This window comes from Oryctolagus cuniculus, chromosome 15, assembly GCF_051225735.1.
Source record: "Oryctolagus cuniculus isolate XC-2025 breed Fujian yellow rabbit chromosome 15, ASM5122573v1, whole genome shotgun sequence".
Classification (NCBI taxonomy): domain Eukaryota; kingdom Metazoa; phylum Chordata; class Mammalia; order Lagomorpha; family Leporidae; genus Oryctolagus; species Oryctolagus cuniculus.
The window spans coordinates 69,898,899-70,179,890 of NC_142881.1; the positions used below are offsets into that span (position 1 = coordinate 69,898,899).

The window sequence follows — 280,992 nt, forward strand, 5'->3', positions numbered from 1 at the left end:
TATTCATTGCCCAAATGCCTGCAACAACCAGGGCTGGACGAGGGCAAGGCTGAAACCAGGGTATAGGAAACTCATCTAGGTGTCTCTCACATGGGTGGCAGGGAGCCAAGCACTTGAGCCATCATCTCCTGCCTCCCAGGCACATTAGCAGGAAGCTAGATCAAACGTGCAGACCATGATATGGGAGGAGTTTATTTTGGTGCAAAATTGAAACCCACACATAGTTCTTTTGTACTATGCCCTTTCCATGAACTTTTTTTTAAAAATATTTATTTATTTGAAAGCAAAGTTACACAGAGAGATGAAGAGATATCTTCCATCATCCCCAAATGGCCACAATGGTCAGGTTTGGGACAAGCTGAAGCCAGGAGACAGGAGCCAGGAGCTTCTTCCAGGTCTTCCACATGAGTGCAGGGGCCAAACACTTGGGCCATCTTCTGCTGCTTTCCCAGGTGCATTAGCAGGGAGCTGGATCTGAAATAGAGCAGCCGGGACTCAAACCGGCACCTACATGGGATGTGAGCATCACAGGCTGCAGCTTTACCCACTATGCCACACCAGCCCTTCCATGAACTTCTGAAATACTCGTAGGAGAACATTCACAATAGATAAAAGGTAGAAATACCCCCAAATGCCAATCGACTGATGCATGGTTAAACAAAATGTGAATATTATCCAGCCATAAAAAGGATCTAAGGACGGATGCATGCTGCAACATTGGATAAGTCACTTTATGGTAAGTGAGAAAAACCATGCATGAACGGTTAAATTTTTTATAATTCTGTTGATATGCGCGTCCAGAATTGGCAAATCTGTAGACACAGAAGGCAGTTTATTGGATGTCAGGGGCTGGAAAGGGCTGGGGAGAACAGTAACTGAGTGTTCCTGGGTATGGAGTTTCATGCTGGCATAATGAAGACGTTCTAGAATTGGATAGCAGCGATGGTTACACAACTCAGTGAATATACAAGAAATAGTCCAATGGACATTTCAAAATGGCAGATTTTATATATGTGAATTATTTCTTAAAGATTTATTTTATTTGAGAGTTACAGAGAGAGGGAGAGAGAGAGAGAGAGAGAGAGAGAGAGAAAGGTTTTCTATCCACAGGTTAACTCCCTAAATGGCCACAACAGCTGGAGCTGAGCCAGTCTGAAGCCAGGAGCCAGGAGCTTCTCATGGTGTCTCAGGGCAGGCAGCACAGGACTTGCGAGAGAGTGGAAACTTGTCAAAGCTGGCAGGAGCTACAGCCACCCTTCTCGCAGTCTCTCCTAATCCGCTTCAACCTCTTCAGGCTCTGGGGCTTCCTTTTTCTACACTTTTGTAAGAATCCTCATGTCTGCCCCGGAGCGCTGTCTCCTCCTTCGCACCCTCAGCACTATGCTTCTGTTCCAGGAGGCAGCAGATCAGTTTGGCTTCTGGATTCATCCTCCCTGGTCCAATATCACCTCTAAGTACGATCAGTTAGATTTCAGGAGAGGGTGGAGGAAATGAGCTTTTCCTCTTTTGTTTCAAGATTTATTAGTTTATTTGAAAGGCAGAGTTACACAGAGAGAGAGGGAGGGATATATATATATATATATATATATATATAGAGAGAGAGAGAGAGAGAGAGAGAGAGAGAGAATCTTCTAGCCACTGGTTCACTCCCCCAAATGACAGCAATGTCAAGGGCTGGGTCAGACTGAAGCCAGGAGCCAGGAGCCTCCTCCGGGTCTCCCATGTGGGTGCAGGTGCTCAAGCACTTGGACCATCCTCCACTGCATTCCCAGTTGCATTAGCAGGGAGCTGGGTTGGAAGTGGAGCAGCCGAGACTCGAACCAGCACTCATATGGGATGCTGACATTGCAGGCGGCTTAATCCTCTATGCCACAATACTGGCCCCTGTTCCTCTTGTATATTAAAAATAGTTTGTATCACTAAGCTTGGGGACAGACCGAGCTAAAGAACACTTGAACCTGGAACTCAGGTATACCTTATCTCTTGTCTCTGCCTCTTTGTGTGTTGGTCTTGTTCCCTCACTGCACACTGGATTTTCACCACATGGCTGCCCGTGGATCCACATCTACATGCCCTGGAGAAAGAAGGATCCTTCTACTTCCAACCTGAAGAATCTGAGAACAGAGCCTCTCGGTCTGACTCAGCTTAGACCATGAGGTCAGTGGGTGCCCGGGGATGGCAGGCAATCCTGGAAGGTGCTCCCTCAAGATGAGGAATCAAGGCCGTGGGGCAGTTTCCAAGCAGAGGGAGGAGGAAACAGAACTGTAGGCACTCTCCATAGCTTCTGTAAATGTGGGGGAGCCTGCTAGCCTATCTGATGGACACACATGGGCTTCCTGGAGGAGGCAGGACTTTGGAAGAGTTTCGTGGTAGGGGGGTTACCCTTTGGTGCCTCAGTGTTGCGGGATGCTGGATATCTCAACAGACATCATCTCACCAGACTCTGACAATTAGGGGGCATCAGAGGACGCCTTCCCCAGTGAAGCCCCTGATACGCACCTGGTACTCTGACATTCCCGGGGCAGCTCTACAAGTGAGCTCCTCTCCCTGCTGCTTTTCCGATTCTGGAAACTGAGGTTCCGAAAGGCCCTGTCGCTTATCCCAGCAGAGCATGGCTCACTGCTGAACTCTCACTCCGACTCCCCAGCATGTCCTACCTAAGCCTTTACAGACTTCCTAATGGTGGGGGTCGAGGCCAGGGTGAGGGGGAGCAGCCTGGGCCCAGGAGCTAAAGCCATAGGCCACATGCTCCTGCGGGAGCCAGTGGGGTGGGAAGGAGCTGAGTGTTTGTATGCAGTAGAAGTCACATCCTCCAAATAAACACATCCTTGAGGGGACCGGCTCCTCCCTGTGACGGAGGCCACTTTTCTCCGAGCTGTAAACTGCGCTGACCGGGAGGCCAGCCGAGGCTTCTGGGGAAGAAAGTCACTGGATGGCCCCCCCAGCTCTGAGAAGAAGCCTGCTGGGGCCTCCCAGCGTGCCCATTCCAGCTGTCGGGCCCTTCTGCAGCCACAGGCCTGGGCGTGGTCAGTCTGCCCCAAAGCAATGTAATCACTGTTTACATGTCCCTGTAGGCCTCAGACGCAGGGCAGATGAAACGGATGGGTCCTGGGGTCCCCCAGACAGCAGGGCTGGGTCCAACAGGGAAAGACAAAGAATGTTCCAACACAGTGTGGAGAGAGGCTTCCAGCGGTTACAGATGCCTCCACAGCAGGTGCTGTGTTGGAGGTGTGCAAGCTGAGATCAGAGGTCACCCTAGGGGACAGATGAGGAGGGAGCTGCAGCAGCACACGTCAGGGAAGCTGTGGGACCGTCCCCGGTCCCCTCCCAGCTCAGCGTACCCAGGGTTCTGCCCTCCTCCTCTTCGACGCACTAATTCTGCCCCACAATTAGCTCTTATTGCAGGGAATACTTCTGTGATGGGCTTGCCTCCTGCCCCATGCCATCCTCGCCACACTCCCAGCATTCCAGAACAGCTGCCACGCCACCCTCGCGGTACTGGCCTCACCTCAGCACTGGGGAGGCCCCCAGCTGGCCTCTGCCAATCAGCCTGGGCCTGTCTCTTGCCACAGCGCAGGGCTGACAAAGGCTGTTGGGGCAGAGAGCTGGACGCAGGGCTTGGTTCACACCCAGGTCCCCGGAGTTGTGACTGTGGGAAGGAGTGTCCCCACCGCTGCGGGCCAGACTGAAGGGGCCGCCCCCAGCTGTGACGGATGCCCGTGGTGCCCTAGCCCACAGTCACCTCCCCCACTTCCGAATGTTCTTTTTCTTTTCTTTTTGACAGAGGACTTTCCCAAGGCAGGACAGAAGAGCGCCACTTAGTGGGATGACTCTGACATCTGGCTGTTGTGTTCCCCAAAGTCCCCGTGAGCCTGCACCCCAGTCTCACAGAGGTGATTTTCTGGTGTTTCCTGGAATCACTACCCAAACAAGCTACTTTCCCTCACATCCTCACTCAGGATTCAAGGGCATCCAACTGCGGCCACCATGGGGGCCAGCCCTCGGGTGACACCAGGGCCATGGCAGGAGCCAGGACGAAAAGTAGATGCTGGGACACTGACGAGCACTCAGGCCCTCCCTGCCGTGACACCTGCCTTATTCTGGACGTTTCCTGTTTGTGACAAATTCCTTTTCTACTTTAAGCCAGCTCGAGCTGGGTTCTCCAATCCTTGCAGCTGAGAGCATTGTAAGTGATAGAATTCACAACACGGAGAGCCCCAAGCGTGGTGCTGTGGTTCGAATATGTCCTCCCCAAATTCATGAGTTGGAAAACCAACCCCCCATGCCACAGTGCTGGCAGGTGTTTAGGTCATGAGGGCTCTGTCCTCAAGAATAGATGAATGGGGCTGGCGCTGTAGCGTAGCGGGTAAAGCCAACACCTGCAGTGCCGTCATCTCCTATGGGTACCAGTTCAAGACCCTGCTGCTCCACTTCCCATCCAGCTCTCTGCTGTGGCCTGGGAAAGCAGCGGAAGATGGCCTGCATCCTTGGGCCCCTGCACCCACGTGGGAGACCTGGAAGAAGCTCCTGGCTCCTGGCTTTGGATTGGCTCAGCTCCAGCTGTTGTGGCCAACTAGGGAGTAAACCAGTGGATGGAAGACCTCTCTCTCTCTCTCTCTCTCTCTCTCACTACCTCTCCTTCTCTGTGTAACTCTGACTTTCAAATAAAATACATAAATCTTTTAGAGAGAGAGAGAGAGTAGGTGACTGTCTTCATCGTGCAGCGGGACGATCATCAGGGAGGCACCTCTATCTTTGTTCTCGCGTGTGCTCTCTGGCCTCTTGACACCCTCTGCCACGGGTGATGCAGCAAGAAGGCCTCCCTGGCTGCGGCCCCTCAGCCTTGGGCTTCCCAGCCTCCAGAACCAACAGCCAAATCACTCGTACTGTTTGTAAGTTGCCAGGCCGTGGAATTCTGTTCCAGCAGCACACAAGGAGCTAAGACAATGGCCTTGCAGGCTGGGGAGGTGGGCAGCAAGTGTGTAATGGCAGGACTGGAAGAGACAGCCAGAGGTGGAGGGCAGAGTTGGATGGACGCAGTGCATGCCCCAGCTCTGCCCTGGGCAACTCAGTGATTTGACTCACTTGCTCTTCCTCTCTAAGGCTTCCTTTCCTCACGTACAAAACAGGAGTAATATTCTCAGCCCCTCAAGGTTACGGCCAAGAGTGAAAACATGGTTTGGAGAGTAGCTAGCATGTAGCCAGTATTGAAGAAATGGAGCTATGCTGATAAAGAAAGAGAAAAGGGCCGGCGCCGCGGCTCACTAGGCTAATTCTCTGCCTAGCGGCGCCTGCACACCGGGTTCTAGTCCCGGTTGGGGTGCCGGATTCTGTCCCGGTTGCCCCTCTTCCAGGCCAGCTCTCTGCTGTGGCCAGGGAGTGCAGTGGAGGATGGCCCAAGTGCTTGGGCCCTGCACCCCATGGGAGACCAGGAGAAGCACCTGGCTCCTGCCATCGGGGATCAGCGCGGTGCGCCGGCCGCAGCGCGCCAGCCGCGGCGGCCATTGGAGGGTGAACCAACGGCAAAGGAAGACCTTTCTCTCTGTCTCTCTCTCACTCTCCACTCTGCCTGTCAAAAAAAAAAAAAAAAGAAAGAGAAAAGGGGAAATGAAGTGAGTTTGTGCCTTGGGGGATTCTGGTCAACAGAAGGGTCAGGGCTGAGCGCAGGACAGGAGGACGGGGTGGTGCAGGCCGGCTGGAGAGGAGCACGGTCTGCCTTGGGAAGTGGGGGGCATCAGGGTAGCAGGTGACCACTGTGGAGCACTTGCTGAGCACCACACACTCCTCTCAGCAGTTTTCATTTATTCTCCCTAAAATATCTTTGAGGGACACAGCAGTTAAGTCACCTCTTGGGATGCCCATGTCCCATATCAGAGTGCCTGGTTCAAGTCCTGGCTACTTCACCTCCTGTTAACGTGCACCCTGGGAGGCAACAGATGTGGCTCAAGTAGTTGGGTTCTCGGCCCCTGCTTTCAGCCTGGCCCAGCCCTGGCTGTTAGGAGTATTTATGGAGTGAACCAGCAGATGGAAGCTCGCTCTCTCTCTCTCTCTCTGTCTTTCAAACAAATGAAAATAAGTAAGTTACAAAAATTAAAGGAAACATCTTTGGGGTAGGTACTACTATAATTTCATTAATTACCACTTTTTAAAGATTTTTTATTTATCTATTTGAGAGGCAGAGTTACAGACATAGAGAGGGAGAGGCAGAGAGAGGTCTTCCATCTGCGGGTTCACTCCCCAAATGGCCTCGACAGCCAAAGCTGGGCCAATCGGAAGCCAGGAGCCTCTTCTGGGTCTCCCATATGTGTGCAGGGGCCCAAGCACTTGGGCCATTTCCATTGCTTTCCCAGGGGCATTAGCAGGGAGCTGGGTGGGAAAAGGAGCAGCTGGGACACCATCGGACACCCACATGGGATGCCAGTGCTGCAGGCAGAGGCTTAGCCTACTATGCCACTGCACTGGTCCCTAATTACCACTTTTCAAAGAACCTGAGACCCAGAGAGGTGACTTAACTTGGCCAAGGTCTCAGCAAGCATGTGGCAGAATCAGTTTAGAACCAGGTGGTCTGGCTGCAGGCTCCACGCTCCTAACCTCTACGCTTTCCTGACTCTGCAGCTATACTGCGGATGCTGGGCCCTTTGATTACAGGGCTTCACGTGGGGCTTTTCCTGTAGGCAATCAAAGTTTACTGGCAGAGGCCTGAGGACAGTGAGAACATTGCACAAACCCCTGGAAATTGGTTCAATAGCTATGGAGTCATCCTAGGAGCGGGATTTGCCTCCAGTCCCTCCCATGGGAACAAATCCTCCAGCATTTTTCCCAAGATGAAATCAGGGGCCTGGGAGGCTGTCCTTGACCTGAGTGAGAGATGAGCTGACAGTGCAGGTGGGAAAAAGTAAAGGTAAAACTAAACCTTAAGAAAAAATTAGGAAGGGTCCTAAGACCCTGAACGGTTCTGATGAGAGACCCCTTCTGTAAGGGAGGCAAACACAGCAAGGCCCTTCAGAAATGAACTCCGGGAGTTCAAGTCTTCCAGCTGTCCTGCCGTGCCCCCGAGGACCTAAAGCTGTAGCCAAGATGTAGAACAGCTACCAAATACACAACAGCACTCAGAAACTTCGGGAGGAGATGCAAGGGAACCGGAAACTTGGAGGCCTCCTGAAGAAACCCAAACAAGAGGGTTGTGATCTAAAGATGGGAGGGAGGTCCAGGATGCACCTGACTGTGATGCCTGCGGTCCCTCCAGGGCAAACCACACCACCTGGTTAGGGCTCCGGACGGGGACTGTGGCTGGGTGTGTCACTGGGGATCTAAGCTGTGAGCGAGGGCGCTGGGTAGATGAAATCACCCAGGAGCAGGCACCTTGGGCGCAGTGGAAAGGGGTAAGAGACAAGGGCAAGGTCTGTTAGGAAAACAGTTGCAGATGGGTGCCTCCTCACACGGGGCACCAAAGTGTTAGGAAAGGAGGCACAGAAGAGAGAGGAGGCAGTGCGCGAATTTACAGCCAGACCGAATTTATTCAGGGAAATTAAATCCACAGATGTGGTGACCAACTGTCTACATGTACAAGATGGAGCATGTGGCGAAAGGCCCTGACCCCCAGGGGCTGGGTCTTTTTAAGGAGGGCTAGGGCTGGGGTGGAGGTAGGGGGCAGCAGGGAGGGGAATTCCAGGAACTGGGCGGGGGGCCTTGGGAACCTGGAAAATAATGCAGCAGGGTATGAAGGCAATAGGGTGTGAGAACCAATTGAGTTTCAAGGGCAACGAATACATTCCAGTGTTTATCTCCTTTGGGCAATGAGGGAGAATGGTTGAGGCTTATGTCTTGTTCCATCAATCCCGACTCCAAGTAAAGATAAGGAGAAGGGGCGACGACTTCTCTCTGGCTACTTCCTGCTGATAGGGGGTGTAGACATGGAGCCAGGACTTGAGCGGAGACCTATACTCCGGATCGGATTGATTGAAGAAGAGCAGTCTTGTGTCGCTCCTGTGAGATGGCTTGAAATATAGCAGGTATTTGTTGCTGCAAGAACCTTTGGAATGGGTTAATTATGCACGGCAGAAATAGGAGCATACCGGGTTCTAGTCCCGGTCGGGGCGCCGGATTCTGTCCCGGTTGCCCCTCTTCCAGGCCAGCCCTCTGCTGTGACCAGGGAGTGCAGTGGAGGATGGCCCAGGTGCTTGGGCCCTGCACCCCATGGGAGACCAGGAAAAGCACCTGGCTCCTGGCTCCTGGCTCCTGCCATAGGATCAGCGCGGTGCGCCGGCCGCAGCGCACTGGCCGCGGCGGCCATTGGAGGGTGAACCAACGGCAAAGGAAGACCTTTCTCTCTGTCTCTCTCTCTCACTGTCCACTCTGCCTGTCAAAAAAAAAAAAAAAAAAAAAAAAAAAGAAATAGGAGCACTATGATTGTGAGGACAAAAGGAGACACTGGAGACATCGCCCACGGTGGAAATGGGCCAAAACGAGGCAGAGTTATCTTGTAAATACATCTCACAAGCAGGTCAACCTGAGAGAGGTGGGGGTAGACTTATATGAGGGAGATGCTACTAATTTGAATGAAGTAGAATGTACCCAAGAGGGGGGTGGGGCAGTCAGGAAGGAATAATGGGGTCCACGCCTTCCTTACTCAGTCTCTGTTGTTGGCATGAAAGGTCTGATCGACAGGCCTGATGAAACCCCTCCCTTACATCGCTCCTTCGGAGACGTAACTCTCTGGCATTCGTTTGTCATCCTCCCTAACTGCCCCACCCACCACCCCTACCCCTCCCTGCTGCCCCCTACCCCCACCCCAGCCCTAGCCCTCCTTAAAAAGACCCAGCCCCTGGGTGTCGGGGCCTTTTGCCACATGCTCCTTCTTGTACGTGCAGGCAGTTGGTCACCACATCTGTGGATTTATTTTCCCTGAATAAATTCGGTCTGGCTGTAAATTCACGCACTGCGTCCTCTCTCTTCTGTGACCCTTTTCCTAACATTTTGGTGCCCCGTGTGAGGAGGCACCCATCTGCAACTCTTCCTAACAGGGTCCCTGGGGAGCGGGTGAAGGGAGAGGATTCCCACCTCTAACACTTAATTTCTGGACTCTGACCCTGAACTGCATCACCTGTGCCCCTCCTCCACCCTGAAGGTTTGCTGCAAGCCTCTGGTAGGGAACTGAGGGGGATGTGTGAAACTGGGACGAGAAACGTGTTTCATCTCAAGTTTGCTCCGCTGCCTTCCATGCGTCATTTCTCCAGGGGGAGCCACTTCCAGGCAGGATCGTGCTCTGAGGACGCCAGCTCAGAGCGTTGGGCAAACCTCTCCCTTTGCAACAGGTCTGGGCCTCCCAAGCCCTAAGGGCAGGAGACGGGGCCAGGGCCAGGAAGAGAGAGCTGGCAGCGCCTGGAAGGATCTCCTGATGCCTTACTGATGGTAGCTCTGCCAGCCTGCTATTCTTTGGCCACAGAGGTCTGTGCGCTGGGAACCTGGAGCACAGAGTGATGGTGTTCGGAGGGGATGGAACCTTCAAGGGGAGGAGTCAGTGCCAGGTCATTAGGTGGTGGAGGTACCGCCCTTGGAGGGGATTAATGCTAGTCCTTCAAGAGTGCAAGAGTGGGCTGTTGCAAAGTGAGGCCGCCGCACACGCTTGGCCCTGTCTGCATGTGGCTGGTTCCCTTTCTGTTTCTCCACCATGCGTGGCAAGGCTGCCTGATCTTGAACTTTCAGCCTCCCAAACTGTGGGCTAGGTAAACCTATTTTCTTTATAAAGTGCCTAGCCTCGGGAATTTTGTTACAGCGACAGAAAACAGATAGACACCGCACTGCCTCATCGGGGGTTGGTGTTGTGGCACAGTGGGTTAAGGCACCACCTGCGACACTACCATCCTATATTGGAGTGCTGGTTCGAGTCCCGGCTGCTCCACTTCCCATCCAGCTCCCTGCTAATGCATCTGGGAAGGCAGTAGAAGATGGCCCAAGTATTGGATCCCTGCACCCACAGGGGAGACCTGGATGTAGTTCCAGTCTCCTGGCTTTGGCCTGGCCCAGCTCCAGCCATTGTGGCCCTTGGAGAGTAAACCAACAGATGGATGCTTCTCTCTCTCCATCACTCTGCCTTTCAAATAAATAAATAAATAAATCTTAAAAAAAAAAAAAACACTTCCCCATCCCCAAGGAACTCAAATCTAGGCCTCTAAGAAAGGACAGGTGTTTACTTCTGGTTTTGAAGTTGGTGGGTTGAACACTGACATTAGTTTTACAGTATCCCAATTGAAATGGTAGTAAAATGACAAGGAAATATATGAAATTCACAAAACTCCTGAGATCAAGAGAGGGAATTCTGCAACATAATTCTCCAGGCTGGAAAGCTGAGAGGAGGGACTGGAGGAAGCAGGTGGAAAACCAGGAAGTAAACTGATCTGCACGCTTGGCAACAGGCAGCATCTCTTCCTGGGAGGGGGCACGAAGGTGGAGCCAAACCCAGAGGTGAGTGGTCCAGAGTCTGTCTCATTGCACACGGATTTGAGCACTTTTACCTCTACAAAACCTGCAGGCCAAATTCATAGCAGCTTTACTTATAATCGCCAAAAAACTGGAAGCAACCAAGATGTCTTTCAATAGGGCAACGGAGAAGTCAATTGTGGTACATCCGTATAACTGAGTATTAATCAGCAATAAACAGAAATGAGCCATCAAGCTTGAAAAGACGAAAGTGAATCTGAAATACATATTGCTAAGCCAAGAGGCCAGCTTGGAAAAGCTACAGACTCCCTGGTTCCAAATACATGCCATTCTAGAAAAAGGCGAAACGACGCAGATGGTAGAAAGACCAGTGATTTCTCGGGAGGCATAGATAGAGCATGGCGGATTTTTTTTTTTTTTTTGAGCTGTGAGACTACTTTGTATAACACTCTGATGGTGCATTTGTCAAAACCCATATACTCTACAAAGCACAAAGAGTGAGCTTTAATGTATGCAAAACCAAAGCCAATGAATTAGGAGGTCAGCATATCCCAGGATGCAAGAATGAGCTAAACAATCTAGCTGTATTACAAATGGAAGGTCTGACCTGATTAAAGGGGATGGAGAAATGCTGCTCTATGTAACTCTGGAAAGGAGTGGAGTCTGTAATACTAAAGGCAAAAAACAAACAAACAAACAAACAAAAAACCACGTCAGTGTGGCCACTGAGCTCTACCGGTCCTCTAGCTATTTCCCATGGGCAAACGTGTCAGCAGCGCTGATACTGCTACTGCGCATGTGTCCTGGAATTGAACAAGTAGATGAACAGGTGGCGCTAGGTTTCTCACTGTTGGAATGGGAGGTGAGGATCAGTAAGGGCAGGGGTGCTAGGATGGCCCATTTGTTAATGGATGGAAGTAGGAGACAACTATATTTAGCTTAATACAGACACCACACAGGTACCTACATGTAGAAATATGTACAGATACATGTCTGTACGTGGGTTAGGGTTCACACACCCATTTCTTGCTCTGTCAGCCTAGAAGGCCTAGAGCAATGGTATCTCAGCTTTAGAGAGCACCCCTGGCATCCAGACCTAACAGGGTTCCTTGGAGAAATGGCTGATTCTAGAACTGGAGCTGGAAATCTACAAGACAAGCCTGAAGCATCTTATAGCGGCAGAAAGTAAAGAATTACCCATCAGACACACACACACACACACACACACATACATATATACACATACACACACATACACATACATACACACACATACACACACACAAACAAGTCTAAGTCAAAAGACACAGGAGCCAACTCCAAGAACTCCAGCCAAAGCTGGAGCAATTGGAGTAACTAAATAAATAATCTATGAGATCATCACCCATAGTATAAGGTAAAAATCTATTAGTCCAAGCTAATATAATGATTAAATAAATAAGATGGGGGAAAATAATCAAAACTCCTGCTCAGAAGAATTCCAAATAATTGGTGTAGATATTCTGCCCTAAATGAGGTGGAATATAACTCCCCAGGCCTTAATTATGTGCTCTGCACAGTGGCTTCCTTCCAGTGAGTATAATGGGAGAGTGGGGGTGTGGTGGGAGGGGTAACTACTGTGGAGAAACCTGACCAGCATGACCTCAGCAGGAGAGCAAGGGCAACTTCACCAGTGTAAGTCATGCTGGTGGTAATGACCTTGACATGATCAGAGTGGCACTGGGGTGGGCATTTGACCTAGCAGTGAAGACACCATCTGGGAGTCCTGTGTTCTCCAGAGTGCCCTGGTTCTCTACCAGGCTCCAGCTCCTGACTCCAGTGCTAACCTGGGAGGCAGCAGGGATGGCTCAAGTAATTGGGTTCCTGCCACTCCACATGGGAGACCTAGATGGGGTTCTGGGCTGCAGCTTTGGCCTAGTTCAGTTCTGTTCATTGCAGCCATTTGGGGAGTGAACCAAAGCATGGAAGAGTTCTCTCTCTCTCTCGCTCTGCCTTTCAAATATTTAAAAATAAATCTTTTTAAAACTCCATGGAGGGGCCAGCACTGTGGTCTAGTGGGTTAAGCCACTGCCTACAGAGCCAGCATCACATATGGGCACCAGTTCGAGTCCTGGCTGCTCCACTTCTGATCCAGCTCCCTGCTAATGCACCTGGGAAAGGAGCGGAAGATGGTCCAAATCCTTGGGCACCTGCACCCATGTGGGAGGCTCGGAAGAAGCTCCTGGCTCCTAGATTCAGCCTGGTCCAATCCCAGGTGTTGTAGTCATTTGGGAAGTGAACCAGCGGATGAAGACCTCTCTCTCTCCCTCTCTGCCTTTCCTTTTCTCATTCTCTGTAACTCTGCCTTTCAAATAAATTAAAAAAAAACAACAACATAGACATATAAAAAAAAAAACTCCATGGAAACAATAAATGCTGGATAATGCTAGCTAGTACCCAGAATCCCTGAGGAGTTTACTGAATTAAAACTTATAGAAATATTTTTTGATAGAAGTGCTTTGTTCAAATTCACTCATTATATGTAAGGATTTGAGGATAACAAAGCTGGGTCTTTGGGCAAACAGATGACCAGAAAATATAAATTTTGGCAAATTATCTTCTTTAAGATTTATTTATGTATCTGAAAGGCAGAGTCAGGGCCAGCACTGTGGCATATTGGGTAAGGCCACCGCCTGCAGTGCTGGCATCCCATATGGGCGCCAGTTCTAGTCCCGGCTGCTCCTCTTCCCATCCAGCTCTCTGCTGTGATCTGGGAAAGCAATAGAAGATGGTCCAAGTCCTTGGGCCCCTGCACCCACGTGGGAGACCAGGAAGAAGCTCCTGGCTCCTGGCTTCAGATCGGCGCAGCTCCAGCTGTTGCGGCCATCTGGGGAGTGAACCAGCAGATGGAAGACCTCTCTCTCTCCCTCTCTCTCTCTCTCTCTCTCTCTGGCTCTGCTTCTTTCTCTATGCAACTCTGCCTTTCAAATAAATAAATAAATCTTTTTTTAAAAAAAAAGAAAGAAAGGCAGAATTTCAAAGCAGAGGCAGAGAGAGAGAGAGAGAGAGAGAGAGAGAGGTCTTTCATCTGCTGTTCACTACCCACATGGTTGCAATGGCTTGGGGCTGCATTGATCTGAAGCCAGGAGCCAGGAGGCTCTTCCGGGTCTCCCATGCAGGTGCAGGGGCCCAAGGACTGGGGCCATTTTCTACTGCTTTCCCAGGCCACAGCTGAGAGCTGGATCAGAAGTGGAGCAGCCAGGTCTCAAACCAGTACCCATATGGGATGTCAGCACTGCAGGCAACAGCTTTACCTGCTATGCCACAGTGCCAGCCCCATTAAAATCTTAAAATAACAGAAAAATAGCACCTTCATATTTTTGTTGAGAATTATTAGAAATTTTCATGTAAAATACACCCACATACAGTTTTTTGACTTCTCATTTTAGAATTTAAGCCCATAAGTAACTTGAAAAGACATTAAATATTATTCTTATAGAATATTAAAACACCCAGGGAAAGGGAAATGTCCCCTTTGGAATAAAGTCAATCGATTATGCACAAGAAATCCAACAGGCAGTTAGACCCCCGCCCATTTCCCTGGCCACACAGGTGGGAAGTGTCCATTCTCCATCACAGCCAAAACATGAAGGTTCATCGTCTGCAGAGGATAACATGGGACTATCCAGACAGGAAGACACCAGGTCCAGATGATTAAAAATAGGGATTACATGGATGTTTACTTATTCGTGCAGTCGTTCTGGGAAAGAGTGTGAGAGAGCCTCGAAAAATTAAAAATAAAACTGCCATGTGATTCAGCAACCCCATCCTGGGTTTATATCCAAAGGAAAGGAAATCACGGTGACAAAGATATCGCTGTACTCCCATGTTCACTGCAGCACGCTTCACGATGCCCGGATATGGAATCACCCTGAGAGTCCATCCGTGGACGGATGGACAAAGAAAATGTGGTGGGGCCGGCGCTGCGGTGTGGTAGCTAAGCTCCGCCTGTGGCGCCAGCATCCCACATGGGTGCTGGTTCTTGTCCTGGCTGCTCCTCTCCCAATCCAGCTCTCTGCTATGGCCTGGGAAGATGGCCCACGTGCTTGGGCTCCTGCACCTGCTTGGGAGACCCGAGGGAAGCTCCTGGCGTCTGCTTGGCCCGGCTCCGACTACTGCGGCCATCTGGGGAGTGAACCAGTAGATGGAAGACCTTTCTCTCTGTATCTCCCTCGCTCTGTCTGTAACTCTGTCTCTCAAATAAATAAGTAAAATCTTTAAAAAAAAAATTCACGTAGACAAGAGGAATGAGTTCAGATCTGTTGTACAACATGGAGACTACAGCCAACAAGAAGCCTTCTCACCACAAAGAAATGTTAAGCATGTGAGATAATGCACGTGTTAATTAGCTATTCCACAATGTATATATCTTGCAGAACTTCGGGCTACAAAATATAAATCTTGTCTGTCAATGAAAAATAATAATAAAATGGAAGTTTACTTTTTAGGTGTTGAGGCCATCAAACTTCTTTCCCCACTCAGATCTCAAAACGACTACCAGCCAGGCTGGTCGGCACCCAAGGACTGTGCAGGCTCCCCGACAAAATGCTTAGCTTGGTCACTCTGGAGAGAAGCCCTCGGTCACCCAGCACCCCTCATGCCAGCACACACACACACACACACACACACACACCATCCATATTTTTGAGTGTCTTCCTCAGATAAGGAGCCAGCCAAGAGTCAGCCCCCTGTCATTTGAGGAAGACCTCCACAAAGAGAAAAAGAAAAAAAAAAAAACTTGGAAGAACAATAGGCTATTGTTCTGGGAGCAGAAAACTTTGAGAAAAGCCATCATGAATATCCTTAGAGAGATGAGAGGATTATGGCACACATGAAGCCGAAAGAATTAGAAAGAATACACAGGGGTTGGCGCTGTGGCACAGCAGGTTAAAGCCCCAGCCTGTAGAGCTAGCATCCCATATGGGTGCCGGTTCAAGTCCTGGGTGCTCCACTTCTGATCCAGCTCTCTGCTGTGGCCTGGAAAAGCAGTGGAAGATGGCCCACATCCTTGGGCCCCTGCAACCATTTGGGAGACCCAGAAGAAGCACCTGGCTCCTGGCTTTGGATCAGCTCAGCTCTGGCTGTTGTAGTCATTTGGCAAGTGAACTAGTGGATGTAAGACCTCTCTCTCTCTCTCTCTCTCTCTTCTCTGGCTCTACCTCTCTCTGTAACTCCGTATTTCAAATAAATATAAAATAATAATATAATAATAAAATAAAAGAGCATTTCACATGCATACTTTAAATTAAAAAAAAATATGCAGAGAACAAACACAAGCTCTTAGAAATTCAACATATAATAAAAACAAAACGCTGGCGCCGTGGCTCACTGGGCTAATCCTCCGCCTGCAGCGCCGGCACACCAGGTTCTAGTCCCGGTCGGGGCGCCAGATTCTGTCCCGGTTGCCTCTCTTCCAGGCCAGCTCTCTGCTGTGGCCCGGGAGTGCAGTGGAGGATGGCCCAAGTGCTTGGGCCCTGCACCACATGGGAGACCAGGATAAGTACCTGGCTCCTGCCATCGGATCAGTGCGGTGCGCCGGCTGCAGCGGCCGTTGCGGGGTGAACCAACGGCAAAGGAAGACCTTTCTCTCTGTCTCTCTCTCTCACTGTCCACTCTGCCTGTCAAAAAAATAAAAAATAAAAATAAAAAAGTAAAAATAAAAAAAAAAACTCAGTAGAAACAGGCAAAACTCCTGAACCCTGACTATACGCTTCCTCAGAGAAGATGCACAGATGCAAAATAAGCAGATGAAAAGATGCTCACCCATCAGATGTCTTTGGAGAACTGCAAATTAAATTGGCAATGGCCTAGCAGTTAACGCTAAACTGGGGGGCCGGTGCTGTGGCACAGCGGGTTAAAGCCCTGGCCTGCAGTGCCAGCATCCCATATGGGCGCGGGTTCGAGTCCCAGCTGCTCCTCTTCCGAACCAACTCTGTGGTACAGCCTGGGAAAGCAGTAGAAGATGGCCCAAGTCCTTGGGCCCCTGCACCCACGTGGGAGACAGCTTCGAGACCGGCCGAGACCGGCTTCCGATCGGTGCAGCTCTAGCCGTTGCAGTGGATGGAAGACCTCTCTCTCTGTCTTCTTTACCTCTCTCTGTAACTCTGTCTTTTTTTTTTTTTTTTTTTGACAGACAGAGTGGACAGTGAGAGAGAGAGAGAGAGAGAAAGGTCTTCCTTTTTGCCATTGGTTCACCCTCCAATGGCCGCTGAGGCCAGTGTGCTGCGGCCAGCGCACCGCACTGATCCGAAGCCAGGAGCCAGGTGCTTCTCCTGGTCTCCCATGGGGTGCAGGCGCCCAAGCACTTGGGCCATCCTCCACTGTACTCCCGGGCCACAGCACAGAGCTGGCCTGGAAGAGGGGCAACCAGGACAGAATCCGGCGCACCGACCAGGATTAGAACCCCGTGTGCCAGCGCCACAAGGCGGAGGATTAGCCTACTGAGCTGTGGCGCCGGCCAACTCTGTCTTTCAAATAAATAAAATAAATCTTTTTTTAAAAAAGGCTAAGCTGGGGGCAGGGATGCCCACACCCACTCAGGGTGCCTGAGTTCCGGTTCCTGCTTGGCTCCCTGCTGTGCCTCCCAGCTCATGTGCACCCTGGGAGGGGGCAGGTTCCACCCAAATGGGAGACCTGGATTGTGTTCCCGGCTCCCGCCTTCAGTCTGGTTCAGCCCTGGTAGTCGTGGGCATTTGGCAAGTGAACCAAGGGATGGGAGTGCTCACTCTCTCTCTCTCTCTCTCTCTGTCAAATAAAAAATAAAATAGCAATGAGAATCCAAAACCTTATGACTCCCAAATACCGCTGACAACATGGAGCAACAGGAACTCTCCCATGGAGTGCTGGTGGGAATGCAACGCAGTATAACTATTTTGGAAGACATTCTAGGAGTTTCTTACAAAGCTACTAAACAGATGTTTACCACATGACCAGGCAATTGTGCTCCTCAGTGTTTGCCCAAACGAGTTAAAAACTTATGTCTTCACAAAAAAATCAGCACACGAATATTTATAGCAACTTTTACATGCAGAGCTGGAATAGGTGAACAGCTAAAGAAAATTTGGCATACGCACATCACGGAATGTTTCACTCAGCAGTGCAACAAAGCGAGCTATCCCGCCACTTCCAGCACGGGAATGCATGTTACTAAATGAAAGAAGCCATCCTGAAAAGGCTCTAGGATCCTAAGTGAATGACGTTCTGGGAAAGCTCAGACTATAGGGATGATTCTGCCTGTAGTTACAGGGCTGGGGCTGGGAAGGGATGAACAAAGAGAGCACCGGGCATGTTTCCTAGGGAGGTGAAGTGTTTGCATGACGTTGGTCATAGTTGATACACGACAGACATTCACCCTAAACCTTTAGAAAGCACAACACAGAAAGTGAGTCCTAGTGTACACCGTAGGCTTTAGTTAATAATAATGCACCCGGGGGCTGGTGCTGTGGCGCAGCAGGTAAAGCTGTGGCCTGCAGTGCCAGCATACAATATGGGCACCGGTTCAAGTCTCAGCTGCTCCACTTCTGATCCAGCTTTCTGCTATGGCCTGGGAAAGCAGTAGAAGATGGCCCAAATGCTCAGGCCCCTGCACCCGTATGTGAGACCAGGAAGAAGCTCTTGGCTCCTGGCTTTGACTCCAACTCTGGCCATTGCAGCCATCTGGGGGAGTGAACCAGCAGATGGAAGATTCTCTCTCTCTCTCTCTCTCTCTCTGTGTCTCCCTTTCAAAGAAATAAATAAATATTTCATAACAATAATAATAATGTACCCAGATCCAGCCATCTATTGTAACAGAAGTACCACACTAATGCAAGAAGTTAATAATGAGAAAACTGTGGGTGGGGGAAGGGTAGTTTATGGGAAGGGTAGGATATGGGAAGTCTCTGTACTTTCTGTTCAATTTTTCTGCAAATGTGAAACTGCTCTAAAAATAAGGCCTTTTAACTTTTTCTTTTTTTAAGATTTATTTATTTGAAAGTTAGAGTTACACAGAGAGAGAAGGAGAGGCAGAGAGAGAGGTCTTCCATCCGTTGGTTCACTCCCCAGATGGCTGCAACAGCCGGAGCTTCGCCAATCCAAAGCCAGGAGCCAGGAGTTTCTTCCAGGTCTCCCATGTGGGAGTGGGGGCCCAAGCACTTGGGCCATCTTCTACTGCTTTCCCAGGCCATAGCAGAGAGCTGGATGGGAAGAGGAGCAGGCGGGACTTGAACCGGCACCCATATGGGATGCTGGCACTTCAGGCTGGGGCTTTAACCCACTGTGCCACAGCGCCGGCCCATAACTTTTTCAACAGTATATGTAATTATATGTAATGTTTAAAAGGGAAAAATATCGTTAGAAAGAAAGTAAAACCAAGAAACTCCTAGAAAGGAGAAAGAGAGAGAGAGAGAAGTACATATTTGGAAATGAGAAAAGGTGAGATAATCAGAGGACCATTTGAAGGTACTACATCTGTGTAACAAGAACACCAGAGAGAGAATGCTGGGGAGAAAAACTGACAAAAGTGGATTCGAGAGCTGTTCTTAGAACTGAAAGACGTGAATTCCCAGATCAAAACATTTTGAGTGCCCCGCACATGACTCCAAGCAGACAATGTGATGAACTGTCAGAACACTTGGAGCAGAGAGCAGACTCTTCAGGATTACAGAGACAGGCGGCAGGCTATGTGCAAAGAATCAGTCATGGCAAGGACTTGAGACTGCACCATGGAACACAGAAGACAAGTGCAGGAGGGCCCTAACACTGTTGAGGGGAAAACCAAATTGGAATTCTATGCCCAGCTAAACTATCAATTAAGAGTGAAGGCAGGATTAGGACATTTTTAAGGTATTTGCCTCATAGACTCCTTTGCCAATAGGGATGGAAACCAAGAAAGAAGAAGACTGGGAGCCCCAGAAAGCAGAAGATCTAACGCAAGAGAGACAGGGACAGAGGCCAAAAAAGAGCCCTGTGGTCAGCAGGCCCAGAGAGCAGGTGGCCAAAGAGGATCTGCCGACAGGCCTAGCGGGACTGCTCCAGAAAGGTAGGGATGCTGGACTCCCAGACAAGGCTGGATGCACTGAGAAGAGATCTACACAGCTGAGTTAGAGTGTTCATGTTTGTGGATAAAGCAAAGTACACCAAACAGTCAACACGACCATCAAACGCAACAGTAGCTATTACTTCTGGCAGATGGAACCTGTTCCAATGAGAAGTAACTGTGGCCTCGCTGGCATGTCAGCCGTTTTTACATAAGTGTAATAGATGCGAATCCTGGGAATGGTGCTAACCAAAGTTACGACAGTGCCATGTGGGAGGAGAGGGGCAGCAACAGAAGTGTGTGTGTATGTGTGTGTGTGTGTGTGTGTGTGTGTGTGTGAGAGAGAGAGAGAGAGAGAGAGAGACCAAAACCTCCTTTTCCATACTGGGAAGGCAATTGTTGAAGCTTCAACTGGAGAATTCACAAAGCACCAACACAGGCGAGCTATGTGGAAGTCAATACTGAAAGAATTGTTTAGAACAGTGTTGAGAGTGGTTGCCTCTGGGGAGCAAGAAATGGTGGGGGCAGGATAGTTTTTACCATAACAAAAGAACAGTTTGTCTCTTTAAAGTGTATTCATGGCAAACTGTGAATAAAAAACAAAAACAGAGAAAAAAGACGAGGAAGAGTAGAAAGAAGACCCACACGCAGACCGCCTGCCCACTCTGAGGTGGCCCTGTTCCAGACACTTCATGCTTTGTCTCATGGAATCTCTCACCACCCCTGTTAACCCAGGCAACGAAAGAGGCCCAGAGACTCTGCAGACCTGCCTGGGGACACACAGCTTATGAGATTCAGGCTCAGTCATCCATCTCCCGGCTCCTACCCCTCTGGCAGCTCTCGCCAGGATGTTATTTTTCTTCCGAGCTAGTTCCTGTAAGGAGGAAAGGTCCAGTCTCTGTTCCAAGTCTCCCTCCAGCCCCTGCTGACTTGAGAACATAACTCTGTCAGTGCCTTAATTCGATCCAGATGGAAGGCTCCTCCTGGCTGTTGAAGCATGCCTTTGGGGAGTGCTGAGATGTGCAGATAAGTCCTGGGATGAAGGAGGGGACAAGGGAACAGGAAGGTGACAGATTATGAAAGCTGGGGGTGGGAGAGGCATTTAGAGACGACTTCGAAGCTGATGGATTTGCCTCCTCCACAACCATCAGGCGTGTGGCCAGGGTGTGGGGCTTCAGGACGCCAGCCCAGAATCTCAATTCACAGATGCATGCACTCCACCCTTGCATGCATTCCCCAGACACTCCTGAGAGCCCAGCGGCAGGCGGCCGGGCGGCAGCTGGGGGACAGTGTTGGACCAGATACCAGCTTCTGCCTCGAGGGGTTCACAGGCTAGGAAGTGAGACGACAAGAATATTTGTACGGTCCAGCAGGATCACAAATACATGTTACAGTAGAGGCAGGGACAGTAGGCAGAAGAGAGTGACGGCCATGGAGGGATTGACATTGGGCTGGGGCCACGAGAAGTGAGCAGACACATGGCAGGGAAAGCAGTGTGAGGGACACAGCAGTCAGAGGAGAGAGCAGGTGCAAAAGCAACGTGACCCGAATGAATGCGGACTCCTCGAAGCCGGGTCAAAGGACTCCCAAGATTGTTCGGGGCAGTCCCTCACCGCTCAGAACTGATGTCAGGAGATATGGCGTCCACGCTTAGCTCTCCTCTCTGAGCCTTCCTACTTCAAGGAAGGCATTTCAGCCCTCTGAACCTCAGTGTTTCCACCTATTTAATGGCAAAAGTAGCTTTTAAATTAAAAAAAAAAATGAAAATAATCCATAAATAAAATAATTTATTTTATTTATTTGAGAGGGCGGGAGAGTGAGCTCCCATAGGCTGGTTCATTCCCCAAATGCCTGCAGTGGTTATGATTGGGACTGAAGCTGGGAGCCAGAAACTCAATCCATGTCTCCCAGGTGGGTGGCAGGAACCCTACTGCTTGAGCCATCACCACTGACTCCCAGGGTCTGCATTAGTACAAAGCTGGAGGTAGGAGCCAAAGCTGGGAACTGAAGCCACGTGCTCTGATGTAGGACATGGGCATCTTAACTGCCAGGTTAAACATCCACCCATGTATTTTTTAAAACACAAGAAATGGGGGCTGGCATTGTGGAACAGTGTGTTGGGCTGCCATCTATGATGCCAGCATCCCATATGGGTGCTGGTTCGAGTCTTGGCTGCTCCACTTCCAATCCAGCTCCCTGCTAATGCACCTAGGAAAGCAATGGAGGATGGCCCAAGTGCTTGGGCCCCTGCACCCATGTGGAAGACCTGGAAGAAGTTCCTGGCTCCTGGCTTCAGCCTGACCCAGCCCCGATCATTGCAGCCATTTAGGTAGTAAACCAGCAGATGGAAGATCTCTCTCTCTCTCTCTCCTTCTGTCTCTGTAACTCTACTTTTCAAATAAATAAGCAACTCTTAAAAAAAAAGTTCATGCGAATGTGTTTTATGAAAAAAAAACTAACATGCATTTCAAACATTTTTTGCACTGAGACAAACTTATCTTTTAATTCCATTTTCCAAGAACTTGTTGAATTCTCTTCATTTACTTAACACTCTACTTCTCTTTCTGTTAACTCTATTCAATATCTCAATGACCCTGAATGAGGATTAAGCGGTTAACCCCTCTGCCTTATCTTACATTTCCTCCCTCTTACATTTATTTTTATATTGTCAAGATAGCTGATATTTACATTCTGATCTTTAACCATCACAAAGTTTCTTTGCTTTGTCTGTGGGTTGTTTTTAAAGATCAAAAACAGTGATTATATTCTTATGGCTATATAAATATTGCTTACCATGTAATCAATAGTATGCTATAATTAAACTGTCTTGCTTGTTTTTTAACTTGTAGCTTTTACTTGTCCTTTTTATCTTTCTTAAGTTGCCTTATTTTATCCCATCCTTAAGTTCTTCTGGTGTGATGGATAGAATGAATGAAATGTATGGAATCTGCACATTGTAAGCTCCATAGAGGCAGGCCTTTTTGTCTGCTTTGTTCGCTGCAGGGTGTCCTCAGTCTGTTATCTGGGATTGAGAGTCAGAGTCTTTGTCTGTCTCTCAAGGTTTCTGAAACTCATTTTGTGTTAAACATGAAATTCTTCTTCTTATTTTTTATTTCAGTGCAGCAATCCTTCCTACACCCTCTCTGTATACACCCTCTCTATACACAGACAAGTGATCGTCCAACTTCTGCACCCATGATGAGCAGCTCACTTTCTATATGTAGGCATCTCTTATTTCTAAACCATCTTTGCTTTCTTAAGCTTAAAAGCGTATCTCCCCATCAAGCCTGGCTCTTCTGTCTGGAGTTTCTGACTGTCAGGCAGCTCTTTGTTTCCTAGGCCAGTCTTTCCAAGATCTGAAGGCCACATCTTCCTTGGGACCCTTATTCTGCAGAGGCCACTTTCAAGACTTCCTCTTGCTCCACCTACCACACAGTTTCCACCCTTCACCATCCCATGAATGCTGATCAAAGGGCAAACCCTTAACCCAGAGTGGACACCATGTGTGCAGCTCGAGATGACCGTGTGTCCTTGAATCTGCATGAGCCCTTAATCCTGGGAACAGCACGAAGACTGAGTGTAGAAAATGATAGCAATGATACCTCCCTTTCATTTAAAACACCAGGTCGTATTTTAGACAAAAGTGCCCAGACCATACGGTGGAGTAAGAATAATCTCTTCAACAAATGGTGCTGGCAAAAATGGAATGAAATTAGATCCACACCTCTCACCACATACAAAAATCAACTCAGGATGGATCAAAGACCTAAATTTAAGACATGAGACTATGAAGTTGCCAGGAGAAAACACAGGGGAAATCCTCTAAGACACTGGGGTAAGGAAACGACTTCTGGGACACGACCCCCAAAGCACAGGCAACAAAAGCAAAACTAAACAAACGGGGCTCCGTCAAACTCAGGAGCTTCTGCACAGCGAAGGGAATGCTCAACAGAGGGAAGAGACAGCCAACAAAATGGGAAAAAATATTTGCAATCCACCTACCTGACAAAGGATTAATATCCCAAATAAATAATCAACCATACAGTTGAGAAATGGGCACAGGGCTTCAATAGACAGTTCTCAAAAGAAGAAATACAGGCCGGCGCCGCGGCTCACTAGGCTAATCCTCCGCCTTGTGGCGCCGGCACACCGGGTTCTAGTCCCGGTCGGGGCGCCGGATTCTGTCCCGGTTGCCCCTCTTCCAGGCCAGCTCTCTGCTGTGGCCTGGGAGTGCAGTGGAAGATGGCCCAAGTGCTTGGGCCCTACACCCCATGGGAGACCAGGAGAAGCACCTGGCTCCTGGCTTCAGATCAGCACGGTGCGCCAGCCGCAGTGCATCAGCCGCAGTGGTCATTGGAGGGTGAACCAACGGAAAAGGAAGACTTTTCTCTCTTTCTCTCTCTCTCACTGTCCACTCTGCCTGTCAAAAAAAAAAAAAAAGTAAAAAAAAAAAAAGAAGAAGAAATACAAATGGCCAACAAATATAGGAAAAGATGCTCATCACTAGCCATCAGGAAAATGCAAATCAAAACCACAATGAGGTCACCTCCCCCCTGTCAGAATGGCTAAAATCCATTGGCAATTATGCAAAGGGGAACACTTACACCCTGTTGGTGTGAATGTAAATTAGTGCAGCCACTGTGGAAAATTGTGGGCAGGTTTCTTTTTTTTTTTTCAAAGATGTATTTTATTTATTTGAAAAGCAGAGTTACAGAGAGGCAGAAGTGGAGGCAGCGAGAGAGACCTTAGATCTGGTTCATTCCCCAAGTGGCTGCAACGGCCATAGCTGGGCTGGTGCAGAGCTAGCAGCCAGGAGCTTCTTCCAGGTCTACACATGTGCAGGGGCCCAAGGACTTGGAACATCTTCTGCTGCTTTCCCAGGTGCATTAGCAAGGAGCTGGATTAGACGTGGAGCAGTCATGGCAAGCCTGCACTGCAAGTGGGGGCTTTACCTGCTATGCCACAACACCAACCCCAAGACTTCTTAAAAAGCTAGAAATATGGGCCGGCACTGTGGTGTAACAGGTTGAGGCTACCGCCTGCAGTGCCAGCATCCTATATGGGTGCCAGTTCAAGTCCCGGCAGCTTCACTTCTGATCCAGCTCTCTGCTATGGCCTGGGCCCCTGCACCTGCGTGGGAGACCCAGAATAAGCTCCTGGCTCCTGGCTCCTGGCTTTATATCAGCGCAGCTCTGGCCAGTGCAGCCAATTGGGGAGTAAAACAGCCGATGGAGGACCTCTCCCTCTCTCTCTCTCTACCTCTCCTCTCTCTGTGTAACTCTGACTTTCAAATAAATAAAAAAATTTTAAACAAAAACTAGAGAGAGTTGTCATGTGATCCAGCAATCCTACTACTGGATATATACCCAAAAGACTTGAACACACTGTATCAAAGAGATAGCTGCATCACTCTGTTTATAGCAGCACTGTTCACAATGGCCAAATTTTGGAATCAACCAGGGTTTCCATCATCTGATGAATAGATAAAGGAAATGTGATACACACACACACACACACACACACACACACTGGAATATTATTCATCTATAAAAAATGAAATTGTATCATTTGCAGGAAAATGGATGCAACTGAAGGCCATTATGTTGAGTGAATGAGGCTGGACCCAGAAAGACAAATTCCACATATTTTCCCTTATATGTGGGAGCTAAAATTTAAAACAACAAACAAAAAAAAGTGTATATCATTATTGCTGCAAATATAGTTTTGTAGAACTTTGTTTTAAAAATAAAATAAAATACTGGGTCATTATCTTACACAAAATGTGTATTACAAGCTCAGAACTGAACCCCTGCCTTGATACTGCAGTCACAATACAGTTGCCAGCACAGATCTGTGCTCAGAGCAGGTGCACAAACGCTCACCCAGGGAGGCTAGCTGATTTGTGGTAAGGTTTTCATCTGTTTACACAAATAGAAGGCAATCTAGTGAATTTTCCATAGAATTACATTCCATTAACTTAGAGAATTTTATTCTGAAAGTCTGTTCCTTTTATTTCAGTTTAGATATAAAAATATTAACAGTAAAATTTGTATTAAAAATATTTTACAAAATCGTGTGTGATTCTCATTCAAAGGCTTGAAGTCCCACACTTTGGGAGGACAGGAGTGTGGCTGAGCTACTACTATAATGGGCTCTCTGGGAAAATACAAAGCTGGAAACCTTAGCTGGCCCTCCACATGGGCAGGGGGGAGCGGTTTATACTCAGGCTGTCTTTGCTTTCTGTTACTATAGCTGAGTCCCATAAACTGGGCAATTTATAAAGAATAGACGTTTACCTAGCTCGTGGTTCTGGAGGCTGGGAAGTTCAAGAGCATGGAGCCGGCTTCTGGTGAGGGCCTCCTTGCTGCATCACAGCACCTGGTGAGACGGAGCAAGCTGCCAGCTTGGGTCTCCCTTCCTCTCCTTATGAACCTATGAATGTCACCAATCAAATCCTGATTACTTCCCCAAGGCCCCATCTCCAAATACCACTCACATGAATTTGGGGATTATGGTTCCAACACATGAACATTTAGGTATGCATCAAACCACAGCGAAGGCCCTTGAAATCCAAAAGTTGGACCCTTTTAAACAGGATGGAGAACGGAGAGCGGGGTGGCCCTCGACTTGGGCTGCACTGGCTTTCTGACCCTTTCTGTCTGAGCATTTACCTTAGCGGCTCTGCAGGTCAGCCCAGGACAGTGACAAATGAGCCAGCAGCATGCACTAGGCAGCGTGGACCAATGAGATGATGAACTGGGGTGGGACCAGGGCCAGCTTTCTGGAGCTCAGACCACGGAATGGGCTGGGCCTGTGGGAGGTGGAATGAGTCTTGTCTTTCAGTCTCTTAGAGACGTTGTCCAGGAGTGTTTGTGCCTGTTTGGGCTCAAAAGCAGAGGGAGGGATGGCATGCAGCTATACTAAGATGGCTGGAAGCAAAGCACCCAAGACGTGATCAACAGTGATGTATAAGGAAGGAGCTCCAAAAGCCCCTGGAAGGCTGTGCTGTGGAGATCTGGAACCCATCCTTGGGGGAATGGGAGTGGTGTAGAAGTGACAAAGTGCATGGTGTTTGGGGAGACCATGGAGGGAACAGATGTGTTAGGCCCTCTCACAGGGTGGGTTGTGCGTGGTGTCTGGGCCAAGGGGGCTTCCTGTCAATCTGGGGGAACTGCTAGGTTTGACAAATCAGTCTTCTTCACCAAAGGGCTTGTCACATGGCAACGTGAACTGTGAATGTCCAGGAACGAAATATGCAGGCTTCCCCAAAGGACAAACCCTCTACCTGGAAACTGCCATGGAAAACGGGAGAAATGGATGGAGGTTATAGGCAGCCTCGATTCTGAGGTTCTTTGTGCATGAGAGGAACACAGGCTGAGTCTGGAACATGCAGACTCCTGGACCCCATCTCAAACAGGGCCCAGGGATCTGCACGTTGAACAAGCTCAAGCCAACGCAAGGGCTCCAGGGGCCACCCTTGGAGAAGCGCGGAGTGCCGATGAGGCAATACCAAGGAGCAGAGGCCTGGACAGCTCAGCTTTGGGCAGTGCTCCTGGACCAGCCTGCTGGAGGCTAAGGGCTCCGAGCTGCAGCCGCGTTAACTCCCTTCCCCTTGCTCTAAGCGGTGGGGAGCCACGGAGGCCCCTGCCAAGCCGTTCATCTCCCCTCTGGTGTCTGAAGTGAGGTACTGCAGCTTGGGGCTACCCCGGGGCTGTCCCCACAGATGGGCCTCTTTCAGAAAGCCTCTCTGAGTTTTCCTTTGCCTCACCCGCTTCTGTAACACACCCCAGTATGCCGCTCCTCCCTTGGGTGTCTCTGAAATGGGCATTTTAGAGCTCATGGGAAATGTAGGGCACCCACAGCTCTGTCTCAGACAGTAGGGAGCCCTGGGGACAGGACTGCAGCAACCAAGGAGCAAGCACCTGTGATAGAACCAGCTGGGGAGGAAGAGGCCGCGGTCACACCTACCCAGCAGATAAACCAAGAGTCCGCAGGACTGAGTCCCATAAACTGGGCTCTGTGTGGCTCCACTTACACAACATTGTGGACAAGGCAGACTCACAGGGCACAGGGCCCTGGCCAGCAGTGGCTGTGTGGGGATGAGCTGGGGCAGGTACCTGCCATCGGGCTGGGAGACAGGACCCTACGCCAGTAGACTCTGTGCCAGAGAGAGGAGAGATCCACCTGCTTGGCTAGTGCACAGGACTCTTCCACCCCTGCCCTGGTTGCTGACTAATGTCTTAGGGATGCAAGAGGCCAGGGGGGAATGGGTGTGGCCAGGGAGCCCTGGAGGAGTGGGTCACAGGGTCTTGGGTAGGAATAAGAATAAAAAGAGCAACTGACTTGATCAGAGTTTCCTGCGCGCGCCAGATGCAGGTGCTGCGGGCTTTGTAAGCATCATCTTGTCCAACCCTCATGGCAACTCTGTGAGCTCCTTACTACCCCCATGTTGCAGGGGAGGAGCCTGGGGCCCAGGGGTGGTAGGCAGACTGCACAAAGTGACCTGGCTCGTATCAAAGAGGAGGATTAGGACACAGGCGCCGCAGGCTCCCAAGCCCTGGACGGCCACACAGGCTGTGACAGAAGCGATGATGGAGAATCTTCTCCCACCCTCCAGCCATGCACCCGGCCTGCCTTGGCTGCTTCCCTGACTTCCTGTTGCATCCACCCACAACCCCAGTTACCTCTCTGGGCCTGGAGGTGGTTGTTAGTGCTGCCTGTCAACATCTCCACCTGCTTGGGGTCACTGGGTAGGATTGCACTTTCCACTCCCCTGACGGGAGGTTTGTCACGTGACCGCCTTTGGCCAGTGAAATATGAGCAGATGGTTTAGAAGCCAGTGGGAGTAAGAGCCCTCCCCTGTGCTACTGCTGCGGTGTCTGGGGAGGGACGTGGGGCTGGTGTCTGGGGGAAGCCTCATTTGGCCAGGATCCCTGAGCCAGCAGGGTAAGCAGAGGCCCCTGCTGATCTGTGTTGCGCATGTAACGTGGGTCAGAACCAAACTTGGGTTGTGGGAGCCGCAGGGATCAGGGATTGTTCGTCCCAGCAGCACCTGACCTGTCCTGGCTGCAGAAGGCCCCACAGAACCAGCAAAAGCCCGGTCTCCTCCAACCCTTCTCTAAGGCAGATGGTCCCTAGTTCTTTCAGTTCGGTCTGCAGTACATTGATTTCTCCCCTGATCTTAGTGCTTTTTAAAAAATGTTTTCTCGTGTACTTCAAAGACAGAGAGACATCTTCCATGTGCTGAAGTCAGCAGCCTAGAACTCCATCCGGGTCTCCCACCCCAAACACATGAAGCATCATCTGTTGCCTCCCAGGGTGCACTAGGAGGAAGCTGGATCAGAAGCAGAGTCGCCAGGACTTGAACTGGTGGCCCCTGTGGGATACGGGCGTCTCCAGTGGAGGGGGGCTTCACCTGCTGCACCACAGCGCGGGCTGCCTCACCTGATCTCTTCTTCCAGACCCGCTGACGGGCGAGAGCCGACCACAGTCATCTGGGAGCAAATGCCAGCCTGCTGCCTCTTCCTGGTCTTCAGCGATGCAGCCACTGAGTGCTCTGAGCCTGCAGCAGGCGCACAGGGCCAATCCCGCCCCCGGCTTCCACGCTCACCTGCGTAGTTCTGCTTATTTAGAATCTAGATAAAGCGGAGGCTCAAGATGTAGAACTAGCACTGCTACTGACTTACCGGATTGCTACAGGTAAATTACCGAACTCCTCTGGGCCGGTCTTCTCAAGTAGGATCAAAATAATAAAACTAGTTATAAGCATCACATAGGGGCAGGTGTTTGTAGCAGTGGCTAAGCTAAGGCTTCAGATACCCATATCCCGTGCCAGAATGCGAGAGTTTGGCTCTCATCCAGTCTTCTGCTACCATGCACCCCGGGAAGTGGCAGGTGATGGTTGAAATGCTTAGGCCCCTGCCACCCACATGGGAGACCCGGGTGGAGTCCCTGGTCGCTGGCTTCAGCCTGGCCAGCCCCGGCTGTTATGAGCATTTGGGGAGTGAACCAACAGGTGGACGGTCACCTTCTGTGTGCGTCTTTGCCTTTTACATACATAAACAAACAGGGAATAAAGAAACAAGCCACGAGTCACGTAGAGCCGAGTGCCAGCGCCTTCCTGGGGTCTCCTGGGCCCGAAGAGCTATTCTTTCCCTGTTGTGACTCACCACCCCCATGTCCTGGAGATTCACAAGCCTGGGGGAGGGGAAGGCATTTCTGGAATGAGGTTCCAGGAGCTCCTGGGCCACTGCTGTGTCCCAGTCTGAGTCTCAGGCCTGCCAGGAGCCCCTCCTAAGCCCCCTCCAGGTCGCAGCTGTCTGCCTCCCCTCCCCCCTCGCAGGGGGCCGCCCTGCAGGGACTGGGGGAAAGGGAAGTGGACGCCAGGCTGCAGATGTGCTGAGCTCAGAGAAGGCTGCTGGGCTAATCCGGGGGCTGCTGGCCAGGCTGGGCCCGAGCCTCAGAAGTAAGCTTTCAAGGGGCCCTGTCCTGCCTGCTGGCCGCCTGTGGCCGGGCTCGAATTTCCAAGGTCCCCAGTTTAGGAACAGCTGCGTGGCCTCCCCTCCCCTGCCTCCATTTTCCCTCCTGTCTTCCCCACTGTGAGTCAAAGAGATAGCGGGGCAGGGCTAGCAAGGGGTCTGGACGGAATCCAGGCGGCTCCAGTCACTCAACCCGGGTCTCTGTGAAGCCTCGGGGAGCTCAGGCACCTGGGGTTCTCCAGCCTTTCAACTCCCAGACACACTTCCTGCTGCTTTCCATCCTGCCAACAACCTCGCTCAGCTCTGATGTTGACTCCTGGCTACCCCTGGGCTCCTCGGCTGCCTGACTCCTCAGGATGCCTTCTACCCAGTGGGGTGTTGGGAGGCCAGGCCTGGGGTGGGGACCTCCTGGTGAGGTGCACCCCTCCAAGCCAGCCTTCCCCCTCCCCCAGGTCCCTAACTGCCCCCTCTCCGACCTCCCTTCCATGTTCCTGCACTATCTCCCACCCCAGGGCTGGGCTGTTGCGTGGAAAGACTGGTTTTATCTTCAACTGTCTTGTGTTTTCTCTTGGGCAACTAAGGAAATGAAGAGCCTGACAGGGTGAGAAACCTGACTTGTTCACGGAAACAGGAAATGGCAAAGCCAGGATTTGAACCCAGCCGGGATGACGTCTGAGCCCCTGCTCTTTCTCCACCCCACCACGTGGCCTGGAAAGGCCCTGAGCAGTCCCCCTGCCCGGGGCAGGCAGGGCAACCCAGCAACGTGCCCTGACCTGGACACCTCCTGGGCCCCAGGGGAGGCAGACGTGGGCCACTGCAGCAGAACATGATTGGTCATCTCTCGCCTTTCCGTGCTGGGTGGACGCGACTCTGGGGAAACAGGTGGGTGCTGGGAACACAAGGCAGCTACTTCATCGGGTGCCCACTGAGGAATCAGGGACCCAAGCCGAGGCGGGGGTTTTCAGAGACTGCATGGGCACTCCCACCAGCTGTGTGCTGGGATGCTCTCAAGGATCATCTTACAGAGTCCCTACCATGTGATTATAAACCAAGCCCCAAACATCGAGTAGGGGTTATCCCTTACTCCAAAGGAGCTCGCCTTTACATGGTGGGCTTCCAGGACTGGGGAGCACGCCTGGGGCCCTGGGGCCTCCTGGGACTGCAGTCTGACACCATGTGGTCCTCCACCACGCTAGGTTTTCAGCATGGTGTGATGAAGGAGCGTTAGATGGGGAACGGGACCTGAGCCCCAACAGGGCTCTGCTGCAGAACCATGTGAGTCCCCCAGACCCCCTGGGCCCCGGGCTCCCCTCGTCAGTTGGACAGATGATCCTGATGAAATGCTGCAGGCCCTGAGGTCTACATCTGGGCTGGAGATGGCTGAGGACCCTGCCCTAGGAGCAGTCCTGCCTCTGGTGCCAGCTCCACTTGCCTGTGGCCCCTTGCTCCTGGCGCAGGACCGGTTACCGGATCTGCTTCCAGGAATAGTGTCATCACCTCATGTTATGGGTGGGAAAATTCTTTTGTTGCCTGCGGGGCCTGTATGGCCTTCTCTGCCTCGTCCGATTCCTAACACTTCCACCCTCCCTGTGTCCCTATTTCAAATCTCCTGTGTCCTGGCCGTGTGCGACCCAGGTTTGCTTTTTTTCCTGGGCCTCAGACTCAGGATCCATGGGTGTGCAACCTCCTGGATGTCCCACCCCTTGAGAGCCGCCACTGCCCTTTCTTTCTGTCTCAAAGGTCCATGTTGCAGGCTGGCTCCGTGGTGTAGCTGGTAAAGCTGCTGCCGGTGACACCAGAATTCCATATGGGCGCCAGTTCGAGTCCCAGCTGCTCTACTTCCCATCCAGCTCTCTGCTAATGCATTTGGGAAAGCAGCAGAGGATGGCCCAGGTCCTTGGGCCCCTGCACCCATGTGGGAGGCCTGGAAGAAGCTCCTGGCTCCTGGCTTCAGGTTGGCCCAGCTCTGGCCGTTGTGGCCATTTGGGGAGTGAACCAGCAGATGGAAGATCTCTCTCTCGCTCTCTCTCTCTCTGTGTGTGTGTGTCTCCCTCTTTCTCTGTATGTAACTGTGCCTTTCAAATAAATAAAAATAAATCTTTAAGAAAAGTCCATGTTTTGGCTTGAAATAGACATGGGCCCAATTTCCCTTTCCCATCAGCTGGGTGACCTTGGACAGGTCCCCTGAGCTCTGAGGCTTAGCTCTGACATTTGCGAAGTTGGAACTAAGCAGCTCCTTCCTCTGCGTGCTTACTCGAAGCCAGGCTGACAGCCAAGTCCTCACAACGAGCCAGCGAAAGGAGAGCAGTTACCACTCTCACAAGGAAGCTGAGAGAGTACTCACTGGCAGAGGAGTATTCTGTATGCGTGGAATCAACCACACAAGACAGGGGAATATTCCACTGCATGTGGGTAATTCTTCCTGTTCTTTCATCCACTCAAAGACACTGGGTTCTACCATCGGGCCTGCTATGGTTTGGGAGTGTCCCCTGGAATTCATGTGTTGGCAATGTAATCCCCAAAGTCACGTGTGAATAATATCTGGGGATGAGACCTGTGGGAGGCGTACGGGGCACCAGGACTCTGGCCTTGTGAAGGAAGGCATTAGTGGACCAGTGGGGTTATTATGGAGGGTGGGTTGGTTGTCACGAGAGTGGATCTGTTACAAATCCAGCTTGGCCATCTCTCCAGAGCCCCCTCCCATGTGACGCCTCACACCCTATGGCATACTGCAGAGAGTCCCCGCCAGATGCAGCTCCTTGGCCTTGGCCTTCCCAGCCTTCAGAACTGAAAAAAAAAAAAAAAAAAAAAATTTCTTTACGTATTACCCAGTGTCGGGCATTCTGTTAGAGCAACAGAAAACAGACTCGTTGGAAGCCTGAAGTAAGCCTTGCTCTGCCACTTGGCCCTTTGGGGTGAGCACCGCCCCATGCAGAGTGCTCCTCCCCGTGGAATGTCCTCAATTGAAAAATGGGCTCCTGAGTCCCCTGACAGGTGGCTGTGGGACTCTTTGGAGACCAGATCTACAAAAGGGGCTTGTAGGTTCTAACGCCTTATACAGAGGGGAGAGGAACACACTAGCACTTCTGATGCGCTGTGGCTCAGGCAGGCGAGGTCCAGTGGCTGAGTTCTGGAGGGATGATGGCTCTGTCCCAAGGTGGGGTTTACCTTGCCCCCCCCCCACCTCCATCCCCAGCTCCTGGCTTCAGGCCCTTTTGGCCAGTAACACACTTGAACCAAACCTGGCTCCCAGCCCCAGCCCTGCACCTGATCCACATTAACCTGCCCGTCGCCTTGCCAGGCTTGAGTTAAATTAAGCCGATTCCTGGCTAACATTTCTGTCCCCATAAACTGAACACATTCTTCCCCACCCCGTTCCCCTCCCATGCATAGCTGGGCCCTCCCATCAGGCCTGGTAATGAGACCATGAGGGGGCCTCCTGTCTCAGTCTCCCGAGGCTATCCTTGGGCTGTAAGCGGGAGAGTGAGGGTCCTCACACCTGGACCCCAGGCCAAGCCCTTGTGGAAGGCTCGTGTGGGCTCCCCCTTCTCTCCCCTCCATGCACACGTGCCTTTCTGAGCCCCTTCTAAATGCCACAGTGCTCCCTGTCCCTTAAAGCTCACATTCTAGCGAGAGGAGACAGACAGGAATCACACAGCGAGGCAGTCACACAGGCTGTTAGAAGGTAATGGGTGCAGGGAGGGGGCCAGGAGGGGGCGGGTGGCGGGGCAGAGAGGAGGGAGGGAGGCCTGGACAGGTGTCCCAAAGAAGACGACAGCTGAGGAGGCCAGAAGCGCCCCAGGACTGGTGTTTTGGAGCGCTGGTGCTCACTGTTTCCAGGGCTGGGACAGAGTCATTGGCATGGCTCTTCTGGGTGGGGCCAGGAGCCTGCTTCCTCCTCTCCTGGTCTGCAGGTGCAAGTCCTGTGAGCTTAGCGATGCCAGGATGGCTGGGAACTACAGTCGGGGTTTGGCCAACATGAGCTCCTGGCCTGAGCCAAGCATGTGGGCCCTGTCCAAAGCAAAAGGCCCCCAGTCAACTCGCTGACTGCTGGCCGTGCTCAGCACTGATGCCGGGGGCGTTCATGGGGTACGGGGAGCCACACCTGGGGAAGGCGACCCGTGCTTCATGGAGGAGCCTTGGCATGTGCACTGCTGGGGACAGGCATGTCTTCTCCTTATCTTTCTAAATTTTAGTTTCTGGGGTGAACATTTGGCCAGGCAGTTAAGACGTCTGCATCCCTTATCAGAGCAGCTGGGCTCCAGTGCTGGCTCCTGCTTCCAGATCCCGGGCAGCACAGGTCATGGCTCAAGTGCCTGAGTCCCTGCCACGCTTCTGGGCGCCTTGACGGACAGCGTTTCGAGAGGGAACCAGCAGCTCGTGGGAGCTCTCTCTGGGTCTCTGTGTCTTTCTGCCTTTTTGCCTCGCAAATAAAAAATAGCAATAAAAACCCTTTCTGTATCTAGAAAAGATATAAAAGAAGAGTGAAAATTGCTTTTTCTGAACTTTTTTTTCCCTAAACTCCAATGTCAAGTGAAATTCTACCTGAAATGGCTTTGTAACTTGAAAACACTAATATAAAATACAGTTATCAGTAATTCATCCAAATTGTATTCGCTTTGTTGTGGGAGCCAAGCAGGAAGCTTGGGGGCAGGGACCGGGTGGGGGCCGTCTCCTCCCCCCTTGTCTGCACTCCCCCACTTCCTGTCAGGTCCAGGCCACCCTGCACTCCGTGGGGTATGGAGCAATCCAGCCGGGATGGCTGCTGCCTCTAGGGGCAGGCTCACTGGAGCCACACAGGAAGCGAGGTGGTGCTGCAGGAGGCGACACAGCAGGATGAGATTCTTCCCAACATACGCCTCCCCTGGGCACCCGGCGATGGAGAGCCCAGCAGAGCAGAGCAGAGAGCCCAGCTGAGGAAGGAGGACACAGCCACTGGTGTGTGCGGCCATCTAGCCCTACCCAGCATGCTCGGGGCCAGCCCCGGCGTTCTGCAGGGGACGCTGGAGGGAAACCCGTGCCCGGAGAGAGCATCTCTAAGCAAGGGTATAGCTGCCCTGGGCCACCTCAGGGATGGGGGCAAGGGGTGGGCCCCGTACAAAAACTCCAGCTTAGGAGTCCTTCCTGACTTGGGTGTTCACGGCCACATGGTGGGAGAGGAGATTTATAAAGGCGGTTAACTCACGACATTCTGGAGGCGGAGAAGCCAAGATGCGTCCAGCAGTCTTGGAACGAGGGAAGCCGCCGGTGTAAACTCTCAGCCAGAGGCCAAAGGCCTGAGAACCCAGGGGCTGCTGGCGGAGAAAGGTCGGCGAGCCTGGAGTCCCGGTGGCCAAGGAGGGAGAGGAGGAGCATCTTGCGCCCCTGGGAGAGAGACACACATCTGCCTGTCTTCTCTTCTGTTCCCTCTGCGTCCCCCAGAGGACTGCACGGTGCCCTTCTGTGTGGAGGGCAGGGCTGCTAAGACTCAGAGGCTGATCTCTGGGCGCACCCTCCCAGACACTGCTTTACCAGGCTTCCTTCACCCAGGAGGCAGGATCACCGAGCAAGTGGACCCCTGCTTCCTGCGCCTCGGTCAGAAGCCTAGGGACCTCAGAGTCACTGTGCACATCCGGCCTCAAGTAGGAATCCCGGGCAAAGCCAGGGGCAGACGGCCAGCCGACTTCTGTTTGCGTGCTTCCAGCGATGGGGCGCTCAGTACTCCTTAGGCAGTCCCTTCTGTTGCCAACTGGCTTGCTCTAGCTGTGAGTGAGGCTCAAAACCTGCCTCCCTGTCATGGCTGCCCAGTGGACACGGCTGCCGCTTCCTCCAGGCAGCCTTCCCAAGACTTCAGGGACTGTGTCCTCTCCAGTCCCTGCCGGCACGTCACACCTCGCCGCCCCCCACGTGGCTTCCAGGTAAGGCCCCTCTCTTCCTTCCTCCCCTCTAACCTGGAGAGGAAGAGTACACGGACCGTCTCCTGGTGAGCTAGGCAGGAGACCACATCTCTGACCAGGCCCCCTTCACAGTTCTCCTCCCTTCCCCCTCCTCCAGAGCAACCCTGTCACCCTCCTCCTCCTGGGAGCCCCTTGGTAGTCAGCAGCCGCCCGGCAGGGAGGAGACTGCATCCTCCCCCAGCCCCACCTGAGGTCCTGCTGCGGGGGGAACACGTTTGCTCCGGCCCCGAGCTGCTGCTCCCCTCTGAGTCTGGTTTGCTGGTGCCGTTCTGTGCCCACGTCCTTGCTCGGCCTCCCAGATCAAAATGTCCGTGAACAGCGCTCCCCGCTGTCTTCCAGACTTCGGCGGCCGAGGTGTCTCTGGGGAGCTTCCCTGACGACCTTGGCCGTCCACCCTGTCCTGCAGAGTTGGGTGACTTTGACTCAACACCACTTGCACCCCCTCCAGACCACTTGCTCCATGACGCCCTCAATGCAATTGTTTTTCTAACCTTAAAAGTTTTCTTAAAAAAAAAAAGATTTATTTATTTGTTTGAAAGTCAGAGAGAGAGAGAGAGAGAGAGAGATCTTCCATCCACTGGTTCACTCCCCAAGTGGCTGCAATGGCCAGGCCTGGCCCATGCTGAAGTCAGGAGCCAGGGCCTTCATTTGGGTCTCCCTGCTGGGCAGCAGGAGCCCAAGTACTTGGGCCATCTTCTGCTGCCTTTGCCAGGCCATTAAGAGAGCTGGATTGGAAGTGGAGCAGCCGGGACACAAACCAGTGCTCCTATGCAATGCCGACATCACAGGCGGTGGCTTCACCTGCTATGCCCCAATGCCAGCCTCTATCTGTACTTGAATATTTTCCAGCTTTGGACATTTCATATCCTCCATGCCAAATATAAGCCTTCTATAACATGCAGGCCAAAGTCAAGTGGGACTATCACCTCCACGGTTCTAGGTTTTTATTTCAGAGACAGGAGGTGGGTCAGGAGGAGTCAGAGAGCTCTCCCATTCACTGGTTTACTCCCCAGATGTCTGCAATGACCAGGCATGGGCTGGGTCAAAGCTGGGAGCCAGGAACTCAATCCAGTTCTCCCACAAAGGTGGTAGGAACCCCAATTTCTTGAGCCATCACTGCTGCCTCCCAGGGTCTGCCTTGGCAGGAAGCTGGAGTCAGGGGCTGGAGCTCAGCACTCTGATGGTGGATGTGGGCATCTGTACCGCCAAGCTGATGTCTGGCTTCATTCTGTGGATTTTGCCTCTTTGCTGACGTTGCTGAAGATCGCATTAGGTTTTAATCTTAGAACTAAAAGCCCTAGATTTTTCCCCAAGGGCTCTTCCTGAGTCAGGTCTTCCCTCGTCCCGAATGCATGAAATTCACCATTTGACTGCAAGGACACGAGCTGCGCCAAATCTGACCTGGTTGGCTCTGGCCTGCTGTCTGCTTTATGGAGGTCTTCTTGGGTGCTGAGTGTGTGCCAGCACGCTCAGTCCGGGAAGCAGCCCCCGCCCCCAGCCAGCACCTGTGGCAGCTCCCCCTCCCTGGAGGGCCACCCTGAGGAAGCCGCCACTTTGTCCTCAGAGTCAACCAAATGCCAAGATCCAGTCCCACCACCTTGGCCTTGCAGGAGGGGCTCCAGAGGGTTAGTTCTCGCTCACCCTGCACAGTGATCACAGTGCCTTCCTTAATTCCAAATAGAGACCACCTGCTTCCAGGATGCACTAGCTCAGAAGATAGAAACAATGTTTTAAATATATGAAGGTGTCACCAAATAAACCACATCAAAAAGACGTAGCTCAGGCCCAGAAGGGGCTTGCAGCGCCGGCACACCGGGTTCTAGTCCCGGTCAGGGCCCCTGATTCTGTCCCGGTTGCCCCTCTTCCAGGCCAGCTCTCTGCTATGGCCAGGAAGTGCAGTGGAGGATGGCCCAAGTGCTTGGGCCCTGCACCCCATGGGAGACCAGGAGAAGCACCTGGTTCCTGCCATTGGATCAGCGCAGTGCGCCGGCCGCAGCGCTCCAGCAGCGGCGGCCATTGGAGGGTGAACCAACGGCAAAGGAAGACCTTCCTCTCTGTCTCTCTCTCTCACTGTCCACTCTTCCTGTCAAAACAAACAAACAAACAAACAAACAAAAAAAAACAAGTGTAACCACGTCTTATGCTTTTTCCCTCCATTCAGATGTTTAAAACCTCTTTTATGCAGTTCGTGGCCTAGAAGATTTTAGGGTGAGGGCCTCCTGGGATAACCATAAACAGGACAAGCGGTCTCATAGAGAAAGCATCATTCAGTGTCTGGGGAAATAGATCAGCCACGTGTTCAATACCACATCCATAGGGATCTGTACTCAGAAGCACTGTGTGAGTCAAGACAGAAGTTAGGTTGCTGTAACAAAGGTGCCCTAAGCTACAGAAGTTTAAGCCACACAGATGTTTACCTCTGTCTCACAAAGCATGGGAAGACAGTCCAAGGCTGATAGAACATGCCAAGAACTCTACCATACTCATGTGTGCTTTTCTTTCTTTCTTTCTTTCTTTCTTTCTTTCTTTCTTTCTTTCTTTCTTTCTTTCTTTCTTTCTTTCTTTCTTTTTTTGACAGGCAGAGTGGACAGTGAAAGAGAGAGACAGAGAGAAAGGTCTTCCTTTGCCGTTGGTTCACCCTCCAATGGCTGCCACAGCTGGCGCGCTGCAGCCGGCACACCATGCTGCTCCGATGGCAGGAGCCAGGTGCTTCTCCTGGTCTCCCATGGGTACAGGGCCCAAGCACTTGGGCCATCCTCCACTGCACTCCCTGGCCACAGCAGAGAGCTGGCCTGGAAGAGGGGCAACCGGGACAGAATCCGGTGCCCCGACCGGGACTAGAACCCGGTGTACCGGCGCCGCAAGGCGGAGGATTAGCCTGTTGAGCCGCGGCGCCAGCCTCATGTGTGCTTTATATCTCAATATTCCAAGATGGTTGCATTAACTCCTGCCATCATATGTGCGTTCCAGCTAATTATGAAGATGGAAAGGGAAACAAGAAGGAGAGTGCTCCCTTTCAACAAAAAAACCAAAAAACAAAAAAACAAATTTTTGGAGCCAGTGCCATGGCACAGCAGGTAAAGCCACTGCCTACAGCACCAGTATCCCATATGGGTACTAGTTCGAGTCCCGGTTGCTCCACTTCTGATCCAGCTCCCTGCTAATGGCTGAGGTGACATGTGGAAAGGATTCAACCCTGCCCAGTGCTCCTCCTATTATGGACTGTTTCCTACCTACATAAGAATCTATGGCCTGGGGGCCGATGCTGTGGCGCAGCAGGTTAAGGCCCTGGCCTGAAGTGCCGGCATCCCATATGGGCGCAGGTTCTAGTCCTGGCTGCTCCACTTCCAATCCAGCTCTCTGCTATGGCCTGGGAGTGCAGTGGAAGATGGCCCAGGTGCTTGGGCGCCTGCACTCAAGTGAGAGACCTGGAAGAAGCTCCTGGCTCCTGGCTTCGGATTGCCGCAGCTCTGGCTGTTGTGGTCATCTGCGGAGTGAACCTTCAGATGAAGACCTCTCTCTGTAACTCCGTCTTTCAAATAAATAAAATAAATTAAAAAAAAAAAAAAGAATCTATGGCCTGGGGCCACCGCCTGGGGGACCAGCATCCCATATGGGTGCCAGTTCAAGTCCTGGCTGTTCCACTTCCGATCCAGCTCCCTGCTTATGGTATGCAAAACAGCAGAAAATGGCCCAAGTCCTTGGACACCTGCACCCACACGGAAGACCTGATGAAGCTCCTGGCTCCTGGCTTTGGCTTGACCCAGCCCTGGCCGTTGTGGCCATTTGGGGAGTGAGCCAGCAGATGGAAGATCTTGTTCTATCTCTCTCTCTCTCTCTCTCTTACTGTCTCTCTCTCCCTCTGTGTTTCTGTAACACTTCCTGTAAAATAAATAAATCTTTTTAAAAAGTTTTGTTGAAAGATGAGTCACACAGCATTTAACTGTAAACTTTAATGTTTTAGGGAGTTTACGGATTTGCGCTATGAACTCTACAATAAACTTCTAGAATATTTTCATCACCACACAAAGAGATCTTACATCCATCAGCAGCTACTCTCCATTTCCATCCAACTCCCCTCAGCCCTGGGAGCCATGAATTTACTTTGTATCCCTCTAGATTTGCCTGATCTGAGTATTTCATATAAATAGAATACAATGCATGGGTTTTTTTTTTTAAGATTTATTTATTTACTTATTGGAAAGTCAGAATTACAGACAGAGAGGGAGACAGACGGCCAGGGAGATCTTCCATCCACTGATTCACTCCCCACATGGCTGCAACGGCCAGTGCTGGGCCAGGCTGAAGCCAGGAGCCAGGAGCTTCATCCAGGTCTCCCACACAGGTACAGAGGCCCAAGGACTTGGACCATCTTCCGCTGCTTTCCCAGGCACATTAGCAGGGAGCTGGATTGGAAGTAGAGCAGGCGGGACTCAAACTGGTACCCATATAGGATGCCAGTCCTGCAGACAACAGCTTAACCCATTGTACCACAGCATCAGCTCCAAATGTATGTGTTTTTTGTGAATGTCTTCTTTCATTTAGCATAAAGATTTTTTAAAAGATTTATATATTTATTTATTTATTTTGAAAAGGAGAGAGAGAAAGAGAGATATCTTCCATCTCCTGGTTCACTCCCCTAAATGGCTGCAACAGCCAGGGCTGTGCCAGGCCAAAGCCAGGAGCCAGGAACTCTGTCCAGGTCTCCCCACATGGCTGGCAAGAGCCCAAGTACTTTGCCATGTATTAGCAGGAAGCTGGATCAGAAACACAGCAGCCAGGACTAAAAAAAAACCAGCATTATGATATGAGATGCTGGCACTGCAAGTGCTGGTTTAAGCAGCTGCACCATAGCACTGCCCCTAGCATAAGGCTTTTAAGGTTAATCCATGTTGCAGTATGTGTCAGGATTCCATTAACTTTTATTGTTGAACAGTATTCCATTGTATGGATTTACTACACTTCATTTATCAGTGGATGGACATTTGGGTTGTTGACTTTTTTTTTATCTTATGTTCTTCTTATTTTTTAACTTGAAAGTCAATGTTGTGGGGGCCAGCACTGTGGTGCTATGGGTTAACGTCCTGACCTGAAGCGCCAGCATCCCATATGGGTGCTGGTTCGAGACCCGGCTGCTCCACTTCTGATCCAACTCTTTGCTGTGGCCTGGGAAAGCAGCAGCAGATGGTCCAAGTCCTTGGGCCCCTGCCTCCGTGTGGGAGACCCTGAAGAAGCTCCTGGCTCCTGGCTTCAGATCAGCACAGTTCTGGCCATTGTGGCCAATTGGGGAGTGAACCGTCGGATGGAAGACCTCTCTCTCTCTCTCTCTCTCTGTAACTCTGACTTTCAAATAAATAAATAAATCCTTTTTTTAAAAATTTATTTTACAGGTAGAGTTACAGACAGTGAGAGAGAGAGACAGAGAGAAAGGTCTTCCTTCCACTGGTCCACTCCCTAGATGGCCACTACGGTCGGCACTGTGCCGATCCGAAGCCAGGAGCCAGGTGTTTTTTCCTGGTCTCCCACGAGGGTGTAAGGGCCCAAGCACTTGGGCCATCCTCCACTGCCCTCCTGGGCTACAGCAGAGAGGTGGACTGGAAGAGGAGCAACTGGGACTAGCACCTGACACCCATATGGGATGCCAGCGCCGCAGGCGGAGGATTAACCAAGTGAGCCACGGCGCCGGCACCAATAAATAAATCTTAAAAAAATTTTTATTTAAAAAAAAACTCAACGTTGTATCGAAAGAAGGGGAGGGGGAGAGAGAGAGATAGAGAGAGAGAGATCTTTCATTTGTTGGTTCACTTCCCAAATGGCCACAATAGCCAGGACTGGGCCAGATTGAAGCCAGGAGTGAGACTGGGTCTCCCATGTGGGTGTCAGGGGCCCAAGTTAGCAGGCACGTTAGCAGGGAGTTGGACCAGAAGTGGAGCGGCTGGGGCCCAAACCAGCACTCATATGGGGTCATAGGTAGTGGCTTAACCCACGGTGCCCCAACACCGGCCCCTTGTTGGCACTTTTTGGCTAGTAGAATGTTGAGGCTGTGGACATCCATCTACAAATATTTGTGTAGACCTTCGTCGCATGGATTTGGGGTCTAGAACTGTTTTGCACAGCAGCTGTACCATTTTACATTCTCGCCAGCGATGTAAGAAGCTCCGAATTTCTCCAAATCTCATCTGTCTTTTGTACCATAGCTGCCCTACTGGGAGAGAAGTGTTTTGGTGTGAGGTGCAGTATCTCATTGTGGTTTTGATTTGCATTTCCTTAATGTTAATTATGTACAACATCTTTTCATATGTTTGGTGATCAGTTGTGTATCTTATTTGAAGAAATGTCTTTTTTGGGTCCTTTGCTCATTTTTAAATTGAATTAGTTGTGTTTTTTATTGTGAAATTATATATGTTCTTAATACTAAGGATTTTCAAAAGATTCTTGGAAAATGTATATTATTAAGGAAACCTATGTACGGATTCCAAAATTTTTGAATCAAACCTATCTTTTAATTCTGTTTTTCTATGAACTTTTGAATAGTATCCTGGTATTGTGGCTACAAGTCCCTTATGTTTGTAAAAGTATTTTCCACTCTGTGTGGATGTTTCACATTCTTTAAAACATATTTATTTATTGACCAGTGCTGTGGTATAGTAAGTTAAACCCCCACCTGCGGCACCGGCATCCCATATGGGCCCCAGTTAGTGTCCCAGATGCTCCTCTTCCAATCCAGCTCTCTACTAATGGCCTGGGAAAGCAGTAGAAGATGGTCCAAGTGCTTGGGCCCATGCCCACGTGGGAGACACGGGAGAAGCTCTTGGCTCCTGGCTTTGGATCAGCCCAGCTCCTGCGGTTGCAGCCATTTGGGGAGTGAACCAGGGGATGGAAGACCTCCCTCTCTGTCTCACGCTGTCTGTAACTCCGCCTCTCAAATAAATAAATAAATCTTTTAAAAATTTATTTATTTATTTGAGAGAGAGCATGCCCATTTGCTATTTCACTTCCAAATGCCCTCAGTGGTCAGGGCTGGGCCAGGCCAAGGCTGGGAGCTGGGAACTCAGTCTGGGTCTCCCACATGGGTGGCGGGGGTCCGGGGGTCCAGCCACTTGAGTCACCACTACTGCCTCCCAGGGTGTACATTAACGAGAAGCTGGAATCAGGAGCTGGAGCCAAGTGTCAAACCCGAACACTCGACAGAGGCATCTTAACTAGTTCCTGCTGCCTCTTCTTCTTCTTTTAGGATTTATTTATTTATTTGAGAGGCAGAGTTACAGACAGAAAGAGGGAGAGACACAGAGAGAATTCTTCCATCGCTGGTTCATTCCCCAAATGGCCACAACTGTTGGAGCTCGCCCTATCCAAAGCCAGGAGCCAGGAGCTCCTTCCAGGTCTCCCACGTGGGTACAGGGGCCCAAGCACTTGACCCTCTTTGGCTGTTTTCCCAGGCCATTAGCAGAGAGCTGAGTTGAAAGTGGAGCAGCCTGGACTCAAACAGGAGCCCATATGGGATGACCGCACTGCAGGAGGAGGCTTAACTACTGCGGCACAGCGCCAGCCCCCTCAACTGGCTTCTAACCACTGGGCTAAACGCCTGCCTCCTGCTATTTCACATTCTTGATAGCATCCTTTGAAATGTGAAAGTTTTTAATTTTCCTGAAGTTCAACTTGTCTGCTTGTCTTTTGCTGGTTATGCTTTTACTGTCTTATATAAAAAGGCTTTTTTTTTTTTTTTTACAGGCAGAATTAGACAGTGAGAGAGAGAGACAGAGGGAAAGATCTTCCTTCCGTTGGTTCACCTCCCAAATGGCCGCCACGGCCAGCGCCCTGTACCGATCCGAAGCCAGGAGCCAGGTGCTTCCTCAAGGCTTTGTTTAACCCAAGATCACAAAGAGTTGATGCTGGCTGGCGCCGCAGATCACTAGGCTAATCCTCCGCCTTGCGGCGCCGGCACACCGGGTTCTAGTCCCGGTCGGGGCGCTGGATTCTGTGCCGGTTGCCCCTCTTCCAGGCCAGCTCTCTGCTGTGGCCAGGGAGTGCAGTGGAGGATGGCCCAGGTGCTTGGGCCCTGCACCCCATGGGAGACCAGGAAGAGCACCTGGCTCCTGCCATTGGATCAGTGCGATGTGCTGGCCGCAGCGCGCCGGCTGCGGCGGCCATTGGAGGGTGAACCAACAGCAAAAAGGAAGACTTTTCTCTCTGTCTCTCTCTTTCACTGTCCACTCTGCCTGTCAAACAACAACAACAACAACAAAGAGCTGATGCTGAAATTTCTGAGTTAGCTTTCCAGTACGGTATAAGGAAGGTGTCTGACTTCACTCCTTGCCCATCTCTGACCAGTTGTACCAATGCCATTTGTTGAAAACATGATCCTTTTCCCATTAAATTTTCTTGGAACTGTTGTCAAAAATCAATTGACAATAAACACATGGGTTTATTTTTGGACCCCCAACCCCATTCCATTGATCTTTGTCTGCCTTTAGGCCCGTCCCCATGTCAGTACCACATGCCGTGATTATTGCAATGCAGTACATTTTGAAACTGAGAAGTGTGAATCTTCCAAAAAGGTTCTTCTTTTTTTTCAATATTGTTTGGCTATTGTGAGTCCCTTGAATTTCCATATTGTCTATATCTGGAGTATTGCCATCTCAACAGTATTAAACCTCCAGGCTATGAACACAGGATGTCTTTCCATTTATTAAATTTATCCCTAAGCCTGGTATTCTTTTGGGGGCTATGGTAAATGGAATTTTTTTAAAGTTCAATTTTGGATTGTTGGTGGCTAGTATGTAGAACACCTTCCTTTTAAGGTCATGAAAAGAGGATATAAATACAGGTGGAGAAGAATCTTCTGAGAACCTATTTTTATACTAAGGAAAAACATGGTTGGTGGAACTCAATGAGACACAATATATACAAGCTATATTTGCATGAAGTCCTCTGTCAGTGCAGTGGATGGAAAAGAAAGACTGTGCATTGCAAGCAGTCCTGCACCTGCCAAGCTCTGCTGGCCTGGAAGAGTAAAGCATAAAAAAGCCCAGACACACAGCCCTGTGTCACAGGGAGAGTCCTGAGTCTCCTGGAACACAGCCCTGCTCTCCTCCCTAAGACATGGCTTACAGACGTGTCGTTGAGGAAGAACTCATTTCATTCACAGAGAAGCAATACTCAGAGAAGCACAGTATCTATGAAAAGATACTCTATAAAAACAGGAAAGGGCTAGCGTAACAGCACTCACGGCAGCTGAAGATTGTTCACACACATCAGCATGACTTCACAAATGCCATACAGCCTGGGAGTCTATGACGCAAAAGCTTTCGGAGCAGATACTTAAGAGCTCAGGAAGATCTGCCAGGACGATAGAGCAGACGAGAACAAGCCAGCAGAGAGCGAAGTGAGAAGGAACATTCCAGAAATGAAGGGTACACTGGGAGCAGTAAAAGGGTCAACCCAGGAAAACCCAAAGGAGAGGGAGGACTCCTTTTCCTATCGCAAGTTAAGAAACACACATTTTGAATGACTTGAGAGAAGTATAGACATGTTAGACTGATGAAGACTATCCCAAACAGGAAAAATCGGTCAGCTCCAAGATATAACAGAAGTTAAAAGAACCTAGGAAACTATTTTTTTTTTTTTTGACAGACAGAGTGGACAGTGAGAGAGAGAGACAGAGAGAAAGGTCTTCCTTTGCCGTTGGTTCACCCTCCAATGGCCGCCTGCACTGATCCGATGGCAGGAGCCAGGTACTTCTCCTGGTCTCCCATGGGGTGCAGGGCCCAAGCACTTGGGCCATCCTCCACTGCACTCCCTGGCCACAGCAGAGAGCTGGCCTGGAAGAGGGGCTACCGGGACAGAATCCGGCGCCCTGACCGAGACTAGAACCCGGTGTGCCAGCGCCACAAGGCAGAGGATTAGCCTATTGAGCCGCAGTGCCGGCCCCTAGGAAACTATTTAAAGCTGTAATTTAAACTTCTGGCACCTGGCAGCTGGAACCTCAGTGTCCTTTCTACTCTTCTCTAAATAGCCTGAGCAGGAAAGTAAAGGCATCAAAAGGCCACAGGCCTATAGGAGAATGAGGGGGGAGACAGCAGTGGAGAAGAGACATCCACAAGGTTGCAGAAGCTGGAGAAGAGACAAACTGCAGTAGCAGATCCCACAGGTGGAAGAAAGAACATTAAGGAGGAGGGAGCCAAGACTCCAACGTTCCCATGGGAAAGGTCAGGGATTGGAGGCAGCCAGGAGGGCGCGGCAGATGACCAGCTGAGTGACAGCCTGCGTCCTCCTCTCCCACTGCAGTGGAGTTTCACTCGGACCTTCACTGCTCAGCTGGATACCACATTTCCCATCATGCCTCGCCCCTGACGTGGCTATGTAACCAAGTGGTCCATGATCAGGTGTGTGTGAGGTGACAGGTACCATGTCACACATGTCACACACATTCACACATAGCCTGCTCCGCTATGATCCTGACCCTCTTCAGGATGGAAACAAGGACACGGACATGCCTTTGGCCTGGTTTTGGTAATGCATGCGAAGACAGGACCTCCTGGACGGCAGAGGAACAAGAAGGAAGACACTCAGGCTCCTGACTGAACCCCTAGAGCACACACTCGCCTACCTGGACTGTTCAACCTGCACTAGCTGAGTGTTGCATCTAAAAACATGGAAAACTTTCTATTTTTTTTTTATTTTAAGATGTATTTATTTGAGAGGTAGAGTTACAAACAGAGAGAGGAAAAGACAGAGAGAAAGGTCTTCCATCTGCTGGTTCACTCCCCAAATGACCACAAGGGCCGGAGATGTGCTGATCCGAAGCCAGGAGCCTCCTCTGGGTCTCCCATGTGGGTGCAGGGGTCCAAACACCTGAGCCATCTTCTACTGCTTTCCCAGGCCAGAGCAGAGAGCTGGATTGGAAGTGGAGCAGCCCGGACTCAAACTGGCGACCATGTGGGATGCTGGTGCTGCATACAGTGGCTTTATCTGCCATGCCACGGTGCCAGCCTCAGAACTTTCTGGCTTTTAAAAGCCACTGTATGTTTAGTTTTCCTGGTTTTTGTTTTTGCTTTTGTTGTTTTGCTACACTGGCTTAGCCATCGATCTAACTAACGTAAACAGGGGAAGGGGTGAGGCAAAAACAGGAGTACTGATTGGGAGTCTGAATAAAAGTCAGTAACACACCTACATTTCCTTCCCCAGCTATTTCTTTCTTTCTTTTTTTTTTTTTTAACTTTTTTAAAGTCAGAGTTACACAGAGAGAGAAGAGGCAGAGAGAGAGAGAGAGAGAGAGAGAGAGAGGTCTTTCATCTGCTGGTTCACTCCCCAGTTGGCCACAATGGCCAGAACTGCACCGATCCGAAGCCTGGAGCCAGGAGCCTCCTCCAGGTCTCCCACGTGGGTGCAGGGAGCCAAGGACTGCACCATCTTCTACTGCTTTCCCAGGCCAGAGCAGAGAGCTGGATCGGAAGTAGAGCAGCTGGGACTTGAACCAGCGCCCATATGGGATGCCGGCACTTCAGGCCAGGGCTTTAACCTGCTGTACCACAGCGCCGGCCCCTCCCCAGCTATTTCTACCTTTCTTCCTCCATAGGAAAACACCAGGGGTCTGTCTAGGGCAAACACTGAACACTGTGGCCTCAGGAACAAGAGACACTGTCCTGGCTGGACAGTAGGGGCTAGAATGGCTACAGGGACATTAAATGCAGGCTGTCTCTGGAGCACTGAGGCGCTGTCCACTCAACCCACAGAGCCGCCTCCTCTTCCTGTGCTCCGGAAGGCTCCTATCATACTTATTCCAATCTCGTATCCCAAGCAAGGAGCTAGTGGATTCCATCATGGGGAAAATGATAACCTGCCCCTTAAAAAGGATTTGTAGGAGTTCATGTTTTGTAAGCCCTACCCAAACACCCTGCAATGAATCCCACTGGCTGACAAATCTTGCTCAGGTGTACAGAAGTGTTAATAAATGTTTTGGCATTTCACTGATATACGAACAGACAGCCAAGGATTTCCAGAAAGTATCAGCAAGCATCTGCATGTATTTACCAAGAAAGATGCAGGCAACAAACAAATACAGCAAACACAAACACAAAACAACTTGAAACGACGTCACTAATACACACAGGAAAGTAGCAGAAGACGGCATTCATGAAACAAGAGCGTACTATTAAAAGGAGAGGAGAGGGGAACAGCGTTGTGGTATCGCAGCTAAAGCCGCCACCTGCGTCACCAGCATCCCATGTGGGCGCTGGTTTGTGTCCCAGCTGCCCCCCTTCCTATGCAGCTCCTTGCTAATGGCCTGGGAAAGATGGTCCAAGTTCTTTCTCCCTGCACCCACATGGGAGACCTGGATGAAGTTCCTGGCTCCTGGCTTCAGCCTGGCCGAGCCCTGGCCATTGCAGCCATCTGAGGAGTGAACCAGCAGATGGAAGATTTCTTTCTCTCTGCCTCTTCCTCTCTCTGTAACTCTGACCTTCAAAATAAATAAATAAAACGAGAGAGAGGGAGAGAGAGAGAGAGAGAAGAGGGAGAAGGAGAAGGAAGGGTGGGATAGGTAGAGGAGGGGAAATGGTTACAGGACCAAGAAAGAAAGGAAGAAAAACACTATTTCCCAGATACGTGTACTGCTGACCACTAAGAGGGGAATGAAGTGGCCCTCCATGCCCTTGAGGGTGGGCACAGCATACCCAGGAGTCAGCTGCTCAGGCAGTTTGCCTCAGTTATTATCTGCTACAAGTAGACAAGGGAGCCTCCCCCCAGGGGTTCCCCATAGCAGTGTCAGGGAGCTCAGCCGGCTTGACCAGTTCTGGACTCAGCAAGGGCCACAGCTGCTTCTCAAGGGCTGCTGGTTTGGAGGTTGACGGAGAGCAAGCAACATAACGGGCAGCAGCAAGAACAACGGGAGTCTCTGCCCACCCGCCACAGCATCACTCGCCCATCTCGGACCCTGCCCTGCAGGGAGGCACTGGGGGACTTCAGAAGAGACCTGTTTAGTTGGGCGTGTTGGACCCAGCAAGGGATCCCTTTGCGTTTCAGTGCAGTGTGGGTGACCAAGATCACCCAGAAGGGCCCTTTCCAATTTCCTCATAGCTCATCTTTGGGAGTCCCCTTTATCCAAGTCTTAAGCAAAACCTGGTCCCCTGCCTGATCTGGGTATGAGTGGGAAGATGTCTCCTTCTCAGGGGCTAGCCCTCTGGACGTGTCCCAGGTTGATTACGTGGCTTAGGGTCGGCTCAGTTCCCCGGCTGTGAGGAAGTCAGTGTAAGGAAAGAGCTTCTGTAGACCATTTCGAAGCTTCCCTGGGGGAAGACCCTGGAGAGTGCACACCCTGGAGGGTGCTGTGGGGAGCATTTTGGTCCACGGTTCATGGGTTCCTTGGTGGGGTTTCACTATGGTTGTCTTAAGGATGTGATTCATTTTTCCAGTGTTTGCAGAGGCCTGGGGTGGCAGGAGGCGTGTAACCTAACTCTGTATCCCCAGGGAGGCCAAGAGGGTCTGGGAAACATTTGCCACAAGAAAAGGTCTGTTATCACCCTGGAGGATTTGGGAAATCGAATGAAGGGCCCGTCTATTTAAAGGGTTCACACACTTCTGTTGCTGTCTCAGTGTGGACGGGAAGAGCTTCCACCCATCCTGGGAGGATATCCGTGAGTACCAGGAGGTGCCTCAGTCTGGATACATGGCACATCTGAGTAAATCCACCTGCCAATCTCCTCCTGGGTGTGTCCCTGGAAGTTGGATTTGTTGATCCATGAAGGCAGGATGGGCTGGTTTGGGGGATTCTTGCAGGCACTCCTTTCACAGAAAAGGTTCACCTGATTTGTGAGATCCCTTCTAAAGACTCTATGGGGCTGGTGCCGCGGCTCAATAGGCTAATCCTCCACCTGCGGCGCCGGCACACCGGGTTCTAGTCCTGGTCAGGGTGCCGGATTCTGTCCCGGTTGCCCCTCTTCCAGGCCAGCTCTCTGCTGTGGCCAGGGAGTACAGTGGAGGATGGCCCAAGTGCTTGGACCCTGCGCCCCATGGGAGACCAGGAGAAGCACCTGGCTCCTGCCTTTGGATCAGTGCGGTGCGCCGGCTGCAGCGCACTGGCCGCGGCGGCATTGGAGGATGAACCAACGGCAAAGGAAGACCTTTCTCTCTCTCTCTCACTGTTCACTCTGCCTGTCAAAAAAAAATATTCTATGGACTGAGCTGGTGCTGTGGCGCAGCGGGTTAAAGCCCTGGCCTGAAGCCCCAGCATCCCATATGGGTGCCGGTTCTATTCCCGGCTGCTCCTCTTCCAATCCAGCTCTCTGCTATGACCTGGGAAGGCAGTGGAAGATGGCCCAAGTCCTTGGGCTCCTGCATCCACATGGGAGACCCAGAAGAAACTCCTGGCTCCTGGCTTCAGATCGGCACAGCTCCGGCCATTGCAGCCAATTGGGGAGTGCAACATTGGATGGAAGACCTCGCTCTCTCTCTCTCTACCTCTCACCATAACTCTGTCTTTCAAATAAATAAAAATAAATCTTAAAAAAAAAAGACTCTATGGACTAGTTTCCACAGGGTCCCTCTCCCATAATGGGTGGCATCGTGGAGGGGTTTAATGAGTTCCCATTGGTCTGCCCCTGTGATAAGAACCTCATGTGTTGAGGCACTGTCTGTATCATTCCCGTACCTCTAACTTTTAGCCTCCTCACGTTGTTGGCAGTGCTGGGGATGGCGAGGAAGCTTGGAAGGTTCTAGCATTAGGGCTGGCACCTTGCCAGCCTCCTGAGCTCAGGCTGCCTGGTTAGCAGCCTTGTCTACGTTAGAGTATCCTTTGCTCACAATAGCTTCATCTTTTTGGTGGCCCTTACAATAAATGACTGACACACCTGTTAATGGAGTTGAACTGCCTCTAAAAGGAACATGATTAACTCTTTATGTTTTACAGGGGGAATTTTCGACCCTTTCCTCCCACATAGCTGCATGGGTGTGTAGTATCACTCAGTGTAAATATTGATGGTTTCACTTTTCCCAATTGTAAGGCCTAACTCAGTGCAATCAGTTCCGCCTTTTGAGCTGAAGTTTGGGATGGGAGAATCCCTTCCCCTATAATGCCAATTAAACTCAAATAACACAACCTGGGGCTAGCATTGTGGTGTAGTGGGTAAATCCACTGCCTGTGATGCCAGCATCCCATATGGGCACCAATTCATGTCCCAGCTGCTCCACTTCCAATCCAGCTCCCAGATCATGGCTTGAGAAAAGTAGTGGAGGATGATCCAAGTATTTAGCCCCTGCTACCCACATGGGAGACCTGGATGAAGCTCCTGGCTCCTGACTTCAGCCTGGCTCAGCCCTGGCCATTGCGGCCATCTGGGGAATGAACCAGCAGATGAAAGATTCTCTCTCTCTCTAACTCTGAATGTAAAATAAATATACAAATCTTTAAAAGAAAACAAACACACACACACACACACACACACACAAAACAACCCATCCTGCCCTCCAGATTCCTCTCTCTACAACACCACTACCATCAGGGTACCATTCAGCATTTGGGTTCCTGAGCTTGTCTAGGAGGTCAGGTCTGCTGGAGTAAGTTTGGTCTCAACTCACTGATACTGTAGCGCTTCCTCCATGGTTGGAAGCAGGGGGTCTGGGTTTAGAGTTTGATGGATCCTGATTGTAATGCCAGCAGTATCTAGTGGAGGAGCTTGGTATTTACTGAGCCTTCCTGCTGTCAGACAGTGATGTCCTTTGGTTTCTAACACTGTTTGCATCTGGTGAGGTGCTGAACCTCTTCAGGTTGCCCCAGAGTTAATTAGAGGCCTCGTTGACCCACAAAGCAGGAGCACCTACTGCTCTTGGGCAACTGGGCCATCCCCAAGCCACAGGCTCCAGTTGTTTGGAAAAATCGGCCACTAATCTCTGGACAGGCCCTAGCCTTTGAGTCAGAACTCCCAAGGCAATTTCTGACCTTTCACAAACATAAACAGTGAATGGTTTTTTCTTCTCTTCTCTCTCTTTTTTTTTTTTTTTTAAAGATTTAGTTATTTACTTGAAAGGCAGAGTTACAGAGAGGCAGAGGCAAGGAGACCGAGAGAGGTCTTCCATCTGCTGGTTCACTCCCCAGATGGCCGAAATGGCTGGAGCTGTGCCAATCTGAAGCCAGGCGCCAGGGGCTTCCTCCAGGTCTCCCGCATGGGCACAGGAGCCAAGGACTTGGGCCATCTTCCACTGTTTTCCCAGGCCACAGCAGAGAGCCGGATCAGAAATGGAGCAGCCGGGACTCGAACTGGTGCCCATATGGGATGTCGCCAGCACTGCAGGTGGCAGCTTCACCCTCTACACCACGGCGCCAGCCCCTGATGTTTTTCTAAGAGCTGGAGCTTGCCTCAGCTTGTGTTTAGGGCCTCTGGGTTCCAGCACAGAGATTTCCATTCCTCACCCTAGTTTAGTGCCTCATAGAGGGGTTTTGCCATCATCCCATAATTTGGGTTCCAGATGTGAAAGAAACCTAGCATTCCCAGAAATCCCTGAAGCTGTTTCCTGGACTTGGGGGCTGGCAGGGAAAAACTTGCTTTTTTATCCAGTCAACAGCGAGAGCTCAGAACCCTGGTGTCAAAGTATAACACCCATACTGCACTTTTCATAGGGAAATAGGACTCTCAAGGCGGAAACTTTGTACCCTTCTTTAGCCAAGAAATGTGAGGTTTCTATGGTACTGTAATTGGAATCTCACCAAGAAGAACTGGTGGCCAACAAATCATCTTGATCTTATAAGAGGATGAGCTCTCTCAATTCTCTTGCTAGGACATTTCCGAACAGGGAAGGGCTGTCTCTGAATCCCAGAGGGAGTACAGTCCAGGTGTGCTGTGTGGCTTCCTGAGTGTCTAGGTAAAGAGGGATTGGGATTGTGGGTGAAGGGGGATTTTAAAAAGGCATCCATTAAATCCAGGACCATATAGTATTAGGCCTCTATAGGTATCTGAGCAAGCAGAGAGTGTGGGTTTGGGACCATGGGGTAGATGGGAATAACTGTCTCAATTACTGCTGTACTCCCTGTTTGACTTCTTTACTGGGGAGAATGGCGTATTACAGGAAGACATGTTAGGTTGATCCACCCATACTCCAAGAGCTTCTACAGCAGAGGCTGGATTCCTAAGTCCTCCTGACTGATGGGGTATTACCTCACCCGTGGGTATTCCACCTCTGGACTTAAACTTCTTTCTAAGGGGCCAGTGTTGTTGTACAGCAGGTTAAGCTGCTGCCTACAATACCAGCATCCCACATTGGAGAGCTGTTGAAGTCTCAGCTGCTCCACTTCTGAACCAGATCCCTGTCAATGCACCTGGGAAAGCAGAAGAAGATGACCAAAGTTCTTGGGCCCCTGACTTCCATGTAGTTCCAGATGGAGTTCTATGTTCCTGGCTTTGGCCTGGCCCTATTCTTGCCTTTTGGGGGAGTGAACGAGCAAATGGAAAATCTGTGTGTGTGTGTGTGTGTGTTTGTGAGTGCCTCTCTCTCTCTCTCCCTCTCTCTCTAACTCTGTCTTTTAAATAAACAATTTTTTTCTTCAAAAAACCCCTTATTTCTACAGGGGATAACGTTATAGGTTAGTTCTGGGATGGAAGCATCCCTACAGATAGTTGTTTCCCTACTCCTCTATTCCTTTCACAGAGCAGAAGTCAGAGGACAGGTGCTTCAAGATCTGGAAGCCAACTCTAAGCTTCACACACGAGGAGGCAGGGAACAGAGAGACCTAGCAGGACTCCCAAGGGCTTCTCTTGAACCCCTCCTCTTCGTCAGCCTAGGATGCCCTCCTTCTTCCTCCTTGGTACCCATCTGTCAGCACCCTCCTCATCTCTTAGTGCCCTCCCACTGGACCCTTGGAGACCCTCTTGGTCCTTCCCCTGCTGAGAAAACAGAGCTTCTGAGAGATGGAAGGCTGTGCTCATGGTACACCGTCATCAAGAGGCAGGCCTGGCTCCCTGGAGTTTGTGCTTTCTGTATCTACAGCATCCTTGAAAACCATCCCCCTGTAAACAGCAGGTGCTCAGTAAATCCCAAACTCCTCCCTCCAGGTCCCCAGTTAAGTTTAAGAGCTTTGTGAAACCATTTTCAGGCTGCTACACACGAAATGACCAGCAGAGGGCAGCATTATGCTTCCCTGGCTCCCATCCCTCACACTCTCTGGCTTAGCGGGAGACGGGTTGTTCCGTTTTCGCTTTTCCATTCTCTGAGCCCTGCTTGCTGCCAGTGCCTCCTGCATGTCCTTTGCTCTCACTGGAAGCCTCGTCCTCCGACCCCTTTGCTGAAACAACATTTTAAACAGTTTTAGACACGGTGGAGGGAGGGGTCACACAGGTGTGCAACAAAAAATGTGAAATCTTTTCCTCTCTATGGAGTCTTATGGAATGGAGAGTCTCAAAATAACACTGTGCCCCCCTCCCAAAAAAGAAAATAAAAGATTTATTAGAAAGGCAGAGTTACAGAGAGAGAAAGAGACACAGAGAGATCTTCCATCTGCTGGTTCACTCCCCAAAATGACCGCCGACAGCCGGAGCCGGCCTGATGTGAAGCCAGGAGTCAGGCACTTCTTCCAGGACTCCCACATGAGTACAGGGGCCCAAACACTTGGGTCATCCTCTGCTGCTTTTCCCAGCCCATTAGTAGGGATCAGAAGTGGAGCAGGTCAAGACTCAAACCGGTGCCCAAACGGGACGCTGGTGCCTCAGGCTGCGGCTTTACCCACTACGTCACAGTGCCAGCCCTAGCACTGTGTCTTAACGTTTTCATTTTCAGTTGGGAAACTGAGGTTTGGAGAGCCAGGGTGATGTGCTCAAGTTCTCACAACAAGGTCAGATTTTCTGACTTCTAACCCAGAGCATTTTCTGTTTTACTCAAAGGTAAAATCTACCCAGAAGTCATTTTCAGCCTCTATGTGCAGCAAGGAGACCCAAAAGTTAAAAAAAAATAAAATCCAAAACACTATGTTATAGATAATAAAGGAACAATTTAGAAAAGAATGTGAGGTTGGGGTCTGCAATGTGGCATAGTGGGTTAGGCCACCACTTGCCATGCCAGCATCCCATTTGGTCACCAGTGCGAGACCTGGCTGCTCCACTTCCGATCCAGCTCCCTGACATGGCCTGACAAAGCAGTGGAAGATGGCCCAAGTGCTTGGGCCCCTGCACCTGCGTGGGAGACTGGAGGAAGTGCCTGACTCCAGGCTTCAGACCAGCACAGCTCCAGCCATTGCAGCCAATTAGGGAGTGAAGTGAACCAGCAGATAGAAGACCTCTCTCTCTCTCTCTTTATCTCCTTCTCTCTGTGTGTAACTCTGACTTTCAAATAAACAAATAAATCTTAAAAAAAAAAAGACTGTGGGGGCTCAGCAGACCTGCCACTTTCAGGGTGCAGGTGTGAGGAGCTGTGGGTTCAGACAAGAGTTCCTGGAAAGAGAGGTGCTCTCACCCTGAAACAGTCACAATGTACAAAAGAAAAGGAGCGATGGTAGAAAACCTAGACCAGTATCACAAACGTGTGGCCCGGGTCTGCTACTTTTTTTCACCTCCCCCACCCTGCCGCCCCACTTCCATAACCATGACAGACAGCAATAATCAATTGTGAAGCTCCTTCCTGGTGAGCTCAGCACCTGGCCAGAATCCACTGCAGCACACACCAGGCATCCCTTACCAGCCATTGGGGGATGGCACACCAGGGAACGTCTATTTGCTCCTCCTCACTCAGCTCTGCTGTCTACACAGCAAGCCATCAATTATTGTGCACCTACTGTGTGCCGGGACTCGTACTGAGCCCTTTGCACACATGGTCCATTTAATCCACTTGACAAAAATTCCCAAGAGTCAGGCATCATTAATTTTACTAAACAGGTACAGAGGTGTGAAAAACCCCATGATGGCAGAGCCAGGATTCAAACTCAAGCCTGTCTGTCTCCCAAGCCCAGGCTGTGACACTGCTTCATAGTTGGGCGAAGCCTGTGTGGGACAGGGTCTGTAGTGTAGGCCTGGTGCGGGTCCAAGAGTAGTAACAAGACTAGCTAGGCTGCTGTCGAGATCCCAGAGAAGGGAGGACATTAAGGAGGCTGTTGTTTGCTCATGTGGAAGTTCACATCCTTGGCTCTTTCCAAAACATCAAGATGGCGAGAACTGCCCTTTGTAACCTCATCCTGGGAAGTCCTCCCCCAAAGGTTTACGGCAAAATTCAAGCTGTGGCTGGCAGAGCAGCAGATGGATTCTGATGCCAGCTCTGTGCCTTTTCATCTTGTCTTTGGACTCTAAGAAGACCTGCCATTCTACAGGCCGTCACAGGAAACCATGCCACGTTGAGCCCGAGTCCCTTCATTCTCAGCCAGACGCATAAATACCAAGGTTTAATCACGTTTACCCTCAGTAGCTTTCAGGGCAACACAGATGTCAACATCTAACGCTGTTAATATGCATAATCTTCATTTTAAAGGACATGTGGCAGATTCATATCATACATAAATCTCTTATTTGGCGGGAACTTCTGGCTTAAATATGTATGAATGTGTTAGTTTTTATTTATAAATGTATAGCTTTTTATGAATTTATAAATATCTCTTCTGTATAAATTGTAATTAAAGGAATCATTTCAGGAAGAAAAAAAAAAAGGCTGTTGTTTGCTCATTCAGTCCTTGGCCACCTGCCAGACACCTTACAGATGCTGGGAATCTAGTTGTCAACAAAAGAGACAAAACACTCCGCCCTCGATCAGAGGAGTTTGACAAACAGGTAAGTCAGATGAGACAGACATATGGAGCTGTGTGTGGACTTGAGCCTGAAGATAAGAGATGACCCCAGGACTGAGCCTCCTGGAGTGATCGATCAAATGGGGATAAAGCCCTAATGAAATGGGCTGACGCTCTCAGAGCAAACAGTGACGCGGGAGGCTGAGAGGTGGGAGCAGGGGGATGGAGGGTGCTTTGCCTGGAACACATGGGACTCAGGGGACCGCTTCACTGCCCAAGGTGCTGTAGCTGAGGGAAGGCAGCCTTGCCCAGCAGACACCCAGCTCCTGAGCCACCCACTCCGGCACGTCTCGGATGGAGCCAGAGTCCTGCTCTTGCACCATACACTGTTTTCTGAGCACCTAATGGAGCCAATTTTGTTCTTCAGGGATCTCTGACCACGAGTGGTCCCCATTGATTTTCAGCCTCTGGGTTCTTGCTTCCAGCAGGGCCCCGATGCTGACCTATTTGTCAGTGTCAGCAAGGAACTTGGTGTCTCGTTGGAGGAGCAAAACGACTTTCCACAAGTTGGTGACGTGACCCAGGAAGCCTGCTGTGCCCAAGAAGATAGATGAGCTAGACTTTGGGGAGGAATCAAAGGGCAGAAAGAAAATGAACCTCCCTCTGTTTAAGAGTTTTCGTGTCTCTGTGTGCATGAGCAATAAGGAAGAGAATGGAGGGGCAGGGAAAGAAGCCACCATCCCCGACTGGGACAAGGTTAGGAATCTTACAGCCATTCCTTCACACCATCTCACTGTACTTCCAGCATCCTTATTGCGACTGCTCTGAACCTGGAATGCACCGATTTGGGTAGCTTTCTCCCCAGGCTCTCTTCACTTGGGTCTGTGAACACCCTAAGATTGAGTATCCAGGGCCCAGTGCTGTGGCATGGTAGGCTAAGCCTCCGCCTGCAGCACTGGCATCCCATAAGGGTGCTAGTTCATGTCTTGGTTGCTTCTCTTTCAATCCAGCGCTCTACTAATGGCCTAAGGAAGCAATGGAAGATGGCCCAAGTGCTTAGGCCCCTGTATCCCTGTGGGAGACCCAGAAGAAGCTCCTGGCTTCTCAGCTCCAGATATTGCAGCTATTTGGGGAATGAACCAGCAGATGAAAGATCTCCCTCTCTGTGTCTCTCCCTCTCTCTGTCTGTAACTCTACCTCTCAAATAAATAAATCTTAAAAAAAAAAAAAAGAGTGAGTATCCTTCATGGGTAGGGTGGCTAATTACATGAATATGCATGAATACAAAGATCCACATATATGTGTTCACAGTTTCTCCAAATGCTTGCAAGGGGTCTAGGTTACTCACCAGAAGTACTTCTTACTTGTCAGCTCCAGTTTACCCAGCAACTCCTCCTCTGCGATAATGGGCAGAATCCCCCTGAACACCGCTCCCTACAGTGAGCACCATGTTCAGCTTTCTTGGGAGAGAAACAGTGTAGGAAGAAGGGGTTTCTCTTGCTGGTGTTGGCAGCCGGGAGGACATCCAGTGGCTCTGTCCCAGCCATGTGTCCAGAGGTCCCAGGTAGTGCTGGCCTGGCCTGGCTTCGTGATCTCTTTAGAACCTTCCCAACACAGTCACTGCACACTCCATCCACCTATCCATGCTGGAGACCTGCCTCCTTCTACACATCCATAAATTCACCTACCAGTTGTGGCTAGCATGTGTCCTAGAGGCTTACTCCCTGCTTGTTCAATGCGGAAGACTGGCTCTGGCCCACTCAACCCAAAAGACTTTCCTGCTACCCAGGGGACTGTGATGATGCCTCTCCAACAACGTCTTATCTCCAGCCTGGGAGGAGGACATTCCAAGGCTGTCCTTCTTTGAATACCCTCCCTAACTGCAGGGACAGTAACCCTCCAGGACTCCCTTTATATCACATAGTTACTCTTTTATCCTAGCTTAATAATGCTATATATCAAACTCCCATCGCATAAACACCATGCGGTTTCCATCTCTTGATTGGGCCCAGACTGATAGAGTACTTGTGGCCTCCAACATGGTAAGAGTTACCATACCTTGTCCCGGATGAGATAAAATTATAAAATCTCAGCTCATTGCTTCACACATAGAAAACAGCCAATTTCATTTGCCACATTACTAGTATATGTTGGAGATGGAGATCAGTTCACCACAAAAGGGCTGGCAGCTCTGGCGAATGGCCCATAGGCATTCTTTCTTGCCTATTTGGCCTGAGTGGCGCTCTCTTCTGTTGTAGCAATGAAATAGCAAGTAATTAGAGCTATTTATGAAACACCCGCTTCTAATCAAGCAGGGTGCCTGGAGTTTTACATGTTCCATTTTTCAGATGAAAAAAGTCTATGCCTAAAGAAGTTGGAAACCTGCCCAGGTTTTCACGGTTCACCTAGGAAATTTGAGCCCAGGTACATCCAACTCCAAAGACCAAACTCTTCACCACCACAACGTATTTCTTCATAGCAAACCTCTCTGTGTGAGATGATTTGTGGTAGTCATGTACTGTATTTTCCACAATACCCGTATGTGGGAAACAGTGTTTTTTGTTTGTTTGTTTGTTTTTTGACAGGCAGAGTGGACAGTGTGAGAGAGACAGAGAGAAAGGCCTTCCTTTTGCCATTGGTTCACCCTCCAATGGCCACCACAGCCGGCGCGCTGCGGCCAGCACATCGCGCTGATCCAACGGCAGGAGCCAGGTACTTCTCCTGGTCTCCCATGGGGTACAGGGCCCAAGTACTTGGGCCATCATCCACTGCCCTCCCTGGCCACAGCTGAGAGCTGGCCTGGAAGAGGACCAACCGGGACAGAATCCGGCGCCCCGACCGGGACTAGAACCCCGTGTGCCGGTGCCACAAGGCGGAGGATTAGCCTAGTGAGCCACGGCGCCAGCCGGAAACAGTGTTTTATTCCTACTTTATAGATGAAGAGACTGAATGTCTGACCCAAAGCCACTGAACTAGTGGGTGGTGGAGGCAGGATTCAAAATCAGCCCTCTCTGACTTACAGCCCACACTCGCAATATCTGCAGTGTCCCGTTTCCCTGGCTCATAGAACAGAAGTGAGTTTGGGTGAGAATGGACCTAGACATGGGGACCGTGATGGGTGAAATAATGGAAAGCACGTGGCATGTGACCCACATGCACACCCAGGGATGTTGTCTGTGTGGGGGGTAAAACATAGAAAGCTGATGGGGGAAAAGGCACAGGACCAGAGGGGCCATGTCATCACCCTAACACACTTAACCCTAACCCTAACCCTAAAGGAGAGGAATGATCTGCAGGCACTCAGACTGGTTTGGAGGATGGATGTTCATCTCTGACACCCACCTACACCACCAGGAGGAGGTGTCTGACACTCAGCTCCCAGATCTGCCCATGGCAGCTTGGCCCACTAGATCATCTTGCCACGCTCACCCACTGTGCCAGGCTCAGAGATTATTCCTCTTTGTCTCAGGCTTGTTCATCAAATTAACTCTAAGACCCTAGCAGCTGATGGGGAGAGGGAATGATAAGATCCAGAGTATTTGCTGGTGGCCAAGAATCACTCCAGATCCTCATTCCAAAGAGCATATTCTCCTCTTGGTCACAGTGGAGAGGCCAACTCGCCAGAAACACTCCCACGAGAGATAAGGGATCCACATGAAAAACCACACTTGGGGAGCTGGCGTTGTAGAGTAGCAGGTCAGGCTGCCACCTGCGACACAGCACTCCACATGGGTGCTGCTTCACTTCTGATCCAGCTCCCTGATAGTGCGCTTGGGAAAGCAGTGGAGGATGACCCAAGGACTTAGTCCCCTGCACCCACGTGAGAGACCTGGATGGAGTCCCAGGCTCCTGGCGTTAGCCATGGCCATTGTGGCCATTTGGGGAGTGAACCAGAGGATGGAAGATTCTCTCTTTCTCACTCCCTCTAACTCTGCCTTTAAAATAAATAAATAAATAAATCTTAAACACACACACACACATATTGTACAATGTCCCTGGGTGTACTGGATGGCCTTCCAAGCCAAGTGCAAAGAATTAAAAGTAATTCTTCAAGGAGCCAGGAAGGCAGGCAGACACCTTGCTCTGCTGCTCTGGCTACGTTGTACTATATTTTAAAATAGTGCATATGTCTAGAGATTGAATAGAATATATATTGAGCTGAATAGAATATAGATAAGAGTTTGTGGGCACTTACTCGCAAATAGCATTTTTCTTAGCCAGCCTTTGAGAAGTGCAGGAATGCTATGAGGTCATATTCTATCGGAATGCAGTGCTTTCCATTGCCAATTAAGAGAAGAATTGCACACCGTAACCGAGCCAGGGCTTTCATGGATCCTCAATGAAAACACAAGCCCCGGAGAGAACATGTTCCTGAAGAGAAGGCCAAGCCAACGTGTGCCAAGAGCAGCCCTGCGGGCAGAGCCAAGATTCCCTGCAGGAGGAACTGGGAGAGCTCTCTAACCATGCAGCGAACGGGTGATTGAGGCCCTGCAGCTACACATTATCATGTGCAATGGCAATTAAAATTAGCCAGGAAAAATTGTAAAGCAGGTGTACAACTGTACATCCCACTTGGCCACACACACACACCCCTCAGCATATCAAATTTCAAGCAATGGGCCCTGCCGGTTAAACTGGTTGTGAGATCTACAGGTTAAGTAACTAAATAAGATGATTTCAGTTTGTAATTATTTTCTTCACATTTACTTTCTAGAAATCACCTTAATGTTGGAGAATGTCTATCTAAATGATTATTTCAGACCCAGAGTTGGTAGCTGCTGTTCCTTTTTTTTTTTTTTTTTAAAGATTTATTTATTTATTTATTTGAAAGCGCTACAGAGAGGCAGAGAGAGAGGGAGGTCTTCCATCTGCTGATTCACTCCCCAAATGGCCGTAATGGCCAGAGCTGCACTGATCCAGAGCTGCACTGATCCGAAGCCAGGACCAGGAGCTTCTTCCAGGTCTCCCACATGAGTGCAGGGGCCCAAGGACTTGGACCATCTTCTACTGCTTTCCCAGGTCACAGCAGAGAGCAGGATCAGAAGTGGAGCTGCTGGGACTAGAACTGGTGCCCCTACGGGATGCTGGAGTTACAGGTGGCAGCTTTTCCTGTTACACCACAGCACCGGCCTCCAGTCCCTGCTTCTTTCTTTCTTTTTTTTTTTTTTTTTTTTTTGACAGGCAGAGTTGGGCAGTGAGAGAGAGAGAGACAGAGAGAAAGGTCTTCCCTCCATTGGTTCACCCCCCAAACGGCCGCTACAGCTGGCACGCTGTGCCGATCCGAAGCCAGGAGCCAGGTGCTTCCTCCTGGTCTCCCATGCAGGTGCACAGCCCAAGCACTTGGGCCATCCTCCACTGCCTTCCCGGGCCACAGCAGAGATCTGGACTGGAAGAGGAGCAACCGGGACAGAATCCAGCACCCCAACCAGGACTAGAACCCAGTGTGCCGGCGCCGCAGGCAGAGGATTAGCCTTGTGAGCTGCGGCACCGGCCCAGTCCCTGTTTCTGACAGTAGTAGTACTGATGGTCTATGAGACCACACCTAGTCCACGATATGGACATCAGACAATCTGCATTCAAGAGGACTAGTGGCCAAGGGTTCTCTAGGGCAGGGCAGGGCAGGGCAGGATGCCAGGCACAGGCCATATTCAGCACCTGCAGGGCACACACTGACGCTGGCTGGTGGGCTGCACTGTGCCTAGTGGTTAAGCAGGCCAGCAGGAGTAGCTGCTACCCATTCTTCCCTGGCTCTGCCATCTCCTGGAGCTGGGTCCTGTTTCTCTCTAACACAGTTAATACCAGGGTACTGATGCTGCACTTCTGGTCACCTTGTCTGGGGGTGTGGGGTTTAGGGAAATGCTCAGGGAACAACTCTTCCAGTTCCTGTGGATCAGTTACTTGTCTAATCACCTGCTATGGCTGGTTGTGATTCAAGTGCATCTCCCCAAGGCTCATGTGCGGGAAGCTTGGTCTCCAGTGTGGCAGTGTTGAGCTGGGCCAACCTTTAAGAAGTAGGGCCTAGGGGCTGGCAATGTGGTGTAGCAGGTTAAGCTGCCACCTGCAATGCCTGCATTCCATATAGGTACCATTTAGTGTCCTGGCTGCTCCACTTCCAATCCAGCTCCCTGCTAATGTAACCTGGGAAAGCAGCAGAAGATGGCCCAAGTCCTTGGGCCCCTGCACCTGTGTGGGAGACCAGGATGAAGCTCCTGGCTCCTGGCTTTGACCTCGCCCAGCCTGGCCTGTTGCAGCCATTTGGGGAGCAAAATAGTGAATAGAAGATCTGGCTTTCAAATGAATAAAAAAAAATAGGGCCTAGTGGAAGGTCACTGGGTAAGATAGCATATATTGCAATGCATACAGACAGGAAGTGTATTCTTGGTCATTGCTGGTCTGCAATGGGCGCTCTGATCCTGTCCTCTTGCAGCCTCTCAGAACTTCCCCAGTACTTCTGATTCCCTGCGCATCCCTCTCGTCTTTTTGAGAACAGTAATTTATTCTTCTCTTCTCATTTCTGGGAGTTGAGGCTGCAGAGGGAGACCACTGCTGTGAGAGGGACAGTCAGAGCATTTCTACAAAAGAGAATTTGGCAGAATCTTGGTGAATGAGTAAGAGCAGCTAGAGTGGACGGGGAAGAAAGGGGTAATGCGATCGGCGCCGTGGTGCACTAGGTTAATCCTCTGCCTGCGGTGCTGGCATCCCATATGGGTGCTAGATTCTGTCCCGGTTGTTCCTCTTCCAGTCCAGCTCTCTGCTGTGGCCCGGGAGTGCAGTGGAGGATGGCCCAAGTGCTTGGGCCCTGCACCTGCATGGGAGACCAGGAAGAAGCACCTGGCTTCTGGCTTCGGATCAGCGCAGTGCCGGCTGTATTGGCCATTTGGGGGGTGAACCAATGGAAGGAAGACCTTTCTCTATGCCTCTCTCTCTCTCACTGTCTGTAACTCTACCTGTCAAATAAAAAGAAAGAAAGAAAGAAAGAAAGAAAGAAAGAAAGAAAGAAAGAAAGAGGTAATGTGGGCTGAGGAGACAGCCTGAGCCAGGTATGGAGGCAGGACAGTACCAGAGAGGGTGAGGGAATGCAGGGACGTTGACTTTTCTAGAGCGGCCAGAGTGCTGTGGGCAGCAAAGGGAGAGGCAGGGATGAAGATTCTCGCGTGTCATGGTGGCACGCTCCTGCATAAGTGCAGTCTGGAAACCACCAGGATGTGAAACTCGGACAGTGGGACAGAAGAATGGAGAGAGGGGGCAGGGTCAACAAATATTTGGAAATAAAATCCATAGGCAAGGAGGATTTTCTTTATTTCTTTTTAAAGATTTATTTATTTATTTGAAAGACAAGAGCCGGCACCATGGCTCAATAGGCTAATCCTCCACCTTGCGGCGCCGGCACACCAGGTTCTAGTCCCGGTCGGGGCACCGGATTCTGTCCCAGTTGCCCCTCTTCCAGGCCAGCTCTCTGCTATGGCCAGGGAGTGCAGTGGAGGATGGCCCAGGTGCTTGGGCCCTGCACCCCATGGGAGACCAGGAAAAGCACCTGGATCCTGGCTCCTGCCATCGGATCAGCGCGGTGCGCCGGCTGCAGCGGCGGCCATTGGAGGGTGAACCAACGGCAAAAGAAGACCTTTCTCTCTCTGTCTCTCTCTCTCACTGTCCACTCTGCCTATCAAAAATAAAAAAAAAAAATAAAATAAAATAAAAAGAAAGAAAGACAGAGTTACAGAGAGAGGAGAGATAGCTGGAGAGATCTTCCATCTGCTGGTTCACTCCCCAGATGGCTGCACTGACCAGGGCTGGGCCAGGCCAAAGCCAGCGGCCAGAAGCTTCACTCAGGTCTCCCATGTGGGTGGCAGGGGCCCAAGTACTTTCCCAGACCATTAGCAGGGAGCTAGCTTGGAAGTGGAGCAGCCGGGGATATGAACTGGTGCTCATATGGAATGCCAGTGTCACAGGCGGCAGCCTAACCTGCTATGCCACAATGCTGGCCTAAGATTTTCTACTATTGTTTTCTTTAGATATAATACAAATATCCTTCAGCATTCTATCAATGGGTTCTTTTTTTTTTTTTTTTTTGTAAAATTTGCAAAAGTGAGCTGTTTAAGTCACAAACACTAGCACTGGTCATAACATGCAAGTTTTGATGATTATTGTCCAAGCTGGAAACACTTCTATCAAGTTTCAAGTCGGAACTAGAACATCCTATGTATGTCTAGGCAGCATCTAATTGTAATTCTTCTGGAACAGATACAAGTATTATCCAGTTTGTCATGGCTGTTCTTATCGTAGGAGGGCAACAGCTCAGCACCAAGCAGTGTGGAAGAATTCTGATTTGAAACCATGGATAGGGGTACACCAGGGTGTTCCAGATGAGTATCAACCCCAGAAGATGTCAGTTATCATTATGAACTGTGAAAGTCACCAACTAAAAGCAGAGACTTAGATGAATTTTGAAAATCTTGTAAAAAAAATAGCGTGTCATTTCCAAGAGACAAACCTAAACCAAGATACAGGAAGTCTTGGAAATGCTACAGGTGAGAAAACGGAGGACACGCAGCGTGAATGTCAGAAGCTGAGCTAGAACCCTCACACTGTGTTCCCCAAGCGGCACCCCCTACCCCTGCCTTGAGGACCAAGACCTTGGCTAGGGCGCCTGAGCACCCCTGGCTCCTGACTTCCACCTGGCCCAACCCGGCTGTTGCAGCCATCTGTGGAGTGAACCAGCAGATGGAAGACTCTCTCTCTCTCTCTCTCTGTAACTCTGGTCGTTAAATGGATAAATAAATGATTTAAAAAATGGCGAGGGCGCATATCGTGCACCTCTTGGCAAGAAGCAGGTGGATCCAGATGTGTTAGCATGGGCACTTCTCAAGACACCGGGAGTTTAAAAAATACCGAAAAAACCGTTTCTTTGAGTACATACACAGAGACAGAAAGTTCTGGAAGGACACTTCCGGGCTGGGGGAGCAAAGAGCGGGCCCGTTTTTATTTTTTAAATTTTTTTAAAAAAATGTGATTCATGTATTTATTTTCATATACTTGAAAACCAGCCAGGGCTGGCCGGGCCAGGCCAGAGCTGAGGCAGGAATTGCGCGCGGGTCTCCCCCGTGGGTGGCAGGGACCCAGGTGCTGGAGCCGCGGCCTGGGGTGTGCCATGGCAGGAGGCGCGCGCCCCGAGGTGGGATGCAGGGGTCCCCGCCGGCGGCTGCACCGCTCCGGCTCCTCACCTCCACACGTGTAGGTCTGGTCATCTGCAGAAGGTCCCGTCCCCCGGACTTGCTGCTGGTTTTCTGTTTTTTTTTTTCATGATTCCATTGGGGCACCTTTTTCATGTGAAAAGTTTCCTTCCCTTTAAAGGAGTTGCTGACAGCGCACGCGGGGCTGCAGAGAGCTTGGGGCACGCTGTTCCGTGCAGGAGCGCAAATGCTGCTCAGTGCGTGCAGGCCTAGCGTCCTCCACCCGCCACGGGCAGTGCGGACGGAGTGGAAGCTGCTTCCTCCGCAGCCGGCCCGCCGGCCGGGCCCCGCCCCCCAGCCCTCGCCCCGCCCCGGGACACGCAGGGGCTGCCGCGCCCGCGGAGTTTTCCGCCCAACAGGCTCCTCCTCCCGCCCCGCCCCCTTCCCTCGCCCCGCCTCCAGCCCCTCGCCCCGCCCCGCGCCCCTCCCCGGGGCACGCAGGGGCTGCCGCGCCCTTGGAGTTTTCCGCCCAGAGGGCTCCTCCTCCCGCCCCGCCTTGACAGCCGCTGCACCCGCGGTCCCGAGTGCCCCGAGTTCTCCGAGAGCTGCGGTGGCCCGGAGCTCCTGGAAGAAGTAGATCGCAGCTCTCGAAAAGTCGTCCGAGAGAGCCGCTCACTGGGGCCAGGTGAGTAGGGGGCCTGGGCCCGGGCGGCGGCTAGGGTGCGCTAGGGCACCCCCGGCTCGGCCCTGCGGCTTCCTGGTTGCGCAGCTTGGGGCAGGGGTGTCGGCCGCCCGGCTGCCCCGCCCGACCCACGACGCGGTGTTTGAGGCTAAGGGGGTACACAGGGGCTGTGCACTCGTGTCCGGGACACGTGATCTTGCCGCGGGTGCCGGGGTTAGGGGCTCTGTCCAGGGCTTAGGGTGGGTGAACCTGCGGGCAGCAGGCCACCCTCGGCCCCTCCGGCCCAGGTGAGTTGAGCTGCGTGCGTGCCGCTCCCGGCTGGCGACCGGAGGAGGAGGAGGAGGCTGCCTTCAAGGTCTCTCCCACGGGGCTGGGGGGAGGCGGTTCCTGGAAGCCGCTGCCCTTGTAGCTTCCTTGTGAAGGATCTAGGGAGTGACTGGGAGAAGTGCGGGTCGGCCCCCGGCGCCCGCCTGCCTTCTGCCCTCCTTGCAGGGGACTCGCGATTGGAGAGGCGCCAGGGGTGCTACTGGGCAGACTGGGGAGGGGGAGGTCGGGTTGGAGACAGCCTGCCCGGGGGCTGCCCCCTCTGCCGGCCCTCACTTCGCTGCTCCCCGCTGCCCTGCCCAGGAGAGAAGGGGTGAAGGGAGCCCGGCCCTGCCTGCCGGGGTGAAAGACTGGCAGGGCAAGGCTTGGGAGCCGGCTTGGCCTTTATGGCCCTGGTTATGTTGCCGTCAGTTATCTGGGATTCCCGAGGCATTAGCTGGGCCCCCTCCCTCTGGGCACTCTCTGTGCTCCAGACTATGCACTGACAACAAGGTAATAACTGTAGCAGTTATGCCCTCGCTGGCTTGCTGGCTTCCTTTCATGGGCCATCAGCGTGTGTGGCTCTGTCCTCCTGCTGCGCCCTCCTTACCCCATCTTACCCTCTCACCACCCTCCTGGGAGCCATCCAGGTGCTCCCCCCCCCCCCCCCCCCCCCGTGCCCTGGGCCATTCTTCTGTGACTCACCTTGTGTACTGTTTGTACGGCCGTGGTCTCATGTGCACTGTCTCCGGAGGGTCGGTCTGTGTCTGACTCACCTCTTGGTCTCTTGCACATCCCAGCATGGGCCTTGTCTTCTCGGGTGCTCAGTGTCCACTGAATGAAGGCATCAGAACGGGGAAGTGGTCTTCCCAAGGTTAAGGTATTGGCCTGCAGGCTGGCTTTGGCTAGGCAGCGGGTGAGGTGGAAACGGACCCAGCTGGGGAGATGGAGAAGAAGCTGTCGGAGGCCGGCTTGCCGGCTTTATTTAGCCGGGGCAAGGGTGCTGGAAAGGGCCCTCCCCGCCTGGACTGCCGTGTCTAAGAGGCTGGGATTGATTAGTGATTCCTTGGCCACGCAGTTGGGGAAGTCCGGGATGACGGAAGTGAGAGTTGGGCCACAGTAGGTTAGGAGCTCACTGCAAAATAAAGAAACCCAGTGTGGGCAGGAGGTGATGTGGAATTGCTAGATCTGCCCGGGCCCAGGGCCTTCTGGAACGCCGCTCCTAGATGCACCACTGTCTGCCTCTCTTCAAGGCTGCCACCTTCCTTCTTAAACCTGAGCAGCTCCTGGCACTTGTTCCCATGAGAGTCTGGTGGGTGTGTTCCACAATCAAAGCCAAAGGAGCCCACCTGGCTTTCCCTGGACTTGATCTCTTTGCACTGGGAGTATCAGGAATTCGAGTGGTACCCAGATAGGAAAGCCCTGGGGGCACATGAAGAAACCCAAGTTTCCCGGGCAGGAGTCTACAGACTTAACATGAGCTGTTGACGTTGGATAGAGCTTCCTGATAGCTGTAAAACCATTCCCTGTTAGGCTGCCTGACCCTAACCCCTGGAATCCAGGAGAGATGCTTGGTTATAACTTGGGAGAATCCTACTAGTCCAGGCTGAGCACTGACCTGAACCGCAGCTGGCCTTGTCTACACTGATGGGAGGAAGTCATGGGTGGGGGCAACTGAGGCAGCAGGGCACAGAGTTCTCATCAGTGCTGGGTAACCTGGACCGAAGCTGCCAGGGCCCCTGGGTTCAGGATGATAAAATGAGAATCAGATGAGCAGATGCCTGCAGAGGGGGTGAGACAGTTAGAGGGCCGCGATGATGCTGTTGGGGTCGTCGGTGTGTTACGGAGCCTGTGCAGTGGGAGAGGTGTACAGTCATAGTGTTCAGTTTCCGGGGCCTGTGCTTTCCTGTGCGAGAGAGAGAGGTACACCTGGGGTGCGAGGAGGCTGGCCTAGAGGAGGTGAGAGGGGGCCGAGGGATTGTGTGGCTCATTGAGCCTGGGGCCCGGTGGTGTCTCTTGGGGGAAAGGGCATGTATGGGGTGGGGGTGGGGGTGTGATAATACGCAAGGCCATGGCTATTTTTAGGGAGTAGGTGACAAGGCGTGTTTCTACTGAGCTCTCTCCCTTAGTGAGTACCTACTGTTTGCCTAGCCCTGTCCTATGTACATGAAAAGGGAGGCCACCCCCATTCACCCTGGGCTTGTCCCCAGGGGTGTCCCTGGGACATGGGACACTGGATGAGCACTGGGTCGGGTCTGGAGAGTGGAGAAGATCTGAATTCATTTTAGACGAGTTGTGGCTGCGGTGCCTTCCAGATGCCAAGCCGGCTGGTGGAGCTGGGGCTGGGGAGGGGTCTGGGCTAGGCAGCCGGTTCTGTCTGGGTTGTAGTTGTGATTCAAGTCAAGGGCAGGGTGAGATCCAGGAAGGCTCCTTGAACAGCTGAGTTAAGGAAGATGAGCTGAAGTGGGGCGGGAAGCCAGGACAGAGCCGAGTCACAGCAACCTGGGGAGGCAGCTTCCGGGAGTTGGGAGTCGGGAGTCGGAGAGGCTAGTGTGGTAGGTAGGTTGGCGGGAGTGATGGGAACAGGCCAGTTTGGAGTGCATGATGGGGGGCTTGCAGGCTTTGAAAGAGGTGCCGCCTAGAGAGGGAGTGGTTCTGCCTGCCCAGCTCACCCGTGGAGGGGCCTGCAGCTGGACGCCCCCACCCCCATCCCTAACCTTGTTCATGCAGACAGAGGCACCTGCGCCTCTCAGCAAACCGCTTCGTTCTGTGCACTGTGTTCTGCAGTGTGTGTTTCCGACTCGCTTGCCGTGGGCGATGACTCTGGGTCACTGCTCTCCAGGCAGAATTGCCTGGTGTGGAGTTACCGTGGTTGACTTTCCCTGCCTGCCAGGCGCTGAGATTGTTTCTTGTTTTTATGGACTTGAAACGCTGTTGGTGTAAACAACCCGTAAAGACCCTGATGGGGATGTCACTGAAGGCCTTTATGTAGGAAGAATTGATATTTTTATGACACTAAGTTTTCCAAATCAAAGATTTACAAGCCTTGTAATAGTACTTTATTAGATAGTAAGAATGAGATTCTTTTTCTTAAAGATTTATTTATTTATTTTGAAAGGGTTACAGAGAGAGAGGGAGAGACAGAGATCTTTCATCCTCTGGTTCAGGACTGCCAGCACTGGGCCAGACCAAAGCCAGGAACTTCATCCCGTCTCCCACGTCAGTGGTAGGGACCCAAGCACTTGGTCCATTCTTCCTGCTTTTCCCAGGCCAGTAGCAGAGAGCTGGATCCGAAGTGGAGCAGCCAGGACGCGAACCAGTGCCCCTATGGGATGCTGGCATGCAGGTGGCAACTTTACTGCTGTGCCACAACACAGGCCCTGTGAATGGCTTGTGTTGTAATTTTAAATGTATATACATAATGTTTTACCTTTTTTTCCTGTTCTGTGGTCATTAATTTCTTGGTTTATCTTTATTCACTGCTTCACTATGATTTATTTTGTGGCTCTCCTTTTAATATATTAATTGGTTTATTTAATTCTTTTATATGAAAAAGCCTATAACGGTTAACTTCTTTGTGTGGGTGCACCTGGGCCATCCTCCACTGCACTCCCTGGCCACAGCAGGGAGCTTGCCTGGAAGAAGAGCAACCGGGACAGAATCCGATGCCCCGACCGGGACTAGAACCCGGTGTGCCAGCGCCGCAAGGCGGAGGATTAGCCTAGTGAGCTGCGGCGCCAACCCTGAATGTGATCTTACTGGAGTGGATCAAGTTTTCTTTGTGATCACTATTAAAAATCCTCATGCATTTGAAAGAAGAAAATAATTTTTTCTGTGGGACACAGACGTTGGACAGATCTATTAAGTTGAGCTTGCTATTTATAGCCTTGTGTAGCCATCTATCAAATTCTGAGAGATGTGTCGAAAACTCCCACTATAATTTTTTTGAAAGTCCAGTGCAGGAATTCTGGGTTTAGGAATTTATAGCTTTCATGCTTATTGTACCGTGTGCCATTTCTTGCATATTTTATGCTTTTGGTCTTTTTTTTTTTTTAAGATTTATTTATTTGTTTGAAAGAATTGCAGAGAGAGGGAGAGATTGAGAGAGATCTTCATCTGCTGATTCACTCCCCAAATGCCACACTGGCAAGGGCTAGGCAGGCTGAAGCCAGGAGCTTTTTTCAGATCTCCCACATGAGTGACAGGGACCCAAGCACTTGGGCTGTCTTCCAGTGCTTTTCCCAGGCCATTAGCAGGGAGCTGGATCAGAAGTGGAGCAGCCCATGGGGCCCGGCGCCGTGGCTCACTTGGTTAATCCTCTGCCTACGGCACCGGCATCCCACATGGGCGCCAGGTTCTAGTCCCGGTTGCCCTTCTTCCAGTCCAGCTCTCTGCTGTGACCCGGGAGGGCAGTGGAGGATGGCCCAAGTGCTTGGGCCCCTGCACCCGCATGGGAGACCAGGGAGGAGCACCTGGCTTCTGGCTTCGGATTGGCCCAGTGCCCGTCTCTCTGTCTCACTGTCTATAACTCTACCTGTCAAATAAATAATGAAAAAAAAAAAAAGAAGTTGAGCATCCAGACATCAACCAACGCCCATATGGGATGCTGGCATGGTATACACTGGCACCTGCTTTGGGTCTTTGGCCTTAAATTCCATGTTTTCTCTCTCTTTTTTTTATATTTTAAAAAAAATTTATTTGACAGGTAGAGTTACAGACAGTGAGAGAGAGAGAGAAAGGTCTTCCCTCTGCTGGTTCACTCTCCAAATGGCCGCAACGGCTGGAGCTGCACCGATTGGAAGCCAGGAGTTTCCTCCTGGTCTCCCATGCAGGTGCAGGGCCCAAGCACTTGGGCCATCCTCCACTGACTTTCCAGGCCACAGCAGAGAGCTGGACTGGGAGAGGAGCAACCGGGACTAGAACCTGGCACCTATATGGGATGCCGCCGCAGCAGGCAGAGGATTAACCAAGTGAGCCACAGCACCGGCCCCCATGTTTTCTGTTTTAGGAAAATATATGGCCAGGTATCAGGAGAATCCCTTTTTCCTTTATAGTTCTAAAATTAGCAAGTGCATTTTATAAGACAGTGAGGCTCAGAACTTAGAGGCAGGCACTGCCCAGAGGGCATTCAAGCCGTGCCCGTAGCCTCTGTTCAGGCTCACTCGAGCAGTTAATAAGCAGGTCTTGCTTTTCAGCTGGCTGCTAACTGCTCCCAACCCTGACAGTCCTGCTGGTCTCCACCGTAGCCAGGCCTTTAGGGTGTGATGGATAAAACGAGATTTGCCAGCGAACTCCAGGGAGGTGGCCTGGAAACCTCTCTTAGTCTTTCAGTGTTGCTATGATAAAATACCTGAGGCTGGGTGGTTGCTAAAGAAATGAGATTTATTTAGCTCACAGTTCTGGCGACCCAAGAGCATGGCTCTGACAACTGCTCAGCCTCTGGTGAGGGTGTTGGGCTGCGCCTCGATGTGGTGGGGAAGCAGCACGTGCGAGAGAGACCGCACAGAGGACGCTGGCCTGCGTGTCACAGCGCTCACAGCCACCCACCAGGCCCACAGCAAAACCTTTCCTGAGAGATGGGCACTGATGGCTCCTGTGGCCTAATCATCTCCCACTAGACTCCATCTCTCTCTCTCTCGTTTTATTTATGTTTTTAAATTTGAAAAGCAGAGTGACAGAAAAGGAGAGAGAAAGAGAAAGAGAGATCTTCCATCCACTGGTCAATCCCCAAATGCCCACAGCTGTCAGGGCTGGGACAGCCGGAAGCCAGGAGCCCAGTGGGCGGCTGGATCCACGTTCTTGCGCTGTCATCCAGTGCCTTCCCAGGCACATTAGCAGGGAGCTGGATTGAGAAGTGGAGCAGCTGGAATTTGAGCCAACACTCCGATAAAGGATGTGGGAGTCCCAGGCAGGGCTTAACCTGCTGCGCCGTCTCTTAAGAGGACCTGCCACCTCTCAGTTACACCAGGGACCGAGCTTCCAGCACAGGGACTGTTGGGGGACAAGCCACACCCAAAACCGAGCAGAACCTCTTGTCTGCCTTCACAGTGCCTGCCCAGGAGACGGATACTCTGACGTGACCCACACATTCCCTTCCTTGCTGGAGACAGCACCATGGACTTTGTCTTTCTTCAAGGGAAGGGACCAAGAAGTTAGGATGCAAAAATTGACGTGGACCAAATTCCAGAAGCGCAGACTCAGGTCCCCCAAGTCTTAGGCTCTTCTCTGCTTGTGCTTTAGTCACATGAACTGTCACAATGGACTGGAGTGGCCGTAGCTTTATTTTACCTTAAGACCCTGGTGAGTCATTTTCTGGGTCTTGTGTTTACAAATAAAGGCAGAGGGCCGAAAAAATGGCTGGAAAAAACCCTCCGCCTGCTAAGTCCTCTACGTAATGTTCATTTTTCGACCTCTGGTTTTTCTTTCTATGCCTGGTATACCTTTGCCCTACCCTTAAGGCTAAATCTTCCTCACTTAAATGGGTTTCTCATTAACATCGTGTGGCTGGGGGTGGAGGAGGAAAGGGAGAAGGCAGTGCTAACCACAGGCCCACGTGGGTGATTTCTGTCTTTGATAGAGGAGTCAGGCTGATCAGACACTTCTGCACTGAATTTTACGCCCGTGTCTCCTTAGTTATTATACCTCTCCTTTCCTTGTCTTTACCATCATTCCTCTCCCCACCCCACCTGTGCTAGGATCCAGGTCTAGCTGTAAATTTTTTTTTTAAGATTTATTTATTTATTTGAAAGACAGAGTTATAGAGAGGCCGAGGCAGAGGGAGAGAGAGAGAGGTCTTCCATCCGCTGGTTTACTCCCCAAATGGCCGCAACTGCTGGAGCTGGGCTGATCTAAAGCCAGGAGCCAGGAGCTTCTTTCGTGTCTCCCATGAGGTTGCAGGGGCCCATGGACTTGGGCCATCTTCCACTGCTTTCCCAGGCCACAACAGAGAGCTGGATTGGAAGTGGAGCAGTTGGGTCTTAAATGGGTACCCTTATGGGATGCCAACACTGCAGGTGGCAGCTTTACCCGCTATGCCACAGTGCTGGCTGTGAATTAAGAGAGAAGCTTCCCTCTTGCTCTTTAGAAATCAGAGTCCAGGTTGTGTAGTGTGTGTCCCGTGAGGTCAGCCCAGCAGGCTCCTTACATCATGTTGCTCCCAGCATTCTCCGGGGCTGAGGTTTTCAGACTTTGGCTTGCGAGAGAATCACCCTGAGGGCTTGTGCAAGCACAGGTTGCTGGCCCTCCCTGTGAAAGGTTCTAATTTGGGACGTCTTTGGCACAGTCTGAGCATTTTAATTTCTGACAGGCGCCCGGCTTGTGCTGATGCTGCTGGTCTCAGAGCCACACTCTAAGTAGCACTGTCCGCTGCTGCCCTTACCTGCGTGGCCCAGGATGACCCACAGTCACGGCCGCAGGACCGGGTCCTGCCTGGCTGCCGGGAGCGTTCGGGGGGCTGCCGTGAGCCAGGGTGCAGTGAGTATTCTTCCTGTTACTAAAGCAACTGAAGGCAGATGGCTGAGGGAGGCCAATCAGAAGCTTCTGGAACACCACCCACTGCCTCCTTAATTTGAAACAACAGCAGGCCTTCTGTATCCACAGGTCCTGCCTCTGCTGAGTCAACCACTCAGGTCAAAAATGTTTGAGACAAAAAGTTGTGTCTACTTTTGTCATTATTGCCTAGACTGCACAGGATAACCACTGTTTACGTAGCGCTTACACCATGTTTGGTATTGTAAGGAATCGAGAGATGATGTAAGGCATGGGGGAGGGAGCGTGGAGGGGATGTGCAAACACTGCACAGAGTTAGAGAGTGAGACAGTGAGAGAGAGAGAGACAGAGAGAAAGGTCTTCCTTCTGTTGGTTCACCCCCCAAGTGGCTGCTACGGCCGGCGCGCTGTGCCAATCCGAAGCCAGGAACCAGGTGCTTCCTCCTGGTCTCCCATGCGGGTGCAGGGCCCAAGCACTTGGGCCATCCTCCACTGCCTTCCCGGGCCACAGCAGAGAGCTGGCCTGGAAGAGGGGCAACCGGGACAGAACCCGGCGCCCCAACTGGGACTAGAACCCGGTGTGCTGGTGCCGCAGGCGGAGGATTAGCCTAGTGAGCTGCGGCGCCGGGTGCACTGTCTTGTATGAGAGACTTGAGCGTCTGTGGGTTTTGGTGTCCTCATGGATCCTGGAACCAATCCCCTCTGGATAGCGGGGACATCTGTGCTATTATGGCAGTCTTGCCGTTGTCTAAGCCAGAATCACCGAGGTTAGCCAGTGGGGCTGGATTCCCCTGACAGTGGCTGTCCCCTTCCCCGTGGGCGGGTTGGTCAGCTGCCAGCCACGGCTGCTTTGCTCTGCTCCGAGAGTGAGCGTGCCATTCCCAGCTGCACGCTCTGGACCATCCAGCCCCACGGGGTCAGGGCAGCGCACCTGCAAGACGCAGCTTCGGCCTGGGGGGTATCTTGTGTTGCCTCCCCCCCAGCTTGCTTTGCTCTGCCTCAAGTATGACATGCCAGTGACCATTGCCAGGGGAGCTGGGGCCCGAGGCTGCACAGACGCCCCAGGAGCGACCCCCTCTTTACGGCTTGCTTAGAAGGGAAGTGTTTGGGAGGCAGCACTCACTTCTCCCGTGCTGTCCTCCCAGGTTAACCTTTGTGTTTCCTGAGTCTGCTCCCCAGCCAGGCAGATGGGATGGAGCCCAGAAGGTGCCGAGCGAGGGGAGAGCCACCCTGCTCGCAATGCAGCCTGGACACTCGGTGACGTGGTTCTGGTCCGTCCTGTCCCCCGCAACTTGACCTGAGGCAGGCCGCACTGCTCCCCTTCCAGTAAAATACGCCTGATGAAGCCAGTGCTCTCATGAAGTCCCCTTGCAGCTCCCATGTCTTAGTATTCCAGTTCATCCAAACACCCGTGCGCTGAGAATTGACTGTTTTTTTTGTTTTGTTTTGTTGTTTTTTTTTCTTTTTCTTTTTTTTCCTTTTTTCCCCTAAGAAGCGTCTTTCAGAGCCCCCTTGTCCCCTGGCGAGGCTCTGGACACAGCTCGTCGCCAGTCTCCCCAGGAGGGACCGCACAAGGTGCCAGCCCTCGGCAGGCAGAGTCGGAGGCACCGCTTGGCTATTTTTAATTCCTGGCTTGTGGGTGGGGAGTTGACTGCCTTCACTTTACCTTCTGTAGGCTTTTTGTGTAGTGCCTGGGAAAACACAGTCAGGCTAGTGGAATGCTGCCCCAGGCCCTCCAGCCTGCTCCGATGGCTTAATGGCACCTGTGACACACACTGCAGAGGGGAGGCAGTGCCCCAGGAGGGCAGGGCACGGGGAGGGCTCCTCAGCCCCTGCCCAGCAGAACTGGGGACGTGCACACACCCTCCCACACCACAGTGAGTCCTGCCGTGGGGCGGGAGGGGGAGAGGGTAATGTCCTCCACGTGCCCTCGCTGCCCCAAGGATTCTCGGCGCCTACGGACTAGATAGAGGCAATCACAACAGGTGGCTCCCAGGTGTGGAAGGGATGAGTCAGGACCCACTGGGGTTCTGTCAGTCTTTGGTCTGTGTGGAGGACTTCCGGGGAACCCCCGGGCCAGGTGTGGTGGGGGGCAGAGAGGGGAGAGGCCTGTGCTGTAACCTGCAGCACAGACTCCCATGGAGCTGGGGGAAGCGAGGAAGAAGTGGTCCTGGCTCGGACACTTGGTAGCTGTGTGGCTTTTTGTGTCAGGATCCTTCACTGGGCCTTAGTTCCTCCTGGTGAAAATACCTATATAGAGGGTCATTGCGAATGAGGCGATGCTTATGAGCTAACAGGCTGTGTGTGCCCATCCTTGGAACTCGAAAAAGGGAGCATTATTAGAACATTGGAGGACATAGGAAATACTTCAGGCCAAGCGCTGGGAGAGTTCCCGGATCCTTGGGGGTGGGCTTCCTGGAAGAGACGGGACTCCATCTGGCTCCGGGGAAGGCCTGGAGACCCCAGGAGGACCAACTGTGCGGCAGTCCTACAGATGAGCTGGGTGGAGCTAAGCTCTGGTTTGCTCGGGGCTGGGGAGAGACCCTATGTTGACTCACTGTTAGTTAGTGGCCCAGTGTGATGGTTGGCCCAACCTGGGATGCCAGCTGCAGAGGGGCAGCCATCATGAGGCCTGTAACTGCCCGTCCACTGGGCCCTGTGGGTTCTGGCAGGGCCCTCCTGTGGTGTGCAGTGGGGATGGTGTTCTGTTCGAAGAGCAGCACATGGGGAGACCTGGAAGAGCTGTTGCAGCCATCTGGGGAGTGAACCCACGGGAGGAAGACTGTGTGTGGTAGTGTCTGCCTGTCTCTTCCTCTCTGTCTCTAACTCTGCCTTTCAAATGCATAAATAAATAAATCTTAAAAAAAAAAAAAAAAGAAAAAGAAAGAAGATGCCGAAGAGGTGGTGGTGGTGTAGCTCAGCGGGTTAAGCTGCCGTCTGTGAAGCCAGCTCCCCATACGGGCGCCAGTTCTTATCCCGGCTGCTTCCCTTCTGATCCAGCTCCCTGCAAATGCACCTGGGGAGGCATCAGCAGGTCTAAGTGCTTCGGCCCTGACACTCCACCTGGATGGAGTTCTAGGCTCCTGGCTTTGGCCTGTGCCATTGTGGACATTTGAGGAGTAAATCAGCAGATGGAAGATCTCTCTCTCTCTCTCTCTTTCTCTCTCTGTAACTGTCTTTCAAATAAATAAGTAAACTCTTAAAATAGTTTTAAAAAAATAAAACAAGCCGGCGCCGCGGCTCACTAGGCTAATCCTCCGCCTTGCGGCGCCGGCACACCGGGTTCTAGTCCCGGTCGGGGCGCCGGATTCTGTCCCGGTTGCCCCTCTTCCAGGCCAGCTCTCTGCTGTGGCCAGGGAGTGCAGTGGAGGATGGCCCAAGTGCTTGGGCCCTGCACCCCATGGGAGACCAGGAGAAGTACCTGGCTCCTGCCTTCGGATCAGCGCGGTGTGCCGGCTGCGGCGGCCATTGGTGGGTGAACTAATGGCAAAAGGAAGACCTTTCTCTCTGTCTCTCTTTCTCTCTCACTGTCCACTCTGCCTGTCAAAAAAAATAAAAAACAAAAAAAAATAAAATAAAAAGAAGAGCAGCCCTTGGTAGGGGCTGACTGGGAGAGGCTTCCCACGGTTTCCAGGCGGGGTGGGGTACCTCAGCAGGAACAGACACTCAAGTCTACTGGATTTGAAGGGGCTGAACATCCCCAAGAGGTGGGAACAGTCCCTTAGCACTGGGGGATGGGCAGTCCAGGGGGTGTCTCATCCCCCGCTGCTCCTGGGCCTCTGCTGGGACAAGGGTCAGGGAGTACTGACCCATGGTGCTGCGGTGACGCAGCTCGTTCCTCCCCTGCCCAGAGGGCTGTGGGTCGGCACCCCTTATGAGGACAAACGCTGATGCCTGTGGGGACAGCTCGGATAGTGGGGCAGGGGACAGTCAGCTGCGGGGTCAGCAGAGTGTCACCACACGGAGAAGCAGGACCCTGGCTGCCAGATCTCCCGTGTTTTCCCTTGGTAGAGAGTGAGGTCAAAGTCTGTGTTTTGCAGTGCCTCCCCTGCCTCCCTTAGGAGATGTATGTGAGCCAGGAAGCCTTCACCCGCCCCGCGGACAGGGCTGGGCGAGGCCGAGAAAGCACGAAGAGGCCTGGGTTTTTTTTGTTTTGTTTTGTTTTGTTTTTTGCCGTTGGTTCACCCTCCAATGGCCACCACGGCCAGTGCGCTGCGGCCGGCGCACCGCACTGATCCGAGGGCAGGAGCCAGGGCAACCAGGACAGAATCCGGTGCCCCGACGGGGACCAGAACCCAGTGTGCCGGCGCCGCAAGGCGGAGGATTAGCCTAGTGAGCCACGGCGCCGGCCAGGCCTGGGTTTGCCCTGGCCCATGCGGGAGGAGCCGGTCTCCCAGACAGCCCTCCGCACAGCTCCGTGACAGCGCAGCTCCCTGCTCCTCTTGGGAATACTGCTAAAACCCCGGGCGTGTTTTCCTGGAAAAGCAGGGTGGTGTTTATCTTCCCGGCTAGAGGGAGAGCCTGGTGCCCATCAGGGCTTTACTCTGGAGGAGTGAAGCCCAGCCCTGGTTGAGTGTTCTGAAGTTCATGAGGCTGAAGCCGCAGACCCCCCTGCCCCCCCAGCCTGGGCCTGCTGAGGCTCTGGGTGGGGCCCTAGCAGTGAAATCCCAAAGTCACGTGCTTAATAAAATTTGCGGAAGCAGTAGGACTCCTTTTGGTCTTGTGTAAATATGGATGCTGCAGAGAGGCCAGAGACTGGGAGAAATGACTCTGCTAGCGAAAGGTGTTTTGTTTCAATTTTTTTTTTTAAGATTTATTTTTATTTATTTGAAAGGCAGAGTTAGAGAGAGAGCTTCCATCCACTGGTTCCCTCCCCAAATAGCCGCAATTAGCCAAGCTGGGCCAGGAGCTTCATCCGGCGTTTCCACTTGGGTGCAGGAGCCCAAGCACTTGGGTCATCCTCCACTGCTTTCCCAAGTGCATTAACAGAGAGCTGGATTGGCAGTGGGGCCCAATGGGATGCCAGTGTTGCAGGCGGTGGCTTACCATAGTACACTGTAATGGCCCCTTGTTTTAACTTTTACCTAGAAATACATGTTTATTTTTTCAGAAAGTAGTTGGGTACTGTACTGGATAGTTCAAATGTGCTGATAGATGGTAAGGGGTGCTGATTTTATTATTATGCTTTATAGCATCTATATGTGTTGTATTTATTAGTACACCATGAAAATATTCCATAATAAAAACCGAGAAAAGTCAAATATATTGATCCGGAAGACTTAAAATGAAACAGGTGGTTCCCTGAAGCATCCTTGCCCTTTCCCAGTTACTCCAGAGTTGACTATTCTTAACTGTCTCTGTGTCTTTAATAAGTTTGTATTACTGTCCCTTAACTCACTAGTCACGGAATTGACTCATATATCAATATTTAAGGCATGCATCATGATGACCATAAATTACATTGTTCATCGCTGTGCCAGGCAATTGGCTGTGGCTCCCATGCGTGTTCTACACTTCTGAAATGAATACTTTCCCACTTTTTTTTAGCTGGCTGTAGATTATCAGCTGAGGGTAATTTTCATTCAAGATTCTGAAGGTTGGGGCTGGTGCTGTGGTGTAGTGGGTAAAGCTGCTGCCTGTAGTCCCGACTGCTCCACTTCCAATCCAGCTCTCTGCTGTGGCCTGGGAAAGCAGTAGAGGATGGTTCAAGTCCTTGGGCCTCTGCATCTGTGTGTGAGACCTGGAAGAAGCTCCTGGCTCCTGGCTTCAGATTGGCGCAGCTCCGGCTGTTGCAGCCGGAGAGAACCAGTGGATGGAAGGATGGAAGACCTCTCTCTCTCTCTCTCTCTCTCTCTCTCTGTGTGTGTGTGTGTGTGTGTGTAACTCTGACTTTCAAATAAATAAATCTTTTTTGAAGGCATTGTTCCATTGTCTTCTAGTTTCCATTGTGGCTGTTAAGAAAGCCAGTGTTAGGGCCGGCGCCCTGGCTCATTTCGTTAATCCTCTGCCTGTGGCGCTGGCATCCCATATGGGTGCCGGGTTCTAGTCCCGGTTGCTCCTCTTCCAGTCCTGCTCTCTGCTGTGGCCTGGGAGGGCAGTGAAGGATGGCCCAAGTGCTTGGACCCTGTACCCGCATGGGAGACCAGGAGGAAGGGAAGCACCTGGCTCCTGGCTTCAGATCGGCTTGGCTATGGCCGTGGCGGCCATTTAGGGGGTGAACCAATGGAGGGGGGACCTTTCTCTCTGTCTCTCTCCTTCACTGTCTAACTCTGTCAAATAAATAAAAAAGAAAAAAAGAAAGCTCGTGTCGTTCCAATTCCCCCCAAAACAACCTTGGCTCCTTTTTTTTCCTCCAGCAAAGTTTCAGTGTCTTGTCTTTGCTTCTTGTTCCCAAATTTCACAGTGATGTGAGTTGCTGATGGTCTTTTTTCCTTCCGTTGGCCTGCTGCTAGGTAGTCCTCTCGATAGAGAGATTGATTCCAGTGTTGAGCAGTGTTCTTGTAACTGATAATTTTCTTGTGCTTATTTTTGCTTTTTTTTTTCTTTTTTGGAACTCCTTTTATTCAGATTTTGAGATCCTTATATCCTTTAGTTTCTTTGTCCTGTTGGATTTTTTTCTCCTGGATTTTCTTGACTTGATCTTGTAAGCTTCCTGTTGAATTTTTAGTTTCCGATCTCACATTTTCAGTGTGTGAGCACGCTGGGCTGTCCTCTGATTGTTTGGCTTCTGTGGCGTCTTCGGCTTGTTTTACGGATGCAATGTTTTTCCCGTCTGTCCCTGCTGGTTTTCCCTCTGTGTCTGTTTCCTCCACTCCCCTCTCTTCTGTTTTAGGGCTGCTCTCTTTCTTGTGGGACCCCTTTCCCAGATGTCTATGATCCTTTGCTGTCCGTTTATATGTAGGGGGCGATAGTGAAAAGTCCGTGCGTGGGATGGATGGGAAGCTGTGGGGATCTAATAGCATCTCTTCTCCCCTCACTGTCTTTCCTGGAGGGCTGCCATTCCCCAATATTGCAAAATTCATCACTGTCAGCCCTGGCCTTCCGCAGTACCTGCTTTTGTAGGCAACAGGTCCTGCTTGCACTCTCATTGGCTGCAGAGCCTGGGGCAGAAGGAACAAAGCACCGAGTTGGAGAAACAGGTCTGACCCCCTCTCTGAGCATGGAAAACCTAGGCAGATGATAGCCCTCGGCTTCGGGGTGGAAGGGCAGCCCCCTTAGGATCTTGCTGCGTTGCCTTGGCATGCCACTTGGCCCCCTTTGGTGGTCAGTTTCCCCGTGCATGGAGTGGAGAGACAGGGTAGGGTGGGTGGGAGTGAAGGGAGTCGTGTGGCAGGATCCTGGCCTGGTCAGGCTGTGACTGCTCGGCCTGCACTAGGGAGCCCGCCCGCCTGTGCCTTTGCTCAGAGCATTTGCATTGCTGGCTTGGGTGTGTCTTGCCCGGCCACACCACAGTGACTCATGCTGAGTGATAATGCAAGTGAGCAGACCTTTGTCAAGCTCCTGTCTCCAGGTGTGCTAGAGAGGTGAGCACCTGCTCCCTCTGTCCATTGTTGGAATCGGGGTTTCTATGGTCTTGGTGGAGTAATGCAGCCTTTGTCAAAGAGCTTGCTGAGCGGGGTCAGACTGGAGCAGGTCTCCTACTCAGAGGCCAGGCCTTTTCAAAGAGAGCACTCGGAGAATTGGGAGGAAAGGAGGGACGGAGCGGTCACTGCATGGACCAGCTTTCTCTTGCTGCCCTAACAAATGACGGCAAGCCGTGGGTGGTAAAACCTAGGTATTATAAAATGCACCATTGTAGCTGTCTTTAGGTGTGCAGTTTCGTGACCGTTCCCCACTCATCTGGAGAGCTTTCCCTCTTCCTGAACTGTGTCTATACTCAACGTGAACTCCGCCCCCCCACGCCCCACCCCCAGCAACATTCCACTGTACGTCTCGGTGAATTCCACTGCTCCGGGTACCTCGTGTGTGTGGAATCGTACAGTATCTGTCCTTTTGGGTCCTTAGTGTGGGGAGCAACTCGGACTAGACTAAGTTACTGGAATTAAGACTTATTCTATGCATCTGCTTTCCCACAATATGGCGCTGGGAGAGGAGGAAACAGCTTCTACACAGCTGCCTCCAGTTCAACCAATAAACAGCAGGACCTGCTCCTGATTGGAGGAGAGCAGCGTACTCGGCGTGTGGGTAGCAGAGTTGGGATTGGTGGAAGAGGACTATAAAGGAGGAGAGAGACAACATGCACCAGGAACGTCTAAGAGGAACATCTAAGAGGAACACCTGTGCAGCCCCTGAGAGAGCCGGCCAGCGGTATGCCACTCCCCCGCGGAAGTGGGGAAAGTGGCAGGGGGAACCGCCCTTCCATGGAGGTGGAAGGGACGGTAGCCAACCCGGGAAGAACCAGCAGCAAACCCGGGGAGGGCTGAGCAGACAAAAGAACAGCGCAGGGTCCTGTGTCGTTCCTCCACGAAGACGGGGAGCGACACTTAGAAGGTCATCCATGTTGTAGCCTGGGTCAGAGCATCCTCTCACGGCTGGGTGCGTGGGTACACCATGTTTTGTTATCCGTTCTTCCATCAGCAGGCACTGGGTTGTTTCCACCTTTTGGCCGCAGTGCACAGCGCTGCTCTGAGCATGGGTGACAAATACCCGGTCAGGGTCCTGCTTTTCTTGTGTTTGGCTTTAAACTCAGACGTGGGATTGCTGGAGCGTACAGTCATTCCATGTTCAGTTTTTCGAGGAACCCCCATGCTGTTGTCCGTGGTGGCTGACCCACATGGCTTGCTAATTTACGGCTTTGCCTCACGTCCTCCTGCGTGTCCTGGCACTGGGCTGTCTTCCCTCCCTCTCCCCACCTGCAGAGGCCCCTTGCTGCGCAGGAGGAATCTCTGCCACGCTTGGGTTCTCTCCTGCTGTTCTTGTCTTCTTCACCCAGCTGGGACAGGCCCTCTGCTACTAAGGGCTCTTGTAGTGGGATTGGGCCCACCGGGACGATCTAGCGTCTTCCTGGGTGCTGGCCGTGACCGCGTCAGGGTGGTCTCTCTGCCGTGTAAGGTGACAGTCCCAGGTTCTAGGGGCTCTCGGGGATATTTTTGAAGATCCTAACCAAGGGACCTGATGATAGCCATCTCAGGCTTTGCACAGCCCTCTGCCTCCCTCTACTCCTTCTCCTTACCAACACTGGCCTGAAGGCCCCCATGACTCCAATGGCTGGCTTGGCATTCCCGTCATCTGGTAGACCACACACACACACACACACGCACACACACACACACACACACACACTGGGTTGGTCACAGAGTGAAGCTAACTGTCACACTTTACAAAGCTTGTTCCAGTTCTTACTACATTCAGTCCTCCCAGCAATCCAAGGTAGGTGGGGCAAGTGACGTCTTTGCAGAGAGCTTGGAGGTTCAGAGAGGTTTGGTTACCCAAGGAGGGTCACACAGCAGGTTGTAGGGTTGGGACTCTGACTTCCAAGCTGATGCTTCTTAAGGGGCAGATTAAAATGGTTAGCGTATAGTACCTGTTAATACGCATCTCTACCTACTTGGTGGAAAGCTTTGTATATGATATTAGTGCATGGATCCTCACGGCCACAGAGTCATGTGGATATAAGTTCCCTCATACGTCAGGAGAAAGGCTCAGAGAGGTCAAGCAGTATGCCCAACTGGAGCTGGAATCATTGTCCTCCCTGGGGTCACTCCATGGACCAGCAGCAGTGTCGGAAGATGACATCACAGCTGTGTGGGCCTGAGTAAAATTCGTGCGGCATAGCTGATAAATCTTGTGACCGTCCTGTGACATGTGTGGCCCTTGATGGGGGCGTGTGGGCTGTGCAAAGACGGGAAGCTGGCTTGGAGGGTGGGTGGGAGAGGGACCTGCTGAGAATCTGGGGACACATTGGAGCCAGAGCGGGTGATGTATAGGCTGCGTGGCCCAGGATGAGTGGCTCCCTGCCCTTTCTCCACCCGCATGAGGGGGGCGCTTAGAATTCCTCGTGGTCCCTGCCCGCTGAGCCATATGCAGGGTGCATTGCTCAGAATGTAGAACACCTCGGGGAGAAGGTGGGAGAAGCCGGGCTGGAATTTCCAGGGAGTAAGGGGCTTGAGAGCGAAGGGGGTAGATCCAGAGAAGCTCACACACCCCTGGGACTGTGGTCAGTTAGCATCAGCCCCTACCATTGTTCTGCTGGTCCATGCTGTGTCTCGCTAGTGGTCCTGGGAAAAGCCCCTTCTGAGCAGGCGGTGAAGCCGGGGACAGCTGCCCACTGCCCACGCGGATGCAGACCTGTTTCCTCCAGCAAACACAGCCACAGTTCCCCTTTTTGAGGTGTGTGTGTTTGCTTTGTTTCTTTTGGTTCTGTCCTAATCGGTTCCGGCTGTTGTTATGCAATGCCGTAAACCAGGAGGCTTACAAACAACAGACGTTTATTGCTCATGGCTCTATGGGTTGCACAAGCCTATGAGGGGTCGTGTGGATCAGGATTTCAACAAACGTTAAATTCACAGCGGGTCCTGACCACACCTTGGGCGTAGGGCTTGGGTCAGGTGCTTTCTCTGTTGCCACTGTGTCCACCATAAGAACCGCAATGTCTGCAGGGACCACCAGCTGAGACCGCATCGCGTGGCCGCTCAGGTGCCATTCAGAGGCGGGCACTGTATCCGTGTCCACCCTCTTCCTCTGTTGCTTGCTCCCCACATGGTTGGCACTTGCTGAAGTGTTGCCTCTCTGGGGAGCCCGCTGGGTGTGGGCATGGCTTCCGAGGGGAGCTCTCCTCCTGGTGAGGCACAGCCCAGGCCTGCAGAGAGCTGGGCAGGAGTGCAGCCAGAGATGGTCACACATGGAGGGCATGGTCCCCGCCCCCTCCCCACCTCAGCTCAGAGGACCTGGGCCCTCCTCCCAGGCAAGCTCCTCCCAACTCTGGCCTCCCGGCACCTTCAGCTTCTTGCCTCTGCTGCTTCCCCACTCCTGGAGACACCCAAGTGTGTGGAAGGGATGGACGGAGAACATCGCCATCATGCTTTCTCCATCACGAGGTTGGCAAATCCAGGGCAGCCTGAACCCATGTGCTCTGTGCCCACCCTTCCTCTCCCTCCACACTGTCCTGCCTGCCCCCTTCCGTGGTGCTCCCCACCCTTCCATGAGCCCCCACAGTTCTTATGCTGGGTATTGCCAAATGCCCTGGGGTCTTCTGTTAGGCATTTTGTATGGGGGAAATTGATATAATGAAAGGTTAAGTGACGATAATAAGAATAAACATATTGAAGTCTTGTTATTCCCATTTTACAGATGTGGAAAACTAAGGCCCAGAAAGGTTAAGAAACCTGCCCAAGGTCTTATGACTAATAAGGAGTAGAACTGGGATTTGAAGCTGGACATTCTGGCTTCATAGTCCATGTTCTTCTCCACCACCCTACACTGCTTTTAATAAAGTGCATAGATCAGACAATACCCCAGTATTTCTAAAAGCTCCAGCCTTGAAACAGGAGTTGCTGAGGCTGCTGCACTCTGTGGGGAAGCCAAGTGTCACAGAGAAAGCCCTGGGCCCTGGAGCCTGGCTTTGAATCCTGGCTCAGCCGTCTGAAACCTTGGAGGAGTTACTGAACCTCTTTGTGTCTCAGTCTCTTTCTAATCTGCGCTTTGGTATTGGCTTCATAGGGGTTTTGCAAGGTTAACTCCGTGTAAAGCACTTAGCACAAGGCCTGGCACCTAAACAGGAGCTGTCCCCACGCCCTGATAAGTTTGGGGAATTTGCGGATGGAGTTGAGCAGGCTCCTGTGTTGCAGGACTTCCCAGAGCTTTTGCAATGCCCCCTGTGCATTGACAGTTACCTGAACGGGCATGTGGAAGTTACAGTCTGGAGCTTAGGGTGGCATGTTAGCTGTAGACCCGCAGGGTTCACGACTTGCAAGATACTGGATTGGTATCAGAGTACACAGTTGTGTGGCACTGAGCTGCTTCTGCCAGCTCTGACCTGACCAGGATTAGCCTGGGGAGAGGGTGCAGGCTAGACCTGAGTAAGACTTCTGGGGGCAGTGGATGGTAGGAGAGCTCAGAAGTAAGGAGGTCTATGATGAAAATGAAACAGTGATGCCTGGAGAGAGTAGATAGTGCGCTCGGGCCCTGTAGCTGTGTGGCTGCCTCAAGCCAGGTGGGTCCTGCTCTATAGAAAGCCAGGGTGCAGAAATCCATTCTGAGGGGCTTCCCACCCTTGCGCAGAGCCGGGGGTTCATAAGTCTTATTATGCTGTTCCTTGCCGGGCACGTGCAGGCCAAATACTGTGCCCCCCTCCTTGATGCTTAAATGATCTTAAGAGGGACCAGCTTACAAAGCAGAAAGTTGAGGGCCAAGGATGTTAAACCACATGGCCAGGCCCACTCTGTAGCCACCAGCAAAGCAGGGGGCAGGCCCTGCCCACCCTCCATTCCTGTCGGTGAGCCGGGGAGATGGCCAGGGAGAGTAGTGACCAAGCCTGTGTTTGTGTTTGATCAGTGCCCTGGAAGATGACACTCCCAGGTGGTGGGGAGATCATCACCTGCCTCTCCGTAAGCCCATGGTCCAGGCCTGGGAAAGTCCGGCAGTGGCAGGGCCCCCTGGAGCATCCAGATGAGAGGAGTCAGCCCCCCAGGCCTGGCTGGCACAGTGGCTGCTTAACTTAGCGTCCCGGCTGTATTAGTTACATAAATCAATATGGATAGACATGTCGATATGTAAAGTTACTAAGAGGTACTGTACTGTCATTTAGAGATAGGAAAATGACAGGTGAATTAATAAACAATACCTGGGATCTGCTTCAGAATAATTCAGGGCAGAGGGTAGGATCTGGGTGAATCAGGATTGGCCTTGAGGCGATTATCCTGGTTAAGGTACTCTTCCGTTTTGTGTAGGTTCTCCATGATAAGACGTTGCCAACAATGTCAGTCATTATTAACCGGTGCTTCCTTTCTGTGGTTCACGCCTCGGAATTCCAAAGCCACTGTTCCTTGCGCGGTCTGCAAGGGCCAGCTCCTCCAGCTGACTCTGTGGGTTTTTTTGTTTGTTTGTTTGTTTTTTGTTTTGTTTTGTTTTGTTTTTTGACAGGCAGAGTGGACAGTGAGAGAGAGAGAGACAGAGAGAAAGGTCTTCCTTTGCAGTTGGTTCACCCTCCAATGGCCACCGCGGCCGGCGCGCTGCGGCCGGCACACCTTGCTGATCCGATGTCAGGAGCCAGGTGCTTCTCCTGGTCTCCCATGGGGTGCAGGGCCCAAGGACTTGGGCCATCCTCCACTGCACTCCCGGGCCATGGCAGAGAGCTGGCCTAGAAGAGGGGCAACCAGGACAGAACCCAGCACCCCGACCGGGACTAGAACCCGGTGTGCCGGCGCCGCAAGTGAAGGATTAGCCTAGTGAGCCGCGGCGCCGGCCGCCAGCTGACTCTGAACGTGTGTCTGTAGCAGAGTCTTCCTCCCCTGTAGCTGGGACAGAAGGGAAGTGATGAGGGCTGAGGCACAGAGGATTTTCTGGAACGTCCAGCCTTGAGAAGTGACCTCGGCAGAGCCCAGTTCCGAGCACACGGACAGCACACTCCCCTTCTGCCCTTGTTGGAGGGGTCTTAGGATTGTTTGACAAGGGCAGGACCAGCTGGGACCACCGCGCCAGCCCCACCTGCAGGCCCAGCTCTCTCTCTCTGGTGCGTTTGTGATGTGAGCAAGCGAGTTGGACATCAGATAATCTCCCAAGATTTTTGCCAGTATGAACACTATGTGAGTCTCCTGGAAGTCTAGAGTGTGGCGTAAAAGCTGAAAGAAGTCTGGTGCAAGAGGAAAGAGCTGGTGTCCTTGTCATACCCACCGGAACAAGCCAGCTTGAGGTAGGGTGGGCCTGGTCCCAGCCCATCTTTCTGGGCGAGATTCCCAGAATGGGGCTTTGTGAAATAGCATTTCTGTCCTGAGTTTTGGGCTGTGGCCACCCCGGCCTGCCCCATTCCCCTGGGGAGGCAGACTCAGCTGCTCCCAGGCAGTGTGTAGAGGGCATGAGCCACTCAGACTGGCTCAGGGATGAGTGTCCATCTCCCCCAAACAGTACCAGGGGCATGCCGGGTAGGAATGTGGATTGAAGGGAAAAAAACAAGACAGAAGCACCTCCCCTTCTTTTTGTTTCTATTTATTTTATTTATTTGAAAGGCAGAGTTAGAGAGGGAGAGAGAAAGAGAAAGTCTTCCATCCCTTGGCTCACTCCCCAAATGGCCGCAATGGCCAGAGCTGGACCCATCTGAAGCCAGGAGCCTGGAGCTGCATCCGGGTCTCCCACGAGGGTGCAGGGGCCCAAGCATTTGGGCCATCTTCTGCTTCCCCAGGCCACAGCAGAGAGCTGGATCGGGAGTGCAGCAGTGGGACTCCAACTGGCACCCATATGTGATCCTGGTGCTGTAGACCACCGTGCCAGCCCCTCTTGAGTTTTAAGAGCTTTTTGTTTTGATAAATAGTCCCTTTATCAAATGTGTGCACTACAAATATTAGTTTTCCATCCTGTGGCTTTTCTTCTATTTATTTTTTTTAAAGATGTATTTATTTATTTGAAAGACAGAGTTACAGAGGGAGGTAGAGCCAGAGAGAGAGGTCTTCCATTCCACTGGTTCATTCCCCTAATGACTGCAATGGCCACAGTTGAGCTGATCCGAAGCCAGGAACCAGGAGCTTCCCCTGGTCTCCCACTGGGTGCAGGGGCCCAAGGATTTGGGCCACCCTCTACTGCTTTCCTAGGCCATAACAGAGAGCTGGATCAGAAGAGGAGCAGTCAGGACTTGAACTGGCGCCCACATGGGATGCTGGCACTGCAGGCTGGAGTCTTAACCCACTGCGCCACAGCACTGGCCCCCTTCTCTTCTGTTTAAAAAAGTTTTTAAATAAGGATTATCTGAACTGTGTGGTTTAAACTCTGTATATAATTTTCCTGTGGGTACTTAAAAGCTAATATATGAGTGACTATTCCAGCCACCAGACTGGAAGGCCAGGGGAGAGGTTCATCCCAGCACAGCCTGCGCTCCTGCCCTTGCCTGCGTGGCTTGCTGCTGGGTGCCTCTCACCCATGCTTCTAGGCCTTTTCTCTCAGCCACAGTCTGGCGCAGGCCACGTTCCCGGGTGAGCCCTGTGCCGCCCTCCTGGGGAGGATTCTTCCGTACCTGTGCCAGGTCCGGCCTTGGCAACAACCTCTCCTCTTTCCTCTTCTGTGTCCCAGGAAGTCAGGCAGGACCCCAGCTGATGTGCTTAGCCTTGCCTCACTGCTGGCTGGGGCTGGGGCTGGATCCCCATCTCCCACTGCTGGCTCCCCGTTGGCTGACTGAGGGCATTGAGGCTCTTTTTTTTTTTTTTCTTCTGACAGGCAGAGTGGACAGTGAGAGAGAGAGACAGAGAGAAAGGTCTTCCTTTGCCGTTGGTTCACCCCCCATTTGCCGCCACGGCTGGCGCACCACGCTGATCCAAACCGGGAGCCAGGTGCTTCTCCTGGTCTCCTGTGGGGTGCAGGGCCCAAGGACTTAGGCCATAGCAGAGAGCTGGCCTGGAAGAGGGGCAACCGGGACAGAATCTGGCGCCATGACTGGGACTAGAACCTGGTGTGCTGGCACCGGAGGCGGAGGGTTAGCATTGAGGCTCTTGTTCTGGGCGGCTTTGCCTCTGGTCTGAACACAGCATCTCTAGATCCCTGCATTTGGGGGACTCTGGTTGGTGGCCTTGTGGGGCCTTTGCCATGTGAAGGTATACTTGTGTACCCTACAGGGAGCAGGCCCTTCCCCAGTCCCCGAGAGGCCCACAGGTAGGGCTGCTCCATCAGCAGTGTTACTGGGCTCTGGGGGACTGGGCTGTGTACTACATGTATATGTACTGTGTATTATACTGCAGACCCTGCCCAGCTGCCAGGGCCCTTGCTGAAGCAGGAGTTGGTCGTTGTTCTTATGAACAACAAAAGCTGAAGACGCAGCCACAGGGTGAGTAGGACAGAGCAGGTGGGCATCTCCGTGAAGGCCTGGGAGCCCAGTCCGCATTCCGAAGGGCGTTCTAGCGGTTTGGGGTGGGTGGGGTGCCTCCTGGGTGGAGGGCTTTGTGGGGGTGGAATTCCTAAAATTCCCTCCCGGAGCTTCCTAAGCCCCCTTGGGGAAGGACTGCTGAGAGTCCCCTAAGCTGGCCCCCAGGGAGAGGGCTGGGACCCGCCCACCCAGGTTGACTTCTGATATGTAAATACTGCTTTGTTACTGCTTTCCTTCCCTCTCAGACACACAAAAGGCCCATCGGTTGTTACTGAACAGGAACAAAACTTTAGCTTGTTTTTACGCTTTTCCTTACTCCGCCCTGCACAGAAACTCCCCCTTTTGTCTTTGGCCTCTCAGACACACCCGGGTTAATGTCTACCTGGTTACTGAGACGGGGTGACTGGGCCAAGGCCTCAGCGTTTGGGCGAGCTCTAAGCGGTGCTGCTCCAAGCATGGCCCCTGGCCACCTGGCATCAGCACCCGCTGGAAGTGTGCAGGCCCCAGACCCTCTGGTTTGGAGACTTGGGGAGGTGGGGTTGCAGTCTGGGCTTTAATGAGCCCAAGTGACTTTACGGCGGCACGAGGAGTCACAGGTGGATGAGACCGGGTGCACAGCTGCAGGGAGGTGTCCCCAGTGAGGAAGGAAGGGTGGCATTTGTGCCACAGCGCACCCGTGAGAGTCAGGACCAGCGGCCGGAAGTCCCCAGAGGCAGGTTTCTGAGAATTGGAACAGTCCCTAGGGAGGCCAGCTGCTGTCTTGTGCTGGGGGGACCTCCCCAGTGGGTCCCTGTATCCAAGTGATCAGAAGTGGGCAGAGAGCAGAGGACGTGCCCTGGCCTGTCGGGAGTCCTGGAGTCCCCCACGCACCCCTCCCTTCCCTCTTTGTTGAAGGCCAGGAGTACAGGGGCGTGGTCAGAGCTGCAGGGGGGAAGCTGATCTGTCAATCACTGTGTTCCCCTGGGTCCTGGGGAGTGAGGACTGGGCAGGGCTGGTGGGAGAAGGTGAGTTCCCTCGGAGACCAACCAAGCCAGGGGGATGGTAGCCCTGGGGTGCTGGCAACACTGTGACCTCGTTTGGGACAACACAGAAGGCAGAGATACCAAGTCCACTGGATACTCAGCAAATTGCTTACTTTTCAAAAAAGGGAGGAAGATTGTAGAATCAGAGTTGCTGACCCCGCCACCCCGTAGGGCGGGGGTTGTTGAGGAGGAGCGCTGCTGGTGCCGGGAGCCAGGCAGTCTGCTTGAAGGCTTGCTTTTCTCCCCGGACGTGTAGCCTGGGCCGGCTGTGGCAGACCCCTGATTAGAACTGGGGGAGTGTGCTGTCTTGGCAGAGCCGGGAGGGGCTCGCTCATCAGAGGCCTGTGCCCGCAGTGGCGCTTGGTGTCTGATGTCCACAGCTCTGGAGTGACCTTGGCTGTTTTGTCTCGGTTGCTTGGAAGAACACCAGCGCTGTGCTTGCCCGATGGGCCGGTATGCAGCAAAGCTGAGCAAGGGTGCTCAGACGTTCAGGCCACGGCCCCAGGAACCTTAGCAGAGAGGAGCAGGATCTGCCCAAGGCCTCCTGTGTGGATCCAGGGAGACAGGGAGTCCCTGGGGGAGGGGGAGAAGGGAGGCCAGGGGCCACCCTGCACTCTCCAGACCACACCTGGGGCCTTTGGTTCTGAAGAGAGCTCAGAGAAAGCGAGGAGCAGAGGCTACTCCAGGCAGGAAATGGTGTGGGGTGAGGCAGAGGGGAAAACTGGGCTGTGTGGAAGGGGTGTGCTGGGGAGAGGGAGACCCTGGGCCTGCAGCTGAGCAGAGTGACCATGGGCTGGGGAATGGGGAGCAGCCCCTGTGGGGCCCTCCAGGACAGAGCCCAGTGCCAAGGAAGCAGCTGAAGTCCCCAGGGCCCCCCCACCCCCCGCTGTGCGGGTGCAGCGAGAGCCAGCACCTTGTGTTAAGGCTGCGCTGGCCTGCGGTCCCTGCTCCGCGTGGGGCTGCCTGGGACTGAATGGACTCTGTGTGCGTTATTTTCATCCTGGAGAAGTGGCCGTGACCGAGAGGCAGGAGAGCTCACAAACCCCCATCCGAGTGCGGCCTTTTTTTAAACAGCTGTTTTATAATAGTGAACACACGCATGTGGCAGCAGTTCAAGGGCTGTGCCTAGGAAGGCTCTTCAAACAGTCCACGGCAGATGTGCATTTTTTAAAAACTATGCATGGATTTCCAAAAATATTTTGTATCAAAATAAACTTACCTCTTAGTTTCATTTTCCACAGACTTTTTGAACTGCCCTTTGTAAAGAGTAAACCTTGTTTTCAGCCCCAGTTGCCCCCGCCCCAGAAGCAACCAGTGCCACCCAGTTTCTTGTTTGTCCTTCCAGGCATGGTCTGTGAATGTGTGTGTACAAAATCTGCTTTGTATGTGTCTGGGTTGTTTTTTTTTATTTTTTTTTTCCCTCATTAATTTAGTGTGCACACAGTTCTGCCCCCTGGTTAATGATGAAGGTCACTTCACATCTCCTTATAAAGAACTGGCCAATTCTGAAAATAACCACAGAGCATCCGTTGTAGGAATCGGCTGTGGCTTCTTTCATAGCCTCCCTAGTGAAAGGTTAGAGTTTATTTAGTTTTTAAGGTTTACTTTTTTATTTGAAAGGCAGAATTAGAGAGAAAGGGAGAGACACAGAGAGAGAAAGAGAAAGAGATCTTCCGCCCTCTGGTTCACGCCCCAAATGGCTACAACGGCTGAGACTGAAGCCAGGAGCCAGGAACCCTATCTAGGTCTCCCAGGTGGGTGTGGGGGTTCAAATACTTGGGCCATCTGCTGCTGCTTTCCCAGATGCATTAGCAGGGAGCTGGATTGCAAGCTCAGAGTATCTGATATGGGATGTGGGGCTCTCAAGTGGCCACCAAACCTGCTGCACCACAGTGCCATTCCTGTTTGCTTTATCATGCAGAGTTTTTTTTTTTTTTAAGTTTTTTTTTTTTTATTTGTTTGAAAGTCAGAGTTACAGAGAACGAGAAAGAGAAAGAGGCAGGAAGACAGATTTTCCGTCTGCTAGTTCAGTTTCCAAATGGCTGCAGCAGCCAGGTCTGGGCCAGGCTGAAGCCAGGAGCCAGGAGCTACCTCCAGGTCTCCCACATGGGTGCAAGCACTTGGGCCGTCTTCGCTGCTTTCCTAGGTGCATCAGCAGGGAACGGGATCGGAAGTGGTGCAGCTGGGACAGGAGCTGGCGCCCACATGGGATACTGGCATCGCAGGCAGCAGCTTTACCCACTTTACCCACTACACCACATTGTCCCCTGGCATGAAGAATGTTTATGTCTTTGGGGTTTCGGGCTGCTTCTGCCGTTGAAATCTTCGGCCTGGCTTACATGTATTTGCTGTACTGATGCACACAGTGGGGTCCAGCTTTTTTCTTCCCCCTGCCTCGAAGGGATCAGGCCTTTTGGCCTTGTTCCTCTGAGCGGAGACAGGGAGCAGGGTGGGGCTCTGGTGCTGAAGGTCCTGCCCTGTGGTGCCTGCAGAGGGGAAGGGCACAGGAACCATCGCAGCTCCACCGGCTCTCCTGCGGGGCTGCGGGGCAATGCTCTTAGCAGAAGCCTCCTGACCGGTCTCTTTGCCGTCCCCTAGGCTGCCTCCTCCCTCCGAGGGCAGAAGGGTCAGTCCGAGGACAGGACCTGGAGGGCTATGTGCTGCTGACTCACCCAGCTTCAGGGAGATGCGTCTGGGAACCTCACCCAGGGTTCAGAAAGAGCCCTGCGAGGGAGGGGGTCCTCAGGCCCTGCTGTAGGTGCCCGTTCCGGCTCGCTGCAAGGCTCTACGATGCCACCTGAGTCCCCGTTGCTTTGCCCACAGTCACCTGGGGACCCACTGACCATGCCCACCGGCCTGAGCACCAGGCCCACCGTGAGGGCCCAAGCAGCTTCAGGAAGTCTCTGCAGCTTTCTGAGCCCCAGCGAGGCCCAGTGGATAGAGAGTCCCCCAGTGCAGTGGTTCTCAAAGTGGGGTCTTCAGATGCATGGCATCACCCAGGACCTTGTCCAAAATGCATATTCTGGTTTTACTGACCAGGAGGCCTGGGGCCTAGCGGTGTTTTCACAGCCCCTGCAGCCTGAGAGCCGGTGTATCAGGAGGAGCAGCTCCCTGGGGGGCAGCAGGTGATGGCTGAGAGGTCCCAGAGGTCTCCTCACACTCCCTCACCTGCCCGTGCGTGCTTCTGCCAGCTGCAGCCAACAGCTGCTGATTGCAGGAGTGAAGCCTGCAGGGTGGCTGGTGTCGCGGTGGGTGAGTGTCCCTCCTGGGCAGCTTGATTGGCATGAGGCGCTGCCGAAGCGTGTGTGTCCAGAGGACTTGGTGAGAGCCCATGTCCCAGCTGGCAGGAATGGGCTCTAGGCCTCTTTCCTTTCCCCTGCTGGCCTGCACTCACCGTCTCTGGGCTGCAGCAGCCTCATCTGCAGAAACAGGACAGTGTTGCCTCATTTGCCCATCCCAGGCCCTGCACCCAGAAGCCCTCCCCAGGGCCCCTGTTTCTGGGAGCCCTTGCCTGAGGGACCAGAGGTTGGAGAATGGAGAGTGCATGGGTCAGGTCCCGCATGGGGGGCTGTCGGTGTCTCTGCACAGGGAGATGGGGCTTGCTGCCTTCTCCTGTTGCCAGGTGGCTGGTGATAAGGACATGGGAGGGGAAGGTAAATAAATACAGACCCGGAGCCCTGAGAGAGAGGCAGTGAGGCTGGAGAACAGGTCCAGACACACACACCGCACCTGTGGCAGCAGAGGTGAGGACAAAGCTCAGGTGAGAGCCCGCAGGCCCGTGGCCTTTGGGTCCTGCTGTAGCTGTGGGGCAGGCAGCACGCACATCCCGGCTCTAGCTGCAGGCCCTGTGCGTGGAGGGTGGACCTGGCTTGCCACAGCCGGGCCTGATGCAACTTCTCTTGCAGAGGCCCCCAGCTGTGGTTGGTCTCACCTTCCTGCGAAGCTCCCACCAGTAAGCCTGGCGAGAGGCCTGGTGGGGCCTGAGTGTGTTTTCCTTTTCCCTTCCAGATCCAGCCATGAGCTACCCTGGCTATCCCCCGCCCCCAGGTGGCTACCCACCAGCACCAGGTAAGAGGGTCTGCGGGCTGGCGGGGGGTGACCGCTCCTCTCTGCCCAGTGGCCAGGGGTGGAGAGAGCGTGAAGTGCCGTGTGCTCACTGCCAGCCTCCCCACTGTGGCACACCCAGGGAGAGGGCAGCACGAGAGAGAGCACTGGGTGGGGGAGGAGCCGGAGAGGCTGGGTTTGAGTGACCCAGTGTGGGAGGTGGTTGGCTGAGAGGAGTGGGCCGATGCCTTTCTCTGTAAACTGGCTTTGAGGATCTCCCCCTCGCTGGGCCGTCCCAGATGCTAATGCAATGTCTGGTCTAGCCTCTGGCGTGCTGTGCTGTCCCCTACCCTGTGCTCCCGGAGCATGCTGTGTGGCAGGAGGAAGTGGAGGCAGATGCTGAGGGTCACATGTCACTTGCTGCAGCTTGAGTGACAGAGTGAGGCTGTATCCCCCTGTCAGGTGATCAGAACCCAGCCAGGGCAGTGGCACGTCACTTTAGGCCCCTCCTCTTTGTCCTGAAATGAGATTTGGTCTCCTTGGTGGGAAAGGAAATGGGAGAGCTCCTGGGACAAGGGGCGGACAAGTGCATTCCAGGCTGGTCACCCTGAGGGCGCCTGAGCTGTGCTGCCCCCGCCCCTGCCCTTCCACTCTGTTAAGGTGAGCTTGGGAGGGCAGCGCCCCCCGCCCCGCCAGGTCCGGTCTCCCTAACGCTCCACAGAGCATCCTGGAGGTGTTTGCCGAACCTGCCCGCCTCCCTAGGAAGAGGGGACGGCTTCCTCTTCTTGCTCTGTCTGTCTGTCTCACCCTAGCGCTGTGTGTGGCTTGCTGAGCGTCCGGGAGTCTGCACCTCTGCCTGCCCCTGTCCCCATTTGGCTAAAGGTCTTGGTGTTGATTTCAGGTGGCGGTGCCTGGGGAGGCGCCGGCTACCCTCCGCCCAGCATGCCCCCCATCGGGCTGGACAACGTGGCCAACTACGCAGGGCAGTTCAACCAGGACTACCTCTCGGGAATGGTGAGTCCGCAGCTGCATGGCCAGAGGGACCGGGCTGCTGGCTGCCTGTGGCTCAGAGGATCTGTGTGTGTCCACCGTGTCGGGCTGTGTCTTAGGACAGGAGGGTTTTCATCAGGGCACTGCCACCTTCTCTGCCCGCCTCTGGGAAAGGGGAGGACCTTGACCCCACGGTCCCTCAGGTTCTTCATAGCTCCGAGGGATTGGGCGGGGCGGGGGGTGGTCAGGGTGTGCTTCCAGGAAATGTTTGCCAGGCACCTTCTTCATGTGCCTCAGCTCAGGTCTAAGAGGGAGGTGAGGGTGTGTCCGTGTGTGCTGTGCACGCGTGTCTGTGTGTGCGTCTGAATGGCTGTCCTGGGCAGGCCTGGATGGGAGTAAGTAGCTTGGTTGTAAGGTAGCTTGGCCAGACGTGCTATGTTCATTTGTTGTTTTGCTGATAATACATTTTTGTAATCTGAAAGCAAATGTATGCTTAATGGAAACAGTGCAGCCAAAACACACCCTAACATGTGCCAGACTGGTTATAGGCACTAGGGACAAGTGAGTAAAACAAACGCCAGTCTCTGCCCGGGTGCACTTAGCGTCTCATGGGGGGGAGACACAATAAGAATAGGTGGACGACGTGGCACTCCGGAAAGTGTGGGTGCTGGAGAAATGACAGGAGCAGGGTGAAGGGGTCAAGTGTGGGTGGGATTTTAGGTTGGGGGGATCAAGGGGACATTTGAGCCCAGATCTGAGGCAGGGGAGGGATGTGCTGCTTGAATGTCGGGGGACCCCCAGACCTTGAAGTGCCCTTGGACTTGGGACAGTGAGGAGATATGTGTGGCTGAAGGCGAAGAGGGCTAAGCTGAGATCCAAGGGTTGGGGTCTTGCAATGCATAGGAGGTATCATAAGGACCCCAGCTTTGATTCTGGGTGGGGGCAAATCCACCTGCCTGTGGCTGCTCCACTTACTGCTGCATGGCTGGGGGTGAGCATGTGTGTCTCTGAGCCCATTTCATCCTGTGGGAAGTGGGGGGATGTGACTCCTTCTGTCACAATGCAGGTGCCAGGAGGCTGCGGCTGCTGAGGGGTGAAATGAGCCCGGCACACGCAGGGCCTGCAATGGCGCTGGGCCCTGTGCAGGCAGTGCCGCGGGTCAGCTCTGGGAGTCCACAGTGGACTTGGCTCGGGGAAGGGGCCCTGGCCCTGAGGCTCTGCTTTGTGTGTTTCAGGCGGCCAACATGTCTGGGACGTTTGGAGGAGCCAACGTGCCACCAAACCTGTACCCTGGCGCCCCCGGGGGTGGTTACCCTCCCGTCCCCCCTGGGGGCTTCGGGCAGCCCCCTCCCACCCAGCCGTCGGTCCCACCATATGGAGTGTACCCACCCCCTGGAGGAAATCCGCCCTCTGGGGTGCCCTCCTACCCTCCATTCCCAGGGGCCCCCGTGCCAGGCCAGCCCATGCCACCTCCTGGACACCAGCCCCCAGGGCCCTACCCTGGGCAGCCACCAGTGACCTACCCTGGGCAGTCTCCAGTGCCACCGCCTGGGCAGCAGCCGATGCCAAGCTATCCAGGATACCCGGGGTCCGGGACCGTCACTCCTGCTGTGCCCCCAGTCCAGGTGAGTGCTGTCTGGGTCTAGGCCCCAAAGGCGGAGACGTGGCGGAGGAGGCGGGGGACTTGGAGCTATAACCTCTTATTTTCATAAAGGCTGTCACTCTGTCCCAGTTACTCTTCCTTGGGTAGCTTTCTTTCAGTCTGAGGGAGCTTCCCTGCCCCTGTCCTCCCTGTTTGCCTGCTGGGGGCCCTGTGTCACTGCTGCCTGCCCAGTGTGTGATAGGAGCCACCAGGCCACTGGTCTCAAGGCATATGCCCAGTGGCTCCCTGTCTGCAGTGCCCTCGTACTGTTCTCCCAGACAGGTTTTGGAAGATTGTTAAATTCTTAAAAGGAAAAGGGTTGGCAGTTCCTCCCGGGTTGATCTTGGCTCATGTCGGAGAACTGCTCCTGTTTGCAGAGCCGAGAATTCATTGTCATGGTTACATGGCCAGCACTGCCCAGCACTGAGCTGTGGTATGTGCTGGGTGACTATTTTAGACAGAGGGACCCCTCTCCTCTACTCCACCCCCTGCACTGTCCTCCGCCCTCCCTCTCTTATCATTTCTCTGAGCTTATCTCTAACTGTATTTATTATCACCAGCTTGTACTAGTCACCAGGAGACACCTGCCAGGGGACAATTTAGCCTGATGTGTCCAAGTTGGCTGGGGTTTGCAGGCGGTCAGAGTCTAGAGATCAGAGCCAAGGGGCTGGCCCTTGTCCAGGAGTAGTGGGGCTGCTGTGTGCTGTAGGGCAGGGTGGGTGCCTGCACCCCCTGAGGGTACCGGCCCATCAGCACTGCTCATGGGGGCTGTGCTGCGGAGGTGTGTCGGGAAAAGCCGATGGCTCATGTTCCCAGGTCCCACATTTCGCCAAGATCTGGCCCCCAGCCCTGGACGACCTGGGTGTAGGGCAGATTGTCAGCATCAGGACCCGGCTGTAGGTGGGCTCCTGGCCCTGGCAGCCAGGCAGAAGCTTCCGTACCAGAACGCCAGGACAGACCACGGTCAGGTTAGGCAGACTCTGTGTGGAGGGCTCTGTGTCGTCAGTTGCCGGCCCCCTCAGGCCTTTGTCCGAGTCTGGGAGTGCAGCAGCTTTGCATCTGGGGCAGCGACATGCAGGTCATTTGACCCGTGACTGTTTGCCCCAGTAGTTTGGAAACCGAGGCACCATCACAGATGCATCCGGCTTTGACCCCCTGCGAGACGCCGAGGTCCTTCGGAAGGCCATGAAAGGCTTTGGTAAGAGACTCCTGGTGGCTCAGACCGTAGCCCCCCTGCCTGGTTCCCCAGGCCGCTTCTAGTGGCTTTCTGGGCTGGGGTGGCTCCCACTGGTGATGGGAGGAAAGGTGTGCCCAGGCCAGGAAAGCCTACACCCGCAGCCCTGCTCCCCTCCCCCAGGGACGGATGAGCAGGCCATCATCGACTGCCTGGGGAGCCGCTCCAACAAGCAGCGGCAGCAGATCCTCCTGTCCTTCAAGACAGCTTACGGCAAGGTGAGTGCTGGGGGACGTGGGAGGGCGGCGAGCCTTGGTCCTCCCAGGCCAGGCTCTCCACTGCCAACACGGCTCTCCTCACCCCTGCTTTTCCCTGGGGTGGACCATGAGCTGCATTAGGGTATATCCTGCTGCCCGACCAGCTGGTGGCCTCCCCGATGCTGGCACCTGTTAGATGTGAAATGTGAAAGAGTCCCCAAGGACATCTCTAGTCTTTGGGATATTGAGTTTTGGGGACAGGTTCCCGGATGTCTGTCTTCTGGCCCTGTTCAAGTTAAGCCCCCTGCTCATGGGGACTGAGCACACAGCTTTCGTGCCCCCCCCTCCCACCCACACTCAGCCTCCCCTCACTTTCACTCTTCAAGACTACCAGGGAGTGCAGTGGAGGATGGCCCAAGTGCTTGGGCCCTGCACCCCATGGGAGGCCAGGAGAAGCACCTGGCTCCTGGCTTCGGATCAGCACAGTGCGCCAGCCGCAGCGGCCATTAGAGGGTGAATCAATGGCAAAGGAAGACCTTTCTCTCTCTCTCTCTCTCACTGTCCACTCTGCCTGTCAAAAACACACACACACACACACACACACACACACACACAAAAACTACCCAGGAGGCTGAGCTGACGGGTGATCTTCCAAGGAAAAGGCTTTAATGTGCCACACACATGGCGGGGTGTGTGTGTGTGTACATTTTGAATTTTTGGGTTTGAATCCTAGAAGCTGAAAATGGGGTAAATCCTGAACAGGTGAGTGTTCCAGCCCAGGGCTTCCCAAACTGCAGTGTGCTGTGGGCTGCTTTGGCTTGGCAGGTCCAGGCTGGGGCCCGAGCGAGGCCTTTCTCAGGCACCCCCGTGCTGCTGGACCTCCGATCTGGGGTGTTGTTTAGATTTCATCACCTTCTGTGGTTCCTAAAACAGGCTCCTCTTTGTTTATTTCAATTCCCGATCAGGATTTGATCAAAGATCTGAAATCCGAGCTGTCAGGAAACTTTGAGAAGACCATCTTGGCGCTGATGAAGACCCCAATCCTTTTTGACGCTTATGAGATAAAGGAAGCCATCAAGGTGTGTGTGTGTGTGTGTGTGTGTGGACACACAGCCCAGGAGGAGGCCTGCATGGTGTGGTACAGCTTACTCATCAGCTCCTGCCTCTCCTGGGTTAGAGCCCGCGTGCTGGAGAAAGGGGCGTTTTCCCGAGAGGCGGATAACTCGCCGGTTGTCATCAGAGGGCACCTGCGCCCCGCTCCGTGTCTGGACGGTGGGAGCTGGGCTGTGGAGGAAGCTAGTGGTGGGGGCGGGGTGAGCTGAGGAGGTGCAGGAGGCCGTGGTTGGTGTCTTCGTTCATTCAGACCCTGTGGTCAGCAAATAGCAGAATTGTGCTTGAGGAGCGTAGGCGAAACAGAGGTGAAGGCGTGGTTGTGAGGACCGCGAGGCCCGGCAGGGAGAGGGCCGGGAGCAGGGGCCGCAGAGGCTGCGGGAGCAGAGCCGGGCAGGGCTGCCCCCCGTCTGCGTTCTTCTCTCGCCTGCTCCTGTGCTTTCTCTTCCATGCTGCTTCCAGCAGGCCTCGCCCCTGTCAGATCCAGCCATACAGGAGCCCAGCCGTCCCTGTCCTCACCCCTGTCAGATCCAGCCACACAGGAGCCCAGCCGTCCCTGTCCTCGCCCCTGTCAGATCCAGCCATACAGGAGCCCAGCCGTCCCTGTCCTCGCCCCTGTCAGATCCAACCATACAGGAGCCCAGCCGTCCCTGTCCTCGCCCCTGTCAGATCCAACCATACAGGAGCCCAGCCGTCCCTGTCCTCGCCCCTGTCAGATCCAACCACACAGGAGCCCAGCCGTCCCTGTCCTCGCCCCTGTCAGATCCAGCCACACAGGAGCCCAGCCGTCCCTGTCCTCGCCCCTGTCAGATCCAGCCATACAGGAGCCCAGCTGTCCCTGTCCTCGCCCCTGTCAGATCCAACCACACGGGAGCCCAGCCGTCCCTGTCCTCGCCCCTGTCAGATCCAGCCATACAGGAGCCCAGCCGCCCCTGTCCTCGCCCCTGTCAGATCCAACCATACAGGAGCCCAGCCGTCCCTGTCCAGATTGCAAATGGGGGCAGCTTCTGATTGGCTTAGCCTGGGCTCCCTGTGGCCCCCTACCCCCCGGGGGTGAGTCCTCTCCATCCCGTGCAGTGCTCGGGCTCTGCACGGGGCTCCTGTGTGTGCAGCCCGTACCTCAGAAGGATCTGTGCCCGCAGGCCTAGGAGGCACTGCGTAGAAGGGCAGAGAGCTCGGTGTGTGGCCTGGCACAGGGAACACTGTGCATAGATGCACCTGCATACTCCATCCTAGGGAGGGGGCCAGGAGGCAACTGGGGAGGGCCACAGCCTGGGCCGCCCCCAGCAGCTTTGGGTGGTGATAAACAGCACAGGCTTGGGTGGGCTTGGCTGTTGCTAAGCAGCTGTGTGTCCTTGAGCATCTGTGGTGGGAGCAGGGGATGCTCTCAGGGTGTGGAGAGCGCTGGATAATGCTTCAGCCCTTTGTAAACGGCAGATGGTTGACCCTCGTGGCGGGAGTCATCGTCAAACAGCTGCCGGTGCGTGGGGCTTCCTGCCTGGCCTGCGCTGGGTGCTCCACCCACGTTAACTAATTTAATTCTTCCCTGTGAGCTCGACACCCCACCACTCCCATTCTGTAGACAAGGAGCCTGAGGCACAGAGAGGTTCAGTAACGTGCACAAGATCACACAGCTGATAAGCTGCGGAGCCAAGGGTCAGGCCGGCACAGAGCCAGGCTGCTGGCCTGGTCCTGTGCCTCCTGCCACCCCTGGCCTGGTCATTCCTGCTGTCCTCGTGGTTATTGCCTTCTCACAGGTGTCTCCAGACTCCCTCGGTCCCCCTGGGGACTGTCACTGTTCTCCATGTCCACTCCATGTCTCACCTTTAACCCATTGTCTTAGTTGTGTGTCTTCTCACGGGCGGAACTAGAATAAACAGACCATGGGCGATCCCCGCTGGTGACCCTTGTCCCCGTCGTCCAGGCTGGGGAGCCGCACGCTGGGTGCGTCTGTGCTGGGGGCCCCTCCTGCCGGAGCACCTGCCGTCTTTGCTGGGTGTGGGTGAGGGCATGGTGCCAAGCGTGGGGTTTGTTGTGTTCTCTGCGTGGCAGGGGGCTGGCACCGATGAAGCCTGCCTGATCGAGATCCTCGCTTCCCGCAGCAATGAGCACATCCGGGAACTGAACAAAGCCTATAAGACAGGTTAGGCTGCCCTGGGCCCTGGGCCGGCCGCGGTCCCTCTGCTTTCTCTGCCTTGGACTCACCTCTGTCCTATCACTCCATTTCCTGCCACTCCCAACATGCTGAGCTTTGGCCTAAGACCTGCCCCAGCCTGCAGGTGACTAAGGTGGGGGAGACCCGGGGAAACCCTCTTGGGTGTGTTTGAGGCCAAGCCAGAGCAACCAGGTCAGGACGGAGGTCATCGGCCTGGTCATTCCTGGAGGGCCGCCTGGGCCCTGGGCCCTGCCCTGGCTGGCGCCCACTGCTGCCTGTGTAAGCAGCAGGCCGCTCCTTGCTGTCTCCTTGTCAGAATTCAAGAAGACCCTGGAGGAAGCCATTCGGAGCGACACGTCGGGGCACTTCCAGCGGCTCCTCATCTCCCTCTCCCAGGTACCTCCCCATTGCAGGGTCCACACCAGCCATGCCTGCACACACCACCGTGAGGAGGGGGCAGAGGAAGTCCTTACTGATACCACTTGTGGGCGGGCGGAGGCTTCACGGGCTGGGAGGAGATGGCTGGCACGCGGGTGTGCCCGGCGAGGCAGAGCTCCGCTGGAGAGGGGGAGGGGTGCAACCTCCCTCCGCTGCCCGGGCCCGCGCTTCAACTTAGCACGTGTGACCAGACTCGCCGGGAACGCGGGGAACTTTCAGGAAAGTGAGTGGAGAGGCAGAACCGGAAGTTCCTGTGCGTGGGGCGTCCGGGGAAACCCGATGGAGGCACAGGCTGAGGTCATTTCTCACCGCAGAGCTTACTTAGGGCTGTGGGGGCACAGGAGGCAGCAGTGGAGAGGAGGGGGATGCGCCCTCCAAGGAGGGGCCTTGCTCAGCCAGCCTGCTTCCTTTCAGGGAAACCGGGATGAAAGCACAAACGTGGACATGTCCCTCGTCCAGCGAGATGTCCAGGTGAGTGTGAGGCCGGGCCAGGAACCCGGCCCGAGCTTCCGAAGCCAGGGTGTCCCCCACTTTCCTGCTTCCCAAGAGAGGTACTGTGCGGTGTGAGGAGCAGCAGCAGGGAGTTTCAGCCATGCTCTGCTGTTCCTCGAGCCGGTCACCCCAGCTTCTGGCCTCGGTTTCCCCACCTCTGCGAGGGAACACGTGAGATGATAAATATGGCCAGAGGAGCTAAGTCACAGCTGTGGCTTTGGGATGTCATGTGGCCTTGGTACATTGCCTGTGTTTTATCACCTATACCCTTCAGTTCACAAGGCTGTTGAGGGTCTGAGCCTAGAAACAGGCCATCACATTAGTTGTGCAGCCTGGGAATTCTGCCCTTGTCCCCCAAGTGAGTTGCAGACAGAGAGTAAGTCCAGGCATCTCAGCTCCTCCCTAGAGAAACCTGCATTTCCCACTAATGGATCAGACCACGTGTTCCGGCTGGGGAGAGCCACAGCTTCCTGGTGGGTTGGAGCTGGCCGTACCTCATGTCCCCTCCCCCTCCGCCCTTTCCTCTGCTCCTGCCACCCTCGGCAAGGCGTTCACCATCAGCCATCGGCTGCCATCTGTCGGGTTGGACCAGGACCTTGTGAGATGTTCCCTGGTTAGGTGAGGAGAGAGCTGCTCTCTTTTTCTAGATGAAGACACTGAGGGTCAGACAGGTTGAGCCTGTGCCCAGGGAAACATGGAGGCAGAGCCTGGGGAGGTCCAGCCCCCTGCCTCTGTTGCCCAGCTCCAATAGCACCCACCTGCCTGCAGGTCTGCCTGAATCGACACCTGCCCGGCGTGTGACTTTTTTTTTTAAAGATTGATTTATTTATTTGAAAATCAGAGTTACAGAGAGAGGGAAGGAGAAGAGACAGAGAGATCGTCCATCATCTGGTTCACTCTCCAAATGGCCACAATGGCTGGAACTGAACCAATCCAAAAGCCAGGAGCCAGGAACTTCTTCTGGGTCTCCCATGTGGGTTCAGGGGCCCAGGCACTTGGGCCATCTTCCGCTGCAGGCCGTTAACAGGGAGCTGGATCAGAAGTGGAGCAGCCAGGACTCAAAGTGGTGCCCACAGAGGATGCTGGCATCCCAGGCAGCAGCTTAATCCGCTGAGCCACAGCGCTGGCGCCTGGCTTGTGACGTTTGTTCCCTGCTCTGGGTTCAGGGCTGCAGGTCCTGAGGCTCTGGCTGATTCTTGGCCCCGTGGGAATTTCACAGACCATTGCCTCGCGGAGGCGGAAGTTGGCTCAGGTTCAGGGTCCCGTGCTGCGCTGCTTCGGCCTCACCTCCACCTGCAAGATCTCTGGGTATCTGTCCTCTGCTCATGGGCGTCAGTGCCTCTCAGGTCCGAGAGCTGCTGCGTGAGGCCGCACAGGCACTTCGGGGCCATCCAGGTCAGAGGTTGCAAATGTCCTGGACTCAAGCCAACCCTTGAGGCGCTTAACAGACAAGCGCAAATTCTACCCCTCTGCAGACATCATGTCTAGGCCATAAACCTTGGGGGAAGTAGAAAATCACATAGGATCCACACCTGCAACCGTCATCAGGCAACTGTTGTAATGTTTATGGCCTCACGTATTCCTTCTTAGGGGTAGGGGAACTGCTGTTTAAGGCTGGGAAATTTCCACGTAGAAATCGAGATTAGTGGCCTCGCTGGGCAACAGACCTGGTGGCTGGGAGCCTGCTGTCTGCTCTCTTTGTCCATAGCTGGTGTTGAGAAGCTGTGTTACAGCTGGCCTGTTGTCCCTAGTTAAGGGCCCCGGCTGTTCCTCTGGGCCTTCAAGCTTGTAACCCCAAATCGCCAGCCTTCGCCTGTTAGGGAGGAGGAAGCTGATGCTGAGAGGGCCTGTGGCTCGCTGCCAGCAGAGCTGGGACTTGAGCCCAGGCCTCTCATTCCATTTTTCCCTCTGCGGTGCAGCTCTCTGGGTTGGGTTAGGGCTGTTCCTTGCCTGACCTGGTTGTCCTGGTCCTGAGCACCCCCACCCCTTCATGCCCCAGCTGCTCCTGTACCACCCAGTGGGTGTCTGGCTCTGCAGAGGCTCCACACAGCTGCACCCCCGCAGCCAAGCACTGCACCCATATCCTCTTCTAGACCTGCAGAGCCAGCCTCTACCCAGCTTTTCTAGGTGACCTGGGCTCGGTGTCTGGGCCAAGGAGGCCTGCGTTGCATGTGTGTCTTGCTATCTGTCCAGGAGCTGTATGCAGCCGGGGAGAACCGCCTGGGAACAGACGAGTCCAAGTTCAATGCCGTTCTGTGTTCCCGGAGCCGGGCCCACCTGGTGGCAGGTAAGGCAAGACCGCCCAGGGGCAGTTAGATGAGGGTCCTAGCAAAGCCTGCAGGAAAGCGTGACTGCTCCTCTCTCCCTGGGGCGTTCGCTTCCGCAGAAGCGCCCCCTGGTGGTGACTGCAAAGATGCAGACCCAGGGTTTGCTGAGGTCTGCAAGCCGCCAGCTGTGGAGGAAGCAGAGAAGATGGGAGACAGAGCCTGCCCTTGGGAGTGTCGCATACGAAGCGATCCCAGCGGTAGTACTGGGTGACCTTCACTTACTTGTCCACCCAACACATAAATGGAGCTTGTGCCCATGCCAGCCCCCCCGGTAGAGCAAGTGTAGGGGAGCAGGAGTGCACAGAGCTCCACGGAGCCCCTGTCCTGTCTTGTTTGGAGAGACAGACGCGAGCAAATGCTAAGTGAAATCATAGCAGGAGGTCAGTTCTGTAGGGAAAGATGATAAAGCTGACACCAGGGACGGGAACGTGGGCGGGGGCAGCCCTCACCCAGGCGCTGCCGTCTGACTGAGAAGCCTGAAGGAGATGCAGGTGCAGAGGCCCTGGAGGGGGTCCGTGTGGCTGGAGCGGCCCGAGTGAGCGAGCAGGAAGTGAGGGCAGAGGCGGTGGAAGGCCCCGCCCACAGTCGCGTGGAGTCTGCGCACTGAGTCCCAGGGCTGTGACCGGCTGGCGGGTGACAAATGGAGTGAGGGGGTCCATGCCACAGCGGGGACAGCAGTCAGGAGGCCGCGTGGGCTGGGGCGATGGGGGTGGGGTAGGAAAGGTCAGGCTCTGGCCCTGCTCGCTGTAGGCGTGCTGTGTGGCGGATACAGAGGAGCAAGGTTGACCCCGGAGTGTCTGGCTAAGCCAGTGGGAGACGGGAGAGGGTTGAGCGTGGACAGAGAGGCTGTGGACAGAGCAGGCCGTAGGAGGGAGAGTGACCCCAGGTAGGCCTCTGGATTTGTGAGGCTGGGCCTCCGTGTGGCAGGTGTGAGAGGTGGGAGGTATCGGAGGTTTTGGGAGGGACTGAGGAGAGAGCAAGACTTTGAGGACTGGGCCCACCCCAGGTACCACAGGAGACCAAGAAGGAGCAGGGGCAGGTGCAAGGACCCCCAGAAAGGGGAGTGTTGGGAGCTGGCTGCATTGGAAAAGTCGCTGTGAGCCAGAGGGAGCTAGCTGAGAGTGATGAGCACCCCCAGTGCCTGGAGGGGCTCTGGCCAGAGCTGCTCGGTGGGTGACAAGGGTGACAGCCCGAACACCTGCTGTCCTGTGGTGCGGGGGCTGTGGTTGTTTTACAGAGAAACCGGCAGACACCGCGGTGGTTGGAGCAGTCAGGTCACACAGCTGTGTGTGGTCAAGCTCAGATCTGAACCCAGCTGTCTGGCCCAGAGCATGCTTCTTTTTTAAACATTTAAAAAAGCTTTACTTAGTTTTATTTGTTTGGAAGCAGAGTGACAGAAAGAGAGAGAGTGACAGAAAGAGAGAAGTACCAGACTTCCACCTGCTTGTTCACTCCCTGGATTCCTGTACCAGCTGGGCTTGGGCCAGGCTGAAACCAGGAGTCCAGAACTCCATCGGGGTCTTTCATGCGGGTGTCAGGGGCCCAAGCACTCGAGCCATCATCTGCTGCTTTCCCACGTGCGCAAACAGGGAGCTGGAACAGAAGCAGAGCCAGGACTTAAACCCAGATATCCAGTATGGGATGTGGCACCTTAACCACTGTGCCCAATCCTGTCCCTAAGTGGTGTTGTAGAATGTATTTTATTGACAGAAATATATACACACACACAGAGGCAGAGAGCGCGCCCCTGTGTGCTGGTTCACTTTCCAAATGTCTCGGGGCCAGGGAGTGGATCTGGGTCTCCCATGTAGGAAGCCGGACTCGAACCCAGGCACTCCGAGAGGCGCTGTGAGCATCCCAGCCAGTGCCTGCCCCGGGGCACACCTTTTAGCCCCCTCGCTGTGCTGTCAGCATTATTTGAACAAGACTGGGATGAAAGTAGTGCATTAAACCCATGGTGTCGCCCACGTGACTTAGCAGAGAAGCGTTGCTGACTTGAAGGAAATAGGGATGAGATGGCTACAAATGCAGTGGAAGTCACGAGGCTGCTATGCACGTGACCCGCGTCAGGGCTGGGGAAGGAGAGATTGGACCCAGAGTCCGCGCCCGTCAGGAGGCCCACCTGCACAGCAGGGGACTTAGCCGATCTGCCGGGGTGGAGCTGACCCGAAATAGCAGAGATGTGGGTGCACTGCCAGTGCTGGGGATTTGAGAAGGGAGGGGTGCTGCTGGGGTTGGGGTGGGAACAGGGGACCCTGTGAGGGCGATGATGGTGTGATGTGGGTGAGCCAAGTGAACAAGCACGCGGCCACCATGAGAACTGCAGGCGTGCTTGGTGGGGCCGTCCGGGGCTCCCGGAGAGGCCTCTGTGGGCAGCCAGGACCAGATACCATGGACGAGGTGGCTTCAGTGGCACGGCCTCCTCCCTCACAGCTGGGGGAGCCGAGGTGATGCCAAGGCGCCGGCAGGACGGCAGGACCGCTGCCTGCTGGGGCCTCTCTTCCTGGCTGCACACAGCTGCCCCCTGCTGCGTCCCCTCCTGCTCTGCCCCCTGGTTCCTCCGTGTGTCTCCTCCCCTTAGCCTGGCCGCCCTGCAGGCCCTGTCTTAACCGAATCACTGCTCCTGAGACCTTGTCTGCAGATCCGGTTGCGTCTCGGGCACTGGGGGTCGGAGCGTCTGTGCGCGCCGCGGCTGCGTCCCTGACCTGTCCTCCCATCTTCCCGCTAGTTTTCAACGAGTACCAGAGGATGACAGGCCGGGACATCGAGAAGAGTATCTGCCGGGAGATGTCTGGGGACCTGGAGCAGGGCATGCTGGCTGTGGGTAGGCGTCTTGTCTGTCTTCCGGGTGGGGGCCGGAGGCTCCCGCAGGGTCTCGGGACCTTGCTAAGTCCAGCGTCCAAGTGGCGGGGACTGCTCCGTGGGGCGCTGTGGCGCGGGATCCCCGGCTGTCCCGGGTAGGCTGCCTTGTTTGTCTCCAGCGCCGCTCTGGGGAAGGCAGCCGCAGCGTGGGCACCAGCGGGAGCCCATCCAGCCACTCTGTGGAGGAAGATGACTCACGTCCTGCCAAGTTCCCTCTAAAAATAACACCCCTGCAGGCAGTCGGGAGATATTTGTGATGGAAACACGGGGAAGATTTTTCCTTGCAGCCGCAAAGCAGGCTGGGCTCCCGGGACAAGGGTGTCTCCCCGCCACGGTTCCGAGGCCCCTGCATGCAGCCCCTCTGGGTCCCCTGCGGGCCTGGTGACGCTGTGCTCCTCTCTTGCAGTGAAGTGTCTCAAGAACACCCCGGCCTTCTTCGCTGAAAGACTCAACAGGGCCATGAGGGTACGTAAGGCCCGGGGTCACGCACTAAAGATGGAGGGCAAGGGGCAGAGCCAAAGCCACACCTGTGTGGGCCCCAGGGCCGGCGCTGCTCACGCTCTCTGGCCAACTCTCTCCAGGGAGCAGGGACCAAGGACCGGACCCTGATCCGCATCATGGTGTCCCGCAGTGAGATCGACCTCCTGGACATCAGGGCCGAGTACAAGCGGATGTACGGCAAGTCGCTGTACCACGACATCTCGGTATGGGTCCTCTTCCTCCCGGGGCCCTGGCCCTCCCCCTCTCCCCGCCACCCCGCTCCTCCGGGAAGGCCCACACGCTGGGCCTCTGTGCCACACGGCTTGCTCTCAGATGGTCTGAGGGTGGGTGGGATGGGCCCTGACCCTGCTGCCGGCCCCACGTGCATCTGCCAGCATCCAGGACACTGCTGCCCAGAAACTGGCTGGGGGCACCTTCCCAGGGGAGCAGAGACGACTCAGGACCTGACCTTGAGAGACCCCTCTCTGACCTGGGCTGGCCCTCATTCATCACTTGTCCCGCAGTTTTACTGCAGTTCAGAGCAAGGGCCCTGGGGTCGGTGTGACCTCAGGCAGTTTCCCTAAACCTCCTTGAACTCCATCCAGCTCCACTGTCTTTTTTTTTTTTTTCTTTTTTTAAAGATGTATTTATTTATTTATTTGAAAGTCAGAGTTACACAGAGAGAGGAGAGGCAGAGAGAGAGAGAGAGAGAGAGGTCTTCCCCAGATGGCTGCAATAGCCAGAGCTGTGCCAATCCAAAGCCAGGAGCTTCTTCCAGGACTCCCACACGGGTGCAGGGACCCAAGGACTTGGGCCATCTTCTGCTTTCCCAGGCCATAGCAGAGAGCTGGATTAGAAGTGAAGCAGCTGGAACTTCAGGCCAGGGCGTAAACCTGTTACGCCACAGCGCCAGGCTCCACCGTCTTTAAGACGAGGAGAAAAATGGGTCGTCCCTTACGAGGGTCGTGACCACTGGATGAGGCCCCTGTGTGCCAGGGCCAGGCTGGGTGGCCTGACAATGAAGTCCTGGCTCACCAGCACGGGGGCCTGATTTCAGACGCGCCAACGCTTGATGATGTTGACCACGTCAAGGAGAGAAGTGAAGAAGCCACAGGCCTTGTCCTCAAAGAGCTCAGTGTGGAAGGAAATGGTTAGAAGTTCGCTGAGCCTGGCCTGCCGCCCCCTTTCCCCTCCATCACACGCAGTGGGGGCAGGGAGGCCTGAGTGATGTCACCACCCTGCATTGACGGGACAGCCTCGCTGCAGCACAGCATAAACGTACTGGGAAGGGAACAGCGTTGGGTAGCCCTTGGCAGTATCTTTTAGGTTTTTTTGTTTGAAAGGCAGCATTACAGAAGCCAGGTTGTGGGGTGACACACAGAGATCTTCCATCCATTGGTTCAATTCCCAGATGGCTGCAATGGCTGGGCTGGGCAGGGCTGGAGCCAGGAGCCCAGGAGCCTATCTGGGTCTCCCATGTGGGTGCAGGGGCCCGAGCACTTGGGCCATCTTCTGCTGCTTTCCCAGGCCATTAAGAGGGAGCTGAATTGGAAGTGCAGCAGCCGGAACACAAACAGGTGCCCCATTATGGGATGCTGGTGCCTCAGGCCTCTTAGGTTGATTGTTGGATTCTCCTGTGGTTCTTTATTTGGCTTTGATTCCTGGGGGCTGGGGAGGCTGGGCTGTACTGTCTGTGGCCCACAGGACTAGCGGGTGGGACGTGTGCGTGGAAGGGCCTGCCTCTCCATGGGAGAAGAGTCAGGAGCCAGCAGGCCCAGTGGCCGTGCCTCCCTTAGCTGACGTCTTCCTTGTTTCTCTGACCAGGGAGACACTTCAGGGGATTACCGGAAGATTCTGCTGAAGATCTGTGGCGGCAATGACTGAGCGGTATCCCGGGGCTCACGGCTGCCCACCTGCCAGCCACAGCGAGGACAGGAAAAGGCCGCAAGAATGTCTCTTTCTAATGAATCCACCCAGCAGCCCCCAGGCGCGCCGTCCACAGAGCCCGAGCCGGGCACCCTGCTGAAGGGCCCGGCTCGGTCCACACTCTCAGGATGCCTCTCCCTCCCCACGTGGCCCCGCAGCCTCTCGCTGCTGGAGTAGATGTGTTCTTTGCTGACTCATGTAGTCATCTCCCGTGCTTGTGCCTGAGCCCCCGTGGCTTTTAGCGGCGAAAGATTCCGTTTCTGTCTGTCTGTCTGTCGTCACACACTCACACAGGTCTGTTTGCTGGGGGCACGTTTCTGGTGGTGGTGGTGGGGGGTGTCCTTTCCTCACAGAGGCGGAAAAGGGAGGACCAGTGAGGGTGATCTTTGTGTCTGGTGAGAATGTGTCATGAGCTTTGTTATTGCCAAACTCACTCCTTTTTAGAAAAAAAAAAGACCAGAAAGTCTTCTGTTGCATTTTCTATGTAACCACGAGGACAAAGCCAGTTCCCTGCCAGTGACGAGACTTCTTGTACTTTGGAATGTGCCTTAAACCTGAATGTCTCTAGCCAAAAACTCTTTTTCCAAATTAAAGTTAGCCAGTTCTGGGACGTTCTGTAAACGTCTCCCTGGTGCCAGCTTGTTTTCCTTTGCTTCACGGCTTCAGGGCTTCCAGCCTCATTAACCAGTGAGAATTCACATAACTTTAGGGAGCAAAGTTTACAGTAAGTGGCTACAAGGACACGGAAGGGAGGCTCCCCAAATGCATGCTGGGACCCGGGTCAGGTGCAGTGATGTCCCCTGGGGGCAGAAGGTGGTCTTTCACCCAGACCAGGAGAAGGGGCTGGGTGGAGAGGGTGTGTGTGACTCCTAGGGTGGAGTTTGCAGCTGGGGGCCCTAGAGGAGGGTGGAGACGCCCCAGAGGCGAGCGCCCAGTGCCTCCCCCAAGGTCGCCTCCGGTCTGAAGGCCCTGGCTCTGGTCCCCATGGTCGGGAGAGTGCAGCAGGGACAGAGTTTCTAGGGATCCCTGAGTGACAGGCAAATGCACAGCTTTTGCCCTGCACATCAGGGGTCTCTACTCACACACACCCTCTTGGCTCTTCTGCGTTGCAAGGTTTAGAAAGGAGAGAATCTGCCCAGGGTCCCGGGAGTGGCTTGTCTGTAGGGCAGGCATCTGCTGGGGGGGCGCTGTCTGACTCCTCGGGGCCCCTAAGGGCGAGAAGAGGGATGGACCCTGAGGGGCTGGAGCAGCTGGGAGCTGGGCACCAGACCTGTGCGGGCACTCGGGTGGAGGGCAGGTCCTGGTCGCCACGTCCGCCTCTGGGTGTCCGTGCCGAGAGCTTCCTGGGCTAGAACAGTCCTGCCCGAGGCCCCTCCCTGCTGATCTCCCGAGAAGGCCCTCCCCTAGGCAGGCCCTCACCTGGGTGCCTGATGGGACCTACCTGATGGAATGGACTGCTGGCCGTTGTCCAGCGTGCCATGAACCCAGGCTGACCGTGGTGGCCTGAGCGTGACAGGGCCTAGATGCTCTGACGTCACCGATTGTTCCGCCATGTTACTTTGCCATGTTGTCTGCACCAGTTCCCTCAACCCAGCGCCCAGCAGGCTTTATCAAGCCTGTAGGTAGATGCATTTACTTCGGTTTGCAAAAAGTTCTTTGCAGGGGCTGGCATTATGGCATAACAGGTTAAACCGCCCCCTGCAACGCCAGCATCCCATATGGGCATGGGTTCAAGTCCCGCCTGCTCCATTTCTGATTCAGCTCCCTGCTAATGCACTTGGGAAAGCAGCAGAAGATGGCCCAAGTGCTTGGGCCTCCATCATGCATATGGGAGACCCAGATGAAGCTCCTGGCTCCTGGCTTCAGCCTGGCCCAGCCCTGGCCTTTGCGGCTATTGGGGGAGTGAACCAAGGGATGGAAGATGTCTCTCTCTCTCTAACTCTGCCTTTCAAATAAATAAAATACTTTTTTTTATTTAAAAAAGAGTTCTTTGTAGAAACTTGAATATTTTGCCAACATTGAGAGATTTCATATTTAAAAAAAATCTGGAATTCTGGCTTCTCTGAAAAAAATAAATAGAAACTATGGCAACGCTAGGCATGCATCCCCACATGGCTGGAGCCGAGCCGCAGCCGCTGTTCAGGCTTGTACTCTCTGGTCGCCGCAGTCCCTGCCACTCCCTGTCGGGTTCCACCAGCCCCGGGCAGGTCGTGGAGACCTTCGCTCTGCGTCCTTGGGATCGCCTGTGTTCACCCCAGTCCTGGTTGCCCCTGACTTCCTGTCTCTCTGGCTGCCCTCTTGGTACACCCAGGGGTTCCAGCCCATGGGGAGCACAGGCAGGAGGACCCTGGGAACAACTCGTAGAGCTCTCGCTAGGCGCCAAGGTCACTGAGGGGCTGGGCTCAGCGCTGTTCACTACACGCAGGACAGGATAGGTGGGGAGGAAAGCAGGCAACCTTACAGGTCGTCTTTCTGGCCCGTGTAAGTGACCTCGGGTAGCAGCAGGGGCCTTGGCCCCTAGTGTGATCGCTACTTCTGAAATGGTAACTAGAGGATGGAATTCCAGCTGAATCCGGCCCTGAATGGATTTTTAGCAGCTGTTGGGGCATTAACGGGGAGCCCCATGTTAGAGGCAGGGCTGGAACTAGGGTGCAGGGCAGACAGGCATTCGTGGTCAGGTGCTAAGTTTAGGAAAAGAACTTTGAGGTGTTCACCTAGCGTGTGGGTAGGAGTGCTGGTTCTCGAAGCCAAGTGTGTGCATCAGAGGCCCGTGCCCTGGGCTCCAGCTTCAGATTCTGTGCAGGTGTGGGCCCGGAGACAGCATCTGTAACCCGCTGTAATCCGAAGCCTACCTGAACACTTGCAGCGGTTCCTGCAGACAGCAGGTGTGCTTGGAATCGGTCAGGTGGTGGGAGCTGGGATGAGGCGCTCCCCACTTAAGGCAGGGGTCTACAGGCTGAACCTCAGCGGGTGCCCATGGTCAGAAAGCTGCAGGCCACACCACGTCCATCCTCGGTTGACCTTGGCAGGGAGTTACCACCCTAGCCTAGGACTTGGTCCCTGATGTCTGCTGCCCCGTTTGACGTGTAGCGGAGACCAAATACCTTTTCCCAGGCAGACACTGGCTTACACTTTCATCCCATCAGACCCGGGAACTCTGTTTCCCTAAGGGATAAGGGAAACTTACTCTATACAGTGTCCCCTCTGCCAGGGACTCGGACCCACAGCGCCTGTCTCTTGGGAGGCTGCCCACTGGCCTAAGCACGGATGGTCATCGACCCCGCGGCTGGTTTCTCAGCTTCAGGAGCTACTGTAGTCCTGAGAGCCATGCAACCCTGCCCTGATCTGAGCCTAGCCGCTGACCGGCTGTGGGACCGTGGACACGCTACCTTCCCTCGCTGGCTTTTGTAAAATGAAGGGTGGACTAATTCACAATGTGGTCAGCAAAAACAGTAGAATAGGGAATCCCAAAAGTCTGTCCCTCGGACAGTTAGCAAGAACTGTCAGAATTACCTTCACTGGAACCCTGGAAACTAACGGGAAGTTTACATTAGCCAGCTGAATGCTTTTATATATATATATATATATAAAATTAAAGATTTATTTATTTGAGAAGTAGAGTTACAGAGAGAGGTCTTCCATCTGCTGGTTCACTCTCCAAATGGCCGCAACGGTCGGAGCTGAGCTGATCCGAAGCCAGGAGCCAGGAGCTTCTTCCTGGTCTCCCACGTGGGTGCAGGGGCCCAAGGACTGCTTTCCCAGGCTATAGCAGAGAGCTGGATTAGAAGAGGAGCAACCAGGATCTAGAATTGGCGCCCACGTGGGTTGCCAGTGCTGCAGGCAGGGGCTTAGCCTACTATGCCACAGTGCCAGCTCCAAATTGAATGTTTTTAAAAAGCCCTGAATTCAGTGAGAAAGCTGCATTGCACTGTAGCTTATCCTGGCCCCTGCTACTCTCCAGCTTGGTGGCAGTGTTGAAAAACACATCCCACATTTCTAGTACTCCTAGTACTGCAGGGACCGAAATGGACTTTAAAGAATTAGGGTTTTTAAATTCTCATCTGCCTGGTTGCTCTCTGAAAGACTATTCAAATGACTTGATTTTATTTGGCCTAATTTGGGACTGTCCCAGGTGAAGGTGACAACACAGAGGGACATTTCAAGGCCAATACATCAGCTGCCCGTGCCTGGGGAAGGGACACCAGTTGGGGCAAACAGGAAACAACCTGAAAACCCTGTGGCCGAAAGGCTGGGGAGGGAGACGCAGTGGGGAGTAAGGGCTTTGCAGAGTTGCTGTAGGATCCTGGGAGCTGGAAGGCCACAGGCGTGCCCAGGGCTGGGCGTGTGCTTAGGCAAGACTTGAGCAGACCCCTGCCCTCCCCCTCCTGTGGCTGACCTTCAGGCTGTGTGTATGTAGGAAGCAGAGGCTAAGGTAGAGTCAGAGACCACCTGGCTGAGGGTTGCAAGCTGTGTCTCCACCCTGCCCACCCGGCACATCTTCAAAGGCTGGGAGGGTTTATGTTCCAAGGGTTGAATTTGTTCCATTACTCGCTGGCTGACCACTAACTAACCACACAGACTTTAGCAGCCGCGTCTGACAGAGACCACAAACTTTACAATGGCCGTTCAGAAAATCTCTAAACTACAACAAAGAAATGAGCAGCAACAACACACTCCGAGAAGGGGGAGAATCTGAGTTCCAGTTACCACGTTACAGTGTTGGAAATGTTCAGGCTTCAATAAAACACATGGAGCTTGCAAAGGAACAAAGTAGGGGAGAAAGAAATCCATTAATAGAAACCAGGGAAGGCCAGACAGTGGCTTTAACAGACTGTAAATCATTTGTCTTAAAATAAATAAATAAATAAAAGCTCAAAGAGCTAAAGGAAAACATCAACAAAGAGAACTACAGGAGGAGCCGGCACTGTGGTGTGGTGGGTTAAGACACCGCCTTCTATGCCAGCTTGCCAAATGGGCGCCGGATCAAGTCAGCTGCTCTACTTCTGATCCAGCTCCCTGCTAATGCGCCTGGGAAAGCAACAGAAGATGGCCCAAGTGCGTGGGTCCTGCATCCATGTGGAAGACCCATATGGAGCTCCTGGCTTCTGGCTTTGGCCTGGCCCAGCCCCAGCTCTTGTGTCCATTTGGGGGTGAACCAGTGGATAGAAGATCTCTCTCTGTAACTCTGTCTTTCAAATAAATAAAAATAAATCTTGAAAAAAAAATACAGGAAGCCAGAAGAGAGATGTCACATTAAGTAGAGAATATCGGTAAGGAGATAGAAGTTAAAACAACACAGAAACTCTGGGACTGAAAAATACATCAGAAAACCGGAAAAAAAATACAACAAATAAAAAAATCATTAGCAGGGTTAAATAGATTCTTGTGGCGGCAGAAGGAATCAGCAGAATTCAAGGTGGGTCAGTTGAGGTTACCCAGGTTGAAGAGCAGGAAGGAAAAAAGTGAAGAGAAAGGAACAGATGGGGCCGGCGCTGTCATACGGGCACTGGTTCGAGTCCCAGCTGCTCCACTTCCAATCCAGCTCTCTGCTGTGGCCTGGGAAAGCAGTAGATGGCCCAAGTCCTTGGGCCCCTGCACCCACTTGGGAGACCTTGAGGAAGCCCCTGGCTCCTGGCTTCGGATCGGTGCAGCTCTGGCCGTTGTGGCCATCTGGGGAGTGAACCAGCAGATGGAAGACCTTTCTCTCTCTGCCTCTCCTTCTCTCTCTGTGTAACTCTGACTTTCAAATAAATAAATCTTCAAAAAAGAGAAAGGAACAGGGAGGGCCCACGGTTCCTGTGAGACAGCGTCAAGGGCAGCAGCATACACATGGGAGTCACAGGGGAGGAAGGAGAAAGCAGGTGCACCTGGCGAAACAAGGCTGGGCACCTGGCGACGTGATGAAAGGCAGGAGAAGCTCAAAAGATCCGCCCCCCACCCCCCACCCCGCGGGAGGACGCATTATAGCTGAGCTGCCAGAGACAAAGGCGGCGTCCTGAGAGCAGCAGGAGCAGCCTGTTGCGCAGAAGGGATCTTCGGGAAGGGGGACAGCCGATCCCTGGCCGGAGGTCAGAGGCTGGCAGGGCGGCTCGTGCAAAGTGCCGAGAGGAGAGGCACGGCAGCAGCACTCCCGCGCCTGCCGCACGCCCTTCAGAAATGAAATCCTGGATCAACGAAAACCGAGAGGAGCCTTGTTGGTGGACCTGCCTTCCGAGAGCTGCCCAAGAGAGACCTTCAGGCTGAGGTGGACTTAACTCAAATCCACATGAAGAAATAACATGGGGAAGGCCGGCGCTGTGGCCTAGCAGGTAAAGCCACTGTCTGCAGTGCCAGCATCCCACATGGGCGCTGGTTCGAGCCCGGCTGCTCCACTTCTGATCCAGCCCCCTGCTAACGCACCTGGGAAAGCAGTAGAAGATGGCCCAAGTGCTTGGGCCCCTGCACCTATATGGGAGGCCTGGAAGAATCTCCTGGCTCCTGGCTTTGGGCTGGCCCAGCCTTGGTCATTGCAGCCACTGGGGGAGTGAACCAGTGGATAGAAGATTCTCTCTCTCCTCCACCTCCTTCTCTCTCTCTAACTCTGCCTTTCAAATAAATAAAAAAACAGATCTTTAAAAATAAATAAAGTTAAAATGTTTAAAAAGCCGTCAACAAACGAAGAGCAGAAGGAAGCATTTTAACCCAAGAGAGAGCATCTACGGAAGGGTCAGGAAGGGTAAGACGGCACAGCTGACCTGCAGGACCGCCCGGTGGCTCCGCCCTTCCAGAAGTTCAACACAGCGCTACCGTCTGCCACAGCAGTGTCATTCCTCGGGGTCAGCCCCCAGAGGAACGGAAGCGTGTCTGCACAAAGGTGTAGTGACCATGCACACCAGCGTTATTTATGAGGGCCCCAAATGCAGAACTCCAAGGCCCGTGAAGTGAAGAATGAATGACTAAGACGTGGACCCACACAATGGAGCATTGGTCACAACGAGGAGTGGAGTGGGGTGCTGGGACACGCTGCAGCCTGGAGGAACCTTAACGACGTGCTTAGTGAAAAAAGCCAGACGCCAGGAGCCACGCATTTCACGATGCATGTATCTAAAACAGCCCAGAGTGCAGGGTCAGAAAGCTTAGTGATTTCCAGGGGGGGTGAAAATGACCGTGTAATAGGCGCAGGGTTTCTGTTGAGGGTGACAAAAAAAAAAAAATCTTCAGGAATTGGTGGTGACAATTGCGCAACATTGTGAAGGTACTGGAAGCCACTGAATTTGTACAAAATGGTGAATTTCACCTCCACAGGAAATTTTATGGGCACACAGATCCCAGAGGAGTCTCAGTACAGCGCAGGTTCTGATTGCAGACGTCTCGGTGGGGCCCAAGGGTCTCCGCTGCTGACAGATGGCCAGGTGATGAGTGGCGGCTCACCTGCGCCACGCCGAGCAGCAAGGCCACCCAAGGGCCGCAGGTGCCAGCCCCTGCCCCGTCTCTCCCCACCAGTCAGGAGGGCGGACGCACCGATGGACAGGGACTCGCGGGTCTGAGCCCGGGGCACGGCTGCAGAAGGTGGGAAGCGGCTGCGGTTACAGGGGTCACTCTGGCAGCACACGCTGGGGGACCAAAGGAGCAGCTTTCTATCGCACAGAAAGCTGGGGATGGAAGGGCGCACGCATCGCCTCCGGCTGCCGGCTCCTCCACCTCTCCGGCTCAGGAGAGATCTGAAAGACAGGGGGCAGCCTGGAGTGAGCAAGCAGTGGTGCCCAGCCGCCTGCCCCTCCCCTTCCCAGTCCCTGGGGCACACGCTGCTGGGGCAGGTGGCGCCCCCCCCCCCCGACCAGTGCGGGTGGCAGCAGGGACAGAGCAGGAGAGGTCCTCAGGTGAAGGGAGCCATAGGAACTCTGGGGCAAGAGAACGGCCCGTGAGAGAGGCAACCCGTCTTCCAGAGCCCTGGCCTGGCGCCGGGCTGCAGCACCCCTGGATTGGGGAGGGCGCCCCCCACCTCTCCCCCTGCCTGTCTGGGCCACCCCGGTGGGGGTGAGGCAGCCATCCCAGCCCCACGTGCCAGAGGCCCAGAGGCCATGGTCGCTGCTCCCTGAACAGCTCACCGCCCGCGAGGAGGTCAGGGGCCGGGCCGAGGGGGCCCGGGGGCAGGTTCCAGGCCAGCTCCTCCAGCAGGCCCAGCAGGCCTTTCACTTCCGCCTCCAGGTGCTCCACGGTCTTCTCCACCGTCTAGAGTGTGAGGGGCAGGGGGCAAAGTCAAAGACAAGGGCAGCGCCAAGCTCACCGGGTCCAGTGGGAGGCGGTGGGGAGGGGACTAGGTGCTGAGGGACTGGGCCCCGTTCAGGTTGTGGCCCTGCCTCAGTTTCCCCGGATGACAGCATCTCAGGGATTTGCTGTCCCGGCTCTGGCCCTCAGTGGTTTCTCTCAGCCAACGGTGAAGCCACGGGAAAGAGCTTTCTCCCTTTGGGCCTTGGCAGCCTCAAGCCCACATTCCCTTTACTGCCCTGCCCCCTGGTGGCAATTCTGCCAAACAACAGGTGGGAGATTTTATTTTTTTAAAATTCAGGATTCTTAGGGTTTTTTGGTTTGTTTGTTTGTTTGTTTGTTTCGTGCCGGTCTGGTAAGGCCTGCAGACCTCTTCCCAGACCAGTGCTTTTGGGACACCTGGTGCAGTGGTTAAGATTCCACTTGGGATGCCCAAATTCCATATCGGAACGCCTGGGTTAGAGTCCTGGTTCCATTTCTGATTATAGCTTCTTGCTAACATCAGGAAGGCAGCAGGTGATGGTTCAAGTACTTGAGTCCCTGCCACCAAAGCGGGAGACTCAGCCTGACTTTTGGGCTCCTGACTTTGGTCTGGCCCAATCTGGGCTGTTGTGAGCATTTGGGGAGTGAATGGATGTGGGTAGAAGACCTTTCTCGCTTTTTGTCTTTCTCTGCCTTTTAAATAAATAAAATATTTTAAAAGTGCCTTAAATGCAAAAATAAAATACATACCAGGTGCATCAAAATATTATTCAAATATTAAAGACTAGAGTTTTGATATCATGTATTTGTTAACTTACTAAATGCCAAGGTTCAGCACGGGACCTCACAAGGACAGTCATTCTGATATACTGAGGAATACAAGTGACAGAGCTATTCATAACTGCAGTGGGATGAGGTTATCTGTGATTTCTACTGATGACAAAGTCATGAACGATACTGCTAGTAAGTTGGGGTTTGTGGTCTATACTTAAAAAAATAGGAATGATAGAACTAAATGAAAGATTTGTGCCGGTAAAGATAGAAGTTTTTCCCCATCCAAGTTTACGGACTCAAGTTCCAAACCCCGGCTGTGTAACCAGCACAGTGACTGAATTTCCACCTTCCCACACAGTCAGGACTGGGAAACCCCTGGTAGGGTGACCAAAGCCACTGGGGAAGCCAGGGGTGGAGAAGGCAGGCCAGCCCCACAGCCCCGGCACGCCCAGAGGTGTTCCTGACATTGCATAGCAAGGTTGCACCTGCGCCCCAGCAAACCACCAGCCTGGCAGAGGGTCCTGAGGCTGCCCCCGCCCCCTGGGTCACCCGCGTTACCTCCTCCATGATGTCTAAGTGGCCTTGGAGAGCCACGTGCTGGTCACAGCTCCCAGCTGAGTCTCCTCGCGGTGTGCTGAAGGGCTCAGCAGCTGGGGGAAGACAAGGCTTGTCACTGCGGGTCCTAGGACTCCGGCACAACACTGGGTCTCACAAAGGGCAGCAGATAAATGCCCGGGTGTGGGTCAGTGCCCACATTTCAGCCGCCCGCATCACTTACTCGTCTCCCCGGCAAGGACACGTGGGGACTCGGGGACCTGCCTGAACCAGGTGAAAAGGGAGGAGAGGTTCTAGCCCGGGAGACCGGCCGAGCCAGAGGCATGACCCAGTGCGGCTCACTGGGCAGCCCTCGGGGGGTGGGGGTGGGGGCGGGGGCTGGTTGGGATGTCCAGGGTGGGTGGGAGAGGGGACTGGCAAAGGGAATCCTGCAGATTCCCACCAGGGTAGAGCTCGATCCCAAGGTCTTAGAACACTAATTGTGATGTTTCTTGGGAATCGATTTTAACACAAGGGTTACTTTGAAGTTTTAAATCCACAGCTCGAAAGACAGGTCTTTGAAGGCTGGGGCTGCTGCGGCAGTTGGGCAAGAAGTGATGTGTGCAGGCGGGGGCGGGAGGAGGAGACAGGAAGAGTGGCGCTATCACAGCAGCTGATTGACATCCAGGCCAGCCTGTCCTAGTGGACACTTGCTGCATGTTGACCATGCACCACACGGGAGTGCAAGAGAAGGTGCTGATCCGGTCAGCCTGTCCCCAACTTATACACAAGGAAACGGAAGCCCAGAGGAGAGAAACAATATGAAGAAAATCACACTGCTGGGGCGGGTGCTGTGGCACAGCAGGTTAAGCCACCACCTGCAACACCAACATCCATATGGGCACCAGTTCAAGTCCTGTCTGCTCTACTTCTGATCCAGCTCCCTACTAATGCGCCTGGGAAAGCAGCAGAAGATAAACCAAGTCCTTGGGGCCCTGCACCTACCTGAGAGACCCAGATGGAGTGTTCCAGGCTCCTGGCTTCTGTCTGATCCAGCCCTGGCTGTTGTGGCCACTGGGGAGTACACCAGTAGATGGAAGATCTATTCCTCTGTCTCTTTCCCCCTCTCTCTCTAACTTTGCCTTGCAAATAAATAGAAGAAAATCTTTTTTAAAAAATCACACTGCTAGGAAGCAGAAGCTCTGGGATGCATTCAACCTGCTTAAGTCTTCATTGTTTTTCTCTTAAGATTTATTTATTTATTTGAAAGGCAGAAAAAGAGATAGAGAGAGGGAGAGGGAGAATCTTTTATCTGCTGGTTCGCTCCCCAAATGGCTGCAACAGTCAGGTCTGGGCCAGGCCAAAGACAGGAATTCCATTGTGGTCTCTAGCAAGGGTGCAGGGGCCCAAGTCCATGGCCATCCTCCACTGCTTTCCCAGGCGCATTGCCAGGGAGCTGGATCAGAAGCAGAGCAGCTGGGACTCGAGTGCCGGAGCTGCAAGCAGCAGCCTAACCTGTTGTAACACCCCTGCCCCTCAGCTCTTGATTCATTGTGTTTCTCCTCAATATTGGTTTTGTTTTTTTAAGATGTTATTTATTCATTTATTTTGAGAGGTAGAGTTACAGACAGGGCGAGAGACAGAGAGAAAGGTCTTCCATTCGCTGGTTCAAATGGCTGCAACGACCAAAGCTGTGCCGTTAAGAAGCCAGGAGCCAGGAGCTTCTTCTAGGTCTCCCACGCAGGTGCAGGGGCCCAAGCACTTGGTCCATCTTCTACTGTGTTCCCAGGCCATCAGCAGAGCTAGATAAGAAGAGCAGCTGGGACTTCAACTGGCACCTATATGGGATGTGGGTGCCACAGGCAGAGGCTTAGCCTACCTCGAAGCCAGCCCAGTGTTTTTTGTTTGTTTGTTTTTCTTCTGGTGCCATCAATCCTAACTCCAGAAAACTTAGTAGTCTGGCTCTGAGCTCAGGTTTCACAGTTGGTGGCTCTGAGATTCCTGCAGGACACCAGCATTGCCCGGGAATGTCACTGGAGAAAGGGCTGTGGAAGCTGGGGGATTGTCTTCTCTGGGGTTCTTGTCTTCATGCAAGAAAGATTTCAGGCGTGAGACAGAGAGCGCAGTGATAAGGCTTTATTGGGGAGAGGGCGTCCGTCAGGACGGAAGGGACAGAGAGAGAGAGCACTCAGGCGCTCGGACTTGGTTGAGTGGAGAGAGTACACAGGTAGGAAGTCAGAAATTGAACCCAAGTGTGTGAGAGGGGCCTGAAGACCAGCACCCACTGCGGAAGCTCCAGAAGGCCAGCATCTTGCACCTCAAAGTCCAGCCCAGACCCTGATCACCTCCCAGGTGGTCCCAGCCCCTCCCCTAAGGAGAGCTCCCAGGAGAATTCTCTCTCCTCAGGACCAAAGGGGTTACCTGACCTGATAACATGGGGCAGTAAAACCTTCACAGACTCCCTAAGGGAAGGCCCTCTGCTCTGCTCCCATCCTTTGTCCTGGAGGAGAGGGGGAGGCGGGTAAGCAGACTCCCTCAAAAACCTCGGGAGTCCAACCGGACAGCACTCAGCCCTCTGCCTCTCAGCTGAGCCAGCCTGGCCGGCCCAGGTGTACTCTCTCCACTCAACCATGTCACCTGGCTCTCCCCCAGTCCTAGCTACTGGGCGCTCTCTCTGTCCTTTCCATCCTGACGGATGCCCTATCCCCAGCAAAGTTTTATCACTCCGCTCTCTGTCTCATGTCTCACTGTGTGAAGACAAGAACCCCACGGCTTCCACGGCCTTCCCTCCGGTTACATTCTGATCCAGCTGCCTCTTAAAACACCTGGGAAAGCAGCAGAAGATGGTCCAAGAGCTTGGGCCCCCGAATCCACAAGGGAGCTCCAGATGGAGTTCCTGGCTCCTGGCTAGTCCTGGCCGATTTGACCTTTGGGGAGTGAACCAGCATATGCCCCGCCCCCTTCACTTAAACAAATCTGGACAGACAGAGAGTGATAAAGAAGCCAGGAGCCAGCATGGCCTTGAGGCAGCAGGGAGGACTCGACAAGACAAGGACAGGGAAAGAGAGCCACAGGAGAGCCTTGCAGTGGGGGAGGGAGGAGGGTGTGCTTAGGTGACAGGAGGATGAGAAGGGAGAGGGAGGTCAGCAGGTGACCACGTGGCTCCTGGAGAACTGGCCCCTGAAGCTTGGTTTGTGAGGATCACAGGGTCCAGGGTCTGGAGAAGTGTTTATCATTGTCTTTCTGTTTTCTTAAACTTTGGGGAAACACAACCAGGCCCAATGACAGGAAGAAGTCAGGGAATGCATTCCCTGGAAGGAGGCCATGGACTCCCCCAGGGCAGGCGGGGCAGCCTGGGGAGGGAATGTGGCAGACATGGCCAGCCGTTGACCTGCAGGGCCAGAGAGCTGAGTGTGCTCCCCAGGGCCTCTGTTCCCTCTGCCAATCACAGAGAATCACCTGCTGAACCCCCCCTCCCCGCCCCGCCCCTGGACAAGAGCCTGTGTTTCCAGGAATTCTGTAGGCGGTTTGTTGAAAGGGGGTCATGGTGAGAATATTTACTTATATCACAGAAATCTACAAGTGCTTCTTAATTTGTTTTGTGTGTGTGTGTGTGTGTGTGTGTGTTCTTGAGAGGCCGTCCACTGAGTAGGGGACTTGAATAAGCAGAGGGTTTCCCCCAGGGGATGTGGAGGAGGGAGGCATAGTAAGAAGACCATGCAGAATGAGCCAGCATCCATTAGGAATTTTGGGAACACCGGTCTGCCCCCAGCAGGGCTCCACAGATGGGGTGCAGAGCAGCAAGAACGAGGGTGGACGGAGCTGGAAGCTGGAATTCTGCAGGATGAGCCTGGTGCAGCCAGGAGCCAAGGGCGTACGATGTGACCAGCCAGGGGTCAAGGGAGCGAGCTCTGGAGCTCAGCCTGGATAAGGGAGGGAATGAGGGCCAATGAGCTGGAGGTTCAAAGGCTGTGGGAACGACAGAGGGAATGAGTTTCACACGCTGCCAGCATCAAGGCTCTGGCCATGGACATGGGCATCGGAAGCAGGGTGCAGTAGGAGTTATTGGAATCAACCTCTCCAGATGTTGGGTAAGAAGTCAGATATGAGCTTATGTGTGAGTGACAAAGGCCTAAAGAGAAGACGACCATGTCCAGCATATGCATGTGCATCTGAAAGTCATCCGGATAACGTTTAAGGGACAGCCCAGTGTTCGCATCCTGCCCTGCCCCCTTCTACCGGATAACCTGCCAGGCAGGGGGTGGGGGGTGGGGGGTGGGGTGGAGGAGTGGGGTCCCGCCCCTTCTGCCTGTCAATCTTCCACAATCTTCCAGATGCAGCCCAGTATCTGCATTTCAAATATACCCTGCTCCCATCCTGATTCTCCAGGGGGTCTTGGTCACCCTTCCTCTAAGGGGGGGGGGGGGAGTGATGCCAGCCAGACTTCCCCCTGTCTGATAAACTCCTATCTGAGTTTTCTCCCTGGAGTTTTTCTATTTACATCCAAAAAGTCCTTTATTCCAAGAGGAGCAGAGATGGGAAAGCAAGACCCATCTCCTTAAAAACCCACAGCCTCAACCGGACTGGGCACTCAGCCCTCTGCCTCTCTGCTGAGCTGCCTGGCTGGCCTGGTCAGGTGCAATCTCTCCACTCAACCATGTAACCTTGCTCTCCCCTCCCAGTCCGAGCGACTGGGCGCTCTCTCTCAGGTTCTGTCTGGAGAGGTGCCCATCCGTTCTTACGAATGTCCCTTCCCTAATAAACTTTGCTACTTTACTTCTCACTGCTCTCTGTCTCACGCCTGAATTCTTTTCTTGCGTGAAGACAAGAACCCTGCCATTCACCGGTAACACAGATGCAATTTTTTTTTAAGATTTACTTATCTATTTGAAAGGCAGAGTTACAGAGAGAGATGAAGAGGCAGAGAATGAGAGAGAACTTCTATCTGCTGGTTTATTTCCCAAATGACCACAATGGCCAGGGCTGGGCCAGGCTGAGGCTGGGAACTTGGAATTCCATCTGTTTCCCATGGAGGTGGCAGGGGTCCAAGCGTTTGGGCCATCCTTCCCAGGTGCATTAGCAGGGGAGCTGGATTGGAAGCCAAGCAACTGAGACTGGAGCAAGTGCCCAAAGGGATGCTGGCGTTGCAGGTGGTGGCTTAACCCAATGCACCACAACGCTAACCCCTGGGGCAAAATTATTTTTTATTTTATTTTTTTAAAGAGTTTTATTTATTTGAGAGGTAGAGTTACAGACAGAAGGAGAGACAGAGAGAGAGAGAGATTCCCTCAGCTGGTACACTCCTCAAATGGCCGCAATGGCCAGAACTAGGCCAGACCAAAGCCAGGAGCCAGAATCTTCTTCTGGGTGTCCCACATGGGTGCAAGGGCCCAAGCACTTGGGTCATCTTCCGCTGCCTTCAGCAGTGACTGCTAAGCCTAGTGGTTATGGTGCCAGTGCCCCATTATGGAGTGCTTGGTTTTGATAACTGACTCTGTTCGCAATTCTAGCTTCCTGTTTTTTTAATTTTTTTAATATGTGTTCATTTATTTATTTATTTATTTATTTTTGACAGGCAGAGTGGACAGTGAAAGAGACAGACAGAGAGAAAGGTCTTCCTTTGCTGTTGGTTCACCCTCCAATGGCCGCCATGGCCAGCACACTGCAGCCGGCGCATCGCGCTGATCCGAAGCCAAGAGCCAGGTGCTTCTCCTGGTCTCCTATGGGGTGCAGGGCCCAGGCACTTGGGCCATCCTCCACTGTACTCCCAGACCATAGCAGAGAGCTGGCCTGGAAGAGGGGCAACCAGAACAGAATCCGGCATCCCGATCGGGACTAGAACCTGGTGTGCCGGCACCGCAGGCGGAGGACTAGCCTATTGAGCCGTGGCACCAGCCTCTAGCTTCCTGTTAATGCAGACCGTGGGGCAGGGAGCGGTGGTAGTAATAGCTTCAGTCACTGGATTCCTGCCACCCATGTGGGCCACCAGGATTGAGTCCCTGCCCTCAGCCACCATCTGTTTGTCTGCTTCTAAAATAAGTAAAAATTTAAAAAGATAAAAGCCTCTTCGAAAGACACCGGTGCGGTGGGCCTGGCATTTGGTGCAATGCTTGGGACACTTAGGATAGCGCCATCCCATATGACACTGGTGCTAGGCTTCAAGTCCTGGCTCCACCCTCAGTTCCAGTCTCCTGCTGATGCGGACACTGGGAGGCAAAAGTCGATGGATGGCTCAAGCAGTTGGGTCCCTGCCACCCACGTGGGAGACCCGGACAGGATTCCTGGCTCCCAGTTTCGGCTCAGCCTCGTCCTGGCTGTTGTGGGCATTTGGGGAGTGACCAGCAGATGGGAGATCTTGCCCAAAATTAATAAACATAAATTTCTAAAAAGAGAGAGAAGCCCGGTCAAAAGACGACAGTATTATTGTGGAATTTGGGGAGGGAAGAGTATGTAATAATGGCTCTTTGGTTATTTTGTTAAAGTGAGTCTTTTAGAGACCCATATTGAAATATTTATGGAAGAAATGCTATGATGTCTTGGATTTACTTGGGGATAATGCAGGCCTGGGATGGGGCTGGGAGAGAGGCGTGGGTGGGTGTAAAAGGTCAATGAGATTGGCCTAGAGTTGCCTGTTGTTGAAGCTGTGTGATGAGAGCGTGAGGATGGATGGTCCGACCATTCTGTTTTTGCGTACACGAGGGTACTTCACAAAGTTCGTGGAAAATGGAAATGAAAAGATAAATTTATTTGCGTGCAAAAAATTTTGAATTCTGCAGGTTTTTAAAAAAAATTTTTTTTTTTTGACAGACAGAGTGGACAGTGAGAGAGAGAGAGACAGAGAGAAAGGTCTTCCTTTGCCATTGGTTCACCCCCCAATGGCCGCCAAGGCCGGCACACTGCAGCCGGTGCACCGCGCTGATCTGAAGGCAGGAGCCAGGTGCTTCTCCTGGTCTCCCATGGGGTGCAGGGCCCAAGGACTTGGGCCATCCTCCACTGCACTCCCGGGCCACAGCAGAGAGCTGGCCTGGAAGAGGGGCAACCGGGACAGAATCTGGCGCCCCGACCGGGACTAGAACCCAGCGTGCCGGCACCTCAAGGTGGAGGATTAGCCTAGTGAGCCGCGGTGCCAGCCAGGTTTTTTTTTTTAATACACATTTTCCATGACCTTTTTGAAGGCTCCTTGTATGGTCTGGAATGTTCCATTCTAAAAGCCAATTGTCTGATGGGATTGTTGGCAAAAAGCACACACTCGTGGGCGGAGTGCACCCACATAAAATGCTCAGAACTAGCGGGGAGGAGGAGGTGTGAGAGACCCCACTGGGGCAGGTCTGGAGGTGGCCGTGGTGAAGGGAAGCCATGCTGTGACTCATTTGTCTCATTTGGAGCTGGGGTGCGCAGCCTGTAGGGGAGACTTCCAAGGAGCGGGAAGAGCTGTTCTCACCCGCAGGGTGGGCAGCTGGGGGGAGGAGGGGCCTCCTTGGTGTGAGTCCGGGTATGTACACACCTCTGCAGCTGTGCCCAAGAGCCTCTCACTCATCTGTTCCCTGGAGCCACACCTGTCCGCCCAAGCCCCCATAGCCCTCCCGCTCATACCCTGTCCCCGGCTTAGCAACCCTGCCGGTCAAGTGGGGATCAGCTGGCTTTGGCAGTCTCCCACAATGTGAATTCATTCCTCTTCCTCGGCTGAAAACACCCTGTGCTCTGTGTGTCTGCGATGAGCTCTAACTTGGCCGCCAAACTCCTCCAGGGAAAAGGCCGGGCCGAGGCACAGCCGAACCCCTCACATCTGCACAGAACTGCGCGCTGAGCACCCAGGTACAACTGCCAATGAGCTCAGCCAGGCCCCAGGAGGTCATCTGAGAGAGGGCTTGGAACAGGGCCCTAACTTGCCAGCCTGCCAGCAGCCCCTTCCCCAGCCACCTCCCCTTCCCCGGGGGGCCCCCCCAGCACTGGCTGGGAGGCATTACGACAGCCTCTCACTGCGGGGTGGGGAGCAGCTGTCCTCTCCTCTCTCAGCCTCTGCTGTCTCAGCGTGGGGGTGGCCGCGTGGCGCCCCCTCCCAGCTGTGGCTCCCCCAGGAGGCTCCCTGGGCTTCCGGAGCCTGCTGAGAAGCCTCAGGGAGGAGCTCCCAGGACAGAGACGGAGAAAGGAAAGGAGAGGTTGCTTCTTGGACCAGAAATTCCAGCAAGACCGTAACTGGGGGCCTTCCCCATGCACGTGCGTGCACACACACACGAGGCTGTCAGGAAACAAGAGGAATGGCAGCGGCGGAAGGATTACTAGGACGGACCCTGAGCAGCTAAGCCCGAGGCTCCCCAGCCTCCCCTCCCCACCCCGGACCTCCCTGGTGCTGGGTTGTTTCTGCCCTGGCTCCTGATGTACGCCCTGGACAGTGGCCACGGGTGGAGGAGCAGCACTGGGCGCTGGTGAGGGAAGACTGCAGGGCGGAGCCCAGGGACCGGGGTCGGGGGGAGGCGCCGGGCTGGGTGCCCCAGTTTGAGACGTGGCCCTGGGTCCTGTCCTCTGCGGCTCCCCTCCTGCTTCCAGGTCTTAGGGGGAGATCTTTTGTGTCTCGGACCTGGCCAGTAAGAACATGCCCGCAACATAAAAGATTTCTGTGTGCTGGGTGCGACTCTGAAAGGTGCCGGGAGACCTCAGCGTCACCAGTCACGCCCTGCGCAGGCCAGCAGCTCTGGTCACCTGGGGACACCTGGGGCCTACTTCCCGTTGACTGCATTTGATGTCATAGGATAATAGCACTCACCACATCCACTGTCTGCATAAACACTTGTGATTTGATCCAAACCATCAGTGTCATTTTGAAGCATATTCAAATGATTGCATGACAAACTCCAATCTACAGACAGCTGTCCTGGCTAAAGCTGGAGGAGGAGGCTTAAGCCTCCCACGGGCGAGCTGGGACGCGGAGGAGCATTTGTGTTGCGTTTTCTGGGGCAGGGAAGGGGTCCCTCCCTTGTGTCACTCTCTAGACCTGCTATGAGCCTTGCAGACTGCTCTGAGCGCTTATGGATGTCACTCCAGCACAGTGAGTGTCTGCTGTGCCGATGTTTTACTCAGGGCACGAGAAAGCTGCCCTGACGAAGAGCCTGCCTCGGTTACCTGCATTAGTTTCCCTTCCGTCAATGCAGAGGCAGATCAGCTGGTGGTCGGGGGTGCTGAGGCAGTTTGCTCTCTGAACATACAGGAAACCTAGGGTACTTAGTGAGGGAGCGAGAGAGCGAGAGAGCAAGCTGGTTTACTCTTGGCCAGCGATGGTCAGGGCTGGACCAGGCTGAAACCAGGAGCCAGGAACTCAGTCGAGGCCTCTCACATGGATGGCAGGGACCCAATTTCTTGAGCCATCCCCTGCTGCCTCCCAGGGTGTGCATCAGAGGAAGCTGGAATCGGGAACAGAACCCAGCCCCTCTGGTATGGGACACAGGCATCTGAGCAGCTAGGCCAGACACCTGCCCTGAACATTCATCTTAATCCGCTGAACGAGTTCCGATGAGTTACAATGTAGTAAAACACTTCAAAAACCACAGGATTGGCCTGCGCCACGGCTCACTAGGCTAATCCTCTGCCTGCGGTGCCAACACACCGGGTTCTAGTCCCGCTTGGGGCGCCGGGTTCTGTCCCAGTTGCTCCTCTTCCAGTCCAGCTCTCTGCTGTGGCCTGGGAGTGCAGTGGAGGCTGGCCCAAGTGCTTGGGCCCTGCACCCCATGGGAGACTGGGAGGAAGCGCCTGGTTCCTGGCTTCGGATCGGCGCAGCGTGCTGGCTGTAGCAGCCGTTTGGGGGCTGAACTAGCAGAGGGAAGACCTTTCTCTCTGTCTCTCTTCCTCTCTAACTCTGCCTGTCAAAACAAACAAACAAACAAAACAAAACAAACAAAAACCACCGCAGGATGCTGCCTGTGTGTGTGTGTGTGTGTGTGTATGGATTTTGGTGGATATCTATATATATACATATACATACATATAGATATCCACCAAAGTGTCTTTGAGTAGTTTACTCCTCACTATACCCATTTTTGTAAGAAATACCACAATCCTCACCACAGGCCACTGCATCATCCTCTTTCACCCAAAACAAAAGCAGAATCCTGATTTTGGTCCCTGGGGACCTGGATGGTGCTGGACCCTGACAGCTTCCCCAGTGGAACCTGAGACGCTCGTGGGAATGGCTACACTAGTTAAAAGATCTAGGATCTCAGGATTTAAGATTCCTCTGATAGCAAAATAGGAGCTCAATTAAAGCTTTACCTTCAAAAAAGGTCTCAAGAAACACACAATCCATTTTACTTCACTTAATATGTAAGGAGCATGTACAAATCAATAAGAAAAAATCCCAATGCACAAAAGAAGAAAACTAAGACAATTAGTGAGAATTAATAGAAATGACCAGTATGCCTTTAATTAAAAAACAATTTAACACCAGAGCCAGCACTGTGGTGTAACAGGTAAAGAAAGTTGCTGCCTGCAGGGCTGGCATCCCGTATAGGCACCGGTTCGAGTCCTGACTGCTCCACTTACCATCCAGCTCTCTGCTGTGGCCTGGGAAAGCAGCAGAAGATGGCCCAAATTCTTGGGCCCCTGCACCTGTATGGGAGACCTGGAGGAAGCTCCTGGTTCCTAGCTTCAGATCGGCACAGCTCCAGCCATTGCAGCCAATTGGGGAGTGAACCAGCAGATGGAAGACCTCTCTCTTGCTCTCTCTCTCTCATTCTCTCTGCCTCTCCTTCTCTCTCTGTGCAACTCTTACAAATAAATAAATAAGTAAATAAATAAAGCTTAAAAAAGTTCAACTCCAGTAACAATCAAAGAGATACAAATAAAAATAATAAAGACTCTAAAGTATTCTCACAAAAAACTCCAGGAGCTGGCACTGTGGTGCAGAGGGTTAAGCAGCCACTTACAATGCAGCATCCCAAACCAGAGGGCCACTATGAGCTGTAGCTGCTCCACTTTTCTTCTTCTTCTTCTCTTCCCCTTCTTCTTCTTCTTTTTTTTTTTTTTGCAGTTTATTTTTTATTTTATTATTATTATTATTATTATTATTATTTTTGACAGGCAGAGTGGACAGTGAGAGAGAGAGACAGAGAGAAAGGTCTTCCTTTTTCCATTGGTTCACCCCCCAATGGCCGCTGCAGCTGGTGCACTGTGCTGATCCAAAGCCAGGAGCCAGGTGCTTCTCCTGGTCTCCCATGTGGGTGCAGGGCCCAAGCACTTGGGCCATCCTCCACTGCACTCCCGGGCCACAGCAGAGAGCTGGCCTGGAAGAGGGGCAACCAGGACAGAATCCGGCGCCCCAACTGGGACTAGAACCCTGTGTGCCAGCGCCGTAGGTGGAGGATTAGCCTAGTGAGCCGCGGTGCCGGCCTCTTCTTCTAAGAATTATTTTATTTGAAAGAGTTACAGAGAGAGGTCTTCCATTCCACCGGTTCACTCCCCAAATGACCACAACAGCCAGGGCTGAACTGATCCAAAGCCAGGAGCTTCTTCTGAGTCTCCCATATGGGTGCAGGGGCCCAAGGACTTGGGCCATCTTCTGCTGCTTTCCCAGGTCATAGCAGACCGCTGGATTGGAAGTGGAGCATCTGGGATTTGAACTGGCACCCATATGGGATGCTGGCGCCACAGGCTGGGGCTTTAACCTGCTGTGCCACAGCGCTGGCCCCTAGCTGCTCCACTTCTAATATAGCTACCTGTTTATACACCTGAGAAGGCAGTGAAGAACCTGCCCGGATCAAGGTGCAGCTATTTTAGACTAGGCCTAACCGGGCCCTGGACCCTAAGCTAAAAGCTCCTAAAAAAAGAGAAATAAACTCTCCTTGTGATAAGCTCCCCTAGCAACAGCCAATCAGCAGATAGCAGGGAAATCTCTAAAGTTCCAGGTGTCTTTTCAGGCAGTTAAGGTGACTGATTATATCCCGAGACCCTGCAGTTTGGCAGGTTCACCCTAGTGGCTCGGACCCTAGACTTTAGCCAATCATTTTAAAAAGCATCAACCCCAAAGCCATCTAACCACCTTTACTAGGTCCATTCCCACCACTGGACGCACTAATCAGCTTAAGAGAGGTTCTTTGAATTTCCCATGGGATGAGATGATTTGCTGAATGGTGCTATAATGTATAGAATGTCTCTGAAAACCCTATATAAACCCCGCAAAGGAAACGGGATGGGTCCTTGTCAGAAGACTGCTGGGACAGTTGGAGGTGTGGACCCTAGCCTGGGCCAGAACAATAAACCTCTTTGCTTTTGCATCACCAGATCTCTCGTTGGGTTAACTGAGTCCGATCCGACACCGGTCTAACAGCAGCAAAGGATGGTCCAAGTCCTTCAGCCCTGGCCACCTACGTAGGAGACTGAAGGAGTTCTAGGCTCTTGACTTCAGCCTGGCTCAGCCCCAGCTGTTGTTGTGGCCATTTGGGGAGTGAACTAGCATATGGAAGATCTTTCTGTCCGTTTGTCTGTCTCTCTCTCCTTTTCTGTTGCTCTGCCTTTCAAATGAATGAATGAATGAATGAACAACAAACAAATGAAAACTCTTTTTGGACTAGTTCCAGCTTCTAGATTTAGCTATAAGTTAGAAAATACAAGGGGCAGAGAAACACTTAAATGACCACATGGGGTTGCAATTAGCCAAGTCTATGTGGAGAAATTTACAGGACAAGCTTAGCTTCTTCAACAAATGGATTTTAAGGAAAAAGGATGGAGTGAGAACTTACTTATTTAAACAGACTTAACAGACATATTACCAAACGCAAACCTTATTTGAACCAAACAAATGAAATGCTAAAATATATAGCACAACCAGAATGCTTTTGAATATTGATTAAGTATTTGATGATACTAAGGAATTATCATCCATTTTTGGAGTGATAATGGTATTGCAGTTATGTTCATTACAAGAGTATTGATCTTATAGAAATACACAAAGACATATTTATAGATGAAAATATGTGTGCCTGAATTTCCTTTATAATATCTGAGGGAAATGAGACAGAGTAGAGATTATACAAGTTGGGAGGCCCTTACCTAAATGCTTGGGGTTGGAATTACATTGTGGCCATTTGAGGAATGAACCAGCAGATGGAAGATCTCTCTCCTTGCCTTTCCCTCCCTCTCTCTGTAACTTTGACTTTCAAATAAGTAAATAAATCTTTTTTAAAAATTACAGATTTTTGGAGGATTTCAGATTTTCAGATTAGGAATGCTCAACCTGAATTGTACTTGTTGAAACAGGGTTGGCAGATACATTATACTGTTCTATTTTTTGTAGTACATTTTTTAAAAAATTTATTTATTTTTTGAGAGGTAGAGATACAGACAGAGAGAGACAGAGAGAAAGTTCTTCCATCCACTGGTTCACTCCCTAAATGGCCACAATGGCTGGAGCCGAGACCATTCAAAGCCAAGAGCCAGGAGCTTCCTCCAGGTCTCCCATGCAGGTGCAGGGGCCCAAGCACTTGGGCCATCTTCTGCTACTTTCTCAGGTGCATTAGCAGAGTGCTGGATTAGAACAGTTGCAGCCAGGACAAGAATAGGCTCCATATGGGACGCAGGCACCGCAGGCAGAAGCTTACCTTACTACACGATAGCATCAGCCCTGTGCAGTATATTTTTGAATCAAAAATTTTTTTGTAGGGGCCGATGTTGTGGTGCAGTAGGTTAATCCTCTGCCTGCATCCCTATGGGCGCCGGTTCTAGTCCCGCCTGCCCCTCTTCTGATCCAGCTCAATGCTATGGCCTGGGAAAGCAGTAGAAGATGACCCAAGTGCTTGGGCCCCTGCACCCACGTGGGAGACTGGGAGGAAGCACCTGGCTCCTGGCTTCAGATCAGCACAGCTCCGGCTGTTGTGGCCATCTGGGGTGTGAACCAACGGAAGGAAGACCTTTCTCTCTGTCTCTCCCTCTCCCTCTCACTGTCTATAACTCTACCTTTCAATAAATAAATAAATAAATAAAATCTTTTAGAAAATTTTATAAACAAAAGTTAAGAAAAAAAAAATGGATATTATCTTCAACCTGAAGGTTATACACGAAATGTGTGAATAGAGGAGTGAGCGGTGTGGTCCAGTGGTTAAGCCACTGCCTCCTGTATGGAAGTGCCAGTTTGAGTACTGGTTACTCCACTTCTGGTCCAGCTCCCTGCTGATGCTCTTGGGAAGCAACGGATGAAGGTTCAAGCACTTTATTCCTGCTACCTATGTGGGAGACCTGGATGGAATTCCAAGTTTATAGCTTCAACCCAGCGCAGTCCGGATTCTTGCAGGCCTAGGGAGTGAACCAGCTGATGGAAAATTCTCTCTTTCTCTCTCTCTCTCTCCTCCCCTCTCTCTATGTTGCTCTGCCTTTCTAATAAATAAATCTTTAAAAAGTGAACTTATATTCATGCATGTATTTATACTTTCCTCTTTATTTTTTCTTAATCTGTAGCTTCTAAACATACATAATCAGAAGAAAAAACTTAATATTTTAAAGGAAATTCACATTAAAGTGTATATACCAATTGTGGCTACAGGGGCCACAGAAAATCAGCCAGTCACAGGCTCTGCTGGGTGCCCTCAGCTCTGGGAGTGTGAGGCCGGGCAGAGAGGAGCTGGGCCAAGGAGGATTTGTACCGAGGGCCTGGGCAGGCACTCGTTGGCAGCCTTGTGATGAAACGGCTGATTCTCCTGAACAGGTGCAGAAACGGAGGCTCAGAGAGAGCCCTGGGGTTGTCCAAGAGAGCCAGCGTCCTGTGTGTGGATGCCTGCTCTTGGCCGGGCACATCCCGGGGTCAGCAGCAGGTGTGTGTCACTCCTCCTCGATGAGCCCTGCCTAGGCCCGGGGCCTTTCCTGGAGTGCCTGCCTACACAGGTCATGTGGCCCCAACAGGGACCCGGGAGGCTTCTGTCCCAGCACAGGGTCCAGCGAGGGGACAGGAGGGCTGGGTGCTTGGTGAGGGCTCTGAGCCTTCCCTCCCCTGGGCACTCGGATGAACCACGAGCACTCTCTGGCTTGCACCCTGCACAGTGCTGTGGAATGTGCAGTTCTGGGGTGACCTCTCTGTCACTGTCATCCTGTCTGTGCCTCACCTGTGCAGGGGCAGCCTGAAGACCACTGGCATGAGAAGGGGAATAAAGCACACAATGCAAAGCTTGGAACTCAGCCAGGGGCGTGTGCACACGGGGGTGGGGGGTGCTCGCCCCCTGTTTCTCCACTCAAAGCAGCTCAGCCTTCAGGAAAGCTCTCCGGCAAGCTGGATCCTGGGGCTGCGTTATGGATTAAGGTGCTGTCTGTGACGCCAGCACCCCATATCAGGACGCCGGGTTGAATCCTGGCTGCTCCACTTCCAAACAAGCTCCCTGCTAGCCTGGGAAAGCAGTCCAAGTGTTTGGGTCCCTGCCACCCACATGGGAGACCCCGATGGAGTTCCTGGCTCCTCATCGGCCTGGCCCAGCTCTGCCTGTTGCAGGCAACTGGGTAGTGAACCAGTGGATGGAAGATCTCCTTCTTTTTTCAAATAAATAAATACATCCTTTAAAGAAACAAACCTGGAATCTGACTCTGTCCCCACACGGCAGGGGCCGTCTGCCTGGCTCCAGGATGGCCGGATGGCCGTGTGGGGCCCTGCCTGGGTCACTGGCCTTGGAGCTCAGCTTCCAGTGCATCGCCCTGGAAAGCCAGGCCTGCTCCCAGCTGGCCTCAGGGCTGCCCCACCCTACAAACTTGACCTTTTACCCCTTCCTGTCTCCTTTCACCAGCAGTTTGGCACCCCCCCCCCCCCAGCTTTTCTCAACTTTCTCAATAGGTTTTTCTGAAAACATCGGTCTCCGTCTCTCTCCATTTCAATCCTTGTTTCTTGCTCTGTTGCTCTCAACTCCTTTTGCTTTCTGCCCTAACTGGTATCTGTGTTTCTCCAAAACCTCTTTCTAATCCCTTATTTCCCCTCTCCCCTGTCTCTCTCTGTGCCTCTGTTCCCCGCCGGTTCTGTCACTCCCTCCTTCCCTCCCTCCCTGCCTGGCATCTCTCTCACTCGCTCATCCCCACCTTGCCCTCGGCGGGCCTCCCGGGCTCCCAGTCCCCTGCCCGCAACGCGGGCCCGCGGCCCCTACTCACCGGCCAGAGCGCCCGCGGCGCGGAGCAGGGCGAGCCCGGCCAGCGCGCACAGCAGGGGCCGCATGATGCCGGCGGGACCGAGCGCTGCGCGCGTCTGCCAGCGACAGCCCTCCGCGGGATCGCGCCGGGCCAGCCCGGGAGGAAATGCTCCCAGCCCGAGCCAAAATTCCTGGGCGGCTCCGGGCTTTCTGGCTCGAGTGAACCCGCCCCCTCCCGAGTCCCTCCGCACCCCGGGAGCAGCGCGGAGCCCAGAGACCCCCCGCGGGCGGAGGGGCAGTCATGCTGGACTGGGAGCGTTCCCAGGCAGCGGCTGCACTGCCGGGGCCCCGGGCGCGGGGTGCAGGGCGCAAGGGGAGGCTGGGCGGCAGCTCCGGGGTTCAGGCAGTCGCTGTGAGCTCCTTGCACAGAGGGGTAGACTGAGTCCCGCTGTCACCCACAGCTGTGGCACAGGCGCCAAAGCCCTCCCCCCCCCCCCCCCAGGTGCGAAGAAGCTTTTCTCCACGAGGAACAAGAAAGGGCTCCGATGGCCTCAGACAGCGTCTGTGGGATCGCAGGCTTGCTGTTGGGTCTTCTGTAGGAAGTCCTTCTTCCGGGAAAGAAGGGACAGTGATGTGAAAAGATGCTTTTCCAAAAAAACGTTAAATCAGGACTCACACAGATATAAAATGAGCAGGAGCTAAAGATTTTATCGAACTCATTAATAAGGGATGCACCCTAGAAAGTCACTATCAGTCCAAAAAACAGACACAGATCTGTAATATTTTTCTTTCTTTATTTTTATTTTTTTGACAGGCAGAGTGGACAGTGAGAGAGAGAGACAGAGAGAAAGTGAAAAGTTAAAATTGTATATGTGCGGGTGTAAAAAGTTAAGCTTACAGGTTATAACATTCCTGGTACAGCTGTAAAAATAAGACAGAGTGAAGTAGCACCTTGACAGTAGGGACTCCATTTTGGAGCACTTGAGACTCCATTCTGAGAAAGCACCCCCCCACCGTGAGACTCTGGTCTGAAACTATGATCTCAAATAGTCGGACAATAGCAGTGCACTACATCACCCTTGGCAGAGCACAAAAACCCCCTAGCATGATTGCTCAAGTGGCACCTGGGTTACCTGGGCTAATAATAAAGATGTGATTTGTCTGTGTCTTACATTAATGTCAAGTCCTAATTGCTAATTGTAATCTTGTAACTGGTATTGTCAAGATTATGATGAATATTAATTTCACTTAGGTTTTAGGTTATGTTGACCCCAGTAACCATATACTCTCTTTTGATTTTATATACTCTCTTTTGATTTTAGCAACTGTGTATAGCAACCATGCATAGCAACCATGTATTTCCCCCCTTCCTGGTTTTGCGGTTTTTGCCTTTATAAACCCTAACCTTTGGTTATTCGGGGCTGCTCTGCTCATGTATGATCGGACAGCCCCAGCATGCTGGATAATCAATAAATCTTTAACCCTTTGCTGGTTGCATGAGAGAAAGGTCTCTTGGAGTCGTTCCTCGCGTGGTGGGCTTTTTCAGACTCTAACAAAAGATCTTCCTTTTTTTTTTTCCCCGTTGGTTCACCCCCCAATGGCCGTGCTGATCCGAAGGCAGGAGCCAGGTGCTTCTCCTGGTCTCCCATGGGGTGCAGGGCCCAAGCACTTGGGCCATCCTCCACTGCCTTCTCAGGCCACAGCAGAGAGCTGAACTGGAAGAGGAGCAACCGGGACAGAACCCGGCGCCCCAACCGGGACTAGAACCCGGTGTGTTGGCACCGCAGGTGGAGGATTAGCCTATTGAGCCTCGGTGCCAGCCTGAAATATTTTCATCAAAGTTTTTGTTTAGTTATTTGAAAGGCAGAGTGAGAGAGAGAGATATCTTCCCTCCCCATATGGCCTCAAGGGCAGCAGTTGGGCCTCACCTGCTGTCCTGTACCTTATCTGATATAGACTGTGATATTGTGCAAACAGAGGCAGGAAGGCCTGGAGTCACCTGAACCTGTACACGTGGCAGGACTGGCCTATCTAGAGACAAAAGAACTATTTTGCATTGCTATCAGTTGTGGACAGTTTACAGCTCTGTAAAAGCAAAAGGCCCCAATACAATCAAAATCAGAGTGTTCAGCAGAGGCTTAAGCCTTGCATTAGATAGGTAAACTCACATCTGCCTTTAGGGCATTCACAAAGCAGTCAGGCTTATAATCTTAACAGACCTCACCTAGGGTAGGAGTATGCATGCACCTAGGGTAGGAGTATGCATGTCCAGCCTCTCTGATCTGCCCTGGAGACCCTCACAGGCCCCTTTCTACAGATCAGCTGTGCAGTCTGATTTGAAGCCCTGAGATAACAATACAAAGCACACACACACCTTGCAACTCTGTTACCTTCTTCCTTTGGAAGCAGACTGGGTGGGTTTCTTAATTCTAAGAACTGGATGGGATTTTAAGGCAGCTTCAAAGCATCCTGCAGTGGTTTAGAAGAGAACAAGTGGAAATTCCCCACCCCTTTACAGAACAACAAATGCATTAGAAAAGGTTGAGTTTTGGGGAAAACAAAAGGCCCAGCCCTAATGTATCTGTTGTTGTTTTGTGGCTCCAAATGGAGCACTTTCATCTCATGCCTTGGGGCTGCCCTGAGGATCCAGTCTCCCTCTCCACCTTCTCCTGGGCTGTGGCCATGACTGTGGCTGTGGCCGTGGCTGTGGCTGTGGCTGTGGCTGTGTGGCTGCCACATGAACCGTAACTCGTACTTCCTCCTCCACAGCAAAATAAGAAATTCTGAGTCAGTGAAGGAGACTTGGATCTACAATTGAAAAAAAAAAAAAATTCTCCTGGGAATTATGATGCCCAGATGAGCTGGTTTAGAAGAAGAAAAGGTTTATTCCAGGAATGCCAAGAATGTGGTAGGAACACTCCTGGGTAGTGTAGCCAGGTGGAAAGTTGTCAAAGAACAGCCAAACCCACAAGGATTCTTACAACGCACACAGCCAGTGGGCTTCAGAATATTTTGAATTTAATGTTATAAAACTGTATACAATGCTTCCTTGTGGTGGAGCACGGAGTGAGTATATGGAGTATAGCATAAAAACCGCCACTCACTACACTCCCCATGCTCAAGGGTCCCGTTCAGGCCTCTTGGTTTAGCGGGCTTTTCCTTACCCATCTTGTGTTGCCCATCTGTATAATGCAGATTAAGACATAAACATGTAGACATTGGAATGCAACATGAGATTTTTATTTAAAAAATTTATTTTATTTATTTGAGAAGCAGAGTTACAGAGAGAGAGGGGGACACACACACATAGATATCTTCCATCTGCTGGTTCACTCCCCCAATGGCCTCAATGGCTGGGGGATTAAGCCAGAGATCAGGAGCTTCTTCCTGGCCTCCCATGGGGGTGCAGGGGTCCAAGCACTTGGGCCATCCCCCTCTCCCTTCCCAGGCAGGTCAGCAGGGAGCTGAATAGGAAATGGAGCAGCCGGGTCTCAAACCAGAGCCTGCATGGGATGCCGGCACTGCAGATGGCGGCTTTAAACTTCTACACCGTAGTGCTGGCTCCGACACGAGATAGTTTTAATATTTTTTATGTTCATGTTTATCTCTGCTGTAGCATCAAATACTGAAGATCATTGAACGTGAGTACAAATCCTTTAAAGAGTTGCAAATTATCTGGAGCATGTTAGCCTGCTGCCCAGGGTGCTCCCATCTCCCTGAGAGCACCAGTTTGAGTCCTGGCTACTGCATTTCCAATCCAGATTCCTGCAGCAGATTCCTGGGAGGCAGCAGAAGATAGCTCAAGTGCTTGGGCTCCGGCAGCTTGGGGGAGGCCTGGATGGTGCTCCAGGTTCTCGGTGTCAGCCTTGATTAGCTCAGGCTGTGGCAGGTAGTTGGAGAGTGAGCAGGCAGATGGGAGCTCTCTCTCCCTGTCTGTCACTTTACCTTCCAAATATATGAAAACAAACATTTAAGAATAGGAAGAGTTGCAAAATATCCCATGAGTAGATGCATCATTATTTACATCATTATTTTTATTTTCATGATGGACACATAGGGTATTTCCTTTTTCTCCCCAAAATAAAATGTGCCTCAAAGAATATCTTTTTTGCATATATCTTTATGCACTATTAGATATTCATATATTTCTGAAAGGCTAGATTCTTGGAAGAAGAATCATTGAGTCAGAGGGTCTTTGATATTTTGCTGAATATATCACAAACTGTCCCCCAAACACTGGAGTGGCAGGGCACAGAGAACTGAGCTCCAGGTGCACCCCGCTCCATGGGAACCTGTACTGGAACCGCACTGCAGGAGTGCCATTCACAGACAATACTTTTGGCGTGGAAGAGCCTGGAGGTGGAAGAGCTGTTGCCCTGTGCATTCTGCAATGCCGGATATTTACATTTTGAGATTTTGATGATTTTACCTTGTTTTTATTTATTTGCTATTTAGAGTGAGGGTTGAGCTTTATTTGCCTATTCAAATGTTCTTTTCCCCCCACTTCTCCCCTTTACATATTTTGATTATTAATCTACTGCCTGTTGTTCCAAGCGTCTTTGAAAAGCTCATGGATATTATGCATATTATGAAAAAAACTGCATGGATTTCAAAATTTGTTTTGCCAAACAAATTTATTTTGTAATTCCATTTTTCCACAAACTTTTTTAAGTCCTCTCCTATATGTTGGCAATGTTTTCTTTCTGCCTCCCATTGTCGTGAACTTTGTGGTCTCTTTCATCATAAAGAAGTTTTAGATATCATGTGGCAAAATCTCTGTGTTTTCTTTTATGGCTTATGTAAGTTTATCACAACTTACTTATGATTCTTCACATCGAGACTATAAAAATATTTTCCAATATTTTCTCCAAATAGTTTTAAGGTTTCTTAAAGACAAAATCTCTAACCCATCTAGAATTTCTATGTGGTTGGGAGGAAAGATTCAAACATAAAACATTTTTTCCCAAATGGACATCCAAATATCCTAATACGCTTTATCACATCCTGTCTCATTTAGCCACTAATTTGAACATGACATAAATTATTGGCTGGCTATTTAGTGAGGACTGGAAAAAAAGTCATCACATCTGTGCTAAGGTCAAAGAAACAAAAATCAACATAGCCTTATATTTTCAATTAATCCTGAAAGTGTTATCTGATGAGCAGATACCCTGACAGTAAAACAACAAATTCAAAGATGTAGAAGTAGGGGCTGGTGCTATGGCCTAGTGGGTAAAGCCGCTGTCTGCAGTGCCAGCATCCCGTATGGGCGCCAGTTTGAGTCCTGGCTGCTCCACTTTTGATCCAGCTCTCTGCTATGGCCTGGGAAAGCAGCAGAAGATGGTCCAAGTCCTTGGGCCCTGCATCCACATGGAAGACCCAGAAGAAACTCCTGGCTCCTGGCTTTGGATTGGCACAGCTCCAGCCGTTGTGGTCATCTGGGGAGTGAACCAGCGGATGGAAGACCTCTCTCCCTCTCTCTCTCTGCCTCTGCCTCTCTGTAATTCTGCCTTTCAAATAAATAAATAAATCTTTTAAAAAATAGAAATAAAGGGACATTTTCTTACTAAGATAATTAATATTACCTTTTAAAAAATATGTATATATTTATCCATTTGAAAGGCAGAATTAGAGAGACAGAGAGAGCTTCCAGCTGCTGGTTCACTCCCCAGATGGCCTCAATGACTGGGGCTGGGCCAGGCGAACGTCAGGAGCCAGGAGCGTTATCTGAGCCAGCAGATGGAAGAGCTCTCTCTCTGTCTCTCCCTCTCTGTAGCTCTGACTCTTACATATATAAACAAATAAATCTTCAAAAGAGAGAGAGATAGCTATTTGGAAATCAACTTATTTCCTTGTGCCAATGGAAACCAGCCCAAACATGTAGAAGAAAACTGAGCAAGAAGATAACAGGGATCCAGTTCACTATGTCCTAGGAAACAGGGGCTGGCCACCCCTCTGGGGATGGAGATGGAGCCCACTTGGACCAGTCTTGCTGGCTGGGAGGGTCTGGGCTGCACAAAGCCTCTTTCTCTTCTCCTTCTGGCACCAGCCAGTATTTCCAGAGCCACCAGCAGAAAGATCCAGGCCCCGTGGCCAAGGCCCACTGCCTCTCTCACAGACGGAGAGGGCTGCTAGCACACGGTGCACGGATCATGGCAAGAGAAAGGAAACGGGAAACGAACAGTGAAATTAATAGGGGCACTGGAACCAGCAGCAGGAATCAGGGAAATATGCCAACCATATGTTGGGCTTCAAAGCATGTTGATGGCCAGCTGGGGCTAACTATAAAAGAGCTTCATTATTTACTTTTGTTCTGTGATTTGCTAAACTTATCCCTGAATAACTGAACTTATCTCTGAACCAGGCATTCTTCAAAGGTTGTATATACAATATATTTATTAGTCTTTGCAGTACTAATTATATTTAAGTTTCTTCATGTGCATCTTTCAGATAAGATTTGTTAAATATATTTCATCCAGGGTTACAGGTGGATCTGGTTCCAGGATCTTTTTTTTGACAGGCAGAGTTAGACAGAGAGAGACAGAGAGAAATGTCTTCGTTCTGTTGGTTCACCCCCTAAATGGCTGCTACAGCCAGCGCGCTATGCTGATCTGAAGTCAGGAGCCAGGTGCTTCCTCATGGTCTCCCATGCGGGTGCAGGGCCCAAGCACTTGGGCCATCCTCCACTGCCTTCCTGGGCCACAGCAGAGAGCTGGACTGGAAGAGGAGCAACTGGGACAGAATCTGGCACCCCAACCAGGACTAGAACCTGGGGTGTTGGTGCCGCAGGTGGAGGATTAGCCTAGTGAGCCGCAGCAGCAGCCAGAATCTTTTTTTTTTTTTTTTAATATTGATTGATTGATTGATTGAACAACAGTGAGGGAGGGACGATGGGGAGGAGTAGAGAGACAGAGAGAGAGAGAATGAGAGAGAGAGAGAATGAGAATCTTCCATGTACTGGTTCACTCCCCAAATGGCCATAACAGCCAGGGCAGGCTGTAGCCAGGAGCCAGGAACTCCATCTAGGTCTCCCATATAAGTTGCAAGAATCCAAGTAGGAGCATGTTTAGGGAGCTGGATCAGAGGTGGAGCAGCCAGGATTCAAACAGGCATTCTGACATAGGATGCCAGTCTCAAGCAGCAATTTAATCTGCTGCGTTGCAGTGCCAGCTGCTAATTGCATAATCTGTGCTCTTCAATATTCCCAGACCTCTTGACTCTGAGGCCTCAGCAAAGTCTCTAGATAGTGAGGGGTTCTGGAGCAGGGTGTGCTGAGAAGGGGCAAGTGGGCTACTTATGGGCTCAGGGTGACAACTGCTGTAGCTAGGGGGAACACCCAGCACCGGCTGCATGAATGATGTGCCCCAATGTGCAGGAGTTTCCTTCTCGTTTAGTGCTCCCTTTACCCTGGCAGGTAGCACCAGGATCCACGCTGAACACCATGTGAGGCTTGGAGAACCGAGGAGGTGGCCCAAGGTACACAGGGGCCATTTAGGAATCTGGGATGTGTGCCCTTGTCAGTCCCTGGGCTGTGGGCTGCATCCTCTGAGGCTGGCTGTGCTGAGGAGCTGGCAGGTTCTGTTGGCATTTCCAAGGGCGAGGGGCCAAGGAAACAGGAAATAGGGGCTGGCCACCCCTCTGGGGATGGAGATGGAGCCCACTTGGACCAGTCTCGCTGGCTGGGAGGGTCTGGGCTGCACAAAGCCTCTTTCTCTTCTCCTTCTGGCACCAGCCAGTATTTCCAGAGCCACCAGCAGAAAGATCCAGGCCCGGTGGCCAAGGCCCACTGCCTCTCTCACAGACGGAGAGGGCTGCTAGCACGCGGTGCACAGATCATAGCCAGAGAAAGGGAACCAGGAAAATGTGATGTGGATCTCTCTGCTGGGTCCCAGGAAAAGCAGTGTGGCGTCTTCACAAGTTGGTATTTAAGAAGTTTTTTGTTTTTGAGCCCTCTGCCTTTCTTGCAGGCAGTCCCAAATCCTCCCAGCTTACAGAAGATGTAGATGAGTAGGTCTGCTTGGTACAGGGAGAAGGGAGGTGCAGGGTGAGGGCAGCGGTTCACTATTACCCATTAGGATATCAATAATGATAGTCCTAACAGCTAACGTTCATGGATTTCAACACCCTGTGAGACACCGTGTAGTTAGCTTCTCAGTTGACCTCAGCCAATACTGCAGGCGTTGGATGGCTTCTGTAGTTATTCTAGAGCTTGGCAAGAGAAGTTTCCCAGCCAGTGGTTTTAAGATGTTGTTTCTATTTACTTAATTAATTCATTTGAGAGGAAAAGAGACAGAGAAATTTCCCATCTGTTAGTTCACTCCCCAAGTAACCACAATGGCTGGGGCTGGGTCAGTGAAACCAGGAGCCCAGAACTCAGTCAGAGTTTCCCACATGGATGGCAGGGAGGCAAGGACCTAAGCACTTGAGATATCACTTGAAGCCTCCAAGGGAGCCCATTACCAGGGAGCCGGATCGGAAGAGGAGCAGCCGGGACACAAACCCGTGGCTTAGCTTACTATGCTACAACCTCAGCCCCGATAAATCCACATTTCAAGGAGCGGGATCAGGAATAAAGGGGTCCAGCAAATGAGCTCAGCCCCAGCCCACTGTGGTGCTGGTATTCTAGCTGCTCAGGGTTGAGATGACTTTGCTGCAGGTTCACACTGTTAAGTGTGCATTCAGTTCGTTGTCACGTCCGTGGCTGTTTCCCCAGAATGCATTCAGCTGTGATACTGGGATGCTCTGCAGGCCTGGGGAGGGGGGAGTCAGTCGCATTTCCTGCCAGCTCTTTGGGAACCTTCTCTGCAAGGCTGTCCCCAGAGATGACCTTGAGGTGTGTCAGGGTGAAATGAAAACTGTATGAAGATGCTACATGGTTGGCTATTCCAAGCCTTTTTGGAGCTAGCAGCCCTTAGTAAAGGAGGCAGAAGGCTGTGTTCAAATGGGGATTTTTGTTCTTAACAGCTGCATAGCTTTGGGCAGACCAGCCCGCTCTGAGCAGAAGAGGCCAAAGGAAAACCACAGCCCCGAAGAGCTGTGCAGGCTCCCTTACCCACCCTACCCACCTCTGATCTGCTTTCCCTTCTCCTGGCTGTGTTTATTTGCAAGTCAGAAGCTTCCTAAGGGCAGACAGGGTGTAGGGAATGACAGACCCGCAGAGCCTACATCCCCACCCCCCCAAGGGAGTTCAAGGTTTCCAAGGTCACGACCCAGGGCTGACTACACTGCAGGGTTGGCTAGCAGCTGACTCTGGGTGTAAGGTGAAGGCCCCATGAAAGGGGTCCTAGGACATGAGTCAGGCTTTTCTAAGCCTGTGCCAGAGAAATTGGCAGGGCATGGGCGGCTGATGGACATGGGCGGAGCTAATATAAATGTGGGGAAAAGTCTGGGTTCATTATTGAGGACCTTGACTGCCTCTGTCAGGGGAGCACTTTGTACCTGCAGCAGAGGTGCTGGCCAGGGTTTCTGTCTTAAGGATGGCACAATCACAACTGACTCCTCTCTTTCTTTTTCTTCTGAAGTAGCTTTATGCTTACAAAAACCAGACAGTGGATTCCTATATACACTCCACCGGTGTTCCCAAATATTAACACCTTACATAACTTCACGGGAGTTGGGAAAGCCAAGTAACTGACATTAGTACAATACTATTGGAAAGTCGCAGGTCTGCCTGGGACGTTGCCAGGATTGCCCCGCTCATGACCTTAAGAGCTGCGTTTTGTGTGGGAACACCACAGAAGTGCTATTGCGCCATTCCCACTGCACCCCTCCAGGACACTGTGTCCCACATGAGCCCTGGAACACAATGTCTGTCACATTTCTTCACTATACAATCACTGTTTTTTTTTTTCTTCTTCTGTGATTAATACAAGTGCATGGTTTCACAGACTTTTTTGCATGAAAAGTACCTTTTAATTCCATTTTCCACAATCTTTTTGAAATACACCTGTAAGTACATTATGCAAATATCTTGTTTAGCATCACACTTTCACCAGTTTGAGCATTCATTTGGCTCTTTATTTGCAACATTCATTCCCACTGCATTCTCTGGTGGGCGATTTTCTATTTCCATAATTTCTTCTACATTTATTAGTTGGAATTCAACTGTAAAGAACTCTCTTCTCTCCAGTTATGGGCTCCCTTGTCTATTTCAGCCTTATGGGAAGTTAGTTTGCCAGTTGTAATCTATTCCTAACATTGTTTTTTGGTCAAACTGTCCCAGATAAGGCCAGGTAAGACGGTTCCTGTCTGTCTGAGTTATCCCCACTTTGAGTGCTTCTTTCCTTTCTGATACTCAGCACTCATCCTGTCATTCCCCAGCTTCCATCCTGGACTCAGCCATGGCTCCAAGGAAGCCTGCTTCCTCTCGGAAATCCAGACCTGGGCTGTCCCGGCTCTAGGCCCTTTCAGCAGACAGAGCTGGGGAATGAGGCTTCGTAATATGGATATTCTAGGATGGAGAAAATAAATATGCTTGGTTTCTGTCACAGAAACCCCAGAAAGGAAAGGGAAAAGGATAAAGTGAACCCTGCTATGTTGGATTAGACTCAGAGATACAAGATGGTAAAAAAAAAAAAATTTATTTATTTATTTAAAATGCAGAGTTACAGAGAAAGAGGAAGAGAGGAAGAGAGGGGGAGGAGGGGAGAGAGAGAGAGAGAGAGAGAGAGAGAGAGAGAGAGAGAGAGACACTTTCATATGTTAGTTCACTCCTCAAATGGCTACAACAGCCAAGGCTGGGCCAGACTGAAGCCAGAAGCCAGGAACTCCACTTGGGTTTCTCACATGGGTGGCCTGGGCCAAAGCACTTGGGCCATCATCTGCTGCTTTTCCCAAGCACATTAGCAGAGAGCTGAATTGCAAGTAGAGCAGCCGGAACTCAAACCCATGCTTATATGAGACTAGCTTTGCAGGTGGCAGCTTGACCTGTTGTACCACAACTCTAGCACAAGATTTTTAATATACATACGGATATAAATACACTCTACTGGGGCCGGCACTGTGGCGCAGCAGATTAACGCCCTAGCCTAAAGTGCCGGCATCCCACATGGGCGCCAGTTCGAGACCTGGCTGCTCCACTTCCGATCTAGCTCTCTGCTATCCAGCTCTCCCCATGGCCTGGGAAAGCAATAAGAAGATGGCCGAAGTCCTTGGGCCCCAGCACCCGCGTGGGAGACCCGGAAGAAGCTCCTGGCTTCGGATTGGCGCAATTCTAGCTGTTGCAGCCAGTTGGGGAGTGAACCATTGAATGGAAGACCTCTCTCTTTCTCTGCTTCTCCTCTCTCTGTGTAACTCTGTCTTTCAAATAAATAAATAAATCTTTAAAAATAAATAAATAAATAAAAACACTCTACCAATTCCAAGCCTAAGTATACATGCAAAATAGAATTAAAAGTATGAGTTTGTTTTGGTTCAAAAAACTTTTCTGTGGGTTCAGTGCTGTGGTGTAGCAGGTAAAGCCACCACCTGCAGCACCAGCTCCCCATATGGGTGCCCGTTCAAGTCCTGGCTGTTTCACTTTTGATCCAGCTCCTTGCTAATGGCCTTGGAAAAGCAGCAGAAGATGGCCCAAGTGCTTGGACCCCTGCCACCCACATGGGAGACCTGCATGGAATTCCAGGCTCCTGGCTTTGGCGTGGCACAGCCTAAGCCACTGTGGCCTCTTGAGGAGTGAAGCAGCAGATGATGTCTTTCTATCTCTCTCTGTGTGGGGAGCAATCCGGACTAGACTAAGTTACTCGAATTAAGACTTATTCTATGCATCTGCTCTCCCACAATATGGCGCTGGGAGAGAAGTAAACAGCTTCCGCACAGCTGCCTCCAGTTCAACTAATAAATTGTAGGACTTGCTCCTGATTGGAGAGCAGCGTACTCGGCGTGTGGGCAGCCGAGTTAGGATTGGCAGAGAAGGACTATAAAGGAGGAGAGAGACGGCATGCACCAGGAACATCTATGGGGAACATCTAAGGGAACCCGTGCAGCCCCCGAGAAAGCCGGCCGGTGGTGTGCCGCTCCCCTGCGGAAGTGGGGAATGCGGCCAGGGGGAACTGCCCTTCTACGGAGGTGGAAGGGATAGTAGCCAACCCGGGAAGAACCAGCAGCGAACCCGGGGAGGGCCGAGCAGACGAAAGAACAGCGCAGGGTTCTGTGTCGTTCCTCCACAAAGACGGGGAGCGACATAATGGTGCCGTGACTCGGATATGGAGCCTAGGCAGGGCTTGGTGTCGTTCCTCCACGAAGAGGGGGAGCGACATAATGGTGCCGTGACTCGGATATGGAGCCTAGGCAGGGCTTGGTGTCGTTCCTCCACGAAGAGGGGGAGCGACATAATGGTGCCGTGACTCGGATAGGAAACCTAGGACGGATAGGAAACCTAGGACGGATATGAAACTTAGGAGGGAAGAAACGGGAAGAACTGGGAAAATATCGGAGAGAGAAACTAGCAAACAGCCTAGGGAAAATATCGGAGAGAGAGACTAGCAAACAGCCTAGGGAAAAGCCGGACGAAAAAGGAGCCGGAAGAAGCTATTGAAAGCCTAGGCATAGACTCGGATACGGACTACGGGGGGAAGCTGGGAGGAATCTCTAAGGTTGAAAGCGAAAGTGAAAGCTAGAACAAACAGACTCGGACGCGGACTGTGGGGAGAGGCCAGGAGAAATGAGGGAGGAATATTGTTGGAAGAAAACTTAGGGAAACATACCGGGTAGAGAAAAGTGTTAGGGAAATTGAAGCCGCGGGGGGCAGGCCGAGGCGGATACGAAAGCCACTTTGGGATTCTCAAGTTAGCCCGGGAATAGGGGGCGAAAAGTTGAAACCAGAAGCTGAAACGTGAGCCAGATTGGGATCCGTCTGATTAGCCCGGGGAGCAAAGGACGGGAAGCCAAATCATGGGGCGGAGACGTACGCTGGGTTGAATTCGCCAGGCTAGCCCGGGGAACTTAGATTGAATGCTAGTGGCGGACACGTAAGCTACGCTGTGTTACTCGCGGAAGCCGCCGCGTGCAGAGAGAGCACGGGGCGTGAATAGATAGGGAACGGGGCTGGCGCGAGGCTGTGGTTCAGACGCGAAAGGGTTAAGCGTGGAGACCGCGGAGCGCGCGAAGCCGAGCCGCGCAAAGCCGGGAAGCTGCGCAGATGAGAGAGGCGCGGGCTGAAGCGGCGCAGAGCCGGGAACCCGCCGGCGGGGCGAGGTGCCGGAAAGCTGCGGGGATAAGAGAAACAGAAGTTTAGAAGTAAGATGAGAAAAATAGGAATGCTGGAAGATAGAAGTAAAATGGGAGAAATAGGAATGCCCGGAGATAGAGAAATAGAGAAATAGAAAGGCCTCCCCTCAACATGGTAATTAGAAGGCTTGGATTCGGTCTGCCCGATTAGTGAGGCGATGAGCACCTGGGTGGCTAGCAGCTTATGCGCCGCAGGTCACCGAAGACAGGCACGAATTAACATCAGTAAGGCTTCCCCACAATACCGCAATTAGAAGGCTTGGATTCGGTCTGCCTGATTAAGGCGGTAAGCGCCAGCAAGCAGCTCGACCAGAGTATGAGCTGCAGGTCACCGAAGATAGGCACGAACCAACACTAATAAGTCTCCCCCACAATAAGGCAATGAGAAGGCTTGGATTCGGTTTGCCTGATAGGTCTTGTAAGTCCCCTGCAGGCAGAGCAGAGCATGCGCTGCAGGGCACCGAACACAGGCACGCATCAGCGCCTAAAAACCTCCTCACAACATGGCGAAGAGAGGACCCGGATTCGGTTTTCCTGATTGATAGGACTTGTAAGAGCCTGTGGCAACTCTAGCAAGTAGAGCAGAGTGTGTGCCGCGGGACACCGAAGACAGGCGCGTATCAACGCCAAAAAATAAAAAGAAAGGGGGATCTGTGGGGAGCAATCCGGACTAGACTAAGTTACTCGAATTAAGACTTATTCTATGCATCTGCTCTCCCACAATATGGCGCTGGGAGAGAAGTAAACAGCTTCCGCACAGCTGCCTCCAGTTCAACTAATAAATTGTAGGACTTGCTCCTGATTGGAGAGCAGCGTACTCGGCGTGTGGGCAGCCGAGTTAGGATTGGCAGAGAAGGACTATAAAGGAGGAGAGAGACGGCATGCACCAGGAACATCTATGGGGAACATCTAAGGGAACCCGTGCAGCCCCCGAGAAAGCCGGCCGGCGGTGTGCCGCTCCCCTGCGGAAGTGGGGAATGCGGCCAGGGGGAACTGCCCTTCCACGGAGGTGGAAGGGATAGTAGCCAACCCGGGAAGAACCAGCAGCGAACCCGGGGAGGGCCGAGCAGACGAAAGAACAGCGCAGGGTTCTGTGTCGTTCCTCCACGAAGACGGGGAGCGACACTCTGTCACTCTGCCTTTCAAATAACTAAGTCTCAGAAAAAAAATGAATGTTTATAACTGCACTATCATAATAGTTCTTTTTTTTATAAAAAGATTTATTTATTTATTGGAAAGGCAGAGTTACAGAGAGGCAGAGGCAGAGAAACAGAAAGGTCTTCCACCCTCTGGTTCACTCCCAAAATGGCCACAATGGCCAGAGTTGGGCTGATCCGAAGCCAGGAGCCAGGAGCTTCTTCCTGGTCCCCTACGTGGGTGCAGGAGTGCAAACACTTGGCCCATCTTCCACTACTTTCCCAGGCCACAGCAGAAAGCTGGAAGGAAGTGGAGCAGCTGGACTTGAACCAGCGGCCATATGGGATGCCGGCACTGTAGGTGGCGGCTTTACCCACCATAATAGTTCTAAACTAGAAACGATCTAAATTCCCACCAACATCAGATTAGGTAATGAATGATTCACCACTACATACAACATAATGAATGCAAGTATAATTAATGAAAGACTTTCACAAAAAAAAAAATCTATAATTCAACTTTTTAAAAAAGATGTATTTATTTGAAAGGCAGGATGGGGAATGGGAGGATGCAGTGGGGGTGGGGGTGGGAGAGAGAGAGAGAGAGAGAGAGAGAGATCTTCCACCTACTGGTGCACCCTCCAAATGGCCACAGCAGCGACTTCTGGGCCAGGCTGAAGCCAGGAGCCAAGAATTTCATCCTGGCTGCCTTCCCAGGTGTATCAGCAGGAAGCTGGATGGGAAGTGGAGTATCCAGGACTCAAACTGGCACTCCAATATGGGATGTGGGTGTCCCAAGTGTTGGCTTAACCTGCCGTATCATAGCACCAGACACTGCTGGTTCCTTTGGTGAATTTAGTTCTTTAAACGTATATATGTTATACTTCAGTAAAAAGTTTTTAAAGAATTCATTAAACCTCAGTATTTAAACCTGTCTTTAAACCTCAGTGTTATCTTCATTTTAACTCAGTGCTATAGCAACTGCTTAACTGCATAGGACCAACCTTTATCATTATTTTTGATTAACTATTTATTTATTTGAGAGGGAGGGAGAGGGAGAAAGGAGGGAGGGAGAGAGAAACTCCATCCACTGGCTCACTCCCTAGTGCCTTTGATGGCTGGGGCGAAAGCCGGGAGCTGGGAGTGCAATCTTGGTCTTCCACATGAATGGCAGGAACCCAACCTCCTGAGCCATCACCGCCCCCTCCCAGGGCCTGCGTTTAGCAGGAACGCTGCGGTCAGCATGGAGGCGGGCATTGGACCCAGGCACTCAGGTCTGAGACACTGGGCGTCCTAACCAATGACTTACCCGGGAGCCCAAAGGCCTGACCCAGGACTGACCTTTAGCCCACCCTGTTTCTGAGCCTTCCTTGATTATACCACATACCTTTGATATTACTCTTCCAGGCCTGTATCTTTAACTCAGTCCTGCCTGCTGCTATAAGGTGAGAAGGGATTATTTGAGCTCCACCTAAGAAGGGTACACAGGTGTAGGAGAGGAGAGTAACCTACCCCCAAGGCTACTGCATGCAGAGAAGGTCAAATAACTGAACTGCTGAAAGTTAATGCCAGTTCCCAGTTATAGCCTTCCACGTAATCTTGGTCTTCTATGTATTTTCAACCATGGTTAAGGGAAAGAATTAAACCCTGATGCCCAGGGCTTCCCTTGTTTATACAGAACTGATGTCTATTCTATGCATTAAGATTTTTTTTTAAAGTAAAATTATGACTCTCAAACAGATATAAAACAAACATGTGCTAAGGATTTAATTTCAATGAATCAATGAGGGAACCAGGCAGATTATAACTAACTCAAAAGGGAAGTAAAAAAAGTGGGAATTCATATGAAGCAAAGGAATGTTAAAACCAATGTACACATGGAGCCCAAGCCAGCTTCTTTCAGAGTAGGGCCAGGAAGTCAATAGAAGCTCCACTGGTGAGGACAGAAGGGATGTGTCTAGAGACAAGAATTATTTTGCATTTCTATCAGCTACTTTCCCAAGGCATCAGCAGGTAGGGTGTGCTGCAGACAATGCTTAGTTGGCCACAGAAAGCAAGTTTGTCCTACAGTTTCTTCTTTTGATCAAAACTAATTTTATTTATTCCTGTGAAATTCATCAATGGTAACACCAAGTAAACCTAATTATTTCTGGCACCTCTCTTTCTATGGGGATTCAGTATCAAAGCTTTCTGGATTTCCAGTGGACTTCCTAGGAAAGCTATCCTTGAAATTTTATTTAATATTTAGGATTGATTTTGGGAGAGCAATAATCCAAAACCAACAGGGCATTTGAACACTTACATTAGGATCATAGGTACTTGTGAGAAATGATATTTGTCTACCCATTTGAAAGGGAAAAATAAAACAATTAAAAATAAACCCAGAGAGTAACATGAGTGGAATGAACTTCAGCTGTCTCCTAATTTAAAAATCTTGTTTTCTTAAATCAAATAATCAGCTGCATAATAAAATCAACACAAAGGCCAGAAAATTATTCTGGTGAAACAGGATCTTTGCTCTCTAGGCAGATTATATAGGAAAAAAAACTAACTCTTTCTGTAGTAGGTGGAGACAGTAAACAGTTAACCAAGGAAACAAGGCTGTCCATATTAGGCAAACTTTTCTAAGATATTTAACACATTTCATAATATCAAAATTCAGGGTATATTTTATGTGTATTTTATATATAGTAATATTTTATATGATAAAATACATCATGTAATAAAAACACATTTTTATAAGATTTTTAACATATTCCATAGTGGTTAACACACTTTACATCAGATATTATAAAGCATAGCAAACTTTATCTTAAGTATTTGATTATGCCCTTTTATATCCTACAACTTGTACTTTAAGGCCGATCTCAAGGGGCCCATTGGGTGAGAGCTAATTTCATACTACTGCTGAGATGTGTTCATGGCAATTCATTCACTGTTGCTATTTTCAAATGAATCATTAAACAAGCTTTTAAAAGTGTTCTCAGTTTCAATTCTTAAAATATTTCTTAAAAGATTTGAAAGATTTGCTTGTTAATTATTTGAAAAGTGGAGTTATGAAGAAAGAGACAGAGAAAGAGAGAGAGCGAGAGCGCGCGCGCGCGAGAGAGAGAGATCCATTTTCCATTCACAGGTTAACTCCCCAAATGGCTGCAATGCACAGGGCTGGACCAGGCCAAAGCCTGGAACGTGGGAGCCTGGAACTCCACTAGGGTCTCCCATGTGGGTGGCAGGGGCCCAAGGACTTGGGCCACCTTCTTCCACTTTCCCAGGTGGATCGTCAGGGTGCCGGCTTGGAAGTGGAGCAGCTGGGTCTGCAGCCAGAGCTCAAATGGGATGGCAGTGTTGAAGGCGGCAGCTTAAGGCCCCTCAATTTCAGCTTCTAATAGAGTAATTAACAACAATGATAATCATAGAAACAGCTGCCCTTCATGTTTGAAGAATGTAGAGGGGTTTCATCAAACAAACCAATCCTCAGGTCTGCTGACCCATCAGTGGACCCCAGGATAAGAACCTTTGCTTTAGAACTTCTAAATATGGAGGCCGAGTTAGCTTGCTGCAAGCTAACTGGCTTGACCCCACACCGTGCTGCCCCATGGACGACTTAGTCCGCCCACTCCTGGGCACACGGCTTTGGCTGCCCCGCCACCTCCAGGCTTAGCAGCCTCCTACTCTCTACCTTGATCTTATTTGAAGATATCTGGTGTCTGTTTCACCTTCCCTAAAGGTCAACGTCCGTTTACTGACTTGCCCCACTAAGTCTGGATAGACACACCTGGTGGGCAGTTACAACTGACCTGCTCAGTCCAATCTCTCCCATAGTGACAGAGCCCGGGTGGGGTGGGGGAATGTCACACATACCTGCTCAGGGGAAAGGCCTGATCATGCCCAACCAGAGGCCCTCAGTGCCACTGATGCCTGCTAGCCATAGCAAACCTCTCACCCAACCCTGTATTCCTGGGCTGACCTTTCCTCCTCTTCTTGCATTAACCCCTTCTGGTAAGAACTTTGTGCATGCTCAGACTCAAGTGCAGTCGTTTCTTAACAGATGCCATTTAGGAGAGACATGTCAAATGGATCTGTTGTTTGAGGGAGAGATGGAATAATTTCTATAGTCATAGAAGGAATCAGAGGTTAGAGTTCGTTTTAAAAGTGTATTTCCCAGGAAAACATACTTCACTGTGACTCTATTGATATTGCAGAGTGATTTGATGCTGTGGTTGCCTCTGTTATTTATGTAGCCTCTGGACACATGTTACAAACAGGCCCTCAGGAGTCACAGGGATGTAGGTTTGAACCCTGGTGCTACCATTCACTAGCTCTGAAATAAACAAGCTACTTCATTCATCAGGCCCGTTTTCTCTTTTCCTTTTTTTTTTTTTTTTTTTTTTTTTTGACAGGCAGAGTTAGAGAGAGAGAGACAGAGAGAAAGGTCTTCCTTCCGTTGGTTCACCCCCTAAATGGCTGCTATAGCCGGCCGGCGCACTGCGCCAATCTGAAGCCAGGAGCCAGGTGCTTCCTCCTGGTCTCCCATGGGGTGCAGGGCCCAAGGACTTGGGCCATCCTCCACTGCCTTCCTGGGCCACAGCAGAGAGCTGGCCTGGAAGAGGAGCAACCGGGACAGAACCCGGCGCCCCATCCGGGACTAGAACCCAGGGTACCAGCGCCGCCGGCGGAGGATTAGCCTAGTGAGCTGTGGCACCAGCCCAGGCCTGTTTTCTAACTAGGAAAAAAGGGACAGCATCACCTACCTCCTAGAGGTTACAGTGAAGATTAAATTATGCCAAGACTCTTAGCATAATGCCTCGCTCACAGTGAGTGTTCAATTATTATATGCTCTTACTAACACAGAAGTCATTTGGTGGGGTTCTTGCGGATTCCAAGGACACAATGGATTACACAAGAAATGCCCCTTCTGGTGCAAAGTGTATTTTGCAGCAGGCTTGACGGGATGCCAAGACACCATCAGTAACACATTGAAAACCAAAATTTCATAATGTATTTATTTTTCAGTTTCCTAGGAAATACTCTGTAACACCCAGAACCCAGCTTTCAAACTCCCTGGCTGTGCAGATGGTAAAGCTCCATAAATGCTATAAATACCCCCCATTCTGTGTACATGTTGCATCGTTATCCAACGGCAAGAAAACCCCAGGGTCTGAGGAGGGTTTCCAATATTTGTGCATTGCTATGGATACTGCATAGGAAAGGCAGATGTCAATAACATGAACAGGATGTGGGGGTCTGAGGCAGCTAACGATGACAGAAACTATTCTCATTCTGAATGCATCATTGTTGGACAGCATCTGTAGAATATTTGGGAGCTGAGAGTATTACTTTGGATGTCTCATGCAACACTGCAGCTTGGTGAAACAGCAAGGGGTCTGGGACCTAGGTCTGCCACCACTACACTGGTGACTGCTATCCTCAACGTCCTCCGATCATCTCCCAGAGTAAAACGAGGCGGTGTGTGTGTGTGTTTCTGCAGTCTCTCTCAGTATTCTAAAGTGAACAGCAAACATGATATCATCTCAAATCCTGTGGAGTCTAATGCATTTCTAGTTACGTTGAGTGAAATAAAGCAAGCTTTTTAAGGCATCCAAGTTGAGCTCCGCAGTTGGCCAGACTGGGCCTTTCTCTCCCCTGGTAATGACTTGTCATGTTTACAAACCCGTGTAGATTTCAGTTGGCTCTCCACACTGTTTTGGATTCAGATTTTTTCCTCCTAAAAGAGCAACATGGAATGTAGGCAACCCAATGCTTGTTGGCAAATTGTCAAGAATTAAGTGAAAATTGGCTTAAGTCACTGAGCCGACTTGATGTCCTCAGAGCTCCTCTCGTGAGGCCAATCCACCTACTGCCCTTGGGGAATCAACCACGATATCTGATGTTCGGCACTGGGACAGGGCCAAGGCCAGGCCCTTGTCTACCAGGATACTTCAAAAAGCTTATAGAAAAGTGGAATTAGGGGCTAGCACCATTGCGCTGTGGGCTAAGCCACCACCTGTGATCTGGCATTCCATGAGAGTGCTAGTTCCAGTCCTCACTGCTCTACTCCCAGTCCAGCTCCCTGCTAATGCACCTGGTAAAACAGACTAAGATGACCCAAGTGCCTGGGCTCTTGCTACCCATGTGGGAGACTGGATGGAGTTCCAGGCTCCTGTGAACCCCACTAGTGTGTCCCTGTTTGAGGCCCATCCACTAGTCCAGAGATTTTCACCTCTAAACCCTGAAGGAAAAATAATAATACAATCCACATTTGGGCTGGGAGCCTGGTGCAGCAAATGCCTGAGGGCTGCCTATTTGTTTCTATAAACTACATCCCATCCCTAGTGGGGTTTTATGTTGCTAACACTCACGCACATGGCCTGTGCTGTCACTAACGTGGTGCAAGGATCAGGTTGCAACTCGAAGCTTCTATTTCTTCAGGTCCATCGCAGGAGCGGGGGAGTCCTCCACCTGAGCTAGTCAGTCATCTTTGGCAGGAACTCCCTTCATGTCTCTAACTCTCTAGCTGTAAAATGGGGACAATGGTTGCCTTAAAAAGCTGTGGGCTTTGGATATTTTATTATCAGTGTTTAGAACAATGATGCTGAGCCATTTCTATGTCTTCTTTTCAGAAATGTCTATCCAGGTCCTTTGACCGTTAGTAATTGGCGCATGCTTTGTTGCTATTGAGTTGTATAGTTCCCGCATATTTTGGATATTATCAGATGTATGCTTTGCAAAAATTTTCTTCCACTCTGTAGGTTTTTCTCTTTGCTCTGTTAATCATTTTCTTGGCTGTGCTGAAGCTTTTCAGTTTGTCTATTTTATCTTTTGTTGCCTGGACTTTTGGGATTAGAGCCATAAAACCATCACCGAGATTAACGTTATGGAACTTGCCCCCTCTATTTTCCTCTAGTAATTGAGATCTTAGATTTAAGTCTTCAATGCATTTCTATTTTTGCAAATGGCATGTGGCAAGGGACCAATTTCATCCTTCAGCATGTGGACATCCATTTCTTCTCAGCAGCATTGAGTGAAGAGACTGTCCTTTCCTGTGTGTTCCTGGCCTCTCTGTCGATGATCCATTGACTGCTAAATGTCCAGGTTTATTTCTGGGCTGTTTTCTTCTGTTCCACTGTTTTATACCTCAACTGCAGGCTCCCTAACTTCTCTGCAGTTTTCGGACTCTCAGTGTAAAGACATAAAGGGCCTCTGAAAAGCAAGCTGTTTGCTAAAACAAAAACTTCACCTATCTGGAACACGACCTCTTAAACTCAAGGCTGTTAACACTGTGGCTGATCAAACATGTTTAGACTTGAGCTCTATTGAGTCATAGCATATTGAATGTAGGAAATACTGTTAGTTTATAAATCGGGCCTGTTAGTAAATTGTGAAGCAATTTGTTTTGTTTTGGTCCTTTTTTCTATTTTTCCAAAGTATGCACGCTCTGAAAATCTTTAGGGTGGGGAAGAAAACAATTTAGTCCATTTGCCTTCCAAGTCGATTCCAGTAAGATGCCTCTGATTTTTTTCTCAGACTCAAAGCTGTTTTTTTTTTTTTTATTTTTCTCATATCATTGCTAAGACTACAACATAAAGATGCCTCCATTTTTATTTTTTCCTTCACAGACATCAAAGCTCCTGGGCTGCAAGGGAGGGAGCGTCCCAAGGCCCAGAATCGGCCTCTTCCTGTGTGATGCTGTGTAAGTGACCTCCCCTCACTGTGAGGCTGTGGATGGGTCTATGACCTGAACAGCCAGCACCATCTGCTAAGACCCCACCATAGTAAAATCCCACATAAGATGGCATGATTTTATACTTCTGGCACTGAAAGAAAATGCCAGAACATTCTTCACTTGCTGCAGAGTTTCTATCAAATGCTGAATGAAATGAAAACAAGAGGAAGTCCTATAATTCAAATACACTGGTGTCCACCCCAGTGCCTCAGTGTGTGTGCAAGAGTTAAGTGGGCCTCTGGCCGGCGCCATGGCTCACTAGGCTAATCCTCTGCCTTGCGGCACCAGCACACTAGGTTCTAGTCCCGGTTGGGGCGCCGGATTCTGTCCTGGTTGCCCCTCTTCCAGGCCAGGTCTCTACTGTGGCCCAGGAGTGCAGTGGAGGATGACCCAAGTGCTTGGGCCCTGCACCCCATGGGAGACCAGGATAAGTACCTGGCTCCTGCCATCAGATCAGCGCGATGCGCCGGCCACAGCACACCGGCCGCGGCGGCCATTGGAGGGTGAACCAACGGCAAAGGAAGACCTCTCTCTGTTTCTCTCTCTGTCACTGTCCACTCTGCCTGTCAAAAAAAAAAAAAAGTGGGCCTCTATAAACCTAAGAGGGATATACCCCGAAACCACAGCATTCTGCATTTCTCTGTCAGTGAAAAACTGATATTTGAACCGTACAAACAGCCCCATAAAGTCTATTTGAGACAGAATCAAATATGTGATAATATATCAAAACTGAGAAACACAAAAAAGCACTTGGTTGAAGAGATAACACACAGCATTTTATTTAAATTAATCCATTTCTTTCAGTAACCTGATAGCACGGTCCCCAGCACCACCAATATTAGTCATTATTATTTCTCTTTGGAAAGGACTTCTTAAAAACTGGGTTTGATTTCCATGATGCTTAACTCCATGGTCAAAAATGGGGTTCCTTAGTGAAAAGCAACTCATAATCACAAGAGAACTAGAGAAAAACTTTAAGACAAATACCACCAGAAGCAATTCATAGTCCATATTCTTTTTTCTTTAAAAGACAGAGCAAGCAAGACAGCAATCTTCCATCCACTGGTTCACTCTTCAAATAACCACAGTGGCTGGGGCGGGGCCAAGCTGAAGCCAGGCCCAGAACTTCTTTTGGGTCTCCCACGAGGCTGCAGGCCAAGGACTTGGGCCATCCACTGCTGCTTTCCCAGGCACATTATTAGCAGAGAGCTGGATCAGAAACGGAGCAGTTGGGTCTGGAACCAGTGCCCATGTGTGATGTGCAGGTTTAACGTGCTATGCAACAGGGTTGGTGGCCCCAGTCCATAATCTTTTATATTGTGGTTTCAATTGGAAGCTCTCTTTTGGGGGAGGTAGTTGTTTCTCATAAATGTCTGCTTAATACAAATAACTTGCCCCCTCCCCATATTATGGAAGGGGTATGAAGACTAGTCCAAAGAGAACAAGTAAGCCATCCTCTAGGGAAGGAGGCCTAATGGCTCCTAATGGTGACAGAGTCATCCCACCAGTCAACAGTAGTAAGATATATCCACCAGAATGGAAGACACTAATTTGATGGATAAACCATGAGCTAGACTCTTCAGAGCTGGAGGAAGACACTTGGAGTCTGGAGACAGTGATGGAGAACATGAAAGCATGAAAAAGAGACAGGTTTCCCACCGGGAGTCTCACCAAGAGGTGACACAGTCAGCCAAAGGTCTTGCGGCTGTCTTTTGAGAGGACAGTGTATGCAATGAGTCCTGTAGTTTTCACATAAAAATTGGAATGATAATGAACGAGTAGAAAGTAAAGTCAGCAATCAACACTGGTCAAACAACTCCGTGCACGGCAGGGGGACAGGTAAGGTGGGGGAAGTAGAGCTAAGCTGCACCCTGAGCTGGAGCAGCAATCAACCCCTGCGAGCCACAGGGCACCGTGTCCCGGGGTCCAGTGTAGGGAAAGGACACTTCGGTCAGCAGCAGGGAAGGCCACCAGCCCTGATTCTCAGCGTGCCTCTATGTGATCACTCAGTCTGCCCGTTCCAACTTCCTTATTTTTCTCTGTAATTTGAGAAACAGAAGTTTGAAAGGGTAAGATTCTGCCTTAGAGGTGCCTAACAAATGTATAAGGAACTGATGTATTGTAGAAGTGTCCCTACATCTTGGTCCAGAAAGATGGAGAGAATTTAAGGGAAGGAGAGCTAACATGGTGGTAGTGCGGCCAAGATGTTTTAACAAGAAGGAAAGGAGCAAAGAAAAACCAACAAGCAAATCTAGCAAGCGTGTGTCTCAGCCCAGATGACAGCAGAGCCCACAACGCCAGAGGCCCTTAAGAAGGTGGGGGGGAAGCCCTCTTCTGTGCTGAGTCCGCAGAGCTGAAGGCTAAAATCTTTTCCTAGTTCCTTAATTTACTTGTAAACTTGTATTTACTTTTCCTATTTCCTTGTTAACTAACTGGTCTATTCAAGCTCAACCACAGCATATTATACGAAAAATGAGTAACTGCAGGGTCCTAGATAGCTTTGAGGGAAACTTTTTACAAAACAGAAATATCATTGAGTGAAAATGGCAGTCCCCGTCACCCTGGAAAGGTGTCTGAATTAAGTAGAGGCAACTTCTGTATATTTGCTTTTAATTTTGTTTTTGGCGCTTTGGTCTGTAAGCAATCAAGATGGAAAGAGATGCTATCCCAAAGAAGAAAGTCTGTAGGAACCAGAGTAGCTGAGCCCGACCATTTGTGATTCCTTTATACCTAAAAAAAAAAAAAAAAAAGTACAAAATATAAGCACCATAATTTTGATCTTATGGTTTCACAGGAAGCATTGTTTATTTATTTATTTATTTGACAGGCAGAGTGGACAGTGAGAGAGAGACAGAGAGAAAAGTCTTCCTTCCTCTGTTGGTTCACCCCCCAATGGCCGCTGCGGTGGGCGCACCGCGCTGATCCGAAGCCAGGAGACAGGTGCTTCTCCCGGTCTCCCATGTGGGCGCAGGGCCCAAGCACTTGGGCCATCCTCCACTGCACTCCCGGGCCACAGCAGAGAGCTGGCCTGGAAGAGGAGCAACCAGGACAGAACCGGCGCTCAGACTGGGGCCAGAATCTGGGGCGCCGGCACCGCAGGCAGAGGATTAGCCCAGTGTGCTGCGGCGCTGGCCTTATTCTTTTTTAATTTTTATACTTTTTCTATACTTCCATCTGTCTACCACCTCCCCACCCTGGTTTTTTAACTTAAAGGGGCAATTTATTTTTTCTCTTCCTTGCTTCCTAATAAATGTATTTAGGATGGTACACTATTCCTTGGAACTAGTCTGGCTACTGTCCAGGTAGAGCAGGGTAGAGCATTATAACACGGTTTCTCATGAGATGACTGAAAGGAGATGGGCACTGGTATGGCTTCAGAGCAAGTGTCTGAAGATGTGAAGATTTGTACCAGATGTGAATCCCAGCTTGGCCACCCGCCAGCTGTGTCCTGGGCACATCACTAGTAGCTCTCAGAAACAGTATTCTCATGTGAAAAACAGTCATAGCAGTAGTATCTGTCCCACTTGGTTTATGAGATATATACACAAAGTGCTTAGGAAAGAAACTGGAACATAGTGTTACTATACAGTCACTCAACTGTCTGAAAGCTCAACAGAAAATGATTCAGCTTAAGTGAACGGCTTGCTGCAGGCTCATGTGTATGTAATTAAGTCTCACTTGCATAAACCTTTTATTTAAAGCAAACTTTATATGCATATATACAAATGTTTTTTTCTATCAATAAATTAAAGGATAAAGATTATACATTTTAATAATGCAAAAAATAGGGGTCAGTGCTGTGGCATAGTGGGTAAAGCCGCTGCCTGCAGAGCTGCTTTCCCATACGGGCACAGGTTTGAGTCCCGACTGCTCCACTTCAGATCCAGCTCTCTGCTGTGGCCTGGGAAAGCAGTAGAAGATGGCCCAACTCCTTGGACCTCTTTACCCATGTGGGAGACCCAGAAGAAGTTCCTGTCCTGGCTTTGGATAGCCCAGCTCCAGCTGTTGTGGCCAACTGGGGAGTGAATCAGCGGATGGAAGACTCTCTCTCTCTCTCTGCCTCTCTTTCTCTTTCTGTGTAACTCTGACTTTCAAATAAACTAATAAATCCAAAAAAATGCAAAAATATCTGATAAGTTTCAACATCCATTCTTCAAAGTTCTTAGCAGACTCAGATATACAGTTGAACATCCTCATTTTGACAAAGGAGATCTATAAAACTCTAGAATAAACATGATGCAAGGACACTGACAGCTTGGCGATCAGGAACCAGGCATCATGTCCACTTCTAGGCAACATGCACTGGAAGTATGAGTTAGTACAACAGGGAAGAAACACAAAGCAAAGGGACTGAACTGAGAAGAAAAAATAAAACTGTTTCTAGAGACACTTGAATGATGACTAGAAAACTGAAAATAATCTATAGATGAACTATTAGAATTAATAAATGAATTTTAAGGTTGCTACGTATAAGGTCAATATATAAAACTGACTATATGCATATATGCTACCATCAAACAATGATAAAATGAAGGAAAAGTCACTTATAACAACATCTGAAAGTACAGGAAGCTGGATATTAACCAAATAAAGAATAGGAAAAACATCACAAAACTCTAAGGAAATGGAGACAAATCATTTTTCCTGGTTTAGAAGACTTAATAACGGAAATATGCCATTCTGCTACAAATTAATTCATATGGTCAATCTAATAAAAATGCCAACAGATAAATTTTTCATATTTGAAGCACATGACAATGCATAAGGCTGTGCAAAGGCCCAGGAACAGGTAACTCTGAACAAGGTGAGAGGGCATGCTCCATCAGGTGTCAGTGACTACAAAGCTACTACTGTAAGATAATGTTATGCTGGCCCAAGGACAAAGAAGCAAACCAACAGAAAAGAACAGTGAGTTCAGAAACACAGACATATATGTGGCTATAAGCCACAGCACATTAATGAAGAGTGAAAGTCTCAAGAAGTGGCTTGGGGAAAACAGGGCATCCATATAGAAATATCAAGATAAAGTTGAATACTTGCCTCTCACAAAAAGTCAGTTCCAGGTAGATTAAAGACCTAAGACCCAGGGAGTAGAATTTAGCCCAGTGATAAAAGAATCTGCCTCCCACATCACAGTGCTGATTGCTCAAGCAGTAGGGTCCCTGCCTTGTGGGAGACCTGGATTGCAAAGGCAGACCTGGATTGCTTTCCTGGAGCCTAACTTTGGCCCTGGCCCAGCTCCAGCTACTGGAGATATCTGGAGCATGAGTGAGTGGAGTGGAGTTCTCTCTCTCAAATAAAACTAAACAATCATTAACAAAAGAAAAATGTTTTTTAAAGTTAAATATTCACTGCTAGTTTAACTAAATGAATTCTGGAATATACAACTAGAGGAATAGTATGCAAAATTTAAAACTATTCACCAAACTTTATAAAAAATTATTTTATTTGAAATAAAGGCAGAAAGGCTGAGAGGGAGAGAGAGAAAGAAACTGATTTCCTACCTGCTGGATCACTCTCAAATGCCACCAACAGCCAGGACTGGAGCAGGCTGAAGCCAGGAGCTGAGAACTCGGTCAGTATCTGGGTCTGTCACATGAGTGGTAGGGACCCATGGGCTTGAGGCATCATCTGAGGCCTCCGAGGGTGTGCATCAGCAGGAAATTGGAATTAAGACCACAGCCAGGATCTGATTCCTGGCACTTCGATATAGGATGGGGCTGTCCCATGTAGCATCATTAAAAAAAAAAAAAAGTATTTATTTGAAAGTCAGAGTTACACAGAGAGAGGAGAGGCAGAGAGGTCTTCCATCCGATGGATCACTCCTCAATTGGCTGCAACGGCCGGAGCTGCACCGATCCAAGGCAGGAGCCAGGAACTTCCTCCGGGTCTCCCTCACAGCTGCAGGGGCCCAAGGACTTGGGCCATCTTCCACTGCTTTCCCAGGCCCGAGCAGAGAGCTGGATGGGAAGTGGAGGAGCCAGGACTCCAACCAGCACCCATATGAGACGCCAGCATTGCAGGTCTCGGAGGCTTTACCTGCTACACCACAGTGTCCTCCCTCAAGTAGCATCTTAACTGCAGGGCCAAGTGCCTGCCTTCAAGGTTATTTTAAAAACATGGCAGGGAAAAAAAAAAAAAAAAAACATGGCGGGGCCGGTGCTGTGCCCCGCTGCTCCACTTCCCATCCAGGTCTCTGCTATGGCTGGGAAAGCAGAAGAAGATGGCCCAAGTGCTTGGGCCCGCACCGCATGGGAGACCCGGAAGAAGCTCCTGGTTCCTTTTTTTTTTTGGATCAGTGCAGTACTGGCCATTGCAGCCAACTGGGGAGTGAACCAGAGGATGGAAAACCCCCCTCTCTCTCTGTGTGTCTGCTTCTTTCTGTGCAACTCTTTCATATAAATACAATAAATCTTTAAAATGAAATACAAAAAAAAAAATAAAAACATGGCAAAGTGCTTAAGTGTATGATTATGGCAGATATAAAGTCAAACATATAGTCCAATCTTATCTCTGGTTAAAAGAAATTCAGAAAGGTATGTATTTTTAAAACATGGGATTTAAGAGACTATATTATAGCCTGATTGTGTCCTTGAGCTTCTGCTTAGGGACTGGCACATGGAGGGTGCTTAGTAAATGTTAGTTTCCTGCCACCTCCAAGGTCATTTCTGTATCTACATACAGCGCAAAGTACTCTTTCCTACAGGATGATGACTGGATTAAAAGTTTACAGGTATGGATTAAAACAAAAGGGAACTCAACAAAATATTACAAGTAGTTATTCCTGGGCAGTAGGATTTGGGAAGCTCCAAATTTATACCATGTCTTCATGTATTCTTGCATTCAAATTTATTTACTCTTTCATTGATCTCACAAATCAAAAGGAGTATTAATTCTGATTTAAAGTGAGCTATGGCACATTCTAACACGTGAGATCCTTAAAGGACCGGTTTTAGGAACACAGTAAGAGAGACGCAACCTCCCTGGGCTTGTTCCCCTTCTCCCTTCAAAGAAGTGTACAACACAACACAGTCTTTTGGTTTTCATTAGAGGCTCCAAATGCCAGTCACAAGAGCTGTCAAGCTGCAGGGCTGGGCCAAACATCCTCGGCTAACACCTCAGGGAGGCCCAAGAGGCCACTGGGAAGGAGTCTCAGAACACTTGGGCTTTCCTACCACAGTCTCAAGCCCAGAGAACAGTTTCAACAAAGCCACCTGGAAATCCCCTTGCACTCTGGCAAAGGGCGACTGTGTCACTCCAAAGCGTAGAGATGGGTTCAGCCTGCCCAGTGGGAGAGCAAAGGAACAGGACTTCACAGAGGACCCCACTAGCAGACGGTCCCGGAGGGGAGAACAAATTGTCCAAAAGTACAAAGAATCTTTTTCAGTACTCTCACATAGTAGTCACCTACAGTAGCATCTGCTGAGTAGGGTCTGTTTGGGGGCTTTTAACTTGCATTTAGCTCCAGAATTACCTGCAGACCTTTAAGAAAGAACAGACTTGTAGGTCTGAAGCAAGACCTGCCAGATCAATTTTTCTGGTGGAAACCAGACATGTACAGTGAAACAGCTCCTCAGGTGGTTCACTGTGGCATCAAGATAGGAGATTACTGGCCTAGGAAAGTAACTCGGCTCTTTCGCACACTAGGAGGCAGACTCCTAATCTTTTGTTCTAGGTGCTGCTGTACAGACAATTAAAAAAAGTGTAAAAAAAAAAAAAAAAAAAAACAAAATAACAGTCAGCCTAATGCACTAACGGAGTAAATAATAACTAACACAAACTAAATGGACTCACTCACCGGACATTTACTGAGTATTCCTGCGTCAGGCCCAGTATCAGGCATGGGTACTCCACACTACCTCAGAGTGCTCTCAGCCTAGGCGTGCATGAATTATTTAAATGTGGTGGCTCAGCTTCTACCAGATACCGCGAGAAAGGTGACCAGGACCTAAATAATGACTTACTTGCACAGCACCATGGCATACAAGGACTCTGCCACGTGAATCATCCAGGCAAACCAATACCTGAAACAACAACAACAAAGAGGTTAAGTTGCCCTTGGCACACCAGCATCCTACATTCAGGTGTATGATTCGAGTCTCGGTAACTCTGTCTCTGATTCAGCTTCTGGCCAATGCACACCCTGACAGACAGCAGGTGATGGCTCAAGTACTTGGATTCTTGCCATCACGTGGGAGACCTGAATGGAGTTTCTGGCTCTGCCTTTGGCCTAGTCCAACTCTGGCTGTTGTGGGCATCAGGGGGAGCGAAATCAGTGTATGGAAAATTTCTCTGTACCAAAGAAAAAGAAAATTTTTATAAGGATTTATTTATTTATTTGAAAGGCAGGGTTACAGAGAGGCAGAGGCTGAGAGAGAAAGAGCGAGGTAGAAGCCTTCCATGTGCTGGTTCACTCTCCAGATACCTACAATAGCTGAAACTGGGCCAATCACAAGCCAGGAGCCAGGAGCTTCTTCCAGATCCCTCACATGGGTGTAGGGGCCCAACCCTTGGCCATCTTCTGCTGCTTTCCCAGGCCATAGAAGAGTGCTGGATTGGAAGTACAGCAGCCGGGACTCGAACCGGCATCCATAAGGGATGCCGACACTGCAGGTGGCGGCTTTACCTGCTAATGCCGGCCCCAAACCTATTTCTACAAGTCAGTCTAGTTTAAGGGGGGGGATTGTCAGATGATAAAATCTAACAGAAATCTGGAAAGATTCCTAAACGTGAACTAGCGCCATTCTTCAATACCTAAAGGCAACTGCAGGCCTTCAAGGTCTCCAGCGAGACCAGCGTGTCGTTTCTGCAACTCTCCTTACCCGTTGTGCAGGAGGGTGTGATGACGGTCCACCAGGTACTGAGTGAAAGAGCCCAGGAGCCCAAGGCTCTCATAAGGGATGCTCTGCGGCCAGAGGACAACCCACTGAAAGAGAATCAGAGGCACAAAGAAACCATTAGGGCACCTGAAGACCGGCAGGTAGGAAAGAACACCAATTCTACCAAACTAACTACTGGGGAAACAGGGTCTGAAGGAGGGCACCTGAATCTCCATCCTCTATTTCTAAAAAGCAGCTCCAATGGACGTATGCCACAAAGAAACGAGGTGATGATCAGGCTCCGTGCACTGGCGGAACGGATCCGATTTTTCATGAATTCCACCCCAAACGTTATTTCCTAGACTTGTAGGAGTCTGCGTGCTTTGGCCAGCTTCTGTCCTGCAAACGGTGGCTTGGGCTCAGTCTCGCAGTTAGAATCATGCTCTTCCACTCTTGCACACCACGCAGACACACTCGGAAAATCAGACTCGCGGAGGTTTAACAGCAACTCCTCGTTCATGTAAGGTTTTTGTGGTGACCTTACCAACTCCTCCTCAGGCTCTGTTACAAGCCTTTCTGTGAATCACTGTCAACCCCTCCAAAGTTTAGTGCTCCACTTAGATCTGCACCAAAGGCAACACTACTTCTCCCAGGATGCTGTTTAAAGTCAATATTCCAATAAAGTACAACATATCACTGCGGCCTCCTAACCACGCGGTGGAGAGGGGCTGGCATCTGCCAGTTCCACTAAATTCCAACTCGAATCTTCAGTTTCCCAGCTTGTGTGTTCCAACAGGGTCGCGGGATCCTGGCACAGAAAGGGCACTCGGGAAAACTAGAGCCCCACGCCTCCATCCTGCACACGGCGAAAGGAGGGCGGAGGTGGTCAGAGCGACGCCGCTGTGGAAATGACACCCGTCCAGGTTCCAGGATCTCCCGGGAAAGATCCAAACTAGCTTCGCCTTCCTCCTACATGATACCGGTTTACCCCAACCTGTTTCCGGGCGTCTTTCCCGTTCGTTATCCTGGAAGTGAGACGAAAGTCACTCCTCCCCGCAGTAGAGCTGTCCTCCTGCTGTCACACCGGTTCTTGCTCACCAGTGAAATCCTAGCCATCCCTTGGCTTTATCCGCCGTTTTCCAAGCAACTCCCCCTGCTTCAAACACTCTAAACCTTCTAAAACCCGGCTTAGCATCTGCTGGCGTTCGTAACCTAGGCAACCGCACGGTGCGCATGCGCACCGACGCCGTTCCCACGGCGCCCCTCACGCTACGACAGCCCGGAGGGCCAAAACACAGGCGCCCGCGTCCGCGCCCCGCCCCTCACCGCTAAGTATCCCAGCCCCAGCCCCGTGACCAGCGAGGGCAACGGGCTGGCCGTCCGGAAGTAGGCGGTTGCATCCCTTGCGGCCTTCGAGTTCGCCAGCACCATCGTGAAAGACCCAGGCGCTCAGTCCGCAGGTGGGGAGTCGTGCCCGCCCCCACCTGAGGAAAGTAGGCCAACCGGTTTTGCAGGGCCTAGAACACCTGCCAAAAGCCTTGGCAGCCGACTGCATCTGCGCCTCCTTCCGGGTTCTGTCTTCCCTCCCCGCTGGGAGGCGAGAGAGCGGGAACTGCGCCTGCGCGGCCCCTCCTCCAAGTGGAGGCGGAGGCCTGGGTGACAGGAGCGCTCCCTCCAGGCGGTTGTCCCAACTCGGTTGCCCCTACCGTGTAGTAGCCAAAGGAGAGCATGATGACCGCGAACCAGAACACACTGCCCCTCTGGAAGTAGGCCGCGTTGCCTGCCGCCATCGCCATCGCCATCGCCATCGCTGCACCTCCTTTCTGGGCGGCGCGGGCGGCTCTGCTCCCAGTGCAGTGGATGCAGGGCCAGCAGGGGCGGGCCTGGGCGGCTGCTCCGCCCAACCCGCGAGGAGGGAGGAGGGCCCCGGGCTTGCCAAGCAAGGGGGTGGCCCGACCAGCCCTGTCTTGGCCTGGTCATTATCTGTAGGGGACACCCTTTCCAAGCGTCGCTCTCTGTAACGCTGTCTTTCCAATACATACATGTTTTTTAAAGAAAGATAAATAGGGGCCGGCGCTGGGTGCAGTGGAATAGGCCACCACCTGTGGCCCTGGCATCCACATATTATAGGCATCCCTGAACTATGACCAGTTGACCATGACGGATGTTTTTGATTGCTGTCAATTTTGATTTGGCAGTATGTTAAAAATTTTCATTCTATGTTCATCAGAGATATTTGTCTGTAGTTTTTTGTTGTTGTGTTCTTGTCTGGCTTGAGTATCAGGGTAAGGCTGGCCTCCAGCAACGAGTTTAATTTTATGTAAGGTATACAAATTTCATGTATTTCATATATACAGATTTAGGAGCATGGTGATCCTTCCCACCCACGCTCCCATCCTTCTTCCTCCTCCCTCTCCTAGTCCCAATCTTAATTTTTTTTTGACAGGCAGAGTGGACAGAGAGAAAGAGAGAAAGGTCTTCCTTTACCGTTGGTTCACCCTCCAATGGCCGCCATAGGTGGCGCGCTGCGGCTGGCGCACCGCGCTGATCGATGGCAGGAGCCAGGTACTTCTCCTGGTCTCCCATGGGGTGCAGGGCCCAAGCACTTGGGCCATCTTCCACTGCACTCCCTGGCCACAGCAGAGAGCTGGCCTGGAAGAGGGGGAACTGGGACAGAATCCGGTGCCCTGACTGGGACTAGAACCCGGTGTGCCGGCGCACAAGGTGGAGGATTAGCCTAGTGAGCCACGGCGCCAGCCATCCAATCTTAATTTTTACAAAGATTTATTTTCAGTTTACTTTATACTCATTATCCCTACAGTAAGTAAAGAGTTCAACAAACTGTAGAGACAAGGGCTGTAAACCATCATTGCATCTGAGTGTCAATTTCACTTAAATAGATTACCTTTTAGGTACACTTAGTTACCATAGGCAGAGTGACAGAGATGGGAGGCAGGAGAGAGAGAGACAGAGACAACCATTCCATGTTCTGGTGTATTCCCCAAATGCTCACAACAGCTGGGATGGGGCCAGCACCAGGCTGAAGCCAAAGTCAGGAATACTCCATCTGAGTTTCCCGTGTGGAGAAGAGGAACCCAAGTACTTGGACAGAGGTGTGGTCAGGTAGGGGCATGAGGTCACTCAGTGTGGGGTGGAGGTCTGATCTTCCAGCTCACAAATCTGATCAATTTTTATTTATTTATTTATTTGAAAGTCAGAGTTACACAGAGACAAGAGAGGCAGAGAGAGAGAGAGAGAGAGAGAGAGAGAGAGAGGGAGAGAGAGATTGCTTCCATTGCCGGTTTCACTCCTTAATTGGCCACAATGGCCATAGCTGTGCTGATCTGAAGCCAGAAGCCAGAATCTCCCCCAACACCCAACACCCCACCCCCAGTCTCATCGGGTCCAGGGACCCAAGGACTCGCTCCATCCTCCACTGTCTTCCAAGGCCATAGTAGAGAGCTGGATCGGAAGTGGAGTAGCCAGTTCTGAAACTGGCGCCCATATGTGATACTGGCGCTCCAGGCCAGGTCCTTAGCCTACTGTGCCACAGCGCTGGCCCCAGGAGGTGGTATTGAGATGTGGGTGGGACCAGGGCGGTTTCTTGCCCAAGGGTGTAAAGCTCAAATCATTGTGATGACTGATGATGATGATGCTCAGTAGGTTTCCTGCAGGAATTGGGTATGGAGGACATTCGTTCATAACTGCTTCATGGTTAGGTGAGAGGCGGCACAGAGTAAAAAAGTAATGTTGGCTGTTGTTCTTACTATTGTTGCAGTCTAGTGGATTAAGCATTGAGATGTCTGAGAAAGGGTCAAGCAGGTAGCTAAAGTTCGGTTTGGGAAAATGCACATTCATTGCTGGCGCCACGGCTCACTAGGCTAATCCTCTGCCTGTGGCGCTGGTACTCCAGGTTCTAGTCCGGTTGGAGCGCCAGATTCTGTCCCAGTTGCTCCTCTTCCAGTCCAGCTCTCTGCTGTGGCCTGAGTAGAGAGTGGAGGATGGCCAGGAGAAGCGCCTGGCTCCTGGCTTTGGATCGGCGCAGTGCTCTGGCTGTAGTGGCCTTTGTAGGGTGAACCAACGGAAGGAAGACCTTTCTCTGTGTCCCTCTCTCACTGTCTAACTCTGCTTGTCAAAAAAAAAAAAAAAAAAAAAAAAAAAAAAAAAGAAAGAAAGAGAAAAAGATAAAGAAACTGCAATCTCATTAAGTGGGCATTTGACAGAAAATCATTAGGAAAACTCAGTGTGCTGGAAGTCAGTTTGATGAATCACCAGTTTACAGTTTACCAGATTCACCAAACTGATGGGCTGTGGCTTTAACATGTCAGGTCATGGAAAAAAAAAATGCTACATTAAAAGAAAAAAAGATTTATTAGGGCCAGTGTTGTTCACTAGGTTAAGCTGCTGCTTGCGATACTAGCATCCCATACGGGCATCCATTTGTTTCCCAGTGGTGCCACTTATTGTTAAAGATGTATTTATTTATTTGAAAGGCAGAGAGGCAGAGGCAGAGAGGGAGAGAAAGAGAGGTCTTCCATCCGCTGGTCCTCTCCCCAGATAGCCACAACGGCTGGAACTCCGCTTCTGATCCAGCTCCCTGCTAATGTGCTTGGGAAAGCAGCAGAGGGTGATCCAGTTGCTTGGGACCCTGTGTTGTACCTGAGTGAGTGTAATCAAAGGAGCACCACACATTGATAAAATTTGATCGTCCTTTATTGCCGGCGGTGGAGAGTGGGCTCATGCCCAAAAGAACTCTCGACCCTGAAGCCCAAAGCAACAGGGTTTATAAAGGCAAAAACTGCAAAATTGGGATGGGAATACATGGTTGCTAGGATCGGGGGGAATACATGGTTATGGGGGTCAAGCTGACCTAAAACCGATGCGAAACGAGTATCAATTATAATCTTGACAATGCCAGTTGCAATCTTAACAATTTCAATTATAATCTTGACATTAATCCAGGTATTGGTTTTAATCATATGTAGGGCATAGACAAATTACATTTTTATCATTAACCCAGGTGCAGCCTATCCACTTCCAAGCTTGAGCGATCATGCTAGGGGTTTTCTATGCTCTGCCTAGTGTGATGTAGTGGACTGCTATTGTTCAACTGTTTTAGACCATAGTTTCAGAGCAGAGCCTCACGGTGTGTGTGTGTGTGGGGGGCACCTTCCCAGAATGGAGTCTCAGGTTCCCCAAAATGGAATCCCTACTGTCAAGGTGTTACTTCACCTGCACCCACATGGGATACCTGGATGAAGCTCCTGGCTTCTGCCTGGCCCAGGCTTGGCTGTTGCAGCCTTTTAGGAATAAACCAGCAGATGGAAGATCTGTCTTTCCCTCTCTCTATGTAAGTCTACCTTTCAAATAATAATAAAGATTTATTTATTTATTTATTTGAAGGCAGAGTTACAGAGACGAAGCGGGGGGAAGGGAGAGATATGGAGGTCGAGATCTTTCATCTACCAGTGCATGCCCCAAATGGGCACAATGGCCAGAGCTGAGCCAGGCTGAAGCAGGAGCTTCTTCTAGTATCCTAAGTGGGTGCAGAGGCCCAAAGCCTTGGGCCTTCTTGCACTGCTTTTCCAGGCACATTAATAGGGAGCTGAATCAGAAGTGGAGCAGCCAGGAATCAAATTGATGTCCATGTGGGATGCTGGCATTGCAGACAGCAGCAGCCTAACCCACTGCACCCAACTCTGGCCTGAAAATGCTACATTTTGAACAGGTAAACCACGAACTGAACATAGGTTTGGACTTTAAGTTAAACTGTTGACATCACAGAAACAATGGGGGAAATGAATATATAAGTCATTGATCCCAAAAGTGAAAAAAATTCCAAACTTCTGGGAAATAATAATAATAATAAAAAGTCCAGAGAAAAGACATTTAGGAAACACAAGTCCACTCTGTAGAGCACCAGAATCTCAAGTTCATTTGTTACCGCACTTTGTTTTATTCTTTTTTAAACTGATGACCTTTATCAAAATTGCCATGCTGATAACTTGATTGTGGTCAAAGCATTTTCTTCCAGCATCACTGGGAACTCTTCCTGTAGCACTTGAAACAGGTGTCAGGCTGGCAGGACAGAGTTTTTCAGTTCTCAGACATGTACAAGCCTGGTGGGAGCTCACAGTTGGCCAGTGGGGATTCTCCAAGGCCAAGCTGAACAGGAGTGGGAGCCAGGTCATAGAGCTGCCAGGAGTTCCCCCAAGTTCTGGCTTTTCCTTGTAGGTGATAATTGGGAGGCATGTGTTTCTAAAGTTCACCTGAATACTGATTTCAGGGACTATATTTGTGCTGGTCACACCTACACTGCAGGGCTCAATACACAGGATTGGGTGTGTGTTGGTGTCATAGGCAGGCATATAGGATAAGCTGTGGCTTAGCAGGTTATCGCCCTAGCCTGAAGCACTGACATCCCATATGGGTTCCAGTTTGAGAACTGGCTGCTCCACTTCTGATCCAGCTCTCTGCTGTGGGCTGGGAAAGCAGTGGAGGATGGCCCATGTCCTTGGGCCCTGCATGCGTGTGGGAGACCTGTAGGAAGCTCCTGGCTCCTGGCTTTGGATCTGCGCAGTTCCGGCCATTGCAGCCATCTGAGGAGTGAACCAACAGAGGCAAGATCTCTTTCTCTCTCTCTCTCTGGCTTTCAAATAAATAAATAACATTTTAAAGGTTTTATTTATTTATTTGTGAGATAGAGTTACAGAGAGAGAGAGGGAGAGACAGAGAGAAAAGTCTTCCATCTGCTGGTTTCCTCCCCAAATGGCTGAAACAGTAAGAGCTGGGCCAATCCAAAGCCTGGAGCCTGGAGCTTCTTCCTGGTCTCCCATGCGGGTGCTGGGGCCCCAGCACTTGGGTCATCTTCCACTGCTTTCCCAGGCCACAGCACAGAGCCAGATCCGAAGAGGAGCAGCTGGGACTGGAACTGGGATGCTGGTGATGCAGGTAGAGGCTCAGCCTACTATGCCCCAGCAACACCTGTAAATCTTAACAAAGCAAGGTCAATGCACTACTCAGTGAACATCCCCCGAAGTCAAGGTCCACAGGAAAAATATGAAAACTCTCCTGAGTTGTTCAGGTAGAAAAAGAGAGATTGTCCAATAAATGTTGATGATTTAGAAGGTGAACCCTACGATTGGGCAGTGTGGGAGCTGGTATGTTGACCTTTGCCAGTGATGTCTAAATAATGGCATGAGAATAGAAGTGACTGCCTGGAGTTGGGGAGAGCATAAAAGCAAGTGAATTTACCTGGTCAAAATATTCTTTGAAACAAGTTTGATGGAAGAGGGAAGGGCACCATCTAGTGGAAATTCACGGTGCTGAGGTAATGAACTTTGAATTACAGGGAAAAAAAAAAAAAAAAAAAAGCCAGGGAAACCGGGCTAGGTCCAACTTAATATTTTAAAGATTTATTTATTTATTTGAAAGTCAGAGCTACACGGAGAGAGAAGAAGGGGGGAAGAGAGAGAGAGAGAGATCTTCCATCCTCTGGTTCACTCCCCAACTGGCCGCAATGGCTGGAGCTGCACTGATCTGAAGCCAGGAGCCAGGAGCTTCTTCCAGGCCTCCCATGCGGTGCAGGGACCCAAGCACTTGGGCCATCCTCTACTGCTTTCCCAGGCTGTAGCAGAGAGCTGGGTCAGAAGTGGAGCAGCCTGGACATGAACCAGTGTCCATATGGGATGCCGGCACGGCAGGCGGCAGCTCTCCCCACTATGCCACAGCATCGGCTCCCCAACTTAATTTTAGTTTGTTTTCTCTCAGCCCTAGTGTCCTTTCAGACGTCCAGTTCTCAAACTATTCTATGGAGGTTTTGGCTGTTTTGAATAAATTATTTCAATGATTTAATTACTGTATTATGTTAGACTTATATTGACTTTTTTTTTTAAGATTTGTTTTTATTTGAAAGAGTTACAGAGAGAGAGAGAGAGAGAGAGAGAGAGAATCTTCTTCCCAGATGGCTGCAACAGGCAAGGCTGGGCCAGGCCAAAGCCAGGAGCCTGGAGCTTCTTCTGAGTCTCCCATGTGGGTGGCAGGGTCCCAAGCCCTTGGGCCATCTTCCATTGCTTTCCCAAGCCATTAGCAGGGAGCTGCATGGGAAGTGCAGCAGCCAGGACATGAGCCAGCACCCGTGTGGGATGCTGCCATACCCACTATACCTTAATGCTGGCCCCTTATGCTGACTTCTGAAAACCATTTATTTTTGTGTACCTGAGAGGCTGAGTGAGAGAGAGCAAGAGAGAGAGAAACCTTCTGTTTGCTGGTTCACTCCCCAAATGTCTACAACAGCCAAAGCTGGGTCAGGCTGAAGCCAGGAACCTAGAAATGCATCCAGGTCTCCCAGTGTAGGCTATAGGGCCCATGCACCTGAGCCATCACCTGCTGCTTCCCCGGCTACTTTGGTGTGAAGCCGGATTGGGAGCAGAGTAACTGGGACTGGAACCCACACTCTGCTATGGGCTGGGGGCATCCTACGTGGCAGCTTAACAAGCTTTGCCACAATGCCTGCAGTCTTATATTCTTTAATGTCCTCATTCGCTGTGAGTCTCTGGCCTCAGCAGCCTCCAAACTCTCAGTTATCAGTTATCATTTGGCCAGGGCTAAATGAGAAAATTAGTTCCCATGGGTGTTCAGTGACTGGAGATACAAATGGAGATTTTGGAAATCCTGTTGTGCCTAGGGGGAGCTGTGTGTAGGGTGTGGCAGGGGCTGGAGAAGGGCTGGGTCTAAGGCGTGCCTAGGGTGGCCATCCCAGGTTCATATTAAATGAACGCTGTACCAGCAGCCCTCACTTCACTGCCCAAGAAGACGGTCTCAGGAGGGCTCCCAGACATGGCTTCCAATGGTGAGTTTCCATGTGCGGCTTTCGGCAAGGCCGGGTTCTCGCTGTCCTGGTGTTCTGTGGGGCTTTGAGCTTTCGTCTTTCAGAAGTGCAGGCTCGTGGTCCAGGGGCCACTAGTGTCACAGGTGTCATTGTCTCTGGCTACCGCCTGGCTGAATGCAGGGGTAGGATTTCCCAAAGGCTCAGGTGTTTAAAAATTAACCCAACTTGGGGTTGCCTTAAAAAGTTTTCTGCATTTTAAAGATGTACCTGGAAGTAGTTTAGGTAGAACAGTGTCTTGGGTTCCCTTCAGAATGAAGGGGTGGGAGGTGTGGGGAAAGATGGGAAGGGTAGGGGGAGGAAACAGCACTGGTCATGTAATGCTGGAGCAGGGAACTTCACAGTGTCGGTGGAATAGTGGAATTCAGAAATGTTTTGGTGCAAACAAACTTTGAAACCAAGAATAGGTGTTTCATGATATTCGTTTCTCTGAGGACTTCTTCTATTGGAGCCAAGTTAGATTCTTCAGGCAGCGCCGGTCGTTATGGCCATTTGGGGAATGAACCAATGGACGGAAGACCTTTCTCTCTGTCTCTCTCTCACTGAGTAACTCTGCTTGTCAAAAAATAAAATAAAATAAAATAAAATAAAATAAAATAAAAGCTGGAGTTCTGAAGTCTTGGGGTTCTGGCCCTGACTTCTTTCTCTAAACAAGCACTGGGTGAGAGAAGTCCTGGGTCAGCGCCAGTCTGTCTGGCAGCTTGTGAGTGTGACATCTCAGTCAACTCGCAGAGGCCTCCCAGCTCTAGGAGGTCTTCAGAAAATCCTTGGAAAGTGCCCATGGTGGAGGGGGAGCCCTCTCAGCTCCTCACTCTGTCCTGGAGGCAAAATCCAAGGCCCCAGAACAATGGTGCCCTTAGGGTGTGAAGCCCTTCCAGAAGCTGCTCTGGACCACAGGGGAGGGAGGGGCCTCCCAGGTGAAGATTGTGGGCTCAGCTGCCAGTTTTACTGCTGAGATTTTATTTAAACAAACAAATTTGATTTAAAACAAAACAACAACCAGTGTGTTTTTAAAATGTGTGTTTAGGTATACAAATTGCTGGTCAGAAATACTGGGAACTTTTCCTGTGGAGTTCTAGTGAGTGGCCGGGCTGGGGGTAGGGACCAGATACCCTGGAGCACCTCAGCGATAGATGCTCCCCAGGGAAGTTTTGCTGGGAGCAGAAAGCGCTCTTATCCCCTCTTTGCCTGTTCTGAAGGAAAGAGTTCCAACCAACAGTGTGTTCTCTGTTTGAATTTGGGTTTATACAAAATGCTTTACACCAATTATTCATATAATCTGTATGTTTAAAAACATTTATTTATATTTATTTGGAAGGCACAGTTACAGAGAGATAGAGAGAGGGATCTTCCATCTACTGGTTCACTCCCCAAATGGCAGCAAACGGCCAGGGCTGGGCCAGGCTGAAGCCAGGAGCTTCTTCCCGGCCTTCCACATGGTGCAGGGGCCCAAGCACTTGGGTCATCCTCTGCTGCTTTCCCAGGGCTAAGCGGGGAGCTGGATGGGAAGTGGAGCAACTGAGACTTGAGCTAGCACCCATATGGGATGCTGGCACTGGAGGCAGAGGCTTAACTTGCCATGAAACAACACCAGCCCTGAATGTATAATTTTTTTTTTCCTGGACAGGCTGAGTTAGTGAGAGAGAAACAGAGAGAAAGGTCTTCCTTTTCCTTTGGTTCACCCCCAAAATGGGCGCTGCGGCCATCGCGCTGTGCCAATCCGAAGCCAGGAGCCAGGTGCTTCCTCCTGGTCTCCCATGCGGGTGCAGGGCCCAAGCACTTGGGACATCCTCACTGCCTTCCTGGGCCACAGCAGAGAGCTGGACTGGAAGATGTGCAATGGGGACAGAATCCGGTGCCCCAACCGGGACTAGAACCTGGGGTGCCGGCTCTGCAGGTGGAGGATTAGCCAAGTGAGCCTTTGGCCCTGGCCTTATAATACTTTTAAAAATTTTTGTGGGGGCTGGCGCTGTGGCACAGAGGGTTAATGCTCTATCCTGAAGCATCGGTATCCCATATGGGTGCCATTTTGAGAACTGGCTGCTCCACGTCCAATCCAGCTCTCTGCTATGGCCTGGGAAAGCAGTGGAAGATGGCCCAAGTCCTTGGGCCCCTGCACTCACGTGGGAGACCTGGAAGAAGCTCCAGGCTCCTGGCTTGGGATCAGCACAGCTCAGGCATTGCAGCCAATTGGGGAGTGAACCATCAGATGGAAGACCTCTCTCTCTCTCTGCTTCTCCTCTCTCTGTGTAACTCTGACTTTCAAATAAATAAATGTTTTTTAAAAAAACCCACATAGCTCCATTTCACTGCCAAATGCTTAAGATACTTCTTAAAATTTTATTTGAAGGTTTATTTTATTTATTTGAAAGGCAGAATTACAGAGAGGCAGACAAACAGAGAGGGAGAGAAAGAGAATAGGGAGAGGGTCCTTCCATCTGCTGGTTCACTCCCCAGTTGTCTGCAATGACCAGAGCTGTGCCAACCTGAAGCCAGGAGCTCCTTCCAGATCTCCCATGTGGGTGCAGGGGCCCAAGGACTTGGGCCATCATCTGCTTTCCCAGGCTGTGGCAGAGAGCTGGATCAGAACCAGTGTCCATATGGGATGCCAGCACTGCAGGCAGCAGCTTTACCTGCTACTCCACAGTGCCAGCCCAATCCAGCACTTCTTACTGGCACCTCTCTGTCGCGCTGTCCCCCACAGTCCTGCTCTAGTAGCTACTTGGTGTGCAGGTGTGCTCTGCGAGCAGAGGCTAGAGAAAGCTGAAGGAAGGGGAGTCGAGGAGAACAGCAAGGGGCTTTCGGGGTTTGTGTATTTGGAGGTTTGGTGGCTGACTTTCTGACCCTTTCCTCAGCTCTGCTCTCGCTCTCCCCCCTTCTCTCTCCTTCTCTCCCTTTCCCCCCCTCCCTCTTTCTCTCTCCCTCTCTCCCCATCTCCTTATCTCTCCTTCTTCTCTCCCCTGCCCCCTCTTTCCCTCTCTCCCTCTCTCCCTCTCTGTCTCTCTCCACACCTGATCATTTGCGATGTCCACACTATATTTTGAATGTCACAGTTTCTGTGATGAAGTGTCTCTGGTTTTGCCTTAGGTAGTCTATAGTATGTTCAGATTGACCTTTTTAAAAAGATTTATTTAAAAGACAGAGTGACAGAGACACACACAGAGAACTGCCATCCTCTGGTTCACTCCCCAAATGGCTGCAATGGCCAGGGCTGGGCCAGGCAGAAGCCAGGAGCATGGAACTCCATCTGGGTCTCCCACATGGGTGGTGGGGGCACAAGCACTTGGCCAGTTTTCCACTGCTTTCCCAGGGGCTTCAGCGGGGGGGCTGGACTGGTAGAGCAGATGGACTCAAATCATTGCTCATATGGGATGCTGATGTCCTCAGGGGTAACTTAACATACTGCAGCCCAACCCCCGGCAGCTAGGTTATACCCTTTGAAGCAGACATATGAAGGTTGTTAATTTGGTTTGCAGTCCTTGTAAGTTTTCACTTAAATTCTGATTTAAGAAAAACAGGATTGCCTCGTGTCAGTTCTTCTGGTGGCCTCTGCAGTAGAGAACTGTGCCAACGTTGGTTTGTCTGTAAGGTCTGCTCCCCTTCCAGCATCCGGGAGATGAGCACACACCAGAGGACAGGTTTGACCCTCGGTGCTTTCCTCCCGCTGGCATGTCTGACACGGGTGAAGGAAAAATGACCTGTAGACTTGGTGTTAAATCTTCAAGTGCCATTTAGTTGATTGACACAGTGGAGAGTATGGCCACTTTCGACTTCATTGCATTGAGCAAAAAAGCCCACGCAGTGATAACAAGCAATAGGGGTACCAGACCTATCCTCGTCAATCCGTGTCAGTCCTTTCGCACTTTGCCCCCATATATTTAAATTATTGTTTACCAGATTGTCGTCAGCTGGTTTATTTACATTGCCTCAATTACTAGTGGGGCTGAGTGTTTTCCCACCATCTCTGTCTTTGTAGTATATCAATTTTCACTAAAGAAAACCTTCTTCACTCCTGTTACCTTTATGACCTAAATACTATCATCTTCTCACCATAAGTTTCAAAAGATATGCCCACAGTCCATTATTCATTTTATTATGGCTAGGTAAGAGGGAAGGTATCACCTTTCTAAAATTTTATTCTCTCACAGAGGTCTTTTGTTTTTCTGGATCTTGCTAATATTCTTGTGTTTTCTCTCTCTGTATTTTTCAGGAGATGGCCATGACAACATAGAAACACAGCATGGAAGAAGAAAAGGAAAAGCACGCCATAAATTTACACCTGAGGAACTGCACATACTGAATCAATCATTTGCAGAGAGTCCTTATCCTGACTATACGACCAAGGAGGAACTGGTCAAAAAACTCCATTGTTCGTTTTACACAATTGAGGTACATAAACTACGTAGATATTTACATGAATATGTCTTTGTGGACAATAATAAAAAATCAACTAATTATGAAAAAGTATAACAGCATTTCATCACATAAGACAGCGTTGAAATTTGGTCCCATTTCTTCTTCATGTCATTGTGGATGTGACTATATTAAAGTATAGTATGTGTTATTTTTGAAAAAGATTTATTTATTTGAAAGTCAGATTTACACAGAGAGAGAGAAGGAGAGGCAGAGAGAGAGAAGGAGAGGCAGAGAGAGAGAGCAAGGTCTCCCATCTGCTGGTTCACTCCCCCCCTGGCCTCAACAGCCGGAGCTATGTTGATCCAAAGCCAGGATCCAGGAGCTTCTTCTGGGTCTCTCATGTGGGTACAGGGGCCCAAGCACTTGGGCCATCTTCCACTGCTTTCCCAGGCCATAGCAGAGAGCTGGATTGGAATGGAGCAGCCAGGACTTGAACTGGTGCCCATATGGAATGCCAGTTCTGCAGGTGGCAGCTTTACCTACTACACCACAGCGCTGACCCCAATTACTCTCATTTTACAAAGGAGAAAAAGTAAAGAGTAGAGGTTCCACAAAACACTTAGAGTAAGGTATGAAGTAATACTGCTAAGTTATGGCAGACGCTTGTTTGTTTTGGGTATGGCCTTTGAAGAAAATGACATTTAGAATATGATTTAGAATATGTTGAATTAGGAATTCATTCTGGAAAAGCAGTTGGAGTAAAATAAGCAAGCTAAGAGAATGTATTTTGAGAACAGCTGCTTCACGTCTAAATGCAGAGGGTGCAAATAGGTTGGTAGAAGATTTGGAAAAGTAGGGATTTGCTCATACATAAGGGCCCGTGCCTCCTGTGAAGGCAGATGGGAATCCGGAATTGTGCAAAATTACATGATTTTAATTATCATAAATGTATATTTATATATACATTTACATATCATATTTACTGTAAATGCATTCTCGTATTATAAATATAGTAACACACGAAGCCCCAGGAAAGCATGCTTGCATTTTTCATGTCTTACTCAAGGTCACGAAGCAAATCAGTGATGACGCTGATCCTAAGATGAACTACAAAATTCTCCTACATTGGCGAATATATAGACTCGAAAGTAATTTCTGTTTCGTTTCTTTTTTAGAACTGGTTCCAAAATAAAAGAGCCAGACTACCAGCCAAGAAGAGACGCAAAGTGCTTGAAGCCAGGATGCCATATGCACTCCCTGTCCAAGGTCCCCCAGGTGTAAGCCTGCAGAATGCCCAGGAGCGGTCTCCCAAAGCTGCCCAGGCATCTGTGCTGGGCGGAGCTCTCTACACTGCTCCACATGCCCAGGAGCGGTCTCCCAACGCTGCCCAGGCATCTGTGCTGGGCGGAGCTGTCTGCTCCACTCCACCCACATGGGAGGTTCCCAGCCCGCTCTACGGCTCCTGGGATTCTGGGGTTCGAGGTGCTCAAGAGGCACCGAGCTATGCTCTGGAGAATCAAGGGAACGTAGGAGGTGGATCTTTTCCCCGTGGCGTTCCAGGAGCAAGGTTTATTCATCCTTTTTCATCCGCACCGTATTTTGGGAAGTCCAGGTCAGAGATGAGGGTCATGCAGCCTGACTGGCCTTCCCTGCTACCCGGTGTTCCCAGTGCTCAGGGAGCGATGCAACAGCTGCAGGAGCAGAAGAGCTCTTTTCGTTACCCACCATGTGAAGAGTGGCAGCAGAATGGCTGGGGAACGCACCCTCAGCAGCCCCAGCAGCCTCCGGATTACTGGCAGGAGCTGCCCTCCCAGGACCAGTTTCCAATGCAGCCGAATCACAACAGCGCAGAGAACAGGGTGCCTTTTCCTCTGTCCCAGCAGCAGCCTGGAGATCGTCAAGGTGATGGAGAGCTCACGTTCTTGCAGGTGTTGAGCACAGCTCTGCGGGTACTCGGTTCTCCAACAGAACCTCACGAGCAAGATACGCAGCAAGAAGGTGCCCGAGATGCCCAGTTCTGAAATCCAGGACATTTTGAAAGAGGAACACACCGGTGCCAACTTCTGGGACTAGAAATGTGGCTGCAGGAAATGGCGTTGGGCTTTTGAGTCAGCAGATGGCTGTGATACTACAATTGTGTACCTGGGAGTCGAAGGTTCTTGAAAGAAAGGAACTAGCTCATAGTGTACATCCTTTGTGTGCGTGGCTGGTTAGGGTCGTGAACGTATTTTCTATCATGTTGGCATTTATATTCTTGAAGGACATTTTGTACTGGTAGTTATTGTAGGGGGTTGTGTCATGTTAAACTAGGATTATAGGAGTTAGTTATGCTACCTTTCTTACTATTTTCTATAATTTTGTACAACACTGCACTTAGCAGTGTTTTTTACAATGACGGCTCTGATAGATTCATTATAGGGAGATTTTGCCTCCTGATCTCATTATCGTTGATTAGAAACTATCATTTCTCCTTGAGTAACTTTTGAGATTATGATTTCTAATACTAAGTTCATTTCATCTAGGGATTTTAATTTACTGCTATAAATTATCTGAAGTACCATTAGGGCTTTCATTCGTAGAGTATTTGTGTATGTAAAATGTGTTATTTTCAAGTTTTAGATTCACATCTTCTAATCTTGGTGTTTAATTGCCAGCTATTTGTCCCTTGGAAGAAAAGTTTGGAGAAAAACCCAGGTTGCATGGACTCCTTTAAATTTCACCATGAGTGCGGTCCCTCGTTTTGAGCAGTGTATGTTGCTGCCTCCAGGGAGGGAGGGAAATGTGAAAAAACAGCTCTCCCCGGGCCGGCGCTGTGGCGAAACGGGTTAACACTCTGGCCTGAGTGCCGGCATCCCATATGGGCACCGGTTTAAAACCCAGCTGCTCCACTTCCGATCCAGCTCTCTGCTACGGCCTGGGAAATCAGAAGATGGCCCTTGTCTTTGGGCCCCTGCACCTATATGGGAGACACAGAAGAAACTCCTTGCTCCCAGCTTTAGATCTGCACAGTTTCAGCCGTTGCAGCCAACTGGGGAATGAACCACCAATGGAAGTCCTCTCTCTCCCTCTCTGACTTTCCTCTCTGTGAAACTCTGACTTTCAAATAAATAAATAAATATGAAAAAAAAGCGACATGTCTCCAGAGGCTGGTGCTGTGGTGTAGCGGGTAAAGCTACTACCCCATATGGTTGCCAGTTCAAGTCTCGGCTGTTCCACTTCTGATCTAGCTCCCAGCTAATGCACCTGGGAGTGTGGTGGAAGATGGTCCAAGTCCTTGGGCCCCTACACCTATGTGTGAGACCCGGAAGAAGCGCCTCATCCTGGTACAGCTCCAGCCATTGCGGCCTTTTGGGGGAGTGAACCAGTGGATGGAAGACTTCTGTCTGCCTGTCTGTCTCTCTGTCATTCTGCCTTTCAAATAAATACATCTTTAAAAAAATTCTGTAACTCAGAGAGTAGGATTTAGACAACAGGCAGGGGCATGGGCAGGGGCACAGCATCTAACAATTTATTCTCTTGGCTTGTTTTCCCAAGAATATTCCAAGAAGAGTGATCTTGCAATGCTGTACCCCCAGGGATTGGGCCTCACAGCAAGGAGAGCTGCAAGAGCCCAGCAGGAGTTGGGTTTTGAACACACGATGCGTGCTGCTGTGGGTTGCTTGAGCAGGTAGGGCCCTCTTGCTTCTCTTTTTCCTCTATCCCAGCCACTCCCTCACTCTACAATCCCTCAAAAATGGCTTCTCACAGAGGCAGTAGTTTTAGGGAGCGGTACTTTCCCAGTCTCTTTGGCACAATAAAGCTCTCCTTTGAACTGCCGTGGGAGACCGATCATTTGTTGACTCCCCAGGCAAATGGACCCCTTTTGTCTGATATATGGAGGGGCAGGGGAGCTGCTCTAGGACTTGATGAGAAGTGTCCACTCCAAGCTAGAGGGGTGGGCATGCGGCCATATTTGTCCTGTAGTTTGGGGCCTTCTCAATACACAGTTGCTCCCTACACCCAGAACCCTGGAAAGCCAGCAGTCATTTCCTGCGACCTCTTTCAAAGCAGGACTGGGGACCGGAAGTGTGCAAGTGTGTCAGGTCCAGTCCTGGTCACTTGGTTGTCAGGCACCACCCAGTGACCGCATGTGGCAGCGGGCACCCAGTCTCTGGCCCTAGCACCTTGTATCTGAAACTGTGCAGAGAAAAGCCCAAGCATTGTTTCTGGTGGGAACTGGGACTTTGTGTCTGGCTACTACAGACCTTCACTCTGTCTGGTGTGTGGAGGCTCCAAGGGGCCCACTGTGCAGTGCGGCACAGTGCAATACTTCCAGCAGGGAGCCAGAATCAGGAACAGCAGGGTGACAGGTGTCAGGGCAGCTGCAATGGGGAGCCTGCTAAGGGGTTGGGGCAGTCCCTGCTCAGCTCTGTGCCTCCCCTTTAAGGTCTTTGATGTTCCTCTGCGACCTCTGCTGGCCGGTGGTTGTACTGCAGAATTTTCAGGTGACATAGTGTACCTTAGAAATGCATTATTCATTGACTCAGGTGAGATGTGGTCAAAATCAACTCCTAGAGGACATTTCGAAGGTATTTTTAAGTGCTCCGTCTCCACCGAGGTCCCCCTTAGCTTGGTGAGCCTGGTTGTCCAATCGCCACCACAGTGGATTCACAGCAGCCACAGACATGCTGATGGTTTCCTCAACACAGACTGTGTGATCCAGACCCACAGGAGAGTCTGGGTGGGGGTGGGGGGCACATCTTCCTCTTTGCATGCCCTTCCTACAATGTCCCAAAGTCACACTGAGCCCCATCGAAGCATCGGGCATGGACGCCTGTGGGGCCACCTCAGGGCTCAGCTCCTGGTCCTCCAGTGGAAAGTAGTTCCTGAGAAGACTTGGCCACGGCCACCCATCCTCAAGGCCACCCCACCTGAGCCGTGCGCCAGAGTGGACCCTGGGTTCGAGTCCCAGCTGCTCCACTTCTGATCCCGCTCCCTCCTAATACGCCTGAGAAAACAGCAGAGGATGGCCCCTGCATCCTTGTGGGAGACCTGGAAGAAGCTCCTGGCTCTTGGCTTCAGCCTGGCCCAGCACCGGTGATTGCTGCCATTTGGAGAGTGAGCCAGTGGATGGAAGACTTCTTCCTCTGTCTCTGCCTCTGTTGTAACTCTGCTTTTCAAAAAAAGAGAATAAATATTTTTTAAAACCACCTTTCTTTGGACTTTCCATGGACTTGGGCCATCTTCATCTGCTTTTCCAGGCCACAGCAGAGAGCTGGGTCGGAAGTGGAGTATCTGAGACTTGAACCGGCTGCCATATGAGATGTCAGCACTGCAGCCGGAGACTTTACCCGCTATGCCACAGTGCCCTTCCCTCCCACCCCACCCCCCTCCCCCATTCATTTTCCAACAACACTGTGAGTTGCCAGTGCTAACCCACTCAAGGCGGCAAGTCAGTGAGGGAGTAGAAGGTTGCCCGTCTGAGCTGAGCCAACCACCTCCTGTTACAGAGAAGGTGAAGGAGTCCAAGAAGGCAAAAGTCCTGCCTGGAGGGAGCACTCACTGGGTCCTTGGGGATGGAACACACAGCCTCAGTGAGGACCGTCCATGCTGGCCGCTGTTTCAATGGCAGTGCCCAAGAAAAGGCAGAATGGAGGATGGCATGGGGGCCGTGAGAACGAGGACATTGTGGTCAACCCACATGAGAGTCCCAGTGCTCTCCGAGGCTGGACCGTGTGCCCATCTTGTCTCCAAACCACTTTGAGCATCTGGCTGCTTTGAGCTCCATAGCAGGAAGTGGGAGGGGTAAGGAGTGGCTGCTTCTGACCTTCAGGAGCTGGGCCATGCCCTATACCGTGTCCTAGAGCCGAAATCATGTCCTTTCCTCTCTGTTCTTCTCCCCAGGCCATGCTGCTCCTCTTCCTGACCCCACTGTTCCTGCTTGCCCAGCCCCGGGGATGCCTGGAAGCAGAGATGAGGACCTACTCCCAGAGGACAGTGAGCCTGCACCCTGGTCATGTGTGGCCCAGTGGAAGACAGCCTTCCTGGTCGAGATGGACAGGATGGCAGAGAGGGCCCCCAGGGTGAGAAGGGGGATCCAGGTGGAGCTGGGACCAGGGCTTGTCCTGATGGCAGGGGTGGGCGTTGGAATTGTCACCGATCCAGCCCATCTGGATAGCTTGTGACGGAAAACCCGGAGATGGGATCTTCCTTCCAGGGGGTTGGTTCCCTCTTCTGCAGCACCATGTCCATTCCATCGGCTGGCAAGTGAGAGGCTTTCCTGAGCCCCCAACTGCCTCCCTGTATCACCCAATCTCCTGGTTCCTCCCCAAGGCCCCAGCTGGCTCCCTCCCTAAGAACAAGCAAATAGTAAATTACCCCAAATAGTTGGTAAATTACTGATATTTAGGGCCCTCTAGAGCCCTTTTCAGATAGCTAACAGGTGTTCATTGACTAAATGATGCCTACGCAGAGTGTTAAATATCTTCAATATTTAATTAAACTTCACCACATGAAAAGTGGGCAAACACTCAGGCCTAATCAAAAGGGTTTTCCCTAACACATTACAGGGGGAGAAGGGAAGCTCACATTTCTTTGCTTGGCCCTATGCTGGGGCATTCAGTGGAGTAGTTCATTTAATCCTCTTAAAGGTCTTACAAGGAATAGGCTAATCTCCCTTGATGGGGAAGGAAACCGATGCAGAAAGGCTAAGCAACAGCCAGCCGGAACGTGACAAAGGCATGAGTTTCTTTTATTTTTTGTAAGATTCGTATTTATTTATTTCAAAATCAGAGTTATACAGAGAGAGGAGAGGCAGAGAGAGAGAGAGAGAGAGAGAGAGAGAGAGAGAGAGAGAGAGAAGTCCTCCAGCTGCTGGTTCACTCTCTATTTTCACAATGGCCGGAGCTACACCAACCCGAAGCCAGGAGCCAGGAGCTTCCTCCATGTCTGCCACACAGCTGCAGGGGCCCAAGGACTTGGGCCATCTTCCTCTGCTTTCCCAAACCATTAGCAGGGAGCTGGATGGGAAGTGGAGGAGCCAGGACACTTTGCTAACCCCTGGGGCAAAATTATTTTTTATTTCATTTTTTTAAAGAGTTTTATTTATTTGAGAGGTAGAGTTACAGACAGAGGCAGATACAGAGAGAGAGAGAGAGAGAGAGATTCCCTCAGCTGGTACACTCCTCAAAGGCCGCAACGGCCAGAACTAGGCCAGACCAAAGCCAGGAGACAGAATCTTCTTCTGGGTGTCCCACATGGGTGCAAGGGCCCAAGCACTTGGGTCATCTTCCGCTGCCTTCAGCAGTGACTGCTAAGCCTAGTGGTTATGGTGCCAGTGCCCCATTATGGAGTGCTTGGTTTTGATAACTGACTCTGTTCGCAATTCTAGCTTCCTGTTTTTTAATTTTTTAATATTTATTTATTTATTTATTTTTGACAGGCAGAGTGGACAGTGAAAGAGACAGACAGAGAGAAAGGTCTTCCTTTGCAATTGGTTCACCCTCCAATGGCCGCCATGGCCAGCACACTGCAGCCAGCGCATTGCGCTGATCCGAAGCCAGGAGCCAGGTGCTTCTCCTGGTCTCCCATGGGGTGCAGGGCCCAGGCACTTGGGCCATCCTCCACTGCACTCCCAGACCATAGCAGAGAGCTGGCCTGGAAGAGGGGCAACCAGAACAGAATCCGGCATCCCGATCGGGACTAGAACCTGGTGTGCCGGTGCTGCAGGCGGAGGACTAGCCTATTGAGCCGTGGCACCAGCCTCTAGCTTCCTGTCAATGCAGACCGTGGGCAGGGAGCGGTGTCAGTAATAGCTTCAGTCACTGGATTCCTGCCACCCATGTGGGCCACCAGGATTGAGTTCCTGCCCTCAGCCACCATCTGTCTACTTCTCAAATAAATAAAAATTTAAAAAGATAAAAGCCTCTTCGAAAGACACCAGTGTGGTGGGCCTGGCATTTGGTGCAATGGTTGGGACACTTAGGATAGCGCCATCCCATGTGACACTGGTGCTAGGCTTCAAGTCCTGGCTCCACCCTCATTTCCAGTCTCCTGCTGATGCGGACACTGGGAGGCAAAAGTCGATGGATGGCTCAAGCAGTTGGGTCCCTGCCACCCACGTGGGAGACCCGGACAGGATTCCTGGCTCCCAGTTTCGGCTCAGCCTCGTCCTGGCTGTTGTGGGCATTTGGGGAGTGACCAGCAGATGGGAGATCTTGCCCAAAAGTAATAAACACAAATTTCTAAAAAGAGAGAGAAGCCCGGTCAAAAGACGACAGTATTATTGTGGAATTTGGGGAGGGAAGAGTATGTAATAATGGCTCTTTGGTTATTTTGTTAAAGTGAGTCTTTTAGAGACCCATATTGAAATATTTATGGAAGAAATGCTATGATGTCTTGGATTTACTTGGGGATAATGCAGGCCTGGGATGGGGCTGGGAGAGAGGCGTGGGTGGGTGTAAAAGGTCGATGAGATTGGCTGAGAGTTGCCTGTTGTTGAAGCTGTGTGATGAGAGCGTGAGGATGGATGGTCCGACCATTCTGTTTTTGCGTGCACGGGGGTACTTCACAAAGTTCGTGGAAAATGGAAATGAAAAGATAAATTTATTTGCGTGCAAAAAATTTTGAATTCTGCAGGTTTTTTTTTTTTAAATTTTTTTTGACAGAGTGGACAGTGAGAGAGAGAGACAGAGAGAAAGGTCTTCCTTTGCCGTTGGTTCACCCCCCCAATGGCTGCCACGGCCGGCACACTGCGGCCGGCGCACCGCGCTGATCCAAAGGCAGGAGCCAGGTGCTTCTCCTGGTCTCCCATGGGGTGCAGGGCCCAAGGACTTGGGCCATCCTCCACTGCACTCCTGGGCCACAGCAGAGAGCTGGCCTGGAAGAGGGGCAACCGAGACAGAATCCGGCGCCCTGACCGGGACTAGAACCCGGTGTGCCGGCACCTCAAGGCGGAGAATTAGCCTAGTGAGCCGCGGCGCCGGCCAGGTTTTTTTTTTAATACACATTTTCCATGACCTTTTTGAAGGCTCCTTGTATGGTCTGGAATGTTCCATTCTAAAAGCCAATTGTCTGATGGGATTGTTGGCAAAAAGCACACACTCGTGGGCGGAGTGCACCCACATAAAATGCTCAGAACTTGCGGGGAGGAGGAGGTGTGAGAGACCCCACTGGGGCAGGTCTGGAGGTGGCCGTGGTGAAGGGAAGCCATGCTGTGACTCATTTGTCTCATTTGGAGCTGGGGTGCGCAGCCTGTAGGGGAGACTTCCAAGGAGCGGGAAGAGCTGTTCTCACCCGCAGGGTGGGCAGCTGGGGGGAGGAGGGGCCTCCTTGGTGTGAGTCTGGGTATGTACACACCTCTGCAGCTGTGCCCAAGAGCCTCTCACTCATTTGTTCCCTGGAGCCACACCTGTCCGCCCAAGCCCCCATAGCCCTCCTGCTCATACCCTGTCACCGGCTTAGCAACCCTGCCGGTCAAGTGGGGATCAGCTGGCTTTGGCAGTCTCCCACAATGTGAATTCATTCCTCTTCTTCGGCTGAAAACACCCTGTGCTCTGTGTGTCTGCGATGAGCTCTAACTTGGCCGCCAAACTCCTCCAGGGAAAAGGCCGGGCCGAGGCACAGCCGAACCCCTCACATCTGCACAGAACTGCGCGCTGAGCACCCAGGTGCAACTGCCGATGAGCTCAGCCAGGCCCCAGGAGGTCATCTGAGAGAGAAGGCTTGGAACAGGGCCCTAACTTGCCAGCCTGCCAGCAGCCCCTTCCCCAGCCACCTCCCCTTCCCCGGGGGGCCCCCCCAGCACTGGCTGGGAGGCATTACACAGCCTCTCACTGCGGGGTGGGGAGCAGCTGTCCTCTCCTCTCTCAGCCTCTGCTGTCTCAGCGTGGGGGTGGCCGCGTGGCGCCCCCTCCCAGCTGTGGCTCCCCCAGGAGGCTCCCTGGGCTTCCGGAGCCTGCTGAGAAGCCTCAGGGAGGAGCTCCCAGGACAGAGACGGAGAAAGGAAAGGAGAGGTTGCTTCTTGGACCAGAAATTCCAGCAAGACCTTAACTGGGGGCCTTCCCCATGCACGTGCGTGCACACACACACGAGGCTGTCAGGAAACAAGAGGAATGGCAGCGGCGGAAGGATTACTAGGACGGACCCTGAGCAGCTAAGCCCGAGGCTCCCCAGCCTCCCCTCCCCACCCCGGACCTCCCTGGTGCTGGGTTGTTTCTGCCCTGGCTCCTGATGTACGCCCTGGACAGTGGCCACGGGTGGAGGAGCAGCACTGGGCACTGGTGAGGGAAGACTGCAGGGCGGAGCCCAGGGGCTGGGGTCGGGGGGAGGCGCCGGGCTGGCTGCCCCAGTTTGAGACGTGGCCTGGGTCCTGTCCTCTGCGGCTCCCCTCCTGCTTCCAGGTCTTAGGGGGAGATCTTTTGTGTCTGGGACCCGGCCAGTAAGGACATGCCCGCAACGTAAAAGATTTCTGTGTGCTGGGTGCGATCTGAAAGGTGCCGGGAGACCTCGGCATCACCAGTCACGCCCTGCGCTGGCCAGCAGCTCTGGCCACCTGGGGACACCTGGGGCCTACTTCCCGTTGACCGCATTTGATGTCATAGGATAATAGCACTCACCACATCCACTGTCTGCATAAACACTTGTGATTCGATCCAAACCATCAGTGTCATTTTGAAGCATATTCAAATGATTGCATGAGGAACTCCAATCTACAGACAACTGTCCTGGCTGAAACTGGAGGAGGAGGCTTGAGCCTCCCATGGGTGAGCTGGGACGCGGAGGAGCATTTGTGTTGCGTTTTCTGGGGGAGGGAAGGGGTCCCTCCCTTGTGTCACTTTCTAGACCTGCTACAAGCCTTGCAGACTGCTCTGAGCGCTTATGGATGTCACTCCAGCACAGTGAGTGTCTGCTGTGCCGATGTTTTACTCAGGGCACGAGAAAGCTGCCCTGACGAAGAGTCTGCCTTGGTTACCTGCATTAGTTTCCCTTCCGTCAATGCAGAGGCAGATCAGCTGGTGGCCGGGGCTGCTGAGGTAGTTTGCACTCTGAACAAACCTGAAACCTAGGGTACTTAGTGAGGGAGTGAGAGAGCGAGAGAGCAAGCTGGTTTACTCTTGGCCAGCGATGGTCAGGGCTGGACCAGGCTGAAACCAGGAGCCAGGAACTCAGTCGAGGCCTCTCACATGGATGGCAGGGACCCAATTACTTGAGCCATCCCCTGCTGCCTCCCAGGGTGTGCATCAGAGGAAGCTGGAATCGGGAACAGAACCCAGCCCCTCTGGTATGGGACACAGGCATCTGAACAGCTAGGCCAGACACCTGCCCTGAAACATTGATCTTAATCCACTGAATGAGTTCCAATGAGTTACAATGTAGTAAAACACTTCAAAAACCACAGGATTGCGCCACGGCTCACTAGGCTAATCCTCTGCCTGCGGTGCCGGCACACCGGGTTCTAGTCCCGCTTGGGGCGCCGGGTTCTTTCCCAGTTCCTCCTCTTCCAGGCCAGCTCTCTGCTGTGGCCTGGGTGTGCAGTGGAGGATGGCCCAAGTCCTTGGGCCCTGCACCGCATGGGAGACCGGGAGGAAGCGCCTGGTTCCTGGCTTCGGATTGGCACAGCGTGCTGGCTGTAGCAGCCGTTTGGGGGCTGAACTAGCAGACGGAAGACCTTTCTGTCTGTATCTCTTCCTCTCTAACTCTGCCTGTCAAAACAAACAAACAAACAAAACAAAACAAACAAAAAACACCGCAGGATGCTGCCTGTGTGTGTGTGTATGTGTGTGTGTGTATGGATTTTGGTGGATATCTATATCTATATATATAGATAGATAGATAGATATACCCATTTTTGTAAGAAATACCACAATCCTCACCACAGGCCACTGCATCATCCTCTTTCACCCAAAACAAAAGCAGAATCCTGATTTTGGTCCCTGGGGACCTGGATGGTGCTGGACCCTGACAGCTTCCCCAGTGGAACCTGAGACGCTCGTGGGAATGGCTACACTAGTTAAAAGATCTAGGATCTCAGGATTTAAGATTCCTCTGATAGCAAAATAGGAGCTCAATTAAAGCTTTACCTTCAAAAAAGGTCTCAAGAAACACACAATCCATTTTACTTCACTTAATATGTAAGGAGCATGTACAAATCAATAAGAAAAAATCCCAATGCACAAAAGAAGAAAACTGACAATTAGTGAGAATTAATAGAAATGACCAGTATGCCTTTAATTAAAATAAACAATTTAACACCAGAGTCAGCACTGTGGCGTAGCAGGTAAAGTTGCTGCCTGCAGGGCTGGCATCCCGTATAGGCACCGGTTCGAGTCCTGACTGCTCCACTTACCATCCAGCTCTCTGCTGTGGCCTGGGAAAGCAGCAGAAGATGGCCCAAATTCTTGGGCCCCTGCACCTGTATGGGAGACCTGGAGGAAGCTCCTGGTTCCTAGCTTCAGATCGGCACAGCTCCAGCCATTGCAGCCAATTGGGCAGTGAACCAGCAGATGGAAGACCTCTCTCTCGCTTTCTCTCTCTCATTCTCTCAGCCTCTCCTTCTCTCTCTGTGCAACTCTTTCAAATAAATAAATAAGTAAATAAATAAAGCTTAAAAAAAGTTCAACTCCAGTAACAATCAAAGAGATACAAATAAAAATAATAAAGACTCTAAAGTATTCTCACAAAAACTCCAGGAGCTGGCACTGTGGTGCAGAGGGTTAAGCAGCCACTTACACTGCAGCATCCCAAACCAGAGGGCCACTGTGCGTTGTAGCTCCTCCACTTTTCTTCTTCTTCTCTTCCCCTTCTTCTCTTTTTTTTTGCAGTTTATTTATTATTATTATTATTATTATTTTTGACAGGCAGAGTGGACAGTGAGAGAGAGACAGAGAGAAAGGTCTTCCTTTTTCCATTGGTTCACACTCAATGGCCGCTGCAGCGGGTCACCGCGCTGATCCAAAGCCAGGAGCCAGGTGCTTCTCCTGGTCTCCCATGGGGTGCAGGGCCCAAGGACTTGGGCCATCCTCCACTGCACTCCCTGGCCACAGCGGAGGGCTGGCCTGGAAGAGGGGCAACCGGGACAGAATCCAGCGCCCAACTGGGACTAGAACCCTGTGTGCCGGCGTCGTAGGTGGAGGATTAGCCTAGTGAGCCGCGGTGCCGGCCTCTTCTTCTAAGAATTATTTTATTTGAAAGAGTTACAGAAAGAGGTCTTCCATTCCACCGGTTCACTCCCCAAATGACCACAACAGCCAGGGCTGAACTGATCCAAAGCCAGGAGCTTCTTCTGGGTCTCCCATGTGGGTGCAGGGGCCCAAGGACTTGGGCCATCTTCTACTGCTTTTCCAGGTCATAGCAGACAGCTGGATTGGAAGTGGAGCATCTGGGATTTGAACCGGCACCCATATGGGATGCTGGTGCCACAGGCTGGGGCTTTAACCTGCTGCGCCACAGCGCTGGCCCCTAGCTGCTCCACTTCTAATATAGCTACCTGTTTATACACCTGAGAAGGCAGTGAAGAACCTGCCCGGATCAAGGTGCAGCTATTTTAGACTAGGCCTAACCGGGCCCTGGACCCTAAGCTAAAAGCTCCTAAAAAAAGAGAAATAAACTCTCCTTGTGATAAGCTCCCCTAGCAACAGCCAATCAGCAGAGAGCAGGGAAATCTCTAAAGTTCCAGGTGTCTTTTCAGGCAGTTAAGGTGACTGATTAGATCCCGAGACCCTGCAGTTTGGCAGGTTCACCCTAGCGGCTCGGACCCTAGACTTTAGCCAATCATTTTAAAAAGCATCAACCCCAAAGCCATCTAACCACCTTTACCAGGTCCATTCCCACCACTGGACGCACTAATCAGCTTAAGAGAGGTTCTTTGAATTTCCCACGGGATGAGATGATTTGCTGAATGGTGCTATAATGTATAGAATGTCTCTGAAAACCCTATATAAACCCCGCAAAGGAAACGGGATGGGTCCTTGTCAGAAGACTGCTGGGACAGTTGGAGGTGTGGACCCTAGCCTGGGCCAGAACAATAAACCTCTTTGCTTTTGCATCACCAGATCTCTTGTTGGGTTAACGGAGTCCAATCCGACACCGGTCTAACAGCAGCAAAGGATGGTCCAAGTCCTTGAGCCCTGGCCACCTACATAGGAGACTGAAGGAGTTCTAGGCTCTTGACTTCAGCCTGGCTCAGCCCCAGCTGCGGTTGTGGCCATTTGGGGAGTGAACTAGCATATGGAAGATCTTTCTGTCCGTTTGTCTGTCTCTCTTTCCTTTTCTGTTGCTCTGCCTTTCAAATGAATGAATGAATGAATGAATGAACAACAAACAAATGAAAACTCTTTTTGGACTAGTTCCAGCTTCTAGATTTAGCTATAAGTTAGAAAATACAAGGGGCAGAGAAACACTTAAATGACCACATGGGGTTGCAATTAGCCAAGTCTATGTGGATAAATTTACAGGACAAGCTTAGCTTCTTCAACCAATTAATTTTAAGGAAAAAGGATGGAGTGAGAACTTACTTATTTAAACAGACATATTACCAAATGCACACCTTATTTGAACCAAACAAATGAAATGCTAAAATATATAGCACAACCAGAATGCTTTTGAATATTGATTAAGTATTTGATGATACTAAGGAATTATCGTCCATTTTTGGAGTGATAATGGTAGTGCAGTTATGTTCATTACAAGAGTACTGATCTTTTAGAAATACACAAAGACATATTTATAGATGAAAATATGTGTGCCTGAATTTCCTTTATAATATCTAAGGGAAATGAGACAGAGTAGAGATTATACAAGTTGGGAGGCCCTTACCTAAATGCTTGGGGTTGGAATTACATTGTGGCCATTTGAGGAATGAACCAGCAGATGGAAGATCTCTCTCCTTGCCTTTCCCTCCCTCTCTCTGCAACTTTGACTTTCAAATAAGTAAATAAATCTTTTACAAAAATTACAGATTTTTGGAGGATTTCAGATTTTCAGATTAGGAATGCTCAACCTGAATTGTACTTGTTGAAACAGGGTTGGCAGATACATTATACTGTTCTATTTTTTGTAGTACATTTTTTAAAAAAATTATTTATTTTTTGAGAGGTAGAGATACAGTCAGAGAGAGACAGAGAGAAAGTTCTTCCATCCACTGGTTCACTCCCTAAATGGCCACAATGGCTGGAGCCGAGACCATTCAAAGCCAGGAGCCAGGAGCTTCCTCCGGGTCTCCCATGCAGGTGCAGGGGCCCAAGCACTTGGGCCATCTTCTACTACTTTCTCAGGTGCATTAGCAGAGTGCTGGATTAGAACAGATGCAGCCAGGACAAGAATAGGCTCCATATGGGACGCAGGCACCGCAGGCAGAAGCTTACCTTACTACACAATAGCATCAGCCCTGTGCAGTATATTTTTGAATCAAAAATTTTTTTGTAGGGGCCAGTGTTGTGGTGCAGTAGGTTAATCCTCTGCCTGCATCCCTATGGGCGCCGGTTCTAGTCCCGCCTGCTCCTCTTCTGATCCAGCTCAATGCTATGGCCTGGGAAAGCAGTAGAAGATGACCCAAGCGCTTGGGCCCCTGCACCCATGTGGGAGACTGGGAGGAAGCACCTGGCTCCTGGCTTCAGATCAGCACAGCTCCGGCTGTTGCGGACATCTGGGGTGTGAACCAATGGAAGGAAGACCTTTCTCTCGGTCTCTCCCTCTCACTGTCTATAACTCTACCTTTCAATAAATAAATAAATAAATAAATAAAATCTTTTAGAAAATTTTATAAACAAAAGTTAAGAAAAAAAATGGATATTATCTTCAACCTGAAGGTTATACACAAAATGTGTGAATAGAGGAGTGAGCGGTGTGGTCCAGTGGTTAAGCCACTGCCTCCTGTATGGAAGTGCCAGTTTGAGTACTGGTTACTCCACTTCTGGTCCAGCTCCCTGCTGATGCTCTTGGGAAGCAACAGATGAGGGTTCAAGCACTTTATTCCTGCTACCTATGAGGGAGACCTGGATGGAATTCCAAGTTTATAGCTTCAACCCAGCGCAGTCCGGATTCTTGCAGGCCTGGGGAGTGAACCAGCTGATGGAAGATTCTTTCTCTCTCTCTCTCTCTGTCTCTCTCTCTCCTCCCCTCTCTCTATGTTGCTCTGCCTTTCTAGTAAATAAATCTTTAAAAAGTGAACTTATATTCATGCATGCATTTATACTTTTCTCTTTATTTTTTCTTAATCTGTAGCTTCTAAACATACATAATCAGAAGAAAAAACAATATTTTAAAGGAAATTCACATTAAAGTGTATATACCAATTGCGGCTACAGGGGCCACAGAAAGTCAGCCAGTCGCAGGCTCTGCTGGGTGCCCTCAGCTCTGGGAGTGTGAGGCCGGGCAGAGAGGAGCTGGGCCAAGGAGGATTTGTACCGAGGGCCTGGGCAGGCACTCGTTGGCAGCCTTGTGATGAAACGGCTGATTCTCCTGAACAGGTGCAGAAACGGAGGCTCAGAGAGAGCACTGGGGTTGTCCAAGAGAGCCAGCGTCCTGTGTGTGGATGCCTGCTCTTGGCCGGGCACATCCCGGGGTCAGCAGCAGGTGTGTGTCACTCCTCCTTGATGAGCCCTGCCTAGGGCCCAGGGCCTTTCCTGGAGTGCCCGCCTACACAGGTCATGGGGCCGTAATAGGGACCCGGGAGGCTTCTGTCCCAACACAGGGCCCAGTGAGGGGCTGGGTGCTTTGTGAGGGCTCTGAGCCTTCCCTCCCCTGGGCACTCGGATGAGCCACGAGCACTCTCTGGCTTGCACCCTGCACAGTGCTGTGGACTGTGCAGTTCTGGGGTGACCTCTCTGTCACTGTCATCCTGTCTGTGCCCCACCTGTGCAGGGGCAGCCTGAAGACCACTGGCATGAGAAGGGGAATAAAGCGGACAATGCAAAGCTTGGAACTCAGCCAGGGGCGCGTGCACACGGGGGTGGGGGGTGCTCGCCCCTTGTTCCTCCACTCAAAGCAGCTCAGCCTTCAGGAAAGCTCTCCAGCAAGCTGGATCCTGGGGCTGCGTTATGGATTAAGGTGCTGTCTGTGACGCCAGCACCCCATATCAGGACGCCGGGTTGAATCCTGGCTGCTCCACTTCCAAACAAGCTCCCTGCTAGCCTGGGAAAGCAGTGGACCATTGGTCCAAGTGTTTGGGTCCCTGCCACCCACATGGGAGACCCCGATGGAGTTCCTGGCTCCTCATCGGCCTGGCCCAGCTCTGCCTGTTGCAGGCAACTGGGTAGTGAACCAGTGGATGGAAGATCTCCTTCTTTTTTCAAATAAATAAATACATCTTTTAAAGAAACAAACCTGGAATCTGACTCTGTCCCCACGGGGCCGTCTGCCTGGCTCCAGGATGGCCGGATGGCCGTTTGGGCCCTGCCTGGGTTTCTGGCCTTGGAGCTCAGCTTCCAGTGCATCGCCCTGGAAAGCCAGGCCTGCTCCCAGCTGGCCTCAGGGCTGCCCCACCCTACAAACTTGACCTTTTACCCCTTCCTGTCTCCTTTCACCAGCAGTTCGGCACCCCCCCCCCCCCCCCAGCTTTTCTCAACTTTCTCAATAGGTTTTTCTGAAAACATCGGTCTCCGTCTCTCTCCATTTCAATCCTTGTTTCTTGCTCTGTTGCTCTCAACTGCTTTTGCTTTCTGCCCGAACTGGTATCTGTGTTTCTCCAAAACCTCTTTCTAAATCCCTTATTTCCCCTCTCCCCTGTCTCTGTGCCTCTGTTCCCCGCTGGTTCAGTTCTGTCACTCCTCCTTCCCTCCCTCCCTGCCTGGCATCTCTCTCACTCGCTCATCCCCACCTTGCCCTCGGCGGGCCTCCTGGGCTCCCAGTCCCCTGCCCGCATCGCGGGCCCGCGGCCCCTACTCACCGGCCAGAGCGCCCGCGGCGCGGAGCAGGGCGAGCCCGGCCAGCGCGCACAGCAGGGGCCGCATGATGCCGGCGGGACCGAGCGCTACGCGCGTCTGCCAGCGACAGCCCTCCGCGGGATCGCGCCGGGCCAGCCCGGGAGGAAATGCTCCCAGCCCGAGCCAAAATTCCTGGGCGGCTCCGGGCTTTCTGGCTCCAGTGAACCCGCCCCCTCCCGAGTCCCTCCGCACCCCGGGAGCAGCGCGGAGCCCAGAGACCCCCGCGGGCGGAGGGGCAGTCGTGCGGGACTGGGAGCGTTCCCAGGCAGCGGCTGCACTGCCGGGGCCCCGGGCGCGGGGTGCAGGGCGCAAGGGGAGGCTGGGCGGCAGCTCCGGGGTTCAGGCAGTCGCTGTGAGCTCCTTGCACAGACGGGTAGACTGAGTCCGCTGTCACCCACAGCTGTGGCACAGGCGCCAAAGCCCCCCCCTCCCCCCAGGTGCGAAGAAGCTTTTCTCCAGGAGGAACAAGAAAGGGCTCCGATGGCCTCAGACAGCGTCTGTGGGATCGCAGGCTTGCTGTTGGGTCTTCTGTAGGAAGTCATTCTTCCGGGAAAGAAGGGACAGTGATGTGAAAAGATGCTTTTCCAAAAAAACGTTAAATCAGGAGCTAAAGATTTTATCGAACTCATTAATAAAGGATGCACCCTAGAAAGTCACTATCAGTCCAAAAAACAGACACAGATCTGTAATATTTTTCTTTCTTTATTTTTATTTTTTTGACAGGCAGAGTGGACAGTGAGAGAGAGAGACAGAAAGTGAAAAGTTAAAATTGTATATGTGCGGGTGTAAAAAGTTAAGCTTAAGCTTACAGGTTATAACATTCCTGGTACAGCTGTAAAAATAAGACAGAGTGAAGTAGCACCTTGACAGTAGGGACTCCATTTTGGAGCACTTGAGACTCCATTCTGAGAAAGCACCCCCCCACCGTGAGACTCTGGTCTGAAACTATGATCTCAAATAGTCGGACAATAGCAGTGCACTACATCACCCTTGGCAGAGCACAAAAACCCCCTAGCATGATTGCTCAAGTGGCACCTGGGTTACCTGGGCTAATAATAAAGATGTGATTTGTCTGTGTCTTACATTAATGTCAAGTCCTAATTGCTAATTGTAATCTTGTAACTGGTATTGTCAAGATTATGATGAATATTAATTTCACTTAGGTTTTAGGTTATGTTGACCCCAGTAACCATATACTCTCTTTTGATTTTATGTACTCTCTTTTGATTTTAGCAACTATGTATAGCAACCATGCATAGCAACCATGTATTCCCCCCCTTCCCGGTTTTGCGGTTTTTGCCTTTATAAACCCTAACCTTTGGTTATTCGGGGCTGCTCTGCTCATGTATGATCGGACAGCCCCAGCATGCTGGATAATCAATAAATCTTTAACCCTTTGCTGGTTGCATGAGAGAAAGGTCTCTTGGAGTCTTTCATTGGGTGGTGGGCTTTTTCAGACTCTAACAAAAGATCTTCCTTTTTTTTTTTTTCCCCCGTTGGTTCACCCCCCAATGGCCGCGCTGATCCGAAGCCAGGAGCCAGGTGCTTCTCCTGGTCTCCCATGGGGTGCAGGGCCCAAGCACTTGGGCCATCCTCCACTGCCTTCTCAGGCCACAGCAGAGAGCTGAACTGGAAGAGGAGCAACCGGGACAGAACCCGGCGCCCCAACCAGGACTAGAACCCAGGGTGCCAGCACTGCAGGTGGAGGATTAGCCTATTGAGCCTCAGTGCCAGTCTGAAATATTTTTCATCAAAGTTTTTGTTTAGTTATTTGAAAGGCAGAGCGTGCGAGAGAGATATCTTCCCTCCCTATATGGCCTCACCTGCTGCCCTGTACCTTATCTGATACAGACTGTGATATTGTGCAAATAGAGGCAGGAAGGCCTGGAGTCACCTGAACCTGTACACATGGCAGGACTGGCCTATCTAGAGACAAAAGAACTATTTTGCATTGCTATCAGTTGTGGACAGTTTACAGCTCTGTAAAAGCAAAAGGCCCCAATACAATCAAAATCAGAGTGTTCAGCAGAAGCTTAAGCCTTGCATTAGATAGGTAAACTCACATCTGCCTTTAGGGCATTCACAAAGCAGTAAGGCTTATAATCTTAACAGACCTCACCTAGGGTAGGAGTATGCATGCACCTAGGGTAGGAGTATGCATGTCCAGCCTCTCTGATCTGCCCTGGAGACCCTCACAGGCCCCTTTCTACAGATCAGCTGTGCAGTCTGATTTGAAGCCCTGAGATAACAATACAAAGCACACACACACCTTGCAACTCTGTTACCTTCTTCCTTTGGAAGCAGACTGGGTGGGTTTCTTAATTCTAAGAACTGGATGGGATTTTAAGGCAGCTTCAAAGCATCCTGCAGTGGTTTAGAAGAGAACAAGTGGAAATTCCCCACCTCCTTTACAGAACAACAAATGCATTAGAAAAGGTTGAGTTTTGGGGAAAACAAAAGGCCCAGCCCTAATGCATCTGTTGTTGTTTTGTGGCTCCAAATGGAGCACTTTCATCTCATGCCTTGGGGCTGCCCTGAGGATCCAGCCTCCCTCTCCACCTTCTCCTGGGCTGTGGCCATGGCCGTGGCTGTGGCTGTGGCCGTGGCCGTGGCTGTGGCTGTGTGGCTGCCACATGAACCGTAACTCGCACTTCCTCCTCCACAGCAAAATAAGAAATTCTGAGTCAGTGAAGGAGACTTGGATCTACAATTTAAAAAAAAAAAAATTCTCCTGGGAATTATGATGCCCAGATGAGCTGGTTTAGAAAAAGAAACGGTTTATTCCAGGAATGCCAAGAATGTGGTAGGACACTCCTGGGTAGTTTAGCCAGGTGGAAAGTTGTCAAAGAACAGCCAAACCCACAAGGATTCTTACAACGCACACAGCCAGTGGGCTTCAGAATATTTTGAATTTAATGTTATAAAACTGTATACAATGCTTCCTTGTGGTAGAGCACGGAGTGAGTATATGGAGTATAGCATGAAAACCGCCACTCACTACACTCCCCATGCTCAAGGGTCCCGTTCAGGCCTCTTGGTTTAGCAGGCTTTTCCTTACCCATCTTGTGTTGCCCATCTGTATAATGCAGATTAAGACATAAACATGTAGACATTGGAATGCAACATGAGATTTTTATTTAAAAAATTTTATTTTATTTATTTGAGAAGCAGAGTTACAGAGAGAGAGGTGGACACACACACATAGATATCTTCCATCTGCTGGTTCACTCCCCCAATGGCCTCAATGGCTGGGGGATTAAGCCAGGGATCAGGAGCTTCTTCCTGGCCTCCCATGGGGGTGCAGGGGCCCAAGCACTTGGGCCATCCCCCTCTCCCTTCCCAGGCAGGTCAGCAGGGAGCTGAATAGGAAATGGAGCAGCCGGGTCTCAAACCAGCGCCTGCATGGGATGCCGGCACTGCAGATGGCAGCTTTAAACTTCTACACCGCAGTGCTGGCTCCGACACGAGATAATTTTAATATTTTTTATGTTCATGTTTATCTCTGCTGTAGCATCAAATACTGAAGATCGTTGAACGTGAGTACAAATCCTTTAAAGAGTTGCAAATTATCTGGAGCATGTTAGCCTGCTGCCCAGGGTGCTCCCATCTCCCTGAGAGCACCAGTTTGAGTCCTGGCTACTGCATTTCCAATCCAGATTCCTGCTAGTGCATCCTGGGAGGCAGCAGAAGATAGCTCAAGTGCTTGGGCTCTGGCAGCTTTGGGGAGGCCTGGATGGTGCTCCAGGTTCTCAGTGTCAGCCTTGATTAGCTCATGCTGTGGCAGGTAATTGGAGAGTGAGCAGGCAGATGGGAGCTCTCTCTCCCTGCCTGTCACTTTACCTTCCAAATATATGAAAACAAACATTTAAGAATAGGAAGAGTTGCAAAATATCCCATGAGTAGATGCATCCTTATTTACATCATTATTTTTATTTTCATGATGGACACATAGGGTATTTCCTTTTTCTCCCCAAAATAAAATGTGCCTCAAAGAATATCTTTTTTGCATATATCTTTATGCACTATTAGATATTCATATATTTCTGAAAGGCTAGATTCTTGGAAGAAGAATCATTGAGTCAGAGGGTCTTGGATATTTTGCTGAATATATCACAAACTGTCCCCCAAACACTGGAGTGGCAGGGCACAGAGAACTGAGCTCCAGGTGCACCCCACTCCATGGGAACCAGTACTGGAACCGCACTGCAGGAGTGCCATTCACAGACAATACTTTTGGTGTGGAAGAGCCTGGAGGTGGAAGAGCTGTTGCCCTGTGCATTCTGCAATGCCGGATATCTACGTTTTGAGATTTTGATGATTTTACCTTGTTTTTATTTATTTGCTATTTAGAGTGAGGGTTGAGCTTTATTTGCCTATTCAAATGTTCTTTTTCCCCCACTTCTCCCCTTTACATACTTTGATTATTAATCTACTGCCTGTTGTTCCAAGCATCTTTGAAAAGCTCATGGATATTATGCATATTATGAAAAAAACTGCATGGATTTCAAAATTTGTTTTGCCAAACAAATTTATTTTCTAATTCCATTTTTCCACAAACTTTTTTAAGTCCTCTCCTATATGTTGGCAATGTTTTCTTTCTGCCTCCCATTGTCGTGAACTTTGTGGTCTCTTTCATCATAGAGAAGTTTTAGATATCATGTGGCGAAATCTCTGTGTTTTCTTTTATGGCTTATGTAAGTTTATCACAACTTACTTATGATTCTTCACATCGAGACTATAAAAATATTTTCCAATATTTTCTCCAAATAGTTTTAAGGTTTCTTAAAGACAAAATCTCTAACCCATCTAGAATTTCTATGTGGTTGGGAGGAAAGATTCAAACATAAAATTTTTTTTTCCCAAATGGACATTCAAATATCCTAATACGCTTTATTGCATCCTGTCTCATTTAGCCACTAATTTGAACATGACATAAATTATTGGCTGGCTATTTAGTGAGGACTGGAAAAAAAGTCATCACATCTGTGCTAAGGTCAAAGAAACAAAAATCAACATAGCCTTATATTTTCAATTAATCCTGAAAGTGTTATCTGATGAGCAGATACCCCGACAGTAAAACAACAAATTCAAAGATGTAGAAGTAGGGGCTGGCGCTGTGGCCTAGTGGGTAAAGCCTCTGTCTGCAGTGCTGGCATCCCATATGGGCGCCAGTTTGAGTCCTGGCTGCTCCACTTTTGATCCAGCTCTCTGCTATGGCCTGGGAAAGCAGCAGAAGATGGTCCAAGTCCTTGGGCCCTGCATCCACATGGAAGACCCAGAAGAAACTCCTGGCTCCTGGCTTTGGATTGGCACAGCTCCAGCCATTGTGGTCATCTGGGGAGTGAACCAGCGGATGGAAGACCTCTCTCCCTCTCTCTCTCTGCCTCTGCCTCTCTGTAATTCTGCCTTTCAAATAAATAAATAAATCTTTTAAAAAATAGAAATAAAGGGACATTTTCTTACTAAGATAATTAATGTTACCTTTTAAAAAATATGTATATATTTATCCATTTGAAAGGCAGAATTAGAGAGACAGAGAGAGCTTCCAGCTGCTGGTTCACTCCCCAGATGGCCTCAATGACTGCGGCTGGGCCAGGCTAACGTCAGGAGCCAGGAGCTTTATCTGAACCAGCAGATGGAAGAGCTCTCTCTCTGTCTCTCCCTCTCTGTAGCTCTGACTCTTACATATATAAACAAATAAATCTTCAAAAGAGAGAGAGATAGCTATTTGGAAATCAACTTATTTCCTTGTGCCAATGGAAACCAGCCCAAACATGTAGAAGAAAACTGAGCAAGAAGATAACAGGGATCCAGTTCACTATGTCCTAGGAAACAGGGGCTGGCCACCCCTCTGGGGATGGAGATGGAGCCCACTTGGACCAGTCTCGCTGGCTGGGAGGGTCTGGGCTGCACAAAGCCTCTTTCTCTTCTCCTTCTGGCACCAGCCAGTATTTCCAGAGCCACCAGCAGAAAGATCCAGGCCCCGTGGCCAAGGCCCACTGCCTCTCTCACAGACGGAGAGGGCTGCTAGCACACGGTGCACGGATCATGGCAAGAGAAAGGAAACGGGAAACGAACAGTGAAATTAATAGGGGCACTGGAACCAGCAGCAGGAATCAGGGAAATATGCCAACCATATGTTGGGCTTCAAAGCATGTTGGTGGCCAGCTGGGGCTCATTATAAAAGAGCTTCATTATTTACTTTTGTTCTGTGATTTGCTAAACTTGTCTCTGAATAACTGAACTTATCTCTGAACCAGGCATTCTTCAAAGGCTGTATATGCAATATCTTTATTAGTCTTTGCAGTACTAATTATATTTAAGTTTCTTCATGTGCATCTTTCAGATAAGATTTGTTAAATATATTTCATCCAGGGTTACAGGTGGATCTGGTTCCAGGATCTTTTTTTTGACAGGCAGAGTTAGACAGAAAGAGAGAGACAGAGAGAAAGGTCTTCGTTCTGTTGGTTCACCCCCTAAATGGCTGCTACAGCCAGCGCGCTATGCTGATCCGAAGTCAGGAGCCAGGTGCTTCCTCATGGTCTCCCATGCGGGTGCAGGGCCCAAGCACTTGGGCCATCCTCCACTGCCTTCCCAGGCCACAGCAGAGAGCTGGACTGGAAGAGGAGCAACTGGGACAGAATCTGGCACCCCAACCAGGACTAGAACCTGGGGTGCTGGTGCCGCAGGTGGAGGATTAGCCTAGTGAGCCGCAGCAGCAGCCAGGATCTTTTTTTTTTTAATATTGATTGATTGATTGATTGAACAACAGCGAGGGAGGGAGGAGGGGGAGGAGTAGAGAGACAGAGAGAGAGAGAGAATGAGAGAGAGAATGAGAATCTTCCATGTACTGGTTCACTCCCCAAATGGCCATAACAGCCAGGGCAGGCTGTAGCCAGGAGCCAGGAACTCCATCTAGGTCTCCCATATAAGTTGCAAGAATCCAAGTAGGAGCATGTTTAGGGAGCTGGATCAGAGGTGGAGCAGCCAGGATTGAAACAGGCATTCTGACATAGGATGCCAGTCTCAAGCAGCAATTTAATCTGCTGCGTTGCAGTGCCAGCTGCTAATTGCATAATCTGTGCTCTTCAATATTCCCAGACCTCTTGACTCTGAGGCCTCAGCAAAGTCTCTAGATAGTGAGGGGTTCTGGAGCAGGGTGTGCTGAGAAGGGGCAAGTGGGCTACTTAGGGGCTCAGGGTGACAACTGCTGTAGCGAGGGGGAACACCCAGCACCGGCTGCATGAATGATGTGCCCCAATGTGCAGGAGCTTCCTTCTCGTTTAGTGCTCCCTTTACCCTGGCAGGTAGCACCAGGATCCACGCTGAACACCATGTGAGGCTTGGAGAACCGAGGAGGTGGCCCAAGGTACACAGGGGCCATTTAGGAATCTGGGATGTGTGCCCGTGTCAGTCCCTGGGCTGTGGGCTGCATCCTCTGAGGCTGGCTGTGCTGAGGAGCTGGCAGGTTCTGTTGGCATTTCCAAGGGCGAGGGGCCAAGGAAACAGGAAATAGGGGCTGGCCACCCCTCTGGGGATGGAGATGGAGCCCACTTGGACCAGTCTCGCTGGCTGGGAGGGTCTGGGCTGCACAAAGCCTCTTTCTCTTCTCCTTCTGGCACCAGCCAGTATTTCCAGAGCCACCAGCAGAAAGATCCAGGCCCCGTGGCCAAGGCCCACTGCCTCTCTCACAGATGGAGAGGACTGCTAGCACGCGGTGCACGGATCATAGCCAGAGAAAGGGAACCAGGAAAATGTGATGTGGATCTCTCTGCTGGGTCCCAGGAAAAGCAGTGTGGTGTCTTCACTAGTTGGTATTTAAGAAGTTTTTTGTTTTTGAGCCCTCTGCCTTTCTTGCAGGCAGTCCCAAATCCTCCCAGCTTACAGAGGATGTAGATGAGTAGGTCTGCTTGGTACAGGGAGAAGGGAGGTGCAGGGTGAGGGCAGCGGTTCACTATTACCCATTAGGATATCAATAATGATAGTCCTAGCAGCTAACGTTCATGGATTTCAACACCCTGTGAAACACTGTGTAGTTAGCTTCTCAGTTGACCTCAGCCAATACTGCAGGCGTTGGATGGCTTCTGTAGTTATTCTAGAGCTTGGCAAGAGAAGTTTCCCAGCCAGTGGTTTTAAGATGTTGTTTCTATTTACTTAATTAATTCATTTGAGAGGAAAAGAGACAGAGAAATCTCCCATCTGTTAGTTCACTCCCCAAGTAACCACAACGGCTGGGGCTGGGTCAGTGAAACCAGGAGCCCAGAACTCAGTCAGAGTTTCCCACATGGATGGCAGGGAGGCAAGGACCTAAGCACTTGAGACATCACTTGAAGCCTCCAAGGGAGCCCATTAGCAGGGAGCCGGATCGGAAGAGGAGCAGCCGGGACACAAACCCGTGGCTTAGCTTACTATGCTACAACCTCAGCCCCGATAAATCCACATTTCAAGGAGCGGGATCAGGAATAAAGGGGTCCAGCAAATAAGCTCAGCCCCAGCCCACTGTGGTGCTGGTATTCTAGCTGCTCAGGGTTGAGATGACTTTGCTGCAGGTTCACACTGTTAAGTGTGCATTCAGTTCGTTGTCACGTCCGTGGCTGTTTCCCCAGAATGCATTCAGCTGTGATACTGGGATGCTCTGCGGGCCTGGGGAGGGGGGAGTCAGTCGCATTTCCTGCCAGCTCTTTGGGAACCTTCTCTGCAAGGCTGTCCCCAGAGATGACCTTGAGGTGTGTCAGGGTGAAATGAAAACTGTATGAAGATGCTACATGGTTGGCTATTCCAAGCCTTTTTGGAGCTAGCAGCCCTTAGTAAAGGAGGCAGAAGGCTGTGTTCAAATGGGGATTTTTGTTCTTAACAGCTGCATAGCTTTGGGCAGACCAGCCCGCTCTGAGCAGAAGAGGCCAAAGGAACACCACAGTCCCGCAGAGCTGTGCAGGCTCCCTTACCCACCCTACCCACCTCTGATCTGCTTTCCTTCTCCTGGCTGTGTTTATTTGCAAGTCAGAAGCTTCCTAAGGGCAGACAGGGTGTAGGGAATGACAGACCTGCAGAGCCACCCCCCCCCACCCCCCCGCCCTGGGAGTTCAAGGTTTCCAAGGTCACGACCCAGGGCTGACTGCACTGCAGGGTTGGCTAGCAGCTGACTCTGGGTGTAAGGTGAAGGCCCCATGAAAGGGGTCCTAGGACACGAGTCAGGCTTTTCTAAGCCTGTGCCAGAGAAATTGGCAGGGCATGGGCGGCTGATGGACGTGGGCGGAGCTAATATAAATGTGGGGAAAAGTCTGGGTTCATTATTGAGGACCTTGACTGCCTCTGTCAGGGGAGCACTTTGTACCTGCAGCAGAGGTGCTGGCCAGGGTTTCTGTCTTAAGGATGGCACAATCACAACTAACTCCTCTCTTTCTTTTTCTTCTGGAGTAACTTTCTGCTTATGAAAACCGGACAGTGGATTCCTGTATACACTCCACCGGTGTTCCCAAATATTAACACCTTACATAACTTCACGGGAGTTGGGAAAGCCAAGTAACTGACATTAGTACAATACTATTGGAAAGTCGCAGGTCTGCCTGGGATGTTGCCAGGATTGCCCCGCTCATGACCTCAAGAGCTGCGTTTTGTGTGGGAACACCACAGAAGTGCTATTGCGCCCTTCCCACTGCACCCCTCCAGGACACTGTGTCCCACATGCGCCCTTCCCACTGCACCCCTCCAGGACACTGTGTCCCACATGAGCCCTGGAACACGATGTCTGTCACATTTCTTCACTACACAATCACTGGTTTTTTTTTTTCTTCTTCTGTGATTAATACAAGTGCATGGTTTCACAGACTTTTTTGCATGAAAATGTACCTTTTAATTCCATTTTCCACAATCTTTTTGAAATACACCTGTAAGTACATTATGCAAATATCTTGTTTAGCATCACACTTTCACCAGTTTGAGCATTCATTTGGCTCTTTTTTGCAACATTCATTCCCACTGCATTCTCTGGTGGGCGATTTTCTATTTCCATAATTTCTTCTACATTTATTAGTTGGAATTCAACTGTAAAGAACTCTCTTCTCTCCAGTTATGGGCTCCCTTGTCTATTTCAGCCTTATGGGAAGTTAGTTTGCCAGTTATAATCTATTCCTAACATTGTTTTTTGGTCAAACTGTCCCAGATAAGGCCAGGTAAGACGGTTCCTGTCTGTCTGAGTTATCCCCACTTTGAGTGCTTCTTTCCTTTCTGATACTCAGCACTCATCCTGTCATTCCCCAGCTTCCATCCTGGACTCAGCCATGGCTCCAAGGAAGCCTGCTTCCTCTTGGAAATCCAGACCTGGGCTGTCCCGGCTCTAGGCCCTTTCAGCAGACAGAGCTGGGGAATGAGGCTTCGTAATATGGATATTCTAGGATGCAGAAAATAAGTATGCTTGGTTTCTGTCACAGAAACCCCAGAAAGGAAAGGGAAAAGGATAAAGTGAACCCTGCTATGTTGGATTAGACTCAGAGATACAAGACGGTAAAAAAAAAAAAAAATTATTTATTTATTTAAAATGCAGAGTTACAGAGAAAGAGGAAGAGAGGAAGAGAGGGGGAGGAGGGGAGAGAGAGAGAGAGAGAGAGAGAGACGCTTTCATATGTTAGTTCACTCCTCAAATGGCTACAACAGCCAGGGCTGGGCCAGACTGAAGCCAGAAGCCAGGAACTCCACTTGGGTTTCTCACATGGGTGGCCTGGGCCAAAGCACTTGGGCCATCATCTGCTGCTTTTCCCAAGCACATTAGCAGAGAGCTGAATTGGAAGTAGAGCAGGCAGAACTCAAACCCATGCTTATATGAGACTAGCTTTGCAGGTGGCAGCTTGACCTGTTGTACCACAACTCTAGCACAAGATTTTTAATATACATACGGATATAAATACACTCTACTGGGGCCGGCACTGTGGCGCAGCAGATTAACGCCCTAGCCTAAAGTGCCGGCATCCCACATGGGCGCCGGTTCGAGACCTGGCTGCTCCACTTCTGATCTAGCTCTCTGCTATCCAGCTCTCCCCGTGGCCTGGGAAAGCAATAAGAAGATGGCCGAAGTCCTTGGGCCCCAGCACCCGCATCGGAGACCTGGAAGAAGCTCCTGGCTTCGGATTGGCACAATTCTAGCTGTTGCAGCCAGTTGGGGAGTGAACCATCGAATGGAAGACCTCTCTCTTTCTCTGCTTCTCCTCTCTCTGTGTAACTCTGTCTTTCAAATAAATAAATAAATCTTTAAAAATAAATAAATAAATAAAAACACTCTACCAATTCCAAGCCTAAGTATACATGCAAAATAGAATAAAAGTATGAGTTTGTTTTGGTTCAAAAAACTTTTCTGTGGGTTCAGTGCTGTGGTGTAGCAGGTAAAGCCACCACCTGCAGCACCAGCTCCCCATATGGGTGCCCGTTCAAGTCCTGGCTGTTTCACTTTTGATCCAGCTCCTTGCTAATGGCCTTGGAAAAGCAGCAGAAGATGGCCCAAGTGCTTGGACCCCTGCCACCCACATGGGAGACCTGCATGGAATTCCAGGCTCCTGGCTTTGGCGTGGCACAGCCTAGGCCATTGTGGCCTCTTGAGGAGTGAAGCAGCAGATGATCTCTTTCTATCTCTCTCTGTCACTCTGCCTTTCAAATAATAATAAGTCTCAGAAAAAAAATGAATGTTTATAACTGCACTATCATAATATTTCTTTTTTTATAAAAAGATTTATTTATTTATTGGAAAGGCAGAGTTACAGAGAGGCAGAGGCAGAGAAACAGAAAGGGCTTCCACCCCCTGGTTCACTCCCAAAATGGCCACAATGGCCGGAGTTGGGCTGATCCGAAGCCAGGAGCCAGGAGCTTCTTCCTGGTCCCCTACGTGGGTGCAGGAGTGCAAACACTTGGCCCATCTTCCACTACTTTCCCAGGCCACAGCAGAAAGCTGGAAGGAAGTGGAGCAGCCGGACTTGAACCAGCGGCCTATGGGATGCCGGCACTGTAGGTGGCGGCTTTACCCACCATAATAGTTCTAAACTAGAAACGATCTAAATTCCCACCAACATCAGATTAGGTAATGAATGATTCACCACTACATACAACATTATGGATGCAAGTATAATTAATGAAAGACTTTCACAAAAAAAAAATCTATAATTCAACTTTTTAAAAAAGATGTATTTATTTGAAAGGCAGGATGGGGAATGGGAGGATGCAGTGGGGGTGGGGGTGGGAGAGAGAGAGAGAGAGAGAGATCTTCCACCTACTGGTGCACCCTCCAAATGGCCACAGCAGCGACTTCTGGGCCAGGCTGAAGCCAGGAGCCAAGAATTTCATCCTGGCTGCCTTCCCAGGTGTATTAGCAGGAAGCTGGATGGGAAGTGGAGTATCCAGGACTCAAACTGGCACTCCAATATGGGATGTGGGTGTCCCAAGTGTTGGCTTAACCTGCCGTATCATAGCACCAGACACTGCTGGTTCCTTTGGTGAATTTAGTTCTTTAAACGTATATATGTTATACTTCAGTAAAAAGTTTTTAAAGAATTCATTAAACCTCAGTATTTAAACCTGTCTTTAAACCTCAGTGTTATCTTCATTTTAACTCAGTGCTATAGCAACTGCTTAACTGCATAGGACCAACCTTTATCATTATTTTTGATTAACTATTTATTTATTTGAGAGGGAGGGAGAGGGAGGAAGGAGGGAGGGAGACAGAAACTCCATCCACTGGCTCACTCCCTAGTGCCTTTGATGGCTGGGGCGAAAGCCGGGAGCTGGGAGTGCAATCTTGGTCTTCCACATGAATGGCAGGAACCCAACCTCCTGAGCCATCACCGCCCCCTCCCAGGGCCTGCGTTTAGCAGGAACGCTGCGGTCAGCATGGAGGCGGGCATTGGACCCAGGCACTCAGGTCTGAGACACTGGGCGTCCTAACCAATGACTTACCCGGGAGCCCAAAGGCCTGACCCAGGACTGACCTTTAGCCCACCCTGTTTCTGAGCCTTCCTTGATTATACCACATACCTTTGATATTACTCTTCCAGGCCTGTATCTTTAACTCAGTCCTGCCTGCTGCTATAAGGTGAGAAGGGATTATTTTAGCTCCACCTAAGAAGGGTACACAGGTGTAGGAGAGGAGAGCAACCTACCCCCAAGGCTACTGCATGCAGAGAAGGTCAAATAATTGAACTGCTGAAAGTTAATGCCAGTTCCCAGTTATTGCCTTCCACGTAATCTTGGTCTTCTATGTATTTTCAACCATGGTTAAGGGAAAGAATTAAACCCTGATGCCCAGGGCTTCCCTTGTTTATACAGAACTGATGTCTATTCTATGCATTAAGATTTTTTTTTAAAAGTAAAATTATGACTCTCAAACAGATATAAAACAAACATGTGCTAAGGATTTAATTTCAATGAATCAATGAGGGAACCAGGCAGATTATAACTAACTCAAAAGGGAAGTAAAAAAAGTGGGAATTCATATGAAGCAAAGGAATGTTAAAACCAATGTACACATGGAGCCCAAGCCAGCTTCTTTCAGAGTAGGGCCAGGAAGTCAATAGAAGCTCCACTGGTGAGGACAGAAGGGATGTGTCTAGAGACAAGAATTATTTTGCATTTCTATCAGCTACTTTCCCAAGGCATCAGCAGGTAGGGTGTGCTGCAGACAATGCTTAGTTGGCCATAGAAAGCAAGTCTGTCCTACAGTTTCTTCTTTTGATCAAAACTAATTTTATTTATTCCTGTGAAATTCATCAATGGTAACACCAAGTAAACCTAATTATTTCTGGCACCTCTCTTTCTATGGGGATTCAGTATCAAAGCTTTCTGGATTTCCAGTGGACTTCCTAGGAAAGCTATCCTTGAAATTTTATTTAATATTTAGGATTGATTTTGGGAGAGCAATAATCCAAAACCAACAGGGCATTTGAACACTTACATTAGGATCATAGGTACTTGTGAGAAATGATATTTGTCTACCCATTTGAAAGGGAAAAATAAAACAATTAAAAATAAACCCAGAGAGTAACATGAGTGGAATGAACTTCAGCTGTCTCCTAATTTAAAAATCTTGTTTTCTTAAATCAAATAATCAGCTGCATAGTAAAATCAACACAAAGGCCAGAAAATTATTCTGGTGAAACAGGATCTTTGCTCTCTAGGCAGATTACATAGGAAAAAAAACTAACTCTTTCTGTAGTAGGTGGAGACGGTAAACAGTTAACCAAGGAAACAAGGCTCTCCATATTAGGCAAACGTTTCTAAGATATTTAACACATTTCATAATATCAAAATTCAGGGTATATTTTATGTGTATTTTATATATAGTAATATTTTATATGATAAAATACATCATGTAATAAAAACAAATTTTTATAAGATTTTTAACATATTCCATAGTGGTTAACACACTTTACATCAGATATTATAAAGCATAGCAAACTTTATCTTAAGTATTTGATTATGCCCTTTTATATCCTACAACTTGTACTTTAAGGCCGATCTCAAGGGGCCCATTAGGTGAGAGCTAATTTCATACTACTGCTGAGATGTGTTCATGGCAATTCATTCACTGTTGCTATTTTCAAATGAATCATTAAACAAGCTTTTTAAAGTGTTCTCAGTTTCAATTCTTAAAATATTTAAAAGATTTGAAAGATTTGCTTGTTAATTATTTGAAAAGTGGAGTTATGAAGAAAGAGACAGAGAAAGAGAGAGAGCGAGAGCGAGAGAGAGATCCATTTCCCATTCACAGGTTAACTCCCCAAATGGCTGCAAAGCACAGGGCTGGACCAGGCCAAAGCCTGGAACGTGGGAGCCTGGAACTCCACTAGGGTCTCCCATGTGGGTGGCAGGGGTCCAAGGACTTGGGCCACCTTCTTCCACTTTCCCAGGTGGATCGTCAGGGTGCCGGCTTGGAAGTGGAGCAGCTGGGTCTGCAGCCAGAGCTCAAATGGGATGGCAGTGTTGAAGGCGGCAGCTTAAGGCCCCTCAATTTCAGCTTCTAATAGAGTAATTAACAATAATGATAATCATAGAAAGAGCTGCCCTTCATGTTTGAAGAATGTAGAGGGGTTTCATCAAACAAACCAATCCTCAGGCCTGCTGACCCATCAGTGGACCCCAGGGTAAGAACCTTTGCTTTAGAACTTCTAAATATGGAGGCCGAGTTAGCTTGCTGCAAGCTAACTGGCTTGACCCCACACCGTGCTGCCCCATGGAGGACTTAGTCCGCCCACTCCTGGGCACACCGCTTTGGCTGCCCCGCCACCTCCAGGCTTAGCAGCCTCCTACTCTCTACCTTGATCTTATTTGAAGATACCTGGTGTCTGTTTCACCTTCCCTAAAGGTCAACGTCCGTTTACTGACTTGCCCCACTAAGTCTGGATAGACACACCTGGTGGGCAGTTACAACTGACCTGCTCAGTCCAATCTCCCCCATAGTGACAGAGCCCGGGTGGGGTGGGGGAATGTCACACATATCTGCTCAGGGGAAAGGCCTGATCATGCCCAACCGGAGGCCCTCAGTGCCACTGATGCCTGCTAGCCATAGCAATCCTCTCACCCAACCCTGCATTCCTGGGCTGACCTTTCCTCCTCTTCTTGCATTAACCCCTTCTGGTAAGAACTTTGTGCATGCTCAGACTCAAGTGCAGTCGTTTCTTAACAGATGCCATTTAGGAGAGACATGTCAAATGGATCTGTTGTTTGAGGGAAACATGGAATAATTTCTATAGTCATAGAAGGAATCAGAGGTTAGAGTTTGTTTTAAAAGTGTATTTCCCAGGAAAACATACTTCACTGTGACTCTATTGATATTGCAGAGTGATTTTATGCTGTGGTTGCCTCTGTTATTTATGTAGCCTCTGGACACATGTTACAAACAGGCCCTCAGGAGTCACAGGGATGTAGGTTTGAACCCTGGTGCTACCATTCACTAGTTCTGAAATAAACAAGCTACTTCATTCATCAGGCCCGTTTTCTCTTCTCTTCTCTTTCCTTTTCTTTTCTTTTTTTTTTTTTTTTTTTTTTTTTGACAGGCAGAGTTAGAGAGAGAGACAGAGAGAAAGGTCTTCCTTCCATTGGTTCACCCCCTAAATGGCTGCTATGGCCGGCCGGCGCACTGCGCCAATCTGAAGCCAGGAGCCAGGTGCTTCCTCCTGGTCTCCCATGGGGTGCAGGGCCCAAGCACTTGGGCCATCCTCCACTGCCTTCCTGGGCCACAGCAGAGAGCTGGACTGGAAGAGGAGCAACCGGGACAGAACCCGGCGCCCCATCCGGGACTAGAACCCAGGGTACCAGCGCCGCCGGCGGAGGATTAGCCTAGTGAGCTGTGGCACCAGCCCAGGCCTGTTTTCTAACTAGGAAAAAAGGGACAGCATCACCTACCTCCTAGGGGTTAATGTGAAGATTAAATGGAAGAATGCAACCAAGACTCTTAGCATAATGCCTCGCACACAGTGAGTGTTCAATTATTATATGCTCTTATTAACACAGAAGTCATTTGGTGGGGTTCTTGCGGATTCCAAGGACACAATGGATTACACAAGAAATGCCCCTTCTGGTGCAAAGTGTATTTTGCAGCAGGCTTGACGGGATGCCAAGACACCATCAGTAACACATTGAAAACCAAAATTTCATAATGTATTTATTTTTCAGTTTCCTAGGAAATACTCTGTAACACCCAGAACCCAGCTTTCAAACTCCCTGGCTGTGCAGATGGTAAAGCTCCATAAATGCTATAAATACCCCCCATTCTGTGTACATGTGCAACATAGTACTGCTGCATCGTTATCCAACGGCAAGAAAACCCCAGGGTCTGAGGAGGGTTTCCAATATTTGTGCATTGCTATGGATACTGCATAGGAAAGGCAGATGTCAATAACATGAACAGGATGTGGGGGTCTGAGGCAGCTAACGATGACAGAAACTATTCTCATTCTGAATGCATCATTCTTGGACAGCATCTGTAGAATATTTGGGAGCTGAGAGTATTACTTTGGATGTCTCATGCAACACTGCAGCTTGGTGAAACAGCAAGGGGTCTGGGACCTAGGTCTGCCACCACTACACTGGTGACTGCTATCCTCAACGTCCTCCGATCATCTCCCAGAGTAAAACGAGGTGGTGTGTGTGGGTTTCTGCAGTCTCTCTCAGTATTCTAAAGTGAACAGCAAACATGATATCATCTCAAATCCTGTGGAGTCTAATGCATTTCTAGTTACGTTGAGTGAAATAAAGCAAGCTTTTTAAGGCATCCAAGTTGAGCTCCGCAGTTGGCCAGATTGGGCCTCTCTCCCCTGGTAATGACTTGTCATGTTTACAAACCCGTGTAGATTTCAGTTGGCTCTCCACACTGTTTTGGATTCAGATTTTTTCCTCCTAAAAGAGCAACATGGAATGTAGGCAACCCAATGCTTGTTGGCAAATTGTCAAGAATTAAGTGAAAATTGGCTTAAGTCAGTGAGCCGACTTTTGTCCTCAAAGCTCCTCTCGTGAGGCCAATCCACCTACTGCCCTTGGGGAACCAACCACGCTATCTGATGTTCGGCACTGGGACAGGGCCAAGGCCAGGCCCTTGCCTACCAGGATACTTCAAAAAGCTTATAGAAAAGTGGAATTAGGGGCTAGCACCATTGCGCTGTGGGCTAAGCCACCACCTGTGATCTGGCATTCCATGAGAGTGCTGGTTCCAGTCCTCACTGCTCTACTCCCGGTCCAGCTCCCTGCTAATGCACCTGGTAAAACAGACTAAGATGACCCAAGTGCCTGGGCTCTTGCTACCCATGTGGGAGACTGGATGGAGTTCCAGGCTCCTGTGAACCCCACTAGTGTGTCCCTGTTTGAGGCCCATCCACTAGTCCAGAGATTTTCACCTCTAAACCCTGAAGGAAAAATAATAATACAATCCACATTTGGGCTGGGAGCCTGGTGCAGCAAATGCCTGAGGGCTGCCTATTTGTTTCTATAAACTACATCCCATCCCCAGTGGGGTTTTATATTGCTAACACTCACGCACATGGCCTGTGCTGTCACTAACCTGGTGCAAGGATCAGGTTGCAACCTGAAGCTTCTATTTCTTCAGGTCCACCGCAGGAGCGGGGGGAGTCCTCCACCTGAGCTAGTCAGTCATCTTTGGCAGGAACTCCCTTCATGTCTCTAACTCTCTAGCTGTAAAATGGGGACAATGGTTGCCTTAAAAAACTGTGGGCTTTGGATATTTTATTATCAGTGTTTAGAACAATGATGCGGAGCCATTTCTATGTCTTCTTTTCAGAAATGTCTATCCAGGTCCTTTGACCGTTAGTAACTGGCGCATGCTTTGTTGCTATGAGTTGTATAGTTTCCTGCATATTTTGGATATTATCAGATGTATGCTTTGCAAAAATTTTCTCCCATTCTGTAGGTTTTTCTCTTTGCCCTGTTAATCATTTTCTTGGCTGTGCTGAAGCTTTTCAGTTTGTCTATTTTATCTTTTGTTGCCTGGACTTTTGGGATTAGAGCCATAAAACCATCACCCAGATTAACGTTATAGAACTTGCCCCCTCTATTTTCCTCTAGTAATTGAGATCTTAGATTTAAGTCTTCAATGCATTTTTATTTTTGCAAATGGCATGTGGCAAGGGACCAATTTCATCCTTCAGCATGTGGACATCCATTTCTTCTCAGCAGCATTGAGTGAAGAGACTGTCCTTTCCTGTGTGTTCCTGGCCTCTCTGTCGATGATCCATTGACTGCTAAATGTCCAGGTTTATTTCTGGGCTGTTTTCTTCTGTTCCACTGTTTTATACCTCAACTGCAGGCTCCCTAACTTCTCTGCAGTTTTCGGACTCTCAGTGTAAAGACATAAAGGGCCTCTGAAAAGCAAGCTGTTTGCTAAAACAAAAACTTCACCTATCTGGAACACGACCTCTTAAACTCAAGGCTGTTAACACTGTGGCTGATCAAACATGTTTAGACTTGAGCTCTATTGAGTCATAGCATATTGAATGTAGGAAATACTGTTAGTTTATAAATCGGGCCTGTTAGTAAATTGTGAAGCAATTTGTTTTGTTTTGGTCCTTTTTTCTATTTTTCCGAAGTATGCACGCTCTGAAAATCTTTAGGGTGGGGAAGAAAACAATTTAGTCCATTTGCCTTCCAAGTCGATTCCAGTAAGATGCCTCTGATTTTTTTCTCAGACTCAAAGCTGTTTTTTTTTTTTTTATTTTTCTCATATCATTGCTAAGACTACAACATAAAGATGCCTCCATTTTTATTTTTTCCTTCACAGACATCAAAGCTCCTGGGCTGCAAGGGAGGGAGCGTCCCAAGGCCCAGAATCGGCCTCTTCCTGTGTGATGCTGTGTAAGTGACCTCCCCTCACTGTGAGGCTGTGGATGGGTCTATGACCTGAACAGCCAGCACCATCTGCTAAGACCCCACCATAGTAAAATCCCACATAAGATGGCATGATTTTATACTTCTGGCACTGAAAGAAAATGCCAGAACATTCTTCACTTGCTGCAGAGTTTCTATCAAATGCTGAATGAAATGAAAACAAGAGGAAGTCCTATAATTCAAACACGCTGGTGTCCACCCCAGTGCCTCAGTGTGTGTGCAAGAGTTAAGTGGGCCTCTGACCGGCGCCATGGCTCACTAGGCTAATCCTCTGCCTTGCGGCACCAGCACACCAGGTTCTAGTCTGGGTTGGGGTGCCGGATTCTGTCCCGGTTGCCCCTCTTCCAGGCCAGCTCTCTGCTGTGGCCAGGGAGTGCAGTGGAGGATGACCCAAGTGCTTGGGCCCTGCACCCCATGGGAGACCAGGATAAGTACCTGGCTCCTGCCATTGAATCAGCGCGATGCGCCGGCCACAGCACACCGGCCGCGGCGGCCATTGGAGGGTGAACCAACGGCAAAGGAAGACCTTTCTCTCTGTCTCTCTCTCTCTCACTGTCCACTCTGCCTGTCAAAAAAAAAAAAAAAAAGTGGGCCTCTATAAACCTAAGAGGGATATACCCCGAAACCACAGCATTCTGCATTTCTCTGTCAGTGAAAAACTGATATTTGAACCGTACAAACAGCCCCATAAAGTCTATTTGAGACAGAATCAAATATGTGATAATATATCAAAACTGAGAAACACAAAAAAGCACTTGGTTGAAGAGATAACTCACAGCATTTTATTTAAATTAATCCATTTCTTTCAATAACCTGATAGCACGGTCCCCAGCACCACCAATATTAGTCACTATTATTTCTCTTTGGAAAGGACTTCTTAAAAACTGGGTTTGATTTCCATGATGCTTAACTCCATGGTCAAAAATGGGGTTCCTTAGTGAAAAGCAACTCATAATCACAAGAGAACTAGAGAAAAACTTTAAGACAAATACCACCAGAAACAATTCATAGTCCATATTCTTTTTTCTTTAAAAGACAGAGCAAGCAAGACAGCAATCTTCCATCCACTGGTTCACTCTTCAAATAACCACAGTGGCTGGGGCGGGGCCAAGCTGAAGCCAGGCCCAGAACTTCTTTTGGGTCTCCCACGAGGCTGCAGGCCAAGGACTTGGGCCATCCACTGCTGCTTTCCCAGGCACATTATTAGCAGAGAGCTGGATCAGAAACGGAGCAGTTGGGTCTGGAACCAGTGCCCATGTGTGATGTGGAGGTTTAACGTGCTATGCAACAGGGTCGGTGGCCCCAGTCCATAATCTTTTATATTGTGGTTTCAATTGGAAGCTCTCTTTTGGGGGAGGTAGTTGTTTCTCATAAATGTCTGCTTAATACAAATAACTTGCCCCCTCCCCATATTATGGAAGGGGTATGAAGACTAGTCCAAAGAGAACAAGTAGCCATCCTCTAGGGAAGGAGGCCTAATGGCTCCTAATGGTGACAGAGTCATCCCACCAGTCAACAGTAGTAAGATATATCCACCAGAATGGAAGACACTAACTTGATGGATAAACCGTGAGCTAGACTCTTCAGAGCTGGAGGAAGACACTTGGAGTCTGGAGACAGTGATGGAGAACATGAAAGCATGAAAAAGAGACAGGTTTCCCACCGGGAGTCTCACCAAGCGGTGACACAGTCAGCCAAAGGTCTTGCGGCTGTCTTTTGAGAGGACAGTGTATGCAATGAGTCCTGTAGTTTTCACATAAAAATTGGAATGATAATGAACGAGTAGAAAGTGAAGTCAGCAATCAACACTGGTCAAACAACTCCGTGCACGGCAGGGGGACAGGTAAGGTGGGGGAAGTAGAGCTAAGCTGCACCCTGAGCTGGAGCAGCAATCAACCCCTGCGAGCCACAGGGCACCGTGTCCCAGGGTCCAGTGTAGGGAAAGAACACTTCGGTCAGCAGCAGGGAAGGCCACCAGCCCTGATTCTCAGCGTGCCTCTATGTGATCACTCAGTCTGCCCGTTCCAACTTCCTTATTTTTCTCTGTAATTTGAGAAACAGAAGTTTGAAAGGGTAAGATTCTACCTTAGAGGTGCCTAACAAATGTATAAGGAACTGATGTATTGTAGAAGTGTCCCTACATCTTGGTCCAGAAAGATGGAGAGAATTTAAGGGAAGGAGAGCTAACATGGTGGTAGTGCGGCCAAGATGTTTTAACAAGAAGGAAAGGAGCAAAGAAAAACCAACAAGCAAATCTAGCAAGCGTGTGTCTCAGCCCAGATGACAGCAGAGCCCACAGCGCCAGAGGCCCTTAAGAAGGTGGGGGGGAAGCCCTCTTCTGTGCTGAGTCCACAGAGCTGAAGGCTAAAATCTTTTCCTAGTTCCTTAATTTACTTGTAAACTTGTATTTACTTTTCCTATTTCCTTGTTAACTAACTGGTCTATTCAAGCTCAACCACAGCATATTATACGAAAAATGAGTAACTGCAGGGTCCTAGATAGCTTTGAGGGACACTTTTTACAAAATAGAAATATCATTGAGTGAAAATGGCAGTCCCCGTCACCCTGGAAAGGTGTCTGAATTAAGTAGAGGCAACTTCTGTATATTTGCTTTTAATTTTGTTTTTGGCGCTTTGGTCTGTAAGCAATCAAGATGGAAAGAGATGCTATCCCAAAGAAGAAAGTCTGTAGGAACCAGAGTAGCTGAGCCCGACCATTTGTGATTCCTTTATACCTAAAAAAAAAAAAAAAAAAAAAAAAAAAAAGTACAAAATATAAGCACCATAATTTTGATCTTATGGTTTCACAGGAAGCATTGTTTATTTATTTATTTATTTGACAGGCAGAGTGGACAGTGAGAGAGAGACAGAGAGAAAAGTCTTCCTTCCTCTGTTGGTTCACCCCCCAATGCCCGCTGCGGTGGGCGCACCACGCTGATCCAAAGCCAGGAGACAGGTGCTTCTCCCGGTCTCCCATGTGGGCGCAGGGCCCAAGCACTTGGGCCATCCTCCACTGCACTCCCGGGCCACAGCAGAGAGCTGGCCTGGAAGAGGAGCAACCAGGACAGAACCGGCGCTCAGACTGAGGCCAGAATCTGGGGCGCCGGCACCGCAGGCAGAGGATTAGCCCAGTGTGCTGCGGCGCTGGCCTTATTCTTTTTTAATTTTTATACTTTTTCTATACTTCCATCTGTCTACCACCTCCCCACCCTGGTTTTTTAACTTAAAGGGGCAATTTATTTTTTCTCTTCCTTGCTTCCTAATAAATGTATTTAGGATGGTACACTATTCCTTGGAACTAGTCTGGCTACTGTCCAGGTAGAGCAGGGTAGAGCATTATAACACGGTTTCTCATGAGATGACTGAAAGGAGATGGGCACTGGTATGGCTTCAGAGCAAGTGTCTGAAGATGTGAAGATTTGTACCAGATGTGAATCCCAGCTTGGCCACCCGCCAGCTGTGTCCTGGGCACATCACTAGTAGCTCTCAGAAACAGTATTCTCATGTGAAAAACAGTCATAGCAGTAGTATCTGTCCCACTTGGTTTATGAGATATATACACAAACTGCTTAGGAAAGAAACTGGAACATAGTGTTACTATACAGTCATTCAACTGTCTGAAAGCTCAACAGAAAATGATTCAGCTTAAGTGAACGGCTTGCTGCAGGCTCATGTGTATGTAATTAAGTCTCACTTGCATAAACCTTTTATTTAAAGCAAACTTTATATGCATATATACAAATGGTTTTTTTCTATCAATAAATTAAAGGATAAAGATTATACATTTTAATAATGCAAAAAATAGGGGTCAGTGCTGTGGCATAGTGGGTAAAGCTGCCGCCTGCAGAGCTGCTTTCCCATACGGGCACAGGTTTGAGTCCCGACTGCTCCACTTCAGATCCAGCTCTCTGCTGTGGCCTGGGAAAGCAGTAGAAGATGGCCCAACTCCTTGGACCTCTTTACCCATGTGGGAGACCCAGAAGAAGTTCCTGTCCTGGCTTTGGATAGCCCAGCTCCAGCTGTTGTGGCCAACTGGGGAGTGAATCAGCGGATGGAAGACTCTCTCTCTCTCTCTGCCTCTCTTTCTCTTTCTGTGTAACTCTGACTTTCAAATAAACTAATAAATCCAAAAAAATGCAAAAATATCTGATAAGTTTCAACATCCATTCTTCAAAGTTCTTAGCAGACTTAGATATACAGTCGAACATCCTCATTTTGACAGAGGAGATCTATAAAACTCTAGAATAAACATGATGCAAGGACACTGACAGCTTGGCGATCAGGAACCAGGCATCATGTCCACTTCTAGGCAACATGCACTGGAAGTATGAGTTAGTACAACAGGGAAGAAACACAAAGCAAAGGGACTGAACTGAGAAGAAAAAATAAAACTGTTTCTAGAGACACTTGAATGATGACTAGAAAACTGAAAATAATCTATAGATGAACTATTAGAATTAATAAATGAATTTTTAAGGTTGCTACGTATAAGGTCAATATATAAAACTGACTATATGCATATATGCTACCATCAAACAATGATAAAATGAAGGAAAAGTCACTTATAACAACATCTGAAAGTACAGGAAGCTGGATATTAACCAAATAAAGAATAGGAAAAACATCACAGAACTCTAAGGAAATGGAGACAAATCATTTTTCCTGGTTTAGAAGACTTAATAACGGAAATATGCCATTCTGCTACAAATTAATTCATATGGTCAATCTAATAAAAATGCCAACAGATAAATTTTTCATCTTTGAAGCACATGACAATGCATAAGGCTGTGCAAAGGCCCAGGAACAGGTAACTCTGAACAAGGTGAGAGGACGTGCTCCATCAGGTGTCAGTGATTACAAAGCTACTACTGTAAGATAATGTTATGCTGGCCCAAGGACAAAGAAGCAAACCAACAGAAAAGAACAGTGAGTTCAGAAACACAGACATATATGTGGCTATAAGCTACAGCACATTAATGAAGAGTGAAAGTCTCAAGAAGTGGCTTGGGGAAAACAGGGCATCCATATAGAAATATCAAGATAAAGTTGAATACTTGCCTCTCACAAAAAGTCAGTTCCAGGTAGATTAAAGACCTAAGACCCAGGGAGTAGACATTTAGCCCAGTGATAAAAGAATCTGCCTCCCACATCACAGTGCTGATTGCTCAAGCAGTAGGGTCCCTGCCTTGTGGGAGACCTGGATTGCAAAGGCAGACCTGGATTGCTTTCCTGGAGCCTAACTTTGGCCCTGGCCCAGCTCCAGCTACTGGAGATATCTGGAGCATGAGTGAGTGGAGTGGAGTTCTCTCTCTCAAATAAAACTAAACAATCATTAACAAAAGAAAAATGTTTTTTAAAGTTAAATATTCACTGCTAGTTTAACTAAATGAATTCTGGAATATACAACTAGAGGAATAGTATGCAAAATTTAAAACTATTCACCAAACTTTATAAAAAATTATTTTATTTGAAATAAAGGCAGAAAGGCTGAGAGGGAGAGAGAGAAAGAAACTGATTTCCTACCTGCTGGATCACTCTCAAATGCCACCAACAGCCAGGACTGGAGCAGGCTGAAGCCAGGAGCTGAGAACTCGGTCAGTATCTGGGTCTGTCACATGAGTGGTAGGGACCCATGGGCTTGAGGCATCATCTGAGGCCTCCGAGGGTGTGCATCAGCAGGAAATTGGAATTAAGACCACAGCCAGGATCTGATTCCTGGCACTTCGATATAGGATGGGGCTGTCCCATGTAGCATCATTAAAAAAAAAAAAAGTATTTATTTGAAAGTCAGAGTTACACAGAGAGAGGAGAGGCAGAGAGGTCTTCCATCCAATGGATCACTCCTCAATTGGCTGCAACGGCCGGAGCTGCACCGATCCAAGGCAGGAGCCAGGAACTTCCTCCGGGTCTCCCTCACAGCTGCAGGGACCCAAGGACTTGGGCCATCTTCCACTGCTTTCCCAGGCCCGAGCAGAGAGCTGGATGGGAAGTGGAGGAGCCAGGACTCCAACCAGCACCCATATGAGACGCCAGCATTGCAGGTCTCGGAGGCTTTACCTGCTACACCACAGTGTCCTCCCTCAAGTAGCATCTTAACTGCAGGGCCAAGTGCCTGCCTTCAAGGTTATTTTAAAAACATGGCAGGGAAAAAAAAAAAAAAAAAAACATGGCGGGGCCGGTGCTGTGCCCCGCTGCTCCACTTCCCATCCAGGTCTCTGCTATGGCTGGGAAAGCAGAAGAAGATGGCCCAAGTGCTTGGGCCCGCACCGCATGGGAGACCCGGAAGAAGCTCCTGGTTCCTTTTTTTTTTTGGATCAGTGCAGTACTGGCCATTGCAGCCAACTGGGGAGTGAACCAGAGGATGGAAAACCCCCCTCTCTCTCTGTGTGTCTGCTTCTTTCTGTGCAACTCTTTCATATAAATACAATAAATCTTTAAAATGAAATACAAAAAAAAAATAAAAACATGGCAAAGTGCTTAAGTGTATGATTATGGCAGATATAAAGTCAAACATATAGTCCAATCTTATCTCTGGTTAAAAGAAATTCAGAAAGGTATGTATTTTTAAAACATGGGATTTAAGAGACTATATTATAGCCTGATTGTGTCCTTGAGCTTCTGCTTAGGGACTGGCACATGGAGGGTGCTTAGTAAATGTTAGTTTCCTGCCACCTCCAAGGTCATTTCTGTATCTACATACAGCGCAAAGTACTCTTTCCTACAGGATGATGACTGGATTAAAAGTTTACAGGTATGGATTAAAACAAAAGGGAACTCAACAAAATATTACAAGTAGTTATTCCTGGGCAGTAGGATTTGGGAAGCTCCAAATTTATACCATGTCTTCATGTATTCTTGCATTCAAATTTATTTACTCTTTCATTGATCTCACAAATCAAAAGGAGTATTAATTCTGATTTAAAGTGAGCTATGGCACATTCTAACACGTGAGATCCTTAAAGGACCGGTTTTAGGAACACAGTAAGAGAGACGCAACCTCCCTGGGCTTGTTCCCCTTCTCCCTTCAAAGAAGTGTACAACACAACACAGTCTTTTGGTTTTCATTAGAGGCTCCAAATGCCAGTCACAAGAGCTGTCAAGCTGTGGGGCTGGGCCAAACACATGTCCTCAGCTAAGACCTCAGGGAGGCCCAAGAGGCCACTGGGAAGGAGTCTCAGAACACTTGGGCTTTCCTACCACAGTCTCAAGCCCAGAGAACAGTTTCAACAAAGCCACCTGGAAATCCCCTTGCACTCTGGCAAAGGGCGACTGTGTCACTCCAAAGCGTAGAGATGGGTTCAGCCTGCCCAGTGGGAGAACAAAGGAACAGGACTTCACGGAGGACCCCACTAGCAGACGGTCCCGGAGGGGAGAACAAATTGTCCAAAAGTACAAAGAATCTTTTTCAGTACTCTCACATAGTAGTCACCTACAGTAGCATCTGCTGAGTAGGGTCTGTTTGGGGGCTTTTAACTTGCATTTAGCTCCAGAATTACCTGCAGACCTTTAAGAAAGAACAGACTTGTAGGTCTGAAGCAAGACCTGCCAGATCAATTTTTCTGGTGGAAACCAGACATGTACAGTGAAACAGCTCCTCAGGTGGTTCACTGTGGCATCAAGATAGGAGATTACTGGCCTAGGAAAGTAACTCGGCTCTTTCACACACTAGGAGGCAGACTCCTAATCTTTTGTTCTAGGTGCTGCTGTACAGACAATTAAAAAAAGTGTAAAAAAAAAAAAAAACAACAAAATAACAGTCAGCCTAATGCACTAACGGAGTAAATAATAACTAACACAAACTAAATGGACTCACTCACCGAACATTTACTGAGTATTCCTGCGTCAGGCCCAGTATCAGGCATGGGTACTCCACACTACCTCAGAGTGCTCTCAGCCTAGGCGTGCATGAATTATTTAAATGTGGTGGCTCAGCTTCTACCAGATACCGCGAGAAAGGTGACCAGGACCTAAATAATGACTTACTTGCACAGCACCATGGCATACAAGGACTCTGCCACGTGAATCATCCAGGCAAACCAATACCTGAAACAACAACAACAAAGAGGTTAAGTTGCCCTTGGCACACCAGCATCCTACATTCAGGTGTATGATTCGAGTCTCGGTAACTCTGTCTCTGATTCAGCTTCTGGCCAATGCACACCCTGACAGACAGCAGGTGATGGCTCAAGTACTTGGATTCTTGCCATCACGTGGGAGACCTGAATGGAGTTTCTGGCTCTGCCTTTGGCCTAGTCCAACTCTGGCTGTTGTGGGCATCAGGGGGAGCGAAATCAGTGTATGGAAAATTTCTCTGTACCAAAGAAAAAGAAAATTTTTATAAGGATTTATTTATTTATTTGAAAGGCAGGGTTACAGAGAGGCAGAGGCTGAGAGAGAAAGAGCGAGGTAGAAGCCTTCCATGTGCTGGTTCACTCTCCAGATACCTACAATAGCTGAAACTGGGCCAATCACAAGCCAGGAGCCAGGAGCTTCTTCCAGATCCCTCACATGGGTGTAGGGGCCCAACCCTTGGCCATCTTCTGCTGCTTTCCCAGGCCATAGAAGAGTGCTGGATTGGAAGTACAGCAGCCGGGACTCGAACCGGCATCCATAAGGGATGCCGACACTGCAGGTGGCGGCTTTACCTGCTAATGCCGGCCCCAAACCTATTTCTACAAGTCAGTCTAGTTTAAGGGGGGGGATTGTCAGATGATAAAATCTAACAGAAATCTGGAAAGATTCCTAAACGTGAACTAGCGCCATTCTTCAATACCTAAAGGCAACTGCAGGCCTTCAAGGTCTCCAGCGAGACCAGCGTGTCGTTTCTGCAACTCTCCTTACCCGTTGTGCAGGAGGGTGTGATGACGGTCCACCAGGTACTGAGTGAAAGAGCCCAGGAGCCCAAGGCTCTCATAAGGGATGCTCTGCGGCCAGAGGACAACCCACTGAAAGAGAATCAGAGGCACAAAGAAACCATTAGGGCACCTGAAGACCGGCAGGTAGGAAAGAACACCAATTCTACCAAACTAACTACTGGGGAAACAGGGTCTGAAGGAGGGCACCTGAATCTCCATCCTCTATTTCTAAAAAGCAGCTCCAATGGACGTATGCCACAAAGAAACGAGGTGATGATCAGGCTCCGTGCACTGGCGGAACGGATCCGATTTTTCATGAATTCCACCCCAAACGTTATTTCCTAGACTTGTAGGAGTCTGCGTGCTTTGGCCAGCTTCTGTCCTGCAAACGGTGGCTTGGGCTCAATCTCGCAGTTAGAATCATGCTCTTCCACTCTTGCACACCACGCAGACACACTCGGAAAATCAGACTCGCGAAGGTTTAACAGCAACTCCTCGTTCATGTAAGGTTTTTGTGGTGACCTTACCAACTCCTCCTCAGGCTCTGTTACAAGCCTTTCTGTGAATCACTGTCAACCCCTCCAAAGTTTAGTGCTCCACTTAGATCTGCACCAAAGGCAACACTACTTCTCCCAGGATGCTGTTTAAAGTCAATATTCCAATAAAGTACAACATATCACTGCGGCCTCCTAACCACGCGGTGGAGAGGGGCTGGCATCTGCCAGTTCCACTAAATTCCAACTCGAATCTTCAGTTTCCCAGCTTGTGTGTTCCAACAGGGTCGCGGGATCCTGGCACAGAAAGGGCACTCGGGAAAACTAGAGTCCCACGCCTCCATCCTGCACACGGCGAAAGGAGGGCGGAGGTGGTCAGAGCGACGCCGCTGTGGAAATGACACCCGTCCAGGTTCCAGGATCTCCCGGGAAAGATCCAAACTAGCTTCGCCTTCCTCCTACATGATACCGGTTTACCCCAACCTGTTTCCGGGCGTCTTTCCCGTTCGTTATCCTGGAAGTGAGACGAAAGTCACTCCTCCCCGCAGTAGAGCTGTCCTCCTGCTGTCACACCGGTTCTTGCTCACCAGTGAAATCCTAGCCATCCCTTGGCTTTATCCGCCGTTTTCCAAGCAACTCCCCCTGCTTCAAACACTCTAAACCTTCTAAAACCCGGCTTAGCGTCTGCTGGCGTTCGTAACCTAGGCAACCGCGCGGTGCGCATGCGCACCGACGCCGTTCCCACGGCGCCCCTCACGCTACGACAGCCCGGAGGGCCAAAACACAGGCGCCCGCGTCCGCGCCCCGCCCCTCACCGCAAAGTATCCCAGCCCCAGCCCCGTGACCAGCGAGGGCAACGGGCTGGCCGTCCGGAAGTAGGCGGTAGCATCCCTTGCGGCCTTCGAGTTCGCCAGCACCATCGTGAAAGACCCAGGCGCTCAGTCCGCAGGTGGGGAGTCGTGCCCGCCCCCACCTGAGGAAAGTAGGCCAACCGGTTTCGCAGGGCCTCGAACACCTGCCAAAAGCCTTGGCAGCCGACTGCGCCTGCGCCTCCTTCCGGGTTCTGTCTTCCCTCCCCGCTGGGAGGCGAGAGAGCGGGAACTGCGCCTGCGCGGCCCCTCCTCCAAGTGGAGGCGGAGGCCTGGGTGACAGGAGCGCTCCCTCCAGGCGGTTGTCCCAACTCGGTTGCCCCTACCGTGTAGTAGCCAAAGGAGAGCATGATGACCGCGAACCAGAACACACTGCCCCTCTGGAAGTAGGCCGCGTTGCCTGCCGCCATCGCCATCGCCATCGCCATCGCTGCACCTCCTTTCTGGGCGGCGCGGGCGGCTCTGCTCCCAGTGCAGTGGATGCAGGGCCAGCAGGGGCGGGCCTGGGCGGCTGCTCCGCCCAACCCGCGAGGAGGGAGGAGGGCCCCGGGCTTGCCAAGCAAGGGGGTGGCCCGACCAGCCCTGTCTTGGCCTGGTCATTATCTGTAGGGGACACCCTTTCCAAGCGTCGCTCTCTGTAACGCTGTCTTTCCAATACATACATGTTTTTTAAAGAAAGATAAATAGGGGCCGGCGCTGGGTGCAGTGGAATAGGCCACCACCTGTGGCCCTGGCATCCACATATTATAGGCATCCCTGAACTATGACCAGTTGACCATGACGGATGTTTTTGATTGCTGTCAATTTTGATTTGGCAGTATGTTAAAAATTTTCATTCTATGTTCATCAGAGATATTTGTCTGTAGTTTTTTGTTGTTGTGTTCTTGTCTGGCTTGAGTATCAGGGTAAGGCTGGCCTCCAGCAACGAGTTTAATTTTATGTAAGGTATACAAATTTCATGTATTTCATATATACAGATTTAGGAGCATGGTGATCCTTCCCACCCACGCTCCCATCCTTCTTCCTCCTCCCTCTCCTAGTCCCAATCTTAATTTTTTTTTGACAGGCAGAGTGGACAGAGAGAAAGAGAGAAAGGTCTTCCTTTACCGTTGGTTCACCCTCCAATGGCCGCCATAGGTGGCGCGCTGCGGCTGGCGCACCGCGCTGATCGATGGCAGGAGCCAGGTACTTCTCCTGGTCTCCCATGGGGTGCAGGGCCCAAGCACTTGGGCCATCTTCCACTGCACTCCCTGGCCACAGCAGAGAGCTGGCCTGGAAGAGGGGGAACTGGGACAGAATCCGGTGCCCTGACTGGGACTAGAACCCGGTGTGCCGGCGCACAAGGTGGAGGATTAGCCTAGTGAGCCACGGCGCCAGCCATCCAATCTTAATTTTTACAAAGATTTATTTTCAGTTTACTTTATACTCATTATCCCTACAGTAAGTAAAGAGTTCAACAAACTGTAGAGACAAGGGCTGTAAACCATCATTGCATCTGAGTGTCAATTTCACTTAAATAGATTACCTTTTAGGTACACTTAGTTACCATAGGCAGAGTGACAGAGATGGGAGGCAGGAGAGAGAGAGACAGAGACAACCATTCCATGTTCTGGTGTATTCCCCAAATGCTCACAACAGCTGGGATGGGGCCAGCACCAGGCTGAAGCCAAAGTCAGGAATACTCCATCTGAGTTTCCCGTGTGGAGAAGAGGAACCCAAGTACTTGGACAGAGGTGTGGTCAGGTAGGGGCATGAGGTCACTCAGTGTGGGGTGGAGGTCTGATCTTCCAGCTCACAAATCTGATCAATTTTTATTTATTTATTTATTTGAAAGTCAGAGTTACACAGAGACAAGAGAGGCAGAGAGAGAGAGAGAGAGAGAGAGAGAGAGAGAGAGGGAGAGAGAGATTGCTTCCATTGCCGGTTTCACTCCTTAATTGGCCACAATGGCCATAGCTGTGCTGATCTGAAGCCAGAAGCCAGAATCTCCCCCAACACCCAACACCCCACCCCCAGTCTCATCGGGTCCAGGGACCCAAGGACTCGCTCCATCCTCCACTGTCTTCCAAGGCCATAGTAGAGAGCTGGATCGGAAGTGGAGTAGCCAGTTCTGAAACTGGCGCCCATATGTGATACTGGCGCTCCAGGCCAGGTCCTTAGCCTACTGTGCCACAGCGCTGGCCCCAGGAGGTGGTATTGAGATGTGGGTGGGACCAGGGCGGTTTCTTGCCCAAGGGTGTAAAGCTCAAATCATTGTGATGACTGATGATGATGATGCTCAGTAGGTTTCCTGCAGGAATTGGGTATGGAGGACATTCGTTCATAACTGCTTCATGGTTAGGTGAGAGGCGGCACAGAGTAAAAAAGTAATGTTGGCTGTTGTTCTTACTATTGTTGCAGTCTAGTGGATTAAGCATTGAGATGTCTGAGAAAGGGTCAAGCAGGTAGCTAAAGTTCGGTTTGGGAAAATGCACATTCATTGCTGGCGCCACGGCTCACTAGGCTAATCCTCTGCCTGTGGCGCTGGTACTCCAGGTTCTAGTCCGGTTGGAGCGCCAGATTCTGTCCCAGTTGCTCCTCTTCCAGTCCAGCTCTCTGCTGTGGCCTGAGTAGAGAGTGGAGGATGGCCAGGAGAAGCGCCTGGCTCCTGGCTTTGGATCGGCGCAGTGCTCTGGCTGTAGTGGCCTTTATAGGGTGAACCAACGGAAGGAAGACCTTTCTCTGTGTCCCTCTCTCACTGTCTAACTCTGCTTGTCAAAAAAAAAAAAAAAAAAAAAAAAGAAAGAAAGAGAAAAAGATAAAGAAACTGCAATCTCATTAAGTGGGCATTTGACAGAAAATCATTAGGAAAACTCAGTGTGCTGGAAGTCAGTTTGATGAATCACCAGTTTACAGTTTACCAGATTCACCAAACTGATGGGCTGTGGCTTTAACATGTCAGGTCATGGAAAAAAAAAATGCTACATTAAAAGAAAAAAAGATTTATTAGGGCCAGTGTTGTTCACTAGGTTAAGCTGCTGCTTGCGATACTAGCATCCCATACGGGCATCCATTTGTTTCCCAGTGGTGCCACTTATTGTTAAAGATGTATTTATTTATTTGAAAGGCAGAGAGGCAGAGGCAGAGAGGGAGAGAAAGAGAGGTCTTCCATCTGCTGGTCCTCTCCCCAGATAGCCACAACGGCTGGAACTCCGCTTCTGATCCAGCTCCCTGCTAATGTGCTTGGGAAAGCAGCAGAGGGTGATCCAGTTGCTTGGGACCCTGTGTTGTACCTGAGTGAGTGTAATCAAAGGAGCACCACACATTGATAAAATTTGATCGTCCTTTATTGCCGGCGGTGGAGAGTGGGCTCATGCCCAAAAGAACTCTCGACCCTGAAGCCCAAAGCAACAGGGTTTATAAAGGCAAAAACTGCAAAATTGGGATGGGAATACATGGTTGCTAGGATCGGGGGGAATACATGGTTATGGGGGTCAAGCTGACCTAAAACCGATGCGAAACGAGTATCAATTATAATCTTGACAATGCCAGTTGCAATCTTAACAATTTCAATTATAATCTTGACATTAATCCAGGTATTGGTTTTAATCATATGTAGGGCATAGACAAATTACATTTTTATCATTAACCCAGGTGCAGCCTATCCACTTCCAAGCTTGAGCGATCATGCTAGGGGTTTTCTATGCTCTGCCTAGTGTGATGTAGTGGACTGCTATTGTTCAACTGTTTTAGACCATAGTTTCAGAGCAGAGCCTCACGGTGTGTGTGTGTGTGGGGGGCACCTTCATAGAATGGAGTCTCAGGTTCCCCAAAATGGAATCCCTACTGTCAAGGTGTTACTTCACCTGCACCCACATGGGATACCTGGATGAAGCTCCTGGCTTCTGCCTGGCCCAGGCTTGGCTGTTGCAGCCTTTTAGGAATAAACCAGCAGATGGAAGATCTGTCTTTCCCTCTCTCTATGTAAGTCTACCTTTCAAATAATAATAAAGATTTATTTATTTATTTATTTGAAGGCAGAGTTACAGAGACGAAGCGGGGGGAAGGGAGAGATATGGAGGTCGAGATCTTTCATCTACCAGTGCATGCCCCAAATGGGCACAATGGCCAGAGCTGAGCCAGGCTGAAGCAGGAGCTTCTTCTAGTATCCTAAGTGGGTGCAGAGGCCCAAAGCCTTGGGCCTTCTTGCACTGCTTTTCCAGGCACATTAATAGGGAGCTGAATCAGAAGTGGAGCAGCCAGGAATCAAATTGATGTCCATGTGGGATGCTGGCATTGCAGACAGCAGCAGCCTAACCCACTGCACCCAACTCTGGCCCTGAAAATGCTACATTTTGAACAGGTAAACCACGAACTGAACATAGGTTTGGACTTTAAGTTAAACTGTTGACATCACAGAAACAATGGGGGAAATGAATATATAAGTCATTGATCCCAAAAGTGAAAAAAATTCCAAACTTCTGGGAAATAATAATAATAATAAAAAGTCCAGAGAAAAGACATTTAGGAAACACAAGTCCACTCTGTAGAGCACCAGAATCTCAAGTTCATTTGTTACCGCACTTTGTTTTATTCTTTTTTAAACCGATGACCTTTATCAAAATTGCCATGCTGATAACTTGATTGTGGTCAAAGCATTTTCTTCCAGCATCACTGGGAACTCTTCCTGTAGCACTTGAAACAGGTGTCAGGCTGGCAGGACAGAGTTTTTCAGTTCTCAGACATGTACAAGCCTGGTGGGAGCTCACAGTTGGCCAGTGGTGATTCTCCAAGGCCAAGCTGAACGGGAGTGGGAGCCAGGTCATAGAGCTGCCAGGAGTTCCCCCAAGTTCTGGCTTTTCCTTGTAGGTGATAATTGGGAGGCATGTGTTTCTAAAGTTCACCTGAATACTGATTTCAAGGACTATATTTGTGCTGGTCATACCTACACTGCAGGGCTCAATACACAGGATTGGGTGTGTGTTGGTGTCCTAGGCAGGCATATAGGATAAGCTGTGGCTTAGCAGGTTATCGCCCTAGCCTGAATCACTGGCAACCCATATGGGTGCCAGTTTGAGAACTGGCTGCTCCACTTCTGATCCAGCTCTCTGCTGTGGGCTGGGAAAGCAGTGGAGGATGGCCCAAGTCCTTGGGCCCTGCATGCATGTGGGAGACCTGTAGGAAGCTCCTGGCTCCTGGCTTTGGATCTGCGCAGTTCCGGCCATTGCAGCCATCTGAGCAGGGAACCAACAGAGGCAAGATCTCTTTCTCTCTCTCTCTCTGGCTTTCAAATAAATAAATAACATTTTAAAGGTTTTATTTATTTATTTGAGAGATAGAGTTACAGAGAGAGAGAGGGAGAGACAGAGAGAAAAGTCTTCCATCTGCTGGTTTCCTCCCCAAATGGCTGAAACAGTAAGAGCTGGGCCAATCCAAACCCTGGAGCCTGGAGCTTCTTCCTGGTCTCCCATGCGGGTGCTGGGGCCCAAGCACTTGGGTCATCTTCCACTGCTTTCCCAGGCCACAGCACAGAGCCAGATCTGAAGAGAAGCAGCTGGGACTGGAACTGGGATGCTGGTGATGCAGGTAGAGGCTCAGCCTACTATGCCCCAGCAACGCCTGTAAATCTTAACAAAGCAAGGTCAATGCACTACTCAGTGAACATCCCCCGAAGTCAAGGTCCACAGGAAAAATATGAAAACTCTCCTGAGTTGTTCAGGTAGAAAAAGAGAGATTGTCCAATAAAGGTTGATGATTTAGAAGGTGAACCCTAAGATTGGGCAGTGTGGGAGCTGGTATGTTGACCTTTGCCAGTGATGTCTAAATAATGGCATGAGAATAGAAGTGACTGCCTGGAGTTGGGGAGAGCATAAAAGCAAGTGAATTCACCTGGTCAAAATATTCTTTGAAACAAGTTTGATGGAAGAGGGAAAGGCACCATCTAGTGGAAATTCACGGTGCTGAGGTAATGAACTTTGAATTACAGGAAAAAAAAAAAAAAAAAGCCAGGGAAACCGGGCTAGGTCCAACTTAATTTTTTAAAGATTGATTTATTTATTTGAAAGTCAGAGCTACACGGAGAGAGAAGAAGGGGGGAAGAGAGAGAGAGAGATCTTCCATCCTCTGGTTCACTCCCCAACTGGCCGTAATGGCTGGAGCTGCACTGATCTGAAGCCAGGAGCCAGCAGCTTCTTCCAGGCCTCCCATGCGGTGCAGGGACCCAAGCACTTGGGCCATCCTCTACTGCTTTCCCAGGCTGTAGCAGAGAGCTGGGTCAGAAGTGGAGCAGCCTGGACATGAACCAGTGTCCATATGGGATGCCGGCACGGCAGGCGGCAGCTCTCCCCACTATGCCACAGCATCGGCTCCCCAACTTAATTTTAGTTTGTTTTCTCTAAGCCCTAGTCTCCTTTCAGATGTCCAGTTCTCAAACTATTCTATGGAGGTTTTGGCTGTTTTGAATAAATTATTTCAATGATTTAATTACTGTATGATGTTAGACTTATATTGACTTTTTTTTTAAGATTTGTTTTTATTTGAAAGAGTTACAGAGAGAGAGAGAGAGAGAAGAATCTTCTTCCCAGATGGCTGCAACAGGCAAGGCTGGGCCAGGCCAAAGCCAGGAGCCTGGAGCTTCTTCTGAGTCTCCCATGTGGGTGGCAGGGTCCCAAGCCCTTGGGCCATCTTCCACTGCTTTCCCAAGCCATTAGCAGGGAGCTGCATGGGAAGTGCAGCAGCCAGGACATGAGCCAGCACCCATGTGGGATGCTGCCATACCCGCTATACCTTAATGCTGGGCCCTTATGCTGACTTCTGAAAACCATTTATTTTTGTGTACCTGAGAGGCTGAGTGAGAGAGAGCAAGAGAGAGAGAAACCTTCTGTTTGCTGGTTCACTCCCCAAATGTCTACAACAGCCAAAGCTGGGTCAGGCTGAAGCCAGGAACCTAGAAATGCATCCAGGTCTCCCAGTGTAGGCTATAGGGCCCATGCACCTGAGCCATCACCTGCTGGTTCCCTGGCTACTTTGGTGTGAAGCCGGATTGGGAGCAGAGTAACTGGGACTGGAACCCACACTCTGCTATGGGCTGGGGGCATCCTACGTGGCAGCTTAACAAGCTTTGCCACAATGCCTGCAGTCTTATATTCTTTAACGTCCTCATTCGCTGTGAGTCTCTGGCCTCACCAGCCTCCAAACTCTCAGTTATCAGTGCTGTCAGTGATGCAGATCACCTGGGGCCTGGCCAGGGCTAAATGAGAAAATTAGTTCCCATGGGTGTTCAGTGAATGGAAGCTAGGATTTAAAAATGGAGATTCTGGAAAGCCAGTTGTGCCTAAGGGGAGCTGTGTGTAGGGTGTGGCAAGGGCTGGAGAAGGGCTGGGTCTAAGGCGTGCCTAGGGTGGCCATCTCAGGTTTATATTAAATGAATGCTGTGCCAGCAGCCCTCACTTCACTAACCAGGAAGACTGTCTCAGGAGGGCTCCCAGACATGGCTTCCAATGGTGAGTTTCTGTGCGCAGCTTTGTCGGCAAGGCTGGGTTCTCTCTGTCCTGGTGTTCTGTGGGGGTTTGAGCTTTCATCTTTCAGAAGTGCAGGCTCGTGGACAAGGGGCCACTAGTGTCACAGGTGTCACTGTCTCTGGCAACCGAATGGCTGAATGCAGGGGGTAGGATTTCCCAAAGGCTCAGGTGTTTAAAAATTAACCCAACTTGGGGTTGCCTTAAAAAGTTTTCTGCATTTTAAAGATGTACCTGGAAGTAGTTTAGGTAGAACAGTGTCTTGGGTTCCCTTCAGAATGAAGGGGTGGGAGGTGTGGGGAAAGATGGGAAGGGTAGGGGGAGGAAACAGCACTGGTCATGTAATGCTGGAGCAGGGAACTTCACAGTGTCGGTGGAATAGTGAAATTCAGAAATGTTTTGGGGCAAAAAAACCTTTGAAACCAAGAATAGGTGTTTCATGATATTCGTTTCTCTGAGGACTTCTTCTGTTGGAGCCGAGTTAGATTCTCAGGCAGCGCTGGCCGTTTTGGCCATTTGGGTAGTGAAGCAACAGACGGAAGACCTTTCTCGCTGTCTCTCTCTCTCTCTCTCTCTCTCTCTCTCTCTCTCTCTCTCTCTCTCTCACTGAGTAACTCTGCTTGTCAAAAAATAAAATAAAATAATATAAATGCTGGAGTTCTGAAGTCTTGGGTTCTGGCCCTGACTTCTTTCTCTAAACAAGCACTGGGTGAGAGAAGTCCTGGGTCAGCGCCAGTCTGTCTTGCAGCTTGTGAGTGTGACATCTCAGTCAACTCGCAGAGGCCTCCCAGCTCTAGGAGGTCTTCAGAAAATCCTTGGAAAGTGCCCATGGTGGAGGGGGAGCCCTCTCAGCTCCTCACTCTGTCCCAGAGGCAAAATCCAAGGCCCCAGAACAATGGTGCCCTTAGGGTGTGAAGCCCTTCCAGAAGCTGCTCTGGACCACAGGGGAGGGAGGGGCCTCCCAGGTGAAGATTGTGGGCTCAGCTGCCAGTTTTACTGCTGAGATTTTATTTAAATAAACAAATTTGATTTAAAACAAAACAACAACCAGTGTGTTTTTAAAATGTGTGTTAAAGGTATACAAATTGCTGGTCAGAAATACTGGGAACTTTTCCTGTGGCGTTCTAGTGAGTGGCCGGGCTGGGGGTAGGGACCAGATACCCTGGAGCACCTCAGCGATAGATGCTCCCCAGGGAAGTTTTGCTGGGAGCAGAAAGCGCTCTTATCCCCTCTTTGCCTGTTCTGAAGGAAAGAGTGCCAACCAACAGTGTGTTCTCTGTTTGAATTTGGGTTTATACAAAATGCTTTACACCAATTATTCATATAATTAATATGTTTAAAAACATTTATTTATATTTATTTGGAAGGCATAGTTACAGAGAGATAGAGAGAGGGATCTTCCATCTACTGGTTCACTCCCCAAATGGCAGCAAATGGCCAGGGCTGGGCCAGGCCAAAGCCAGGAGCTTCTTCCCAGCCTCCCACATGGTGCAGGGGCCCAAGCACCCGGGCCACCCTCTGCTGCTTTCCCAGGGCTTTAGCAGGGAGGTGGATGGGAAGTGGAGCAACTGGGACTTCAGCTGACACCATATGTGATGCTGGACTGGAGGCAGAGGCTTAACTTGCCATGAAACAACACCAGCCCTGAATGTATAAGTTTTTTTTTTTCTGGACAGGCACAGTTAGACAGTGAGAGAGAAACAGAAAGAATGGTCTTCCTTTTCCGTTGGTTCACCCCCAAAATGGGCTCTGTGGCCGGCGCGCTGTTGCAATCCGAAGCCAGGTGCTTCCTCCTGGTTTCCTATGTGGGTGCAGGGCCGAAGCACTTGGCCCATCCTTCACTGCCTTACCGAGCCACAGCAGAGAGCTGGACTGGAAGAGGGGCAATGGGGACAGAATCCGGTGCCCCAACCGGGACTAGAACCTGGGGTGCCGGCGCTGCAGGTGGAGGATTAGTCAAGTGAGCCTCAGGCCCCGGCACTATAACACTTTTTGAAAATTTTGGGGGGCTGGCGCTGTGGCACAGTGGGTTAATGCCCTATCCTGAAGCATCGGTATCCCATATGGGTGCCATTTTGAGAACCGGCTGCTCCACGTCCAATCCAGCTCTCTGCTATGGACTGGGAAAGCAGTGGAAGATGGCCCAAGTCCTTGGGCCCCTGCACCCACGTGGGAGACCTGGAAGAAGCTCCAGGCTCCTGGCTTCGGATCAGCACAGCTCAGCCATTGCAGCCAATTGGGGAGTGAAGCATTGGATGGAAGACCTCTCTCTCTCCCTGCCTCTCCTCTCTCTGTGTAACTCTGACTTTCAAATAAATAAATAAATATTTTTTAAAAATACACATAGCTCCATTTCACTGCCAAATGCTTAAGATACTTCTTAAAATTTTATTTGAAGGTTTATTTTATTTATTTAAAAGGCAGAATTACAGAGAGGCAGACAGAGAGAGAGGGAGAGAAAGAAAATAGGGTGAAGGTCCTTCCATCTGCTGGTTCACTCCCCAGATGGCTGCAATGACCAGAGCTGTGCCAACCTGAAACCAGGAGCTCCTTCCAGATCTCCCATGTGGGTGCAGCGGCCCAAGGACTTGGGCCTTCATCTGCTTTCACAGGCTGTGGCAGAGAGCTGGATCAGAAGTGGAGCAGCTGGGACTTGAACCGGTGTCCATATGGGATGCCAGCAATGCAGGCAGCAGCTTTACCTGCTACTCCACAGTGCCAGCCCAATCCAGCACTTCCTACTGGCATTTCTCTGTCATGCTGTCCCCCACAGTCCTGCTCTGGTAGCTACTTGGTGTGCAGGTGTGCAGGTGTGCTCTGGGAGCAGAGGCTAGAGAAAGCTGAAGGAAGGGGAGTCGAGGAGAACAGCGACGGGCTTTCGGGGTTTGTGTATTTGGAGGTTTGGTGGCTGACTTCCTGACCCTTTCCTCAGCTCTGCTCTCGCTCTCCCCCCTTCTCTCTCCCTCTCTCCCTCTCCCTCCTCTCCCTCTTTCTCTCTCCCTCTCTCCCCATCTCCTTATCTCTCCCTCTTCTCTCCCCTCCCCCTCTCCCTCTCCCCCTCTCTCCCTCTCTCCCTCTCTGTCTCTCTCCACACCTGCTCATCAGCGATGTCCACACTATATTTTGAATGTCACAGTTTCTGTGATGAAGTGTCTCTGGTTTTGCCTTAGGTAGTCTATAGTATGTTCAGATTGACCTTTTTAAAAGACAGAGTGACAGAGAGAGACACACACAGAGGACTACCATCGCTGGTTCACTCCCCAAATGACTGCAATGGCCAGGGCTGGGCCAGGCAGAAGCCAGGAGCATGGAACTCCATCTGGGTCTTCCACATGGGTGGTGGGGGCACAAGCACTTGGCCAGTTTTCCACTGCTTTCCCAGGGGATTCAGCGGGGGCTGGACTGGTAGAGCAGATGGACTCAAATCATTGCTCATGTGGGATGCTGATGTCCTCAGGGGTAACTTAACATACTGCACCCCAACCCCCGGCAGGTAGGTTATACCCTCTGAAGCAGGCATATTAGGTTGTGAATTTGGTTTGCAGTCCTTTTAAGTTTTTTCACTTAAATTCTGATTTAAGAAAAACAGGATTGCCTCATGTCAGTTCTTCTGGTGGCCTCTGCAGTAGAGAACTGTGCCAACGTCGGTTTGTCCATAAGGTCTTCTCCCCTTCCAGCATCCAACAGATGAGCACATACCGGAAGACAGGATTAGACCTTCGGTGCTTTCCTCCCACTGGCATGTCTGACATGGGTGAAGGATATGACCTGTGGACTTGGTGTTAAATCTTCAAGTGCCATTTAGTTGATTGACACAGTGGAGGGTATGCCCACTTTCGACTTCATTGCATTGAGCAAAAAAGCCCACACAGTGATAACAAGCAATAGGGGTACCAGACCTATCCTCCTCAATCCGTGTTAGTCCTTTCACACTTTGCCCCCATATATTTAAATTATTGTTTACCAGATTGTTGTCAGCTGGTTTATTTGCATTACCTCAATTACTAGTGTGGCTGGGTGTTTTCTAACCATCTCTGTCTTTGTAGTATATCAATTTTTGCTACAGAAAACCTTCTTCACTCCTGTTACCTTTATGACCTAAATACTATCATCTTCTCACCATAAGTTTCAAAAGATATGCCCACAGTCCATTATTCATTTTATTATGACTAGGTAAGGGGGAAGGTATCACCTTTCTGAAATTTTATTCTATCACAGAGGTCTTTTGTTTTTCTGGATCTTGCTAATATTCTCATGTTTTCTCTCTCTGTAATTTTCAGGAGACAGTCATGACAACATAGAAACACAACATGGAAGAAGAAAAGGAAAAGCACGCCATCAATTTACACCTGAGGAACTGCACATACTGAATCAATCATTTGCAGAGAGTCCTTATCCTGACTTTACGACCAAGGAGGAACTGGCCAAAAAACTCCATTGCTCGTTTTACACAATTGAGGTACATAAACTATGTAGGTATTTACATGAATATGTCTTTGTGGACAATAATAAAAAAAGCAACCAATTATGAAAAAGTATAACAGCATTTCATCACATAAGACAGCGTTGACATTTGGTCCCATTTCTTCTTCATGTCATTGTTGGTGTGACTATATTAAAGCATGTTATGTGTTATTTTTGAAACAGATTTATTTATTTGAAAATCAGAGTTACACAGAGAGAGGGAAGGAGCGGCAGAGAGAGAGAGAGCAAGGTCTCCCATCTGCTGGTTCACTCCCCCCCCGCCTCAATGGCCGGAGCTATGTTGATTCGAAGTCAGCAGCCAGGAGCTTCTTCTGGGTCTCTCATGTGGGTACAGGGGCCCAAGCACTTGGGCCATCTTCCACTGCTTTCCCAGGCCATAGTTGAGAGGTGGATCAGAAGTGGAGCAGCCAGGACTTGAACTGGTGTCCATATGGAATGCCGGCTCTGCAGGTGGCGGTTTTACCTCCTATGCCACAGCACTGGCCCCAATTACTCTCATTTTACAAAGGAGAAAAAGTAGAGTAGAGGTTCCACAAAACACTTAGGGTAAGGTATAAAGTAATACTGCTAAGTTATGGCAGACGCTTGTTTGTTTTGGGTATGGCCTTTGAAGAAAATGACATTTAGAATATGATTTAGAATACATTGAATTAGGAATTCATTCTGGAAAAGCAGTTGGAGTAAAATAAGCAAGCTAATAGAATGTATTTTGAGAACAGCTGCTTCATGTCTAAATGCAGAGGGTGCAAATAGGTTGGTAGAAGATTTGGAAAAGTAGGGATTTGCTCATACATAAAGGTCCGTGCCTCCTTTCAAGTCAGATGGGAATGCAGAATTGTGCACAATTACATGATTTTAATTATTATAAATGTATATTTATATATACATTTACATATCATATTTACTATAAATGCATTCTCGTATTATAAATATAATAACACAGGAAGCCCCTGGAAAGCGTGCTTGCATTTTTCATGTCTTACTCAAGTTCACGAAGGAAATCAGTGATGACGCTGATCCTAAGATGAACTACAAAATTCTCCTACATTGGCGAATATATAGACTCGAAAGTAATTTTTGTTTCGTTTCTTTTTTAGAACTGGTTCCAAAATAAAAGAGCCAGACTAGCAGCCAAGAAGAGATGCAAAGTGCTTGAAGCCAGGATGCCATATGCACTCCCTGTCCAAGGTCCACCAGGTGTAAGCCTGCAGAATTCCCAGGAGTGGTTTCCCAACACTACCCAGGCGGCTGTGCTGGGCGGAGCTGTCTACGCCATTCCACGTGCCCAGGTGTGGTCTCCCAACTTTGCCCAGGCAGCTGTGCTGGGTGGAGCTGTCTACACCGCTCCATGTGCCCAGGTGTGGTCTCCCAACACTGCCCAGGTGGCTGTGCTGGGCGGAGCTGTCTACACCACTCCACGAGCCCAGGAGTGGTCTCCCAACGCTGGCCAGGTGGCTGTGCTGGACGGAGCCATCTACCCCACTCCACATGCCCAGGAGTGGTCTCCCAACGCTGCCCAGGCGGCTGTGCTGGACAGAGCTGTCTACTCCACTCCACGTGCCCAGGATTGGTCTCCCAGCGCTGCCCAGGCAGCTGTGCTGGGCAGAGCTGTCTACTCCACTCCACTCACATGGGAGGTTCCCAGCCCGCTCTACGGCTCCTGGGATTCTGGAGTTCGAGGTGCTCAAGAGGCACCGAGCTATGCTCTGGAGAATCAAGGGAACGTAGGAGGTGGATCTTTTCCCTGTGGCATTCCAGGAGCAAGGTTTATTCATTCTTTTTCATCTGCACCGTATTTTGGGAGGTCCAGGTCAGAGATGAGGGTCATGCAGCCTGATTGGCCTTCCCTGCTACCCGGTGTTCCCAGTGCTCAGGGAGCGATGCAACAGCTGCAGGAGCAGAAGAGCTCTCTTCGTTACCCACCATGTGAAGAGTGGCAGCAGAATGGCTGGGGAACGCACCCTCAGCAGCCCCAGCAGCCTCCGGATTACTGGCAGGAGCTGCCCTCCCAGGACCAGTTTCCAATGCAGCAGAATCACAACAGCGCAGAGAACGGGGTGTCTTTTCCTCTGTCCCAGCAGCAGCCTGGAGATCGTCAAGGTGATGGAGAGCTCATGTTCTTGCAGGTGTTGAGCACAGCTCTGTGGGTACTCGGTTCTCCAACAGAACCTCACGAGCAAGATACACAGCAAGGTGGTGCCCGAGATGCCCAGTTCTGAAATCCAGGACATTTTGAAAGAGGAACACACTGGTGCCAACTTCTGGGACTAGAAATGTGGCTGCAGGAAATGGCGTTGGGCTTTTGAGTCAGCAGATGCCTGTGATACTACAATTGTGTACCTGGGAGTCGAAGGTTCTTGAAAGAAAGGAACTAGCTCATAGTGTACATCCTTTGTGTGCGTGGCTGGTTAGGGTTGTGAACGTATTTTCTATCATGTTGGCATTTATATTCTTGAAGGACATTTTGTACTGGTAGTTATTGTAGGGGTTTGTGTCATGTTAAACTAGGATTATAGGAGTCAATTATGCTACCTTTCTTACTATGTTCTATAATTTTGTACAACACTACACTTAGCCCTTCATTAAACGTTTGGATTTTACAATGACGGCTCTGATAGATTCATTATAGGGAGATTTTGCCTCCTGATCTCATTATCGTTGATTAGAAACTATCATTTCTCCTTGAGTAACTTTTGAGATTATGATTTCTAATACTAAGTTCATTTCATCTAGGGATTTTAATTTACTGCTATAAATCATCTGAAGTACCATTAGGGCTTTCATTCGTAGAGTATTTGTGTATGTAAAATGTGTTATTTTCAAGTTTTAGACTCGCATCTTCTAATCTTGGTGTTTAATTGCCAGCTATTTGTCCCTTTGAAGAAAAGTTTGGAGAAAAACCCAGATTGCATGGAGTCCTTTAAATTTCACCATGGGTGCGGTCCCTGGTCTTGAGCAGTGTATGTTGCTGCCTCCCAGTAGGGAAATGTGAAAAAACATTACTTCCCAGGCCGGCACTGTGGCACAGCGGGTTAACACTCTGGCCTGAGCACCAGCATCCCATATGGGCACCGGTATGAAACCTGGTGATCTCCTTCAATCCAGCTGTCTGCTATGGCCTGGGAAAGCAGAAGATGGCCCTTGTCCTTGGGCCCCTGCACCTGTGTGGGAGACCCAGAAGAAACTCCTGCCTCCCAGCTGTGGATCAGCAGAGTTCAGGCCATTGCAGCCAACTGGGGAGTGAACAACCAGATGGAAGTCCTCTCTCTCTCTCTCTCTCTGCCTTTCCTCTCTCTGTGAAACGCTGACTTTCAAATAAAAAATAAATATTAAAAAAAAAGATCTCTACAGGTGCTGGTGCTCTGGTGCAGCGGGTAAAGCCGCCATCCTATATGGTTGCCAGTTCAAGTCTCAACTGTTCCACTTCTGATCTAGCTCCCAGCTAATGCACCTGGGAGAGTCGTGGAAGATGGTCCAAGTACTTGGGCCCCTACACCTATGTGTGAGACCCGAAAGAAGCTCCTCCTCCTGGTATAGCTCCAGCTGTTGCAGCCTTTTGGGGGAGTGAACCAGTGGATGGAAGACTCTGTCTGCCTGTCTGTCTCTCTGTCATTCTGCCTTTCAAATAAATACATCTTTAAAAAAAATTCTGTAACTCAAACAGTAGGATTTAGACAACAGGCAGGGGCATGGGCAGGGGCACAGCATCTAACAATTTATTCTCTTGGCTTGTTTTCCCAAGAATATTCCAAGAAGGGTGATCTTGCAATGCTGTACCCCCAGGGATTGGGCCTCACAGCAAGGAGAGCTGCAAGAGCCCAGCAGGAGTTGGGTTTTGAACACACGATGCATGCTGCTGTGGGTTGCTTGAGCAGGTAGGGTCCTCTTGCTTCTCTTTTTCCTCTATCCCAGCCACTCCCTCACTCTACAATCCCTCAAAAATGGCTTCTCACAGAGGCAGTAGTTTTAGGGAGCTGTACTTTCCAATCTCCTTGTAACAATAAAGCTGTCCTTTGAACTGCCGTGGGAGACCGATCATTTGTTGACTCCCCAGGAAAATGGACCCCTTTTGTCTGATATATGGAGGGGCAGGGGAGCTGCTTTAGGACTTGATGAGAAGTGTCCACTCCAAGCTAGAGGGGTGGGCATGCGGCCATATTTGTCCTGTAGTTTGGGGCCTTCTCAATACACAGTTGCTCCTTATGCACAGAACCCTGGAAAGCCAGCCAGTCATTTCCTGCAACCTCTTTCAAAGCAGCAATGGTGACCGGAAGTGTGCAAGTGTGTCAGGTCCTGTCCTGGTCACTTGGGTTGTCAGGCACCACCCAGTGACAACCTGAGGCAGTAGGCACTGAGTCTCTGGCCCTAGCACCTTGCATCTGAAACTGTGCAGAGAAAAGCCCAAGAATTGTTTCTGGTGGGAACTAGGACTTTGTGTCTGGCTACTACAGACCTGTGTTGTATATCTGCTTTTCAAATACAGAAAAATAAATATTTTTTAAAACAACCTTTATTTGCCAGTCTGGGAAATGTGACATTGTACATTTAACATTATGCAAGGAGATGCCACCAGGAGTATCCAAAGCCAGGAGCAAGTGAGCAGTACCAATGGGTAGCCAAGGGAGGATATTGGAGAAATAGCTCTGCTATTTCTGCTAAATAGCGTTGGGTGAGTAGGATGCGACACCCTCTCTTAGATACTCTTGCCTGGAAGCCTCAGGTGGGAAGTGCAATTCCACCTTCTCTCTTGGCTCCTTGTCTGCTCCTGGTTTCTTCAGAAAGAGAAGTGGAGGAGAAACAGATCCGGCATTCACAGGCTTGGGTTCGACACCCATTCCGATGCTTCTCTCTTGGCCTCTAGACTTGACTTAAAATGATTCTTAATGAATTAGGACTCTGGCTTTCCAACCATGTGTCCAGAGGAGTCCTTTTTTCCTATAAAATCTTACTCTGGAGGCTTAGCTTAAAGTGAACCCTGCATGGGTTGAGGGGCTGTGGCTGCCTTATCCATCTGAATCTCAGGTCTGAGACCTCTGAGCCTGCCTGTGTCTGGATCCTTCCTTCAGCAATGGGTGATGGCATTTCTGAGCCGTCTTGAGCTGGTGGCAGAAGGTGTATTGCTTTCATTTTTCCCCCCAAATCAGTCTCAGGGTCCCAGAGTTGACGCAGCTGTGGGACAGGGGACAATGCCCTCGTTCTGGCCTGGGTCGGCCCCTGGGTGATCAGGAAGGCTCTACCAGGATGAGTGCAACCCTTTGAGCTCAGCTTAGTGTTTCTAGAGGCTTGTGGGTAGCCTAAGGAGGTGGCAAATTCAACAGTGTGAGATGGTGGAGAGATACAGGGGTCGCCTGCATGGCGCATCATAAGCTGTTGGAGAGGCGCCCCTCTGGCCAGGTAGCCCCTCTCCTGACATTGACCAAGCTGGCCTGCTGACCTTTTTCTTTGAAGGACTCCCTTTGGCTCCATGTCCAGCCTCTAAGACTCCCACATCCACCGTCATTACTTCACGGTTTCTCTCTTTGGCAGGAAGACACCCAGATGCAGAGAGTGGCCCGGGTCCTGCGCTTACCCTGTGCTCTGTTACCATCTCCTGTCAGGTGGTAACTGGATGTCCTGTTTGGTAGTTGCTCATACGTCCCACAGGCCCTTTCCTCTGGCCAGGGCCACCTGGCATGTCACCTTCCCTCATAAGTTAAACATATAGTCCAATCGTATCTCTGGTTAAAAAAAATTCAGAAATGTATGTATTTTTAAAACATGGGATTTAAGAGACTATTTTATAGCCTGATTATGTCCTTGAGCTTCTGCTTAGGGACCGGCACATGGAAGGTGCTTAGTAAATGTTACTTTCCTGCCACCTCCAAGGTCATTTCTGTATCTACCTACAGCACAAAGTACTCTTTCCTACAGGATGATGACTGAATTAAAAATTATGAGGTATGGATTAAAAAAAAGGGAACTCAACAAAATATTACAAGTAGTTATTCCTGGGCAGTAGGATTTGGGAAGCTCCAAATTTATACCATGTCTTCATGTATTCATGCATTCAAATTTATTTACTCTTTCATTGATCTCACAAATCAAAGGAGTATTAATTCTGATTTATAGTGAGCTATGGCACATTCTAACACGTTAGATCCTTAAAGCACTGATTTTAGGAACACAGTCAGAGAGACGCAACCTCCCTGGGCTTGTTCTCCTTCTCCCTTCAAAGAAGTGTACAACACAACACAGTCTTTTGGTTTTCATTAGAGGCTCCAAATGCCAGTCACAAGAGCTGTCAAGCTGCAGGGCTGGGCCAAACATCCTCGGCTAAGACCTCAGGGAGGCCCAAGAGGCCACTGGGAAGGAGTCTCAGAACACTTGGGCATTTCCTACCACAGTCTCAAGCCCAGAGAACAGTTTCAACAAAGCCACCTGGAAATCCCCTTTCACTCTGACAAAGGGTGGCTGTGTCAGTCCAAAGGGTAGAGATGGGTTCAGCCTGCCCGGAGGAAGAGCAAAGGAACAGGGCTTCCCTGAGGACCCCACTTGCAGAAGGTCCCGTGGGGAGAACTGGAGGCTGCTTACTGTGAGCCTTGCAGGTCTTGCAGGAGGGCACTTGATATGGGGGGTGGGGAGGGTTAAAAGGTAATCCGACCTGGAGGCCCAACACAAAGGTAACCTCACTAAGAGGATGATTTCCCCTAAACACAAATGCCAAGGATGGAACTGCAAGAGGCAGGCTGGAGGAGGCACCTGCAGCAGCCATAGAGAACTGCACAGGAGGATCCCTCCCAGACGCCAGGCAGCACCCACTGAAGACTATGCCCTCCTTGCCCTAACTATTACCACCATTCCAAGGGGTCCAAAAGCAGCTGTTGCTGGGGAACAAGGGAAAAAAGCAGAACGAGAGAGAAGGCACCAACTGCACCCTCTTCCCCAAGCCAGGCTCTTCAGCCCCTGCTCGATGATCGGATGATCTGATTTAGAACAAAGCTTATGGCTTTAACAGCTGGACTTCCTGACATCTCAGAGGGCCCAGGATTACCTATGCATCTGCTTGAAGTTTTACCTGTGGTTAGAGAGGCATCTGGGAACAGTCTAGTTTAAGATGGATTTCTAATGATAAAATCTAACAGAAATCTGGAAAGATTCCTAAACGTGAACTAGAGCCATTTTCAAAACCTACAGGCAACTGCAGGCCTTCAAGGTCTCCAGCGAGACCAGCGTGTTGTTTCTGCAGCTCTCCTTACCTGTTGTGCAGGAGGGTGTGATGACGGTCCACCAGGGACTGAGTGAACGAGCCCAGGAGCGCAAGGCTCTCATAAGGGATGCTCTGCGGCCAGAGGACAACCACTGAAAGAGAACCAGAGGCACAGAGAAACCATTAGGGCATCTGAAGCCCGGCAGGTAGGAAAGAACACCAATTCTGCCAAACTAACTACCGGGGAAACAGGGTCTGAAGGAGGGCACCCGAATCTCCATCCTCTATTTCTAAAAAGCAGCTCCAATGGATGTGTGCCACAAAGAAACGAGGTGATGATCAGGCTCCGTGCACTGGCGGAACGGATCCGATTTTTCATGAATTCCACCCAAACATTATTTCCTAGACTTGTAGGAGTCTGCGTGCTTTGGCCAGCTTCTGTCCTGCAAACGGTGGCTTGGGCTCAATCTCGCAGTTAGAATCATGCTCTTCCACTCATGCACACCACGCAGACACACTCGGAAAATCAGGCTCGCGAAGGTTTAACAGCAACTCTTCGTTCATGTAAGGTTTTTGTGGTGACCTTAGCAACTCTTCCTCAGGCTCTGTTACAAGCCTTTCTGTGAATCACTGTCAACCCCTCCAAAGTTTAGTGCTCCACTTAGATCTGCACCAAAGGCAACACTACTTCTCCCAGGATGCTGTTTAAAGCCCAATATTCCAATAAAGTATAACATATCACTGCGGCCTCCTAACCGCGCGGTGGAGAGGGGCTGGCATCTGCCAGTTCCACTAAATTCCAACTCGAATCTTCAGTTTCCCAGCTTGTGTGTTCGAACAGGGTCGCGGGATCCTGGAACAGAAAGGGCACTCGGGAAAACTAGAGTCCCACGCCTCCATCCTGCACACGGTGAAAGGAGGGCGGAGGTGGTCAGAGCGACGCCGCTGTGGAGATGACACCCGTCCAGGTTCCAGGATCTCCCGGGAAAGATCCAAACTAGCTTCGCCTTCCTCCTACATGATACCGGTTTACCCCAACCTGTTTCCGGGCGTCTTTCCCGTTCGTTATCCTGGAAGTGAGACGAAAGTCACTCCTCCTCGCAGTAGAGCTGTCCTCCTGCTGTCACACCGGTTCTTGCTCACCAGTGAAATCCTAGCCATCCCTTGGCTTTATCCGCCGTTTACCAAGCAACTCCCCCTGCTTCAAACACTCTAAACCTTCTAAAACCCGGCTTAGCGTCCGCCGGCGTTCGTAACCTAGGCAACCACCAGGCGCGCATGCGCACCGACGCCGTTCCCACGGCGCCCCTCGCGCTACGACAGCCCGGAGGGCCAAAACACAGGCGCCCGCGTCCGCGCCCCGCGCCTCACCGCAAAGAATCCCAGCCCCAGCCCCGTGACCAGCGAGGGCAACGGTCTGGCCGTAGGGAAGTAGGCGGTAGCAACCCTTCCGGCCTTCGTGTTCGCAAGCACCATGGTTCTCAGTGGTCAGGTGCGGTGTCGTGCCCGCCCCCACGTGAGGAAAGCCAGGCCAACTGGTTTCGCAGGGCTTGGAACACCTGCCAAAAGCCTTGGCAGTGGACTGCGCCTGCGCCTCCTTCCGTGTTCTCCTCTTCCCTCTGCTGGGAGGATCCAAGCAGGAACTGTGCCTGCGCGGCCTCTCCTCCAAGTGGAGGCAGACGCCTGGGTGACAGGAGCGCTCGCTGCAGGCTGTTGTCCCAACTCCGAGGCCCCTACCGTGCAGTAGCCAATGGAGAGTGTGATGACAGCGAACCAGAACAGACTGCCCCTCTGGAAGCAGGCCGCGTTGCCTGCCATCATCGCCATCGCTGCAGCTCCGTTCTTGGCGTCGCGGCCGGCTGCGCTACTAGTGTGGTGGACGCGGGGCCAGCAGGGGCGGACCTGGGCGGCCGCTCCGCCCAGCCCGCGGGGAGGGAGGAGGGCCCCGGGCTCACCAAGCGCAGGTGGTGGCCAGGCCAGCCCTGTCTTCGCCTGGTCACTATCTGTAGGGGACATCCTTTCCAAGCGTCGTTCTCTGTAACGCTGTTTTTCCAATACATAAATCTTTTTTAAAGAACGATAAATACGGGCCGGCGCTGGGTTCAGTGGGCTAGGCCACCACCTGTGGCCCTGGCATCCACATATAGGCATCCTTGAACTATGACCACTTGACCATGATGGATCTTTTTGATTGCTGTCAGTTTTGATTTAGCAGTATGTTAAAAATTTTCCATCTATGTTCTATGTTCATCAGAGATGTTCACCTATCGTTTCTTGTTGTGTTCTTGTCTGGCTTGAGTATCAGGGTAAGGCTGGCCTCCAGCAACGAGTTTAATTTTATGTAAGGTATACAAATTTCATGTGTTTCATATATACAGCTTTAGGAGCATAGTGATCCTTCCCACACACGCTCCCATCCTTCTTCCTCCTCCCTCTCCTAGTCCCAATCTTAATTTTTTTTTTTTTTGACAGGGAGAGTGGACAGAGAGAAAGACAGAGAGAAATGTCTTCCTTTACCGTTGGTTCACCCTCCAATGGCCACCATAGGCGGCGGGCTGCGGCTGGCGCACCCTGCTGATCCGATGGCAGGAGCCAGGTACTTCTCCTGGTCTCCCATGGGGTGCAGGGCCCAAGCACTTGGACCATCTTCCACTGCACTCCCAGGCCACAGCAGAGAGCTGGCCTGGAAGAGGGGCACCTGGGACAGAATCCGGTGCCCTGACCGGGACTAGAACCCGGTGTGCCGGCGCACAAGGCGGAGGATTAGCCTAGTGAGCCGCAGCGCCAGCCATCCAATCTTAATTTTTACAAAGATTTATTTTCAGTTTACTTTATACTCATTATCCCTACACTAAGTAAAGCGTTCAACAAACTGTAGAGACAAGGGCTGTAAACCATCATTGCATCTCAGAGTGTCCATTTCACTTCTATAGATTACCTTTTAGGTACTCTTAGTTACCATAGGCAGAGTGACAGAGATGGGAGGCAGGAGAGAGAGAGACAGAGACAACCATTCCATGTTCTGGTGCATTCCCCAAATGCTCACAACAGCTGGGGTGGGGCCAGCACCAGGCTGAAGCCACAGTCAGGAAGACTGCATATGAGTTTCCCGTGTGGGGAAGAGGAACCCAAGTACTTGGACCCTCTGCTGCCTCCCATGCACATTAGCAGGAAGCTGGGTTGGAAGCAGAGCAGCCAGGACTCGAACTCTCCTCTCCCACATGTAAATTCACATGTAGTGCAGCAGTAGAGGGCTGTACAGTAGCGCCAGAGGAGTGTGATGAGATGTCTGCAGAGCAGGATGGGCATGTGCTGAGACACAGCAAACACCCCACACTCTCCCAGTGTCATCGGATGGGGAGAACAACATGAAGAAAGCATCGTGCATCAGGAGAATTAGGGTAGTTTTTGGTTGCTAGAAGAAACAATGTGAAATTAAATTTCATTGCTAGAAGAAACTGTGAAATTGTCCGCAGATCAAAACTCTTCTGATTCCTAATGCCACTCATAGCAGGGCTGTCCCTGCCTTTCCAGACAAGAGGTTAATTACCCTGATTGGCAGGTGGGCACAGAGGTGTGGTCAGATAGGGGCATGAGGTCACTCGGGGTGGGGTGGAGGCCTGATCTTCCAGCTCACAAATGTGGTCAATTTTTATTTATTTATTTATTTATTTGAAAGTCAGAGTTACACAGAGAGAGGAGAGGCAGAAAGAGAGGGAGAGAGAGTGCTTCCATTGCCGGTTTCACTCCCTAATTGGCCACAATGGCCATAGCTGTGCTGATCTGAAGCCAGGAGCCAGAATCTCCCCCAACACCCCACCCCCAGTCTCATCGGGTCCAGGGACCCAAGGACTCGCTCCATCCTCCACTGCCTTCCAAGGCCATAGTAGAGAGCTGGATCGGAAGTGGAGTAGCCAGTTCTGAAACTGGCGCCCATATGGGATACTGGCGCTCCAGGCCAGGTCCTTAGCCTACTGTGCCACAGCGCTGGCCCCAGGAGGTGGTATTGAGATGTGGGTGGGACCAGGGCGGTTTCTTGCCCAAGGGTGTAAAGCTCAAATCATTGTGATGACTGATGATGATGATGCTCAGTAGGTTTCCTGCAGGAATTGGGTATGGAGGACATTTGTTCATAACTGCTTCATGGTTAGGTGAGAGGCGGCACAGAGTAAAAAAGTAATGTTGGCTGTTGTTTTTACTTTTGTTGCAGTCTAGTGGATTAAGCATTGAGATGTCTGAGAAAGGGTCAAGCAGGTAGCTAAAGTTCGGTTTGGGAAAATGCACATTCATTGCTGGCGCCACGGCTCACTAGGCTAATCCTCTGCCTTTGGCGCTGGTACTCCAGGTTCTAGTCCAGTTGGAGCACCGGATTCTGTCCCAGTTGCTCCTCTTCCAGTCCAGCTCTCTGCTGTGGCCCGAGTAGAGAGTGGAGGATGGCCAGAAGAAGCGCCTGGCTCCTGGCTTTGGATCAGCGCAGTGCTCTGCTGTAGTGGCCTTTGTAGGGTTTCACCTGCAGTTAAAGTGGCAGCAGGAACAGTCTAGTTTAGGGGGATTGTCTGATGAAGAAATCTAACAGAAATCTGGAAAGATTCCTAAACGTGAACTAGAGCCATTTTCAATACCTAAAGGCAACTGCAGGCCTTCAAGGTCTCCAGCGAGACCAGCGTGTCGTTTCTGCAGCTCTCCTTACCCGTTGTGCAGGAGGGTGTGATGATGATGACGGTCCACCAGGGACTGAGTGAACGAGCCCAGGAGCCCAAGGCTCTCATAGGGATGCTCTGCGGCCAGAGGACAACCCACTGAAAGAGAACCAGAGGCACAGAGAAACCATTAGGGCACCTGAAGACCGGCAGGTAGGAAAGAACACCAATGCTGCCAAACTAACTACCGGGGAAACAGGGTCTGAAGGAGGGCACCTGAATCTCCATCCTCTATTTCTAAAAAGCAGCTCCAATGGATGTGTGCCACAAAGAAACGAGGTGATGATCAGGCTCCGTGCACTGGCGGAACGGATCCGATTTTTCATGAATTCCACCCAAACATTATTTCCTAGACTTGTAGGAGTCTGCGTGCTTTGGCCAGCTTCTGTCCTGCAAACGGTGGCTTGGGCTCAATCTCGCAGTTAGAATCATGCTCTTCCACTCATGCACACCACGCAGACATACACGGAAAATCAGGCTCGCAAAGGTTTAACAGCAACTCCTCGTTCATGTAAGGTTTTTGTGGTGACCTTAGCAACTCTTCCTCAGGCTCTGTTACAAGCCTTTCTGGGAATCTCTGTCAACCCCTCCAAAGTTTAGTGCTCCACTTAGATCTGCACCAAAGGCAACACTACTTCTCCCAGGATGCTGTTTAAAGCCCAATATTCCAATAAAGTATAACATATCACTGCGGCCTCCTAACCACGCGGTGGAGAGGGGCTGGCATCTGCCAGTTCCACTAAATTCCAACTCGAATCTTCAGTTTCCCAGCTTGTGTGTTCGAACAGGGTCGCGGGATCCTGGAACAGAAAGGGCACTCGGGAAAACTAGAGTCCCACGCCTCCATCCTGCACACGGTGAAAGGAGGGCGGAGGTGGTCAGAGCGACGCCGCTGTGGAAATGACACCCGTCCAGGTTCCAGGATCTCCCGGGAAAGATCCAAACTAGCTTCGCCTTCCTCCTACATGATACCGGTTTACCCCAACCTGTTTCCGGGCGTCTTTCCCGTTCGTTATCCTGGAAGTGAGACGAAAGTCACTCCTCCCCGCAGTAGAGCTGTCCTCCTGCTGTCACACCGGTTCTTGCTCACCAGTGAAATCCTAGCCATCCCTTGGCTTTATCCGCCGTTTACCAAGCAACTCCCCCTGCTTCAAACACTCTAAACCTTCTAAAACCCGGCTTAGCGTCCGCCGGCGTTCGTAACCTAGGCAACCACCAGGCGCGCATGCGCACCGACGCCGTTCCCACGGCGCCCCTCGCGCTACGACAGCCCGGAGGGCCAAAACACAGGCGCCCGCGTCCGCGCCCCGCGCCTCACCGCAAAGTATCCCAGCCCCAGCCCCGTGACCAGCGAGGGCAATGGTCTGGCCGTCTGGAAGTAGGCGGTAGCAACCCTTCCGGCCTTCGTGTTCGCAAGCACCATGGTTCTCAGTGGTCAGGTGCGGTGTCGTGCCCGCCCCCACGTGAGGAAAGCCAGGCCAACTGGTTTCGCAGGGCTTGGAACACCTGCCAAAAGCCTTGGCAGTGGACTGCGCCTGCGCCTCCTTCCGTGTTCTCCTCTTCCCTCTGCTGGGAGGATCCAAGCAGGAACTGTGCCTGCGCGGCCTCTCCTCCAAGTGGAGGCAGACGCCTGGGTGACAGGAGCGCTCGCTGCAGGCTGTTGTCCCAACTCCGAGGCCCCTACCGTGCAGTAGCCAAAGGAGAGCGTGAGGACCGCGAACCAGAACAGACTGCCCCTCTGGAAGCAGGCCGCGTTGTCTGCCATCATCGCCATCGCTGCAGCTCCGTTCTTGGCGTCGCGGCCGGCTGCGCTACTAGTGTGGTGGACGCGGGGCCAGCAGGGGCGGACCTGGGCGGCCGCTCCGCCCAGCCCTCGGGGAGGGAGGAGGGCCCCGGGCTCGCCAAGCACAGGTGGAGGCTCGGCCAGCCCCGTCTTGGCCTGGTCATTTTCTGTAGGGGATACCCTTTCCAAGCATCGCTCTCTGTAACGCTGTTTTTCCAATACATAAATCTTTTTTAAAGAACGATAAATAGGGGCCGGCGCTAGCACAGTGGGCTAGGCCACCGCTTGCGGTTCCGGCATCCCCATATAGGCATCCTTGAACTATGACCACTTGACCATGATGGATCTTTTTGATTGCTGTCAGTTTTGATTTGGCAGTATGTTAGAAATTTTCCATCTATGTTCATCAGAGATGTTCACCTATCGTTTCTTGTGTTCTTGTCTGGCTTGAGTATCAGGGTAAGGCTGGCCTCCAGCAACGAGTTTAATTTTATGTAAGGTATACAAATTTCATGTGTTTCAAATATACAGATTTAGGAGCATAGTGATCCTTCCCACACACGCTTCCATCCTTCTTCCTCCTCCCTCTCCTAGTCCCAATCTTAATTTTTTTTTTTTGACAGGCAGAGTGGACAGAGAGAAAGACAGAGAGAAATGTCTTCCTTTACCGTTGGTTCACCCTCCAATGGCCACCATAGGTGGCGCGCTGCGGCTGGCGCACAAGGCAGAGGATTAGCCTAGTGAGCCCCGGCGCCAGCCATCCAATCTTAATTTTTACAAAGATTTATTTTCAGTTTACTTTATACTCATTATCCCTACACTAAGTAAAGCGTTCAACAAACTGTAGAGACAAGGGCTGTAAACCATCATTGCATCTCAGAGTGTCAATTTCACTTCTATAGATTGCCTTTTAGGTACTCTTAGTTACCATAGGCAGAGTGACAGAGATGGGAGGCAGGAGAGAGAGAGACAGAGACAACCATTCCATGTTCTGGTGCATTCCCCAAATGCTAACAACAGCTGGGGTGGGGCCAGTTCCAGGCTGAAGCCACAGTCAGGAAGACTCCATCTGAGTTTCCCATGTGGGGAAGAGGAACCCAAGTACTTGGACCCTCTGCTGCCTCCCATGCACATTAGCAGGAAGCTGGGTTAGAAGCAGAGCAGCCAGGACTCGAACTCTCCTCTCCCACATGTAAATTCACATGTAGTGCAGCAGTAGAGGGCTGTACAGTAGTGCCAGAGGAGTGTGATGAGATGTCTGCAGAGCAGGATGGGCATGTGCTGAGTCACAGCAAACACCCCACACTCTCCCAGTGTCATCGGATGGGGAGAACAACATGAAGAAAGCATCGTGCATCAGGAGAATTAGGATAGTTTTTGGTTGCTAGAAGAAACAATGTGAAATTAAATTTTGTTGCTAGAAGAAACTGTGAAATTGTCCGCAGATCAAAACTCTTCTGATTCCATATTCCACTCAATGCAGGGCTGTCCCTGCCTTTGCAGACAAGAGGTTAATTACCCTGATTGGCAGGTGGGCACAGAGGTGTGGTCAGATAGGGGCATGAGGTCACTCGGGGTGGGGTGGAGGCCTGATCTTCCAGCTCACAAATGTGATCAATTTTATTTATTTATTTATTTGAATGTCAGAGTTACACAGACAGGAGAGGCAGAGAGGTCTTCCAAGGCTTTTCACTCCCCAGTTAGCCACAATGGCCAGAGCTGCACAATTCCAAAGCCAGGAGCCAGAATCTCCCCCCACCACCCCCAGTTTCCTACACGGGTGCAGGGGCCCAAGGACTGGGGCCATCCTCCACTGCTTTTCCAGGCCATAGTAGAGAGCTGGATTTGAAGTGGAGCAGCCGGTTTCAAACTGGCAACCATATGGGATGCCGGTGTTCTAGGCCAGGGCGTTAAGCCACTGTGCCACAGCGCCAGCCCCAGGAGGTGGTATTGAGATGCGGGTGGGGACCAGGGTGGTGTCCTGCCCTAGGATGTAAAGCTCAAATCATTGTGATGACTGATGATGATGATGCTCAGTAGGTTTCCTGCAGGAATTGGGTATAGAGGACATTCGTTCATAACTGCTTCTTGGTTAGCTGGCACAGAGTAAAAAATAAATGTTGGCTCTTGTTCTTACTATTGTTGCAGTCTAGTGGATTAAGCGTTGAGATGTCTGAGAAAGGTCAAGCAGGTAGCTAAAGTTTGGTTTGGGAAAATGCACATTCATTGGTGGCGCCACGGCTCACTAGGCTAATCCTCCGCCTGTGGCACCGGTACTCCAAGTTCTAGCCCCGATTGGGATCCAGATTCTGTCCCGGTAGTTCTTCCAGTCCAGCTCTCTTCTGTGGCCCAGGAAGGCAGTAGAGGATGGCCCAAGTCCTTGGGCCCTGCACCCCCATGGGAGACCCGGAGGAAGCTCCTGGCTGCTGGCTTCGGATAGGCGCAGTTCTGGCCATTGCAGCCAATTGGGGAGCGAACCATCGGATGGAAGCCATTTCTCTCTTCTGCCTCTCCTCTCTCTGTGTAACTCTGACTTTCAAATAAATAAATAAATAAAATTGATTAGGTTTGTGAGCTGGTAGATTAGGCCTCTAGCACTCCCCCGTGTGACCTCATGCCCCTACCTGACCACACCTTTGTGCCCACCTGCCTATCAGGGTAATTAACCACTCCCCTTTGGAAGTTGATTAAAGGCCTGGGACCTGGTGGGCCCAGCCCTTTTTGGCCTTCTGTCTCTTTCACCATTGCAGGCTTGCACATCGTTTTTTGGCTACCTGCTCCTTGCTTTCTGGCAGACATTTTCCTCGACATGGCTGGCTCCTGGTACTTGGTATAAATCCAGATTTCTTAGGCAAGAACCCATGATGCTCATTAATATTGTTAATTCATTAAGAAGCAAACGGTAATATAATTGGCACCCCATACTCCAATAAAAGTTGGCACCTCAGATGGGACCTTTAAGAGGTCTGTCTCTGATTACCTTGGGATCTTACTGGTGTAAGAGCTATTTTTAAAAAAATCAGTACAGGAGCCGGCCATGTGATGTAGCAGGTAAAGTTTCCATGCTATGTGAGCACTGGTTTAAGTTCTAGCTGCTCCACTTTTGATCCAGCTCTCTGCTGTGGGCTGGGAAAAGCAGTGGAAGATGGCCCAAGTGCTTGAGCCCCTGCTACCCATGTGGGAGGCCTGGAAGAAGCTCCTGGCTCCTGGCATTGTCTTGGCCCAGCTCCAGCTGCTGGCGGCCAACTGGGGAGTGACCAACAGAGGCAAGGTCTCTTTCTCTCTCTCTCTCTCTGGCTTTCAAATAAATAAATAAATAAAATTTTAAAGGTTTTATTTCTTTATTTGAGAGACAGAGTTGCAGACAAAGGGAGAGACAGAGAGAAATGTCTTCCATCTGCTGGTTTCCTCCCCAAATGGCCAAAACAGCAAGAGCTGGGCCAATCCAAAGCCAGGAGCCTGGAGCTTCTTCCTGGTCTCCTATGTGGGTGCTGGAGCCCAAGCACTTGGGTCATCTTCCACTGCTTTCCCAGGCCACAGCACAGAGCCAGATCCGAAGAGGAGCAGCTGGGACTGGAACTGGGATGCTGGTGATGCAGGTAGAGGCTCAGCCTACTATGCCCCAGCAACGCCTGTAAATCTTAACAAAGCAAGGTCAATGCACTACTCAGTGAACATCCCCCGAAGTCAAGGTCCACAGGAAAAATATGTAAACTCTCCTGAGTTGTTCAGGTAGAAAAAGAGAGATTGTCCAATAAAGGTTGATGATTTAGAAGGTGAACCCTACGATTGGGCAGTGTGGGAGCTGGTATGTTGACCTTTGCCAGTGATGTCTAAATAATGGCATGAGAATAGAAGTGACTGCCTGGAGTTGGGGAGAGCATAAAAGCAAGTGAATGCACCTGGTCAAAATATTCTTTGAAACAAGTTTGATGGAAGAGGGAAAGGCACCATCTAGTGGAAATTCATGGTGTTGAGGTAATGAACTTTGAATTACAGGAATAAAAAAAAAAAAAAAAGGCCAGGGAAACCAGGCTAGGCCCAACCTAAAATTTTTTAAAAGATTTATTTATTTATTTATTTATTTATTTGAAAGAGAGAGAAGGAAAAGGGGGAAGAGAGAGAGAGAGAGATCTTCCATCCTCTGGTTCACTCCCCAATTGCCTGCAATGGCTGGAGCTGCACTGATCTGAAGCCAGGAGCCAGGAGCTTCTTCCAGGCCTCCCATGCGGTGCAGGGACCCAAGCACTTGGGCCATCCTCTACTGCTTTCCCAGGCTGTAGAAGAGAGCTGGATCGGAAATGGAGCAGCCTGGACATGAACCAGTGTACATATTGCATACCAGAACAGCAGGCGGCAGCTTTCCCCACTATGCCACAGCATCGGCTCCCCAACTTAATTTTAGTTTGTTTTCTCTCAGCCCTAGTCTCCTTTCAGATGTCCAGTTCTCAAACTATTCTATGGAGGTTTTGGCATTTTTAAGAATAAAATGAGTTATTTCAATGATTTAATTACTGTATGATGTTAGACTTATATTGACTTTTTTTAATCTTTGTTTTTACTTGAAAGAGCTAGAGAGAGAGAGAGAGAGAGAGAGAGAAAGTTAGAGGGAGAGAGAGAATCTTCTTCCCAGATGGCTGCAACAGGCAAGGCTGGGCCAGGCCAAAGCCAGGAGTCTAGAGCTTCTTCTGAGTCTCCCATGTGGGTGGCAGGGTCCCAAGCCCTTGGGCCATCTTCCACTGCTTTCCCAAGCCATTAGCAGGGACCTGCATGGGAAGTGAAGCAGCCAGGACATCAGCCAGCACCCATGTGGAATGCTGCCACTTACCCACTATACCTTAATGCTGGCCCCTTATGCTGACTTCTGAAAACCATTTATTTTTGTGTACCTGAGAGGCTGAGTGAGAGAGAGCAAGAGAGAGAGAAACCTTCTGTTTGCTGGTTCACTCCCCAAATGTCTACAACAGCCAAAGCTGGGTCAGGCTGAAGCCAGGAACCTAGAAATGCATCCAGGTCTCCCAGTGTAGGCTATAGGGCCCATGCACCTGAGCCATCACCTGCTGGTTCCCTGGCTACTTTGGTGTGAAGCCGGATTGGGAGCAGAGTAACTGGGACTGGAACCCACACTCTGCTATGGGCTGGGGGCATCCTACGTGGCAGCTTAACAAGCTTTGCCACAATGCCTGCAGTCTTATATTCTTTAACGTCCTCATTCGCTGTGAGTCTCTGGCCTCACCAGCCTCCAAACTCTCAGTTATCAGTTATCATTTGGCCAGGGCTAAATGAGAAAATTAGTTCCCATGGGTGCTTAGTGATTGGAGATACAAATGGAGATTCTGGAAAGCCAGTTGTGCCTAGGGGAAGCTGTGTGTAGGGTGTGGCAGGGGCTGGAGAAGGGCTGGGCCTAAGGTGTGCCTAGGGTGGCCATCTCAGGTTTATATTAAATGAATGCTGTGCCAGCAGCCCTCACTTCACTGCCCAAGAAGATGGTCTCAGGAGGGCTCCCAGACATGGCTGGATGCAGGGGTAGGATTTCCCAAAGGCTCAGGTGTTTAAAAATTAACCCAACTTGGGGTTGCCTTAAAAAGTTTTCTGCATTTTAAAGATGTACATGGAAGTAGTTTAGGTAGAACAGTGTCTTGGGTTCCCTTCAGAATGAAGGGGTGGGAGGTGTGGGGAAAGATGGGAAGGGTAGGGGGAGGAAACAGCACTGGTCATGTAATGCTGGAGCAGGGAACTTCACAGTGTCCGTGGAATACTGGAGTTCAGAAATGTTTTGGTGCAAAAAACCTTTGAAACCAAGAATAGGTGTTTCATGATATTCGTTTCTCTGAGGACTTCTTCTATTGGAGCCAAGTTAGATTCTTCAGGCAGCACCGGTCGTTATGGCCATTTGGGGAATGAACCAATGGACGGAAGACCTTTCTCTCTGTCTCTCTCTCTCTCTCTTTCTACCTCTGCCTGTGGGGAAAAAAAAAAAACAACCTGGAGTTGCAAGGTCTTGGGGTTCTGGCCCTGACTTCTTTCTCTAAACAAGCACTGGGTGAGAGAAGTCCTGGGTCAGCGCCAGTCTGTCTTGCAGCTTGTGAGTGTGACATCTCAGTCAACTCGCAGAGGCCTCCCAGCTCTAGGAGGTCTTCAGAAAATCCTTGGAAAGTGCCCATGGTGGAGGGGGAGCCCTCTCAGCTCCTCACTCTGTCCCAGAGGCAAAATCCAAGGCCCCAGAACAATGGTGCCCTTAGGGTGTGAAGCCCTTCCAGAAGCTGCTCTGGACCACAGGGGAGGGAGGGGCCTCCCAGGTGAAGATTGTGGGCTCAGCTGCCAGTTTTACTGCTGAGATTTTATTTAAACAAACAAATTTGATTTCAAACGAAACAACAACCAGTGTGTTTTTAAAATGTGTGTTCAAGGTATACACATTGCTGGTCAGAAATACTGGGAACTTTTCCTGTGGAGTTCTAGTGAGTGGCCGGGCTGGGGGTAGGGACCAGATACCCTGGAGCACCTCAGCGATAGATGCTCCCCAGGGAAGTTTTGCTGGGAGCAGAAAGTGCTCTTATCCCCTCTTTGCCTGTTCTGAAGGAAAGAGTGCCAACCAACAGTGTGTTCTCTGTTTGAATTTGGGTTTATACAAAATGCTTTACACCAATTATTCATATAATCTGTATGTTTAAAAACATTTATTTATATTTATTTGGAAGGCACAGTTACAGAGAGATAGAGAGAGGGATCTTCCATCTACTGGTTCACTCCCCAAATGGCAGCAAACAGCCAGGACTGAGCCAGGCCAAAGCCAGGAGCTTCTTCCCGGCCTCCCACATGGGTGCAGGGGCCCAAGCACCCGGGCCACCCTCTGCTGCTTTCCCAGGGCTTTAGCAGGGAGCTGGATGGGAAGTGGAGCAACTGGGACTTGAGCTGGCACCCATATGGCATGCTGGCACTGGAGGCAGAGGCTTAACTTGCCATGAAACAACACCAGCCCTGAATGTATAAGTTTTTTTTCTGGACAGGCAGAGTTAGACAGAGAGAAACAGAGAGAAAGGTCTTCCTTTTCCATTGTTTCACCCTAAAAATTGGCGCTACGTGATATATATTAATGTTAGTCATCGCAAAATACACCGAACACCGGAGTAAGGGAGAGGGTTTATTGGGGGAACACCCTTCAGACCGGAGTGAAGGGGCGGTGAAGGAAAAAGAGAAGGAGACTGTAAGAGAGAGAGACAGAGAGGAGGGAGAAGAGAGACGAGAGGAGGAGTGGAGCCAAGAGAGGCCAAGAGAGCGCAGGAGAGAAGGACCAAGAGAGCATGTGTTCAGGAACAGCCCCTTTTAAAACTTTGCCCAAGGGTGGGCAGGGAAGCAGGAGCAGCGAATCCCATTAGGATGGGAGTGGAGCCTGGCTCAGGTAGCTGGGCCTAGTGGCCACCTGGCTAAAACTGTGCCAGGTTCCTAACATTCCCCGTTTTGTTTTTTATAAAGCAGGATTTTTATGGGGGTTACATTAGTCCCAAATGTCCAGGAGGGGTAGAGGGTGATGGTCTGTCTTTAGAGCTACTTCCTGCTGACATGGGGCAATGAGGTACTCTTCGCTGGCATGGGGCAATGTCTCACTCTGTTGTCTCCTGGGTGGGGAGCCGAGTAAACCCTTGTATTTGGTTGACTGCCTGGTTGTTGAAGGCCTTCGTTTGTTCCATTATACCCTGCTGTAAACACTGTAGTATAAAAACAGGGTGAGAATAGTAACCAATGATCCTAAGAGTAGCATTAACCAGGTAATGAGAGGATTTCAGAGAGAGGAAATGGGGGGGGGGTCTCTGGACCCTTATGGGGACAGGATGTGCTTTCAGCTGATTCCAGCCAAGACTGGGAGAAAGGCCACTCAACTTTTGTAGGTAGCGGGGTTTGTCTGTAGAGAAATTCTGAACAATCATACAACAGTAAGTGGGGGAGAGGACTATCAGTACACACAGGTTGGGAGTAGAGCCATTGGTGGTAGAGCCAAGGCTATGATTACAAAGGAATGAGGCCCAAGTGGGCTAGACAGGGTCTAGAACAAAGGACAGAGTCATTATTAGAGGAGCTAAGAAAGGTGCTATCTAAGCTACACATAAGTTTTGATTGAGAGGCAAATAGAACCTGACAGAAGGGGCTCGATAATAATCTGGTGGGCTTTAGGCCTTGTAAATTAAGAGGCCCAGACCTATCTCTTTACATAGGGTACATCCTAAGGGAGGTGTGAACTTCCTTGGGGAAGGCACCCTGTTGACTTCCATTACCTAGCTGGCCAGGTGAAGGCAGGTGGTATCTCTATAACAGGGAATTTACAGGTCTGCCTGCAATGTTACTGACCCTACTTGGCCATTTCCTCAGCTGTGGTGGTCACTTTGGAAGCTGGGCTGAGTGAAGGGCTTTTCAGCTTAGAGCCAATAAGATCTGTGGCTCTGACCTGGGTGTCCTTCGACTCCAGGGCAGGTCCATTTCCAGTGATCCAACTCTTGGCTGGCAGAGCTGCCAGGGCTCTACACAAGCTGACTTCTGCTGAAGCCCAGGCTTACCACATTGAAAGCCACTGCAGTGGACTGGCCTGTTGGGTCTCCTTGAGGGCAGATCACTGTACAGAGCAGCCATTAATAGGCCTGCCACCCATTGCTTCTAATGCCTAGCTTTCTTTTCCTGCAGACCAGAGGATGCAAGTCAAGGGGGGTGCTTAAGTCCCATCTCTAATCTTGGTGGCCTAAACTAGAAGCCTATAGTGGCAGGCATGTTCTGTAGTAGTTTTTCTAAGGTAGACAATGCCCATGAGGAAAACTATATTCTCACTTTAAAACTTTCTTAAGATACTTCTTAAATTTTTTTGAAGATTTATTTTACTTATTTGAAAGGCAGAATTACAGAGAGGCAGACAGACAGAGAGGGAGAGAAAGAAAATAGGGAGAGGGTCCTTCTATCTGCTGGTTCATTCCCCAGATGGCTGCAATGACCAGAGCTGTGCCAATCTGAAGCCAGGAGCTTCTTCCTGGTCTCCCACATGGGTGCAGGGGCCCAAGGACTTGGGCCACCTTCTGCTTTCCCAGGCTGTGGCAGAGAGCTGGATCAGAAGTGGAGCAGCTGGGACTTGAACTGGCAGGCATATGGGATACCAGCTGTGCAGGCAGCAGCTATACCTGCTACTCCACAGTGCCAGCCCAGTTCAGCACTTCTTACTGGCACCTCTCTGTCACGCTGTCCCCCACAGTCCTATTCTGGTAGCTATTCAGAGTGCAGGTGTGCAGGTGTGCAGGTGTGCCCTGGGAGCAGAGGCTAGAGAAAGCTGAAGGAAGGGGTTTGTGTATTTGGAGGTTTGGTGGCTGGCTTCCTGACCCTTTCCTCAGCTCTGCTCTCCCTTTCCCCCCTTCTCTCTCCCTCTCTCCCTTCCCCCCCCTCTTTCTCTCTCCCTCTTCTCCCTCTCTCCCCATCCCCCTATATCTCCCTCTTCTCTCCCCTCCCCCTCTCCCTTTCTCTGTCTCCCCACACCTGTGCATTAGCAATGTCCACACTATATTTTGAATGTCACAGTTTCTGTGATGAAGTGTCTCCGGTTTTGCCTTAGGTAGTCTATAGTATGTTCAGATTGACCTTTTTAAAAAGATTTATTTAAAAGACAGAGTGACAGAGACACACACAGAGAACTGCCATCTTCTGGTTCACTCCCCAAATGGCTGCAATGGCCAGGGCTGGGCCAGGCAGAAGCCAGGAGCATGGAACTCCTCTGGGTCTCCCACATGGGTGGTGGGGGCACAAGCACTTGGCCAGTTTTCCAAGGGCTTTCCCAAGGGCTTCAGCGGGAGCTGGACTGGTAGAGCAGATGGACTTAAATCATTGTTCATGTGGGAGGCTGATGTCCTCAGGGGGAACTTAACATACTGCACCCCAACCCCCCAGCAGCTAGGTTATACCCTTTGAAGCAGGCATATGAAGGTTGTTAATTCGGTTTGCAGTCCTTGTAAGTTTTTTCACTTAAATTCTGAGTTAGGAAAAACAGGATTGCCTCGTGTCAGTTCTTCTGGTGGCCTCTGCAGTAGAGAACTGTGCCAACGTTGGTTTGTCCGTAAAGTCTCTCCCCTTCCAGCATCCGGGAGATGAGCACACACCAGAGGACAGGTTTAGACCCTCGGTGCTTTCCTCCCGCTGGCATGTCTGACATGGGTGAAGGAAATGACCTGTAGACTTGGTGTTAAATCTTCAAGTGCCATTTAGTTGATTGACACAGTGGAGGGTATGCCCACTTTCGACTTCATTGCATTGAGCAAAAAAGCCCACGCAGTGATAACAAGCAATAGGGGTACCAGACCTAGCCTCATCAATCTGTGTTAGTCCTTTTGCACTTTGCCCCAATATATTTAAATTATTGTTTACCAGATTGTTGTCAGCTGGTTTATTTACATTGCCTCAATTACTAGTGTGGCTGAGTGTTTTCCCACCATCTCTGTTTTTGTAGTATATCAATTTTTGCTAAGAAAACCTTCTTCACTCCTGTTACTTTTATGACCTAAATAGTATCATCTTCTCACCATAAGTTTCAAAAGATATGCCCACAGTCCATTATTCATTTTATTATGACTAGGTAAGAGGGAAGGTATCACCTTTCTAAAATTTTATTCTCTCACAGAGGTCTTTTGTTTTTCTGGATCTTGCTAATATCTCGTGTTTTTTCTCTCTGTATTTTTCAGGAGACGGTCATGACAACATAGAAACACAACATGGAAGAAGAAAAGGAAAAGCACGCCATCAATTTACACCTGAGGAACTGCAGATACTTAATCAATCATTTGCAGAGAGTCCTTATCCTGACTTTACGAGCAAGGAGGAACTGGCCCAACAACTCCACTGTTCATTTTACACAATCAACGTAAGTAAACTACGAGATATTTACATGAATATGTCTTTGTGGACAACAGGAAAAATGCAACTAACTATGAAAAAGTTTAACACCATTTCATCACATAAGACAGGGTTGACATTTGGTCCCATTTCTTCTTCATCTCATTGTGGATGTGACTTTATTAAAGTATACTATGTGTTATTTTTGAAAAAGATTTATTTATTTGAAAGTCAGAGTTACACACAGAGAGAGAAGGAGAGGCAGAGAGAGAGAGAGAAAGGTCTCCCATCTGCTGGTTCACTCCCCCCCCCCCGGCCTCAACGGCCGGAGCTATGTTGATTCGAAGCCAGGGGCCAGGAGCTTCTTCTGGGTCTCTCATGTGGGTGCGGGGGCCCTAGGACTTGGGTCATCTTCCACTGCTTTCCCAGGCCATAGCAGAGAGGTAGATCAGAAGTGGAGCAGCTAGGACTTGAACTGGTGCCCATATGGAATGCCAGTTCTGCAGGTGGCGGCTTTACCTACCACACCACAGCACTGGCCCCAATTACTCTCATTTTATGAAGGAGAAAAAGTAAAGAGTAGAGGTTCCACAAAACACTTAGGGTAAGGTATGAAGTAATACTGCTAAGTTATGGCAGACGCTTGTTTGTTTTGGGTATGGCCTTTGAAGAAAATGACATTTAGAATATGATTTAGAATACATTGAATTAGGAATTCATTCTGGAAAAGCAGTTGGAGTAAAATAAGCAAGCTAAGAGAATGTATGTTGAGAACAGCTGCTTCATGTCTAAATGCAGAGGGTGCAAATAGGTTGGTAGAAGATTTGGAAAAGTAGGGATTTGCTCATACATAAGGGCCTGTGCCTCCTGTGAAGGCAGATGGGAATCCCGAATTGTGCAAAATTACATGATTTTAATTATCATAAATGTATATTTATATATACATTTACATATCATATTTACTATAAATGCATTCTCGTATTATAAATATAATAACACAGGAAGCCCCAGGAAAGTGTGCTTGCATTTTTCATGTCTTACTCAAGGTCACGAAGCAAATCAGTGATGACGCTGATCCTAAGATGAACTACAAGATTCTCCTACATTGGGGAATATATAGGCTCGAAAGTAATTTCTGTTTCGTTTCTTTTTTAGAACTGGTTCCAAAATAAAAGAGCCAGACTACCAGCCAAGAAGAGACGCAGAGTGCTTGAAGCCAGGATGCCATATGCACTCCCTGTCCAAGGTCTCCCAGGTGTAAGCCTGCAGAATTCCCAGGAGTGGTTTCCCAACACTACCCAGGCGAATGTGCTGGGTGGAGCTGTCTATACTGCTCCATGTGCCCAGGAGTGGTCTCCCAACGCTGCCCAGGCATCTGTGCTGGGCGGAGCTGTCTGCTCCACTCCACCCACATGGGAGGTTCCCAGCCCGCTCTACGGCTCCTGGGATTCTGGGGTTCGAGGTGCTCAAGAGGCACCGAGCTATGCTCTGGAGAATCAAGGGAACGTAGGAGGTGGATCTTTTCCCTGTGGCGTTCCAGGAGCAAGGTTTATTCATCCTTTTTCATCTGCACCGTATTTTGGGAGGTCCAGGTCAGAGATGAGGGTCATGCAGCCTGACTGGCCTTCCCTGCTACCCGGTGTTCCCAGTGCTCAGGGAGCGATGCAACAGCTGCAGGAGCAGAAGAGCTCTTTTCGTTACCCACCATGTGAAGAGTGGCAGCAGAATGGCTGGGGAACGCACCCTCAGCAGCCCCAGCAGCCTCCGGATTACTGGCAGGAGCTGCCCTCCCAGGACCAGTTTCCAATGCAGCAGAATCACAACAGCGCAGAGAACGGGGTGCCTTTTCCTCTGTCCCAGCAGCAGCCTGGAGATCGTCAAGGTGATGGAGAGCTCATGTTCTTGCAGGTGTTGAGCACAGCTCTGTGGGTACTCGGTTCTCCAACAGAACCTCACGAGCAAGATACACAGCAAGAAGGTGCCCGAGATGCCCAGTTCTGAAATCCAGGACATTTTGAAAGAGGAACACACCGGTGCCAACTTCTGGGACTAGAAATGTGGCTGCAGGAAATGGCGTTGGGTTTTGAGTCAGCAGATGGCTGTGATACTACAATTGTGTACCTGGGAGTCGAAGGTTCTTGAAAGAAAGGAACTAGCTCATAGTGTACATCCTTTGTGTGTGTAGCTGGTTAGGGTTGTGAACGTATTTTCTAACATGTTGGCATTTATATTCCTAAACGACATGTTGTACTGGTAGTTATTGTAGGGGTTTGTGTCATGTTAAACTAGGATTATAGGAGTCAATTATGCTACCTTTCTTACTATGTTCTATAATTTTGTACAACACTGCACTTAGTCCTTCATTAAACGTCTGGATTTTACAATGAGTGCTCTGATAGATTCATTATAGGGAGATTTTGCCTCCTGGTCTCATTATAGATGGTTAGAAACCAGCATTTCTCCTTGAGTAATTTTTGAGAACATTATTTCTAATACTAAGTCCATTTCATCTAGGGTTTTAAATTTACTGCTATAAATCATCTGAAGTACCATTAGGGCTTTCATTCGTAGAGTATTTGTGTATGTAAAATGTGTTATTTTCAAGTTTTAGACTCACATCTTCTAATCTTGGTGTTTAATTGCCAGCTATTTGTCCCTTGGAAGAAAAGTTTGGAAAAAGACCCAGGTTGCATGGACTCCTTTAAATTTCACCATGGGTGCAGTCCCTGGTCTTGAGCAGTGTATGTTGCTGCCTCCAGGCAGGGAGGAAATGTGAAAAAACATATCTCCCCAGGCCGGAGCTGTGGCACAGCGGGTTAACACTCTGGCCAGAGTGCTGGCATCCCATATAGGCACCGGTTTAAAACCTGGCTGCTCCACTTCCTATCCAGCTGTCTGCTACGGCCTGGGAAAGCAGAAGATGGCCCAAGTCCTTGGGCCCCTGCACCTGTGTGGGAGACCCAGAAGAAACTCCTGGCTCCCAGCTTTACATCGGCATAGTTCCGGCCATTGCAGCCAACTGGGGAGTGAACCACCAGATGGAAGTTCGTTCTCTCTCTCTCTCTCTCTCTCTCTTCTCTGCCTTTCCTCTCTCTGTGAAACTCTGACTTTCAAATAAAAAAAAAAGATCTCTACAGGTGGCCAGTGCTCTGGTGCAGCACATAAAGCCATCTCCCCATATGCTTGCCAGTTCAAGTCCCAGCTGCTCCACCTCTGATCTAGCTTCCAGCTAATGCACCTGGGAGAGTCGTGGAAGATGGTCCAAGTCCTTGGGCCCCTACACCTATGTGTGAGACCCGAAAGAAGCTCCTCCTCCTGGTATAGCTCCAGCTGTTGCGGCCTTTTAGGGGAGTGAACCAGTGGATGGAAGACTCTGTCTGCCTGTCTCTCTCATTCTGCCTTTCAAATAAATACATCTTTTAAAAAATATCTGTAACTCAGAGAGTAGGATTTAGACAATGGGCATGGGCATGGGCAGGGCACAGCATCTAACAATTTATTCTCTTGGCTTGTTTTCCCAAGAATATTCCAAGAAGGGTGATCTTGCAATGCTGCACCCCAGGGATTGGACCTCACAGCAAGGAGAGCTGCAAGAGCCCAGCAGGAGTTGGGTTTTGAACACACGATGCATGCTGCTGTGGGTTGCTTGAGCAGGTAGGGTCCTCTTGCTTTTCTTTTTCCTCTATCCCAGCCACTCCCTCACTCTACAATCCCTCAAAAATGGCTTCTCACAGAGGCAGTAGTTTTAGGGAGTTGTACTTTCCAATCTCCTTGTCACAATAAAGCTCTCCTTTGAATTCTCGTGGGAGACCAATCATTTGTTGACTCCCCAGGCAAATGGACCCCTTTTGTCTGATATATGGAGGGGCAGGGGAGCTGCTCTAGGACTTGATGAGAAGTGTCCACTCCAAGCTAGAGGGGTGGGCATGCGGCCATATTTGTCCTGTAGTTTGAGGCCTTCTCAATACACAGTTGCTCCCTACACCCAGAACCCTGGAAAGCCAGCCAGTCATTTCCTGCGACCTCTTTCAAAGCAGCAATGGTGACCGGAAGTGTGCAAGTGTGTCAGGTCCAGTCCTGGTCACTTGGGTTGTCAGGCACCACCCAGTGACCGAATCTGGCAATGGACAGTCCGTGTCTGGCTCTAGCACCTTGCATCTGAAACTGTGCAGAGAAAAGCCCAAGAATTGTTTCCGGTGGGAATTGTGACTTTGTGTCTGGCTACTACAGACCTTCACTCTGTCTGGTGTGTGGAATCTACAAGGGGCCCACTGTGCAGTGTAGCACAGTGCAATACTTCCAGCGGGAGCCAGAATCAGGAACAGTAGGGTGACAGGCGGCAGGGTAGCTGCAGTGGGGAGCCTCATGAGGGGGTTGGGGCAGTCCCTGTTCAGCTCTGTGCCTCCTCTTTAAGGCCGTTGCATGTTCCTCTGCGACCTCTGCTGTCCGGCTGGTTGTATTGCAGAATTTCCAGGTGACATAGTGTACCTTAGAAATGCATTATTCATTGACTCAGGTGAGATGTGGTCAAAATCAACTCCTAGAGGACATTTTGAAGGTATTTTTAAGTTCTCCACCTCCACCGAGGTCCCTCTTAGCTTGGTGAGCCCGGTTGTCCAATCGCCACCACAGTGGATTTACAGCAGCCACAGACATGCTGATGGTTTCCTCAACACAGACTGTGTGATCCAGACCCACAGGAGAGTCTGGGTGGGGGTGGGGGGCACATCTTCCTCTTTGCATGCCCTTCCTACAATGTCCTAAAGTCACACTGAGCCCTATCAAAGCATCAGCCATGGACACCTGTGGGGCAACCCCGGAGCTCAGCTCCTGGTCCTCCAGTGGAAAGTGGTTCCTCAGAAGACTTGGCCACTGCCACCCATCCCCAGGGCCTTCCCACCCTACTGGGGTACCAGAGTGGACCTTGGGTTCGAGTCCCAGCTGCTCCACTTCTGAACCTGCTCCCTGCTAAAATGCCTGGGAAAACAGCAGAGGAGGGCAACTGCATCCTTGTGGGAGACCCACAAGGAGTGAGCCAGTGGATGGAAGATTGTCTCTGTCTCTGCCTCTGTTGTAAACCTGCTTTTCAAATACAGAAAAATAAATATCTTTTAAAACAAACTTTCTTCACCGGTCTGGGAATTGTGACATTGCAGATTTAACATTATGCAAGGAGATACCACCAGGAGTATCCAAAGCCAGGAGCTTTGGGTGGTCAAGGGAGGATATTGGAGAAATAAGTCTGGATGCATGCAAAATTAGGCAAAACTGATGCAAAAGATCTAGTCACAAGACTCGAGACAGGAGCAAAGATGACAGCCGTGACAGAGGGTGGACCACTACCCCCCAAGCACTGTAAGTTAATAGCTCCCTCGTGTGGTCCTCATGCGGGCCTGTGACAAGAGTGTTCACAGCTCAGGGGTCTTAATTTGTCTCAATGCACAAGGCAGACACCAGGGGAGGAAGTGGAAAATACAAGTCTAAACAAAGGCAAGGTCAGGCCTGGTTCTGAAGTCAATCTCACAAGAGGAAAACGGGGGCTCTCTGAGGCCTGGAGCAGGTTGCCAAAGAGGGACAGGTGGCAGCTCCACGAGTCACTCCCTCCCACTCCCGCCCAAGGCTGCTGCTTCTGCAGCTCCTGCACCTGCCTCACCCCTGCCCGGATATGCCAAGCAGCTCTTTCACAATCCGGCCTGTTGAGATGGAGAAGAGAAATTGCACACGGCAGGCCCTGGCTCTTGAGATCTGCAGATGTGAGTTTCTTTTTTGAAGTCACTCTAGGTCGTTGTGCAACTCAGTAATGTCTGGACCTCAGATTCATGGACATCTCTAAAATTCGGACACTGAGGGGGTTGTTTTGGGCTCCCAGGGCCTCAGTGGGGTGCAGATGGGAATCACCCTAACGTGATGATGTGGGAAGTGTTCTGTTTCTCAGCATCAGGTTTTTAGCACACAGTTGGGGGTAAGAGGGAGTGAGTCAACAAGGAAGAAAACTGCCTGCACTTCTTGAAGGGAGTTCTCAGAAGACCAGGGCCTGGCAGCTCAGCTTACAGGACAGGCATAAAGAGTGCACACCTGCCAAGCCAGGACCAGTTTGTCTGGAGCTCCTGGGACCCCAGAGGCAGCAGCCTGTGAGTGTCTCGTTTTCTTTTCCCTGTGGCCTATGAATATCCTGTGGCCATCTGGACAGTGTACCATGCTGGAGTTGAAGGGAGGAGGGTCTGCAGCTCTTCTGGTCTTGCAGTTGGGTTTGGGAGGTGGGGGCACACGGGGTGGGGAGGTGCCCGTCTGCCCTCCACTAAGCGACATGGAACCAGCAGGGCACCTACTTGCTGAACGGGGGTGCGGTGGGTGAGTAGGATGGGACACCCTCTCTTAGATGCTCTTGCCTGGAAGCCTCAGGTGGGAAGTGCAATTCCACCTTCTCTCTTGGCTCCTTGTCTGCTCCTGGTTTCTTCAGAAAGAGAAGTGGAGGAGAAACAGATCTGGCATTCACAGGCTTGGGTTCGACACCCATCCCGATGCTTCTCTCTTGGCCTCTAGACTTGACTTAAAATGACTCTTAATGAATTAAGACTCTGGCTTTCCAACCATGTGTCCAGAGGAGTCCTTTTTTTCCTATAAAATCTTACTCTGGAGGCTTAGCTTAAAGTGAACCCTGCATGGGTTGAGGGGCTGTGGCTGCCTTGTCCATCTGAATCTCAGGTCTGAGACCTCTGAGCCTGCCTGTGTCTGGATCCTTCCTTCAGCAATGGGTGATGGCATTTCTGAGCCGTCTTGAGCTGGTGTGAAAATGTCTATTGCTTTCATTTTTTCCCCAAAATCAGTCTCAGGGTCCCAGAGTTGTGGCAGCTGTAGGACAGGGGACCTTGCTGTCATTCTGGCCTGGTTTGGCCCCTGGGAGCTTAAAGAGGCACTACCAGGATGAGTGCAAGCCTGTGAGCTCAGCTTTGTGTTTCTAGAGGCTTGTGGGGTGCCGAAGGAGGTGGCAAATTCAACAGCACGAGAGGCTCATGAGATACAGGGGTCACCTACATGGTGCATCATCAGCTGTTGGAGAGGCGCCCCTCTGGCCAGGTAGCCCCTCTCCTGACATTGACCAAGCTGGCCTGCTGACCTTTTTCTTTGCAGGGCTCGCTTTGGCTATGTGTCCAGCCTCTGATACTGCCACTTCCACCCTCATTACTTCACGGTTTCTCTCTTTGGCAGGGAGACACCCAGATGCAGAGAGTGGCCTGGGTCCCGCGCTTACCCTGTGCTCTGTTACCATCTCCTGTCAGGTGGTAACTGGATGTCCTGTTTGGTAGTTGCTCATACGTCCCACAGGCCCTTTCCTCTGGCCGGGGTCACCTGGTGTGTCACCTTCCCTCATAAGTCCCCTCTTCCAACCCTCTCAGGTATACTGGGAAGAGCTGCAGGGACTGAGTCTCTACAGCTGCTAAGTTGGTGGGTTAAACATGGGTGAAAACGTGCCCTGGGTTCCCTCAGGGGCTTTCTTCTCCTTGGGGGCGACCTCTGGTTCAGAACTGGCAAATCGCCTGGCAAATGCAGTTGCACTTGCAGACTGAGCTCAGAACAGACATCACTAAGCATTCAGAACCCTGGTTCATTTTTCTTTCTTTTCTTCTGCCTTCCTTCTTTTTCTTAATTTCTCTCTCTCTAGATTTTTTTATTTGAAAAAAAGAGGCATAGAGAAGCAGAGGCCGAGAGAGTTAGAGAGAGAGAGATAGAGAGGCAGGTCTTCCATCCGTTGGTTCACTCCCGAGGTTGCAACAACAGCTAGAGCTGTGCCGATCCAAAATCAGGAGCTTCTCCCGGGTCTCCTGCATGGGTGCAGGTGCCCAAGGACTTGGGCCATCATCCACTGCTTTCCCAGGCCACAGCAGAGAGCTGGATCAGAAGTGGAGCACCCAGGTCTTGAACCGGCTGCCATATGGGATGCCGGAATTGCAGGCAGTGGCTTTACCCGCTATGCGACAGTACTACTGTCCTCCCACCACCCCTCCCGGTTCATTTTCAGACAACACCGTGGGTTGCCAGTGCCAACACATTCAAGGCAGCAAGTCAGTGAGGGAGTAGAAGTTTGCCTGCCTGAGCTGAGCCAACTGCCTCCTGGTACAGACAAGGTGAAGGAGTCCAAGAAGGCAAAAGTCCTGCCTGGAGGGAGCACTCACTGGGTCCTTGGGGATGGAACATGCAGCCTCAGTGAGGACCCTCCATGCTGGCCGCTGTTTCAATGGCAGTGCCCAAGAAAAGGCAGAATGGAGGATGGCGTGGGGGACGTGAGAATGTGGACATTGTCGTCAACCCATGTGAGAGTCCAAGTGCTCTCCAAGGACGGACCGTGTGCCCATCTTGTCTCCAAACCACTTTGGGCATCTTGCAAGTTTGAGCTCCATAGCAGGAAGGGGCAGGGGTAAGGAGTGGCTGCTTCTGACCTTTAGGAGCTGGGCCATGCCCTACACCGTGTCCTAGAGCTGAAATCATGTCCTTTCCTTTCTGTTCTACTCCCCAGGCCATGCTGCTCCTCTTCCTGGCCTCACTGTTCCTGCTTGCCAGGCCCTGGGGATGCCTGCCAGCAGACATAAGGACCTACTCCCAGAGGACAGTGAGCCTGCACCCTGGTCATGTGTGGCCCAGTGGAAGACAGCCTTCCTGGTTGAGATGGACAGGATGGCAGAGAGGGCCCCCAGGCGAGAAGAGGGATCCAGGTAGAGCTGGGACCCAGGGCTTGTCCTGATGGCAGGGGTGGGCGTTGGAATTGTCACCGATCCAGCCCATCTGGATAGCTTGTGACGGAAAACCCGGAGATGGGATCTTCCTTCCAGGGGGTTGGTTCCCTCTTCTGCAGCACCATGTCCATTCCATCGGCTGGCAAGTGAGCGGCTTTCCTGAGCCCCCAGCTGCCTCCCTGTATCACCCAACCCTCCTGGTTCCTCCCCAAGGCCCCAGCTGGCTCCCTCCCCAAGAACAAGCAAATAGTAAATTACCCCCAAATAGTTGGTAAATTACTGATATTTAGGGCCCTCTAGAGCCCTTTTCAGATAGCTAACAGGTGTTCATTGACTAAATGATGCCTACGCAGAGTGTTAAATATCTTCAATATTTAATTAAACTTCACCACATGAAAAGTGGGCAAACACTCAGGCCTAATCAAAAGGGTTTTCCCTAACACATTACAGGGGGAGAAGGGAAGCTCACATTTCTTTGCTTGGCCCTATGCTGGGGCATTCAGTGGAGTAGTTCATTTAATCCTCTTAAAGGTCTTACAAGGAATAGGCTAATCTCCTTTGATGGGGAAGGAAACTGATGCAGAAAGGCTAAGCAACAGCCAGCCGGAACGTGACAAAGGCATGAGTTTCTTTTATTATTTTTTTAAGATCCTTATTATTTATTTCAAAGTCAGAGTTATACAGAGAGAGGAGAGGCAGAGAGTGAGTGAGAGAAGTCCTCCAACTGCTGGTTCACTCTCCATTTTCACAAAGGCCGGAGCTACGCCAACCCGAAGCCAGGAGCCAGGAGCTTCCTCTATGTCTCCCATGGTTTTGCAGGGGCCAAGGACTTAGGATCTTCTTCTGCTTTCCCAAGCCACTAGCAGGGAGCTGGATGGGAAGTGGAGGAGCCAGGACTCCAACCAGCACCCATATGAGACGCTGTCATTGCAGGTCTCGGAGGCTTTACCTGCTACACTACAGTGTCCTGCATCAAGTAGCATCTTCACTGCAAGGCCAAGTGCTGCCTCAAGGTTACTTTAAAAAGATGGCGTGGGGGGAAAAAAACTAAAACAAACACCATGGCAGGGCCGGTGCTGTGTCCTTGCTGCTCCACTTCACATCCAGGTCTCTGCTATGGCCTGCGAAAGCAGTAGAAGATGGCCCAAGTGCTTAGGCCTGCACCCACATGGGAGACCCCGAAGAAGCTCCTGGTTCCTTTTTTTGGATCGGTACAGTACTGGCCATTGCAGCCAACTGGGGAGTGAACCAGAGGATGGAAGACCCCCCCCCCCTCTGTGTCTGCTTGTCTCTCTCTGCAACTCTTTCAAATAAATACAATAAATCTGTAAAAAGAAATACAAAAAATAACATGGGAAATTGCTTAATTGTATGATTATTGCAGATATAATAGTACAATCTTATCTCTGGTTTAATAAGATCCTCAAAAAAGTATGTGTTTTTAAACATGGGATTTAAGAGACTATATTATAGGCTGATTGAGCTCCTGTTTAGGGACTTGCACATGGAAGGTGCTTAGTAAATGTTACTTTCCTGCCACCTCCAAGGTCATTTCTGTATCTACATACAGCGCAAAGTACTCTTTCCTACAGGATGATGACTGGACTAAAAATTACGAGGTATGGATTAAAAAAAAGGGAACTCAACAAAATATTACAAGTAGTTATTCCTGGGCAGTAGGATTTGGGAAGCTCCAAATTTATACCATGTCTTCATGTATTCATGCATTCAAATTTATTTACTCTTTCCTTGATCTCACAAATCAAAGGAGTATTAATTCTGATTTAAAGTGAGCTATGGCACATTCTAACACGTTAGATCCTTAAAGCACTGGTTTTAGGAACACAGTAAGAGAGACGCAACCTCCCTGGGCTTGTTCTCCTTCTCCCTTCAAAGAAGTGTACAACACAACACAGTCTTTTGGTTTTCATTAGAGGCTCCAAATGCCAGTCACAAGAGCTGTCAAGCTGCAGGGCTGGGCCAAACATCCTCGGCTAAGACCTCAGGGAGGCCCAAGAGGCCACTGGGAAGGAGTCTCAGAACACTTGGGCATTTCCTACCACAGTCTCAAGCCCAGAGAACAGTTTCAACAAAGCCACCTGGAAATCCCCTTGCCCTCTGACAAAGGGTGGCTGTGTCACTCCAAAGCATAGAGATGGGTTCAGCCTGACCAGTGGGAGAGCAAAGGAACAGGGCTTCCCTGAGGACCCCACTTGCAGAAGGTCCCGTGGGGAGAACTGGAGGCTGCTTACTGTGAGCCTTGCAGGTCTTGCAGGAGGGCACTTGATATGGGGGGGGGGGGAGGGTTAAAAGGTAATCCGACCTGGAGGCCCAACACAAAGGTAACCTCACTAAGAGGATGATTTCCCCTAAACACAAATGCCAAGGATGGAACTGCAAGAGGCAGGCTGGAGGAGGCACCTGCAGCAGCCATAGAGAACTGCACAGGAGGATCCCTCTGAGGACCTCCCAGAGACAAACAGTCAGCACTGTGTCTGCAACATACCCAGCTCCCAGACGCCTGGTCCCAAGGCAGCACCCACTGAAGACTACACCCACCTTCCCCTAACTATTCCCACCATTCCAAGGTGTCCAAAAGCAGCTGTTGCTGGAGAAAAAAAGCAGAATGAGAGAGAAGGCACCAACTTCACCCTGTTCCCCAAGCCAGGCTCCTCAGCCCCTCCTGGATGAGATTGCATTATCTGATTTAGAAGAAAAGTTGGCCGGTGCCACAGTTCAACAGGCTAATACTCCACCTAGCGGTGCCAGCACACTGGGTTCTAGTCCCAGTCGGGGCGCCGGATTCTCTCCCTGTTGCCCCTCTTCCAGGCTAGCTCTCCGCTATGGCCCAGGAGTGCAGTGGAGGATGGCTCAAGTGCTTGGGCCCTGCACCCCATGGGAGACCAGGAGAAGCACCTGGCTCCTACCTTCGTATCAACACGGTGCACCAGCCGCAGCGCGCCGGCTGCAGCAGCCATTGGAGGGTGAACCAACGGCAAAGGAAGCCCTTTCTATCTGTCTCTCTCTCTCACTGTCCACTCTGCCTGTCAAAAAAAGAAAGAAAGAAAGAAAGAAAGAAAGAAAGAAAGAAAGAAAGAAAGAAAAAAGAAAAAAGCTTATGGCTTTACCAACTGGACTTTCTGACATCTCAGAGTGACCGGGATTACCTATGCATCTGCTTGAAGTTTCACCTGCGGTTAGAGTGGCAGCAGGAAACAGTCTAGTTTGAGGGGGATTGTCTGATGATAAAATCTAACAGAAATCTGGAAAGATTCCTAAACGTGTACTAGAGCCATTTTCAATACCTAAAGGCAACTGCAGGCCTTCAAGGTCTCCAGCGAGACCAGCGTGTCGTTTCTGCAGCTCTCCTTACCCGTTGTGCAGGAGGGTGTGATGACGGTCCACCAGGGACTGAGTGAACGAGCCCAGGAGCCCAAGGCTCTCATAAGGGATGCTCTGCGGCCAGAGGACAACCCACTGAAAGAGAACCAGAGGCACAGAGAAACCATTAGGGCACCTGAAGACCGGCAGGTAGGAAAGAACACCAATTCTACCAAAGTAACTACCGGGGAAACAGGGTCTGAAGGAGGGCACCTGAATCTCCATCCTCTAAAAAGCAGCTCCAATGGATGTGTGCCACAAAGAAACGAGGTGATGATCAGGCTCCGTGCACTGGCGGAACGGATCCGATTTTTCATGAATTCCACCCCAAACATTATTTCCTAGACTTGTAGGAGTCTGCGTGCTTTGGCCAGCTTCTGTCCTGCAAACGGTGGCTTGGGCTCAGTCTCGCAGTTAGAATCATGCTCTTCCACTCTTGCACACCACGCAGACACACTCGGAAAATCAGGCTCGCGAAGGTTTAACAGCAACTCCTCGTTCATGTAAGGTTTTTGTGGTGACCTTAGCAACTCTTCCTCAGGCTCTGTTACAAGCCTTTCTGTGAATCACTGTCAACCCCTCCAAAGTTTAGTGCTCCACTTAGATCTGCACCAAAGGCAACACTACTTCTCCCAGGATGCTGTTTAAAGTCAATATTCCAATAAAGTACAACATATCACTGCGGCCTCCTAACCACGTGGTGGAGAGGGGCTGGCATCTGCCAGTTCCACTAAATTCCAACTCGAATCTCCAGTTTCCCAGCTTGTGTGTTCGAACGGGTTCGCGGGATCCTGGAACAGAAAGGGCACTCGAGAAAACTAGAGTCCCACGCCTCCATCCTGCACACGGCGAAAGGAGGGCGGAGGTGGTCAGAGCGACGCCGCTGTGGAGATGACACCCGTCCAGGTTCCAGGATCTCCCGGGAAAGATCCAAACTAGCTTCGCCTTCCTCCTACATGATACCGGTTTTCCCCAACCTGTTTCCGGGCGTCTTTCCCGTTCGTTATCCTGGAAGTGAGACGAAAGTCACTCCTCCCCGCAGTAGAGCTGTCCTCCTGCTGTCACACCGGTTCTTGCTCACCAGTGAAATCCTAGCCACCCCTTGGCTTTATCCGCCGTTTTCCAAGCAACTCCCCCTGCTTCAAACACTCTAAACCTTCCAAAACCCCGCTTAGCATCCGCTGGCGTTCGTAACCTAGGCAACCGCACGGCGCGCATGCGCACCGACGCCGTTCCCACGGCGCCCCTCGCGCTACGACAGCCCGGAGGGCCAAAACACAGGCGCCCGCGTCTGCGCCCCGCGCCTCACCGCAAATTATCCCAGCCCCAGCCCCGTGACCAGCGAGGGCAATGGTCTGGCCGTCCGGAAGTAGGCGGTAGCATCCCTTGCGGCCTTCGAGTTCGCCAGCACCATCGTGAAAGACACAGGCGCTCAGTCCTCAGGTGGGGAGTCGTGCCCGCCCCCACCTGAGGAAAGTAGGCCAACAGGTTTCGCAGGGCTTGGAACACCTGCCAAAAGCCTTGGCAGCCGACTGCGCCTGCGCCTCCTTCCGGGTTCTGGCTTCCCTCCCCGCTGGGAGGCGAGAGAGCGAGAACTGCGCCTGCGCGGCCTCTCCTCCAAGTGGAGGCGGAGGCCTGCGTGACAGGAGCGCTCGCTCCAGGCGGTTGTCCCAACTCGGTTGCCCCTACCGTGTAGTAGCCAAAGGAGAGCGTGATGACCGCCAACCAGAACACACTGCCCCTCTGGAAGTAGGCCGCGTTGCCTGCCGCCATCGCCATCGCCATCGCTGCAGCTCCTTACTGGGCGGCGCGGCCGGCTCTGCTCCCAGTGCAGTGGATGTAGGGCCAGCAGGGGCGGGCCTGGGCGGCAGCTCCGCCCAACCCGCGAGGAGGGAGGAGGGCCCCGGGCTTGCCAAGCAAGGGGGTGGCCCGACCAGCCCCGTCTTGGCCTGGTCATTATCTGTAGGGGACACCCTTTCCAAGCGTCGCTCTCTGTAACGCTGTCTTTCCAATACATACATGTTTTTTAAAGAAAGATAAATAGGGGCCGGCGCTGGGTGCAGTGGAATAGGCCACCACCTGTGGCCCTGGCATCCACATATTATAGGCATCCCTGAACTATGACCACTTGACCATGACGGATGTTTTTGATTGCTGTCAATTTTGATTTGGCAGTATGTTAAACATTTTCCATCTATGTTCATCAGAGATATTTGTCTGTAGTTTTTTGTTGTTGTGTCCTTGTCTGCCTGAGTATCAGGGTAAGGCTGGCCTCCAGCAACGAGTTTAATTTTATGTAAGGTATACAAATTTCATGTATTTCATATATACAGCTTTAGGAGCATAGTGATCCTTCCCACCCACGCTCCCATCCTTCTTCCTCCTCCCTCTCCTAGTCCCAATCTTAATTTTTTTTTTTTTTTTGACAGGCAGAGTGGACAGAGAGAAAGAGAGAAATGTCTTCCTTTACCGTTGGTTCACCCTCCAATGGCCGCCATAGGTGGCGCGCTGCGGCTGGCACAACGCGCTGATCGATGGCAGGAGCCAGGTACTTTTCCTGGTCTCCCATGGGGTGCAGGGCCCAAGCACTTGGGCCATCTTCCACTGCACTCCCTGGCCACAGCAGAGAGCTGGCCTGGAAGAGGGGCAACTGGGACAGAATCCGGTGCCCCGACCGGGACTAGAACCCGGTGTGCCGGCGCACAAGGTGGAGGATTAGCCTAGTGAGCCACGGCGCCAGCCATCCAATCTTAATTTTCACAAAGATTTATTTTCAGTTTACTTTATACTCATTATCCCTACACTAAGTAAAGAGTTCAACAAACTGTAGAGACAAGGGCTGTAAACCATCATTGCATCTGAGTGTCAATTTCACTTCTATAGATTACCTTTTAGGTACTCTTAGTTACCATAGGCAGAGTGACAGAGATGGGAGGAGGGAGAGAGAGAGAGACAGAGACAACCATTCCCTGTTCTGGTGCATTCCCCAAATGCTCACAACAGCTGGGATGGGTCCAGCACCAGGCTGAAGCCAAAGTCAGGAATACTCCATCTGAGTTTCCCGTGTGGGGAAGAGGAACCCAAGTACTTGGACCCTCTGCTGCCTCCCATGCACATTAGCAGGAAGCTGGGTTGGAAGCAGAGCAGCCAGGACTCGAACTCTCCTCTCCCACATGTAAATTCACACGTAGTGCAGCAGTAGAGGGCTGTACAGTAGCGCCAGAGGATTGTGATGAGATGTCTGCAGAGCAGGATGGGCATGTGCTGAGACACAGCAAACACCCGACACTCTCCCAGTGTCATCGGATGGGGAGAACAACATGAGAAAGCATCGTGCATCAGGAGAATTAGGGTAGTTTTTGGTTGCTAGAAGAAACAATGTGAAATTAAATTTTGTTGCTAGAAGAAACTGTGAAATTGTCCGCAGATCAAAACTCTTCTGATTCCATATTCCACTCAATGCAGGGCTGTCCCTGCCTTTGCAGACAAGAGGTTAATTACCCTGATTGGCAGGTGGGCACAGAGGTGTGGTCAGATAGGGGCATGAGGTCACTCGGGGTGGGGTGGAGGCCTGATCTTCCAGCTCACAAATGTGGTCAATTTTTATTTATTTATTTATTTATTTGAAAGTCAGAGTTACACAGAGAGAGGAGAGGCAGAAAGAGAGAGAGCGAGCTTCCATTGCCGGTTTCACTCCCTAATTGGCCACAATGGCCATAGCTGTGCTGATCTGAAGCCAGGAGCCAGAATCTCCCCCAACACCCCACCCCCAGTCTCATCGGGTCCAGGGACCCAAGGACTCGCTCCATCCTCCACTGCCTTCCAAGGCCATAGTAGAGAGCTGGATTGGAAGTGGAGTAGGCAGTTCTGAAACTGGCGCCCATATGGGATACTGGCGCTCCAGGCCAGGTCCTTAGCCTACTGTGCTACAGCGCTGGCCCCAGGAGGTGGTATT

General features: G+C 50.7%; 5 protein-coding genes, 5 long non-coding RNA genes and 1 other non-coding gene across 38 annotated transcripts; 2 read left to right on the forward strand and 9 right to left on the reverse strand.

Annotated features, from left to right (window-relative positions):
• Positions 1 to 249: 249 nt before the first annotated feature.
• On the reverse strand, positions 250 to 66,120 carry LOC138845392 (uncharacterized). The gene is made up of 2 exons (XR_011382459.2): positions 65,823 to 66,120; positions 250 to 474 (listed from the first exon to the last, which is right to left on the reverse strand). It is a non-coding gene; the product is annotated as an uncharacterized LOC138845392 (long non-coding RNA).
• On the reverse strand, positions 21,923 to 28,247 carry LOC149122042 (uncharacterized). The gene is made up of 3 exons (XR_016221001.1): positions 28,180 to 28,247; positions 25,792 to 25,927; positions 21,923 to 23,915 (listed from the first exon to the last, which is right to left on the reverse strand). It is a non-coding gene; the product is annotated as an uncharacterized LOC149122042 (long non-coding RNA).
• Positions 66,121 to 66,383: 263 nt separating the features above from the next.
• Positions 66,384 to 111,790, forward strand: ANXA11 (annexin A11). 3 transcript variants are annotated; one of them, NM_001082739.1, is given in 15 exon segments: positions 66,384 to 66,456; positions 95,277 to 95,336; positions 96,214 to 96,326; positions 97,538 to 97,927; positions 99,055 to 99,142; positions 99,302 to 99,396; positions 100,341 to 100,454; positions 102,538 to 102,628; positions 102,957 to 103,036; positions 103,493 to 103,549; positions 105,764 to 105,857; positions 108,626 to 108,721; positions 109,166 to 109,224; positions 109,341 to 109,463; positions 111,064 to 111,789. In NM_001082739.1, coding segments are annotated over 14 exon segments (1,512 nt in total). In that variant the 5' UTR covers positions 66,384 to 66,456; positions 95,277 to 95,284; the 3' UTR covers positions 111,124 to 111,789.
• LOC138845393 (uncharacterized) lies at positions 107,236 to 108,933 on the reverse strand. The gene is made up of 2 exons (XR_011382460.2): positions 108,528 to 108,933; positions 107,236 to 107,490 (listed from the first exon to the last, which is right to left on the reverse strand). It is a non-coding gene; the product is annotated as an uncharacterized LOC138845393 (long non-coding RNA).
• Positions 111,791 to 118,231: 6,441 nt separating the features above from the next.
• Positions 118,232 to 136,902, reverse strand: PLAC9 (placenta associated 9). 2 transcript variants are annotated; one of them, XM_070057919.2, is made up of 5 exons: positions 136,807 to 136,902; positions 121,708 to 121,776; positions 120,727 to 120,818; positions 119,253 to 119,376; positions 118,232 to 118,865 (listed from the first exon to the last, which is right to left on the reverse strand). In XM_070057919.2, the coding sequence occupies exons 1-5, from the start codon at positions 136,868 to 136,870 to the stop codon at positions 118,855 to 118,857; spliced, it is 360 nt and encodes a 119-aa protein (XP_069914020.1). In that variant the 5' UTR covers positions 136,871 to 136,902; the 3' UTR covers positions 118,232 to 118,854. The 2 variants fall into 2 exon arrangements, with proteins under 2 accessions (XP_069914020.1, XP_069914021.1); XM_070057920.2 differs by lacking the exon at positions 121,708 to 121,776.
• A 3,123-nt stretch (positions 136,903 to 140,025) lies between these two features.
• LOC127485798 (transmembrane protein 254) lies at positions 140,026 to 169,595 on the reverse strand. 10 transcript variants are annotated; one of them, XM_089313559.1, is made up of 4 exons: positions 169,393 to 169,590; positions 167,690 to 167,793; positions 166,832 to 166,891; positions 140,026 to 140,729 (listed from the first exon to the last, which is right to left on the reverse strand). In XM_089313559.1, the coding sequence occupies exons 1-4, from the start codon at positions 169,492 to 169,494 to the stop codon at positions 140,726 to 140,728; spliced, it is 270 nt and encodes an 89-aa protein (XP_089169685.1). In that variant the 5' UTR covers positions 169,495 to 169,590; the 3' UTR covers positions 140,026 to 140,725. The 10 variants fall into 10 exon arrangements, with proteins under 10 accessions (XP_089169685.1, XP_089169684.1, XP_051685167.1 ...); XM_089313558.1 differs by lacking the exon at positions 169,393 to 169,590 and adding an exon at positions 169,013 to 169,311 and having other exon boundaries at positions 140,037 to 140,729; XM_051829207.2 differs by lacking the exon at positions 140,026 to 140,729 and adding an exon at positions 159,622 to 161,597 and having other exon boundaries at positions 169,393 to 169,593.
• Positions 169,596 to 175,131: 5,536 nt separating this feature from the next.
• Positions 175,132 to 245,174, forward strand: LOC149122043 (cytoplasmic polyadenylated homeobox-like protein 2). Of its 5 annotated transcripts, none has more exons than XM_089313540.1 (3): positions 175,132 to 176,537; positions 180,784 to 180,962; positions 182,105 to 186,082. In XM_089313540.1, exons 1-3 carry the CDS (start codon positions 176,459 to 176,461, stop codon positions 182,948 to 182,950), a joined length of 1,104 nt encoding a protein of 367 aa, XP_089169666.1. In that variant the 5' UTR covers positions 175,132 to 176,458; the 3' UTR covers positions 182,951 to 186,082. The 5 variants fall into 5 exon arrangements, 3 of the variants coding, with proteins under 3 accessions (XP_089169666.1, XP_089169665.1, XP_089169664.1); XR_016221004.1 differs by having other exon boundaries at positions 175,722 to 176,537; positions 180,784 to 180,975; positions 182,105 to 182,202; XM_089313539.1 differs by lacking the exons at positions 180,784 to 180,962; positions 182,105 to 186,082 and adding exons at positions 240,194 to 240,372; positions 241,496 to 245,174 and having other exon boundaries at positions 175,862 to 176,537.
• Positions 181,138 to 199,113, reverse strand: LOC149122044 (uncharacterized). Its single transcript, XR_016221024.1, has 2 exons — positions 198,793 to 199,113; positions 181,138 to 186,078 (listed from the first exon to the last, which is right to left on the reverse strand). It is a non-coding gene; the product is annotated as an uncharacterized LOC149122044 (long non-coding RNA).
• Positions 218,960 to 228,946, reverse strand: LOC127486992 (transmembrane protein 254). Of its 11 annotated transcripts, XM_089313578.1 has the most exons (5): positions 228,364 to 228,644; positions 227,041 to 227,144; positions 226,183 to 226,242; positions 220,812 to 220,934; positions 218,960 to 219,414 (listed from the first exon to the last, which is right to left on the reverse strand). In XM_089313578.1, exons 1-4 carry the CDS (start codon positions 228,466 to 228,468, stop codon positions 220,814 to 220,816), a joined length of 390 nt encoding a protein of 129 aa, XP_089169704.1. In that variant the 5' UTR covers positions 228,469 to 228,644; the 3' UTR covers positions 218,960 to 219,414; positions 220,812 to 220,813. The 11 variants fall into 11 exon arrangements, with proteins under 11 accessions (XP_089169704.1, XP_069914045.1, XP_069914044.1 ...); XM_070057944.2 differs by lacking the exons at positions 220,812 to 220,934; positions 228,364 to 228,644 and adding an exon at positions 228,744 to 228,945 and having other exon boundaries at positions 218,960 to 220,243; XM_070057943.2 differs by lacking the exon at positions 228,364 to 228,644 and adding an exon at positions 228,744 to 228,944 and having other exon boundaries at positions 218,960 to 220,934.
• Positions 242,578 to 254,099, reverse strand: LOC149122045 (uncharacterized). The gene is made up of 2 exons (XR_016221035.1): positions 252,275 to 254,099; positions 242,578 to 247,736 (listed from the first exon to the last, which is right to left on the reverse strand). It is a non-coding gene; the product is annotated as an uncharacterized LOC149122045 (long non-coding RNA).
• A 20,183-nt stretch (positions 254,100 to 274,282) lies between these two features.
• Positions 274,283 to 278,936, reverse strand: LOC127488887 (uncharacterized). Of its 2 annotated transcripts, none has more exons than XR_011382473.2 (2): positions 278,727 to 278,936; positions 274,283 to 277,133 (listed from the first exon to the last, which is right to left on the reverse strand). It is a non-coding gene; the product is annotated as an uncharacterized LOC127488887 (transcript). The 2 variants fall into 2 exon arrangements; XR_016221025.1 differs by lacking the exon at positions 278,727 to 278,936 and adding an exon at positions 278,347 to 278,717 and having other exon boundaries at positions 276,926 to 277,133.
• Positions 278,937 to 280,992: the final 2,056 nt, after the last annotated feature.

Bases quoted from the DNA above. Each gene is read 5' to 3' on its own strand.
- LOC127486992 (XM_089313576.1), bottom strand. From the start codon at position 228,468: ATGGTGCTGGCGAACTCGAAGGCCGCAAGGGATGCTACCGCCTACTTC. The intron at 226,243-227,040 runs GTAAGGAGAGTT...TTGTTGTTTCAG, and splicing joins CACACCCTCCTGCACAACGG to GTATTGGTTTGCCTGGATGA. The intron at 219,415-226,182 runs GTAAGTCATTAT...TTTCTGATCCAG, and splicing joins TATGCCATGGTGCTGTGCAA to CTCTCTGCTAATAATGTGCC.
- LOC149122043 (XM_089313539.1), top strand. From the start codon at position 176,459: ATGAACGCTGTACCAGCAGCCCTCACTTCACTGCCCAAGAAGACGGTC. The intron at 176,538-240,193 runs GTGAGTTTCCAT...TGTAATTTTCAG, and splicing joins CCCAGACATGGCTTCCAATG to GAGACAGTCATGACAACATA. The intron at 240,373-241,495 runs GTACATAAACTA...TTTCTTTTTTAG, and splicing joins GCTCGTTTTACACAATTGAG to AACTGGTTCCAAAATAAAAG.
- LOC127485798 (XM_089313554.1), bottom strand. From the start codon at position 169,494: ATGGCGATGGCGATGGCGATGGCGGCAGGCAACGCGGCCTACTTCCAG. The intron at 166,892-167,689 runs GTAAGGAGAGTT...TTGTTGTTTCAG, and splicing joins CACACCCTCCTGCACAACGG to GTATTGGTTTGCCTGGATGA. The intron at 161,896-166,831 runs GTAAGTCATTAT...CTCCTCTTCCAG, and splicing joins TATGCCATGGTGCTGTGCAA to GCCAGCTCTCTGCTGTGGCC.
- ANXA11 (XM_089313388.1), top strand. From the start codon at position 95,285: ATGAGCTACCCTGGCTATCCCCCGCCCCCAGGTGGCTACCCACCAGCA. The intron at 95,337-96,213 runs GTAAGAGGGTCT...TGTTGATTTCAG, and splicing joins TGGCTACCCACCAGCACCAG to GTGGCGGTGCCTGGGGAGGC. The intron at 103,550-105,763 runs GTGAGTGTGAGG...CTATCTGTCCAG, and splicing joins TCGTCCAGCGAGATGTCCAG to GAGCTGTATGCAGCCGGGGA.
- PLAC9 (XM_070057919.2), bottom strand. From the start codon at position 136,870: ATGCGGCCCCTGCTGTGCGCGCTGGCCGGGCTCGCCCTGCTCCGCGCC. The intron at 120,819-121,707 runs GTAGGTGCAGGG...GTCTTCCCCCAG, and splicing joins ACTCCATCTGGGTCTCTCAG to CTGCTGAGCCCTTCAGCACA. The intron at 119,377-120,726 runs GTAACGCGGGTG...CTCACACTCTAG, and splicing joins ACTTAGACATCATGGAGGAG to ACGGTGGAGAAGACCGTGGA.